The following is a 288358-nucleotide window of genomic DNA, read 5'->3' on the forward strand; positions in this document are numbered from 1 at the left end:
CCGGTTGTGACCGAGGCTTTACATGAAACTAGCATTGTGTTAGTTGTGTCATCATCGTGCTATCTTTCTTTCTTACAGTGTGAGTAATTTTTCAACCACAAAACGTTAAAGTATACTTTAGGACTTATTTTTGTACTTCATAATTGTGTTGGGCATACTTTGCATGGAAGGAAAATTGACGTGGTGATCTTTGTTTACATGAAAGTAGTATCGTGCTAGCTCGTAGGGGGTAGGGCTTTCCTTAATGTCATGCAGATGAGCAGCATTATGTGCCCGCCCTGCACCCAGAGTAGCTGAGATGGAAAACTTTGAGGGCGATTTTCTCCCTTTTCTGTTTTAAGAAGTATACACTTTCAAAAGGCCACACATTCTTCAAATATTGTCAGATCTCCACATGGAAGGCATGTGCCTTCCATGCCCCCGGGCCGACATGTGTCCCTGGATTCTGTGATCTGCCACATATATTTGTCTCTATTCCACTGCTGGCAAAACCAAGAGTTGCTTCACTACAACATACAGAAGATTCCCATTCCTGTGCTAGTATTATCAACTTTTCTGTAAGCATGGACACATCAGTGCTGCTTAACAGGCAGAATCAAATTGTTTTATGAAAACTTAAAACTTCCACTGCAGACTGCACATACATTTCAGTGCTAACACTAATATCAATTTGTTCTTTGTAAACTTGAGAACATATACCTGAGAACATTTCACTTGTGCTTAGTACTTGTGTAAAGTTTAATCCAAACCTGTACTGTGAGCACACATTTCAAAACTGCATGTTCTTCTTCAGGAAGAGCAACTGGTCAGCATGCTCAGAGGTGAGACAGCTCCTCTGAGAGCTGATTATGTCACCTGCAGTAGAAATTGAATATCTAATTGGAGCGAAACAGGTTTTGCAGAGTGCGTACTCTTTGTCCAGCTCACTGTTTTTTTTTCTCCTTTCCTTTGGAATCCAAAGTGCCTCCAAACATCTGCCTTAAAGTTCGGCGGCGTCTCTAGGTTTACGTTAACAGCCATGCTTGCTTGTTTTTTTTCCTCACTGCAACCACCGAGAAGAAAAGAGAAGACGAAGAGTGCCTTGCAGTGAGATAGCGGCACAGCGACACCTTGCGGAGCGGAGGTGCGGAAGTCGTACTGGATTTACAACCCGTCTGAAACATGATTTATTATTTGAAAAAATATCGATATTCAAATTGAGTATCGATATTGAATCGGAAGACAAAGTATCGCGATATATCGCCGTATCGATATTTTTGCCCACCCCTACATTGTACCATTAGAACACTGGAGTGAGAGTTGCTGGAAATGGGCCTCTATACACCTATGGAGATATTGCACCAAAAACCAGACATTTGCAGCTAGAATAGTCATTTACCACATTAGCAATGTATAGAGTGGATTTCTGATTAGTTTAAAGTGATCTTCATTGAAAAGAACAGTGCTTTTCTTTCAAAAATAAGGACATTTCAAAGTGACCCCAAACTTTTGAACGGTAGTGTACATTTTCTTAAAATAAACACCACTTACTTGATATCGAATCAGTAGCCTCGGCGAACCACGATGTGAATTTTGTTTATCTTTTTATCTGCCGATTATCTTCCAATACTGCAAAGTTATAACGAGGTTTCTCTAATTTCGTTTCTGGTTCTGATCGGTTCCGAACTTTATTAAGAAGTAGAACGGGTAATCAAACTTGATCAGGATAAGTGCTGATTGGTTGCAAAGTTTCGCTGTTGTTACACTCTTAACAAAGTTTTTAACTTTTTTGTGTTATCCCCGGCAATATCTACAGTATTTTATGTATTTCTTTTATACTCCTGTTTATTTTGGATTATTTTGTTACGCTTATCATTTTTATGTACTGTATAAATACAAATAAATTGAATCAAATTAAAAATTCTTACATTCTTACAACATGATGACATACTTGTTCTTATGCACCTTTGATAACGCGAGATCAACTGTTTGTATCGCGAGATCATGATTCGCCGTTCTGGTGATTGTAATGCTTATGCGTACGCGTATGTGTAGTGCACTATTGTTACACTCATTCTTACAAGGCGATGACATAGTGGCTGCTGCCTCGCTTCGCCTCTACGAAGCAGTAGCCGTAAAAATAAGTAACTCGAGCCATGACACAATGTATTAAAATGATAAAATGTATTTATTTTTTTCGCGGTCTGGTTTCCATCAAATCCTGCGCTCTGACTGGCTGGCGAGCGGGTCCGTATCCTACGGTACGGACCCCAGTTACGGACCCCGGTTATGGACCTCTGGCGACTCGCTCGTTCACAACGACAGCAAACATAGTAGCATTTTTTGTCAACATTTATCTTTTTTTATAAGATTTATTTATAAGATTATCAAAAATCTTATAAATTGTTGCCAGCATTTCTCAGAAGAATCGCATTAATTTTACAGCATGGATAGCGATAACGACAGTGTTCACAGTGAAAGCGAGTTTTACTACCCTGAGGAAGAAGAAATAAAAGAAAACATTTCAGGAGAAAGCTAAAAACCTCTAACTGTTGCTAACGCCGAGCAAAAACATGGCTGAATCCTGAATGACTCCTATTTGTATAAATAGGGGACTACATAGGCGGCAAAATGTAGTTTTTTTTCCTGCCATGGAAGTGCACTTGTATACCGAGGAGGAAGCCATTTGCATTACAGCCGTGAATGAGGATTCAAATGGCGGCTCGGCTCGGTTTTCCCTTTCGGGCGCTCTCGTTTTCTGGTCCGTATGGTGAAATACCGTGACCTCGGCCTTCAAGACCTCGGTCACGGTATTTCACGATACGGACCTCCCAGCTGGTAAATAACGTGTATTCTCTCTATACCATGCACCGTATGAGAGCTACTGTATACAATCCAAATCGACAATATTTTGTGCACGGAAATGACAATGAAACATCTTGCCGTGCCAGCTTAAAATAGGAGCACCATTCATTCTGTAAGCTTATTCCAGAGAGGCCATCGGATGGATAGGAAAAGGAGATCAAATGAGATCCCGGCTGTCTGTAATATCACATGCAGAGCACGAAGAGTTCGGGCCTGCCGCTTTGCTCTCTCAAGAATTAATCAGCGAGACAGTCTGTGGTGCAACGGCATAATATTTTAAGCTGTATAAAATCCGCTTCCTCTTTTTCCTCTCTTCAGCCAAAAGTAGAAAGGGTTTTGACAGCGGAAAGAAATTCGAGAAATAGAGAAATTAAAAACTGACAGCACAGATTTGAGCCATAAACCTAGACACTAAAACATTAATAAAGTAATGTATGTACAAAACAAAACCTTTACCCATCATGGAGGAAAACATACTAGTCAGTACAGAATTGGCACTACAAAGTAATGAAGAATTGGCGCTATATTGTAATAAAGAATTTACACTAAGATTTAATAAAGAGCTGACACTATGAGGTAATAAATAATTTACACTTTAATGTAATAAAGAAGTTACACAAAGAATTACTAAAGAATTGACACGATGAGGTCATAAAGAACTGGCAACTGACATTACAAAGTAAGAAAGAATGGACACCTTCTTCTTCTTCTTCTTCCAGCTGCTCCTGTTAGGGGTCGCCACAGTGGATCATCCTTCCCAATTTATCATCTGCATATTTGTTTTGGCGTAGGATTTTGCACCAGACGCCCTTCCTGACACAATTCTCCCCAATCTATCTGGGCTTGGGACCAGCACTAAGTCTGCACAGCCTTGTACAACCCCACTGGTATTTTACCTCATCTATATGCCTTTGAACATTGGAATAAAGAACTGACAGATAATTAAAAACATACACTATGAGATAACTAAAAATTGACACTATGTGATATTGAACATTTTACATTATGAGGAAATAAAGAATTTACACTATGTGCACACTATGGGGTATTAAAGAATCTAAACTATGAGGTAATTAAAATTACTCTATGACTGATGAGGTTTCATTTAAAGGTGAAATGCTGCTTTTGTCGAATAAAAATGAGATATTAAAGAATGTACACTATGAACTAATAAAGAATTTACACTACGAGGTAATAAAGGTGGACAGCACGGTGGTGTAGTGGTTAGCGCTGTCGCCTCACAGCAAGAAGGTCCGGGTTCGAGCCCCGTGGCCGGCGAGGGCCTTTCTGTGTGGAGTTTGCATGTTCTCCCCGTGTCCGCGTGGGTTTCCTCCGGGTGCTCCGGTTTCCCCCCACAGTCCAAAGACATGCAGGTTAGGTTAACTGGTGACTCTAAATTGACCGTAGGTGTGAATGTGAGTGTGAATGGTTGTCTATGTGTCAGCCCTGTGATGACCTGGCGACTTGTCCAGGGTGAACCCCGCCTTTCGCCCGTAGTCAGCTGGGATAGGCTCCAGCTTGCCTGCGACCCTGTAGAACAGGATAAAGCGGCTAGAGATGATATGAGGTAATAAAGAATGTTTACACGGAGAGGTATTGAAGATTTACACTACAAGGTAATAAAGTTTACACTATGAGGTAGTAAAGAATATGCACTACAATGTAATAAAGAATGTTTACACTATGACGTTAATAAAGATTTACACTATGAGGTCATACAAATTGACACTACAAGGTAATAAAGTTTTACACTAAGAGGTAAGCCCTGCGGTGACCTGGCGACTTGTCCAGGGTGTTACTCCGCCTCTCACCTACAGTCAGCTGGGATAGGCTACAGCTTGCCTGCGACCCTGCACAGGATAAGCGGTTATGGATAATGGATGGATGGATGGATGGATGGATGGATGGACTAAGAGGTAATAAAGAATGTTTACACTAAGAGGTAATAAAGATCTACACTATGTGATAATAAAGATTTACACTGTGAGGTAATAAAGAATGTTGAGACTATGAGATAAAGATTTACACTGTGAGGTAATAAAGATCTACACTGTGATAATAAAGATTTACACTATGAGGTGCTAAAGAATGTTTACAGTAAGAAATAATGAAGATTTACACTGTGAGGTAATAAAGAATGTTTAAACTAAGAGATACAGATTTACACTGTGAGGTAATAAAGAATGTTTAGACTATGACAAAGATTTACACTGTGAAGTAATAAAGAATGTTTACACTATGAGATAATAAAAATTTACACTAAGAGGTACTAAAGAATGTTTAGGAAGTAACAAAGATTTACACTGTGAGGTAATAAAGAATGTTTAGACTATGAGATAATAAAGATTTACACTGTGAGGTAATAAAGAATGTTTAGACTATGAGATAATAACGATTTACACTGTGAGGTAATAAAGAATGTTTACACTTTGAGATAATAAAGATTTACACTGTGAGGTAATAATGTTTAGACTATGACAAAGATTTACACTGTGAGGTACTAAAGAATGTTTACACTATGAGATAATAAAAATGTACTCTAAGAGGTACTAAAGAATGTTTAGACTGAGATAATAAAGATTTACACTGTGAGGTAATAAAGAATGTTTAGACTATGAGATAACGATTTACACTGAGGTAATAATGTTTACACTTAAGAAAGATTTACACTGTGAGGTAATAAAGAATGTTTACACTATGAGACAATAAAGATTTACACTGTGAGGTAATAAAGATTTTAGACTTTGAGATAAAGATTTACACTGTGAGGTAATAAAGAATGTTTAGACTATGAGATAATAAAGATTTACACTGAGAGGTAGTAATGTTTAGACCATGAGATAATAGAGATTTACACTATGAGGTAATAATGTTTACACTTAATAAAGATTTACACTGTGAGGTAATAAAGAATGTTTAGACTGAGATAATAAAGATTTACACTGTGAGGTAATAATGTTTACACTTAATAAAGATTTACACTGTGAGGTAATAAAGAATGTTTAGACTATGAGATAATAAAGATTTACACTGAGAGGTAATAATGTTTAGACTGAGATAATAGAGGTTTACATTATGAGGTAATAATGTTTACACTTAATAAAGATTTACACTGTGAGGTAATAAAGAATGTTTACACTATGAGATAATAAAGATTTACACTGTGAGGTAATAAAGAATGTTTAGACTATGAGATAATAAAGATTTACACTGTGAGGTAATAAAGATTTTACACTTTGAGGCATTAAAGTATTTACACTATAAATACTGAAAATATACACTTTGAGGTGGTAAAGAATTTAAACTGAGAATGTCATAACTGTGATTACGCTGTTGAAGTCACTCGTCTCAATGATAAAATATTAAAATAGCCACTCACTGAAAATACAATATGGATAATTAAAATGACATCATCAAGGTTCAATGTTAAATTCTTCAAATTTTTCTTTGAAAATTCACTCTTATTAACCAAATTTCCACTGTCCCACACAAATTATTTTTTCAATTTTGATGAATTATTTAGACTAAATAGAACCTACTGTCTGTAGTTATTATTAAAACCGGTGTACATTATCACAGTGTATACTCACGTTGCTGAAAGAGGTTTCATAAAAACACGCTGTTTGTGGCTATACTGTATATGTGAGATGACAGAGAAATAAATCATGGCGCTTGAGCAGCTGTTTTTTAAAAATGAATGGAAATCAACCTCGAGAAACATTCCCAGTCGGGAATAAGATTTCAGACTCAGCTAGACTTATCCATCATTCCGGATCCGGCGTCATGTTGCTTCAAGCCTCACTCTGCAGGTGTCTGACAACAAATAAAGCAATTCATTTATTTCTAATGGATGCTCTACTGGATTAGATCTTTTTTGTTTGTTTGTTTTTCGCGTTGCCAGAGGTTAAACATTCAAGTGAGGTGAATCAGCGTTAATGACATTGTTCATCGTGTTTTACTCACCCTGCACAGTCATTACTGTAAAACCCTATTCATTCCTATTATCATCGAGATGTTATTCAGTATCCTACAATCCACCCATCACTGATGCAAAACCATTCTGAGGCATCCATGCTGGGTTTTAAATGTACTGACAAAATGAAAATGACAAATCTGTGAAAAGCCCCACCCATATCTCCAGGGTACAACAAATCCAGTGACATGGCAACCATAAAAGCGCCATCCTGGTTGTTAGACAGAAGACCATTCCTGAATAATTTAAGTAGTTAATGATCGCTCAATTCTGTCAGATTAGACTGATTCGATTCACCAATCGAGGATGAGGTAGAAATGCATTGTCTCTACATACAGCTGACCCGAATGCACAGATCATACTGCAGAGAACAACTGGATTAAATATGCCTGCGCTTCAACAGCGACCGATCGATTTCTTTTATTATGCAACACTAATCAATCAACCCACAAGCAGCCTTTATACAAAAGAGAGATGTCCAATGTGCGAATCAAGTGTCCAAGGTTTATGAAAAGAATCAAAGGAGCTACGCTAAAGACAGTGCTGACATGTATAGTAGATTATTTGTAAGAAAATTGATTTAATTTGTTGTACTGGTGCACTGGTATGAATTTCTGTTAATGGAACAGCTCTATAACAGCATTGGCTGTCTCTGGGATGGATGGATGGATGGATGGATGGATGGATGGATGGATGGATGGATGGATGGATGGATGGATGGGCCCTGAATCAGCCTGAGATGGTCCAAATAAGACAAACTGACCAACAAAATGGTCACTGGTAGTGTTGCAGTCAAGTCACTAAACCTCGAGTCCGAGTCCAGTCTCGAGTCCCCAGTGTTCAAGTCCGAGTCATTAAAGGAGAACTGAAGTCATTTTTAAACTTGCTTTATTTCTTAATTAACGTGTTATTCAATTACGTTTTCGGTTTTAGTAACCTTATATCGTGACTCGTAGTGGCAACTAACTGCAATTAAATATTATACTTATCGGCCTATTCGGTTTTTAGCTGTGTTGAATGTAGTTCGTTTGGTCCACGGCAGGCGTCGCTTATCCGCGCGATCTTCACGAGACTTGTGCGAGACTTCGAAACGTGAAGAAGTGTCAGCCAGGTGTCAGCGCCGCCATTTTGAAAACTGTTTTCCAAACGAAATGTTGCACAAAAACGAGTTTAAATGACGATTACTGCCTACTTTTTTCAAACTTTCCTGATCGCTATCAAAACAAACAAAACTTCCGGCATGATTACGTCAGCATTCGAAAGAGGGCGCGCGCGTCTTTTGACAACGTTGGCAGATGTCGGTCGCTTTGATTTCTGCTGTACGTTTTACTTCCGTCCTACGATGTCTCGTACAGTTCTCAGCGAATCTCGTTTACGGCCATTGCTTTGACATATGGACTGATATATTACAGAGCGTATTTCAAACACTCATAACTTGCTCTAGCAGCGACAAAATAGCGATCAAAAATGCATTCCGATATTTAATAAAATGAGAAATAGAATTTTGATAATAAAAAATTTGCCTTCAGTTCTCCTTTAAAAAAAATTTCGAGTCGAGTCCACTATTGATCAGAGTCGAGTCCAAGAACAAGAGTCCAACCGCACTGTTTGACGGTGGCTGTTTTAGTACCATTAACATTAGTTTGTTCCTGAACATGACGTATGAACAGGTGAATGTGCTTCTCTTTATCAGGGAGAGTGAAGTATTCTGTCAGAGGTGGCTGGGAGACGGATGTAAGTGCAGAAGGTGTGTTTATTAATACAACCCCGATTCCAAAAAAGTTGGGACAAAGTACAAATTGTAAATAAAAACGGAATGCAATGATGTGGAAGTTTCAAAATTCCATATTTTATTCAGAATAGAACATAGATGACATATCAAATGCTTAAACTGAGAAAATGTATCATTTAAAGAGAAAAATTAGGTGATTTTAAATTTCATGACAACAACACATCTCAAAAAAGTTGGGACTTGGCCATGTTTCCCACTGTGAGACATCCCCTTTTCTCTTTACAACAGTCTGTAAACGTCTGGGGACTGAGGAGACAAGTTGCTCAAGTTTAGGGATAGGAATGTTAACCCATTCTTGTCTAATGTAGGATTCTAGTTGCTCAACTGTCTTAGGTCTTTTTTGTCGTATCTTCCATTTTATGATGCGCCAAATGTTTTCTATGGGTGAAAGATCTGGACTGCAGGCTGGCCAGTTCAGTACCCGGACCCTTCTTCTACGCAGCCATGATGCTGTAATTGATGCAGTATGTGGTTTGGCATTGTCATGTTGGAAAATGCAAGGTCTTCCCTGAAAGAGACGTCGTCTGGATGGGAGCATATATTGCTCTAGAACCTGGATATACCTTTCAGCATTGATGGTGTCTTTCCAGATGTGTAAGCTGCCCATGCCACACGCACTAATGCAACCCCATACCATCAGAGATGCAGGCTTCTGAACTGAGCGCTGATAACAACTTGGGTCGTCCTTCTCCTCTTTAGTCCGAATGACACGGCGTCCCTGATTTCCATAAAGAACTTCACATTTTGATTCGTCTGACCACAGAACAGTTTTCCACTTTGCCACAGTCCATTTTAAATGAGCCTTGGCCCAGAGAAGACGTCTGCGCTTCTGGATCATGTTTAGATACGGCTTCTTCTTTGAACTATAGAGTTTTAGCTGGCAACGGCGGATGGCGCAGTGAATTGTGTTCACAGATAATGTTCTCTGGAAATATTCCTGAGCTCATTTTGTGATTTCCAATACAGAAGCATGCCTGTATGTGATGCAGTGCCGTCTAAGGGCCCGAAGATCATGGGCACCCAGTATGGTTTTCGGGCCTTGACCCTTACGCACAGAGATTCTTCCAGATTCTCTGAATCTTTTGATGATATTATGCACTGTAGATGATGATATGTTCAAACTCTTTGCAATTTTACACTGTCGAACTCCTTTCTGATATTGCTCCACTATTTGTCGGCGCAGAATTAGGGGGATTGGTGATCCTCTTCCCATCTTTACTTCTGAGAGCCGCTGCCACTCCAAGATGCTCTTTTTATACCCAGTCATGTTAATGACCTATTGCCAATTAACCTAATGAGTTGCAATTTGGTCCTCCAGCTGTTCCTTTTTTGTACCTTTAACTTTTCCAGCCTCTTATTGCCCCTGTCCCAACTTTTTTGAGATGTGTTGCTGTCATGAAATTTCAAATGAGCCAATATTTGGCATGAAATTTCAAAAAGTCTCACTTCTGACATTTGATATGTTGTCTATGTTCTATTGTGAATACAATATCAGTTTTTGAGATTTGTAAATTATTGCATTCTGTTTTTATTTACAATTTGTACTTTGTCCCAACTTTTTTGGAATCGGGGTTGTACAAGTGAAGACAGTAAACAATCCAGAACGGCAGGCAAAATCAAAATGTCTGATGAACTTTCCAAGGCGTGCAGGTGTGACACTCTTACACTAAATTAGTACAAAAATTAATCTCATTATCTCTAGCCGCTTTATCCTGTTCTACAGGGTTGCAGGCAAGCTGGAGCCTATCCCAGCTGACTACAGGCGAAAGGCGGGGTACACCCTGGACAAGTCGCCAGGTCATCACAGGGCTGACACATAGACACAGACAACCATTCACACTCACATTCACACCTACGCTCAATTTAGAGTCACCAGTTAAACTAACCTGCATGTCTTTGGACTGTGGGGGGAAACCGGAGCACCCGGAGGAAACCCACGCTGACACGGGGAGAACATGCAAACTCCACACAGAAAGGCCCTCGCCAGCCACGGGGCTCGAACCCGGACCTTCTTGCTGTGAGGCGACAGCGCTAACCACTACGCCACCGTGCCGCCTAAATATAAATCTCTTATGCTAAATTATTATGGCATGTTACAAAAAAATAAAGAAAAAATCCGAGTCGTCTTCAATTTACGAGTCCGAATGCAGTCAATGCACGAGTCCGGGTCCAAGTCCGAGTCATCAGTGCTCAATTCTGAGTTGAGTCACGAGTCCTTAAAATTAGGGCACGAGTCCTGGACTTGAGCACTACAAGCCTGGTCACTGGTTAAATTAACAGTGTCCCAACACTCCACCGGTTAAATGTGTTAATTTCTTATCACTAAGTTGAGGAACAAATGCCGCTTTTCCACTACCAACGCGGCTGAGTTAGGCTGAGCCGTGCTGAGTGGGGCTGTTGGAGTTGCATTTCAACTACAACCGCGCTGAACCGTGCTGGCTGGAAGTGGGCGGACACATTGGGTGGAGTTAGCGAAAGTGGGTGGACGTCACGTGATGTCGTTAAGCGGCGCAAACAGTGACATCAGTGACCTTTTAAGCGGTAGTCTCACGACCCGGAGAGTAAACAATAAACATGGAGGACATGGAGTCGTTAGTGTTGCTGGTCTTGGTGCTGTGGCTTGTTGTCACCGACAACGCCAACAGATACTGGCAAGAGCGTATAGATGAGGCGAGGCGCATAAGGCTTCAGAAATTCTCGTAATTCGTAATTCTCCTCCTTCCGGGTTTACAGATCTGAGCGTGCTCGCGGGACGTGTGTGGGCGTGTGAGGACACTCCTCCTCACCAATCAGTGCACAGGGGAGTGTCTGCTCACGCCCCTAGCCCCACTCGGCTCGGTTGGGCTCGCTTCAGCCCCACTCCAAAACCGTGCGAGTTTTGGGTGCTGAGTAAGGCTGAAGCGAGCTGAGTCGTGCTGCTCTGAGGTAGTCGAAACGCGAGCCGTGTCGGGCTGAAGTGAGCTGAAAAAGGGTAGTGGAAAAGGGCCAAAAGTAATACAAGATCCTTCCCGAGTCTGGAAAAGCACAGTGCTGGAGACTCAGTGACTCTTCAACAAAAGGTGCCTGCGCATGTATGGTACATACACCAACCGACCAACAAACTGATGTGAAGCCCTGAAGAAACATTTTAGTGTTACAGAAGCTGATGGATCACAGAACGGACCATGGTCTTGTGTTGTATCTGGAAGCACGTTAATTTGATAAGTTAAAGTGAGCTCCAATACTGAGTCAGATTACCATAAACCATACTGTCAACTGCTGACTTTTGTTCTACACTTTATCAGATACAAAATCTGGAAGTGATGATTCCAACAATCGCGAGCACAGTTATTGCTACAAAAAACAACGCACTGTATAGAACAACATATCCCATCATCACATCCCATTAAAGATGAACAAATCAACAAACTCGTATCAAATCAGAAAATCAGACCCTCCTGCGCTCGGGTGGGCACTTGATTATTAACGCCTGACTCATTCGCAGGACTCTGTCACCATGGTAACCAGGCTCAGGTGCGATTGTGAACAATGATGTCACCTTAACTGTGGCTTTCACATCAAAAAAAAAAAAAGTGACGCATAAACGACATAAGAGCAGACAAAGAGTAGTGATAGAAATTCTGATCTCTTTATAGAAAGATGTAGACATGATATTATTCACTTAGTGCAAAGCACCAAAGGGGGAAACCATTTCTATTCAATGTCTACATCAGAGAGAGAGAAAAAAAACCTGATTCTTCTATGAATTATAACAGGATGAAACCCCCAAATCAAGGTTCATTCTTTCATTGGGTTGCCATTATTTTCAAACGATGCTGCATTTACACCTTACTGAGGTCTGCAGCTATGCCAGGCTTCTCTGGGATGTCATCAGTGGCCTTCGTTTGCAGCAAAATATTCATCCACCCATCTTCAGGGCCTGTTTTATCCTGGTCACGTGAGGTGTGAGAACACCCTGGACTCGATCCATGCAAGTTCACTTCACTGCATGGCATCATGCACACAAACTTTCACGGACATGAGTGATTAAAGTCATCGATCCGGCTAACGCTATGCTTTGTAAGCTAGAAGGAAACCAGTAACCTGAGATCAGGACCGACGCCATCGTGCCGCTCATAGAATTTTCACCCTTGCAGGACGAAAATGTTATGATATTTATGATAAAGGTTATTAAAGGTGCCATTTAACAGTTATTCCACAAAATCCGAGTCGTACATGAGCTGATAGGCAGCGAGGTACATAGCACAGAGTTGGCTATAATCCATGTACGATCAGATTGAGTGGAATAACTGTTTGTTTTTTTTTCACGGTCCAAATCCTGCGCTCTGATTGGCTGGCGAGCGAGTCCATATCTACGGTACGGACCCCGGTTATGGACCTCTGGCGACTCGCTTGTTCACAACAACAAACAAAGTAGCATTTTTTGTCAACATTTATCTTTTTTATAAGATTTATTTATAAGATTATCAAAAATCTTATAAATTTTTGCCAGCATTTCTCAGCACAATAGCATTAATTTTACAGCATGGATAGCGATAACGACAGTGTTCACAGCGAAAGCGAGTTTTACGGCCCTGAGGAAGAAGAAATAAAAGAAAACATTTCAGGAGAAAGCTAAAAACCTCTAACTGTTGCTAACGCCGAGCAAAAACATGGCTGAATCCTGAATGACTCAATTTTGTATAAATAGGGGACTACATAGGCGGCAAAATGTAGTTTTTTCCTGCCATGGAAGTGCACTTGTATACCGAGGAGGAAGCCATTTGCATTACAGCCGTGAATGAGGATTCAAAATGGCGGCTCGGCTCGGTTTTCCCTTTCGGGCGCTCTCATTTTCTGTTAGAATTTGGTAAAGAAAAAAATAAATATATTATTTACCAGCTTAAGGTCGGTCCGTATGGTGAAATACCGTGACCTCAGCCTTGAATACTGACCTCGGCCCAGAGGGCCTCGCTCAGTACTTTCAAGACCTCGGTCACGGTATTTCACCATACGGACCTCCCAGCTGGTAAATAACGTATATTCCTGTCCACATTCACTGGATTTTGAGAAACAGAGCATTTTTATTTTTAGCAAATTTGATAAATAAAAACTTTATACAAAACGTCCAACAAAATAATTTCCGCTTAGAATGTAAACAAACCGGCGAAATGACGGGAGCAATTTGTGAAAAATTCGATAATAATAATAATTCTTGAAAAATAATAAATGATATGTTCTTACCATCAAATACTTTTATTCCATATTTTGTTGGGGTTTTCTTCTTCTTCTTCCTCTTTAGGGTTTTTTTGGTGGTTGGGAAACCAACTTAAAGGTGCATTACCGCCACCGACTGGGCTGGAGCATGGAACAGGAGATTGATTATTATTATTTTTTTAAAAATCTGTAACCGTTTATCCCATGCAGGGTTGCGGGGGGCAAGCTGCAGCCTATCCCAGCTGACCATGGGCGAGAGGCAGGGTACACCCTGGACAAGTCGCCAGCTCATCGCAATTTAGAGCCACCAATTAACTTAACCTGCATCTCTTTGGACTGGGGGAGGAAACCGACGCAGACACGGGGAGAACATGCAAACTCCACACAGAAAGGCCCTTGTCAGCCACTGGGTTCGAACCCAGACCTTCTTGCTGTGAGACAACAGTGCTAACCACTACATCACCATGCCACTGGAACAGGAGATATTAGTGGGACCCCCACCCCACTATATTCTTTTAGCTATTTCTGTTTCTTTTAAATGCTTGATAAAGTGATATATCTGACTTGATGCTTTTCTAGCAAACCAGGTAATGTTTAAAAAAACAAAAAAACAAACAAACAATGGATTAAGCTATGGCCGTGAGTTAAGGTGCTTAGAACTTCACCTGCTTGGAAAACTGATTTCTGGTCTAGAATGCTTCTTCGTGTTTGGATGTGCGTCCGGTCAGTCATTTCATAGGCACTCTATCCGATCTTACCTAATGCACCTTTAATAAAGAAAGCTAAGGTATATAAATCATCAACACTATCACCAAACTGACCTGATTTGATTTCAGCATGACCCAAGTTCCACCCTTAAAGCCAGTATCTCGCTGGGCTGCGACAGCTTGCGACAAATTGCGAACGTCATTCGCGAGAGAGTTTCAAAAGTGTCTTGAAACATTCGCGGGGCTTCTCGAGTTCCTCGCATGAGTCGCAAAGTGTCGCTCCTTCGTCGCTGAAATTTTGAACGTGTTCAAAAAATTCGTGCGACAAAATTTCTCTCAAAATAGCCACAAATGGGGGGCGTCATGGCTCAGGTGCCATACCATAAATCCGGGGACCCGGTTTCGATTCCGACCTGAGGTAATTTCCCGATCCCTCCCTATCTCTCTCTCCCGCTCATTTCCTGTCTCTACACTGTCCTATCCAATAAAGGTGAAAAAAGCCCAAAAAACAAATAGCCGCAAATGCATCGCTGGTGTCGCAAAGCCGTTGCGAACCCTTCTCAAGTCAGTTTCCGTGAGACAGGAAGTGCGAGTGTCTCTCACTGGGCTGCGACAGCCTGTGAATAGTTGGAGACACAACAATTGCGGTAAAATATGCGAATATCAATTCAGTGTGATTCCAAGTGAAAATGCGCATATTTTATTGCAATTGTTGTGTCTCCAACTAGTCGCAGGCTGTCGCAGCCCAGTGAGATACTACCCTTACTCAGATAGATGTGAAATTTAAAACATTTATAGCACTTATCCACCAGGCCGGTGCCGGTGCCGGTGCAGAGCCGGTTTTGATCTGGTGCCTTTTGAGAACCAGCTCCTGTTCTGAGAGGTTTGAGAACTGAATGTTACGTAGCCAAAATCATGGTGGACAGAATGAATGCATCTACGTACACATTTTCTTTTTCATTTCTGTTTCCGGTTGAGAGTACGCCGTGCGCATTCTGGCTGCCGCTTCTCACCGGAGCGTTTTATTTTTCTTGTATTTTATTTTCTCTTTTGTGTGTGTGTGTGTGTGTGTAGTTTGATGTTTGTGTGTTTTTGTCCGCCGGTCGTGGTGTAGCTCCAGACCCAGTTTTTGGCGTCGGTTCCCTCCAGGCCTTGGTTCGCCATGGGTGATGCCTGTCCTCGTAGCTATGGACTGCAGTGAGCTCGTTGCTCATTTTAACATCGTGGTTGTCCAGCACTCTGTGCAGCGATGCTTTAGTGCTTGGCGTGATGTTCCGAGTGAAGTTGCTTGGTGGCGTCAAGGCGGCTATGCAGGCGGTTTAGGACATACTAATGCTCTGCGTGGCGGTGCATCTGTGCTCGCTTTGTAGAACCATGGCGCAGTGTCCCGGCGGCGGCACGGCGGCTGTGCTGGCGGTGCGGGATTTATTTTTGCACACCTTTTGGTGGGACTGTGGCTGCTACACCACTGGAATGACATCCTGACCTTTATTTGGTGGACTTTTTTTTTCTTTTTTCCTATAATTGTAAAGCGACCTTGGGTTTTAAGAAAGATGCTATATAAATTGAACTTATTATTATTATTACTTTGCTTTCTTTTTTATAAGTCATTATATCCGACATTAAGGTTACCTGTGTGTTCTGATTTCACTCATGTTTGATTCAGCAACCTTCTTGCTTTAGCTCCTCCCACAGCCACTGACATCATCCAACTCTGCAACTCTTTTTCAGCACCAGAACCAGCCCTTTTCTAGTCAAAATGTATGGAACGGGTTCTAGACTCGACAACGAGATCACGTTGCGGTAAAAGGGCTATTATTGCCATGTTAGTGGTCGTGTCCACGTTTCTGACTCTTTCCTCAGATTCATGACAGTTTCACAGCGATAACACTCCGATCTTGTACTGCTTCTGTGGAAATATACGAAGACGTGACAACCAGAAGAAGATGGAGGATGTGGTTCCATTCATGGTTTCTTCATGATGTCTCAGGGAGTTTTTCTTTGCCGCTGGTACTCATTAAAGATTCTCAGGCGGCCTATTTTTTTCATACAAACTTTGTGATAGATTTCTATTTTATGATTTCTACGTTATCGAGTCAAAACATTACAAAAACATTTTAGAGTCCAAACGTTTGTTTTCCAGCACAAAATTAAATGTTACAGGGAAAAAAAAGGTTGTATCTGAGCAGCGTATTCCATAAGAGAGCACTTTCCAGATGGAAAAAGAAAACATAATGAAGGCTGCTGGGTTTTGGTGTAAAATGAAGAAGCGAGTGCGACAGTCAAAGTGTCCAGAAGAACTGTGGCTGGTTCTGGAAGACGCTCAGTAAAACCCACAGCTCATTTCCGCATTAAACTGCACTCATTGTACCTGAGACTTTTTTTTTAAAGCAAAGGGTCGTCTCACACCAGATATTGACTGTTTCATTTATTATGGCTTACTGATCTTACTGATTACTGTTTATAGTATTTTTTTAAAGTTGAAACATTTCATTTCCTTATTTTTAAGACATTGTTGGTCCACACACAGCATCTCTTTACATGTGCCTGAGACTTTTGCGCTTACAGCACTGTGTGTCCAGATTTCCATAAAGCTGCTTCGTGATAGTGATAGAGACAGTGTCCACTGTGAAACACGCTATATAAATGAACCAAACTGAAATTAAATCAGAAGTGTGAATCATTTCCGGCAGTTGGGATGTGACGAGGGAAAGTGCATGGTTTTCTCAGTGAAACTCAAATCACTTGTGGTAAAGATGTGACTAATATAGCACGGTGGCAGATTTTAAAATGACTAATAAATATTAACATCCAGTTATTCCTGGTTCCGTGATGTTCAGTTCTGTGGGACGTGAAATGAGCTGTGGGTCTTTCTGAGTGCACATGGTCAAGCAGATATGATGATGATGATGGACAGAAGATATATTTTTTCGAAGCAGTATGCATATCCTGTACTTCTGCCCTGTGATGTGCAGATACAGGAGCAGAGACAGAGACAGGAGCAGGAACAGGACAGGAGACAGGAGCAGAGACAGAGACAGGAGCAGGAACAGAGACAGGAGCAGGAACAGAGACAGGAGCAGAGACAGAGACAGGAGCAGGAACAGAGACAGGAGCAGAGACAGAGACAGGAGCAGAGACAGGGGCAGGAACAGGACAAAAGCAGGAACAGAGACAGGAGTAGAGACAGGAGCAGAGACAGAGACAGGAGCAGGAACAGAGACAGGAGTAGAGACAGGAGGCAGAGACAGAGACAGGAGACAGGAGCAGAGACAGGGGAAGGAACAGGACAGGAGCAGGAACAGAGACAGGAGTAGGGACAGGAGCAGAGACAGAGACAGGAGTAGAGACAGGAGCAGAGACAGGAGCAGGACAGGAGCAGAGACAGGAGCAGGAACAGGACAGGAGACAGGAACAGAGACAGGACAGGAGACAGGAACAGAGACAGGAACAGGACAGGAGCAGAGACAGAGACAGGAGCAGGACAGGAGCAGGAACAGGACAGGAGCAGAGACAGGAGCAGGAACAGGTCAGAGACAGAGACAAGAGCAGGACAGGAGCAGGAACAGAGACAGGAACAGAGACAGGAACAGAGACAGAGACAGGAGCAGGAAAAGGACAGAGACAGAGACAGGAGCAGGAACAGGACAGAGACAGGAACAGAGATAGAGACAGGAGCAGGAACAGGACAGAGACAGAGACAGGAACAGAGACAGAGACAGGAGCAGGAACAGGAACAGAGACAGAGACAGGAGCAGGAACAGAGACAGGAACAGAGACAGAGACAGGAGCAGGAAAAGGACAGAGACAAAGACAGGAACAGAGACAGAGACAGAAACAGAGACAGAGACAGGAGCAGGAAAAGGACAGAGACAGAGACAGGAACAGAGACAGAGACAGGAGCAGGAACAGAGACAGGAACAGAGACAGAGACAGGAGCAGGAAAAGGACAGAGACAGGAACAGAGACAGAGACAGGAGCAGGAACAGGACAGAGACAGGAACAGAGATAGAGACAGGAACAGGACAGAGACAGGAACAGAGATAGAGACAGGAACAGGACAGAGACAGGAACAGAGATAGAGACAGGAGCAGGAACAGGACAGAGACAAGAGCAGGACAGGAGCAGGAACAGAGACAGGAGCAGGAACAGAGACAGGAGCAGGAACAGGACAGAGACAGAGACAAGAGCAGGAACAGCCATCACTACACCAAGGCTTCAGATACCCAGTGACCCAGTTTCGCCTGGAGAAATACCCACCTAATGTGGCAAAGGAAACCTTTACAAGCTATCCTGACTCCAGGAAAGTGTTTAAACACACAAAACCAACAAGCCCTGGTGAAAAAGGAAGGGTGTTTGTTGAAGGTAAGACAGCAGACAGACAGCAGACAGACAGACAGACAGGGGCATATGGCTCTACAGCCCCCTTTCTTCGGGTGAGGAGGAAAAAACCCTGCGAGAACAAAATAAAGATGTTCACCTACCTGGATGCTGAGGAGGAGGAGAGGGAGGAGGAGGTGAGGCAGGGTAGGAGTCATGTTCCTCGCCTGTAAGCCAGTGATTTAGCCGCTAGCTAGCGCTTTCTGTTGGACAATGGCGATTTCTCTCCTCGCAGCAGCAGCAGCAGCATCAGGGCGCCTGGCGAGCGGACCGCACAGAGAGCAGTGTTCTCCTCCACACGGCCTGCAGCCCCTCACACACAGCCCCATCCGGCCATGGGCTCGGCTCACAGCCCGCCCGCCGAGGGGGTTCGGAGTTTACTGACACTGGCCCGTCGCTGAGACGCGGGGAGCGAACATCACCCCTACAGGACCCAGGCACACAGACACCGACCCGCACTCAGCGCTTTATCCGTCCCTCGCGCCTGCCAAGCCCCGCCCATTACTGTCTCCCCGGAAACCCCGCCCACTCGTGGCAAGCGGCTCCAGAGCAGAGGGGTGAGGATCTCATTAACACCATACACATTAACACTACTGATTACTCCAGCCATCCTCATTAATACCATACACATTAACACTACTGATTACTCCAGCCATCCTCATTAACACCATACACATTAACACTACTGATTACTCCAGCCATCCTCATTAATACCATACACATTAACACTACTGATTACTCCAGCCATCCTCATTAACACCATACACATTAACACTACTGATTACTCCAGCCATCCTCATTAACACCATACACATTAACACTACTGATTACTCCAACCGTCCTCATTAACACCATACACATTAACACTACTGATTACTCAAACCATCCTCATTAACACCATACACATTAACACTACTGATTACTCCAGCCATCCTCATTAACACCATACACATTAACACTACTGATTACTCCAGCCATCCTCATTAACACCATACACATTAACACTACTGATTACTCCAGCCATCCTCATTAATACCATACACATTAACACTACTGATTACTCCAACCATCCTCATTAACACCATACACATTAACACTACTGATTACTCCAGCCATCCTCATTAACACCATACACATTAACACTACTGATTACTCCAACCATCCTCATTAACACCATACACATTAATACCACTGATTCATATAACTAAATCCATCCTCATAAACACCATGCACATTAACACTACTGATTACTCCAACCATCCTCATTAACACCATACACATTAACACTACTGATTACTCCAGCCATCCTCATTAACACCATACACATTAACACTACTGATTACTCCAGCCATCCTCATTAATACCATACACATTAACACTACTGATTACTCCAGCCATCCTCATTAATACCATACACATTAACACTACTGATTACTCCAGCCATCCTCATTAATACCATACACATTAACACTACTGATTACTCCAGCCATCCTCATTAACACCATACACATTAACACTACTGATTACTCCAGCCATCCTCATTAACACCATACACATTAACACTACTGATTACTCCAGCCATCCTCATTAATACCATACACATTAACACTACTGATTACTCCAGCCATCCTCATTAATACCATACACATTAACACTACTGATTACTCCAGCCATCCTCATTAACACCATACACATTAACACTACTGATTACTCCAGCCATCCTCATTAACACCATACACATTAACACTACTGATTACTCCAGCCATCCTCATTAACACCATACACATTAACACTACTGATTACTCCAGCCATCCTCATTAATACCATACACATTAACACTACTGATTACTCCAACCATCCTCATTAACACCATACACATTAACACTACTGATTACTCCAGCCATCCTCATTAACACCATACACATTAACACTACTGATTACTCCAACCATCCTCATTAACACCATACACATTAATACCACTGATTCATATAACTAAATCCATCCTCATAAACACCATGCACATTAACACTACTGATTACTCCAACCATCCTCATTAACACCATACACATTAACACTACTGATTACTCCAACCATCCTCATCAACACCATACACATTAACACTACTGATTACTCCAACCATCCTCATTAACACCATACACATTAACACTACTGATTCATATAACTACAACCATCCTCATTAACACCATACACATTAACACTACTGATTCATATGACTCCAACCATCCTCATTAACACCATACACATTAACACCATTTATAAATATAACTAACACTGTTTATTAATCTCTAACACCATTCTCATTAACACTTATTAATATAACTAAAACCATCATCATTAACACCATTAACAGATATAACTAACACTGTTTATTAATCTCTAACACCATTCTCATTAACACAACTTATTAATCTAAATAAAAGCATTCTCATTAACACCATTTATAGATATAAGAAACACTGTTTATTAATCTCATTAACACCATTCTCATTAACACCATTTATAAATATAAGTAACACTGTTTATTAAGCTCACTGACACCATTCTCATTAACACAGTTCTTATTAACACCATTCTCATTAACACCATTTATCAATAGAACTAACACTGTTAATTAACTCATTAACATCATTCTCATTAACACAATTTATAAATATAACCAAAACCATTATCATTAACACTATTCTAATTAACATCATTTATAGATATAACTAACACTGTTTATTAATCTCAACACCATTTATAAATATAACTAAAACCATTATTATTAACACCATTATCATTAACATCATTTATAAATATAAGCAACCCCATTTAGTAATCTCAGTAACACCATTCTCATTAACACAGTTCTTATTAACACCATTCACATTCACTCCATTTATAGATAGAACTAACACTGTTTATTAATCTCATTAACACCATTCTCATTAACACCATTTATAAATATAACTAAAGCCATTATTATTAACAACATTAACACCATTTATAAATATAACTAAAACCATTATCATTAACACCATTATCATTAACATCATTTATAAATATAACGAAAACCATTATCATAACACCATTATCATTAACATCATTTATAAATATAAGTAACCCCATTTATTAATCTCACTATCACCATTCTCATTAACACAGTTCTCATTAACACCATTCTCATTAACACTTTTTATAGATATAACTAACACTGTTTATTAATCTCATTAACACAATTCTAATTAACACAATTTATAAATATAACTAAAACCATTATCATTGACACCATTATCATTAACACCATTTATAAATATAACTAAAACCATTCACATGAACACCATTTATAAATATAAGTAGCACTGTTTATTAATCTCACTAACACCATTCTCATTAACACAGTTCTCATTACCGCCACTAATTCATGTGACTAACACCATTCTCACTGACACCACTTTCACTGACACCATTCCGATTAACGCCTTTTGTAAATATAACTAACACTGTTTATTGATCTCATTAACACCATTCTCATTAACACCATTTAAAGATATAACCTACACTATTTATTCATCTCATTAACACCATTTTCATTAACACAACTATTTCATATAACTAACACTATTCTCACTGACACCATTCTGATGAACACCATTTATAAATATAACTAACACTGTTTATTAATCTCATTAACACCATTCTCATTAACACCATTTATAAATATAACTAACACTGTTTATTATTCTCATTAACACCATTTATAAATATAACTAACACTGTTTATTAATCTCATTAACACCATTCTCATTAACACCATTTATAAATATAACTAACACTGTTTATTATTCTCATTAACACCATTTATAAATATAACTAACACTGTTTATTAATCTAGCCCTGCAATGACCTGGCAACTTGTCCAGGGTGTATCCTGCCTCTCGCCCATAGTCAGCTGGGATAGGCTCCAGCTTGCCTGTGACCCTGAACAGGATAAGCGGCTGGATGGATGGATGGATGTTTATTAATTTCATTAACACCATTCTCATTAACACCACTAATTCATATAACTAACACTAACACCATTCTCACTGACACCATTCTGATTAACACAACTTGTCAATCTCACTAACACCACTTAGGGCGACATGGTGGTGTAGTGGTTAGCACTGTCGCCTCACAGCAAGAAGGTTCCGGGTTCGAGCCCAGCGGCCAGCGAGGGCCTTTCTGTGTGGAGTTTGCATGTCCTCCCCGTGTCCGCGTGGGTTTCCTCCAGGTGCTCCGGTTTCCCCCACAGTCCAAAGACATGCAGGTTAGGCTAACATGGGGCAGCCATGGGCTGAGGTTGGGCTAAAGTGCCCTTGAATAAAGCACCGAATCCCCAACTGCTCCCTGGACGCTGTAGCATAGCTGCCCACTGCTCTGGGTATGTGAGTGTGCTCATTGCTCACTTGCGTGTGCATGTGTGTGTTCACTGCTTCAGATGGGTTAAATGCATAGGAGACATTTCACTGTGTGCTTGAGTGAACACCACTTATTAATCCATTTAAAACCACTTACTAATATCATTAACACCACTTAATATATTCAATACCACTTATTAATCTCACAAACACAATTTATTAATTTATTTAACCCCACTGATTAATCTCATTAACACCACTCATAAATATATTTAACACCACCTATTATTTTAACACCACTTATTAATATTTTTAGCACCACTTATTAAGTTCACAAACACCACTTTTTAATGGCACTAACACCACTTATTATTGTAAAACCATTTCTTAATCTCACTAACATTACCCTTGTAAAGATGAGTGAAAACGGTTTTAAAAATCCACATTTTGGTGAAGTTGCTTCATTTCAAACTCAAAAAAAAAGAGAAAAATTGAAATTAATTTATTCAGAGGAAAAACAAATCCCTCATCAAGAAATAATTATTTTCAACAAAAACACATTTCGGGGTGGCACAGTGGTGTAGTGGTTAGCGCTGTCGCCTCACAGCAAGAAGGTCCGGGTTCGAGCCCCGTGGCCGGCGAGGGCCTTTCTGTGCGGAGTTTGCATGTTCTCCCCGTGTCCGCGTGGGTTTCCTCCGGGTGCTCCGGTTTCCCCCACAGTCCAAAGACATACAGGTTAGGTTAACTGGTGACTCTAAATTGACCGTAGGTGTGAATGTGAGTGTGAATGGTTGTCTGTGTCTATGTGTCAGCCCTGTGATGACCTGGCGACTTGTCCAGGGTGTACCCCGCCTTTCGCCCGTAGTCAGCTGGGATAGGCTCCAGCTTGCCTGCGACCCTGTAGAACAGGATAAAGTGGCTAGAGATAATGAGATGAGATGAGATGAGATGAAAAACACATTTCCCACAATTATTGGCACCCCAGAAATGATAGCGAACACAATGTAATTGAAGCATGTTTCCCATTTAAATTGTACATGTTTGAGTTGATTAGAGTGTGTAGGAACTTTCAGGCTGTAATCCATGATTTCCTGATTAACTGAGGAACAAATATAAGGTGACCCAGAGGCCAGTCATCCATCAACATGGGAAGGATCAGAGACACATGAACCAAATGAGAGAGAAGCGTGTTGACCTTCATAAGTCAGGGAATGGTTATAATAAATAGCTCCTCACCTGAAAATGTCCATTTCTACTGTTAGGGCTAGAATGAAAAAGTGGACACCAACTGGAACTGTTACAGACTCACCTGGAAGAGGACCCAAGTTTATTTTGCCCCCAAGTACAGTGAGGAGGGTAAGAGAGGCAAAAAAAAATCTCCAAGGATCACTGTTGATGAATTACAAGAAAAAGTAATATCTTGTGGTTTCCAAGTCTCCAAAACCACCATCAGACTCCACCTCCATGCCAACAGATTATTTGGAATGTCTGAGAGAAAAAAGCAGTTTCTGTCAGTTAACCACAAACATAAACACCTGAAGTTTGTGAAACGCTACGACAACTTTGACTGGAGCCATGTTCTATGGTCTGATGGAACAAAAATGGAGCTTTTTGGTAATAAACACTCAAGGTGGGTTTGGTGTAAAAATAAGGATGGCTATAATGAAAAGAACCCGATCCCTACTGTAAAATATGGTGGAGGTTCTGTGATGTTTTGGAGCTGTTTTTCCTCCAAAGGCCCTGAAACCTTGCTAGGGTCCACGGCATCATGGACTCCACGAAATACCAGGACATTTTAAATCAGAATCTGGCTCCTCTGCCAGGAAACTAAAACTGGGTCGTCATTGGATCTTCCAGCAGGACAATGATCCGACGTCCAAATCAACACAAAAATGGTTCACTGAGGACAGAATCAAGCTTCTGCCCTGACCATCTCAGTCCCCTGACCTGAACCCCAGTGAAACCCTGTGGGCTGAGCTGAAGAGGAGAGAGCACAGGAGAGGGCCAAGGACCCTGGATGATCTGAAGAGATTGTGTAAATAGGAATGGGCTCAGATGCCCTGCTCTGTATCTCCAACCTTGTAAAATGTTATAGGTGAAGACTCAGTGCTGTTTTATTGGTAAAGGGAGGTTATAGATAGTATTAAATGTAGTGATGCCAGTAACTGTGGCTCATGAGTTTTTGCTAAAAATAATTATTTCTTGATGAAGGATTTGTTTTTCTCTAAATAAATTTATTTCAATTAAAGGTTGGATTTTTCTCATTTTTTCAGCCTGAGATGAAGTGACTTCACCAAAAGGTGGATTTTTTTCTAATTTTTTTTTTTTTTACTAATCTTTACAAGAGGGGCCAATAATTATGGAGGGCACTATACTAATCTCACTATGGGTGAAACTGATTGTTTTGTAATTTTTTTTTCTGTAAAATGAATACCCCCCCCCCCCCCCCCCCCCGAAATATCTTAATTAGGAAAGTATTCATAGCTTTGATTCAGGTGCTCCAAACTGAGCTCAAGCACATCTGTGTACTTTAATAATCTTAAGAAGTTTCTAGAATCTGACTGGATTCCATCTGTGAAAAATTCAATCGAGTGGACAAGCATTTGAAGCCCCACACATGTCTATGAATAACGTCCCACAGTTCAATGTGCACGCCAGACCAAAATCCAAGCCAAGTCCAAGGAACTCTCCAAAGACCTCTGGAATCAAAGTTTATCAAGACATAGAGCTGGGTAGGGTTAAAAAAAAAAACCTCAGGACCACAGTGGATTGCATCACTGTGATACGGAAAAAGTTTAACAAAAATTTTCCTTTTTGTGCCAAACTCCAAGCGCTACATTTGGCAAACTCCAGGTCAGCTAGCCAGTCAGCTGGCTAATACCATCTCTGTGGTGAAGCATGGTGTCAGTAAGAGTGTTGAAAGCACAAGCTCAAAACAGCCTCCAAACATGACCACCACGAGCTACACTTCCCAAGAATCACAGCGCCCTCTGTCTCCAGCTTTTTAATTACACCTGCCACTCATTTTCTCTGTAATCAGCTTCCCTATTTAAACACCACTCTCATTCCCAGTCAGCGCAAAGTATCGTTCAGTGTTTATCTCCTGTCGTTACCAAGCAGTTTACTTTCTGTCTGCCTTTTCGCTATTGACTTTTGTTTATGTTTTCCTCGACCTCGTCTCCTAGTCTCGCCTTCATTATTCTGTTTGCCGATCGACCAACCTCCGCCCGTTTCTTTGACCACGATTCTCGTGTACTGATTTGGCTTTGTCTACAGGTTGCTTCTCCGCTCTCCCCTGTGCCTGCATCCATAAGTGCCTGCACCTTGACACATGGTGGTGGCAGCATCATGCTATAGGGATAATTGAGGGAATGATATGAATGCAGCCAACTACAGAGCAATCCTTGACCACAGCCAAAAGCATACAGCCAAGAAAATGCTGGAGAAGCTTTGGGACATGTCTCTGAATACTCTTGAGAGGCCCAGCCAAAGCTCAAACCTGAACATCTGTGTTGGGTTCGAAAGATGGCAGTTCACAGACACTCAACATCCAATCTGATTGAGCTTCAGAGGCTCTGCCAGGAAGAATGGGAGAAATCGGTCAACTCCAGGTGTGCAAAGTTCATAGAGACTTATTCAAGAAGAGCTTGAAGTTGTAATGCTGCCAAAGCTGCTTCTACAAAGTTTGAATACTTACCTAATGAGAGATTTCAGATTTTGAATAAATGTATAAACATTTCTTTCTTTCTTTTTATTTTCCCCCTAATTTAGTCATAGACAATTCCCACCCACCAGACAGGTGTCTCCTATAACACAACAACTACCAAGCAGAGAGTGCAAAGGCTATCACGTGCTTCCTCCATGGCATGTGATGCCAGCCAACTGCATCTTTTTGAACTGCTGCTCATGCAATGAGCTCACAGATGCCCATGATTGGCTATTATCGCTGTAACTGACAGGAGAGAGAGAGTATGCCACCCTCCCTCCCTGAGAGCATGGCCAATTTTGCTCTCTTGGGCTCCCAACCATGGATGGCTGTGGCACTGACAGGATTTAAGCTTGCGGTCTCTGGATGGTAGGGTTTTTCTGCTATGTCACTCAGAAGCCTGATAAATGTATAAACATTTCTATTTTTACTTTGCCGGGGATGGAGTCCACCAGGGGGTGAGGTATTGTTTTTGGTGGCGTTTCTTTGGTTTGTTTCTTTCTTTCTTTGTTTTTTTTTTTTTGTTAATGATATTACAGGAGGCGGCACGGTGGTGTAGTGGTTAGCGCTGTCGCCTCACAGCAAGAAGGTCCTGGGTTCGAGCCCCGTGGCCGGCGAGGGCCTTTCTGTGTGGAGTTTGCATGTTCTTCCCGTGTCCGCGTGGGTTTCCTCCGGGTGCTCCGGTTTCCCCCACAGTCCAAAGACATGCAGGTTAGGTTAATTGGTGACTCTAAATTGACCGTAGGTGTGAATGGTTGTCTGTGTCTATGTGTCAGCCCTGTGATGACCTGGCGACTTGTCCAGTGTGTACCCTGCCTTTTGCCCGTAGTCAGCTGGGATAGGCCCCAGCTTGCCTGCGACCCTGTAGAAGGATAAAGCGGCTAGAGATAATGAGATGAATGAGATGATATTACAGGAAAATGGCTGGACCAGTCTTTATGAAACTTTCAGGATAGATGGGCATTGGTCTCAAATAGAACCTCCAACATTTTGAGGGTCATCCCCTCAACGTCACCAAAAAGGTCAAAATCTTTTTTTTTTTGCAATATCTTCCTTCATATTCATTCAGATGTACAGTGGTGCTTGAAGGTTTATGAACCCTTTAGAATTTTCTATATTTCTGCATAAATATGACCTAAAGCATCATCAGATTTTCACACAAGTCCTAAAAGTAGATAAAGAGAACCCAGTTAAACAAGTGAGACAAAAATATTATACTTGGTCATTTATTTATTGAGGAAAATGATCCAAGATTACATATCTGTGAGTGGCAAAAGTATGTGAACCTCTAGGATTAGCAGTTAATTTGAAGGTGAAATTAGAGTCAGGTGTCTTCAATCAATGGGATGACAATCAGGTGTGAGTGGGCACCCTGTTTTATTTAAAGAACAGGGATCTATCAAAGTCTGATCTTCACAACACGTTTGTGGAAGTGTATCATGGCACGAACAAAGGAGATTTCTGAGGACTTCAGAAAAAGCGTTGTTGACGCTCATCAGGCTGGAAAAGGTTATAAAACCATCTCTAATGAGTTTGGACTCCACCAATCCACAGTCAGACAAATTGTGTACAAATGGAGGAAATTCAAGACCATTGTTACCCTCCCCAGGAGTGGTCGACCAACAAAGATCACTCCAAGAGCAAGGTGTGTAATAGTTGGCGAGGTCACAAAGGACCCCAGGGTAACTTCTAAGCAACTGAAGGGCTCTCTCACATTGGCTGTTAATGTTCATGAGTCCACCATCAGGAGAACACTGAACAACAATTGTGTGCATGGCAGGGTTGCAAGGAGAAAGCCACTGCTCTCCAAAAAGAACATTGCTGCTCGTCTGCAGTTTGCAAAAGATCACGTGGACAAGCCAGAAGGCTATTGGAAAAATGTTTTGTGGATGGATGAGACCAAAATAGAACTTTTTGGTTTAAATGAGAAGTGCTATGTTTGGAGAAAGGAAAACACTGCATTCCAGCATAAGAACCTTATCCCATCTGTGAAACATGGTGGTGGTAGTATCATGGTTTGAGCCTGTTGTGCTGCATCTGGGCCAGGACGGTTTGCCATCATTGATGGAACAATGAATTCTGAATTATACCAGCGAATTCTAAAGGAAAATGTCAGGACATCTGTCCATGAACTGAATCTCAAGAGAAGGTGGGTCATGCAGCAAGACAACAACCCTAAGCACACAAGTCATTCTACCAAAGAATGGTTAAAGAAGAATAAAGGTAATGTTTTGGAATGGCCAAGTCAAAGTCCTGACCTTAATCCAATCGAAATGCTGTGGAAGGACCTGAAGCGAGCAGTTCATGTGAGGAAACCCACCAACATCCCAGAGTTGAAGCTGTTCTGTATGGAGGAATGGGCTAAAATTCCTCCAAGCCGGTGTGCAGGACTGATCAACAGTTACCGGAAACGTTTAGCTGCAGTTATTGCTGCACAAGGGGGTCACACCAGATACTGAAAGCAAAGGTTCACATACTTTTGCCACTCACAGATATGTAATATTGGATCATTTTCCTCAATAAATAAACGTCCAAGTATAATATTTTTGTCTCATTTGTTTAACTGGGTTCTCTTTATCTACTTTTAGGACTTGTGTGAAAATCTGATTATGTTTTAGGTCATATTTATGCAGAAATATAGAAAATTCTAAAGGGTTCACAAACTTTCAAGCACCACTGTATTCTGATTGGCTGAGAGCAGTATGGTGTGCAAATGAGAATCAGAATCAGAACCATGTTTATTGGCCAAGTATGTTCACACACAAGGTCAAAATCAAGGACAAGGTCACCAAAAAGGCCAAAATCTTTTTTGCGCGATATCTTCCTTCATATTCATCATAAGTGCTACCGGGCGAGGTTTGTTTTGCCTGGCAACATTTGTTTTTTGTTGTTTTCTTTGTGTGTAGATTAATGGGTAAAAAGTTCATTCGATCAATTTTAAGTTGAATTTATAATACAATAAACTGTGCAATATATATATAAAAGAGTTTGAACACTTTCCACACCCACAGATACACTTAGTGAGCAAAATTATGTGTACGCCTCTCCATCACATCCATATATGGACTTTCTCTAAAATGTTGCCATAAAGCTGAAAGCACACAATTATATAGAATGCTGTTGTATGCTATAGTAATACAATTTCCCTTCACCAGAACTAAAGGGGGGGCGGCACGGTGGTGTAGTGGTTAGCGCTGTCGCCTCACAGCAAGAAGGTCCGGGTTCAAGCCCCGTGGCCGGCGAGGGCCTTTCTGTGCGGAGTTTGCATGTTCTCCCCGTGTCCGCGTGGGTTTCCTCCGGGTGCTCCGGTTTCCCCCACAGTCCAAAGACATGCAGGTTAGGTTAACTGGTGACTCTAAATTGAGCGTAGGTGTGAATGTGAGTGTGAATGGTTGTCTGTGTCTATGTGTCAGCCCTGTGATGACCTGGCGACTTGTCCAGGGTGTACCCCGCCTCTCGCCCGTAGTCAGCTGGGATAGGCTCCAGCTTGCCTGCGACCCTGTAGAACAGGATAAAGCGGCTAGAGATAATGAGATGAGATGAGAGCTAAAGGGGATTCAACCCTGTTCCAGCATGACAATGGCCCTGTGCACAAAGCGAGCTCCATGAAGACATGGTGTGTGAAGGTTGGAGTGAAGACCTCGAGTGTCCTGTACAGAACCCTGACTGAACTCAACCCCACTGAACACCTTTGGGATGAACTGGAACACTGATTGAACCCCAGATCTCCTCATCCAACACCAGTACCTGATCTCACTAATGCTCCTGTAGCTTAATCATTACAAATCCCCACAGCTCCGCTCCACAATCAAGTGGAAAGCCTTTATAGTGAAGAGGGGACTAAATCTGGAATGAGATGTTATGATCGTCATGTGTCCACAAACTTTTGGCCATGTAGTGTATAATATGATAATATGTAAAGCTAATATGATGATTATGTATTTTGCCACCCCTTCTCATAGCAACATGGAATAGCCTCTTAAAGACAGGTGGCCAATCAGCTTTGAGCCCTCCTCTTATTGATCAGATGAATATTCAGCAGCAGGTGAGTTGGTGGGCGTGGCTTTCACTATTCAACCGAGAGAGAGAGAGAGAGAGAGAGAGAGAGAGAGTTCAGATTTGTGGGGTGTCGTTTTAATTCAAAAAGTTAATATCGCCCTCTAGTGTTTCCATGGAGAAATACACATTTATTACAGTACAAGGAACCATAAACATATTGTAAGTGTAAACACGTGCCAAAGTAAATGTGTGTGTGTGTGTGTGCTATCATGGACAATTCTATATTTTTTCCCAATGATTCCCCCCCCCAACAATGACAGTACACCTCCCATAAACTTCATATATGTACTACATATAAAAATAATCATTTAAAGATGAACAGTCAGAGACCAAAATTTGTGCATCATTCTGTAATCATGCATCAGCCTAGATATGATTATAATATATCCATCCATCCATTATCTCTAGCCGCTTTATCCTGTTCTACAGGGTCACAGGCAAGCTGGAGCCTATCCCAGCTGACTACGGGTGAAAGGCGGGGTACACCCTGGACAAGTCGCCAGGTCATCACAGGGCTGACACATAGACACAGACAACCATTCACACTCACATTCACACCTACGCTCAATTTAGAGTCACCAGTTAACCTAACCTGCATGTCTTTGGACTGTGGGGGAAACCGGAGCACCCGGAGGAAACCCACGCGGACACGGGGAGAACATGCAGACTCCGCACAGAAAGGCCCTCGCCGGCCACGGGGCTCGAACCCAGGACCTTCTTGCTGTGAGGCGACAGTGCTAACCCCTGTTAGATCATCATACACCCCTGAGATCACTGAGGTCCTCTGACCAACTACTGCTAACTGTCCCACCCTCTAGACTAAAGAGTAAGGGGGATTGTGCTTTTGCAGTTATAGGCCCCAAACTATGGAATGAACTCCCACTGCATGTAAGGCTTGCCCCCTCAGTGTCCATCTTCAAGTCCCGCCTGAAAACACACTTTTTCTCCCTGGCGTTTGACTCTCTATGAGTGGTGTGATGTTATGTGACTTGGTATAGTGAAGATCCATGTCTGTTGTCCATGACTTGTTTTTAGGGTCTATGTATGATTTTATGTCTCTGTCCTTTATCTGCTTTTATGTTTTATATATGATTTTTATGTATATTCACTTCATTCTTACTTATTTTTATTTATTTATTTAATTACTCTCATCTTAGATGGACTGTACAGCACTTTGGTCAACTGTTATTGTTTTTAAAGGTCTTCATAATAAACCTGAACTTGAACTTAACCACTACACCACCGTGCTACCGATTACAATATAACAATATAGAAATAATCTATAATAATAAGATTCTATAAAATTTTTTCTAACGTCATTCAAATTTCCTGTGCAATATTTTAGTATATATATTACAATATATATTATATACAGGGTGGCACGGTGGTGTAGTGGTTAGCGCTGTCGCCTCACAGCAAGAAGGTCCTGGGTTCGAGCCCCGTGGCCGGCGAGGGCCTTTCTGTGCGGAGTTTGCATGTTCTCCCCGTGTTCGCGTGGGTTTCCTCCGGGTGCTCCGGTTTCCCCCAAAGACATGCAGGTTAGGTTAACTGGTGACTCTAAATTGAGCGTAGGTGTGAATGTGAGTGTGAATGGTTGTCTGTGTCTATGTGTCAGCCCTGTGATGACCTGGTGACTTGTCCAGGGTGTACCCCACCTTTCGCCCGTAGTCAGCTGGGATAGGCTCCAGCTTGCCTGCGACCCTGTAGAACAGGATAAAGTGGCTACAGATAATGAGATGAGATGAATAAGATTCTATAAACATTTTTTTCTAACGTCATTCAACTTTCCTGTGCAATATTTTAGTATATATATTACAGTATATGTTATATACAGGGCAGCATGGTGGTGTAGTGGTTAGCACTGTCGCCTCACAGCAAGAAGGTCCTGGGTTCGAGCCATGCATGTGTTCACTGCTTCAGATGGGTTAAATGCAGAGGACGAATTTGACTGTGCTTGAGTGTACATGTGACAAATAAAGTCTTCTGCTTCTATTGCGTTGTTAAGTTTTATTTCTTTATGCTCTGTTACTTTTCTCTTCTTCTACTTGGAGCTGCTTGGAACAAATTATGGTGATCAACAGTTTAAAAGGGGCGGCACGGTGGTGTAGTGGTTAGCGCTGTCGCCTCACAGCAAGAAGGTCCGGGTTCGAGCCCCGTGGCCGGCGAGGGCCTTTCTGTGTGGAGTTTGCATGGTTTCCTCCGGGTACTCCGGTTTCCTCCACAGTCCAAAGACATGCAGGTTAGGTTAACTGGTGACTCTAAATTGACCGTAGGTGTGAATGTGAGTGTGAATGGTTGTCTGTGTCTATGTGTCAGCCCTGTGATGACCTGGCGACTTGTCCAGGGTGTACCCCGCCTTTCGCCCGTAGTCAGCTGGGATAGGCTCCAGCTTGCCCGCGACCCTGTAGAACAGGATAAAGCGGCTAGAGATGATGAGATGAGATGAGATGAGATGATCTGATCTCCCCTCAGATCAGACCATTCCCCTGATGCTGTGTTTACAGATGTTGCAGATGTGTGATGATAATCTGCTGTATGTTTGAGTTGACCTGCCCATGCCCAGCTCCAACTACCTAACTGATCCTTTTGGATAGATTAAACTCTAAGCTCTTGTATTAATTGTGGACCAAAAGAGGGCGCTAGAGCCCCGCCCACTGAGTCCTGGCGTCTGATTGGACGGTGTGTCCGCTTCACGTCCGACTCCTCCGACACGAGTCGCGGATTGCAGCTGTTCGACTCCAGCGGTGCGTCTGCAGCAGCAGCAGCTCACCTGCCTGTCTGTCTATGTAATAGTGTGTGTGTGTGTGTGTGTGTGTGTGTGTGCCGCTCACTGTACCGACCCAAACCTGGACACACGTTTGAAGGTGAGTCCATTTATTGATTTAATCCCCAAACCCGCATTTTCATCTCTACAATGCAGCAACACTGGAACATATCTTATTCATTTCTCTTAACACCACTGTTACAGCCCTCATCCATGTGCTGAAGTGTGAGCTGGTGGTGCATAGTTGGTCTCTGAGCTATTTCTAGCCTTAATGCATTTAATTGAGCTTTGCTTCACTAAGTCGGCTGTTTAATTGATGTTTTTGCTCCTTCAGTGCCTGCTTGTGTTTTATCATCATCATCAGGAGCATCATCAGCATCTTCATGAGCATCATCAGAAAAGACATGTCGATAGAAACAAACCTGTTAGGACAGTGAGGAAACTTATAATGCTTAATGTTCACACTAGAGAAATGAGATGGAGTGATGCTGCAGTGCCTTACAGCTTGACGCTCCAGCGACCCTGATAAAACAACCCCCTAGGCTGTAAATCATGGTGCAGTCATGTATTATTGCGTCCGGTTAGACATAAGAGTTCTAACTTGCTGTATAAAGATGTGACTTCTTCTTCCTCTTCTTGCTGCAGTATCCTGAGCGATGACCGAAGGCACTCTGATTCATTTATGACTCATTTTATTGAGCCGATTCATTCAGTCTGTGATGATGATGATGATGATGATGATGATGCCCTTTATTGTCACTAGTCACATGTACCAGCGAAATTAGCCGTCAACCTGTCCGTACATATACAACATACAATTGACATAGGGTAGACAGGACAGGAAGACAGGGATAAAGATAAAAAGGAAACACAACATGAGGAGAGATAAGGAAAAAAAGAACACCCCGCACTATGCTCCTGTCAGGAGTACAGTGTGGGAACATTTAAAAAACCTTTGCACATAAGCACACAACAACACAAGTACACTTTAAACACGGGACTTGGGGGGGGGGGGGGGATCAGGGGTAGGGGGTAAGGGGGGGAGGGCATTGAAGGCGCTGGTCACGCACCCGCTTGTCACACTGGGGGTAAAAATTAATGTGCATTAATGCAACACGTCCTGTGTTTGGTTTTGATTTCAACATCTCCGACCCAGGTTCTGTCCTGAACATTTTCACGTTTACGTTTACTTAACATGCCACTTCAACTCAGGAAGGGCTGTTTATGAGCTGATTAGTTGAATCACGGGTGTAAAATGTTCACTACAAGGGCGTGATCTCGGGCCTATAATAGAATCTATAATATCCGACTTCCCAGGACAGTTTTGTGTGTATAATGCCGGGATCAGATTTCATGATATTTTTGTCTTTCACGATGGTTATCATGTCAGAGTAGACGATCATAGTGCTATAAAGTTTTGACGTGCCTTGGTGGGGAGACTGACGACACTACACATTGGCCCCTGCCCAATCATCATTCACGTCTTTGTGTGTCATCGATGAGGAAGGTCAAGAAATTGTCACTGGTTATCAAGGAACATGTTGAAGGAGATGTCAAACTTGGCGAGAAAATACAAAAATTCTGACATGCTGATTGTTTCGTCAGGGTATCGTGGGGCGTCCCAGACACCACATCGCTGTTCTTTAACAAGGCCCGTTTGTCATTCCTGACGTTCATATTCGGGGTTGATGCCGGAAATTTGTCAGTCATGACAAAATCATGTCAAAACAGGCTGAATTCTTGTAGGCTGATCCCAGCGTTAGAATTGACTGAAGCACTCTGATTCATCTGTGACTCACTTTACTGATCTGATTCATTTACGACACACTTTACCTACCTGATTCCTTCAAACTGTGCATTAATGCAACATGATCTGTGTTTGGTTTTTATTTCAACATATATGACATAGGGCAGCACGGTGGTGTAATGGTTAGCACTGTTGCCTCACAGCAAGAAGGTCCTGAGTTCGAGCCCAGTGGTCGACGAGGGCCTTTCTGTGCGGAGTTTGCATGTTCTACCCGTGTCTGTGTGGGTTTCCTCCGGGTGTTCCAGTTTCCTCCACGGTCCAAAGACATGCAGGTTAGACTAATTGGTGGCTCTAAATTGACCGTAGGTGTGAGTGTGAATGGTTGTTTGTCTCTATGTGTCAGCCCTGTGATGATCTGGCAACTTGTCCAGGGTGTACCCCGCCTCTCGCACATAGTCAGCTGGGATAGGCTCCAGCTTGCCTGCAACCCTGCACAGGATAAGTGGTAACGGATAATGGATGGATCTAATGATGCAGGTTCTGTCATGAAGGTTTTAGTGTTTACTTTTACTTAACACACCACTTCAACTTAGGAAGGGCTGTTAATGAGCTGAGGTGGGTTTCCCAAAAGCCTCTTAACACTAAGGCTACATCCACACGACAACGGCAACGAGATGCTATTTAAAAATATATCGCGTCCAAATGGGCAACAATCAGTAAAATATCAGGTCCATATGGCAACGCAACGCTTGCTGAAAACGATGCAATACACATGCCACACCTCTAGGGGCGCTGTAAGACAGTCCCTTCGGAGACACCAGAACAATAGAAGAAGTAAGGACGCATGAGCATAAACTATTATGCGCGAGACTTCATATTAGCCACAAAGTCAGGAAAATCTGTTCGTAAAATTACATTATAATGACCAAATACAATGAAAAGTATTTTTCCAGTCTCACCTGTGAAAGGTAATCCCATGTGATCTCGTTTGGACGGCAAACCTGCTGGTACAGTTAAACGCAGCTAATCTTTATTCTCCGCTTTGACCTTTCCAATATGGCGGCGAGGATGACCTATGATTCTACGCGGAAGGCGGCGTCTTTAATGGTCCGGAATAAATTGAATACTACACGTTGATGGAATAATTTGTTGTTTCTCACCTGTGAAAGGTAATCCCATGTGATCTCGTTTGGACGGTAAACCTGTTGGTACAGTTAAACGCAGCTAATCTTTATTCTCCGCTTTGACCTATCCAATATGGCGGCGAGGATGACGTATGATTCTACGCGGAAGGCGGCGTCTTTAATGGTCCGGAATAAATTGAATGCTACGTTGATGGATTAATTTGCTCCTCTACGCCCTTTTTAAGGAATGTATTGTCGGACTTAAACCATCATCTGAAGAGGTGAGATCGCTGCTTTTTTTCGCTATTTTTGCTGGTGGGATTGACTCTGCCCTACGGGCTATTCTCTCTCTCTCTCTCTCTCTCTCTCTCTCACTTTGCACCATTACACAATAAATATTCACAGTGAAAATATTTTGTAAGCGCGTTTCATGAACCAAGTTATAGGATTTGTTGACAACTCGCATCGCAATGAGATCATTGGCACTACTGGTGTTAAGAATCAGACCATTTCATAAATGAATATTTTGCTGTAGAGCTGCAGTGTTTGTACAATTGCATGTTTTTGCTTCACTATTACTGTCACTATTCTGCTTCTTGCATTACTACTGTGAACTAACACTGAACATAATAATAATAATAATAATAATAATATCCAAGCTCGTGTTTCACTCTCACTAGTGCTTTGTAAGGCTTTTTCCTGGTGATATTCGTTACACTTCTACCCGGCGTGAAGCACTCACAGTCATGTGGTTGTGACGTCATCGTAAACAAATCCGTTCTACTCATCCAGACGACTTCACAACGGCAACGTTGCCAGATCTTTCCACTCTGGAACCCGTTCTCAGAAAGATTGCGTTTTAGGCACCCAAAACGCCGGTGTCGTGTGGACGCCAGGCCTAAACGATAAGCAATTGTATCGGAGTCACCTGAATCCGTTGCCGTGTGGACAGGGCCTAAGAGCATCTTAACTAGGAGAGAGAGTGTTCATTGTGATGCTCGCTGTACCATTTAACGATGATCTTTGTGCTACGATGCTTTTGGGAAACCCACCCCTGATTAGTTGAATCATGAGTGTAAAATATTCAGAACGGGGTGGTCCAATTTTTTTGTGTGTGTATACACAACAATATATATAACAAGTTATCCCTATGGCTAATATACACTATATGACCAAAAGTATGTGGGCATCTGACCATCACACCCACATGAGGTTCTTCCCCAAACTGTGACCACACAGTTGGAAGCGCACAGTTGTACAGAACTTCTTTGTATGCTGTAGCATTCCAGTTTCACTTCACTGTAGCTGTGAGACCCAAACCTGTTCCACCATCACAATGATCTCGTGCACAAATACCCCTTTTCCACCAAATCAGTTCCAGGGCTGGTTCGGCGCCAGTGCTGGTGCTGGTTCACAACTCGTTCAACTTGCGAGCCAGCTGAGAACCAGTTTGCTTTTCCATAGCTCACGGTGCTAAGGGAAGCCACATCATTACGTCGCTGTATACGTCAGTTACGTCGCTACGTTTGCATAAACCTTGGCGCGAATATCGAAGCAAAAACAACACGGAAGAGGCAACAGCAGCAGCAACAACAATAATAATAATGGATAACTTCGCGTTTGTACAGCTGCTGCTTCTCGTCGCTTAAAAATGGCGATCTTTCGCGGTCTTGTTATTGTTGTTGGTCTTAACAACTCCGCCCCCCCGCTGACGTAAGCGGTTCTTTCCTCTGGCCCAGCAAAGAGTTGGTGCTAGCCTGGAACCAGTTTTTCTGGCCCCAGAGCCAGTTCTTTGTCAGTGGAAACAGAAAACCCAGTTCCAAACTAAGCACTGGCCCCGAACCAGCCCTGGAACTGCTTTGGTGGAAAAGGGGCAAAAGTGGGCTCCATGAAGACATGGTGTGTTAAAGTTGGAGTGGAAGAACTCGAGTGTGCTGCACAGAGCCATGACTGAACTCAACCCCGCTGAACACCTTTGGGATGAACTGGAATACTGAATTCCTTAGTAATGCGCTTGCGGCTGAATGATCAGCAATCCCCACAGCTACACTCCAAAATCTAGTGGAAAATCTTCTCAGAAGAAAAGAGTGGAGCTTATTATCGCAGTGAAGGGGGACTAAGTGCATATTAATGCACATGGTTTTAGAATGGGATGTTCTATATTCAGGTGTCCACATACTTTTGGCCATATAGTGTATCTCATTGGTAAATTGCACTGCTCAATGCAACAGAAATTTCATACGCAATCATAGGGCAATTCACAAACAAATAGATTTTTTAAATTACTATTCTAACTGAATCTGGCAAGTTAGAGACATGAACACATCCAACGTCTTACTTTTTATTATCTTTTTTTTTTCCAAAAGCTGTTGTGCTTGATATGTAGAGCACTGATTGTCAAAGACAATGAAATTACAGAGTATTGTTAGCAGTTAAAGATATACTGGTTTTCAAAGTCATCTCTATGATTATACAGTTATATGGTATGGTAACCAGGCACCACTCACTTATAATGGAAGTATACAGCTCATTACTGGGGCAATAACATTTAGTTCTGGTTTTTTTTTTTTTCAGTCAAATGCATTTGTGAATTAAGCTCCAAGTCTGTGTGATCTATCCTTTCAAACATGGGAGTAGTTTTACAATGTGAGGAATACCAAAACCTCCAAGAAAGCATAAAATACTTCAATAAGATTTACTGTAGTGACTTAGTGTTAGAGTTTGTTAAAAGTGCATAAGATTAGCTTTGGTTCTCTTCTTTCTTAGTGAGACTATAAAAACGAATTGGGAAGGCATGTTTTTCCAGTCAGCTGCAACTTTTTTAATCACTTGGGTTATAATAATGACATTTTTTAGGGGAATTTTAAGCCTTTATTCGTCACATGTACATTAGAGCACAGTGAAATTCTTTCTCTGCATTTAACCCGTCTGGGGATGTGAGCACACGTACCCACCCTGTCAGAAATAGGGGTACTCCCAAATCCCAAGTCATGTTCAAGTTTCTGATGGTTCATGCTGAAGAATTCTGAGGTAGTCCTCCTTCTTCATTATTCCATCCACTTTGTGCAATGAACCAGTTCCACTGGCAGCAAAACAGCCCCAGAGCATGATGATCCTACCACCACCACCAGCTGGTACAGTGTGCCTCTGTACAGTATATGGTGGTCATTGTGGCCAAACAACTCAATCTTTGTCTCATCTGACCATACGGCTATCCTCCAGAAGGATTTTTTCTTTGTCCATGTAGTCAACTTCAAACTTTAGTTAACCTTGAAGGTGTCAAATTTGGAGCAGGGGGTTATTTCTTGGATAGCAGCCTCTTAGTCCATGGTGATCTGAACTGTAGACAGTGATCCAACAGCTTCCAGTTCATGGCAGGGCTGTGCCATGGTGGTTCCCAGGTTGTTACTGACCATCCAAACCAATTTCCTTTCAGCTGAGGGTGACAATTTGAGTTTTCTTGAAGCAAAGTGGCTTGGCAAAGTGACTACAGCTCACAATAACTTGGATACAATTGTTTGAACTGATCTTGGAATTTGCAGTTGTTTAGAAATGGCTCCAAGAGACATTCCGGAGTTGTGTATATCTGTGATCCTCTTTCTCAGATCTGCACTGAGCTCCTTGGACTTTCCCATTTTACTGTGTGCTGGTCAATCCAATGAGGTCTGTAAACAAACCCTTTTAATGAAGGCACAGAGAATCTACTAGCTGTAGTCAATCATGATCAATAAGAGGAAGTTAAGAGACCTCGGCCTTGGCAAGATAAGAGACATTTTGGAAGTTTCAGCACCTCTGAATTAATAATCTAAGTGAGTGTATGTATATTTTTGACCCTGTATGTATAATTTTGACCCTGTGTTGATTTCAGAAAACCCAAAGTAAATTAAAACTTGTGCACCAAATTCTAGTGTTTTTTTTTTTATTAAAGATGTATGCTGTATAATTATTCTGCCACAGAAAAAGAACAGTTCAGAGAAACTACTGAAAGCCCAAATATTGCCATGACATTCATATCCAAGATGACATTCATGCAGTGGCGGCTGGTAGTCTTTCAAACAGGGGAGGCTGGTTGGTTACGATATTTCCAGATTTTAAAAGAAAAAAGAAAAAACACATCAATTTTGCCCATACTCTTGCCTCTGATCTGGCTGATTGTTGGCAGGGTCACAAACTGTGAAATAACAGGTTCTTTTGGCCCATTAGCCTACTGTCCAATATACATGATGGTGGTGTTGGGGGGGGTATATTTTAACATTTTATATTTTAAAATTGTGGCATGTTGTTTAAAAATTGATCATTATTGAAAGCAACTCTTTGTCAGGAACCTCAGCAGTAACAGCAGAGTGTTCTGGAATAGGCACAAGCACTGACCTTGGGGAGCCAAACATAGAGCTGGGTGCCACACATTTCATTCAATGACACTTTCCCTATATTTTACTTATTTTGACTGAGAAATGTTTTATTGACAATTTTGATAACCCTTCACTTTTAATGCAGGTCTGTAGTGTGAAATGTTCTCGGCTGTGTTTTTGTTTAAAAATGTTTTCCAAATTGTAGCTGTGTTTAATTCATATCCAGAGAAATATATATTCCAATATAATATACTCAGCATAAACATTTTAAATAGACTCTATATTTTGGTCCATCCATGACATATTACTAAAGTAGCCTATTTACTGTTGTTGATGTGGGTCACTTGCTGTTAGCCAATTCACTTTCTCATACCAGGAGAGCTGAAAGGAACGAATATTATTCCCTACTTTTTTCACCAAGTCAATTTGAGGCGTTGGTCTACCCTGCTCTTTAATTTTAATTTTTTCCTCGAAAGGAAGACTGGCAAATGGCTTCGCCAAAATTAAATCAGCAATGCTTGGCATCCGTGCGCAGCTTTCTTGCTAGCTGACTAGCCCCCTCAAGTTCAAGTTCAGTCACTCAAATAAACAAAATTTCTGGAACTAAGATAGCAAACTTGACAACACTATATTTACACTTTATTTACAATGAAAATATATACAAACTATAAAAAAACTGGTAGAAACTGTATGTAATGAATGAAATCGAAATGTAAGCTGATCTCTTACAATACACCACAGCACTTGCGAATCCGCATGGGACTGAACTGAAATTCACCGCTGCCTGTCTATATTTGAAACGAGCTGTCAATCAAAGAAAATATCCGGCCACTTTCACCAATCACCAGTCTCCTCGCGGAAAGCTTTGCCATGTCCCTCCCACTGTGAGGCTCGGAGTCCGTGGGCGGGCATTTTCGCAGTATTTGTCCAATAACCGTCTTGCATTTTGAGATTGAAAAGCGCAGAGCTCCCAAATGTCATTGAAGTCCCCTGAGGCTGGGCTGCATCGCGCTGTCACGAGGGGGAAAAACTCACGCATACATTAGATGAACTGGGGAAAGTTATAACGGAATGATTTCGCACTGTAGTGGGTTGAGCACATATATTTCTATGATTCTGGATCTGAAATAGCAATGTTATAAGGTCGGCTATAACATAAGCCTAGCGCAATTCATCCTACACGATGTTCGTCATTTTTAGAGGAGGCTGAGCCTCCCTCGTTGTCTTAGAGCAATCGCCCGTGCATTCATGTCACTGTATGTAAACTTCTGACCCCAACTGTATATGTTCCCAAGCAGTATATAAAGGGTACAAATGGTACTTACATGGTACTGCCCCAGTGACAAGTTGTTGTACCGCTAAAGGTACAGTACTTTATTTGCTGAGAGTGCAAAGCAGTGGGCAGCAGTTGGGGGTTAGGTGCCTTGCTCAATGGCACTTCAGTCATTCCTGCTGGTCTAGGAAATCAAACCATGACCTTTTGGTTCCAAAGCTTCTCTAACCTTCTCTAACCTTAAGGCCATAGCTTTCCAGTGTGCTGGTAGATGTGATTTAGCTACAGCTTGGGTTGGTTTATAATCATTTGGGCTGATTTTAAAACTGTGATTGGGCTTGTAAGTCCAATCTGGCAACTCCTTGGTCTTGTGGATGATGAGGGAACATGGATCAGACAGCACAAACCTGCTATCCATTAAAAAAAGAAAAAAAAATTCCATGCACAAAATCATGGGTATTTTTTGTGTCCCATTTCCTGGCCACCTCTATTTCAGATATGTCAGATTGAAATCACCATTTTACTTAAAGAGACAGAAGCTCTGAACCAAAATGTAAGCATATGATGTCAGTTCCTGGCTATAAAACCAGTTTATAATTTGAGCATTTAAGTGTTTCTTCTCTGTAATGGAGTGGTCCGCACCCTGGCTTTGGTCTATAATTGAGCCATCAAACACTGCTGGCTTTGTGCTCCCTGCTTTTATAAATTCATCTTCTTTCCAAAAAGAATTTAACCCAAATTTGTATTTGCGTCTATATGGACATGGAAATTCATTCATAAGCTATAGACAGTCTATACTGTGATGGAGCATATTATCAACCAGTTGCTTTTGCTTTCCTTTTTGTACACCACATCTGGCTGTATGAAATGAATTATCTTTATGTATATCTGATAAATCAGCATCTTTGATAATCCCCATGATAAATTTATCAGCATTAAATTAATCCCAGGTGGTGTGAATGTGCATATGTGAAGGTCATATTCTGTCGTCTTGTGCACACAACTGACTGTATCAGAATATAAAACATTGCTCTTCTAAGGGTGTTGTGACACGGGCTGCAGAAAAGACTGTGCTGTGATTTGCAGAAAGTATTTTTTTCATACATCTGTACTTATGTACAGTGTGATGTTTATAACCAGTGTTATTAAAAATTCTGACATATTCTTTTCTTGGATTTTAACTGAACACCATTTTAATGCATGCCTATTTTATCAGAAATAAATGAATAAAAGTAAATAAAGATGTATAGAAATGATTTCGAATAGAAAAAAATGTTAATCCCCAAGACCTGTATTAAAAGTTACAACCCTGATTCCAAAAAAGTTGGGACAAAGTACAAATTGTAAATAAAAACAGAATGCAATGATGTGGAAGTTTCAAAATTCCATATTTTATCCAGAATAGAACATAGATGACATATCAAATGTTTAAACTGAGCAAATGTATCATTTAAAGAGAAAAATTAGGTGATTTTAAGTTTCATGACAACAACATATCTCAAAAAAGTTGGGACAAGGCCATGTTTACCACTGTGAGACATCCCCTTTTCTCTTTTTTCTCTTGTAAACGTCTGGGGACTGAGGAGACAAGTTACTCAAGTTTAGGGACAGGAATGTTAACCCATTCTTGTCTAATTTAGGATTCTAGTTGCTCAACTGTCTTAGGTCTTTTTTGTAGTATCTTCCGTTTTATGATGCGCCAAATGTTTTCTATGGGTGAAAGATCTGGACTGCAGGCTGTCCAGTTCAGTACCCGGACCCTTCTTCTACGCAGCCATGATGCTGTAATTGATGCAGTATGTGGTTTGGCACTGTTATGTTGGAAAATGCAAGGTCTTCCCTGAAAGAGACGTCGTCTGGATGGGAGCATATGTTGCTCTAGAACCTGGATATACCTTTCAGCATTGATGGTGTCTTTCCAGATGTGTAAGCTGCCCATGCCACACGCACTAATGCAACCCCATACCATCAGAGATGCAGGCTTCTGAACTGAGCGCTGATAACAATTTGGGTCATCCTTCTCCACTTTAGTCCGAATGACACGACATCCCTGATTTCCATAAAGAACGTCAAATTTTGATTCGTCTGACCACAGAACAGTTTTCCACTTTGCCACAGTCCATTTTAAATGAACCTTGGCCCAGAGAAGATGTCTGCGCTTCTGGATCATGTTTAGATACGGCTTCTTCTTTGAACTATAGAGTTTTAGCTGGCAATGGCAGATGGCACGGTGAATTGTGTTCACAGATAATGTTCTCTGGAAATATTCCTGAGCTCATTTTGTGATTTCCAATACAGAAGCATGCCTATATGTGATGCAGTGGCGTCTAAGGGCCCGAAGATCACGGGCACCCAGTATGGTTTTCCGGCCTTGACCCTTACGCACAGAGATTCTTCCAGATTCTCTGAATCTTTTGATGATATTATGCACTGTAGATGATGATATGTTCAAACTCTTTGCAATTTTACACTGTCGAACTCCTTTCTGATATTGCTCCACTATTTGTGGAATTAGGGGGATTGGTGATCCTCTTCCCATCTTTACTTCTGAGAGCCGCTGCCACTCCAAGATGCTCTTTTTATACCCAGTCATGTTAATGACCTATTGCCAATTGACCTAATGAGTTGCAATTTGGTCCTCCAGCTGTTCCTTTTTTGTACCTTTAACTTTTCCAGCCTCTTATTGCCCCTGTCCCAACTTTTTTGAGATGTGTTGCTGTCATGAAATTTCAAAAGAGCCAATATTTGGCATGAAATTTCAAAAAGTCTCACTTTCGACATTTGATATGTTGTGTATGTTCTATTGTGAATACAATATCAGTTTTTGAGATTTGTAAATTATTGCATTCCATTTTTATTTACAATTTGTACTTTGTCCCAACTTTTTTGGAATCGGAGTTGTATTTCTGCAACATTTTTTCCATATTTTTCTCACCAGTTCGGTCACCTGCAAATTTCCACCCACTTTCCCCTATCACATGACAGCCACCGACCATCCTCAGGTGAAGGCTAACACATGGAAGGCTAATCACATCCTGCTCATGTTGTGTCATACACTGGAAGGAAAGCACTATCTGCCTTCTTCCTCATACAAGAGCTCACAGATACACAGGATTGGCTAATGTCACTGTGATTGCAGGAGAGCAAGAGTATGTTATGCCTCCTACCCAGAGAACAATTTTGTTCTCTTGGTTCCTGGCCCAGAAAGCTGTGATATCCTTGGGATTGGAACTTCTGATCTTCAAATGATAGGACAAGTACTTTTTTTGGTGGGACCCAATTATTACCTTTTTAATGTAATGTAGCTCAAACATCATTTTATAGTCCTTGATACTACCCTGCCTCATATTATCCCCTTTCTTGTAACTGGGAAAGTAGAAGTTTTTCTCAGGACCGAACAGTCAAGTACAGATTTCTTTCCTTTCCATCCTTCCTTCTTTCCTTCCAGAAATGGTATGCATTTGTCACTGGAATTTAATAATTTCAGATGATATGTATCAGAATGTGCTTTGAAGGCCACCTTTAGGACTCCAGCTTCAGGAGCTCCAGCTCTGAAAGCACTCCTATTCTATAAAGACCCTGTGAAGTACAGAAGACCACCATGAGGAAGAGAGAAAGGAGTCTTTGACGTTGCTAATTAAAGCAATTACACATCACCCTATATGTCAATATTAGGCTTAAATGAGAAAGAGTGATACAGCGCATAACTGAGTTTAGTTCATGTTTTATTCACACAGCAGTACAAGCTTCATTTCAATCGTTAGTACACTCTCAGAAATAAGTACTGAACTGTACCTCCTTGTCACTGGAGTGAAACACTGGACATCTTTTGTACCGTGAGTGTATATTTATTACATGGTAATGTGAATGTTGAATGTGACATTAAGGGCCACTGTAATACCTTTAATTATCCTTTAAAGGTATACTAGATGCACCTTTCCAGGTAAAAGATATGCAATAAAGTTACAAAATAAATACCCTTGAGTGTACCAAGGAAATGTATAGATTAGCATAAAGTTAGATTAACGTGGGGCGGCCTTGGGCTGACGTGCCCTTGAGCAAGGTACTTAACCCCTGACTGCTCCCCGGGTGCTGTAATGTGGCTGCCCACTGCTCTGGGTGTGTGTACATGTGTTCACTGCTTCAGATGGGTTAAATGCAGAGGATGAATTTCACTGTACTTGAAGTGTGCACGTGACAAGTAAAGGTTTCTTCTTCTTAAAGTGAAGTGTAGCATAAAGTACTGTATATTTACGAACACAGGCACCTAACCCCTTTTTGTTTTACCCTTTTTCATATTTAAAAGAATCAGTCATTTAAAACACCTTTGTTGAATACATTTTTTACTCAATGGTCAAAATGACCAAAAATGATCTGCCTGGAGCCTGGGGATGTGTTTTTAAGTGGTACAGATTGTTAGCTAGTAGGCTGGTTTTAGCTTTGAATAATTTTCACGAGAAAATCCTGTCAGAAATCCTGTTAGGTTACGTCATAGTAATTAGCAGGCTGGTGTTAGCAGTGAATAATTTTCTTCAATGAAAGCTCCAGCGAGGGCGGCACGGGGGTGTAGTGGTTAGCGCTGTCGCCTCACAGCAAGAAGGTCCGGGTTCGAGCCCCGTGGCCGGCGAGGGCCTTTCTGTGTGGAGTTTGCATGTTCTCCCCGTATCCGTGTGGGTTTCCTCCGGGTCCTCCGGTTTCCCCCACAGTCCAAAGACATGCAGGTTAGGTTAACTGGTGACTCTAAATTGACCGTAGGTGTGAATGTGAGTGTGAATGGTTGTCTGTGTCTATGTGTCAGCCCTGCGATGACCTGGCGACTTGTCCAGGGTGTACCCCGCCTTTCGCCTGTAGTCAGCTGGGATAGGCTCCAGCTTGCCTGCGACCCTGTAGAACAGGATAAAGCGGCTAGAGATAATGAGAATGAATGAGATGAGGTTGGGTCATGTTAGCTGCTAGGATAATTTTAATAAGGAGTATTTTTCATTGAAAAATACTGTCAGGTTATAGCCTGGTAATGAGCAGGCTAGTGTTAGTGGTGAATAATTTTCTTCACTGAAAGATGCAGTCAAAAAATCGTGTCAGGTCACATCATGTTATCTCATCGGCTAATTTTGGAAATGAGTATTTTTCACTGCAAACTCTGTCAGAAACATGTCAGGTTAAATCATGGTAACTAGCAGGCTAGTGTTAGTGGTGAATAATTTTCTTCACTGAAAGATCAATCCAGTCATAAAATCCCATCAGGTTAGGACATGTTACGGTAGCTAATGGGCTAATTTTAGTAAGGAAGATTTTTCACTGAAAAAACCTGTCAGAAATCCTGTTAGGTTACGTCATAGTAACTAGCAGGCTAGTGCTAGCGGTGAATAATTTTCTTCACTGAAAGATCCAGTCAAAAAATCATGGCATGTTTGCTTTTAAGCTAATGTTAGCAGTGAATACTGAAAACCCTGTGCGTCACCTCTGCAGTGGGATTTCAAACACTTGCTGGAGATATTTATGGAAAAACCCAAGGTTCAAAGAAATACAAAAGAAAAAACAAAACTGAAAGTATTTTTCTAATCTTATTTTTCCTTACACGTTCAACAACTGGAATCTTTGCATATTTGGTCATTTTTTTCAGAGGTTCATTTTGAATCAAACAGAACATAAAGATGAAATGCTGAGCTGAGTTGAATTCCAAGTCACTCTGAGCCTTTGGTCCGAAAACAAAGCAATTTTTATAAACGAAACTAGTCTCAGAAACAGTGTAGAACATAGAGTTCAGAGAATATTTCATACATCAGGTTTACTGACAAGTCAAATAATTAAAAAGTTGCCTCAGCCTGTCTTCTTTCAAACAGAAAAAGGCTTATTTTTGAAGGCAAATGTTTCATCAGTGACAACATGAATGAGTTTTGATTTGCAGTTTACGTCCAGTGAGAAATCGGTTGCTGACAACAAATTGAATTGAATTTGATTTGACAGCGTATTTAGTGTCAGGAACTGCTCATTTGCTTTGTGAATGAATAATTTATAGGCATGCCACACACACCTTCACATATGCACACACACACACACACACACACACACACACACACACACACACACACACACACACATATGTATGTTGCCCACACTATGACTGAGAATGACTCATGATGTTATCAGTGAGAGAAGCAGTGAACAATCTGTTTCCAAGACAAGAAGAATCATTAGCATCAGGCTTTTGAGAACTTTGGTGTCCACCGAACAAACTAGATTCCAGCTTGCCATGAATGTGACCTGAGCTTAACCTGAATTAATTTAAAACAACAACGGTTTGAGTCCTGTCATCAAAGGTATGGGTTATGTAACATAAATTATTCAGATGTTGCGTGTCTGTGTTTGCAGGAGATCCTGCCCTCATATGCAGAGGCGGAGATGAACCAATGAGGAGGCTGCAGCAACACAACAATAACTGTCCACTCCGTGACTAATCTGTTGTGCTGAAGTATCTTCTGTTATCATGGCGAAGAGCCCCGAGGTTAAAGTGGCTGTTTTTGGAAGAGCAGGAGTGGGGAAATCAGGTAAGAGTGAAACTGTATTTCTTGAGCTGTAATGGATCTCAATAAGAGCTTTTTTATTGCCACCCCTAACTGTGTTGGAGGAGGTTATGTTTGCATCTCTGTTTGTTTGTTTTCTTGTCTGTTCCCAACGTAACACAAAAAGTATTGAACGGATTTGGATGAAATTTGGTGGAAAGATGGGCCATGGGGGCGACACGTTGGTGTAGTGGTTAGCTCTGTCGCCTCACAGCAAGAAGGTCCGGGTTCGAGCCCCGTGGCCAGTGAGGGCCTTTCTGTGTGGAGTTTGCATGTTCTCCGCGTGGGTTTCCTCCACAGTCCAAAGACATGCAGGTTAGGTTAACTGGTGACTCTAAATTGACCGTAGGTGTGAATGGTTGTCTGTGTCTATGTGTCAGCCCTGTGATGACCTGGTGACTTGTCCAGGGTGTACCCCGCCTTTCGCCCGTAGTCAGCTGGGATGGGCTCCAGCTTGTCTGCGACCCTGTACAACAGGATAAAGCGGTGAGAGGAGATGAGGTGGGCCAAGGAACAAATGATTAGATTTTGGTGCAAATCTGAATATGTATGTAGATCCAGGATTTTTCTGTCTGTTCCCAACGTAACTCAAAAGGTAGTGAACAGATTTGGATGAAATTTGGTGGACAGCTTTAGTATTAACCTAGGTTCAAGTGATTTGATTTTGATGTTGATTTTGATGTGGCTTGGCAGAGGTATTTACTCTACCATGTGCCATTCTAGTTTGGCAATTTATTTGGTCTTATAAAAGACGCAATAAAAGAATAATTTTATATCAGAGATAAAGATAATGAACAGTTGTTACAAAGACAAATCTGACGTTTTGAGGAAGAGAAAATTATTTTATTCTTGAGATCCTGTTTTCATAGAAGATTTCTACTCTCATTTTCTCATATGAAGAGCACAGGACAAAAAGTAATATCAGATTTTACACAATCATTTTTTTTTTTTTTTTTTTTTTTAAAGATATTTTTTTGGGCTTTTTGCACCTTTATTGGATAGGACAGTGTAGAGACAGGAAATGAGCGGGAGAGAGAGAGACAGGAAGGGATCGGGAAATGACCTCGAGCCGGAATCGAACCCGGGTCGCCCGCATTCATGGTATGGCGCCTTAACCACCTGAGCCACGACGCCCCCTTACACAATCATTTTTGTAAAACTCAAATAAGTATTGACAAAACAACTCAATACTTGGCTACAGAGTTTGTCCTCTTTTGGTAAATATTTTAAAAAGCCCATCATAATGGTGTATTTTCATGATATCTTTCCCAGTTAACGTCAACACTGTCAGCATGAATCCCACAGGAGAAAAATGTATTTGATTTTTAGTAAACTGTACATGATAAATTTTTGCTTGTCTATTTAATTTAAATATGCTTTTGGTTTAACAAAGTAGAGATTAGAAGTGATTAGAATTAGAAGCAATTTTAAGATGCTTTAAAACAAATATAAAGTCAGCTGCGACTGCACATGCTCAGTGTCGTTTGCTGTGAGAGCGGCCATTTTCCCTACCATGCCATATTGCTCATGTGGTGGGGGTGTGGCTTATGAACTTGATTTGCGTAATGTTTCCAATATTTCTTGTTTTCTATTGGTTTTAAGGCCTAGGGTTATTATGTTATGAAATGTTTTTGCGGTATCAAGTATTTATGTAAAAGTTTATTAGTTCTCTTTCACAGTAGTAATAATCAATATCTTTGAAATCAGATGTTTCCAAGTGAGAACAGGAAATAATGTTTAAATAATGTATAGTTTTATATGGTTTAGATTTACACAATCTCATCTCATTATCTCTAGCCGCTTTATCCTTCTACAGGGTCGCAGGCAAGCTGGAGCCTATCCCAGCTGACTACGGGCGAAAGGCGGGGTACACCCTGGACAAGTCGCCAGGTCATCACAGGGCTGACACATAGACACAGACAACCATTCACACTCACACCTACGGTCAATTTTAGAGTCACCAGTTAACCTAACCTGCATGTCTTTGGACTGTGGGGGAAACCGGAGCACCCGGAGGAAACCCACGCGGACACTGGGAGAACATGCAAACTCCACACAGAAAGGCCCTCGCCGGCCCCGGGGCTCGAACCCAGGACCTTCTTGCTGTGAGGCGACAGCGCTAACCACTACACCACCGTGCCGCCCAGATTTACACAATTTTAATTTTAATTATTTAAGTGTTCTTGCATGAAATAAGTAAAACTGATGTAAAAGAAGGGAGCAAACATTTGATTTCCTTGTTTATTTGTGCAATATTTAACAATTTAAATGAAGTAACTTTTACTTGAAATGATATGAAGTGACATTTTTAAGTAAATTTTTCTAATTAATGAATCGAGATTAATCGAGGTAAATTCTACTTGATGCAATTAAAGCTAATGCAACTAAAAAAATGAGTAAATGTTACTACAAATATACATCTGCATGTAAGACAAATTAAATTTGTGCAACCGCTTGATATAAACAAATGAATTAAATTCAAATAACTTTTTTTTCTGTGCAGATATATAAAAAGCTACTGGTATGGGTCAGTATACCACAATAAAAAAAAAAAAAGATGGTTAAAATTATTTATTTGTTTCTGTTCGGCATCACAGAAAGGGTACAAACTGTGACTGGTTACAGATATATACAGTATCAATTCAGCGAGTAATAGCGTTCCTGGGAACGTTGGCATCCCACTTTAGGAAACAATGCATGGACTACATCGGAACTTTAAAACCCAGTTAGTGTGCAAGTACTTGAAAATTAGTTAGATGTTGAATGACGCTTCTTTATAATCATTTGTTTTTGAAAGCCATTACTTATTTAGATTTTTTTGGCTTTCTATTCATTATATGACTATTTTTAAAGACAATGTTCTTCTTGGTCTGTTTGTTTGTTAGGAACTTTTCCTTCCAGGACATCAAATGCGTAGGAATAGAATGAAAACAATGTACAGCAGTAATGAGAAGAGAGAGAGAGAGAGAGAGATCTGTTGGTATGTTGTGTGTTTTAATAGTAACACTAGAGAAAGAGTGAGAGTTGCTCCAAACTTGCCAGCAGTCACATTGCAAACAGCTCCGTGTGAAGTAGGAAGTTATTTAAATGCTAGCCTAGTGTAGATTTTCATATGGATCATAGAATTTATGCTATTTACATCTATATTTCTATTTGCATTTCTTTTATTTAGCAGAAATGTTTATGCACAGCAACTCAAAACAGATAGAGTTTTAGCAGTAGTGTTGGTCCGATATCATTCTTGGCATCTTGGTATCTATCATTGGTATCTTCGTTCTCCAGAATCCTGGGTTCCATCCTGAGTTCCAGATCCACATCAAGCATAAAATTACACAATGTGGCCAAATGTTTGTGGACACCTCATACTCATATGTGCTTGCTGAACATCCCAGTCCACATTTATTCCTTCTTTGCTGTTATAATAAGCTCCACTCTTCTGGGAAGGGTTTCCACTAGATTTTGGAGTGTAGCTGTGGGGATTTGTGATCATTCAGTTCCAAGAGCATTAGTGAGGTTGAGCACTGATGTTGGGTTAGGAGGTCTGGGGTGCAGTTGGTGTTCCAGTTCATCCCAAAGATGTTTAGTGAGGTTGAGGTCAGGGTTCTGTACAGGACACTTGAGTTCTTCCACTCCAACCTTGGTACACCATGTGTTCATGGAGCTTGCTTTGTTCACAGGGATATTGTGATGCTGGAACAGGTTTGGGTCTCTCAATTCCAGTGAAATTGTAACGTTGCAGCATACAAAGACATTCTGTGCAATTGTGAACTTCTAACTTTGTGACAACAGTTTGAGGAAGAAACACATTTGGGTGTGATGATTGGGTGTCCAGATACTTTTGGCCATGTAGTGTATATACTGTAGGTCTTGGAGGAGCTGATAGTAACACAAGTGGCTCAAGTTTCGACTGAATGATCAGAAGCAAAAGTAAGACATTGTTGGGAAGAACAGAGAGCACTGAGAGTTTCTAAGCTTACTTAAGAGTAAATAACAAATTGTAGGCCAGGTAATAGTCAGTCCTGTCTGATTTTTGTGGTGAATGTCATCAATCAGATGCTCAGTGCTCTGTAGTCGAATACAAATCACTGTTAAAATATCTATCTGCACTTTTCCTGCAACAGCTGGTAATTAAAAAAAAAGAAAAAAGAACCTATAATAGTTTTGATCAGTAATCATCCTAAGTGAGGACTGCAGTTCATTACATTACAAGCATTTAGCAGACATGCTTATCCAGAGCAGCATACCGTACAACATATCCAGGGCAACCTTGCTTAAAGTGCATATCCTGGACCAATTTCGTGTTTTTTTTATGAAAGTCTGTCCCTTTACACACTCATCCAGAAGGGTAATTTTGCACAAGGCCATCTGTCTACAGCAGAAAAAAACAAAAAACAAAACGCATCTGGAAAAATCCCAAGGGAGTCTGGAGCCAGATTCGTGACGTCATGTGCGGAAGCGCCAGCAGTTTCAGTGCACAGCCTGTGTAGACCAAGCGCTCCCATTTCTCGCTCATTGTCCGGTCTTTTGGGAAACGATGAGTATTAATCCCATCAAGATTGGTGTTGCTACACCCTCCTACGATACATCTGTTAACCATTTTAATAATTACGTGATAACGTTGAAGAAATTTGCAGAAAACCACCAGGTCGTTTTCTCATAAACAAACCAGCGCTGACGTAGGATTCAGAGGGAGGCGTCCCGCACGCGACGTCACGAAAATCAATGTTTGCCGGGAAATCCAAATGTCAAGTTTTTTCAGAGGCGGACCAATTCGCCTCAAATGGCTTGATTTCAACTGAATTTTTCTGGTATTGCGCAAGGTAAAAAAAATTGCACAAAATGCAACAGATATTTGACCAAAGTTTAATATAAAATAGGAGAATTACATTGATCTTGCTTCTGAATTTACCTGTGATATGCACTTTAAGGGCACTTCAGCTATGCCTGCTGGTCTAGGGAAGTGAACCAACAACCTTTTGGTCCTAAAGCTGCAGCTTTAACCATTAGGCCATGGCTTCCCTAAATCCAGCCAGTGTGACCCCCTTTAAAATGAAAAACATCATCCATTATTTAATTTAGCCAAGGCAGGTTCATTTATACAAAAAAAAATAATAATTAGAGGGACAAATAGGTAAAAGCTTTTGAACACCAGATGTGCCTGGATAAATTACATTGAGGAAAGTCTCAGGCTTGTTTGGACTGTTAAATACGGAGGAGATTGGAACCAAATGGTTAACCCTTTGATGCAAAACATGGGTCAAAAGTGACCCGGCTGAGATTTTATCTTCTATATCTTTGCAATAAATTAATTCCATCATTCAGTATTCACGGTATTCCTCAATTAACTTGTTTTTGATCATCATACATCCTTATTTTATTTTTTTCCTTTCTTACTTTTTGAATAAAAACCCTTTTTGTATCACTACCCTTCTAATGCACAACATGGGTCAAAAACGACCTGCATTCATTTTCCAGGTTATTTCATGTACGGCTGAGTGTTTCTATGATATACTTTTGAAATAAATTCATTTTGTCATTTACTTTTCCAAATATGCAGTAAATATCTTGTTTTTGTTCAGGACAAATCATGATTTTTATTTTTCCTTTCTTAAGTTATGAACAAGCACAGCTTTTGTAATTCTACATCAAGTTTACACACAGGCGGCACGGTGGTGTAGTGGTTAGCGCTGTCGCCTCACAGCAAGAAGGTCCGGGTTCAAGCCCCGTGGCCGGCGAGGGCCTTTCTGTGCGGAGTTTGCATGTTCTCCCCGTGTCCGCGTGGGTTTCCTCCAGGTGCTCCGGTTTCCCCCACAGTCCAAAGACATGCAGGTTAGGTTAACTGGTGACTCTAAATTGACCATAGGTGTGAATGTGAGTGTGAATGGTTGTCTGTGTCTATGTGTCAGCCCTGTGATGACCTGGTGACTTGTCCAGGGTGTACCCCGCCTTTCGCCCGTAGTCAGCTGGGATAGGCTCCAGCTTGCCTGTGACCCTGTAGAACAGGATAAAGCGGCTAGAGATGATGAGATGAAGTTTACACACATGGGTCAGAAACGACCCGCATGCATTTACTCCAGCGTTTGGTGGGAACTGTGAATTGTGTCAGACATTTCACAGCTCAGCACAGCACCCTTTGCCCATCTAATACATGTAAGTAATGTTTTTCAATTGTTCTAACATTACCTTCGAAAAAAATTGATTATGTTTAGGTTACCTTGAGAGTGAGTAGATTACTTGTCAGAAAGTTACAAGTAATTACTATTAGCTACCGAGCTGTTGACATATTCTACTTTAGTTAGCTAATTTTATTGTAGTTGGCTTAGCTAACTACATCGTTAATAAATAAATAACTGGCCCCATTCACTGCTAAAGTAATTACTTGAAACAAATTATTGTTATAGTATTAAGACATTTAATTTTAAATCACACTTGCGCTACGTTCACACTGCAAGGCTTAATGCTCAATTCCGATTTTTTTGTGAAATCTGATTTTTTTGTGAGGTCGTTCACATTAACAAATATATGCGACTTGTATGTGATCCTCAGTATGAACGAAAAGCGACCTAAAAGTGTTCCGCATGCGCATTGCAGGATACGACGACGTCACACGCAGTGAGCATGGCAGTCTGCGCAGCTCAACCAACCGAATATCAGTCTTTGTTTTGTTTTATGTGAGTTGTTGCAACTATGTATACACTGCTGTGCACCTCAATAAACCGAATGGTAATTAGTCTTTTGATTTTTCCGTGAGGTTTGCCTTATGCAAAGAAAGACAGCATAGACGTTTTTTCCTCCCTATAAGTGGGGGGGACCGAACGAGGTGAATTTAAATCTGGGTGGGACGAGTCCCACCCTCTATCTGCGCCTGTGATTATGCGCCATGTTGTTGTAACTTTTTTGAGAGACCCGCCGCCTACTTCAGCGCAGAATAGTGACGTTTGTGGCTTGTTGATGACGTGTAAGTCGGATGAATGCGACCTGGCGGTTCAGACTGAAGTCGCATATGAAAAGAGCGGATAGGAATCGGAATCAGGACCACATATCCAAACGGCCTGGGTCGGATTTGAAAAAATCGGATCTGTGTCGTTCATATTGTCAATAAAAGATCGGATACAGGTCACATATGGGCGAAAAGATCGGATTTGAGTCACTTCAGCCTGCAGTGTGAACGTAGCCTTGGATGACCCATGTGTAGTAATATAAAAAGTATTTTTGTTCATAAAGTAGGAAAGAAAAAATTAAATTAATGATTTGTGGTAATTAAAAACAAGATATTTAAAGAATACTTGGAATATTCAATCATAAAATAAATTGATTTCAAAAGATAGAGCAAAGAAAAACTCAGTCAGCATGAAATAACCTGGAAAATGAATGCGGGCCATTTTTGACCCATGTTGTGCATTAGAATAGCCTGCACTGTAAAATATAATAAGTTGACTTTACTTAAAAAAAATATGCAAAGTCGTTGCCTCAAAAAAAGTCATTTATGTTGATTTAGATAAATTAGATTGGGTTAACTTATTTTTTGTGAGTTTGCAGTACTCAAATTAACTTAGATTAGTTTGATTACATTAACTTATTTATTTTGAGTTTGCAGTACTCACATAAACTTATATTAATTTGATTACATTAACTTATTTATTGTGAGTTTGCAGTACTCATCTTATATAATTTTGATTACATTAACTTGTACTGTAAACTTAAAATAAATAAGTTAATGTAATCAAAATTATATAAGATGAGTACTGCAAACTCACAATAAATAAGTTAATGTAATCAAATTAATATAAGTTTATGTGAGTACTGCAAACTCAAAATAAATAAGTTAATGTAATCAAACTAATCTAAGTTAATTTGAGTACTGCAAACTCACAAAAAATAAGTTAACCCAATCTAATTTATCTAAATCAACATAAATGACTTTTTTTGAGGCAACGACTTTGCATATTTTTTTTAAGTAAAGTCAACTTATTATATTTTACAGTGTGGCAAGCCAGACTAAATGTGAATATTTAGTCTGGCCTCGATCCGTAGACATTTCCGAAGCGGGTAGGAGGAACAAACCGCTGTCTTTCAAACTGTCTCTGTGCGTATAGGCCAACGCTCTGACCAATCAGCGCAACAGTGACTGTGACGTAGTCAGAGCGACAGATAGCAGTGGGGGAGGCCTTGAAATAAATAATTTTTCAAAATGCGTATTAATTAATAAACAGGTTCTAGATATTAAGAAGTTTGGAGATAATGACCACAAGTTTGGAGTCTGTACCACATACACATTTTTTTCCAAGTGTTTTTCAAGGGTTTGCTTAAACTGTTTTTGAGAGTTTTTATTTAGTGGTGTTTGGTGAAATAATTTCCCTTAAATTTAAAATAACGGGAAAATAAGAAACAATCAAAAAGTAATGTTTCAAAGCTGTTTATTAATTCTTCGTACTGCACAAACTAGCCCCATCCTTTTGGCTACGAGCGGAGCCAGCTGGTAGATCAGACTTTTGCCATAGCCGGTCGGCAAAACAGCGAAAACGTCCTTCTTGAAAAGGAATGAGCGGAGAGCCTCTTCCTGCTCATGTTTCAACGAAAACGCCAAGTCTAATTCTTCTAAAACTGATTCCAAAGCGGAGTCAAACGCGCGCTGTTCACTAGCCGTAGCCATCTTTCCTGTTGCGCTTTCTCCAGCGTCGCGCAGCTTTGTCGTCACTCCTGCAAAAGCCCGCCCAAAGAATCCAAACAAAAACCTTGCGTTGTGATTGGCGGGCACGATTTGATGCCCGGGGTGTTTTTGTTTATATGGTGCGAGGCTAGACCCATTCGCTAGGCAAAAAATATTTTTAGCCGCTAGGCGGGTGGGTCTAGTTTACTAGGCTAGCATTAGAAGGGGTGTGCATATGTTTTCCATCAAAGGGTTAAAGTGGTTAAGCTAAACAATTACATTTACTTATCATTGAATAAGCTTGATCTGTCCAAGAATCAGATGTAGCTAGGGACAAAGAAGGTACTACAGGAACTCGTAACATCATTCATGTACACATTTCAGGTTCTGTTGCTGATCAGTGATTAGCGTTTGCTGTTTAATGATTCATAATAAGCTGGTATGCTTATGCCAAGTTTTTTTAGATTAATTCTGAGGAAAATTGACTTGTTTCCAATGAAACAGTTGAAGGATTAAAAGAAAAGAGCTTTGTTTCTGATCTCTGTAACTAGCTGACAGCATTTTGCTGTTGGATAATCTGAACAAGCCTGCAATCTTGCCTAGATGTTAGTCCAGTCATTAAGAGGGAATGGACTGCCTCTATTTAAATGCCAAATGTCGATGAATAAACGAACTTTACCCAATCCGTGTGTTCAGGATCATGCAACAGATTGATGATTTTTGCATCAGGGTCTATGTTTTTTAGTGCACTTATTCAGCACTTCAGTTATCAGCATGTAGTAAGAGTTCTCCTGCTGTTTATCTGATCAGCCTTCGTACACATTAGATTAGTCACTGCCCTGAAGTCTTTCATGTTAACTTCTCCCAGAGATCTCATAATTCCTAGCAGCGCAGAGGGAAGAAAGAATCGATCGCTGAGAATTGCCAAGGATCAGCCAAACAACACTTTGGTGCCGTCCCACTATCCATCCGTCCATCTATCCATTGATTTATTATATTTTAAACACTGTTGTTCTCCACACAGGTTGACTTTGTGTCTTTGTTTGCAAATGATCCTTCAGTAAGTTGTGTGCTTTAAAGTACATAATGGAAACAGTGTAATTTTAAAGGTAGACTGCCTTTAAGATTTTTCAAGTTGAGGTCATAAAAAGGATTTTCCCCAACACCCAATTATTTTTTTAGTGGACTGAAAGTTACTGAATTCGAATCACAGACTTCCAATTTTATTATTTTTTAAAAAAATAGAACAATTATTGAATTTAGGGCCACGTGGCCCCAAATTCACCGCTATTTTTTCCTGCTTCACCATGACTCAATTCAAGATACTATGTCATGCATCACGTGGTGGGCTTTCCCTGTTCGCACAAGGCATTGTGGGATACAAATTTGAAACGGGAGAAAAAAATGACGGACGCATGAAACGTGAAAGACCGACTACAGCAACAGAAAGCGAGAAGAAAAGACGTTATGTTATATACGAAGGAAAGGAAACGCAGGACCAAACTAATAAATATCGACGGTCAGCGAGCACCACGGTGTGATCAGCTGTTCGTTTAGCAACAGAATGATGTAACTATCAGTGCACAGTCAAAACCTGCGCATGCGCACACAGACTTCCTCTGTCTGCTTGACTGTGCAAAGCAAGCGATTTCATGCACATTATTTGCTTGGGAATCCGTTCAAATTAAATAACTTCCCAGCCACAGAATGGCCTGATATTTTGTGAGATATTACAGAAATAAACATATATCCCAATCACCAAATTTCAGAGGGAGCTAAATTGCACTGATTTTATGAAATTAAAAGGCCGTCTTGCTTTAAATGATTTTTCCTTACCTCCTTGTGAGGGAATAGAGCAGCTTACTAATATATTTTGATTGGGAAATCCTGCACGTAAGTGGATTATACCGTAAGAGACACATATTTTGTGCTGTTTGTGTAAGTGCAGTTGTTGCTCCAGATCTCTTGCCTGTCTTCAAGCATATTATAACTTCAAATCTAGTATTTTAAGCTTTTCTTATTGTAGCTGGAATGTTTCATTGTGCAGACGGAGGGGATACAGGGTTCCGTATGTATGTCTAGGCAAAGATACAGTAAACAATACAACATCTGTGTGAGCTTGGTGTGTGAATACTATCTGTACTGCACAGTCAGGCTCGGTAAGCACTCTGAGCATGGTGAAGACCAGGAGAGATCAGTGTAGGGTTTATTTTTTCTATCAGGTATGGATTTGCTTTCAGAGAGAGGTGCAGAAGCAATTTTTCTTCAAAGCAACCAGCCTCCCTCTCATCCCATCGCTACAAAGATGAAGATTTCAACTTAGGAAAATCTTTCCTGTTATCAGCTTTTCAAGTATGTAAAGTTGGCTAGAAAGTTGGCTTCCTTTAAATCCTGGAATTTGTTCATAAGACAACCAGGCATAACCCCCTCCCCAAAGAAGCCTCTTCTTTTTTTTAATGGTGACCCCCTAAAACCATCTTTCTGCTTCAGATGTACAGCAACAATCTTATCTTTCACCCCCCTCTCACCTCTAAAGCCTAGGTCACAACCGGACGTACAATTTTTTGGCCGTGCGATTTTTGGCGTTTCCCAAATCGCTGCGTTTTTTTTTTTTTTTGTTCATGGAGAAAGACGCACGTTGGCCGTAAGTTTGTCTTGCAACCTGAAAAAAACGTAAGCGCCCGTAGAGTTTGTTTGACATGACAAAGAACCTCTGCGGCCGGTCTGCGGCCGGTCTGCGGCCGGTCTACGGCTCGAAAATCAGCACGTCACACGCGCGCCCTCCGTGCGTTTCTTGCGTTTTTTGCACGTAGACCAGCTGTAGGAGCACGTACGGCCGGTTGTGACCGAGACATTAGCCAGGGAATAAAGATAATAAAGGCTTATGGCTGCTTGGAGGTGTAATTGCTGCTGGTAATAGATCTATCATCCACTTGCAAATCCAAGATATGCAAGGGTAGCAAATTAAAGGACAAACCAACATAAAGTGTCTTAATAAGGTGTTGGAACAGCTTTAATGCACCTTGGCACTGATTCTGTAACTATACTGGAATGATGAACACAACAAAGATCGTTGACTTTACTTAATTCAAATGCGTACATCGGTTCCATGTCATTGAATTGTGTTACATTAACACTTTGTGTTTTTGTACATCCAACATGATTTGATCATGTATATCCAAAACTCTGAATAAACTTGAATGCCACCTGAGCTGAGATTCAAACCCAGATCACTGGTATTCAGTAACAGCCCCATTCACTACTCCCATGCACAGGCTTAAACCACATTCATTTAATTTTAGAGTGATAGTCCCCCATCAGTATCAACGTCCTCATGAGATTTTAATAATGTAACTGGTTTACATTATTACTGCGTGAATTGATCATGCTCACGCTACATCATTCAACCCAGTAATTAGAAAGTTTCGTATCAGCAACGAAATCATGTTTTGATAAGAAATCTCATATTTTCATTTAAACTATACAGAATCCGACTAACCACATATTCCATTTTTTTTCCCTCGCGTTTGTTCAAAAGATATTCTCTCAGCGTGTGTTTTGATGATGATGGAAAGGGCTGTCTACCATGTTGCTACAAAACTGTATACAGGGAGTGCAGAATTATTAGGCAAGTTGTATTTTTGAGGATTAGTTTTATTATTGAAAAACAACTATGTTCTTGATGAACCCAAAAGACTCATAAATATCAAAGCTGAGTATTTTTGGAAGTTGGAGTAGGGCTTTCTTAGTTTTAGCTATCTTAGGAGGATATCTGTGTGTGCAGGTGACTATAACTGTGCATAATTATTAGGCAACTTAACAAAAAACAAACATATACCCATTTCACTCATTTATTTTCACCAGGGAAACCAATATAACAACTCAACATTCACTAATATACATTGCTGGCATTCAAAAACAAAAAAAAAAACAAATCAGTGACTAATATAGCCGCCTTTCTTTACAAGGACACTCAAAAGCCTGCCATCCATGGATTCAGTCAGTGTTTTGATCTGTTTGCGATCAACATTGCGTGCAGCAGCAACCACAGCCTCCCAGACACTGTTCAGAGATGTGTACTGTTTCCCCTCCTTGTAGATCTCACATTTGATGAGGGACCACAGGTTTTCTATGGGGTTCAGATCAGGTGAACAAGGAGGCCACGTCATTAATCTTTCTTCCTTTAGACCCTTTCTGGCCAGCCATGCTGTGGAGTACTTGGATGCGTGTGATGGAGCATTGTCCTGCATGAAAATCATGTTTTTCTTGAAGGATGCGGACTTCTTCCTGTACCACTGCTTGAAGAAGGTGTCTTCCAAAAACTGACAATAGGACTGGGAGTTGAGCTTGACGCCATCCTCAACCCGAAAAGGTCCCACAAGCTCATCTTTGATGATACCAGCCCATACCAGTACCCCACCTCCACCTTGCTGGCGTCTGAGTCGGACTGGAGCTCTCTGCCCTTTGCTGATCCAGCCACGAGCCCATCCATTTGGCCCATCAAGACTCACTCTCATTTCATCTGTCCATAAGACCTTAGAAAAATCAGTCTTGTGATACTTCTTGGCCCAGTCTTGACGTTTCATCTTGTGTGTCTTGTTCAGTGGTGGTCATTTTTCAGCCTTTGTTACCTTGGCCGTGTCCCTGAGTATTGCACACCTTATGCTTTTTGACACTCCAGTGATGTTGCAGCTCTGAAATATGGCAAAACTGGTGGCGAGTGGCATCTTGGCAGCTTCACGCTTGACTTTCCTCAGTTCACGGGCAGTTAGTTTGCGCCTTTTTTTTTCAACGCGCTTCTTGCGACCCTGTTGACTATTTTGAATGAAGCGCTTGATTGTTCGATGGTCACGCTTCAAAAGCTGGGCAATTTTAAGAGTGCTCCATCCCTTTGCAATATATGTCACTATTTTTGACTTTTCTGAGTCCGTCAAATCCCTCTTCTGACCCATTTTGCCAAAGGAAAGGAAGTTGCCTAATAATTTTGCACACCTGATATAGGGTGTTGATGTCATTAGACCACACCCCTTTTCATTACAGAGATGCACATCACCTGGTATGCTTAATTGGTAGGAGGCTTTCAAGCCTATGCAGCTTGGAGTAGGCCAACATGCATAGAGAGGGTAATGTGGTCAACATACTCATTTGCCTAATAATTCTGCACTCCCTGTATTAAGTCAAGTTTATTTGTATAGCGCTTTTAGCAAAAGAACATTGTCACAAAGCAGCTTTACAGAAAAATAAAGACTTTAAACACGAGCTAATTTTATCCCTAGTTTATCCCCTAATTTATCCCCAATGAGCAAGCCTGTGGCAATGGTGGCAAGGAAAAACTTCCTCAGACAACATGAGGAAGAGAGCTCAAAGGAACCAGACTCAAAAGGGAACCCATCTTCATTTGGGTGATAACAGACAACATGATTATAAATAACTTGCTTCTATAACAGTGTCCTATATAGTCACAAAGTATAACTGTGAAACCAGCAAATTCATTATAGTTTTAACAGGAAGTCTGTTTTGTTGAAGTTACAGTATAAACGGTTCATTGATGGAGACTTGAGTGCAAAACTGTTCATGACAACTGCAGTTCTAAAGTTAGTAAGTCAACTGTAGTCCTCAGACATAAATGTATTACTGTAAGTGTCCAGAGCTGTCTTCCAAGTGCGACTTTCAACTGTCCATATGGGGCCATCCTCCACAGGAGTGACGTGATTAGACTCCAGCCAGACGTAGGGCATCAGGATGGATCAGGCAGGTCTGAAGAGCAGAAAAGGTCAGCATCACTGGTGTCTCAGGATCGACATGTAACTCAGAGAGGGACAGACAGAGGGAAGAGACAGAGGAGAGAAAACACAGGTTGTTAGGTATGCCCAATGTCACCTAATGAGTAAGAACAGGATGCATTGTACACTGAGTGCAAGCAGGGATGCCAGCAAGACTATAACAGCATAACTAAAAAGGGAGAGCCAGAAGGTAACCCAGACATGAGGGAGCCCCGGGACATAAAGCAGCCAGCCACTACACTATCAACAAACCCGAGTGAACATGTGAGAGTGGGGGGGCTACAGCATCCATACATCCCAGTTTACCAAAACGCTCTATGCCTGAGGACCCTCCAGATCTACTCCTTTCAAGTCAGGTCAAAGTCCCTCTCACACCAGAATCTGGTCTTCCCAGGCAGTCTCCTGTCCCAGTACTAACCAACTCTTAAGGCGTATGGGTACAGCACCAATCTCCATTTCGATAGCCCTCAGCCTCTTGCCTATACAGCGGGAGGCTAGTCCTCTGGTAACCATGAGAGTTTAACTTTCCCACTTGCAGCGTGCCTTGCCAGATGGCAGTAGGTACCATTTTTATGATGGTCTTTGGTACGACCCAACCGTGAGTAGAACTCACAATCTCCCGGTCGAGAGGTGGACACGCTAGACACTAGGTCAACTCACGGTATCTACTCCTTTAACTAATAAAAACCTATTAACAAAGGACTTGACTAAAAATATATGCTTTCAGCCAAGACTTAAATGCTGAAACTGTGTCTGATTTCTGAACACTATTTGGAAGGCTGTTCCATAACTGTGGGGCTTTGTAAGAAAAGGCTCTGCCCTCTGATGTAGCCTTCACTATATGAGGTACCAAGAGATAGCCTGCAACTTTTGATCTAAGTAGGTGTGGTGGGTCATAAAGGACCATATATTTGTTCAACTGATTTGAGAGATTGTAAATGCTATAGGATATAATTTACAGTGTTGATCGAAAGTTTGTGAACCCTATAGACATGTCTATGGCCTAATGGTTGGAGGAGCAGCTTTGGGATCAAAAGATTGCTGGTTGGATTCCCTCAACCGGCAGGAACGGTTGAAGTGTGCTTGAGCTAGGTACCTAACCCCAAACTACTCTGGGTATGTTGTTCTGGAGAAGAGCATCTGCTTAATGCTGTTATGAAAGACAAAAATATTATACTCGGTCATTTATTTATTGAGGAAAATGATCCAATATTACATATTAGTGAGTGGCAAAAGTATGTGAACCCTTGCTTTCAGTATCTGGTGTGACCCCTTTTGTACAGCAATAACTGCAACTAAACTTTTTTGGCAACTGTTGATCAGTTCTGCACACCGGCTTGGAGGAATTTTAGTCTATTCCTCCGTACAGAACAGCTTCAGCTCTGGGGTGTTGATGTGTTTTCTCACATGAACTACTCACACAACATTTCTATTGGATTAAGGTCAGGAGTTTGACTTGGCCATTCCAGAACATTATTCTTCTTTAAACCATTCTTTGGTAGAATGACTTGTGTGCTTATGGTGATTATATTCCTGCCTGAATAAGTTTCTCTTGAGATTCAGTTTCTGGACAAACATCCTGACATTTTCCTTTAGAATTCGCTGGAATAATTCAGAATTCATTGATGGTAAGCTGTTCTGGCCAAAATGCAGCAAAACAGGCCCAAACCATGATACTACCACCACCATGTTTCACAGATGAGATAAGATTATCATACTGGAATGCAGTGTTTTCCTTTCTCCAAAGATAACGCTTCTCATTTAAACTCAAAAGTTCTATTTTAGTTTCATCTGTGCACAATTTTTTTTTCAGTAGTCTTCTGGCTTGTCCGTGTGACCTTTAACAAACTGTAGACAGGCAGCAATGTTCTTTTTGGAGAGCACTAGCTTTTGCCTTGTAACCCTGCTATGAACATCACTGTTGTTCAGTGTTCTCCTGATGGTGGACTCATAAACATTAACATTAGCCCAGCCTTTCTCAACCGGGGTGCCACGGCACCCTGGGGTGCTGTCTGGCTTTGTTGGGGTGCCGTCAAAAAATTATATATTCTCACATTGAAATAAATAAAATGAATTAAAATTCCAAAAAATGATAGTTACACTAATGCAGATCATCGCCGCCTCATGCATCATCAAAATTTGTCTCACGGCCCCCTTTCCCATGTCACAACGTCACTGCTGGGGTCAGCGTGACTGCGTATATTTTATATGGGGGTGCCTTGAGAATTTGCATACTTCTGAAGGGTGCCGTGACTGAAAAAAGGTTGAGAAACACTGCATTAGCCAATGTGAGAGAGGCCTTTAGTTGCAAATTACCCTGGGTTCTTTTGTGACACCGCAGAGTATTACGCGCCTTGCTTTTGGAGTGATCTTTGTTGGTCCAATCCTGGGAAGGGTAACAATGATCTTGAATTTCCTCCATTTGTCTAATGCCGCTTTTCCACTACAAACGCGGCTGAGTCGGGCTGAGCCGTGCCGTGCTGAGTCGGGCTGAGCGGGGCTGTTGGAGTTGCATTTCGACTACAACCGCGCTGAACCGTGCTGGCTGGAAGTGGGTGGACACATTGGGTGGAGTTAGCGAAAGTGGGTGGACGTCACGTGATGTCGTTAAGCAGCGCAAACAGTGACATCAGTGATCTTTTAAGCAGTAGTCTCACGACCCGAATAGTAAACAATAAACATGGAGGACATGGAGTCGTTAGTGTTGCTGGTCTTGGTGCTGTGGCTTGTTGTCACCGACAACACGGACAGATACTGGCAAGAGCGTATAGATGAGGCGAGGCGCATAAGGCTTCAGAAATTCTCGTAATTCGTAATTCTTCTCCTTCCGGGTTTGCGGTGTTTACAGATCCCAGCGCGCTCGTGGGGCGTGTGTGGGCATGTGAGGACACTCCTCCTCACCAATCAGTGCACAGGGGAGTGTCTGCTCACGCCCCCAGCCTCACTCGGCTCGGTTTGGCTCCAAAACCGTGCGAGTTTTAGGGGCTAAGCGGGGCTGAAGCGAGCCGAGTCGTGCTGTTTTTTGGTAGTTGAAACGCGAGCCGTGTCGGGCTGAAGTGAGCTGAAGCGAGCTGAAGTGAGCTGAAAAAGGGTAGTGGAAAAGGGCCATAACTGTAGTGTCCAAACACTTGAGACATGGTTTTTAACCTTTTCCAGCCTGTTGAGCATCAACAACTCTTTTTCTGACATCCTCAGAAATCTCCCTTGGGTTCACAAACTTTCAAGCACCACTGTACATCATTTTCATATTCATCAGGTCATTCAGTGAGCCCTTGTGCCATGTAGATAGGTAAATTGCTATTCTGGAACACACCACTCCCATCAGGATAGTAATGCTTCATTAAAGGTGAGAAAAACTTTCTGTTGATTTGCATAGACTCTTCACTCCAAGTGAAACAAAATCATGCTCACGATATGTTATGCATAGCAAAGCAGAATTCCAGGAACAGACTGCACGTAGACCTCTGACACACACATACACAGAAAGAGAGAGAGAGAGAGAGCGCTTAGAGTTGCTGCAGAGTGTAACCTCACCAAGCTTGATATTTCATTGATGAGGTTTAAGAGCCTTTTTGGAGAGAACAAAGAAAAAAGAGAACATTTAGATAGCTCAGTAATCAGCTTTCTACTCCTTCTTTCCTCCAAATTCCTTTAAAGTTTTATTATTAAAGCTTAATAACAGGTTTACATTAGAACCATGGTCGAGAGATTAGCAGAAGGATATCTTTTCATTAAGGGTTAGCAGAAAGAAATATTTTAGTTGGTTAATTTTGTGCAGGTTCGTCTGTCCATAAATTTGAATCAGATGGTATCTAAGATGGTCTGAACCCTTGTGTTTTGTCTGGGTCAAAATGAATTTACGAAAATACTGAACATGAAACTTACTGCATGGCTCAATTTTTCTAAGAAACAACAAACAAAAAAAAACATTATATTGATATCACAGTTTAGTCATTTTATAGAGGATATCACACGGTGTCGCGAAGATATGAAGTTTATCTTCGAGTGGTGAATAGATATATCACAAGTGAGCGAAGTGAATGAGTGAAATATTTTTCAACATGAGAAGATAAACTTCATATCTTCGCACCACCGTGTTAAGTTCTTCATATTATATGGACATAACCACAAAAAAAACCCCGCAGGTTAATCAAAATAATTTTAATCGAACTGGTTCGCCGTTTTGACAACGCACATCTAGTCAGCGGGAAAACACTGGGAGTGAGATCATCAGAGTGAAATATCGGGAATTATTATACATACAGGACAGTTTTTCGATGGAATAAAATCACGTGTTCTATTCCCTTCTAGCGGGTTTCATTCATTTGGTTCGATAGCATGCAATATTGTTAGCATATCGCTTATCCTACATGTATTATGTCACTCTACCCAATGTAGAATGAGCATTGAATATGGTTTACGATATTGCACGGTTGTCAAAACAACATGATATCACACATCGGAGGTGTAAAAGCAAGCAACTGTGACAGTTTGTAAACAAACATGGCCGCCAGGTTTGCTTCGTTAAATAGATAGTTTTCACATGACGTCACAGAGTCGGGGATTCCCTGGTGGCGGCCATCTTGTAGGGCAAGCTTACCGTACGGGTCACTGAGCACACATTGTAACGCGCAAGTTACATTTATTTATATATTATTTACATTTATAGTTACATTATTACTATTTAAAGCTAGCAATGGTGCACACCTGTTGTATTCACGGCTGTCGTAATAGGTCAGATGATGACGTCAAGCGGAGCTTTTATGGAATTCACACTGTACGGGAGCACGAAGGCGAGCAAACAAAGAAACTCAGCATACAAAGGAGAAATCTATGGCTTGCAAGAATCAACCGCAAGGATTTTCAGCCTTCCAAACACAGCAAAGTCTGCTCCGATCATTTTATAAGTGGTAAGTTGTTTAAATAAACAATCAATTGTGTAACAAGCCTACATACCAGTTAATTATATTACAAAGTTTATACTGACATGGTACTGTAATACCACTAGTGGATGTAAAATTTGTCTTAAATCAACTCAATATTATACACACATATTTATATGCAGTGTTGAGAGCTCTAAAACTCCAATGTGTACATACCTTGGCTGTAATTAGGACACGGCTCTCACTTGTTTTTGGTGGACTTCACGGACCCAGCCACAGACAAAATAATTGTATGACTCCAGTGACTTGTATGCTTTGAGGTCGTCAAGTGTGTAGGCGCTTTTAGTATTCACGAAATAGTTCACAATATCAGAGTACGATATGGATGGCAGCCCTGCATAGTCACTTGAAAATGCTTCTTTGTCCACTTCGTAGGGGTCAATTCCCCCAATCAAGGACAGTTTGGCTGCATACCGTTGTCATGAGATGTCGTCCAATGTATCCATATACTTCCGTTTGCTTGATTTTGCCGACATTGATCTTTATTTTAGAAAACTGACTATATAACTTAATAAATTCATCCGAGATAACGTAGCCAGTAGTGGTGATGGTCCGTTTTGTTTGCCCTGCAAGATGGTGGCTGGGGGGTGTTCCCCGGAATGCCGTGATGTCAGTGAAAACTATCTATACGGAAGCTTTTGAGAGAATTTTGGCTGCCAGGTCGCTCCATTGTGTGTAGCTGTCGATGTTGATTTTAAAAGTAACAAAGAGGGAAATAAATACTTAAGTCTGAGTGAAAAATACTATGGTGAGTGTGCATGGAAGAGCCTGGAGACAGAAATCTTAGTTTCTCGGTTGTTACCCTGTGCTACTTGCTCTTGATAGTGCTGCTTTATTAGCATATGCTAACACTACTGATGAATGCTACACCAGCTGGAAGGTGACTGCACTGCTGCGCTGACTGCACCGACTCACAGGTAAGCTAGCGTCTGCCTTCAAGAATGCTGATATGCTGATATGAAGAGAGTGTGGATGTATAATAATAATAATAATAATAATAATAATAATAATATTGGCTGGCTTTTTTTCATGGTATATCTGATATACTCGTCTTCGACTCGTTCAGTATCATGCTAGCTGAATGGAATATATCGGATATACCACTCAAGGCCAGCCAATATTATTGAAATATGTCATGGTTGTAGTTCTCAGTGTCCTGGATGTAGTGCGTATGAAAAATACGAGTGGCGTATTCCCAGTAAAACACTTGTGTACATATAATATACAGTAACCTGTTGTGACATGATCTCATTGTCATGAAAGTGTTAAACTGTTTGTAAAAATGAATCAAAAAAGTTTAGACTTCCTGTCACATATTCATATTGACACTCACACCCGTGTGTCTCGTTCAATAAATATTGTTCATATTTATAATTACTAAAACAAAGAGATATTGGTTGTTTTAATTACCTCTGCCAACTTTGTTGGAAGAAGTTATATTTTTGCCTCAGTTTGTTTGTAACTCAATGTAGTGAATGGATTTGGATGAAATTCGGAGGAAAGGTGGGCCACTGGCCAAGGAACAATCGATTCAATTTTGATGCAAATCTGGATATGTATGTGGATCCAGGATTTTTTTGTCTGTTCCCAATGTAACTCAAAAAGTAGTGAATGGATTTGGATGAAATTTGGTGGACAGCTTTAGTATTATCCTACGTTCAAGTGATTTGATTTTGATGTTGATATGTGCCTCGGTGGAGATATGTACTCTTCTGAGTACCCTTCTAGTTTATCCATTGTATTACTATAACATGAAAACATATTTGGCCACTTTTGCCAAGTACTGCACTGCACCCAAGGGTTAATGAGACTACATAGGGACTCAGATTTTCCCAAAAAATTTAAAATGACCTAAATTTAATTGCTTCCTCATGTTGGAGAGCCACAAGCAGAGTACAAGCTCGTGTAAAGTATTGCAAGCACTTTAAAAACATTAAAAACTTCAACACAACATGAATAACGGCATCATGGGGCATTTCTTGATTGTGAATGGACTCAGTGGGCCAGCGCCAGAATGGCTTACAGTCCAAACACAGTGTTCTGAGCCCACATTACTGGCCATGTGACAACCCAAGGAACTGGGCTGCAGTAATGATAGCGAAGACAAGCAAAAAGGCTCTTTGCGAGGCCGAAACATTAAAATCACTTGCAAATTAATCCATTATGTGTTCTACACAATGTACCTGGGTAATATCTTTTAGAGAAAATTGAACATTTCAAAGTAATGACATTGGGGATTAGATTGGACAATTTGCCTCAATGTTTCCTGACACCAGCACGCTGCTGTGTGGCAGATGGAGAGGAAAGAGAAGCAGACATGCTGATGCCTGGGAACAGAGAAAGAGGGCAATTCAGATGATTTCTGGGGAGCTTCAGTCTGCTCGTTCCTTACACTGCACTATAAAGCATCGCAGCATGAAATTTAACAAAGTATGATTAGATTTTTTGAGACAGCATCTGATGACAGCAAAGTAAAGAGAAACATGTTTTGTTATATGCACCACTGTAGGGATCGACCGATATGTTTTTTTCAGGGCCGATACCGATACCGATTATTATGGAATTGGGATGCCGATAACCGATATGTGCAACCGATAAATGTAAACATTATAATTCACATGAAATTAAACATAGCACACACTGACACAGACCTTCATATCCATGAAATGTATGTTTAATTGTAAAATTGAACATGAAATTTTGTGCAGGGAGATGCCAGCAGCATTTGTACAATAAAGTCAAACATTAGTTAGAATAAAATGAGAAATAAAATAATAATAAAATAAATATTCGCCAATAAAAAAATAAATCACTCCCTACTATATTACAGCTCACCATTTTCAGTGGAAAATAAATGAAAATACACTCTGGATTCTTTTACACTAAGAACTAAGTAAGACTTACCAACTTCAAGTAGTTTTTAAATAACAAATCAAGTGTAGGGAGCTGCCTGCAGCATTTTTTAAAAAGTAAAATCAAACATAAAGTAGGCTATCACTCCCTATTATGTAACAACTTAACAAGTAACCATCTACATTCTAATGCTTTTAATGCCCAAGCCTAATATTCCCAATTTGGGAGGATTATATTGTAGTGAAGGAAGCATTACATGTAGTTTCAGCGAGACTAGTTGGTTGTAGGCTAATTCAAGTGCTTCCTTCCGTAAGCTAAGTTTGCCTGGCTACACAGATGCAAATGGACAATTTTAACGAGTAGTAGATGAAGAATGTAAACATATAATGATGTTGTGCTTTTGCAACTTGTGTTTGTGACTTATTGCGACAAAAGCAGCGTGTCCTTACCTTGAAGTGGGATCTGCTTCTGCCCGAGTGCCCGTACGGCCGCCTTGAAACAGTGCACAGCGTTTAGCTACGCGTGTTGATTGGCTGTATCCCTTGTGCCGCTTCTGCCCGAGTGCCCGTACGGCCGCCTTGAAACAGTTCACAGCGTTTAGCTACACGTGTCGATTGGCTATATCTCTTGTGCCAAACAAATCAGATGTTGTGGTGGGCCGGACCGTGTTCTTGAACTCAGAGAGGCGAGTGCAGGAAAGGACCTGCAGTGACAGTCGCGTTAGGAACGAAATGGCTGCAAAAAGGCATGTTATCGGCATATCGGTGGAAATTATGGCCGATACCGATAACCCTAAAAATGCAGAATATCGGCCCGATATATCGGCCAGGCCGATTATCGGTCGACCCCTACACCACTGTCACTCATTAGTTTTAATTATGCTCCTGGATTTTTTATTTATTTTTTTTTAGACGGAGCCAAATTTATTCAAACAGAATTCTTCTGTTCATTTGCAAGACTCCTGCTTTTATATTTTGCAGCATGTGGTATTAATAATAGTCAAAGAATTCTGTTATCTATTATAGCTTTCTTCTTCTTCTTCTTCCAGCTGCTCCTGTTAGGGGTCATCACAGCAGATCATCCTTCACAATTTATGATTCACATATTTGATTTGGCATAGGTTTTACACCAGATGCCCATCCTGACGCAACCCTCCCCAATCTATCTCCAGGTTTGGGACTGGCACTAAGTATGCACTGGCTTGTGCACAGATACAGGGAGAACATGCAAACTCCACACAGAAAGGGCTCCGTCAGCCATGAGGTTCAAACCCAGAACCTTCTGGGTGACAGTACTAACCACTGCACCACCTTGTTATCTATTCTAGCTATGATTAATCCTAATAAGGACTCCATGGCATGGCAGAAGTGTCTATCATTTATTAATACATAAGATTCAAAAAAGGTATCAGGGTGTTGATTAATAATACATATGAGTACATTTATCCAGTTACTGATGCCAATCATGCAGCAGCAGAGCAATGTTTACATCAAACTTCAGAATGAGGCAAAAAACATGGTCTCATTGATGTTAACCATGGCATCATTGTTGGTTGAGAGACAGCCAATTTCAGAAATCCTGGGATTTTTACGTGAACCTGTATTAAAAACAAAAACTTTGGATCTTCACCTATCCAGTTAGGGTGAGCCTGTGCCCAGAGTAGCCATCGATTCCCGTTCCTGTCTAACAGGAGTGGAACTTGATGTGGTCTTCTGCTGCTGAAGCCCATCTGTCTCATGGTTCAAATTGATTTGTGATGCGTTTCTGCTCACCACGGTTCTAAAGAGTGGTTAATTGAATTACTGTATCCTTCCTGTCAGCGCCAACCAGTCTGGCCTTTCTGCTCTGACCTCTCTCATCAACAAAGCATTTCCAGGTATCAAGTCATTCCTATTAAACATATCAATGAGTGTCTGTTGCTTTTTTGTATAAAAACGATCAGAAATTCTCCAATACATAATGTTTAGTAAAATATAACTTTCTCGTATACGAGGTAATAACTGCAAGTTTCTGAGGCACGCATGTAGGTTTTCATTTACAACCCCGATTCCAAAAAATTGGGACAAAGTACAAATTGTAAATAAAAACGGAATGCAATGATGTGGAAGTTTCAAAATTCCATATTTTATTCAGAATAGAACATAGATGACATATCAAATGTTTAAACTGAGAAAATGTATCATTTAAAGAGAAAAATTAGGTGATTTTAAATTTCATGACAACAACACATCTCAAAAAAGTTGGGACAAGGCCATGTTTACCACTGTGAGACATCCCCTTTTCTCTTTACAACAGTCTGTAAACGTCTGGGGACTGAGGAGACAAGTTGCTCAAGTTTAAGGATAGGAATGTATAGAGTTTTAGCTGGCAACGGCGGATGGCACGGTGAATTGTGTTCAGAAGCATGCCTGTATGTGATGCAGTGCCGTCTAAGGGCCCGAAGATCACGAGCACCCAGTATGGTTTTCCAGCCTTGACCCTTACGCACAGAGATTCTTCCAGATTCTCTGAATCTTTTGATGATATTATGCACTGTAGATGATGATATGTTCAAACTCTTTGCAATTTTACACTGTCGAACTCCTTTCTGATATTGCTCTGCTATTTGTCGGCGCAGAATTAGGGGGATTGGTGATCCTCTTCCCATCTTTACTTCTGAGAGCCGCTGCCACTCCAAGATGCTCTTTTTATACCCAGTCATGTTAATGACCTATTGCCAATTGACCTAATGAGTTGCAATTTGGTCCTCCAGCTGTTCCTTTTTTGTACCTTTAACTTTTCCAGCCTCTTATTGCCTCTGTCCCAACTTTTTTGAGATGTGTTGCTGTCATGAAATTTCAAATGAGCCAATATTTGGCATGAAATTTCAAAAAGTCTCACTTTCGACATTTGATATGTTGTGTATGTTCTATTGTGAATACAATATTAGTTTTTGAGATTTGTAAATTATTGCATTCCGTTTTTATTTACAATTTGTACTTTGTCCCAACTTTTTTGGACTTGGGGTTGTAATTACGAATAGGTATTTCCACTTGATCTTCTAGTACACGCAGGATAATTATTGAAGCATATTATAATTGCTTCATGCATAAGTTCCTTTTAATGAGAAAACATTTGCTTAAGGTGGCAGAAAATCGAAAAACACTTTAAAGCTAGACTGGCTTTCAGATTTTTCAAGTGTAGGTCATAAAAAGAATTTTCCCTGACACCCAATTATTTTTGTTTAGTGGACCGAAAGCTACTGAATTTGAAACACAGACTTCCAATTTTATTAGGTTTGTTTTAATAGAACAATTAATTAATTTAAAGCCACGTGGCCCTAAATTCTCTGCTATTTTTTCCTGCTTCACCATGACCCAATTCAAGATACTGTGTCATGCATCACGTGGTGGGCTTTCCCTGTTTGTGCAAGGTATTGTGGGATACAAATTTGAAACAGGAGAGAAAAATGGAGGACGTGAGTGTGCCAATGAAACATGAAAGACCGACTACAGTAACGGAAAGTGAGAAAAAAGACCTTATGTGCAATACGAAGGAAATGAAACACAAGACCAAACTAATAAATATCGGCGCTCAGCGAGCACCTCGGTGTGATCAGCTGTTCATTTAGCGACAGAATGATGGAACTGTAAGTGCACGCTCAAAGGTAAACCTGCGCATGCGCACATGGACTTCCTCTGTCTGCTTGACTGCGCGAAGCGAGCGATTTCATGCACATTATTTGCTCGGGAATCCCCTTAAATTAAATAACTTCCCAGCCACAGAATGGCCTGATATTTTGTGAGATATTACAGAAATAAATACATATCACAATGACCACATTTCAGAAGGAACTAAATTTTACAGATTTTATGAAATCGAAAGGCCGTCTAGCTTTAATATTGAAATACTGTATAGAATGAAGTAAAAAAAATTCATATATATATATATATATATATATATATATATATATATATATATATACACACACGTAAATATATATATATATATATATATATATATATATATATATATATATATATATATATATATATCCTTTGGTTCTTCAGTGCAAGGTACTTCATGTTCACTCTTTGAAGTTGTTCACAATTGGCCAGTTAATTAAAAGTCATGAAGGTGGCGTTCTTTTCAGTCTGAAGAGGTATGGCTTGGCAGAAATGGTTTTCTGTGCTTTTTTTATTATAAGTGACTCATAGTCTCGTTTTTAATAAGCCAGACAGATTTCATGTCGGTTCAACAGTCTTACTTTATTCTTCACTATGTTCAATGTACTGGAGTGTTTACTATTTATATGGATGCTCTGACAAATCATATGCCCATTTATTTTGTACCTTCTTTGATCAAACGTTCTTTCTCCTGCCTCTCACCCCATATCTTCTCCTTACCATACTTTAGCTGAGACTTGAATGTATAATAATGTGTACCTACTGACACCTAAGACTAATTCAAGCAAATACAAAGAAATACAGTGAAGACATGATGAAGATAATGGTTCATGGAATATATAAAAAAAATTACAGAATTTTTGTACGTTTCCTCTGGGTACTCTGGTTTTTATCCTACTCTGCTGGGATACTCTACAGGACATAACTGGTCTCTTACTGGAGACGCTGGGTGTGTGTAATTTCCTGCGATGAATTGGTATCCCATCCAGCTTGGTGCATCCCTCCCTTGTACCCAGTGTTCCCAGGGTAGGCTAAAAATTAATTGCAACCTTTAACAAGATAAAGCGGCTGCTTACTTCTTAACCTGCAGCCTAAAATATGCAACACACAGTTGCTTTTTCCAAGTATCGATACACAATATGGACAAAAGTTTGTAGACCCTTGACCATTACACCCATACATGCTTGTTGAACATCCCGTTCCAGATTTAGTCCCCTGTGTGTTTGCTGTTATAATAATCTCTACTCTTCTCTTCTGGGAAGGCTTTCCACTAGATTTTGGGGCATGGCTGTGTGGATTTGTGTTCATTCAGCTACAAGAGCATTAGTGAGATCAGACACTGGTGCTAGATGGGTGCTAGATGGTCTGGGGTTCGGTTGGTGTTCCAGTTCATCCCAAAGGTGTTCAGTGGGGTTGAGCTCAGTCAGGGTTTTGTGCAGATTACTCGAGTTCTTCCACTCTAACCTTCTCAAACCATGTCTTCATGGAGCTCGCTTTGTGCACATGCTGGAAGATATTTGGACCTCTTAGTTCCAGTGAAGGAAAATTGTAATGCTACAGAATACAAAGACATGCTTCCATCTTTGGGGAACAATTTGGGGAAGAACCACATGTGGGTGTAATGGTCAGGCATCCACATACTTTGGGCCATATAGTGTAGCTGGATAGCAGAGAACCACTGATATGATTGGTATTACCAGAGTGTATCAATTAGGACTGATTTAAAGAAAGCCTGGCTTGAAATGCTAAATAAGGATTGGATTCTGATCTCATTCTTCGGTGTAGTGTGTGCTGTGAACATACGGTATGTGGTGCTGATTGACACCACAGATGTCGCACTGAACACAGGACATAACTAGTCTTAAATCTTGCTGCCATCAGGCCTCTGATGTTTTGCATAAATTAATCACAGATGCTGGCAGCACACCGGCTCTGTTAGTAAGAGGGTCTCAGTGTTAAATCAGTATTGTATATTGGCTGATTCTCAGAGGTTTGATATCGGTCTCATCCACAGACTGTAAAAATAATGGACAAAGCCTCTGTGACATCACTCATAGGATTTCTGAAGAGTGGGTTTGAAACTCAAATAAGGAGGCTGCGGGTACCGCCATCATGGCAGCATCTGACTCTGCCTAACTCCTGGCTAGTCCAAAAATGGAGAAAGGGGCAGGAATAGTGAAGCCTGGCTGCTGGAATAGTATGGCTGGAACACGCCTACTAACTTTGACACTAATAAGCTAGCTATGCAAGCTAGCCAACAAGCTACTGGCTAAACTAAAAGAAGTCGCTCCATAAGATACAGACCATAACCTCAACAGCCGGTTTACAAAAAAGAAATAAATAATCACCAAACGTGTAACAATCTGATAACATATTTGATCAAGGAGTGTCATCTTTTCAATCTTAATAATTGTTAAGAAAAACAACATTACCGATGATATTTCCCCCATATCTTTTTCCTTGAGAGCTTAGATAACTAATGTTAGCTTGGTTAATAGCTAGCTTGCTAGCGATATAGCTAGCTCGGAGTGGCTGAGGTCGATAGCAGCTACTGTTAGATGGTCAGTCTCTGATGGTCACATAGCACAGTGTATTTGATATGAAACAATTGACCAAACCTGCGATTTAGTTATGAAATGTGTCTCTTGGTGAAGGATTGTTGCTTCATGACTCTTTATGCTGAATGGATGAGTTCTATGTCAAACTCCAAAATGTAATTTTTTAGTTGCTCAAGCTGGCAGCACGGTGGTGTAGTGGTTAGCGCTGTCGCCTCACAGCAAGAAGGTCTGGGTTTGAGCCCCGTGGCCGGCGAGGGCCTTTCTGTGCGGAGTTTGCATGTTCTCCCCGTGTCCGTGTGGGTTTCCTCCAGGTGTTCCGGTTTCCCCCACAGTCCAAAGACATGCAGGTTAGGTTAACTGGTGACTCTAAATTGACCGTAGGTGTGAATGTGAGTGTGAATGGTTGTCTGTGTCTATGTGTCAGCCCTGTGATGACCTGGCGACTTGTCCAGGGTGTACCCCGCCTTTCGCCCGTAGTCAGCTGGGATAGGCTCCAGCTTGCCTGCGACCCTGTAGAACAGGATAAAGCGGCTAGAGATAATGAGATGAGATGAGTTGCTCAAGCTGTCAAATCGAGGCTTTGTGCCATCACATGACCCCAAAGCAACATTTACTACGCCGACATGACGGTGAACGCTTGTAGTGCTTGATTCAGACGAGTTAGTTGTTATTGATCAGTATGGGAAGGTTTTGCTGTGTTTTTGGATGTACAAATCGTTCTGAACGGAACAAAGACCAGATTTTTTTAATTTACTGAAAGTAATTCATTATCGGGGAAAAAACTAGAGAGATTTCTAGATGTAGAAGGGAAAAATGGGAAAAACACACTCAGCGGGACTCGGTGTCAAACAGAGAGGTCAAAAATCTGCTGGTATGCTCACTTCATTTCCATGAAGATAAGAATTAAAAAACAAATTTTAACTTCACAGCTGCAGCATGGTGCTCATTCTTATACAGTGAAGTGAACATGAGTAACACAGTCGCTCGGCACTGCCTAACCTTCACCGAGACTTAAAGTGCATTTACATTCGGGGATCCTTTGGTGTGTTGTGTTGAATTGTATAAAAATTCACCTCCCATACAGTTGTTATGAAGGGGGAAACGAAACCGTTTTTTGTACCAGGCTGTAAACATGTAAACATTACTTTCGCTGTAAAGTTGGACATTTTAACACAGTGTTCTATGGGAATTGACTCACTTTTGGAGCCAGCCTCAAGTGGCCATTCGAGGAACTGCAGAATTTAGCACTTCCGCATTGGCTTCACTTTTCAGGAGCGGAGGTGGCCGCTTGGTCTCATCAAAAAATGTAAAAAGTGACAAACAGAGAGACAGATGTAAAATAATTGTGCTTAGTAACAATAGACACAGGGCGGCACGGTGGTGTAGTGGTTAGCGCTGTCGCCTCACAGCAAGAAGGTCCGGGTTCGAGCCCCGTGGCCGACGAGGGCCTTTCTGTGTGGAGTTTGCATGTTCTCCCCGTGTCCGCGTGGGTTTCCTCCGGGTGCTCCGGTTTCCCCCACAGTCCAAAGACATGCAGGTTAGGTTAACTGGTGACTCTAAATTGACCGTAGGTGTGAATGTGAGTGTGAATGGTTGTCTGTGTCTATGTGTCAGCCCTGTGATGACCTGGCGACTTGTCCAGGGTGTACCCTGCCTTTCGCCCGTAGTCAGCTGGGATAGGCTCCAGCTTGCCTGCGACCCTGTAGAAGGATAAAGCGGCTAGAGATAATGAGATGAGATGAGATGAGCAATAGACACATTTCTAATGACCAAACTCCGTCCAAGCTTGCAAGGGTTGCTTTTGAATTTTATCACTTGGGCAGAATGTTTGCATCAGACTCAGTCTTAAGAATAGCAAACTTCAGCTCAAATTCTAGGTAGAAGGTTCTGAGTTCAAGCCCAGCGGGCGATGCGGGCCTTTCTGTGTGGAGTTTGCATGTTCTCCCCGTGTCTGCGTGGGTTTCCTCCGGGTGCTCCGGTTTCCCCCACAGTCCAAAGACATACAGTTAGGTTAACATGGAGCAGCCATGGCCTGAAGGTTGGACTGAAGTGCCCTTGAGTAAGGCACCTAACCCACAACTGCTCCCCGGATGCTGTTAGCATGGCTACCCACTGCTCTGGGTATGTGTGTGTGCTCATTGCTCACTTGTGTGTGTGTGTGTGTGTTCACTGCTTCAGATGGGTTAAATGCAGAGGAGGAATTTCACTGTGTGCTTAAGTCTGTGCTTGAGTGTATGTGTGATAAATAAAGGCTTCTTGTTCTTCTTGTTCCACCTCAAAAAACCAGTGACGTTTCTTGTGGGCTTCATTTACAAATTTATACTGCATACTTTTACACGAGCCTTTTGACCCTATATAGAGAAAATATAGTAGATTAAAACCTAGCAAAGTTGCCTGAAGTCCAGTCAGTGATAGGACCACTCATAAGCCATAAGCTTGCAACCCTTCCTCAGTCACCTGACCTACTGTCTGAATACAGTATGAATGCTGTTAGAATCCCACTAACATTATAAATGTTGCACTTTTCTTTTGCACTTTCTGTGAGCATAGTTATGGTTTTAGTTTTTTGCAAGGTTTTCATGCAGAATGCCCTAAAAACAGGCACAAACAGCTTAGATGTAATACATCTACAGTTAGGTCCATATATATTTGGACACTGACACAATTTTATTTTTTTTTACCTGTTTACTGAAACATATTCAAGTTATAGTTATATAATGGACATGGACATAAAGTCCAGACTTTCAGCTTTCATTTGAGGGTATCCACATTAAAATTGGATGAAGGGTTTAGGAGTTTCAGCTCCTTAACATGTGCCACCCTGTTTTTAAAGGGACCAAAAGTAATTGGACAATTGACTCAAAGGCTATTTCATGGGCAGGTGTGGGCAATTCCTTCGTTATGTCATTCTCAATTAAGCAGATAAAAGGCCTGGAGTTGATTTGAGGTTTGGTGCTTGCATTTGGAAGATTTTGCTGTGAAGAAAACATGCGGTCAAAGGAGCTCTCCATGCAGGTGAAACAAGCCATCCTTAAGCTGCAAAAACAGAAAAAAAACCCCATCCAAGAAATTGCTACAATATTAGGAGTGGCAAAATCTACAGTTTGTTACATCCTGAGAAAGAAAGAAAGCACTGGTGAACTCATCAATGCAAAAAGACCTGGACGCCCACAGAAGACAACAGTGGTGGATGATCGCAGAATAATTTCCATGGTGAAGAGAAACCCCTTCACAACAGCCAACCAAGTGAACAACACTCTCCAGGAAGTAGGTGTATTAATATCCAAATCTACCATAAAGAGAAGACTGCATGAAAGTAAATACAGAGGGTTCACTGCACGGTGCAAGCCACGCATAAGCCTCAAGAATAAAAAGGCTAGATTGGACTTTGCTAAAAAACATCTAAAAAAGCCAGCACAGTTCTGGAAGAACATTCTTTGGACAGATGAAACCAAGATCAACCTCTACCAGAATGATGGAAAGAAAAAAGTATGGCAAAGACGTGGTACAGCTTATGATCCAAAGCATACCACATCATCTGTAAATGCATGGCTGCCAGTGGCACTGGGTCACTAGTGTTTATTGATGATGTGACACAGGACAGAAGCAGCCGGATGAATTCTGAGGTATTCAGAGACATACTGTGTGCTCAAATCCAGCCAAATGCAGCCAAACTGATTGGTCGGCGTTTCATAATACAGATGGACAATGACCCAAAACATAAAGCCAAAGCAACCCAGGAGTTTCTTAAAGCAAAGAAGTGGAATATTCTTGAATGGCCAAGTCAGTCACCTGATTTCAACCCAATTGAGCATGCATTTCACTTGTTAAAGACTAAACTTCAGACAGAAACGCCCACAAACAGACAGCAACTGAAAACTGCTGCAGTAAAGGCCTGGCAGAGCATTAAAAAGGAGGAAACACAGCGTCTGGTGATGTCCATGAGTTCAAGACTTCAGGCAGTCATTGCCAACAAAGGGTTTTCAACCAAGTATTAGAAATGAGCATTTTATTTACAATTATTTAATTTGTCCAATTACTTTTGAGCCCCTGAAATGAAGGGATTGTGTTTAAAAAACGCTTCAGTTCCTCACATTTTTATGCAATCATTTTGTTCAACCCACTGAATTAAAGCTGAAAGTCTGAACTTCAACTGCATCTGAATTGTTTTGTTCAAAATTCATTGTGGTAATGTACAGAACCAAAATTAGAAAAATGTTGTCTCTGTCCAAATATTTATGGACCTAACTGTACCTCTAATTCTGTCTATATTCCTCAATAACCCTTGGCATGTTTTCTCTTTAATGCCTGCTGTCTGGAAATATCTCATAGCCTAGTGTACATATCACAAGGAAATGTAATGACATCCACATGCACCTCTCATAGATATGCATATGACTCATTAGGGTCATTATGGTTAAGCACAAGTGGTGTAATTAACATCTCAATTACACTTTTGATATGGAGATAAGACTCAAGAACAGCTGGCACTCACATATTCTCCAATCCAGGGCTAGTTGCAGATGTTTTTTTTTTTTTTGATACAAAGCTGCAGGAAGTTGCTTAACCTATACATGATGAAACAAGAAGAAGGTATGAATGTATAATATTGGGTAGAAGGATCAAATAATCATATTATGTTCTTTTAAAGGTCATGAGTTACTTTCACATTGAAATTGATTTTGCAGAATCATTCGCTGAACTACCCGGGGCAATCAGTGCCCTTTATGAAGTCTCCAGTGCTACTCTGTGTGTGTGTGTGTGTGTGTGTGTGTGTGTGTGTGTGTGTGTGTGTGTGTGTGTGTATACCTGCCCTCTTCCTTAAGGCTGTTTCAAATGAAAACCACTGAGCAGGATATCAGTGGATCAGTAGACATACTGATGCACTAAAGCTTTCTCAACCCTCTTCAGCATATTCCAGCTGTTCTCCAGTCATGTCTTTTGTACGGTATAAAGTTTTACTTTGGGCATCTCGCTGAAAGCAATCATTTTTATGATCTTTCCATAATCTTTTGGAATGGAGGACTGGTTTGCTGTTGAAAATATAAGGAAAAAGACCAGAAGTGATAAAAATCATCCCCAGCTTATTTGGATGGAAGAGTGTTTTGGGTCTGACGCACACAAGACAGGCTTCTACTTGCCTTCCACTGATAGCAATCTGTTTGTATTTGCAAGCAAAACGAGATGGAGAGAAGGTCTGATCTCTTGCTCCTCTCCATGACTACAGTACATATTCCCTGCAACTTCTTCCTGCCTAAAATACAGCACTGTGATAAAGAAATGAAGACAAACATCTGTCTTTGTCTTGAGATAACATGAGTTACTGGTAATTTTTTTCCAGATCTCTCCTGATGTAGACTGTTCTGATTGTACAGGACTTGAGCAAAAACAACAACAGAACAATGTCTTCTCATCTCTTTATGCACAACCAGCCCATAGGCAGTGTATGGAAATACCCACATACTGTACTTGCATTGAGTCACACTGGAAACATATAAACCAGTTGTGTGTTAAAGCTAGAGTCAGATTTCTCAAACTCAAACTCTTCACTAAACCTTTTCCTTGAACAGTGTTTGATGAAGTTGTCTGTGAAGGTTCTAAGTCATCCAAGTCATAGTAAACCGTAGGTGCTAAAGAAAGCAACTGGACTTGCTTGAAATTCTTGAAGACGTTCCACCTCTCATCCAAAAGGCTTCTTCAGTTCTGTCTGACTAGTGGGGAGTTCCTTTATCGTCTAGTGGATCAAAACCAACCCTAAGGAGAGTCATTAAGGTCACCTGGGTCATTGAGTCATCCTGTAGGTGTTAGGATCACTGAGTGCGTTTACATGCACATCCAAATCGAGCTACTGTCGGTAATCGAGCTAAGGGTCCCAGCAGGGGTGCCAGAGAAATCCAATCCTACATGCACACAAGGAAATCGAGCTATTGTGTGAGGTACATTGTGCACCCGAGCCACAGGTGGCGCTACACGTCCCATCATGTTGGTACACTTCCGGTTGTTGTCATGAAGAAGAGCTATTCAAGAGTATAAACAAAGTTATCAGTTCCGTGTTCACAAGAAGAACAACGACGAGGACAGCAACATCGAGAGAGAGAAGATGGGCAACAACGAAGCAGCTCAGCACTTGCTGAACATTCTGTACACCATCGCGTTGTCATGCCGACCGAGGCTGTTGTGTTTCCCGCTTGTGGTCTCGTCACTCGTCACTTCTGGAAGGGGCAGTGCTGAAGTAAGTAGCTCGACTACGTAGCTCGATAGGGTTTACATGCACTAAGTAGCTCGGCTACAATCGCATAATCTAGGTCGCGTAGCTCGATTACGAGAAATCCAGTTCGGTTCGATTTCAGCCGAGCTAAGGTGTTTCCATGGCATTTAGAACTTCGATTTCAGTCGAGCTACAGCAGAAATTTGATTTTCTCTACGTGCATGTAAACGCACATACTGAGGGCCAAGTGTGAATAGTGTTAGCAGCCTAGAGAGTCGTTAGGGTGATCTGTGGGTTGTTGGCTCTCTCTGCCATCATGCGAGTCATTGAAGTCAGTTGAGTCTTGGTGTGGATGTGTATTCAGTTTTCTGGGAAGTGTGCCAAGGACTGCATTGTAGGTGGCTGGTAAGTGGTGTCTCAGACCACCTCCTCTGTTCAGTGATGGTTGTTCCAGGTTGATGAAGATGGCTTCTTTTACTCCTCTTTCAAACCACCGGTCTTCTCTGGCTAAAATGTGTACATTGCAGTCCTGAAATGAGTGTCCTTTATTATTGAGATCAAGATAGAATGCAGAGTCCTGGCCTGAGGAACTGGCTCTCCTGTGTTGAGCCATGTGCCTGTGAAGAGGTTGTTTTGTTTGCCCAATGTACAGGTCCGTGCAACCTGGAACGACCATCACTGAACAGAGGAGGTGGTCTGAGACACCACTTATCAGCCACCTATAATGCAGTCCTTGACATACTTCCCAGAAAACTGAATACACATCCACACCAAAACTCAGCTGACTTCAATGACTCACATGATGGTAGAGAGAGCCAATGACCCACAGATCACCCTAATGACTCTCTAGGCTGCTAACACCATTTACACCCGGCCCCCAGTGACCCTAACACCTACAGGATGACTCAACAACCCAGGTGACCTCAGTGACTCTCCTTAGGGTTGCTGTTGGTCCACTAGAGGATAAATACTTAGAACTCCCCACTAGTCAGACAGAACTGAAGAAACCTTTCGGATGAGAGGTGAAACATCTTCAAGAATTTAAAGCAAGTCCAGTTGCCTTCTTTAGCACCTACGGATTGATGAAGTTGTAATCAGAGGCAGATCCAGTAAAATGGGAAGGGGGGCATCAACCCAGTAAGGCTGGGGGCCGCCAGGGTCCCCTGGAAGCTCTGCAGTTTTTAAATGCCCAGAGATGCATTTTGAGCTGTCAGAGACATGTTGTAAATGAAATCTCTTAAAGAAAATTACCATATCAAAAATGTTTTAAAACCATTTTATTAGTCACTGAAAATGATATAGTCGGAGTTGCAGGTATATGCGTAGAACATAATTACAACTGATATATGGTAACCTTTATGAAAGTTGCATTGTCATATACAGTGGTGCTTGAAAGTTTGTGAACCCTTTAGAATTCTCTATATTTCTGCATAAATATGACCTAAAACATCATCAGATTTTCACACAAGTCCTAAAAGTAGATAAAGAGAACCCAGTTAAACAAACGAGACAAAATATTATACTTGGTTATTTATTTATTGAGGAAAATGATCCAATATTGCATATCTGTGAGTGGCAAAAGTATGTGAACCTCTAGGATTAGCAGTTAATTTGAAGGTGAAATTAGAGTCAGGTGTTTTCAATCAATGGGATGACAATCAGGTGTGAGTGGGCACCTTATTTTATGTAAAGAACAGGGATCTATCAAAGTCTGATCTTCACAACACATGTTTGTGGAAGTGTATCATAGCACGAACAAAGGAGATTTCTGAGGACCTCAGAAAAAGCACTGTTGATGCTCATCAGGCTGGAAAAGGTTACAAAACCATCTCTAAAGAGTTTGGACTCCACCAATCCACAGTCAGACAGACTGTGTATAAATGGAGGAAATTCAAGACCATTGTTACCCTCCCCAGGAGCAGTGCTGGGCACATTACTTTGAAAAAGTAATTAGTTACAAGTACTAGTTACTTCTCCAAAAAAGTAATTGCGTTAGTAACTGCGTTACTTCACTAGAAAAGTAACTAGTTACCAGGAAAAGTATTTATTGCGTTACTTTTTTTTTTTTTTGCTTACAGATAAACGAGGATAACTGTTCTTTTCTAGTGAAGTAACGCAGTTACTAACGCATTTACAGAACTTTGTTTCCAGGGCACAGTTTGCATTGGACATAAACATTATTGCCTTTGACTTCAACCAGCGTGAAATTATGCCGGTGTTTCCAGTTCGAAAATGCGACTTTGCGGCTTGGTGCTGCCATTGTCTCTTCCCCATCTCTGTGTGCGCGTGTGTGTGCGTAGCGGGAAAACACAATCGACTCCACCCACCTAGAACATCTTAGCAAATCACGATTTGTTCTCTTGCATTCAAAGGGTGAATGGGAGAATGTAAAAGCCATATTGGTACATAATTATTATTATATATTGCGGTACCGTGTTGCCAATGCTCATGTTGTCAAGGCGCCCATATCAAATTGTAACGCATCACGTTACTTCCCGAGTAACGGTAACGGTGATACAAATATGGATTAAGTAACTAAGTAATTATTCCGTTACCCAAAATGTGGCTCCGTTAGTAACGCCGTTATACTCTAACGCCGTTATTCCCAGCACTGCCCAGGAGTGGTCGGCCAACAAAGATCACTCCAAGAGCAAGGCGTGTAATAGTCGGCGAGGTCACAAAGGACCCCAGGGTAACTTCTAAGCAACTGAAGGCCTCTCTCACATTGGCTAATGTTAATGTTCATGAGTCCACCATCAGGAGAACACTGAACAACAATGGTGTGCATGGCAGGGTTGCAAGGAGAAAGCCACTGCTCTCCAAAAAGAACATTGCTGCTCGTCTGCAGTTTGCTAAAGATCACATGGACAAGCCAGAAGGCTATTGGAAAAATGTTTTGTGGATGGATTAGACCAAAATAGAACTTTTTGGTTTAAATGAGAAGCGTTATATTTGGAGAAAGGAAAACAGTGCATTCCAGCATAAGAACCTTATCCCATCTGTGAAACATGGTGGTGGTAGTATCATGGTTTGGGCCTGTTTTGCTGCATCTGGGCCAGGATGGCTTGCCATCATTGATGGAACAATGAATTCTGAATTAAACCAGTGAATTCTAAAGGAAAATATCAGGACATCTGTCCATGAACTAAATCTCAAGAGAAGGTGGGTCATGTAGCAAGACAACAACCCTAAGCACACAAGTCGTTCTACCAAAGAATGGTTAAAGAAGAATAAAGTTAATGTTTTGGAATGGCCAAGTCAAAGTCCTGACCTTAATCCAATCGAAATGTTGTGGAAGGACCTGAAGTGAGCAGTTCATGTGAGGAAACCCACCAACATCCCAGAGTTGAAGCTGTTCTGTATGGAGGAATGGGCTAAAATTCCTCCAAGCCGGTGTGCAGGACTGATCAACAGTTACCGGAAACGTTTAGTTGCAGTTATTGCTGCACAAGGGGGATGTTTTAGGTCATATTTACGCAGAAATATAGAAAATTCTAAAGGGTTCACAAACTTTCAAGCACCACTGTAATGCATTACCACATGACAGACTACAGTGTTGTACACTGACCACAAAACACCTTATATCAATAAATTATTACTATTTTAGCAACTGCAATCTGAGCTCCTGCTCAGGACATTCACTGTACATATAAGACAGTGAATATACCCAGGTAAATTGAGGTAATGTAAATGGACACTTAATACAGAGCTTAATACCGAGATAACTATAAACAAAGACTGCCAGAGTCGCATGTCTATAATACAAAGTCAGTAACTGCAATCTGAGCTCCTGAGTCTAATAGACTGAGAGAACTATACAATGATTGTGTGAGTTGCATGTGAACAAGTCCGATAATGAGTCTTAGTTCCCAAGACTCAGGGGATTTCAAGCAGATTTTCTTCAGAGCCGTTGCAAAAATCAACACCTCTCACAGACCTATCTAGCCACTGTCGAAAAGTCAAAGTGAGGCTCACCCCAAAACAGCACGTGTCCCATGTACATACACAGGGTATAGTGAGTACAGGGATACCCTATTAATGAATACGAGCAGTAGCCGGACAGCCGACACGTGTGTGTACGCAGTAAGCCTGCTGCAGCATCTTATCATTTTGGCTTGTGTTAACGATACCAGAAACATGTAGCCTACAGTGCAGCCCGGTAATACAGTGTGTTATTATGTTGATGCACAAAGTACCGGCACCCTGTTAAAATCCAACAGGACTCGCCCAGCTTGCTTTTCACTGCATTCAGTTCACGAGCGAACAAACCTAAACTAGGACCTACTATTAAATATAAATTTATACCATAAACTCTTCAGCTCAATCCCACATAATGGTTTATTTTGTTTATTTTTTAAAATACCTTATTAATTAAATAAAAAAGGCAGGCATATCTTGATATCTGCAATACTAACGTTTTTTTTTGGACGGGGGAGCCCTTAAATCCGCACCAGGTAATGTACTGTATCTAGGCACAGGTACCTCTGAATGGCTTTCAGTATGCCACACTGTTCTATGTCGGGTAAACAGGATAGCCAATATCCCTAAAGTTTGGAAAGGTAAATATCACACAGAACATGTCTGCATGATGGTGACTAACTTGCAAGTTTGACTCACAAAGCCTTTCTTTGTTTTTGGACTAACTGAATTTAGTAACACATGTAAAACAAACAGCGAAATGAAATTACTGTGAAGGTGGAAAATAGGGAAATGGACAGCACCGACAGTCTAATCACTGTTTGCTCGAAGGGTTTGGACACACATTCGCACACGCACGCACGCATGCACGCACACACACACACACACACACACACACAAAGGCCTTGATTTACTAAGATCCAGAAAAAGATGTGCGAATTAGCACGTGGAATCAGAAGAATTGCTCAGACAGTTAGTGCACATGCTGTTGCTGATTTGCAAAGGAGAAGTGTGACAATGACTATTATGTGCAAGTTAGTGGTGAGAAATTATATTTATACAAAATACCAACTTCAAATGAAACGTCAAAAAAAGAATGCACAAAAACATTAATACAATAGAGAATAGACAAAAGTGTGAATTGTGTTAATAAGTTTTATAAGGTGGGCGGCACGGTGGGGTAGTGGTGACTCTAAATTGACCGTAGGTGTGAATGTGAGTGTGAATGGTTGTCTGTGTCTATGTGTCAGCCCTGTGATGACCTGGCGACTTGTCCAGGGTGTACCCCGCCTTTCGCCCGTAGTCAGCTGGGATAGGCTCCAGCTCGCCTGCGACCCTGTAGAACAGGATAAAGCGGCTACAGATAATGAGATGAGATGAGAAGAGTTTTCTAAGGTTTTTCAGTCTGATTATTTTGATGCACTAAGGCTTGATACAATTTCTCCTTATAAAGACTTGGTAAATTATATAATCTTCATTTCAACTGGTGGGAACTGGCCACCGCAAATTTAATACATGCCCCAATTTGGTCATCTCCAAATTTCCCACCATTAGCCAATTCTCTCCATGATGGTGAAGCCATGACCAAATGGTTAGAGAAGCAGCTTTGGGGCCAAAAGGTCACTGGTTTGATTCCCTGGACCAGCAGGAATGGCTGAAGTGCCCTTGAGCAAGGCACCTAACGCCCAACTGCTCCCCAGGCTGCTCTGGGTATGTTGTATGTTGCTCTGGATAAGAGCGTCTACTAAATGCCATTAATGCAATGTAATGATACTACACCTACAAACCAGGGAGGGTGAAGGCAAATACATGCTTGTTCCATGTAACACGTGAAGCCAAGCAGTTGCATTGTTTTTTAAAGTGCTGCAGCGCAACACATTTAGAAGAAAGTGCTGTTTACCGTCTTCGTGTACATAAGCTCATAGATGTCTACGATTGGCAGAAAAGTGCCAACCTTATCATCAAGAGAGAGTTAGTTTGAATCACAGTGATGGCACATCAGAGGCCAGGAATCAAAGAGATTAAAAATAAAAAACTGGGTGGTGGGAGGGGTGTTATACTCTTTCTCCCCTGTCAATCACGGACATCCCCGACCTCATGTATGTTGAAGAGGGCGGATAGTGCTTTCTGAGAGTGTGATACACCACCCAGTGATACAGCACGAGCAGCTGCTTTTTTGTGACTTGAAAAAAGCATGTTTTAGATTCCTTTAAACTTTCCTGGTTTGGCATTTGGCGTATGATGGGGAGACATATAGGGTGTTCACACGGCACATATTTGCATCGATGCTGCACCGATGTATTTTGTTGCGATATATTTTACACCGGTGTAAATTTTGCGCAGCGTTCACACGTCACAACCCTGCTTAGGGCCCTGTCACACTATAGCGTTTTGTTCGACGTTTGGTTGCGTTTTTAAAAATTTGAGAAACGCCGGGGAACGTCGACGTTCTTCAAATTAAGTTTCTAGGTCAACGATGTTGTAACGTTCTTGTAACGCTTGGGTAACGCTCAGCCAACGTTCCCTCAGTGTCAGGCGACGTTTGTGGTCCAAAATAGCAGCAAAACCTAGCGTTCTCATAGCGTCCACAGCGCTTTGATAGCGTTATCATAGCGTTTGGGTAGCGTCTGCCTTGCGTCCAGGTAACGTTCTCGACGTTTGTCCAGCGTCTAGCTGACGTTCTCGACGTTTCCACAGCGTCTGCCTAGCGTTCCTGTAGCGTTCGAGTAACGCGTGGAGCGTTTGTGTGACGTTCCTGTGACGTTTCGCCAACCTGCGGCTGGACGCGCAGTATAAAAGGGGGGGCTTTTGGCCAGAGTGCATCACTTCCATTTCAACCACCGCGCAGTCAACATCGCAAAACGAAGAACGAACGAAAGAAAAGAAGTATGCCTCCCAAGAGCAAGAGGGCCAGCAGCAGAGGTCGGGGCAGCAGCAGGGGCCAACGAGCAGCATCCTCTCCCAGCCAGGAGGTTGTTTCCATCACTGCAGAGGTCCATCCCCCTCCTGTTGAAAGCGAGGCTGACAGCCAGCCAGCAGGCAGCCAGCAGCAGAAGCAGCCGAAGAACAAGAGGGCAACAGTCACCCCCTCCAGGTCCCAGTCGCCATCTCCAGCCTCTCCAGGGTCTCCAGGGTCTAGCTGCTCCTCCTCCTCCTCCAGAAGCTTGTCAGCAGCCTCCTCACAGGACAGAGGCAAGAGGAAGAAGAGTGACAGGATAAATTACAGCCTCTCTGAATCTGATGAGGCCATCATGGTCGAGTGGTTACAAGAGAACCGGACATTGTGGGACTCTAAGCTCCAGGCTTACCACAAGATCACAAACAAGGAGAAGTTGTGGGAGGCCCAGGCAGAGAAGATGCAGAAGACGGTGAAGCACTTGAAGGGCTGGTTCCGGTCACTGCGGGATAAGAACACCAGACTCCTGAAACACAAGAGCGGTGACGGTGCCCCAAGAAGAACAGAGAGGGACGAGTGGGTGCTCAACAACTTCAGGTTCCTGCAGGAGGTAGTGCGACACAGACCGGAGCCAGCCAAGCCCATCCTACCCAGCAGAGCCTCAGCTGCAGCAACTGTCCAGGAGGATTTACCGGTATCTGGACCTTCTATCACGGAGTGTGCTGCCATACCTTCCAGATCTTCCACACCTGCCACAGCAGCCTCCAGCAGCAGCAGTTCCAAGAGGCCCGGACGATCTGGACAGGATGAGGATACCACCACTGAGGATGACGTGTTGGCTACCCTGCAGGAGAAGGTCAAGGAGTCAGAGGCTATACTCAAGGGTTTGTTCCAGCCTCCAGCAGTGACCCCTGAGTCAACCTTTGCGAACTATGTGAGGGACAGCCTTCTCACAATGTCGAGCCGGAAGTTCAAGAAGGCCAGGGCCAGTATCAACATGATCCTCACGCGGCTGATGGATGAAGACACTGAAGAGGAAGAGGAGGACCTGCCTACCTTCTCAGCTACATGTCGGTCGGCCCCCCCTCCTGGCATCACAACCACCAGGCAAGCCCAGAGCGACATGTTTCAGCCGGACCCTAGCCAGTGGCATGACAACCCGCCCACTGGCACTCCTTGGCAGTCACAGACCAGGGAGTGGATGGCCAGATACCACCAGCAGCAGCCTCACTCGTCCTTCCAGCAGCCTCACTCGTCCTTCCAGCAGCCTCACTCGTCCTTCCAGCAGCCTCACTCGTCCTTCCAGCAGCCTCACTCGTCCTTCCAGCAGCCTCACTCCTACTACCAGCCACAGAGGTTCTTCCAGCAACAGAGTAGGAACTCTCCCGTCTTCCACACGCTGACAGCACCAGCCACCACCCATGCCTCCGTCTCTACGGCCATCAGCTCTGCCAGACACACCATGGACCAGAGCAACCAAGGCAGCAGCTCTCCAGCCCTGGTTGTCACTTGTGCCGCCACGGACGTTACCGTGTTCCCCACCGGAGTGTCTACAGCAGCCAGTGTCAGCGACTTGTTCAGCACCCTGGACAGTCCAGGTCCAGTTGCCACCCCGTCCACGGCTACCTCTCTGACTGACACGCTCAACACTCCACAGCCACCAGTGGACCCAGAGACTGACTCGTAGAACTTTTTGTTTAGGAATCTGTAAATAAATGTTGTACATAGTTTGAACTTTGCCTGGTTCTTGCGTGAAACTTTCAATTTCTTGTTTTTAATATTGTCCCCCCCAAAAAAATAATGGAAAAAAAAATAAAAAATAAAAAAATAAAATAAGTAAAAAAAAATTATAAAATAAAATAAAAGATAAAATAAAAAATAAAAGGTAAAATAAAAAATATACAATAAAATATAAAATAAAAGATAAAATAAAAAATAAAATAAAAAGTAAAATATATTTTTTATTTTATATTTTTCTTTTATTGTATATGTTTTATTTTATATTTTTCTTTTATTGTATATGTTTTATTTTATATTTTTCTTTTATTTTATCTGTTTTCTTTTATTTTATGTTATTTTTTATTTTATTTTTTAGTTTACTTTTTATTTTAAAATAAAAAAAAAGTAAAATATAAAATAAAATAAAAAATATAATAAAAAAATACAAAATCCCCCCCAAAAAAATAAAGTTAAAAAATGAAAAAGAATAAAACAATACAAAATAAAACTATGACATTTATTAATACTGTTTTATACGTTTGGTTACGTGAAAAGGGGTCGACCGGGAACTCAGTAAAATAAATAATTGAAAAAGAGATCATGCCTAGAACAGATTGGCTAAAAAAGTAGGGCGATCAGTAAAAATAATTACTTCGAAATGACACACACAATTACTTTTATTATTACTGTTATCGACAAATAAGTCATTGTAATTAAGTTACACATACAATATTTCAGTTTCTAAAAGTTGTGTCTACCAAAAAGTATAGTCTATATTAAGTCCATTCTGCATTGCAACACTAGGGTCCAGGTCTACACCATCCTGTCCTGCCAGTCCAGTGCCCCAGCTGAGGAGTTGACCCAGTGCTTGATGAGGTTCCTCTGCTTCTTGGCTTCTTTGGTCGCAGTGTTGGGGCCTGCAACAACCTGTGTGTCTTCCATATTGAAGCCATCTCTCCAGGCACCAGGCACAAAGTCTTCTTCTGGACCTTCTGGCTGGTCCAGCTGTTGGTTCTGCAGTGTTGGATATCTGACCCTCATCAAGTTGTGAAGGACCAAGCAGGTCTTCACTATCAGCTTCACAGTCTCTGGCTTGTGCTGCATAGTGCCAAGAATCACCTGGAACCTGTTGGCAAGGATCCCAAAGGCGTTCTCCACGACCCTCCTGGCTCTCGACAGTCTGTAGTTGAAAATGCGCTCCTCCTGTGATAGACCACGGAGACTGTAGGGCTTCATCATGTAGGCTCTCAGGGCAAAGGCGTCATCTCCAATGAAGAAGTATGGAACATCTGTAGTGTCTTGTGGGAGAGGTATAGGCTGTGGAAACCCAAGCAGGTCTTCTTCAGCTCCATGTTTCAGCTCACTGGAGTTGTAGATCTGGGCATCGGATGCTGATCCCAGGCCTCCAAGATCTGCCCACAGGAACTTGTAGTCAGAATCCACAAGGGCCAGCAACACGATGGAATAGAACCCCTTGTAGTTGTAATACAAGGAGCCACTCTCTGCAGGACACCTAATGGCCACATGCTTGCCATCTAGTGCTCCCAGGACATGGGGGAAGTTCCACCTCTGATAGAATCTGTCAGCAACTTCCTTCCACTCTTCTGGCGTACTGGGGCAGGTCAGCATCTCATCCAGGTACTCGTCCAGTATGGCATGGCAAACCTCTCTGACCACCAGTGACTGTGTGTTGTGAGGTACTCTCCAGGCAAACTTCTGCGAAGCATAGCTGTCACCAGAGGCAAGGTGTCGCAAAGTCAGGGCCAGCTTCATACCAGGGTCGAGGGCCGGTCTAAAGCGAGTGTCCTTCTTGGTGATCCTGGGACCAACTCTCTGTCTCAGCTCATCAAACATCACTGCTGGCATGCGCAGGAAGTTGTGGAAGGAGGCTTGGTCTTCAGCTCGGAGTTCAGCCATCAGCTTGTCATAAACACCAAACTGTGGTCGCCTTCCTATCCAGGGTCTCACCCAGCTCTTTCTCCCTCTCCTCTTCCTTTTCTTCTTTGATTCTGCCTTGGACATCTTAACCTGGTGCAATGCCAACTGCAGGAGGTTGTTGTGATGCATGAGAGCAGCAACAGCATACTGGTGTTTCTCTTGGTCTGTCATTGTTCTGAAGTCTTCACTCTGTGAAAGTTCCAACAGGACTGTCGGTGGCCTCTGCAAGCCCCTTTTAAATATATTTCTGGCAAGTGCCTGCCAAATGCTCCTGAACGCTACCAGTAGGTTACAGGCGCGTTACAAGGATGCTACATGGACGTTACACAGACACTGGAAAAATTCAGAACGCTGACAGACGTTAGAAAGATGTTGAAAGAGTGTTACATGAACGTTAAGAACGCTCGGCGAACGCTGACGAACGCTGAAAAACGTTGGCGACATGCTGGACAGACGTTCGATGGACGTTACACAGGCGTTAGGCAAGCGTTACCCAAGCGCTAGGCACGCGCTGGACACTCGACCCTGATGGGCCGGCGTCCGCCTAGCGTCCAGGGAACGTCCTGACTTTCGAGTAACGTTCGAGTAACGCCCGCAAACTTTCGTGTAACGTTCCTCTAACGTGTAAGTAGCGTTTTGATAGAACGTCCTGAATTTTTGTGCACACCCAAAACTATTTTTCACCCTCAGCGTTCGCCGACGTCCCTCGACATTCCCCAACGTTTGCCGACGCTCGTCTAACTTTCTTGTAACTTTTTTCTAACATTCTCGACGTTCCTCTGCGTTTCGCAACACGTTACTCGAACGCTGGTGAGAACGTCGTAGTGTGACAGGGCACTTACTAGAGAGAAGCGTGTTAGCACCGGTGCAGCCCCACTTGCGGTCACACGGCAGTTTCTGCGACCGTGCAATAGTAGCAAAAACTTTATTACTATTATTTCCTTTGATAGTAATAAAGTTTTGATATCATTTCCTTTTATTACTATCATTTCCTATCATTATTACTATCATTTGTGATTAGTAATAATGCGGAAATTAAATATGCGCATGCGTGAAAATGTACTTCCTTTTCCCGGTTGTCATGGCATCACCAAGCGCCGGGAAAACAACGTGGATGAAGACACCAGTGTTGCCAGATATTGCTGATGTTTTCCATCCCAAAAAGTTCAAATCCGCCAAAATGCACTTAAAACTGCCCAATCTGGCAACACTGGAAGACACGCAGTTCTGTTGTTGTTGATATTCGCCATTTTGGAAGCGCAAAATACCAGGATGCAAATTATGCAATGCTCGTATGTAATCAACTCTCCTCACGCGTAGCGAGTCTACCCCTGTAGCGTTCAGACGTCCCATTTTATATCGGTGCTGCCCCGCAAACTAGCATTTACTCCGGAGTAAATTTCTTAAACCGCCTCCCGAGCAGGGTTAGATTTGCACCGGTTTAAGCAGCTTTCAGGGGCGACACCGGTATAACTTCGTATCGTGTGAACGCTCTACTGGGGCAGCCCCGGTGCTACACCGGAGTAAAAGCTGCCGTGTGAACACCCCTCTGGATGGTGGGTGGGAACAGGACCAAACTAGAAGGGCACTTGGTAGAATGCATACCTCCACCAAACTACATACTAACAGCATCAAATTCAAATCACTTGAACCTAGGATAATATTAAACCTGTACACCAAACTTCATCAAAATCTGTTCACTACTTTTTAAGTTACTCTGGGAACAGACAAAAAAAAAATCCTGGATCTACATACATATTCAGATTTGCATCAAAATCTAATGTTGTTCCTTGGCCCATGGTTCACCTTTCTTAACGTGACCAGACGTCCCGATTTTGAGTTGCGTGTCCCCAGTCCCGACAAAGGTCCGCCGGGACGCTGAAATGTCCCGGTTTACACCAAACACTAACAAACTGTCCCAGTTACAGTGATCATATATAACCAACGAGATGTCAATAAAGCTTCTAGCAATTCAGCATCAATGTGCGTGTGTGTGCAGTCAACCTTACAATGTATCTATTTGTACAATGTTGCAATATAGAGGCCGCGTTATAACGGTTTTTTCGCTAGCGGCTGTCAACTACTATGCGACAATGCCGAACGGATGAGCGCTGGGCGGAGATGTTTGCGCACTTCAAGAGTAGGGAGATTCCTTACAGCAATGTCAGCCAGCTTTGCCAGTTTGCCATGTGCCTACCTGGCACCAATGCTCCAGTTGAGCGAATATTTTCACTCATGAGCAACACCTGGACTGACGAGAGGAATCGCATGACCGTACCTACTCTCAAAGCCTTGCTCATCACCCGGGCCAATTTCGACAATACTTGCTCGCAGTTTCATAGCAGGCTCTCGGGCAATAAAGCGCTACTGGAGCAAATTCACTCATCATGTAAATATATGCAATAAAATGGCATCTTCTTTAGGGTGGGTGGGATGGGTGGCTGTGTTTCTGAAAGATTTTTTGTTGTCTTTCATCTGTTTCATCTGTCTTTAATCTGTATCACAGATTGTCTTGACTTGTTTGATGCTGTTGTCAACTCAGGGTTCACGTTTTCAAAAGAGTTAATAGCCAACACTGGTTAAGATCAAACAGAGGCATTTTGGGTAAAGGTTCGGAGGTGACAACGATTAGGCTCATGCGCTCGTTCCTGTTACAATGCATAGCCTATTGTTTAAAAAAAAAGTTCATCGCATAAAATGTTGATGTTAATATGCAAGCAATGCATTTTCTTGGCGTTTTCACAAAGGTGAAATAAATCAGTTGAAATTTAGGCTGTTGGCCTATTCCCTATCATCACATTTGTTGTCTGATTTTCTTACTTTAACTGAATTGTGATAGAAGTACATGTAGATAACAAGAAAATACTTGATTATTCTCTGAAATGTTGATAAAAGTGAGCTTCTACAAAATGATAAAAGCACCTGTCTGAGCCATGGTTTGAGCCGGCGCATGTTTACATCAAGACGTGTGTGTGTGCACGAGTATCACGGTCACGCGCAAAGTGTCCCGGTTTTAGACTCGGGAAATCTGGTCACCCTAACCTTTCTGCAAAATTTTATCAAAATGTGTTCACTAATTTTTGAGTTGGGGTGGCACGGTGGTGTAGTGGTTAGTGCTGTCGCCTCACAGCAAGAAGGTCCGGGTTCGAGCCCCGTGGCCGGCGAGGGCCTTTCTGTGTGGAGTTTGCATGTTCTCCCCGTGTCCGCGTGGGTTTCCTCCGGGTGCTCCGGTTTCCCCCACAGTCCAAAGACATGCAGGTTAGGTTAACTGGTGACTCTAAATTGACCGTAGGTGTGAATGTGAGTGTGAATGGTTGTCTGTGTCTATGTGTCAGCCCTGTGATGACCTGGCGACTTGTCCAGGGTGTACCCCGCCTTTCGCCCGTAGTCAGCTGGGATAGGCTCCAGCTTGCCTGCGACCCTGTAGAACAGGATAAAGCGGCTACAGATACAGAAAATGGGGGAAACGGGTATATGTTGCATGTTTGAACACAAGCATGGAGACACAGTGGGTAGCTCCCAGCTCCAGGGTCTTGGGTTCTATCCTGAGCTCAGGTTACTGTCTCTGTGGGGTTTTGTGGGTTGTGTGGGTTTCATCTGGTTTCCCAAACCATGCAGGGAGGCAGATTGGCTGTACTTAATTTCCCCTATTTGTGAATGAGTGTGTGAATATGTGTATGTATGGTGCCCTGCGATGCATTTGTATATTTGATATGTGTACTTCTTTTGCGAGTGTTTCTATACAAAGGTATTATGCTTCTGAACTGGAATTAATTAGTTAATTCGTAATGTATTGTATGTGGCCTTATATACTGCCCCCCCCAAAAAAAAAAAAAAAAAAAATTGGTTGGACCACCTTTAGCTTTGATTACAGCATGCAGTCACCATGGTATTGTTTTGATAAACTTATGCAATGTCACAACATTTATTTCAGTCCAGAGTTGTATTAATTTTTCACCGAGATCTTGTGTTGATGACGAGAGAGTCGAGCCACCATGTAAAGTCTTCTCCAGCATCCCAAAGATTCTCAATGGGGTTAAAGTCAGGACTTTGTGGAGGCTAATTCATGTGTGAAAATGATTCCTCATGCTTCCTGAACCACTCTTTCACAATCTGAGCCTTAATTTTATGTCTGTGCCATCAGGAAAGAAAAAAAAATCTATTGATGTGGTGATAACCTGGTCATTCAGTACATTCAGGTCATCATCTGACTTCATTTTATTGCCCCATAATGTTGCTGAGCTTTGACCTGACCAACTGAAGCAACCTCAGATCATCACACTGCCTCCAGAGGTTTCTACAGTGGACACTATGTATGATGGGTGCATCACTTCCTGTGCTTCCCTTCTTACCCTGACACGCCCATCACTCAGGAATAGGGTCAATCTGGACTTATCATACCACATGACCTTTTTCCATTGCTCCAGGGTCCAATCTTTATGCTCCCTAGCAAATTGAAGACTTTTCTCCTGATAAGCCTCACTAACAAGTGGGTTTTTTTCATGAACACACAGCTGTTTATTCCCAATCCTGTGAGTTCTCATCACATTGTGAGTGTAGAAATGCTTTTAATTTCACTATTATACATAGCCAGGAGTTCTGCTATCGATTTTTTTTAATGATTTGACTTCACCACGGGCGACACGGTGGTGTAGTGGTTAACGCTGTCGCCTCACAGCAAGAAGGTCCAGGTTCGAGCCCCGTGGCCGGCGAGGGCCTTTCTGTGCGGAGTTTGCATGTTCTCCCCGTGTCCGTGTGGGTTTCCTCCGGGTGCTCCGGTTTCCCCCACAGTCCAAAGACATGCAGGTTAGGTTAACTGGTGACTCTAAATTGACCGTAGGTGTGAATGTGAGTGTGAATGGTTGTCTGTGTCTATGTGTCAGCCCTGTGATGACCTGGTGACTTGTCCAGGGTGTACCCCGCCTTTCGCCCGTAGTCAGCTGGGATAGGCTCCAGCTTGCCTGCGACCCTGTAGAACAGGATAAAGCGGCTAGAGATAATGAGATGAGATGAGATTTTTTTCCACAAATTTGATGGTTCATCACTATCCTTCCAGGTTTTAATAATGTACTAGACAGTTCTTAACCCAATTCTAGTCATTTCAGCTCAACTCTCCTTAGTTTTCTTTGCTTGATCCAGGCCAATAATCTGACCCTCCTGAAACACAGTAACATCTTTTCCATGATCACGGGATACGTCTCCTGACATGTCCGTTGTTTAAGAAATGAGAAGCTACTCACTGCATCAGTTAAGCCCCGTCTACACGATCATACATTTGTCCAAAACATTATCATACAAATGTATGATGATGTTCAAGTTTGTATGATCATGTTGTGGATTTCTGTCCACACGATCATACATTTTGTATGTCACAAGACAGGCAGTGTAGATCACATGACCCGAATTAACAATCTGATTGGTGGATGACCCAAAATGTTGTAAGATGTTGTGAACATTTGTTGGAAAGTAGAAACACGATTCTAAAAATTTGAACAACATCATACAACGTCATACAAGTATGACGTTGTTCAAGTTTGTTGGGAAAACCGTCCACACGATTATACATTTGTCCATGAACATCATCATACATTTGTATGACGATGTCCATGGACAAATGTATGATCGTGTAGACGGGGCTTTAGGGTTAAAAGAATTGTTGCAGCTGAAACACATTAATCACTGCAGTAATTATCCAATCAGAGGCTCTTATGTATTTGCATATTTAAATCCAAATGGCACCTTTTTTTGGCCGGGCAGTGCAGTAATGTTATTGTGATGTACTGTATGGTCATACATCTGATTACAGTACGACAATAATAATTAAGTTATTCCACAAAATCGAGTCGTACATGAGCTGATAGCTGACGAGGCGTGTAGCACCGACTTGTCTATAAGCCATGTACGACAAGATTGAGTGGAATAACTGTTCTATCCACATTCACTGGATTTTGAGAAACAGAGCATTTTTATTTTTAGCAAATTTGATAAATAAAAACTTCATACAAAACATCCAACAAAATCATTTCCTCTTAGAATGTAAACAAACCAGCGAAATGACAAGGAGCAATTTGTGAAAAATGCTACTATAATAATTCTTGAAAAAACCCCCAAACAAAATGCGTTCTTACCATCAAATACTTTTATTCCATATTTTGTTGCTTTTTTGTATTTTGGGGGGTTTTGTTTTCAAGTAGAGTTTTTATTTCGTCCTCGGTTCAGTAGCACGCGCCGACATTTTGTTTTTCTCCACTCACGGTATATGAGCTGATAGCCTAGTAGTAGACTAGCCAATCAGAGTGCATGATTGCTCATATTCAGTGAATGTGGATAGAATAAATAGTGTTTATAAGTTATTTGGCATCCTAGAAGATGTACTCTGATAGGGAGTCCCTCTGTTGTTGAGTCCTACATGGAGCCTTTAAGGCTTTCCCTAGAGGGACAAAGTGAAGAACCTTTTTCTAACATTGTCTATGAGAGATAAGATGTGACGCCATTCTGCCATATGCTGTGAATTTATTTTAAATTCCTTTTGCTTTATAATGCAACTGAATGACCTTAGAGATCCTTTTGTGTGTGCGTGTGTGTGTGATTGAGCCTTTCTAAAAAGACTGCTCTCCACATACTTTCCGCCCACTTGGACCTTCATTTGTTCCTACAGTGCATAAGTTTCCATGTACTTCAGGTTCGACGCAAACATTCCTCAGTCACCTCCTATCTTTAAATGTTTATTGAGTTATTTATTTATAGGCTTAGCACCTTTTTTCTAGCTGGAATCTGATCTTTCTATGACACCTGCCCTTTTAGAAGAATGATTCACCACCATTCTTTAAATACCATTGAAAAAGCTCTCTTTTAATTGTGCCTCACTTTTATATTTGGTGGATTATGTAAAATGGTCAAAGTTGAACATGTTTTTATCTCCGGAAGCTTTCAGGTTCAATGCAGTAAATGGATTATTAGCTGTTAGATGTCAGATGAAGCTTTTCATGCGAATCCGTGTACTCCCACACAACGGCCGATTTGCTGTGTGATTCATAAAATGCCAACGTTGTTGAATGACGAGCTCCAGTGAATGGATGGTCCAATGATAATGTTGGATGGTGTCCAGAAATTAATAATGAAGAAAAATGATAGCTTTGTTTAATAACATGTTTAAAGATCAGTTCTTGATGTGTTTATGAGGATACATTAAAAAAAAAAACCAAACAACTGGATATCAACCCTTTAGTTCAAGCATATATAACCAGCAGTTGGCTGAGACTTGTACCATATTAGTACAACTTATTCTTAGTATTAGTACTTTAGCTACTAAGCTAACACATCAGCACATATACATTCACTGGCCTCTTTTTTAGGCTACATCCACACGACAATGGCAACGAGATTTTTTTTTTTAAATATCGCGTCCACATGGGCAACGGATCAGTAAAATATCAGGTCCATATGGCAACGCAGCGCTTGCTGAAAACGATGCAATACACATGCCACACCTCTACGTGCGCTGTAAGACGGTCCCATCGGAGACACCAGAACAATAGAAGAAGTAGACGCATGCGCATAAACCCCTTCTTCTGTAGCATTAGCCACATAAAGTTTTGATTATTAATCAGTAGCGTAAAACGAAAGACGCAGAAAGAGGAATGAATGGGGGTAGATGGAAGCCGGTACGCCAACATTCTGATATCCTCCAGAATTCTTTAATGGTCCGGAATAAATTGAATGCTACATGTTGATGGATTACTTTGTTGTTCTACGCCCTTTTTGAGGAATGTATTGTCGGACTTAAACCAACATCTGAAGAGGTGAGATCGCTCCTTTTTTTTTCCCTATTTTTGCTGGCGGGATTGTTTTTGTTTTTGGAAAGTGCATGGGCGGTGCGCGGTTTGGTACTGCTTCCGCAGTGTTTGGACTAAAGACTCTGCCCTAAGGGCTATTCTCTCACTCTCTCTCTCTCTCTCTCTCTCTCTCTCACTTTGCACCATTACACAATAAATATTCACAGTGAAAATATTTTGTAAGCACGTTTCATGAACCAAGTTATAGGATTTGTTGACAACTCGCATCGAGTTCGTTACACTTCTACCCGGCGTGAAGCACTGACAGTCATGTGGTTGTGACGTCATCGTAAACAAATCCGTTCTACTCATCCAGACGACTTCGCAACGGGGCCATTGCCAGATTTTTCCACTCTGGAACCCATTCTCAAAAGATTTCGTTTTGGGGCACCCAAAACGCCGGTGCCGTGTGGATGCCAGGCCGAAACGATAAACAATTTTATCAGATTCACCTGAATCCGTTGCCGTGTGGACAGGGCCTTAGTCACCTGGGCTTTTAATAAACTTTCACTATCTACTTTCGGGGGATGATTTTCTGCTCACCACGGTTGTAAAGAGTGGTTATTTGGATTACTGTAGGCGTCCTGTCAGCTCAAACCAGTCTGTTCATTCTACTCTGACCTCTCAACAAGACATTTCTATCTGCTCAGCTGCCGCTCACTGGATGTTTTTCCCCTGCACTATTCTGTATAAACTCTAGAGACTATTGTGTGTGAAAATCCCAAGATATCAGCAGTTTCTGAAATAGTCAAACCAGCTGGTCTGGCACCAAGAACTTGAGATCCTTTTTTTTTTTTTTGAAGTGAACATTTAACTGAGGTTCTTGACCTGTATCTGCATGATTTCATGCACTGCACTCCTACCACATGATCAGCTGATTAGATAATTACATTAAAGCTAGACGGCCTTTTGATTTCATAAAATCGGTGAAATTTAGTTCCCTCTGAAATTTGGTCATTGGGATATCTGTTTATTTCTGTAATATCTCACAAAATATCAGGCCATTCTGTGGCTGGGAAGTTATTTAATTTGAGGGGATTCCCGAGCAAATAATATGTATGGAATCACTCACTTTGCGCAGTCAGGCAGACAGAGGAAGTCCGTATGCGCATGCAGAGGTTTACCTTCTTCTTTTACTTCTTCTTTTGGGTTTTACGGCAGCTGGCATCCACAATATTGCATTACTGCCATCTACAGGTTTACCTTTGAGCGTGCACTGACAGTTCCATCATTCTGTCACTAAACGAACAGCTGATCACACCGAGGTGCTCGCTGACCGCCGATATTTATTAGTTTGGTCCCGTGTTTCCTTTCCTTCGTATATAACATAACGTTTTTTCTTCTCGCTTTCCATTACTGTAGTCGGTCTTTCACATTTCATTCGCACACTCACGTCCTCCATTTTTATCTCCTGTTTCAAATTTGTATCCCACAATGCCTTGCGTGAACGGGGAAAGCCCACCACATGATGCATGACGTAGTATCTTGTATTGCGTCATGGTGAAGCAGGAAAAAAATAGCCAAGAATTTAGGGCCATGTGGCTTTAAATTCATTAATTGTTCTACTTTAAAAAAAAAAGCTAATAAAATTGGAAGTCTGTGATCCAAATTCAGTAGCTTTCGGTCCACTGAATAAAAATAATTGGGTGTCGGGGAAAATTCTTTTTATGATCTACACTTGAAAAATCTAAAAGACTGACTACCTTTAAAGTGTAGGTGTGCAGGTGTTCCTAATAAAGTGGCTAGATCATATGTAACCAATGCCAAAATCTCTCTGATTTGTTTTGTGTTAATTATCAATCATTCAAGTTGACCAGCCATTTGGTGTGCATAACTTGCCCACTCTCATTATTACATCAATGTTAAATATACATAGCTGACAAATACTTATTTACTTTACCAAACATAAATAGTGATTGGTGTGGAACAAATACGTTACTTTTTTCATATTCAATACCACAAAAAACAACATCTTATCAACTGAAAATATCTTGAACAAGCCAAAATGATATGCCAATATAATAAGAAAACTGAAAGCTTAAAAGTAATTAAAATGACTAGAAATATGTTTAATAAGCTTATAATTGGTTTACTGTAATCTTATAATAGGAAATACTAGATATATTTGTCTATATTTTTTGCTGAGATGAAATTTTTTGCAGTGAATATTTATACTACTGTTCAAAAGTTTGGGGTCACTTTGAAATGTCCTTATTTTTGAAAGAAAAGCACTGTTCTTTTCAATGAAGCTCACTTTAAACTAATCAGAAATCCACTCTATACATTGCTAATGTGGTAAATGACTATTCTAGCTGCAAATGTCTGGTTTTTGGTGCAATATCTCCATAGGTGTATAGAGGCCCATTTCCAGCAACTCTCACTCCAGTGTTCTAATGGTACAATGTGTTTGCTCATTGCCTCAGAAGGCTAATGGATGATTAGAAAACCCTTGTACAATCATGTTAGCACAGCTGAAAACAGTTGAGCTCTTTAGAGAAGCTATAAAACTGACCTTCCTTTGAGCAGATTGAGTTTCTGGAGCATCACATTTGTGGGGTCGATTAAATGCTCAAAATGGCCAGAAAAATGTCTTGGCTATATTTTCTATTCATTTTACAACTTATGATGGTAAATAAAAGTGTGACTTTTCATGGAAAACATTTGACCCCAAACTTTTGAACGGTAGTGTATATACAGACACGAGTGTTTTACTGGGAAATACGCCACTCGTATTTTTCATCCGAGCTCCATCCGGGACATGGAGAACCAAAACCGTGACATAAATCTCTATATGTGACTCGTGAGGAAATTGATGAATTGTTTTGATAAATTTGGGGAATTTTTGTGTGTGAATGTGTCGATATAATAAAAAGAAAATCATACGTTGACTTGAAGATATGAAGTTTATCTTCTCGTGTTGAAAAACTCATATTTTTCATACAAAATACATCACGGATCTGAGTGACATATTTAAATAATATTGGCTGGCTTTGAGTGGTATATCAGATATATTCCATTCAGCTAGTATGATACTGAACAAGTCGAAGATGAGTATATCTGATATACCTCAAAAAAAAAAAAAGCCAGCCAAGATTATTATTATTATTATTATTATTATGCATATGCATTTGGTTGAACAATTTTAGATTTGTTTCCAAATTGCCACAGTTGCTTGCTAGCGCGGAAGGTTTACATGTAATATGTACAGTATCTTATGGAAATTTCAATTCACTGTGACAGTTTACTGCAGGCATCACCAGCAAACAAAGAAATGGTTCTGCGCATGCACAGCAGAAAACGTTCTCATTAAACATTTGCATCAGCTCCGATGTGTGACGTCATGTTGTCTTGACAACCATGCAATATCGTAAACCATATTCAACGCTCATTCTCCACTGGGTAGAGTGACGTAATACACGGAGGATAAGCGATATGCTTATTCTTATATTGCATGCTATCAAACCAAATTAATGAAACCCGCTAGAAGGGAATAGAACGTGTTTTTATTCCATCGAAAAAGCGTCCTGTATGTACAATAATTAAATAATATTGGCTGGCTTTGAGTGATATATCAGATATATTCCATTCAGTTAGCATGATACTGAACGAGTTGAAGATGAGTAGCTGAATGGACTATATCTGATATACCACGATTAAAGCCAGCCAATATTATTATTATTATTATTATTATTATTATTATTATTACACATTCATTATTTATTACAACAATTATAGATTTTACAAAAAGTTAAGAACAGGGCGGTAACTTATCAATACTGAATGCTGATTCTGATCGAATGTAATTCAGTGTTCTGTCGATCCAATGTACTGTACAAAGCAGGGGCGGAGCTAAAGGGGGATGGGCAGGGCCATTGCCCCTGGGCCTTGGGCCCTCCCCCTAGCCGTACAGGGCCCCACCCTTTGACATTCAGGCCCTCCCAATAAATGTGCCTTACGCGATTTCATTGGAAATTCCTTGAAACCTACAAGTTTTCACATGATTACAGACTAGTTGACCTATATATCTCTCATTTTTGCTACACATTTTTATCATGGTTAAAAAAATTAAATAAAAAAACCCCTGTGAAATCAGGATAGTTGAGGCTTTTCTTGGATTCGAGATAACTGGAGGGCCGAATTATTAGCTGCATTGAAGGGAATGGCTTAGATCTCTCCAGATGCCGTGGACAGGGTTATGATGGCGCAGCGAACATGAGCGGAATTTATTCTGGTGTTCAAGCGAGAATAGCGGAGTGGGAGCCCATTGTTTTGTACATGCACTGTGCGGCTCATTGTCTCAATTTGGTACTGAATGTTTAGACAGTTTTATGATGTGGTTGAACAACTGTACAACTTTTTAGCCAACAGTGTTAAGAGATGGGCATTACTTGGCGACTTATTGAGCCCAGAGAGCAGGGACATAACCTTGAAACGCCTCTGCCCAACCCGCTGGTCCTCCCGCTACGATGCGCTTGTTACGTTAAAGTACAGATACAGAGATGCCTACTAGTACGGATTGGCCGTATTTTGTACGGAAAAGTTACGTAAATACGATGTTACGGCAAACAGTGTTATTCTGTACGGAATTATTATAAAGTCTTAAAAAATTCCAGTGAGTTGTTTTTAAATGTCCAAGCGACTTTTTCAATCCATGCGCGATTCACGGCTATTTATTTTTACGACAACCACACATGCTGTGTGTGACATGCGCAGATTCCACACGTGCTGTGTGTGACACGCGCAGATTCCGCACGTGCTGTGTGTGACATGCGCAGATTCCGCACATTTGTTCGCGCTACTTTCGATACGGTAGAATGGCCGTGCATTACACCCAGTCAAAAGGGCAATGGATACGCGCACTGCAACCTGTGTAGAACTGACATTAACATCACTCATGGTGGTCGCGATGACTGCACGCGGCATGTCAACTCCAAAAAACATATGGAGTATGCTGAAATGGCGAGTCAGGCGGAAAGTAAATCTGGGGGTATCCAGCAGTTTTTTACGAAATCTGTGGATGAAAAGACACGGAACGTGACACGTGCTGAAGCGGTGATGGTTTACCTGTGCTTGGAGTTGAACTTGCCAATTAGTGCCATGAAATGTGAGTTAAACTTATTCAGTTTCTTTTTACATGTCTGATTTTTATTCACTGAAATATCAAACACTGGCTGGACTTCTTTAATTCAAAGTCTTTTCAGTGTTGCAAGTACAAATGTACATGTAGTATGATCAAAAACAGAATTTTATGATTAGTGCTGTTGGGATTGTGGCAAAAAATTGATCATTCCACTGTTTTAAATACAATTATAAATGTCATTTTATTCAGTGTCTCTTCTGAAGCATTATGCTGAAGTATTTATATACTGGGACATTAAGATAACAATGTCGGACTCTCTTTGGCATGAAATAAGAAATTTTTTATTTTATTTTATTAGAATCCGTTAACAGGTAGAACATTTTGCCAGGCAATATAATATAATACTTTTGAGGAGTTACATTCAATACCAATGATTGGTAGTCAACCGTAATGTCTGCAAACAGGGAACACTATTGTATTTATAAAAATGTGATATATTGTATGCTCTAGAAATTTGTTGAGTGGAAATTCAGTTGAGATGGCTACTCGCGTTTTGTTTATTCAATTCACACAACAGTTCTTTTTAATAATTTAAATGTTAAACATATTGGTATATATGCCTCTTTTATAATGGAAATGCGCATAAATTAATGTTACTGAAAGTCATTCCAAAATACTGAAAAATGTTTTCAAGAATACTGAAATTCAAAATTTGGGGTAGGCATCTCTGCAGATATGGAGACGTCATTAAAGCTCTCACTTACAAGCGAGAACGCGAATGAACGAGATGAGGCAGATGCACTTCAAAAGGCCATTACTAAATTTCAGTTCATATTTTTAATCAGCCTTCAGACAAAGATTTTGGAGTGCACTAATGCCATCTCAAAGTTACTGCAGGAGAAGACCATTGATGTCCTCAAAGCGTCTGCATTATTGCAGAATGCTGTACGAACTCTACAGGAGTACAGGGAGCAGTTTGATGAGGCAAAGGCTTCCACTCTGGCATTGGCTGTGAAATGGGGCAGTCAAACTCAATTTGTGTTAGGGTTTTGCTGGGATTCGAACCTGGTTCGTTGGTGTGATAATCCAGCAAACCCCCACTAGGCCACCAGGGGGATGACTCAAATGCAGAGGCGTGAGGCGGAAGTAGAAAAAGAATCAAAAGGTTTATTTAAACTATATACACTATATACAGGGCAAAACAAAAGACAAAAAAAAACCAAAGAGTATAATCCAAAAGAAAAGCAAAGTGCAAAAATTCAAAAGCTAAGAAGATCAAAAAACACAGTACAAAGGAAACTGGAGATAAACATAACAGCACAAAGACTCCGTGACAAGAGGACTGAACTCAGGGGTATAAATAGACAAACTAATTAAGGACACAGGTGAAGATAATTAGGCAATTAACACAAACACAAGACACAGGAACAGTGGCGGCCTCTAGAGGCCAAAATAAACACGACATGAAAAGGAAATAACAGCGGCCTCTAGAGGCCAAAACAGTCCTAGTCCTAACAATTTGTAGCCACCAGGTTGAAAAAAGTGAAGCGCCACTTTGATCACCTTAGCGAAGACTCAAAGCGGCTTTCCGATGCAGAACATTATTTTCGGGTGAATGTGTTCTATGCATGCCTTGATGTAATCATTCAGCAGCTGTCACAAGGGTTTGTCAGTTTAAATCGGACTGCTCATTTGTTTGAGGCTATTCATCCAAATACGCTCCAGCATGCCAAGGACGAGGAGCTATACGAAGTGGCCCATCGACTGTGTGATCACTATAGTCGGGATATTGACTCCAGCTTTCCTGGTCAACGAGTGTCATTTAGGGCTTGTTTCAAGGAGCAGATAGCGAGACACACATCTGTGCTTAGCCTGGCCAGGTTGCTGGTAGTAGATCATCCAGCAGTAACTTCTACATTTAGTGAGGTGTGCACGGCCTTCTTGCTTTTTCTCACTCTCCCCATCACAGTTGCAACAGCAGAATGCTCTATCTCATCTCATTATCTGTAGACGCTTTATCCTGTTCTACAGGGTCGCAGGCAAGCTGGAGCCTATCCCAGCTGACTACGGGCGAAAGGCGGGGTACACCCTGGACAAGTTGCCAGGTCATCACAGGGCTGACACATAGACACAGACAACCATTCACACTCACATTCACACCTACAGTCAATTTAGAGTCACCAGTTAACCTAACCTGCATGTCTTTGGACTGTGGGGGAAACCGGAGCACCCGGAGGAAACCCACGCGGACACGGGGAGAACATGCAAACTCCGCACAGAAAGGCCCTCGCCGGCCACGGGGCTCGAACCCGGACCTTCTTGCTGTGAGGCGACAGCGCTAACCACTACACCACCGTGCCGCCCCAGAACGCTCTTTCTCCAAATTAAGGCTACGTTTACACTAGACCGTATCTGTCTCGTTTTCTTCGCGGACGCACTGTCCGTTTACATTAACCCCCCTGAAAAAGCGGGGAAACGGGAATCCGCCAGCGTCCACGTATTCAATCTAGATCGTATCAGCTCCGGTGCTGTGTAAACATTCAGAATACGCGAATACGCTGTGCTGAGCTCTAGCTGGCGTCTCATTGGACAACGTCACTGTGACATCCACCTTCCTGATTCGCTGGCGTTGGTCATGTGACGCGACTGCTGAAAAACGGCGCAGACTTCCGCCTTGTATCACCTTTCATTAAAGAGTATAAAAGTATGAAAATACTGCAAATACTGATGCAAATACTGCCCATTGTGTAGTTATGATTGTCTTTAGGCTTGCCATCCTTCCACTTGCAAGTAGTAAGTGATATGCGCTGGGATCTCACACACAGCGGCTCAGTCCCGAATCGTGGCTTGTTCACTTCACTCGCGCGCTCTGTGAGCTGCGCAGGGCCGGAGTGCGCACCCTCCAGAGGGCACTCGCTGTTCAGGGCGGAGTGATTTGGAGCGCAGGATGCCTGCGGAGCCGAGCGTATCCGCGTATTGGTGTTGCTGTGTGCACGGCTAACGGTTTTAGTGTCAACGCGAATCGTTTTAAGAACGTTAATCTGATGATCCGCTGATTCGACGTAATGTAAACGTAGCCTAAAATTGATAAAAAATTATCTCAGGAGCGCAATGGGTCAAGAGAGACTCTGTGGATTGGCCATTTTATCAATTGAGAATGAGCGAGCAAGAGCGCTTAACATCCCTCAAATAGTCGACGAATGCCTTTTTAATGACGAACGCAGGTTTCCGTGTCGGCTTTGTAGTTGAAGACGTGCTTACACAATGAGGGTGTATCATTCATGATTGCTGGATTTTTTTGTTGTTGTTGTTTAGTGTCTATTTGGAACATAATAAAAAATGAATGGAAAATATAGGCTATGTAGGCCTATAAAAAAATTAAAAATAAAATAATAAAAAAAAAACCTTTGAGCAAGTTCTGTTCTAATATAGCCTGATTTATGCCGCAGGCCTTCTGTTTGTTTGCAGTTTCGCCATGGCTAGGTCCAAATGCTACGTACTTAAAAACTGCTTTTTGTTAGATATAGCCTGAGTAGGCCTATATGCCGCAAGCCTTCTAATTTGTTTATTTGTAATTTTGCCATGGGGGGCCTGATTGGTGTTTTGCCCCGGGGCCTTGTGTGCAGTTGTTCCACCACTGGTACAAAGTCAAAGTTCTAACAATAAAAATGGTACAAGTCCAAAAAGCCTGAACAACAACCAACTTATATACAAGCGATATCCAGGCTGACGGTTCAAGTTCAGTTACTTTTGGTCGTAGTTAATTGTTACGCTGTGGTTGTTCCAAACAAAATGGCTTTGCTGAGTGAAGTCCACGAGTGACGTCCTCTTGTAAAAGTCTCCGTCACTTTTCCTCACCTCCAAGTAGAACTTTATATTTCCGCTATTGCTCTCTTTTCCAGTTTTTCGATGTCCGTTGGTCTGTTTTTCTCTTGTAAATATGTGTGAAGAATATCCAGGGAAGTTTTGGTAGCCTTTCGGGTGTCCAGCGCATCTTTCTCTTTAAATATTTGCCATTTAACAAACTGTCACAGTCACTCACGAGTGCGGAAGTTTTACATCTCCGAGGTGTGTCTTTTCCAGTTTTTCCATATATTTAATGTAGAAGATTAAATCCGTGAAGAACATCCAGTGAAGTTTTAGTAGCTTTTCGGGGGTTCAGTGCGTCTTTCTCTTTAAATCTCCGGCTTTTAATGAAGCAGACCTCGCAGCCATATTTGTGAACAAACTGTCAGTCACTTGCTAGCGTGGAAGTTTTACATCTCTGATGTGTCTCTTTTCCAGTTTTTCGATGCTCGTTGGTATGTTTTTCTCTTGTAAATATGCATGAAGAATATATAATGAAGTTTTTGTAGCCTTTCAGGTGTTCAGTGCGCCTTTAGTTTCAGTTTATTTATTTAGTGCTTAAACCGAGCACTGAAGTAACCCTGTCTTCTCTGTCTCCCAGCTGACAAAGAAATGATTGTGTGCATGCACAGTAGAAAAGTTTTGTCATATTGCACGCTCATTCTCCATTGGGTAGAGTGGCGTAATACATGGAGAATAAGCGATATGATAACAATATTGCATACATCAATAAACCCACTAGAAGGGAATAGAATCCATGTTATTATTCCATAGAGAAAGTGGCCTGTATGTATAATAATTCCTGATATTTCACTCTGATGATGTCACTCCCAGTGTTGGCAGAGGTATGAATATGCACTGGAGGAATTGTAGAGCATTTATGACAAATTAGACAAATTCAGAGCATTTATGCTTGACATTTCTACCTGATGTCATTATTAGAAGTACTGTAATTACTTGTCTTATTATAAAGCAAAATGGTTTTGTGTACTCATCATGTGCGGTTGATGGTGGTTGTTGAAAAGCTCATTCTTCACCCCTCCATGACATTTCTGAGCTGTGTCCTTTACACCTTTAGAAAAGTCTGAAACTGTACCTGGTCAGCAGCCTACTTAAGGTGCCAAGTGGGACCTCGTCTGAATGGACGTTATTCTTTCCCTCATTGTTCCTCTGTTTGTAAAGATCTGGGCCATAAACAGGACAGAGGAACAGTAGGAGGAACATCATTACAAGGATTTTCACCAGTGGACTGACACACAAAACTGCACCCGCACAAACCGCTGGTGAGAGCTTATCCTGTTCTCAAAATGAAAAGCACTCTTACACAGGATTAACGCAAAACTCTGTCAATAGGACGTGTGGTTAACATGAACGTTCTGACCAGAAAGTTTGCATGTACAGTATAGAACCATGTTCAAACTTGATAACATCTAGAAAAACACTTTATACTAACAGGGTTCCCAAAATGGACAAGCCAAATAGGAAGTCCATTTTGCCTGATAAAGCATATGCAGTTTGGGAAATTTCTTAATGAGAACGTCAATGATGGTGTAGCTCACTCCGGCCCTGTCTAGTCCAGAAGGAACGATCTAAAGTGGGCCATCTTGTGCAATAAATGTTGCAAGCTATATACACTATATACATACCGACCTATTTATCAGAAAGAATCCAAAATGGTGAGGAATTGACCAAGAAAAAGCGATTTTTGTTGAACTGCTCATTAAGGCTTAATTAGTCCATAACTTCATCAATAAATGTAATTAAGCAAAGCTGGGTAGAAGTTACCATATATGCACCCTAGGTACCCCTACCTTGCCAGAAAGAATCAAAATTTGTGAAGAATTGAGGGAGAAGACGCGATTTGTGTGGAAACTGCTCGTTACGGATTGATTAATTACTCCATATCTTCATTCATCTCATTCTCATCTCATTATCTCTAGCCGCTTTATCCTTCTACAGGGTCGCAGGCAAGCTGGAGCCTATCCCAGCTGACTACGGGCGAGAGGCGGGGTACACCCTGGACAAGTCGCCAGGTCATCACAGGGCTGACACATAGACGCAGACAACCATTCACACTCACATTCACACCTACGCTCAATTTAGAGTCACCAGTTAACCTAACCTGCATGTCTTTGGACTGTGGGGGAAACCGGAGCACCCGGAGGAAACCCATGCGGACACGGGGAGAACATGCAAACTCCGCACAGAAAGGCCCTCGCCGGCCGCTGGGCTCGAACCCAGGACCTTCTTGCTGTGAGGCGACAGCGCTAACCACTACACCACCGTGCCGCCCCATATCTTCATTATTAATTGCAATTATGCAAATTTGGGTAGAAGCCATATGCACCCCAGGCAGACCTACCTTCCTGCCAAAAAGAATAAAAATCGGTGAAGAATTGAGACAGAAGAAGCGATTTTCGTGAAATGTGGACAATACCGGACGGGCGACGGAGAACACATGATGGCATAAACTCATCGCCTATCGGTTGGATAAGCTAATAATATTTCTTAACCCTCTAAAGCCTACATCGACAAAGAAACACCTGGACAAAGTTTTATATTTTGGCCAATTCTGAGCTTATTCTTTCAGTCAGTATCAAGTGTTATACATCATACGATTCAGAGAAACCTACCCTTTCTTCCCAGTGCAGTGTAAATTCAACATCATGCATTACCTTTGTGTGAGCATTGAATAGCTGAGATTTTTTTTTAAAAATATGCCCAGTGAAAAAAGCTTGTATTTTGTTGAATAACTCCATAGTCAACCAGGAATTTTATTTTTCATTGTGAAAAGCTGCATTTAGATGTTCCATGTGATGTTTGGTGCAAATACTGTACACTTCTTACTTAGTGAGTTACAGCTCAGTGACTTCTCAATTTTGACACGAGGAGGCACAGAGTTCAGCGTAATTGCTGCGCGTGCCTCCCAACGCAGGAGTCAGTTCCCCTCCAGTAAGCTTTGGCTCCCGTACCATGTGATCGCACATGCTGTAAATTGACCCTGGTTATTGTACCCGGTCAAGTTGCATTAGAAAGCAGAGAATCTCGTGCTTCAAACACAACTTAAAGCTTGCCTCTATCATAAACGGCTCACAAGTTATTTAATGTTTTGTAGAACATGTCTCTGCTGCACTGATACAGCTCTCAGTTTTTAAGGGTTAATTTTTTAACACGTATGAATGATAAAATTTGTAACTAATCAGAAAATTTCTTGAAATTATGACTTAATATTAATGTGTATCAGTTTCTCATAGATGTGAATTTGCCACAGCGTCTCCTTAAATTGCACATAACATCATCTCATCTCATTATCTCTAGCCGCTTTATCCTGTTCTATAGGGTCGCAGGCAAGCTGGAGCCTATCCCAGCTGACTACAGGCGAAAGGCGGGGTACACCCTGGACAAGTCGCCAGGTCATCACAGGGCTGACACATAAATACAGACAACCATTCACACTCACGGTCAATTTAGAGTCACCAGTTAACCTAACCTGCATGTCTTTGGACTGTGGGGGAAACCGGAGCACCCGGAGGAAACCCACACGGACACGGGGAGAACATGCAAACTCCACACAGAAAGGCCCTCGCCGGCCACGGGGCTCGAACCCGGACCTTCTTGCTGTGAGGCAACAGCGCTAACCACTACACCACTGTGCCGCCCCACATAACATCAGTCAAGCAATTATTCTTTATAAATTACCCACAACAAGGCCCCTAAACGCGTGCTTTTAATAGGCGTATCAGATGCTCGCTGGCCATGGTGTGAAAATTGTGCATGCAAACGCTCATCAAAGTTTCCAAATCTGTCATTGCTTCACTCTTGAATATTTTCTATCGTGAATACGATCATTAAAAAGCTTATAATCTCTGCTTTCCAAAGAAATGTATCTGGGTAAGATCTGTTCAGTACTTTGGGAGTAACGGCAGGTTGAAGTCAGTACAACAGAGTTCACTTTCTGCTCACGGAACATCAGGAAACTGCTGGTGCTTTTCTTTTTGAGTCACGGGAAAGCGGCCAGGCTCTCTGTCTGTCTTCTGATCGGTTTCTGACTGGATTACTCGTGAATATCAATCAGATAACTTTTATAGGGACGTTCTCTCGCTCTCACTGTTTCTGATGAAGGATTCAGCAAAATTTTCCGTCAGCTAGTTTTGACGTTATGATTCACAGGAGACTTTGAACTGAGTTTTCATAGCTTTACCTACTTATTTTTTCAAATCAAACTGATTCCTGTAAATAAATAACTATTTTAGAATATAACTGGAGTTGTTTTGATTAAAAATATTGAGATCTTCGTGGTCGGAATGAGATTAAATTAAAACGGAAGTCAGAAATGTGAGTGTCAATTTCAGTTCAGTTAATGTGAATTGTTTATTGGATGTGGATCAGACAGTTTTTTTGAGGTTCGCATTGAAAGCTGTGAATATTAATCGAAATAATCATTTATATTATTTCACAGAAACACTAGTAGGCCCTACTTAGAAATATAAAGGCCTACAGAGCACAAAGAGAGTATTAGAAATAATCTTTTATTACTTTTTTACTGAGTGTACCGATTTAACATTATACATAATTAGCATAATTAATACTAATTAAATACTAATTAGCATTTTTTTTACTAATTAAAAAATTATTCAGTATACAACCATGTATGTGCTGCCAATTTCCGTGTAAATATCTTGAAAAATAGAAAAGTTATTAAGAAAAAACATTTGATCTCATGGGCGGCATGGTGGTGTAGTGGTTAGCACTGTCGCCTCACAGCAAGAAGGTCCTTGGTTCGAGCCCAGCAGCCGGCAAGCGTCTTTCTGTGTGGAGTTTGCATGTTCTCCCTGTGTCTGTGTGGGTTTCCTCCGGGTGCTCCGGTTTCCCCCACAGTCCAAAGACATGCAGGTTAGGTTAACTGATGGCTCTAAATTGACCGTAGGTGTGAATGGTTGTTTGTCTCTGTGTCAGCCCTGCGATGACCTGGTGACTTGTCCAGGGTGTACCAACCTGAACTCTCGCCATAGTCAGCTGGGATAGGCTCCAGCTTGCCCACGACCCTGTAGAACAGGATAAGCGGCTACAGATAATGGATGGATTTGATCTCATTGGTTAATGAGGCCCATTTTGGACCATGTGGTCCTAATATTACATGCAGTTTTTTCAAAATTAAACTGTTTCTGCAATTTTTGATTTGTAATATCTCAAGAATGGATAAACATATTTTAATTCTGTAAAAAGTATGTTGTTCTGCATTCAGTTCTGAGTTAAATGAGAGCAGTTTGGACTGAATTTGAATTTTCACCTGATATACCTACTTTTAACCCAAAATTTGTTTGTGACCATTGAAAATCAGGTCCTTAATGTAGTTACGGTACATGTAGGTTCTGTCTGGGTTAGCTTTCAGTATATTTAGTGATTTGCTAATTATCAACCATCACAGGACACGCTCATGGACACCATTGGTGAAGAAAGAGGCTTTTGCCTAGCAGTCTATAAAGTTTACCCAAAATGGTGCAGAAAACAAAAAACATCCAGTAAGAAGCAGTTCTACAGGCTGAAACATCTTGTTGATGAGAGATAGCAATGAATGAATGGCCAGACTGGTTTGAGTTGACAGGAAGTCTGGAGTAACTCAATTAACCACTCTTTACAACCGTGGTGAGCAGAAAAGCATCTCAGAATGCACAATATGCCAAATGCTGAGACATATAGGCTCCACCAGCAGCAGACTACCATGATTTCCACTCCATGGGATGGAAGTGATCATATTTCTGCATTCTACTGTGTGATGTGAGCATGAACTGAAACTCTTGACCTGGATGAATACTGCATGATTATATGCACTGCGCTATTGCTACTGATTTGGGCAATTGCATGAATATGATCAATATGTACAATATACAGTACACTAACATAGACACTAATAGGAAAGGTGTGTACTGTAGGTACAAAATTGAGGAACTTGGTCTTGGTCATTTGTAAAATAATTTGATGGACCATAATAAATAATTCAGGAGTCAGGGCTTGTCTTTAATCAGAAATCCTCAATTTGTAGTTCATAGCAACATCTCCTTCAACCCTATCTGATGTTCTAATGACCAAGAATATCCAAATGCAAAAAATACTTCCACGACTAAACCAGTTTCTTTCAACCTTACCCCTAATGCCTTTTCATACGAGTTTCTTTCCATGGTTTCCATGACATCCTGGTCCTCCCTGTCACAGTCATTACTTGAATGGCTCTAGTGATGCCCAGTTGTTTATATGCTCCAGTGATGTCTGATAGAGAAAGCTGTCATCTGGAGAGCATGTGCATGCACAGTGTGTGTGCTGTGGACATTCTGGGAAAGCTTTTACAGGACACTGAGGTCTGGACAGAGGCTTCTGACCCCTCCTGAGAGAGGAAGTAGCCTGGAAACTTACCGGTGCAAATCTGTTTACAGCTCATTTCAGGGGAAATGGTTTGTGACATTGGTTATCTTACAGTACATCCATGTGCTTTGCATTCACGTGCTGCGATGATAGAAAGGACAAGAAGTTTTCTTTCCAATACAAAATACTGTATAGCTCTGTAATTGAATCAGTGTTGTTAGAAAAAAAAAAACATCAAGGTTTATATACAGTATTTAGTTGAGTCACATTTCTTTCCAAAGACAAGTGGTTAACACTGCGTGGTATGTTTGGACAAAATTTGCTCTATATGACAAAAACATCATTTCACCGTTGATGTTTATACAAGATGAGAATGATTAAGAGTTCGATAATGGAAACTATGTGAGCTTTTTCCATCCTTGTGGATTTATCATCACACGAACACAGTAAAGCACTTATTTGCTTATTGTGTCCTTTTTAATATCATAAATAGAGGCACCGATGCTGCAGTAGTGTCACAAATAATTGTGCCATTCTGCTGCAGGAAATTGCACAGCATGAGTCATTTGAAGCACTCAGTAATGTTTGCTGCTGTGTTCAGTAGTAATTGAAATGATTTCATTTAAAAAAAAAAAGCAAAAAAAAAAAACAACCCAAAAACCCAATACAGACATGGGGACAAGCTAGAATTGTTTGTTTCCAAATATGCAGCACAGAAAGAAACAAAATCCTTTCTGGTTTGGATGAGACTTCTGACATTAACTGATCACTTGATCAATGTAGCATATGAACACATGAAGGACGGGTTGAAAGATTGCCTTAGGAGAGCACCATACACAGCTTTCTGCAACAATATTAGCTTCTGGAAAAGCTATAAAGTTTCAGATTAGAGTGATTTTTTTTCTTTCCCTCCACTAGTGGAACAGTGTTTGTGGTAATAGTGGGCTGTAATGAGACACTACAGATACAGTTAGGTCCATATTTGGACACTGACACAATTTTTTATATAATGGACATGGACATAAAGTCCAGACTTTCAGCTTTCATTTGAGGGTATCCACATTAAAACTGGATGAAGGGTTTAGGAGTTTCAGCTCCTTAACATGCGCCACCCTGTTTTTAAAGGGACCAAAAGTAATTGGACAATTGACTCAAAGGCTATTTCATGGGCAGGTGTGGGCAATTCCTTCGTTATGTCGTTCTCAATTAAGCAGATAAAAGGCCTGGAGTTGATTTGAGGTGTGGCGCTTGCATTTGGAAGATTTTGCTGTGAAGAAAACATGCGGTCAAAGGAGGTCTCCATGCAGGTGAAACAAGCCATCCTTAAGCTGCGAAAACAGGAAAAAAACATCCGAGAAATTGCTACAATATTAGGAGTGGCAAAATCTACAGTTTGGTACATCCTGAGAAAGAAAGAAAGCACTGGTGAACTCATCAATGCAAAAAGACCTGGACGCCCACAGAAGACAACAGTAGTGGATGATTGCAGAATAATTTCCATGGTGAAGAGAAACCCCTTCACAACAGCCAACCAAGTGAACAATAATCTCCAGGAGGTAGGCGTATCAATATCCAAATTTACCATAAAGAGAAGACTGCATGAAAGTAAATACAGAGGGTTCACTGCACGGTGCAAGCCAATCATAAGCCTCAAGAATAAAAAGGCTAGATTGGACTTTGCTAAAAACATCTAAAAAAGCCAGCACAGTTCTGGAAGAACATTCTTTGGACAGATGGAACCAAGATCAACCTCTACCAGAATGATGGAAAGAAAAAAGTATGGTGAAGGCGTGGTACAGTTCATGATCCAAAGCATACCACATCAACTGTAAAACACGGCAGAGGCAGTGTGATGGCTTGGGCATTCATGGCTGCCAGTGGCACTGGGTCACTAGTGTTTATTGATGATGTGACACAGGACAGAAGCAGCCGGATGAATTCTGAGGTATTCAGAGACATACTGTGTGCTCAAATCCAGCCAAATGCAGCCAAACTGATTGGTCGGCGTTTCATAATACAGATGGACAATGACCCAAAACATAAAGCCAAAGCAACCCAGGAGTTTATTAAAGCAAAGAAGTGGAATATTCTTGAATGGCCAAGTCAGTCACCTGATCTCAACCCAATTGAGCATGCATTTCACTTGTTAAAGACTAAACTTCAGACAGAAAGGCCCACAAACAAACAGCAACTGAAAACCACTGCAGTAAAGCCTGGCAGAGCATTAAAAAGGAGGAAACACAGGGTCTGGTGATGTCCATGAGTTCAAGACTTCAGGCAGTCATTGCCAACAAAGGGTTTTCAACCAAGTATTAGAAATCAACATTTTATTTACAATTATTTAATTTGTCCAATTACTTTTGAGCCCCTGAAATGAAGGGATTGTGTTTAAAAAATGCTTTAGTTCCTCACATTTTTATGCAATCATTTTGTTCAACCCACTGAATTAAAGCTGAAAGTCTGAACTTCAACTGCATCTGAATTGTTTTGTTCAAAATTCATTGTGGTAATGTACAGAACCAAAATTAGAAAAATGTTGTCTCTGTCCAAATATTTATGGACCTAACTGTATGTGTTTAATAGAAAGATTGTAGTTTCAGGGTATTATCTAGAAATTGAGAGAAGGGTGTCAGTGGGGGTGCCTCCTAGGGGAGTCCAGGGCTGCTAAGGGGGTCCGGGGACATGAGCCCCTGGGGAAAACTTGAAATATTGAAGCAAATTTGGGGCCCTCTGGTGCAATCTTGGCACGAAAAAGCATTTGAGAGAAGCTCATAAAATAAGGTGTTTTGGGTAGTGAATTTCTGAAAAATGAATCTGTCAACTCAAATCCATCCATCCATCCATTATCTATAACTGCTTATACTGTGCAGGGTCGCAGGCAAGCTGGAGCCTATCCTAGCTGACTACAGGTGAGAGGCAGGGTACACCCTGGACAAGTCACCAGGTCATCGCAGGGCTGACACACAGAGACAAATAACCATTCACACCTACAGTCAATTTAGAGCCACCAATTTGCCTAACCTGCACATCTTTGGACTGTGGGAGAAACCGTAGCACCCAGAAGAAACCCATGCAGACATGGGGAGAACATGCAAACTCCACACAGAAAGGCCCCCGTCGGCTGCTGGGCTCGAACTCAGAACCTTCTTGTTGTGAGGTGACAGTGCTAACCACTACACCACCGTGCTGGCCTCAACTCAAATCATTTCAAGAAATTTCTTAATTTTATAGCACGTGTAGCCTTTGTGCCTAAAGGTAAATAAGCATTAGAGGTTTCACACACGCCTCAGATGAGGTTGCATGAAAAGTTCTGTGGCTTCCTCAAACAGGAAGTCCTCAAAGCCTATCTTGGCATAGCTTAGACAAACAAGGCAATTTATGAACAATGTACTAAGTTGGTTGCGGAGGTCAACCTTAATTCTGTTGCTACAGCTGAAGACCCTTTCAGCCTCTGCATTGCCAACTAGTATGGAAAGAGATGCAGCAAACAGTTCAAATAGCCCGACAAAATAATCAGTCATCCTGTCACATGCACAATCATGATTGCAAAATTATAAAATAAATTTGCTCGTTTTTGTTTCATCATAATTTTCTCTAATAGAAGCTTTGCACCGTCACCTGACCCCATATCAATGGTAACTAGGGTGCCATGACAGGGGGCATGCTTGTAGTGCTTGATTTAGATGAATTAGTTGTTATTGATCGGTATGGGAAGGTTTTGCTGTGTTTTTGGATGTGCAAATAATTTTGAACGAAACAAAGACATCAGATTTTTTAATTTACCAAAAGTAATTCATCATCGGGGGAAAACACAAGAGAGATTTCTAAACATACAACCCCAATTCCAAAAAAGTTGGGACAAAGTACAAATTGTAAATAAAAATGGAATGCAATGATGTGGAAGTTTCAAAATTCCATATTTTATTCAGAATCGAACATAGATGACATATCAAATGTTTAAACTGAGAAAATGTATCATTTAAAGAGAAAAATTAGGTGATTTTAAATTTCATGACAACAACACATCTCAAAGTTGGGACAAGGCCATGTTTACCACTGTGAGACATCCCCTTTTCTCTTTACAACAGTCTGTAAACGTCTGGGGACTGAGGAGACAAGTTGCTCAAGTTTAGGGATAGGAATGTTAACCCATTCTTGTCTAATGTAGGATTCTAGTTGCTCAACTGTCTTAGGTCTTTTTTGTCGTATCTTCCGTTTTATGATGCGCCAAATGTTTTCTATGGGTGAAAGATCTGGACTGCAGGCTGGCCAGTTCAGTACCCGGACCCTTCTTCTACGCAGCCATGATGCTGTAATTGATGCAGTATGTGGTTTGGCATTGTCATGTTGGAAAACGCAAGGTCTTCCCTGAAAGAGCCGTCGTCTGGATGGGAGCATATGTTGCTCTAGAACCTGGATATACCTTTCAGCATTGATGGTGTCTTTCCAGATGTGTAAGCTGCCCATGCCACACGCACTAATGCAACCCCATACCATCAGAGATGCAGGCTTCTGAACTGAGCGCTGATAACAACTTGGGTCATCCTTCTCCTCTTTAGTCCAAATGACACGGCGTCCCTGATTTCCATAAAGAACCTCAAATTTTGATTTGTCTGACCACAGAACAGTTTTCCACTTTGCCACAGTCCATTTTAAATGAGCCTTGGCCCAGAGAAGACGTCTGCGCTTCTGGATCATGTTTAGATACGGCTTCTTCTTTGAACTATAGAGTTTTAGCTGGCAACGGCGGATGGCACGGTGAATTGTGTTCACAGATAATGTTCTCTGGAAATATTCCTGAGCCCATTTTGTGATTTCCAATACAGAAGCATGCCTGTATGTGATGCAGTGCCGTCTAAGGGCCCGAAGATCACGGGCACCCAGTATGGTTTTCCGGCCTTGACCCTTACACACAGAGATTCTTCCAGATTCTCTGAATCTTTTGATGATATTATGCACTGTAGATGATGACATGTTCAAACTCTTTGCAATTTTACACTGTCGAACTCCTTTCTGATATTGCTCCACTATTTGTCGGCGCAGAATTAGGGGGATTGGTGATCCTCTTCCCATCTTTACTTCTGAGAGCCGCTGCCACTCCAAGATGCTCTTTTTATACCCAGTCATGTTAATGACCTATTGCCAATTGACCTAATGAGTTGCAATTTGGTCCTCCAGCTGTTCCTTTTTTGTACCTTTAACTTTTCCAGCCTCTTATTGCCCCTGTCCCAACTTTTTTGAGATGTGTTGCTGTCATGAAATTTCAAATGAGCCAATATTTGGCATGAAATTTCAAAATGTTTCACTTCTGACATTTGATATGTTGTCTATGTTCTATTGTGAATACAATATCAGTTTTTGAGATTTGTAAATTATTGCATTCCGTTTTTATTTACAATTTGTACTTTGTCCCAACTTTTTTGGGATCGGGGTTGTAGAAAAATGGGCAAAAAATATTCAGTGGGACTTGGTGTCGAATTGAGAGGTCAAAACTCCGATGGTATACTCACTGCATTTCCACGAAGGTAAGAATTCCAAAAAATAATAATAATTTCAGAACTAGAGCAAGGTGCTCATTCTTATCCAGTGAAGTGAACATGAGTAAAGGCCCGGTCCCACTGCACTTACGGATGCAAAGAGGATGTAAAACGTAAAAAATCTTTGCCATCCGTTGGAAAACGCTATGCATCCGTTGTGTACTCATTGCATACGTGCTTCATACGCTCTATCCATCGAGCATCCGTCCACTGTGATTTCATCCGCGCAAAAAGTTTTGAGCTGCACAAAACTTTTAGAACGGATGAACTTTCCGCCGTGTACGATGTAAATCCGCGACATATACGAGCAACAAACGTTCTATGTCCGTTATCATCCGTTAAACGTCTGCTGTATCCTCTCTGCATCCTCTGGGCATCCTCGCAACTCACATCCGCTGTAGCTGAAAACGGAAAGAGGGAGGAAAGATAAGGTACATGAAATGTCTATTCATCGTTAGTAGCACGGAAATAGAAAGGATGTAAGCGTATGCATCTCGTATATAAAGTATTCAAAATGGACAAAGCGTTTATATCTGGGATGTATCTCGTATATTGAGGATGTCTGGAGTATGTCTAGAGTATGTAGAAGGACAACTAGCGGACAATCGGTCTGCATCCGATATACATCCGCGCAACATCCCCTTTGTTTCCGTTAGGCGTACGTGATGCAGCCCCTTCACCCGCTATGCATCCGCTCTTTCTGCTATGCGTCCGCTTCTCAGTTATCACCGGTAACCCCTTCGGAGCTGTCATCCACTTCCATCCGCTTTCATCCGCTAGGCTTCCTATGAACATGCGTTTAACATCCCCGCTATATACTACCCACGTCCGTTCTTTTCCGTTCTGTTTTCGCAAATTTTCGCCAATTTTGTCCATTTCTGGAGCGGATGAAAACGGATAGAGCCACCCCCGAAATTTTGCTCGTCCGCTGTGTCCTTTTTGCATATGTTTTGTGTCCATCGGCCAGTGGGACCGAGCCTTAACACAGTGGCTCTGCAGACCCTAAACTTCACCGAGACTTAAAAAGTGCATTTACATTCGGGGATCCTTCAGAGCGCGTTGTGAGCGTGCTTGGAACCCAGTCATTATGGGAAACACCTGATGTTGATTTGAGAGCAATCAACAATTGCATGTAAGGACACAGAGGCTTTGTGAAGTATTATCATTATCACTCAGTGCGTTTACATGCACATAGAGAGAATCGAATTTCTGCCGTTGCTCGACTGAAATCAAAGTTCAAAATGCCATGTACAGTGGTGCTTGAAAGTTTGTGAACCCTTTAGAATTTTCTATAGTTCTGCATAAATATGACCTAAAACATCATCAGATTTTCACACAAGTCCTAAAAGTAGATAAAGAGAACCCAGTTAAACACATGAGACAAAAATATTATACTTGGTCATTTATTTATTGAGGAAAATGATCCAAAATTACATATCTGTGAGTGGCAAAAGTATGTGAACCTTTGCTTTCAGTATCTGGTGTGACCCCCTTGTGCAGCAATAACTGCAACTAAACGTTTCCGGTAACTGTTGATCAGTCCTGCACACCGGCTTGGAGGAATTTTAGCCCATTCCTCCATACAGAACAGCTTCAACTCTGGGATGTTGGTGGGTTTCCTCACATGAACTGCTCGCTTCAGGTCCTTCCACAACATTTCCATTGGATTAAGGTCAGGACTTTGACGTGGCCATTCCAAAACATTCACTTTATTCTTCTTTAACCATTCTTTGGTAGAACGACTTGTGTCCTTAGGGTCGTTCTCTTGCTGCATGACCCACCTTCTCTTAAGATTCAGTTCATGGACAGATGTCCTGACTTTTTCCTTTAGAATTCGCTGGTATAATTCATAATTCATTGTTCCATCAATGATGGCAAGCCGTCCTGGCCCAGATGCAGCAAAACAGGCCCAAACCATGACACTACTACCACCCTGCTTCACAGATGGGATAAGGTTCTTATGCTGGAATGCAGTGTTTTCCTTTCTCCAGACATAATGCTTCTCATTTAAGCCAAAAAGTTCTATTTTGGTCTCATCCATCCACAAAACATTTTTCCAATAGCCTTCTGGCTTGTCCACATGATCTTTAGCAAACTGCAGATGAGCAGAAATGTTCTTTTTGGAGAGCAGTGGCTTTCTCCTTGCAACCCTGCCATGCACACCATTGTTGTTCAGTGTTCTCCTGATGGTGGACTCATGAACATTAACATTAGCCAATGTGAGACAGGCCTTCAGTTGCTTAGACATTACCCTGGGGTCCTTTGTGACCTCGCCAACTATTACACGCCTTGCTCTTGGAGTGATCTTTGTTGGATGATGACTCCTGGGGAGGGTAACAATGGTCTTGAAATTCCTCCATTTGTACACAATCTGTCTGACTGTGGATTAGTGGAGTTCAAACTCTTTAGAGATGGTTTTGTAACCTTTTCCAGACTGATGAGCATCAACAACACTTTTTATGAGGTCCTCAGAAATCTCCTTTGTTCGTGCCATGATACACTTCCACATATGTGTTGAGATCAGACTTTGATAGATCCCTGTTCTTTAAATAAAACAGGGTGCCCACTCACACCTGATTGTCATCCCATTGATTGAAAACACCTGACTCTAATTTCACCTTCAAATTAACTGCTAATCCTAGAGGTTCACATACTTTTGCCACTCACAGATATGTAATATTGGATCATTTTCCTCAATAAATAAATGACCAAGTATAATATTTTTGTCTCGTTTGTTTAACTGGGTTCTCTTTATCTACTTTTAGGACTTGTGTGAAAATCTGATGATGTTTTAGGTCATATTTATGCAGAAATATAGAAAATTCTAAAGGGTTCACAAACTTTCAAGCACCACTGTATACACCTTAATTCAGCTGAAATTGAACCGAACTTGATTTCTCGGAATCGAGCTACACGACCTAGATTATGCGATTTCTGCCGAGCTACTTAGTGCATGTATACCCTATTGAGCTACGTATTCGAGCTACTTACTTCAGCACTGCCCCTTCCAGGAGTGACGAGTGACGAGACCACAAGCGGGAAACACAACAGCCTCGGTCGGCATGACAACGGCATGAATCTTTTCTTTTTGTGGCATTGTTTGCACTGTTAAAATTTAGCTCACTTACTGTATCACCAAATACATCTGTACAGCTGTTGCATAGCTGTGAATTGTGTACATAAACAAGTCACTGTATTTGTGTGTGTGTGTGTGTGTGTGTGTGTGTGTGTGTGTGTGTATATAGATGTCCAACATCTGAAGAATGTCAATAAAAACAAAACAATTGAACTTTTTGTGTGTTTATTAAGACATAAGTTAAATTGTAAGCAAAAAAATGGACTTTAGAAAAATATTTTTTGTAAGCAAAAAAAAAAAAATTTTGTAAGCAAAAAATGGACTTTAGAAAAATATACAATTGTGCAAAATAAGTTGTCTTACAAAACAGTGGTCTGCGCATGACAGTTTGTAGCCATACAGTCTGTTAGAGCAAGCCTAACAGCTTGAGCACGGAACTTGTGAACACAGAACTGCCAGTGTTGCCAGATTGGGCGGTTTTAAGTGCATTTTGGCGGATTTGAACATGTTTTGGGCTGGAAAACGTCAGCAGTATCTGGCAACACTGCTGATAACTTTGTTTATACTCTTGAATAGCTCTTCTTCATGACGACAACCGGAAGTGTACCAACACGATGGGGCGTGTAGCGCCACCTGTGGCTCGGGTGCACAATGTACCTCACACAATAGCTCGATTTCATCGTGTGCATGTAGGATTGGATTTCTCTGGCACCCTGCTGGGACCCTTAGCTCGATTACCAACAGCAGCTCGATTTGGATGTGCATGTAAACGTAGTCACTGTCACGCTTGTTTGTAGCTGTGTTTATGACTCTGCTTTTGTTTTTGTTTTTGTAAATAACACACTCTTCCTGCACTTACATCCATCTATCACCACAGACCTGACAGAATACTTCATAAAGTCTCTGTGAAAAGTGTCCTTACAGCACGTGCTGATTGCGCTCAAATCAGCATAAGGTGTTTCCCATAATGACTGGGTCCCAAGCACACGCACAACGCGCTCTGAAGGATCCCTGAATGGGAATTTTGAAGCCTGTCATTGCAGAAAGTTACCCATCGACTTATAGTACTGGCCGTCAAAAAGACGTGTCGACAGGTCTCTAGATAACACCTAGTGTAGTTTTCAATATAAAGAAGCAAAAGGTTTTAGAATTGTGAAATATTTAAAACAAAGAAAGTAAATGTTCAATATCATGAGCATTTCAGGATTTGGCACTATTTCTAGGTCCTTATTTAAATGTGAGCAAATGTCTGATATTGACTGCTTTGTACAAAAGGTCAGCTTTTCCTCATGTCTAAGCTCTTCTACTGAAGCATGTGATCAGATTACAGGCTGATGGATTGGATCTAAAATGGATTATGAGGTGTAGGCGGCATGGTGGTGCAGTGATTAGTGCTGTCGCCTCACAGCAAGAAGGTTCTGGGTTTGGAACTTGTGGCTGACTGGGGCCTTTTTGTGTGGAGTTTCCATGTTCTTCTCATGCCTGTGCGGGTTTCCTGTGGGTGCTGTAGTTTCCTCCCATGGTCCAAAGACATGCAGGTTAGTTCAGTTAGTTACTCTAAATTGCGAGTTTGAGTGGCTATCTGTCTTGTCCCTACGATTGATTGGCAGCCCATCCAGATTGTACCCTGTCTCTTGCCTGATGTCAGCTGGGATTGGCTTCAGCCCTCCTGCAACCCACAATGGATAATCAGTATAGAATGAATGGATCATGAGGTCTTACGCAAACCTGTGGTGTCCATGCAGCTTGAGTACATGCTGTCATTAAAGCAAAAAAGGGACAAACCAAAAACTAAGAAAGTCTGAAATCCATTGAAATATTTCAACAGTTTTACTTTTCACTCAAGTTGTTGTCAGTAATATAATTTTTAATTAAAAAAAATTGCTGTATTAAATTCAAAAAGAATGCAAATTAGAAGGATTTTCACTGGTGCGCTCAGATTTTTGGTCCCTATTGTATATCCTGGAAAATAACTATCCTTCTCAGCCTACATCACTCACTTGACTTATGCAGGTTCCTCCTTTTGTAACGTCAGAAGGATCTGGCCATTTCTATTCACAGAAGCCACTCAGGCGCTTCCTGGGTCTCTTGTCATTTCAAGCTGGGAGTACTGCAACTCATTCCTTGTAAGTCTGGCCCTGGGTGCCATTTGACCTTTGCATCTGCTCCAGAATGCAGCTGTGTGACTTGTATTCAACCTCCCCAAGTTCTCCTACAAAACCCCATTGCTGCATTCCTTCCACTGGTTTCCTGTAGCTGCCTGATTCAGATTTAAAACACCAATGTTTGCTACAAAGCCAAAAACAGACCAGTGCCTGCCTACCTCAAGTCAATTATCACACTCTGCTCTATACCACGCTCCCTCTGAGCCTCGCATGGCTCAACTTAACCCACCATCCTTTAAGGTACATGGAAGACACGTATGTAAGACAAGACTCTTCTCTGTGCCGGTACCCTGGTGGTGGAATGAACTCCCCCTGGCTGTCTGAACAGCTGAGTCACTGACTATCCTCAGATGAAGGCTAAAGACCGAACTCTTTACCAATCACTTGAATCATGGCCGAAAGGTTAGAGAAGCAGTTTTGGGACCTAAAACTTGCCGGTTTGATTCCCTGGACCAGCAGGAATGGCTGAAGTGCCCTTGAGTAAGGCACCTAACCCCCAACTGCTCCCTAGTCTTCCCTGGGTATGCTGTATGTGACTCTGGAAAAGAGCGTATGCTAAATGCCTGTAATGTCCATCCATCCAGCTGTTATCCATAACTACTTATCCTGTGCAGGTTCATGGGCAAGCTGGAGCCTATCCCAGCTGACTATGGGTGAGAGGCAGGGTACACCCTGGACAAGTCACCAGATCATCACAGGGCTGACACATAGAGACAAACAACCATTTACATTCACGCCTACAGTCAATTTAGAGCCACCAATTAGCCTAACCTGCATGTCTTTGGACTGTGGGGGAAACCAGAGCACCCGGAGGAAACCCACGCAGACACAGGGAGAACATGCAAACTCCACGCAGAAAGGCCCCATCGGCCACTGGGCTTGAACCCAGACCCTTCTTGCTGTAAGGTGACAGTGCTAACCACTACACCACCGTGCCACCCTGTAATATAATTAGCACTTTGTTAATCTATCCTTGTCTTGTGTTTTCTTTTCATCCTGCACTACCCTCCCCAACAGGGTATTTAGGCAGATACTACTCTTAGACCCAGACTTGGTGAACTAGCATGAGGATATGTAAATCTGTGAGTCTTCTGTCAACTGTTGTGAATTAGGAACCGTGCTTAACAATAAATTAATATTAAGGACCTAATAATGAGTAAGAGGCAGCACATTGGTGCAGTTGGTAGAGTTGCTGCCTCACATCTCCATCCTGAGCTCAGGTTCCTCTCTGTGAGGAGTTTCACATGTTCTTCTCATGACCACATGAGTTTCTTGCATGTTTTCAGGTTTACTTCCAACCTCCCAAATGCCTAACTTGCCCAGTGTTCCTGGGATCCACCCTGACCAGGAAGGAGTGATTACTGAACATGGATGAATATTAAGGAGTAGAGCCAACATTTGCCTTCAAAATAGCCTCAATCCTTCATGGGTTCCTGAAGTCCTGAATGGTTAGTGGTGAAATGTTGCTTTGAAACCAAAATCTTTTCATTTTTTGAGGGCTGAAGAGATGAAGCGAATATCTACTACTCTGGAGTTTGTGTTCCAGAACTTCCATGAAAGGTTCAAAGATGTTTAAATCTAATAATTGGTGAAGCAACAGAATACTTCATTCTGGTGTTCTTCAAACTACTCTTGAGTAATTGTAGCAGTATGCATGAGGACATTATCCTTGTGGAATATAGGAACATAATCGGTAAAATATGTTTGCGTTATAGGGTACATCTGGGCTTGGTAATTTGTATCATGTTTCTTTGGCTGTTTTACAACTAATGCGAAGCAATCATTGGGGCTAACCATTTCCACAAGATGGCTGCCTATACCTTTTTGAAACCCACACTGTTCTTAACAGTTGGCAGCAGATACTGCGGGATAAAAGCATCCTTTGACTCCTTCCAAATATAAAGCCATCCAGATGTAGGAAATATAGTGAAGGTTAAGCCAACAGACCATATTACCTTTTTTCTAGGTTTGTTCTCATTACAGCAAGTTATTTGGCTTTGCACATTGGCCTTTGATCTAAAAAACAGCCTTGAATTCCAGTTTTTTGAAGCTCATGACCTACAGTTTGGGTCATAGAAGCGCTTATTCAGTTCTTTGGTTATTTTTGTGGCAATATTTTATTCGGACATTTAGTAACTGTCTCCCTGTCAGTGAGCTTCAACCACTGTACATCTCTGCTGATGCTGTTTGGTTATGTTTGATATGTTGCCATCGTTTTGTTTGTTTGTTTTTTGTTTTTAGATTATTAAATTGTTTTTCCGTTTTTATGATGGATGCATCTGTAATTAGAGCTCAATCTTTGGAGCTATGTTAGTTATCTTATTTTGCTTTGAAATTGCACAAGCTAAATTTCAGACCATTTTTATAGACACTGGTAGATGGCAATTAACCTGATATGCAGTAAACATACAGTTTACAGATACACAGTGCAGCTGTGTTTGCAATTGTGATTTAGTCAATTTAAAGTCAAGGTTCATGTAATGTCTATATGCCTATGTCTTCAGTGTGTATATATACATACATAATGGTCATGAGTGTTTTACTGGGGAATATGCTGCTTGTATTTTTCTTTTAAGCTACATCCAGGACACTGAGAACCAAAACTGTGACATGAGTTTTCTTCATTTGTTCATTCATTTTCTTGTGAGGAAATCGATGAATTTTTGTTTGTGAATGTGTCGATATAATAAAAAGAAAATCACACGTTGGCTCGAAGATATGAAGTTTATCTTCTCATGTTGAAAAACTCAGATTTTTCATACGAAATCCATCGCGGATCTGAGTGATATTTAAATAATATTGGCTGGTGTTGAGTGGTATATCAGGTATATTCCATTCAGCTAGCATGATACTGAACGAGTCAAAGATGAGTATATCTGATATACCATGAAAATAAGCCAGCCATTATTATTATTATTATTATTATTATTATTATTATTATTATTATTATACACATTCCTTTCGGGTGTTCAATGTGTCTTTCTCTTTCAAAATTCTCTCAAAATCTTCCATATTTAACGAAGCAAACCTGGCAGCCATGTTTGTTTACAAATTGTTGCAGTCGCTTGCTAGCGCAGAAGTTTTACGTCTCCGACGTGTGACATCGTGTTGTCTTGACAGCCATGCAATATCATAAACCATATTCAATGCTCATTCTTCATTGGGTAGAGTGATGTAATACATGTAGGATAAGCGATATGCTAACAATATTGCATGCTATCAAACCAAATGAATGAAACCTGCTAGAAGGGAATAGAACACGTTATTATTCCATCAAGAAAGGGTCCTGTATGTAGAATAAGTCCTGATATTTCACTCCAGTGATGTCACTCCCAGTATTTTCCCGCTGACTAGAAGCGCATTGTCAAAATGGCGAACTGGTTCAGAATTAAAATTCTTTTGATTAACTTTCATATTTTTTGTGGATGTGTACATATAAGATAAAGAACATTACATAGTGGTGCAAAGATATGAAGTTTATCATCTTGTGTTGAAAATATTATACAAGCACCACTCGAAGATAAACTGCATATCTTCACGCAACTGTGTAACTATCCTCTCTCTCTCTCTCTCTCTCTCTCTCTCTCTCTCTCTCATTTTATATATATATATATATATATATATATATACACACACACACACACACAGTGGTGCTTGAAAGTTTGTGAACCCTTTAGAATTTTCTATATTTCTGCATAAATATGACCTAAAACATCATCAGATTTTCACACAAGTCTTAAAAGTAGATAAAGAGAACCCAGTTAAACAAATGAGACAAAAATATTATACTTGGTCATTTATTTATTGAAGAAAATGATCCAATATTACATATCTGTGAGTGGCAAAAGTATGTGAACCTCTAGGATTAGCAGTTAATTTGAAGGTGAAATTAGAGTCAGGTGTTTTCAATCAATGGGATGACAATCAGGTGTGAGTGGGCACCCTGTTTTATTTAAAGAACAGGGATCTATCAAAGTCTGATCTTCACAACACATGTTTGTGGAAGTGTATCGTGGCATGAACAAAGGAGATTTCTGAGGACCTCAGAAAAAGTGTTGTTGATGCTTATCAGGCTGGAAAAGGTTACAAAACCATCTCTAAAGAGTTTGGACTCTACCAATCCACAGTCAGACAGATTGTGTACAAATGGAGGACATTCAAGACCATTGTTACCCTCACCAGGAGTGGTCGACCAACAAAGATCACTCCAAGAGCAAGGCATGTAATAGTCGGTGAGGTCACAAAGGACCCCAGGGTAACTTCTAAGCAACTGAAGGCCTCTCTCACATTAGCTAATGTTAATGTTCATGAGTCCACCATCAGGAGAACACTGAACAACAATGGTGTGCATGGCAGGGTTGCAAGGAGAAAGCCACTGCTCTCCAAAAAGAACATTGCTGCTCGTCTGCAGTTTGCTAAAGATCACATGGACAAGCCAGAAGGCTATTGGAAAAATGTTTTGTGGACGGATGAGACCAAAATAGAACTTTTTGGTTTAAATGAGAAGTTTTATGTCTGGAGAAAGGAAAACACTGCATTCCAGCATAAGAACCTTATCCCATCTGTGAAACATGGTGGTGGTAATATCATGGTTTGGGCCTGTTTAGCTGCATCTGGGCCAGGACAGCTTGCCATCATTGATGGAACAATGAATTCTGAATTATACCAGCAAATTCTAAAGGAAAATGTCAGGACATCTGTCCATGAACTAAATCTCAAGAGAAGGTGGGTTATGCAGCAAGACAACAACCCTAAGTACACAAGTCATTCTACCAAAGAATGATTAAAGAAGAATAAAGTTAATGTTTTGGAATGGCCAAGTCAAAGTCCTGACCTTAATCCAATCGAAATGTTGTGGAAGGATCTGAAGTGAGCAGTTCATGTGAGGAAACCCACCAACATCCCAGAGTTGAAGCTGTTCTGTATGGAGGAACGGGCTAAAATTCCTCCAAGCCGGTGTGCAGGACTGATCAACAGTTACCACAAACGTTTAGTTGCAGTTATTGCTGCACAAGGGAGTCACACCAGATACTGAAAGCAAAGGTTCACATACTTTTGCCACTCACAGATATGTAATATTGGATCATTTTCCTCAATAAATAAATGACCAAGTATAATATTTTTGTCTCATTTGTTTAACTGGGTTCTATTTATCTACTTTTAGGACTTGTGTAAAAATCTGATGATGTTTTAGGTCATATTTATGCAGAAATATAGAAAATTCTAAAGGGTTCACAAACTTTCAAGCACCACTGTGTGTGTATATATATATGAGTGATTCCATGCTTATTGGTACTGAAATGGGGACATGAACTTATTTTTAAAAATTCACCTAAAACCATTTCTTTTTTTAACATCAGGTCACAAAACATGTAATCTTTAATGAATGATATGTTAAAAGATAACTTTAATTTTCTGAGATGTAATAAAAACATATTTATATGCCAAAGTCAGAACGTAACAGAAGTGTTGTGGACATATAGATTCTCAATTTTAACAATGTAGAATTATTTTATAACTGTATTTTATTATGTATAGATAAAGTAATGATATATTATAATATAACAGTGAGGTTTTTTTTTTAATGTAGCAATCTACATCAGCTTTTTTTAATAATGTTTGACACCAATAGAATGACATTGTCTGATACAAAAATGTAAAAAGACTGGCTGGCTTTTTGAAACATAGGAAGGTGATGTTTTAGCAAATATAATTAATGAACATGTGTAGTAGAATAAACATACACATTCTTTCAATAAGATTAACATGGTATATAGCTAGATTGTAATTAATTTGTAACAGACGCGAGATGGACAATCGTAACAGAAGTAATGTAACAGACATCATTTTGGAACTCATAGGCTTATCAAATTATAATTCCTTCCTTGTTTTGATTACAGTTAAACAGAACATCTTTCACAGTTTCTAAACTAGGCCTCCCAGACTTACATATCCAAAATATTAGGGTTTTTAATGGGTAAAAGATGGCAAATATGGGCTTCTTGGATCTCATCTCATCTCATCATCTCTAGCCGCTTTATCCTTCTACAGGGTCGCAGGCAAGCTGGAGCCTATCCCAGCTGACTACGGGCGAAAGGCGGGGTACACCCTGGACAAGTCGCCAGGTCATCACAGGGCTGACACATAGACACAGACAACCATTCACACTCACATTCACACCTACGGTCAATTTAGAGTCACCAGTTAACCTAACCTGCATGTCTTTGGACTGTGGGGGAAACCGGAGCACCCGGAGGAAACCCACGCGGACACGGGGAGAACATGCAAACTCCACACAGAAAGGCCCTTGCCGGCCCCGGGGCTCGAACCCAGGACCTTCTTGCTGTGAGGCGACAGCGCTAACCACTACACTACCGTGCCGCCCGGCTTCTTGGATGTTCAAATTTTATCAAAATATAGGCTTAAGAGGTTCACAATTAGTCGAAATATGAGTTTATATGTATATATCTAGGATTCAGTTATATAATGTAGGAAAACTGACCAAAGTCATTTGTATAGAATCATGAGCTTATATCATATTAACATATCAGTTTCCTCTGTTTCTACACTTTTCTACAGAGATACCCGCATTAATGTGCGATCGTCGCTGTCAAATTATACGTCTGTTCAGATTGAACATGTCCAACATCACGTCTGTTTACATGTCAAATCGTGAAAACCGAGATTAACTATTTTTGAGGTATATCTTATCGTACTTAACCTACATGTTACTTAAAATAAGTGATTAGAAATAGACTGAAACTAAGCAGGTGTCGAGGAGTTGACTATACTTTGAATTGATAGACACGTTACGTCCAGACTTGGTTAATGTAACGGAGCGTGATGGTAAACATATCGTTGACGGGAAACATACCTCTTGTTAGCTTCGGCCATCTTGCTTGTGTACACATGATTTGATGACGTCAAATAAAAGACCGCACAAAAATATATACTCTCTAAACAGCAATATCTTAAATAGCCGGGCAATTTTTTTTTTTTATCGGTAATTGAACAGAACGTAATGTTTGACGGATTTACGAACACTCGCATTGAAAGCGATTACAATTGATAAAAAAATAACGCAGACGTTCTCTGTTCATTATATAAGAAAACTAGTAGTGTTTTCTACCATTTTTCAAAAATATCCATTATCCAAACTTTGTATGGTAAAATTAATTATCTACCCATTTCGTGTGTATTTTTGACGGGACGGAAACGTCTGTTCAACGTATTTTCAAATGTTTCTAAATCGATATATATACACTTAAATATATATAACAATATATAAAATTCAAAGGTACGTCCCCTTATTGAATTTATAAATGCAAAACTCAATGATAGTAGGCATTAGAGCCATGTGAGAGCCATGTGAAATAATGCATCTGAGAATGTCCCCAACAGCTCTTGCGAATCTGACGATTTTTTCAAAATGATTATTTAATAACTTTTGATTTAATATGGATTGAGCATTAATTTTATCTTAATTATCTCTCAAAGTTACAATTAATAACTAGCAATAAATCATTCATCACTACTGTGAGTAAAATTTAATTGTTAACACGTTGTATATACCCATGTCTGCATATCGCCATATTACCCATAAGCGTGGAATCACTCATATATATATATATATATACACAGTACCAGTCAAAAGTTTGGAAACACCTTCAAATTCGATGTTTTTATTTATTTATTTTTCCTACATTGTAAATTAATACTGAAGTCATCCAGACTATGCAGCAACACGTCAGGAATCATTTAGTAAACTTTAAAATGTTAATCAAACCAAAATATGTTTTAGATTTTAGATTCTTCAAAGTAGGCACCTTTTGCTTTGATTACAGCTTTGCACACTCTTGACATTCTCTCGGTCAGCTTCATGAGGTCATCACTCGAAATGGTTTTCCAACAGTCTTGAAGGAGTTCCCAGAGGTGCTGAGCACTCGTTGGCTGCTTTGCCTTCACTCTGTGGTCCAACTCATCCCAAACCATCTCAGTTGGGTTTAGATCAGGTGATTGTGGAGGCCACGTCATCTGACGAAGCACTCCATCACCCTCTTTCTTGGTCAAATAGCCCTTACATAGCCTAGAGGTGTTTTTGGGTCATTGTCCTGTTGAAAGACAAATGATGGGCCCACTAAGCGCAAACCAGATGGGATGGCATGTCGCTGCAGAATGCTGTGGTAGCCATGCTGGTTAAGTGTGCCTTCGATTTTGAATAAATCGCCAACAGTGTCACCAGCAAAGCACCCCCATACCATCACACTTCCTCCTCCATACTTCACTGCGGGAACCACACATGTAGGAACCATCCACTCACCTTTTCTGCGTCTTACAAAGACATGGCGATTGGAACCAAAAATCTCAAATTTGGACTTATCAGACCAAAGGACAGATTTCCACTGGTCTAATGTCCATTCCTTGTGTTCCTTGGCCCAAGCTATTCTCTTCCTCTTGTTGTTCTTCTTTAGAAGTGGCTTCTTTGCAGCAATTCGACCATAAAGTCCAGATTCACGCAGTCTTCTCTGAACAGTTGATGTTGAGATGTGTGTGCTACTTGAACTCTGTGAAGTATTTAGGTGGGCTCTTATCTGGGGTGCTGTTAACTTGCGGTTTCTGAGGCTGGTAACTCTGATGAACTTATCCTGTGGAACAGAGGTAACCCTAGGTCTTCCTTTCCTGGGGCGGTCCTGATGAGAGCCAGTTTCATCATAACGTTTGATGGTCTTTGTGACTGCACCCGGGGATACTTTCAAAGTTCTTTAAATTTTTCGGACTGACTGACCTTCATTTCTTAAAGTAATGATGGACTGTGTTAGTGCTGTCGCCTCACAGCAAGAAGGTCCGGGTTCGAGCCCCGTGGCCGGCGAGGGCCTTTCTGTGTGGAGTTTGCATGTTCTCCCCGTGTCCGCGTGGGTTTCCTCCGGGTGCTCCGGTTTCCCCCACAGTCCAAAGACATGCAGGTTAGGTTAACTGGTGACTCTAAATTGACCGTAGGTGTGAATGTGAGTGTGAATGGTTGTCTGTGTCTATTGCCGCTTTTCCACTACAAACGGAGCTGAGTCGGGCTGAGCCGTGCCGTGCTGAGTCGGGCTGAGTCGGGCTGAGCGGGGCTGTTGGAGTTGCATTTCGACTACAACCGCGCTGAACCGTGCTGGCTGGAAGTGGGCGGACACATTGGGTGGAGTTAGCGAAAGTGGGTGGACGTCAGGTGATGTCGTTAAGCAGCGCAAACAGTGACATCAGTGATCTTTTAAGCGGTAGTCTCACGACCCGAATAGTAAACAATAAACATGGAGGACATGGAGTCGTTAGTGTTGCTGGTCTTGGTTCTGTGGCTTGTTGTCACCGACAACGCGGACAGATACTGGCAAGAGCGTATAGATGAGGCGAGGCGCATAAGGCTTCAGAAATTCTCGTAATTCGTAATTCTTCTCCTTCCGGGTTTGCGGTGTTTACAGATCCCAGCGCGCTCGCAGGGCGTGTGTGGGCATGTGAGGACACTCCTCCTCACCAATCAGTGCACAGGGGAGTGTCTGCTCACGCCCCCAACCTCACTCGGCTCGCTTTGGCTCGCTTCAGCCCCACTCCAAAACGGTGCGAGTTTTAGGGGCTAAGCAGGGCTGAAGCGAGCTGAGTCGTGCTGGTTTTTGGTAGTCGAAACGCGAGCCGTGTCGGGCTGAAGTGAGCTGAAGTGAGTTGAAGTGAGCTGAAAAAGGGTAGTGGAAAAGGGCCATATGTGTCAGCCCTGTGATGACCTGGCGACTTGTCCAGGGTGTACCCCGCCTTTCGCCCGTAGTTAGCTGGGATAGGCTCCAGCTTGCCTGCGACCCTGTAGAACAGGATAAAGCGGCTACAGATAATGAGATGAGATGAGATGATGGACTGTCATTTTTCTTTACTTAGTTGAGTAGTTCTTGGCATAATATGGATTAGAGCAGTACTCAAATAGGGCCATTCACTGTATACCAACTCTACCTCTTCTCAACACAACTGATGGTCTCAAACACATTAAGAGGTCAAGAAATTCAAGAAATTAACTCTTGACAAGGCACAGCTGGAAACTGAAAGCCATTCCAGGTGACTACCTCGTAAAGCTGACTGAGAAAATGCCAAGATGTGCAAAGCTGTCATCTAAGCAAAAGGTGCCTACTTTGAAGAATCTCATCTCATCTCATTATCTCTAGCCGCTTTATCCTTCTACAGGGTCGCAGGCAAGCTGGAGCCTATCCCAGCTGACTACAGGCGAAAGGCGGGGTACACCCTGGACAAGTCGCCAGGTCATCACAGGGCTGACACATAGACACAGACAACCATTCACACTACGGTCAATTTAGAGTCACCAGTTAACCTAACCTGCATGTCTTTGGACTGTGGGGGAAACCGGAGCACCCGGAGGAAACCCACGCGGACACGGGGAGAACATGCAAACTCCGCACAGAAAGTCCCTCGCCGGCCACGGGGCTCGAACCCGGACCTTCTTGCTGTGAGGCGACAGCGCTAACCACTACACCACCGTGCTGCCCACTTTGAAGAATCTAAAATATAAAACATATTCTGGTTTGATTAACACTTTTTTGTTTACCAGATAATTCCATATATATTTCTTCATAATGTCGATGACTTTAGCATTAATCTACAATTCAGAAAATTAAAAAATAATGAAAAGCCACTGAATTAGAGGGCGTTTCCAAACTTTTGACTGGTACTGTGTATATATATATATATATATATATATATATATATATATATATATATATGACAGTTATTAACGGTTATTAATGTTTATTAATGTTTAATGTGTTTCATTAATAACCGGTAATAGCTGTGTCATGATAATTGACAGACCCTTTTTCTCATTTTCCAAATGTAATGATTCCCAGGACTAATGGACCACAGAGTGTCATGGCTCGTATTCAGTAAATTTGTTCAATCAGGATTGTAAACTCCTCCACACGCTATGTTGTTTGAGCCTCTAACTGCACCAGCTTAACATAATTAGATCAAACCTGCATTTAAAAAAGAGAGGCTGAAGGTAATTACTTCCCACAGGGTCTGTATTGGCATGAAAGAAACAGTGAAAGGCCCTGCTTCTTCTTTATAAAATGGACAGTTCTCCGGCCTCAGAGCTCCAATCTGTTATAAATGGAATCATTCGTTCATTTGGCAAATGCTTTAATCCAAAGCAGTTTGCAGGTGAAGTAGACTACAGGCCATGCATTTGAGGATTACGGGCTTTTTCCTCATGATGGTTTCGGCAGTGTCCCTCGTGCAATACTAGGTCACAGCATTCTGGCAAGTAGCACAGAATTTCACCCTGAAGCGCATGAAACATGGTTATATTCCAATATTTGTGATTCTGATTTTGCTGAATTTATCAGTTTGCCCTGTATTTCTGTTATTCCCATGAGAAGGCAGCACTCAGCGTTTAATGGTGTTTAATAGGTGAAAACAAATTAAATTCTCTCAAACATGAGAGATAACGATCCAGTTTTGCTGCTTAGCGCTGAAAAACAAAAGAGCTTCTTTTCTCTCTCTCACCATTTTACAATGACATTCAGTGTCACACTAATGAAAAATCCAGCCTACAGCAAGCATTGGAGTCAATTTCCAGAATGTAGTGCAGCAATACAAGGCAGTTGCACTAAATTATGACGGAGACTCAGCTCGGCGGGTTTGTGATCTATGGGATTAAAGCACGATGACATTGATGACAGTATTAGCATGAAAGTTGGCGCTTTAGAACTTGATCTGTTTGAGCAGGGTGTACAGATGAGGAGAGAAGAGAGCTGGACAAACTGAAGGACTAAAGTGCTTCATTTCAACTGGTGGGAACTAGCTCCTGCAAGCTTAATACATGCCCCAATTTGGTCATCTCCAAATTTCCCACCATTAGCCAGCTCTCTCCATGATGGGGAAGCCATGGCCTAATGGTTAGTGAAGCAGCTTTGGGACCAAAAGGTCACTGGTTTGATTCCCTGGACCAGCAGAGACACCTAACCCCCAACTGCTGCTCTGGGTATGTTGTACATTGCTCTGGATAAGAGTGTCTCCTAAGCGCCTTTAATGTAATGTAATGCATTTCTACTCTTTCAGTAGAGTATTGCCACTGTTGCTGCTATCAGCAGGTATTCCAATGGCATTGTGGGTAATAAAAAAGTGAACTAAAGTGAAAATAGACCAGCATATCTATATAAAATAACTCTGAATTTAGTTATAAATTTAATTTTGTAGGGATTTAATATTAATTCAAGATTAATTCTGGCGCAACAGAAAAATGATGGTTCTATCATTGGGAGACTGTTACCCCTTTTCCACCAGATCAGTTCCAGGGCTGGTTCGGGGCCAGTGCTGGTGCTGGTTCACAACTCGTTCAACTTGCGAGCCAGCTGAGAACCAGTTTGCTTTTCCATAGCTTGCGGTGCTAAGGGAAGCCACGTCATTACATCGCTGTATACGTCAGTTACATCGCTACGTTTGCATAAACCTTGGCGCGAACATCGAAGCAAAAACAACATGGAAGAAGCAGCAGCAGCAACAATAATAATAATAATGGATGACTTCGCGTTTGTACAGCTGCTGTTTCTCGTCGCTTAAAAATGGCGATCTTTCGCGGTCTTGTTATTGTTGTTGGTCTTAACAACTCCACCCCACCCCCACCCCCCTGCTGACGTAAGCGGTTCTTTCCTCTGGCCCAGCAGAGAGTTGGTGCTAGCCTGGAACCGGTTTTTCTGGCCCCAGAGCTCTTTGTCAGTGGAAACAGAAAACCCGGTTCCAAACTAAGCACTGGCCCCGAACCAGCCCTGGAACTGCTTTGGTGGAAAAGTGGCTTGTGAGTTCTAATCCAGATGATGTTGGGAGCCAGAAGAGCAAACTTGGCTGTGTTCTCTGAGTGGGAGGGATGGTGTGTATATATATATATATATATATATATATATATATATATATATTTATAGTATACGTTTAGTCACAGTGATACTAGCCAATCATAGGCATCTGTGAGCTTGTGTATGTGAAAGAGGGTAGATAGCACTTTCCTCTGAGTCTGTTATGCTTCTCTGTGATGCAGCATGAGTGGCAGATTAATACACAAATTGTCCAAGGCTGGATTTTTCCTTTAACTGCTACCATGATCCTTCAACAATTAAGTAGTCGGAATACTCTTTCACAGAATGCTGAATCCTGCATTCATAGCTATCCAGCTACAAATAACAGATATAGCACACAGTGAATACCCAAGCTCTTGGGGCTTAGCAGGCGTCTCTGTATGCTGAAACCCAAATGCAATGACCCAGTCAGACAGTCACCAAGGAGCTTGCATACACACATCCACAGATAAAGAGCTTCCCAAGGCTCCTCAAAGATGAGTCATGGTCAGGAAGTTTTTGTTTGCCTGATTATTAAAAATAACTGATTACTTCCAGGCCTGAAGTCAAAGGCTGTCAGTTTAGGATCAGATTGTTTTTAAAACACAAGTTGGTTGCATCAATATGACACTGTATACAATATGTGCCTTATTTCCCTGAACTGAAATGGGAAAATCAAGGCACTGTGAACCAAACAACTTATTATTGGTGGTGAAAGTTATCTAAAAGTATAACTTTTATTTTTAGAGCAATACTTTTGTAATAGAGGAAAATTATGCAGCATGATACTTGAACTCTGTCTCATAGTATGATGTAACCATGTCGTAAACTGCTGTCCTTACCATGTGGTCATAACATGCTTCAATATAACAGTGTTGCAGAACCATTATCTGTTATGATAATTATGATAGGTGTGATGATTGATGCCAAGACTGTTTGTTATACACCGATCAGCCATAACATTCTGATCACTGACAGGTTAAGTTAATAACATTGATTATCTCATTACAATGATACCTGTCAAGGGGTGGGATATACTGTACTAGGCAGCAAGAGAACAGTCAGCTCTTGAAGTTGATGCATTGGAAGCAGGAAAAATGGGCAAGTGTAAGGATCTGAGTGACTTTGACAAGGGCCAACTTGTGATGGTGAGATGACTGGGTCTGAGCATCTCCAAAATGGCAATCTTGTGGGGTGTTCCTGGTATGCAGTGGTTAGTACCTACCAAAAATGGTCCAAGGAAGGACAACCGGTGAACCGGCAACAGGGTCATGGGTGTCAAAGGCTCACTGAGTGTGTTTACATGCACATAGAGAAAATCGAATTTCTGCCATAGCTTGACTGAAATCGAAGTTCTAAATGCCATGGAAACACCTTAGCTCGGCTGAAATCGAACCGAACTGGATTTCTCGTAATCGAGCTACGCGACCTAGATTATGCGATTGTAGCCAAGCTACTTAGTGCATGTAAACCCTATCGAGCTACGTAGTCGAGCTACTTACTTCAGCACTGCCCCTTCCGGAAGTGACGAGTGACGAGTGTATGAGAGTGACGATGGTGTACAGAATGTTCAGCAAGTGCTGAGCTGCTTCGTTGTTGTCCATCTTCTCTCTCTCGATGTTGCTGTCCTCATCGTTGTTCTTCTTGTGAACACGGAACTGATAACTTTGTTTACACTCTTGAATAGCTCTTCTTCATGACGACAACCGGAAGTGTACCAACACGATGGGGCGTGTAGCGCCACCTGTGGCTCGGGTGCACAATGTACCTCACACAATAGCTCGATTTCCTTGTGTGCATGTAGGATTGGATTTCTCTGGCACCCCTGCTGGGACCCTTAGCTCGATTACCGACAGTAGCTCGATTTGGATGTGCATGTAAACGCACTGACTGATTCACATAGAGCGTGAAGGCTAGCCCGTATGGTCCAATCCCACAGAAGAGCTCCTGTAACACAAACTGCTGAAAAAGTTAATGCTGACAAAAACAGAAAGGTGTCAACTTCAAGAACTGACTGTTCTCTTGCTGCCTAATATATCCCAACCCTAGACACGTGCCATTGTAATGAGATAATCAACGTTACTCACTTCACCTGCCAGTGTTATTAATGTTATAGCTAATTGGTGTATGACATTTAGGGGGCCAAGCACTGAAGGTGCATTGACACCTCATTGTGATTGTATGTCTTCTTCTTCTTCTTATTATTATTATTATTATTATTTTACTCTCACGTGGCAGTCTATGGCAACCCATAAAACACTTTATATGCTTTTCTGAAATTTGGCACAGTGATAAAGGACAGTCTCAGCTGCCTACTACAATCCCTCAAACACTGTCATACCATCAGCAGAACAAATACAGTATGGGACAAAAGTTTGGACACACCATCTAATTCAATGTTTGTTTTTTTGTTTTTTTATTAATTAAAACACACTTCATGTCTTAAAGTAATGATGGATGTCATATCTCTGTACTTAGCTGAGTGGGTCTTGACATAATATGGATTACTACAGTTGTGGAATCGGGCTATTTAATGTATTTTTATTATTGACTAGTTACTGTTTGATGATCTCAAATGCATTAAGAAGGCCACACATTCCACTAATTAGCACCCGCTAATTGACAAGCATTCCAGGTGACTACCTCGTGAAGCTGGTTAAGATAATACCAATAGTGTGCAAAGTGTCATCAAGGTAAAAGCTGGATACTTTGTAAATTTAAAATATGAAACATTTTGGGGTTCTTTTTAACACTTTTTTTGTTTACCACATATACCACATACATCCAGATATAATATATGCTGTTTCATAATTTTGATGACTTCGGTATTGTTCTACAGTGTAGAAAATAGTCCAAATACAGAAACTCGTATGCATGAGTGGGGTGTACAAACTTTTGAGTGGTACTGTATGATCATGTATTTACAATAATAACTTCACAATGCAACATTGTAGAAATTCAGCTCCACGTTCCTCTGATTCTTTGGGTCATGCTTAGTTCAAAGAATACCATGGTGTTAGTTAATTAATTAATTAATTAATTAATTAATTAATTAATTAATTAATTTTCTTAAATTATGATTTAAAAAAATTGGATCACAGAATCGTGAGATCAATGCAAACAAAACTGGTTTCTCAGTTTCTTGAGATGTGGAAGTTTATCCCTAACCCAAAGAAGAATTTGATCGTGAAGTCACCAGACATGAATTGAGGGCATATCTCTGCAACAACGGGGCATATGTTCATCAAATGTACTATATCTCTTTGGGAAAAAGTGCTGACAGTCCGAATGGCTTCTGGTCTTTGTCTGCTGGTAAGGGATAGGACCATAAAGTGCTTGGCCCCTTGATTGCTGCTTGCAGCTACATTAAAAAAATAATAATAATAATAATATAGTGGTGCTTGAAAGTTTGTGAGCCCTTTAGAATTTTCTATATTTCTGCATTAATATTACCTAAAACATCATCAGATTTTCACACAAGTCCTAAAAGTAGATAAAGAGAACCCAGTTAAACAAATGGGACAAAAATATTATACTTGGTCATTTATTTATTGAGGAAAACGATCCAATATTACATATTTGTGAGTGGCAAAAGTATGTGAACCTCTAGGATTAGCAGTTAATTTGAAGGTGAAATTTGAGTCAGGTGTTTTCAATCAGTGGGATGATAATCAGCTGTGAATGGGCACCCTGTTTTATTTAGAGAACAGGGATCTATCAAAGTCTGATCTTCACAACACATGTTTGTGGAAGTGTATCATGGCACGAACAAAGGAGATTTCTGAGGACCTCAGAAAAAGTGCTGTTGATGCTCATCAGGCTGGAAAAGGTTACAAAACCATCTCTAAAGAGTTTGGACTCCACCAATCCACAGTCAGACAGATTGTATACAAATGGAGGAAATTCAAGACCATTGTTACCCTCCCCAGGAGTGGTCAACCAACAAAGATCACTCCAAGAGCAAGGTGTGTAATAGTCGGCGAGGTCACAAAGGACCCCTGGGTAACTTCTAAGCAACTGAAGGCCTCTCTCACATTGGCTAATGTTAATGTTCATGAGTCCACCCTCAGGAGAACACTGAACAACAATGGTGTGCATGGCAGGGTTGCAAGGAGAAAGCCACTGCTCTCCAAAAAGAACATTGCTGCTCGTCTGCAGTTTGCTAAAGATCACGTGGACAAGCCAGAAGGCTATTGGAAAAATGTTTTGTGGATGGATGAGACAAAAATAGAACTTTTTGGTTTAAATGAGAAGCGTTATGTTTGGAGAAAGGAAAACACTGCATTCCAGCATAAGAACCTTATCCCATCTGTGAAACATGGTGGTGGTAATATCATGGTTTGGGCCTGTTTTGCTGCATCTGGGCCAGGATGGCTTGCCATCATTGATGGAACAATGAATTCTGAATTATACCAGCGAATTCTAAAGGAAAATGTCAGGACATTTGTCCATGAACTGAATCGCAAGAGAAGGTGGGTCATGCAGCAAGACAACGACCCTAAGCGCACAAGTCGTTCTACCAAAGAATGGTTAAAGAAGAATAAAGTTAATGTTTTGGAATGGCCAAGTCAAAGTCCTGACCTTAATCCAATGGAAATGTTGTGGAAGGACCTGAAGCAAGCAGTTCATGTGAGGAAACCCACCAACATCCCAGAGTTGAAGCTGTTCTGTACGGAGGAATGGGCTAAAATTCCTCCAAGCCGGTGTGCAGGACTGATCAACAGTTACCGCAAACGTTTAGTTGCAGTTATTGCTGCACAAGGGGGTCACACCAGATACTGAAAGCAAAGTTTCACATACTTTTGCTACTCACAGATATGTAATATTGAATCATTTTCCTCAATAAATAAATGACCAAGTATAATATTTTTGTCTCATTTGTTTAACTGGGTTCTCTTTATCTACTTTTAGGACTTTTGTGAAAATCTGATGAAGTTTTAGGTCATATTTATGCAGAAATATAGAAAATTCTAAAGGGTTCACAAACTTTCAAGCACCACTGTGTATATATATTTTTTCATGTTATTTTTTAAAATGTATTTAAATTGTGCATTTTGAGTTGACACACAGTGCTGTGCAAAAGTCTTAGGCACATGTAAAGAAATGCTGTCGACCAAAAATGACTTAAAATAATGAAATTAAATGTTTCAATATTAAAAAAATACTATAAACAGTAATCAGTAAGCCATAATAAATGAACCAAAGTCAATATTTGGTGTGACGACCCTTTGTTTAAAAAAAAAAATAGTAGTCTGAGGTCCAACGAGTGCAGTTTTATGTGGAAATGAGCTGTAGGTTTTCCTGAGCATCTTCCAGAACCAGCCACAGTTCTTCTGGACACTTTGACTGTCACACTCGCTTCTTCATTTCACACCAAAACCCAGCAGCCTTCATTATGTTTTCTTTTTTTAATCTGAAAAGTGCTCTCTTATGGAATATACTGCTCATATTACAAACATTTTTTTCTGTAACATTTAATTTTGTGCTGGAAAACGAATGTTTGGACTCTAAAATGTTTTTGTAATGTTTTAACTCGATAATGTAGAAATCATAAAATAGAAATCTATCACAAAAGTTTGTATGAGGAAAAAAACCCCAACAAAATCAGAGTGCCAAAGTAGTGTATGTGTTCTATCTGGTTCTTTTTTGAGTGATTTATATGATGTGACAAGAAGACATTATCTGTTATGCGTGTTATGACAGTTGTCATATCGTATGTGCAATAACAATAACTGTCTTAAGCCATACGCTATCTAGAGCACAGCCAGAAAAAAATGAGTATGTAACATAAGCTGTCATATGTCATAGAAAACATTGATAATTATTATGACAGTTGTCTGTCATGGTTACATAACACAGTTATATTAACGGACATGAACTTCTGACAGCATGACATGTAAGCTGAAATGATTTCCGTTGAAGTGAGATAGTTTAAATAAGACGGATTAATCTCCGGCATCAAATGCATAATAATGAGAGCATATGATATTCGAAAAATATGATAGGTTGACATACATGTCAACCTTTGGTCAATCAAACCTGTATAACCAACCTCCAAAATCCGTATAAGATGCAAATTAAAATAATTTACCTAAAATTTGAATGATAATTAACAATGATATATCCCAGTTACTTTTTATTCAATATTAATAACAATAAACCTTCAGAATGAATACAAAGCTCCAATGTTTGACAAAAACACGAAGTGTATCAGCGTAGTTACGAAGAAAATACTTCGTTGTTTGGAGACGGGTTTCACCGAGCGGCTATTATGCGCGAGACTTCATATTAGCCACAAAGTCAGGAAAATCTGTTCGTAAAATTACATTATAATGACCAAATACAATGAAAAGTATTTTTCATTGAAAGGTAATCCCATGTGATCTCATTTGGACGGTAAACCTGTTGGTACAGTTAAACTCAGCACATGAATGAGGCATCTTTATTCTCGGCTACTGTCTAGACGCTATACCAGAGACGGTTGAAGAATCTCCACTTTGCCACATCCAATATGGCGGCGCGGATGACGTATGATTCTACGCAGAAGGCGGCATCTATGTTTATCTATGACTTCACGGTTGGCGGGATTCTCGCAATGCGGAGTGCGCATGATCAAAAGTGGAACGAAGTCTTGCTACCACAAGATAACGCGTGCGATTTCATAAGACTCTTTACTGGCTGTCTGTGCTTTCTGTGATGTACAGTACGTTTGTAAATGTTATGCGCTCTTTTATCATCGTGGGAATTGATTATAGCTCTAAATAAATATTGAAGTTTTTTTAAAGAATCTGTATAACTTTATTTATACGCCCGTATACTACGTTTATTGAATCAAATCCGTATAAAATACGGACATTCCATATAGGCTGACATGTATGGGTTGATTTTGTATTCTGTATAAATGTATACGATGTGTTAAATGTCGTATCTCATGACATGTGCAGCCTGTATGACAGCAGAAGGTACATATATGCTTTTTTAGGGCAAGGCCATTATGAAAAACGATGCGTCACACAAAGATGGGTGTTCTTTCCTCCTCAGTGGAGGAGTAATTTTACCCATAGTAGCTGTGAAAGACAGGCAACAATGCTGCTTCACATGCAGAAAAAGATAGCCCTGCAGACTTTACAGGACCATTGGAGCCCATTCAAGGGCAATCAGGCACATGACAGGGCCGTGAGAGAACAGGAGCCGAGATAAATCAGCCAAGCTGTAACTCCTGCACAACACACACACAATGAAACACAGTATAGCTACAGGAATGGCATGGAGCTGTGGGTTTGCCTTTCTGTAGTAGCAAATGAAGAAGGGATATCCCCCTGTGGCACAGGGTTTCAAAGGGAGAGATAGGATCAGAGACAAAGTTAGAGAAAGAGGTCAGGAGGTAGAGGGGGAGAGGGTTCTGCTCAGGCCGTAGCTGAGATGTTCTTTATCATTCAGCCATGTTTTGCTGAATAGGACATTAATGTCCTATTAATATGAGAAAATGGCTGAGAGAGAAGCACACACCGGGCACACACCTCTTCCTGAAGAAATGATGACCCACATCATCCACAGCTACAATACTGAGTTGAGGAGGGACTGAAAAATCTGTATTGTTATCATTATTATTATTAATGGACAATGCTGTAAAAAAATAAATCAATTTAAAAAAGGATAGATCTAATTATTCACCAAGCTTGTCCAGCAGCACTGGAGTAATAGGTCATGATATGTTTACAGTGACACCAGCCAGATGTTTATTTGGAGCGCATCCTGATGAGCAGTCGTGAGCACGCTGTGTGCTAAGAAATTGCTGAAATTGATACCAGTCACATAACACGCAAGGATGATTAGAAACGAAAGAACTTTCAGGTGCTCTGCAATGGACTTTGGGTAAATCTGAAATCAGTGCTGTGATGGAGATTTTCAGACAAATCTGCATATATGGTTGTGGTCAGAAGTTTACATACAGTAACATGAATGTCATCTTGGATACGAATGTCATGGCAATATTTGGGCTTTCGATGAGTTCTCTGAACTGTTCATTTTCTGTGGCGAAATGATTGTACAACATATTTCTTTAATAGAAAAAAGCCATGAATTTGGTGCAGAAGTTTTAATTTATTTTGGGTTTTCTAAAATCAACACAGGGTCAAAATTATACATAAGGGGTCAAAAATGTACATACACTCACTTAGATTATTAATTCAGAGGTGCTGAAACTTCCAAAATGTCTCTTATCTTGCCATGGCCGAGGTCTCTTAACTTCCTGTTAGTGATTATGATTGACTACAGCTGGTAGCTTCTCTGTGCCTTCATAAAAAGGGTTTGTTTACAGAACTCATTGGATTGACCAACACACAGTAAAATGGGAAAGTCCAAGGAGCTCAGTGCAGATCTAAGAAAGAGAATTACAACTCTGGAATGTCTCTTGGAGCCATTCCTAAACAACTACAAATTCCAAGATCAGTTCAAACAATTGTATCTAAGTTATTGTGCAGTGTAGTCACTTTGCCAAGCCACTTTGCTTCAAGAAAACCCAAACTGTTACCCTCAGCTGAACGGAAATTGGTTTGGATAGTCAGGAACAACCTGAGAACCACCATGGCACAGCCCTGCCAAGAACTGGAAGCTGATGGATCACTGTCTACAGTTCAGATCACCATGGTCTAAGCCCATGTTTACATTAGACCGTATCAGCGGATCATCAGATTAACGTTTTTAAAACGATTAGTGTGCACACAGCAACACCAATACACGATTTGCGTGCACACAGCAACACCAATACACGGATACGCTCGGCTCCGCAGGCATCCTGCGCTCCAAATCACTCCGCCCTGAACAGCGAGTGCCCTCTGGAGGGTGCGCACTCCGGCCTTGCGCAGCTCACAGAGTGCGCGAGTGAAGTGCACAAGCTGTGATTCAGGACTGAGCCGCTGTGTGTGTGATCCCAGCGCATATCACTTACCACTTGCAAGTGGAAGGATGGCAAGCCTAAAGACAATCATAACTACACAATGGGCAGTATTTGCATCAGTATTTGCAGTATTTTCATACTTTTATACTCTTTAATGAAAGGTGATACAAGGCGGAAGTCCGCGCCGTTTTTCAGCAGTCGCATCACATGACCAACGCCAGCGAATCAGGAAGGTGGATGTCACAGTGACGTTGTCCAATGACGACGCCAGCTAGAGCTCAGCACAGCGTATCCACGTATTCTCAATGTTTACACAGCACTGGAGCTGACACGATCTGGATTGAATACGTGGACCCTGGCGGATTCCCGTTTCCCGGCGTTTCCAGGCGGTTTAATGTAAACGGACAGTGCATCCGCAAAGAAAACGAGACAGATACGGTCTAATGTAAACTTGGCCTAAGAGGCTGCTCTCCAAGAAATAACCCCCTACTCCAAAATTGACACCTTCAAGCTTAACTAAAGTTTGAAGCTGACCACACGGACAAAGAAAAAGCCTTCTGGAGGAAAGCTGTATGGTCAGATGAGACAGAGATTGAGTTATTTGGCCACAATGACCACCATGTACAGAGGCACACTGTACCAGCTGGTGGTAGTGGTGGTAGGATCATCATGCTCTGGGGCTGTTTTGTTGCCAGTGGAACTGGTTCATTGCACAAAGTGGATGGAATAATGAAGAAGGAGGACTACCTCAGAATTCTTCAGCATGAACCATCAGAAACTTGAACACGACTTGGGATTTGGGAGCTACAACAGGACAATGAACCCGAACACGCATCAGAGCTGGTTGTGGAGGATAAAGCAGGCTAACATTAAACTTAAAACAAGTCCTGACTTCAACCCTATTGAAAATATATGGCCCGTGCTTATAAGTCGAGCCCATGCCAAGAAAAAAACAACAAATTTTAATTGAACTCTACCAATTCTACCATGAAGAGCAGTGAAATATCCAACCAGAATTCTGCCAGAAGCTTGTTCATGGTAAACAAAAATGTTTGGTCAAGGTGAATCTTGCGAAGAGACATTTTACCCAAATATTAGGTGTGCTGTATGTATATATTTGACCCTGTATGTATAATTTTGACCCTGTGTTGATTTCGGAAAACCCAAAGAAAATTAAAACTTGTGCACCAAATTCTAGTGGTTTTTTTTTTTTATTAAAGATGTCTGCTGTCCAATCATTCTGCCACAGAAAAAGAACAGTTCAAAGAAATTACTGAAAGCCCAAATATTGCCCTGACATTCATATCCAAGATGACATTCATGTCACTGTATGTGAACTTTTGACCACAACTGTATACTACTAGATACTGAGCCAGCTCTGTCACACAACAGCTACTAATGAGGAATAGTGAAGGCAGAGGGACGTGCTATCTGCCCTCTTCCTCATACATGAGCTTACATATGCCACGATTGACTAATGTTGGTGTGATTGACAGGGAAGAGAATGTGTGCAGTCCCTCCTAGCTTGACAGCATAGCCATTTGTCCTCTCTAGGTTCCCAGTGTGGCATCATCTGGATTAACACTTGTGATCTCCTGACGACAAGTTAAACTTTTTCTTTCAAACCAAGTCTTCGTATTTAATGTTATCTGCACTATATTTGCTGTGATCTATCATTCACATAACACAAACAGTGTTACGTAAAATTATGGTTGACCTCAATGCAAGAACTCGGAGTTCAGGTTGCTAAGAAGAATGTGCCAAAATTGAACCACAATGCTTCAAAACGTTAATGACGTCTTACCGTAGACGTCTCAGAGCTGTAATTGCCAACAACAGTTTGAAACAAAGTATTAATGTTGGTTATTTGTGCTGTTCGAATACCCCCCGCACTGAATTCATTTTATAAACATATCTTTCTTTCTTAGGAATACATACCTTTTAGGGGTGTAATGATATGATACACTCCAGTCATGATTTGATTCGATTTTCACGATATTTTGAACAAAATTTGAATAAAGAAAAATTATGACTGAGAAGACTCCTTTTTTAGTTCTGAATCACAACCAGTGCAAATGAGCAACGTACGTTTTGGTCTTTATAAAAGTAATTAAATAAAAAATGACTACAAACAGAGGTTTAATATTGAACAAAATATTTGTACTCCACGTTCAGCATATCTTAAAAATAAATTAATGTTTTATTTTGATGTAATAAACAAATTTCTGACCCAGGGAAAAGGATAATTTGAAACATTATGAGTTCAATAGCAGAAATAGACTAGAGCTCCAAAGTCGGCTAAAATGCCCGTTTTCCGCAGCCTCTGACGCCATTTGAAAGCGACCGAAGAGCTCTTTTTAACCGTTATAATGTGGGCATGTACGGTAACTGTATAACAGACATACTAAGCTATCAGACTTCACAAGAGTAGCTCTCAGAGGCTCTCCATGAAAGAACGTGATCATGTGACCAGCGTGCTCACTATATATTGATCTCTATGTTTAGCTCGGGATATCTTGTGTTCAAACAGTGCAACTGCATGACATGAATTTATAGAATGCTGTTTTTTGCGAGGGCGGCACAGTGGGGTAGTGGTTAGCACTGTCACCTCACAGCAAGCAGGTTCTGGCAGGGGCCTTTCTGTGTGCAGTTTGCATGTTGTCCCCGTGTCTGCATGGGTTTCCTCCAGGTGCCCCGGTTTCCCCCATGGTCCAAAGACATGCAGGTTAGGCTAATTGGTGACTCTAAATTGACCGTAGGTGTGAGTGTGAATGGTTGTTTGTCTCTATGTGTCAGTCCTGTGATGATTTGGTGACTTGTCCAGGGTGTACCCCGCCTCTCGCCCATAGTCAGCTGGGCTAGGCTCCAGCTTGCCCGCGACCCTGCACAGGATAAGCGGTTACAGATAACAGATGGATGATTTTTGCAATATAAATTGCACATTTCTGTTGATGCACATCATGCCTAATAGTTTTTTGTTCATAAATATATGTAAATTTGTATAAATTAAAGAGTATACTGTATATGCACTGGAAGTAGATCAAATAACAAACAAAAGTGTCTGAATACTTATTTCTGCTGACTCATAATCATAATTTATAATCAGCTTTGAACAAACTCTTATATTCTATCTGCACTCACTGGATATGAGCAATCACACGCTCTGATTGGCTATTCTACTACTAGGCTATAGGTTCATGTACCATGAGTCGAGAAAAACTAAGTGGCGGAGCACATTAAGTCAGATATATCATTTAGTTATCAAGTATTTAAAAGAAACAGAATTAGCTAAAAGAATATAGTTTTTTTCCCCCCAATATCTCCAGTATCTCCATACTCCAGCCCAGTCGCTGGCGGTAATGCACCTTTAAGTTGCTTTGCCAACCGCCAAAAAACCCTTAATGAAGAAGAAAATGGCGGAGCGTGTTGCTGAACCAGCTGAGGATGAAAAAATAATAATAAAAATGCTCTGTTTCTCAAAATCCAGTGAATGTGGATAGAATAAAACAGTTATTCCACTCAATCTTGTCATACATGGCTTATAGCCACTTCAGCACTACGTGTCTCATCAGCCATTGGCTCATGTACGACTTGGTTTCGTGGAATAACTGTTAAATATCGCTGAGAAATATCCTTCTGCATTGCAGCCTAATGGTTAGACCTAAATTACAGGATATGTCTAAAAGTGAGCTGTTTTCCATTTGGTGCTTCAGTCTGTCCTCATGGTCTGATAGGTATAATTCAAGATAAGACATCATTCACGGTGGCTGTAATTCAACTTTTGACACATTTTCCATTAGTCTCTCTCGAACCCAAGCACAGCTTGTGCAGTATGACTTGTCGTATGATTTAAATGTACTGCATGCTGCCTCCTTTCACCGTCCACTCGAGACTTCTTGATTGTAATGCCATACTCTGGTTGATTGCATTCAGCTGTTGAAGAAAACCTATTCACTTTTGTTTCTGTCTTTCTTTCTTCAGCATTGGTGGTGAGGCTCCTGACCAACCGCTTCATCTGGGAATATGACCCCACACTCGGTAAGAACAAAATGACACTAATGGTAAGAGCACTTGTGTTGCGGAGGCTCTCAAGGGCCTTTTGCCTCTTTGAACCATTGTGGCAACCTTTAGAGCTCATATGGTTCCATTAAGCAACGAAAGCAGTAGATTTACCGTTTTCTTTCAGAAAAAAAGTTTTATAGATCTTCATTACTGAATTCTGATGATTTTATGCTTATGCTTATGCTTACATTCACATTTTAAAGGGGAATTGAAGGCAACTTTTCATTATCAAAATTCTATTTCTCATTTTATTAAATATCGGAATGCATTTTTGATCGCTATTTTGTCACTGCTATAGCAAGTTATGAGTGTTTGAAATACGCTATGTCAGGGCTTTTCAAAGTGTGGGGCGCGCCTCCCCTAGGGGGCGCCAGAGTTCTTCGGGGGGGGGGAGCAACGTGAGGGAAAATAAACCAGAATAAGTTACTATTGCGGACATTTAGCGAACTTCAGCTAGCCTTTGCCAGAGACAAAATGGATCGATTTTTAGTACCTACACTACCGTTCAAAAGTTTGGGGTCACTTTGAAATGTCCTTATTTTTGAAAGAAAAGCACTGTTCTTTTCAATGAAGATCACTTTAAACTAATCAGAAATCCACTCTATACATTGCTAATGTGGTAAATGACTATTCTAGCTGCAAATGTGTGGTTTTTGGTGCAATATCTCCATAGGTGTATAGAGGCCCATTTCCAGCAACTCTCACTCCAGTGTTCTAATGGTACAATGTGTTTGCTCATTGCCTCAGAAGGCTAATGGATGATTAGAAAACCCTTGTACAATCATGTTAGCACAGCTGAAAACAGTTGAGCTCTTTAGAGAAGCTATAAAACTGACCTTCCTTTGAGCAGATTGAGTTTCTGGAGCATCACATTTGTGGGGTCGATTAAATGCTCAAAATGGCCAGAAAAATGTCTTGACTATATTTTCTATTCATTTTACAACTTATGGTGGGAAATAAAAGTGTGACTTTTCATGGAAAACACAAAATTGTCTGGGTGACCCCAAACTTTTGAACGGTAGTGTAAAGCTACAGTGGGCCAAGCAAAAAAAGAAGGAAGTATGACCACGATTATTTAAAGTTTGGATTTTCATGGACTGGATCTGAAGATGCTCCACTGCCACAGTGTGTTGTCTGCCAAGAGGTGCTAGCTAACGATGCTATGAGATGTTTAAAATGTGTAAAACAAGATGTTTAAAAAAAACACAAATGTTTAAAATGTGAAAAAGAAAAAAATAAAAATGTTTAAAAAAATGTTTAAAAAATTTTAAAAACATTTTTTTAAATACGAATGGAACATTAAGTATAGCAACAACAAAAATTGTGGTATCGGGGCGCTGTTGTTTATTTGCTCTCTGAGGGGGGGCTCACTCTCCCACACTTTGAAAACCCCTGCTCTATGTAATATATCAGTCCGTATGTCAAAGCAGTGGCCGTAAATGAGATTCGTTGAGACCTGTGCGAGACATCGCAGGACGGAAGTAAAACGTACAGCGGAAATCAAAGTGACCAACATCTGCCAATGTTGTCAACAGACGCGTGCGCCCTCTTTCGAATGCTGATGTAATCAAGCCGGAAGTTTTGTTTGTTTTGATAGCAAATCAGGAAAGTTTGAAAAAAGTAGGCAGTAATCGTCATTTAAACTCGTTTTTGTGCAATATTTCGTTTGGAAAACAGTTTTCAAAATGGCGGCACTGACACCTGGCTGACACTTCTTCACGTTTCGAAGTCTCGCACAAGTCTCGTGAAGATCGTGCGGATAAGCGACGCCTGCCGTGGACCAAACGAACTACATTCAACACGGCTAAAAACCGAATAGGCCGATAAGTATAATATTTAATTGCAATTAGTTACCAATACGAGTCACGATATAAGGTTACTAAAACCGAAAACGTAATTGAATAACACGTTAATTAAGAAATAAAGCAAGTTTTAAAATAACTTCAGTTCTCCTTTAATAAACCATTTAATTTTAAAAGGCATTTGTCAGTAACAACGTTGAGCGCACCAGCTCAAAACAGCCTCCAAACATGGCCACTCTAAACTAAACTCCCAAGATTCTCAGTGCCCCGTCTCCTGCATATTAATTACACCTGTCTCTCATTTCCTCGTCAATTTGCTCTGTTACTTAAACCCTTCTCTCACTCACTCCAGTTGCGAAGTATCGCTCAGTGTCTCTCTCCTGTTGTACCAAGCCGTTTACTTTCTGCCTGTCTTCTCGTTATCTCGACTTTGTTTATGTTCTCTTCGACTTCGTCTTCTTGTCTCATCTATGCTGCTCTGTTTACCGATCGACCGACCCCTGCCCGTTACTCTGACTATGATTCTCGTCCTCCGATTTGGCTTTGTTTCCAGTTTGCTTCACCCGCTTTCCCCTGCACCTGCATCCCTAAGTGCCTGTACCCTGACAGCATTTAATAAACAAAATGCTTGTCTGACTATGAATTGCATCATCACAGTAAGATATTGGATAATTTGATTGGCCTCAACTGCTCTCAGGTGATATCAGTAAATGCCCGTATCTGGCTATTTGTACATCGAACCTAAAATAATAATAACACCATAGCACATAATTTCATTATGCAGCAAAAGAAGTTTCATTTCTAAAGCAAGGAATGAGAAATCAGATGAGTCACGCATGCATAAACCACGCTGCTTATTGTGCCATATTAAATTTCACAGAATAAAATGATGATCTTCCTTTGACACAAGATAATGTTTTATTTAGTGTCTCGGACTTGTGTGGGTTTTTTTTTTTTTTTTTTGAGCAGCTGCCTCCCAGGCGATCTCAGGTCTGAGTGGTGTGTGATGAGTAGATGGATGTGTGTGGGATGGTGCATAAATATTCCTTCACTGTATTAAGAGTTTAACTTGATCCTGTGTTGCTGCAGCACACACAGACCTGTGATGTTCTTCTTTAGGAGAGTATTGGTGCTGGTACACTAGCATCTAGTCCAGTCATCAAATGGTGGTGCGCAGTAGCTCAGTATTTCAGCAGATTGAACCAAGCACTTGAGAAATACTGTAATATCAGAGCTGATCAAAGTCTGAAAAAATAGTCATTGTTCAGCAAGTGGGTTTTTTCCACCACTTGAGATTTTTTTTTTTGGTTATCTATGATTTTTACCTAAGTCCATCTGTTGATCCCTGTCCATTCTTGTAGGCATGACATCTCAACAACAAGTGGTTGACTATCTCAAGAACAACATGATGAACGTGGTGTTGAGTTCAATTTGTTTAAATATGAAGGATCATGAGGTCTATAGCAGATCCTCCGTTGTGGCTCGTCTCGTCTCGTCTCGTCTTCTTCCGCTTATCCGGGACCGGGTCGCGGAGGCAGCAGTCTAAGCAGGGAAGCCCAAACTTCCCTTTCCCCAGACACCTCGGCCAGCTCCTCGGGAAGAACACCAAGGCGTTCCCAGGCCAGCTGAGAGACATAGTCCCTCCAGCGTGTCCTGGGTCTTCCCCGGGGCCTCCTCCCGGGGGGACATGCCTGGAACACCTCCCCAGGGAGGCGTCCAGGAGGCATCCGAAAAAGATGCCCGAGCCACCTCAGCTGATTCCTCTTGATGTGGAAGAGCAGTGGCTTGTTTTGTGGCTTGTTTAAGTATTTACCTACAGTCGTGGTCAGAAGTTTACATACAGTGACATGAATTTCATCTTGGATACGAATGTCATGGCAGGATTTGGGCTTTCAGTAATTTCTTTGAACTGTTCTTTTTCTGTGGCAGAATGATTGTACAGCATACATGTCGAATTTGGTGCACAAGTTTTAAGTTTCTTTGGGTTTTCTGAAATCAACACATGGACAAAAGTTTACATACACTCAGTGGTCGAGTTATAAAATCAAACCAGGGGGGATGGTGAAATTTTTAGTTGCGTGTCGACCCGTCGGTCGGTCCGTCGGTGGGAAACTGGTTTGCTTTTAGGAGGGTTTGCACACCACGTAGGTCTGTGGACCTTGTTCATTTACCAGACATACAGTATTTTGTGCTGATAAAGTGTGTAGTACACACTGTGTACCCTTTTTATTGTTGTAAAAAACATAATACACTGGTATTTTACTGTAAAACATGCACAGTGTGGATGTCATGCGTCATATTTAGTCAGTCTCCTGGCTGACATACCGACCACATTCTCCATATTAGGGTGAAATGCAGATGACAGATTTGAAGTGTAACTTCATAGTCATGGTAGGCTCCTTTTAAATCGTTTGGTAAATAATTTATTAAAACCTCAGCAGGCAATGTAAATGAACAACTGAATCTTTTCATATCAACTCAATAGAATTTTTATTCAAAGCTGAACATTGGGAACATTGAGTTAAATACAGAGGTAGGTAGGGAACCAATAAGCTAAAACAAGCAACAGTAAATTGTAAATCAGACTAAACTTCCTAAAAGATGTTTGAGGCATTATGCATTTTTTTGTTTTTTCCTTTTTGTTATTATTGTGTTTATTCTTATGAGTAATGCAAATTATACATGTCCATACCGGTTATTATTTTAATGGAAAGAAAAGAAAAGTACTTATAATGTTATTTCTGATTTATTTATTATCTGAACGAGGATTTGAGCTTTGAAAAATGACCGGATTCTTTCTGTAACGTTGATTCCCGCTGTTATCTAGGTCACGTGACACCTTAACATTGACGGTTACCAAGGAGCTGCCTTGGATACTTTGATACTTTGCTTCGATACATACCAGCACTTTGATACATACTGGATACAAGCTAGCAAAATGAGTTAAAAGCAGGCATCTTTGGAAAGGGGAAAAGGCCCTTTAGCCTTCCTGTCTTGAATAACACTTTTTGTCGCCTGAAGAATAACAAACGAACGTCCAGGCTGATTAAATTAATGGCCTTATACAAGAAATCAAAGCTAACATGAACCTGAGTAAGCTATCGATAGCTGGCTAGACTCCAAACTAACATTCATTATGATAGCTGTGTTGTTATCCGCCGTCCACAAATTAGGCTCCATATCGGTAACTTTACAGCATGATAGTGGGCTCACAGAAAGTGTGACTGATATTCGTAACTCTTGGCTTACCTCCTGAAATGTTTTTTCTTGCGATCTTAAATCCGAACTTGCTTAGGTCTTGCTGTCCACTCCGCTTGGCCATGATGCTGCAATCCGCTGCTGTCACTGACACCGAATGAAATCAAAAATAACGGAACCCCAACTGAATGTCACCTCCTCAAACGCTTCGCTTGCGCGTGCCCTCTCTCGTGGTAGCTTATTGTATGCTCAGTTTCACCAAAGCTACGTGGAATGGCATTTCTAATTCCAATGTTAAATAGAAGTAATGTCCACATTTATTGATAAAATTGCTCAAGGGAAGGGAGGGGGGATGCCCGTTTTAGAGGGGGGATGATTTTGACCATTTTTTATTCCAGGGGGGATGGCATCCCCCCCATCCCCCCTCAACTCGAGTACAGCATACGCTCACTTAGATTATTAATTCAGAGGTGCTGAAACTTCCAAAATGTCTCTTATCTTGCCGTGGCCGAGGTCTCTTAAATTCCTGTTATTGATCATGATTGACCACAGCTGGTAGCTTCTCTGTGCCTTCATAAAAAGGGTTTGTTTACAGCACTCATTGGATTGACCAACACACAATAAAATGGGAAAGTCCAAGGAGCTCAGTGCAGATCTAAGAAAGAGAATTACAACTCTGGAATGTCTCTTGGAGCCATTTCTAAACAACTGCAAATTCCAAGATCAGTTCAAACAAGTGTATCCAAGTTATTGTGAGGTGTAGTCACTTTGCCAAGCCACTTTGCTTCAAGAAAACCCAAACTGTCACCCTCAGCTGAAAGAAAATTGGTTTGGATGGTCAGGAATAACCTGGGAACCACCATGGCACAGCCCTGCCATGAACTGGAAGCTGATGGATCATTGTCTACAGTTCAGATCACCATGGACTAAGAGGCTGCTATCCAAGAAATAACCCCCTGCTCCAAAATTGACACCTTCAAGCTTAACTAAAGTTTGAAGCTGACCACTCGGACAAAGAAAAAGTCTTCTGGAAGATAGCTGTATGGTCAGATGAGACAGAGATTGAGTTGTTTGGCCACAATGACCACCATGTACAGAGGGACACTGTACCAGCTGGTGGTGGTGGCAGGATCATCATGCTCTGGGGCTGTTTTGCTGCCAGTGGAACTGGTTCATTGCACAAAGTGGATGGAATAATGAAGAAGGAGGACTACCTCAGAATTCTTCAGCATGAACCATCAGAAACTTGAACACGACTTGGGAGCTACAACAGAACAATGAACCCAAACACGCATCAGAGCTGGTTGTGGAGGATAAAGCAGGCTAACATTAAACTTAAAACAAGTCCTGACTTCAACCCTATTGAAAATATATGGGCCGTGCTTATAAGTCGAATCCATGCCAAAAAAAAAAAAAAAAAAATTTAATTGAACTCTACCAATTCTACCATGACGAGTCATGAAATATCCAATCAGAATTCTGCCAGAAGCTTGTTCATCGTAAGCAAAAATGTTTGGTCAAGGTGAATCTTGCGAAGAGACATTTTACCCAAATATTAGGCGTGCTGTATGTATAATTTTGACCCTGTGTTGATTTCAGAAAACCCAAAGAAAATTAAAACTTGTGCACCAAATTCGAGTGTTTCTTTTATTAAAGATGTCTGCTGTACAATCATTCTGTCACAGAAAAAGAACAGTTCAAAGAAATTACTGAAAGCCCAAATATTGCCATGACATTCATATCCAAGATGACATTCATGTCACTGTATGTAAACTTCTGACCACAACCGTACCAGAACTCAGGTCATCACGAAAGGAAGAAGTTGTCCCGGACGTTCATGGATTTTATTTGTGTGTGTGTGGTTAATTCATCCTTTCTGGTCTTATTACTGAAGTGATGACATGCCTTGTTCAAAAGAAACAAATGTCAAAAAACAAAATGCTTGAAAACAAACGGACAGAGAAGTATGTATTTGTTCTCCACTTCAAGTTCAAACCAGATTTCGCATCTGTTCTGAATCTGACACAAACATGAAGCGGCACTATGAAACAAAGCATCACTAATTACAATTACTGTGTCTTATTTATAGCTGGGAACTAATGACTAATGGTTAAACATTGAAATGGACCTGTTTTCGGTCATGTTAGATGCTTATCTGGATCTTTGTAAGCAAGGAATTTGGCGTAGCTGGACCTTCATGGTCCAGTGAATGAGAGAGAAAGAGCTGCCAATCTCTCAAAGTACCCATCTTTATCTTTTTGTTTCAGCTCTGGCACATTTTGAAGATGCATTAAGTTCTACACAGTGATAACTGCTGGTGCTCTGGGCAGTACTGGTGGTTGAAAACAAGGCTTGTAAAACACAAGAGCATGATAAATGGCATGCGAGTCATTTTTTATGGAATAAAAACATTACCCGACTTGTGTCGTCAATAAAAAATACTACTTCCTGGGTCAGGAACGTTGCTAGCTATGCATCTCAGCTGACAATCCCTTTGAAGCTCGAATTACTTTTAACAAGCATTGCATTGTCTCTGTGATGGACAGCTGCACTTTAGGTCAATGAAAGCCATGTGAGTCCATGTGATAGAGGAATGTAAGTCAATGTAAATGTCCTCTCAATGCCTGCATAGTTTTACATAATTGAATATACTTATTTATTTTAATTACGAGCACAGCACAAAATAGTTTGAGGAATTTCACCGTAGTTAGCTTTTAAAGCTGAAAAGTGTGGTGAGGGTTTTGATTTGCGTGCGTTTTTTTTTTTTTCAGGCCAGCAGGTCTCCTGAAGCACAGTGAGAACGTTGGAGAAACATCCGAGCCTCGGGGCATGTAAAAATAAATGACTTGCTGCCAGGAAAATTATAAGGTTTTGGATTCTGCTATAAAGAAACATGCACAAGCAATCACTCTGCCGTTTTGTTTTGGTGTATCCAGGACATTAAGCCTCCCACACACATACACCGCTGATTGAGCGGTCGAGTGTGTGTACGTATCTAAACGCAGGGTGTTAATAGGTGCTCGGATGGTCCATCACGTGCCTCCGTGCCTCATGGGGAAAATCAAACCAGAAGCACAGCAGTGAACATGTTTCACACACAGCCCAGGGCGAGTTTATATCCCACAGCACATCTGGGCTGAAGAATGAAGCGTTTCAGATGAGCAAATATGGTGGAGATGGTGGAGTCACAAACACGTGCCGAGATTGGACTCATTTCAGTGCTCTTCAGAGACGAGTCGCATGCTGGAAATGTTGCTGATCGAAAGAAATGATTGTGTGTAGTAGGATTAGTAGAGACGCACTGCACTGGAAGCCATCGTTAATGGATTATAGAGCACTCGGTTTGTCTCTCTTGAGTGTTTACACAAGTGACTTTTTATTACTCTCTGTGTGTGTGTGTGTGTGTGTGTGTGTGTGTGTGTGTGTGTGTGTGTGTGTGTGTGTGTGTTTGAGAGGTTGTTGGTTTGAGCTCAGACTTAAAAAGGTCACAGTGTGTCTCTTAGGGGAATGGGGTCCCACACAAGTCAGAACAGAATAACATGATTATTCCACTATTTTCTTTGCAAATCCTTTGCTCATGTGTTTTCTTTCTTTCTTTCTTTCTTTCTTTCTTTCTTTCTTTCTTTCTTTCTTAAGAGTCTACATACAGACATCAAGCCAATATTGACGATGAGATGGTCAGCATGGAGATTCTGGACACAGCTGGACAGGTAAACCCTTTTTCATTTTACTTTAAAACATATATAATTCTAGCAGGTTTCATTCATTTGGTTTGATAACATGCAATATTGTTAGCATATCGCTTATCCTATGTGTATTATGTCGCTCTGCCCAATGGAGGTTGAGCGTTGAATATGGTTTACGATATTGCATCGTTGTCAAGACAACATGACGTCACGTCGGAGCTGATGTGATTATTCAATGAGAGATTTCTGCTGTGCATGCACACAAGCATTTCTTTGTTCGCTGGGGAAGAGAAAGATGCATTGAACATCCAAAAGGCTACCAAAACTTCATTAGATATTCTTCATGCATATTTAAAAGCAGTGGTGAACCGTTACTATTAGAGCTAGGACTTGAGCTCAGACAATACTTAGACAGACACCAAAAAATCAACAAAGGATTAGCGTCACGCTGCCAGGTTGCTCTGTTGTGTGTAGCTGTCGATGCTGATTTTAAAAGTAACTCAGTAAATTACAGAGGGAAATGAATACTTAAGTCTGAGTGAAAAATACTATAACCAGCTGCGTGGAAGAAGAGTCTGGAGATAGAAATCTTAGTTTCTCGGTTGGTAGCCTGTGCTACTTGCTCTCGATAGCACTGACTTGACTGCTTTATTAGCATTTGCTAACACTACTGATGAACACTACACCGGCTGGAAGGTGACTTCACTGCTGTGCTGACGGTGCCGACTCGAGGTTAAGCTCACGTTGGCCTTCGAGAAAGTCGAGGGTGATACATTTTTGGTCCCGCCCACTATAAATCAAAATCTGTTTGGTTAATTCATCTGTCACTTCCTACATAAACATACACTGCCATGGCCTTCTGTCCCGGCAATGAAGTCCTAACCAATGAGTGAGCAGCTCTAAACTCTTCTCAGCCTAGAGATGACCAACAAATAATCTCATTGGATAACTCGATTTTAATGTTTTCAGGACAGTAACCCTTTCATTTCTGAAGCACATTTGATAGAAAATGAGGCCAGATTAGAATTAGAAGAGAATTATTACAATGAAATTATGAAAAAAATGAAAGAAATTAAACATAACTTTTGAAATGCTGATATGTTTGGGCTTCTCTGAAGGCCTCAAAGGTCCTGAAGGTTCCCCTCTGTTTACAAGAGAAAAACATACTAATGCACATCGAAAAACTGGAAAAGAGAGAGTATAATAATAATAATAATAATAATAATAATAATGGCTTTTTTCATGGTATATCAGATATACTCGTCTTCGACTCGTTCAGTATCATGCTAGCTGAATGGAATATATCTGATATACCACTCAACACCAGCCAGTATTATTACAATTTTTAGTTGATCAGCTACTTATCATTAATCAGTACAGTGGCACTATTTGTGGCAATTTTGTATTCAGTTAAGTAATAAAATGCAGTACTGTATTGACCGCTCAATAAGTTGGGATAATAAAACTGAATTTATCCAAAATGGATCTGAATTATTATCGAGCTCTAGTTCAAACACATTCATAACATTCATTATATAAAGCATATAAAGCATATATATTTACTGAGGAAAAGGCATTACAATTCTTACTCTGTTCACTCTAGGGATTTTGTACCGATACGAAACTACTTTCGTACCACAACACCTGTCCACACTAGCAACTATACCGGTACTGTAGCGGTATAACTGTATCGGTACGAAACTCACAAATGTATGGGTTTCGTACCGGTACAGTATCGGTACTGTAGCGCTTCGCTGTAGTGTGGACAGATGAAGCGGCTCTGTATCGATACAAATATAATGCGCAAGCGCAATGAACCATTCCTACTTCTTCTGGGTTATTCATACAATACAATACGCCCGTGCTTTCCAGCTGTAAATAAAACGTCAAAATGGCTCAAAACGACCGTGGAGCTACATGGAGCAAAGAAAGGGGGGAGAAAGGGAGAGGGGGAGGGAGGGGGAAAGAGGGAGGAAGAAAGGAGGAAGAGGGGAAAAGGGAGAGAAAGGGAGGGGAAGAGAAGGAAAGAGGGAGAAAGTGAGGGGGGAGAAAGGGAGATTCGTTTTCTTTGTTTCTTTCTCAACTGCCTCGCGCGTTTTATACGATTCGACTGAATAAATGACCACCAGAAATACAGACTGTACATTGACAACAAAAAGCACACGCACGTTGTTTCATCCGCCATATTCTCGGAAGGAAGTTACTCGGTAACCACGGAAACATTTCGCGCACGCGCATTTCAACTTCCGTGAAAGAAAACCAAACATTTCTCGCTAGTGTGGACAGATGCACTAAACTGTACCGGTATACTTTGTATCAATACAGTTATACCACTTTTGTACCGGTATAAGTGTGAACACAGCATTATAGTAACTGTTACCACAGTGCTGTTGAAGGCTCAAATCTGATTGGTTACAAAGTGTTGATTAGTTTTCTAGAAAAGCACAGTTCTGACTCAAAGGAACTTGGAAAATTTGAAAAAAGAAAGTGTATAATAGTTATCATTCTAACTACATTTACTGGATATGAGCAATCACGCGCTCTGATTGGCTACTACTAGGATATCAGCTAATATACCGTGAGTAGAGAAAAACAAAATGGCGGAGCGTGTTGCTGAACCAACCGAGGATGAAATAAAAACTCTACTCGAAAACAAAGCCTTAAAGGCGCAACAAAATATGGAATAAAAGTATGTGATGGTAAGAACGTATCTTTTTTTTATTTTTCAAGAATTATTATTATTATAATTATTGCACTTTTCACAAATTGCTCGTCATTTCGCCGGTTTGTTTACATTCTAAGCGGAAATGATTTTGTTGGACGTTTTGTATAAAGTTTTTATTTATCAAATTTGCAAAAAAAAAAAAGTACTCTGTTTCTCAAAATCCAGTGAATGTGGATAGAATAAAAGTTATTCCACTCAATCTCGTCGTACACGGCTTAAAGCCAACTCAGTGCTACACGGCTAGTCGGCTATCAGCTCATATATGACTCGATTTTGTGGAATAGCTGTTAAATATAGTGTAAGGAGATGTTTAACACATGGAAGGAGTCTCTAGTAATTTAAATTCAGTTAAGGGTTCCGTGGTGTTGAAAGTCTTCCTGATTTTTTTTTTCTTTTCATTTTATCAACATGAAAAGCTGCACTTTCGTTGTATTGGTTTTGAGAGAGAGAGAGAACAAATGAGAGGTTTTTTATATTTGCTATAAATAAGTGATTACAGGGAGTCATTTGTTTCATAGACATTCTGCAACATTGTGCAACACTGTGCGAGGCTCAGAGCTGCGGCTGAAGTTACACTTTAACTGTAACTCTAAAGGCATAAAAAAGTACAATATGATGTTATTTTTTAAAAATAAAACAAACCCATAGAGAAAAGTAGGCAAGGCATGGCTTGCTTTTCCCTGAGGACTCTGCAATCATAATAGTTCATTCCAGAGCATGAGGGGGTCATGGTCATCGATTTTGGTGGGGCAGGACAACATTAATAAGGAAATAACCTCACTACGTCACCTGACTCATGCTTGACTTACAGTATATCAGCTACAGTCGAGGGAATTTTTAGAGTAACACAGGAATGGAGAGTTGAGAGACCACAACATACAGTGGGGCAAAAAAGTATTTAGTCAGTCACCAATTGTGCAAGTTCTCCCACTTAAAAAGATGAGAGAGGCCTGTAATTTTCATCATAGGTACACTTCAACTATGAGAGACAGAATGGGGGGAAGAATCCAGGAAATCACACTGTCTGACTTTTAAAGAATTTATTTGCAAATTATGGTGGAAAAAAAGTATTTGGTCAATAACAAAAGTTCATCTCAATACTTTGTTATATACCCTTTGTTGGCAATGATGGAGGTCAAATGTTTCCTGCAAGTCTTCACAAGGTTTTCACACACTGTTGCTGGTATTTTGGCCCATTCCTCCATGCAGATCTCCTCTAGAGCAGTGATGTTTTGGGGCTGTCGCTGGGCAACACGGACTTTCAACTCCCTCCAAAGATTTTCTATGGGGTTGAGATCTGGAGACTGGCTAGGCCACCCCAGGATCTTGAAATGCTTCTTACGAAGCCACTCCTTCGTTGCCCAGGCGGTGTGTTTGGGATCATTGTCATGCTGAAAGACCCAGACACATTTCATCTTCAATGCCCTTGCTGATGGAAGGAGGTTTTCACTCAAAATCTCACGATACATGGCCCCATTCATTCTTTCCTTTACACGGATCAGTCGTCCTGGTCCCTTTGCAGAAAAACAGCCCCAAAGCATGATGTTTCCACCCCCATGCTTCACAGTAGGTATGGTGTTCTTTGGATGCAACTCTCAGCATTCTTTCTCCTCCAAACATGGCAAGTTGAGTTTTTACCAAAAAGTTCTATTTTGGTTTCATCTGACCATATGACATTCTCCCAGTCCTCTTCTGGATCATCTAAATGCTCTCTAGCAAACTTCAGACGGGCCTGGACATGTACTGGCTTAAGCAGGGGGACACGTCTGGCACTGCAGGATTTGAGTCCCTGGTGGCGTAGTGTGTTACTGATGGTAGCCTTTGTTACTTTGGTCCCAGCTCTCTGCAGGTCATTCACTAGGTACCCCCGTGTGGTTCTGGGATTTTTGCTCACCGTTCTTGTGATCATTTTGACCCCACGGGGTGAGATCTTGCGTGGAGCCCCAGATCGAGGGAGATTATCAGTGGTCTTGTATGTCTTCCATTTTCTAATAATTGCTCCCACAGTTGATTTCTTCACACCAAGCTGCTTACCTATTGCAGATTCAGTCTTCCCAGCCTGGTGCAGGTCTACAGTTTTGTTTCTGGTGTCCTTTGACAGCTCTTTGGTCTTGGCCATAGTGGAGTTTGGAGTGTGACTGTTTGAGGTTGTGGACAGGTGTCTTTTATACTGATAACGAGTTCAAACAGGTGCCATTAATACAGGTAACGAGTGGAGGACAGAGGAGCCTCTTAAAGAAGAAATTACAGGTCTGTGAAAGCCAGAAATCTTGCTTGTTTCTAGGTGACCAAATACTTATTTTACCGAGGAATTTACCAATTAATTCATTAAAAATCCTACAATGTGATTTCCTGGATTCTTTCCCCCCATTTTGTCTCTCATAGTTGAAGTGTACCTATGATGAAATTTACAAGCCTCTCTCATCTTTTTAAGTGGGAGAACTTGCACACTTGATGACTGACTAAATACTTTTTTGTCCCACTGTATGGTCGGTCATCCAATATGCCCACGAGCAGATTATTTTGAGTGGTTTTAGATAGACATTTGTTCAGTTATGTTAGACACAGCAGGTGAGTTTCCTATCCTGAAAGAACCTGAAACTAGCCCACAAAATTTGGCATTGGAGAATGTAAACACATTGTCTTTCTTTTTCTCAGCGTCTGTGTGGGAAATAAGGTGACTGTGGTGCACACAGCATTTCTGATGTACGGATATATCTGCTTCATATTCCTGGTTTCCCTCTCCCAATATTTCCAGTATACAGTGTCTCACAATAGAAACAGTTCACACACTGTCTGCACTTATACTTTGTTTGTAGAAATGCAGTAGATCCATCCATCCATCATCTGTAGCCGCTTATCCTGTTCTATAGGGTCGCAGGTGAACTGGAGCCTATCCCAGCTGACTTTGGATGAGAGGCGGGGTACACCATGGACAAGTTGCCAGGTCATCACAGGGCTGACACAGAGACAAACAACCATTCACATTCACACCTACGGTCAATTTGGACCACCAATTAGCCTAACCTGCATGTCTTTGGGGGAAACCGGAGCACCCGGAGGAAACCCACGCAGACACGGGGAGAACATACAAACTCCACACAGAAAGGCCCTCGCTGGGCTCAAACCCAGGACCTTGCTGTGAGGCGACAGCGCTAACCACTAGACCACAGTGCTGTCCCAAAATGCAGTAGATGTCATTCTAATTATTTGCTATAAAACAAGATCCTTGCAGCCAAAAGTATTTTGAACTAGTCCAATTTGACTTAAAAAACAAACAAACAAACAAACAAACAAACAAAAAAAAACCACAACCATGGCCACCCTGTCATTAATTGTCCTCCATGTTGCTGCTCCCCTGAGCTTGGGGCAGCGTCATTTCTGCCCCAAAGTGCCTCTATTAGCACTTGTTGCAGTTCCCAGTTTGACCACTAGATACAATAATAACTCCATCCATTATCTGTAGCTGCTTATCCTATCCTACAGGGTCGTAGGCGAGCTGGAGCCTATCCCAGCTGACTATGGTCGAAAGGGCGGGGTACACCCTGGACAAGTTGTCAGGTCATCACAGGGCTGACACATAGACACAGACAACCATTCACACTCACATTCACATCTACAGTCAATTTAGAGCCACCAATTAGCCTAACCTGCATGTATTTTGGACTGTGGGGGAAACCGGAGCACCCGGACACGGGGAGAGCATGCAAACTCCACACAGAAAGGCCCTCGCCGGCATCGAACCCAGGACCTTCTTGCTGTGAGGCGACAGTACTAACCACTACACCACCGTGCCGCCCACAATAATAACTCTGCGAAACTAAATGGTGCAGTGAAAGGAAAGCAAATCAGTGGATTATCATTTTCAGAAACAGCAAGATTTCTAAATCGGTTACTCAATAGGCGTGATTAGTATTTCAGTCGAATTTAAAAAGTATGGAGTTATAAATCAGGACTTTATGAAGATAAACCTTTGTTGATTGGCTAATATACAGTACTGTAAGTGCAAAAGTATTAGGCATGTGTAAAAACAATGGCTTAAAAATAATGAAATGAAATGTTTCAAGATTAAAAAAATACTATAAACAGTAATCAGTAAGCCATAATAAATGAAACAAAGTCAATATTTGGTGTGAGACGACCCTTTGCTTAAAAAAAATAATTAAATGGTAGTCTGAGGTCCAGTGAGTGCAGTTTTATGCGGAAATGATCTGTAGGTTTTACTGAGCATCTTACAGAACCAGCCCCAGTTCTTCTGGACACTTTGACTGTCACACGCGCTTCTTCATTTTGCACCAAAACCCAGCAGCCTTCATTATGCTTTCTTTTTTAATCTGAAAAGTGCTCTCTTGTGTAATATGCTGCTCAGATACAACCTTTTTTTCTGTCACATTAAATTTTGTGCTGGAAAACGAACGTTTGGACTCTAAAATGTTTTTGTAATGTTTTGACTCAATAATATAGAAGTCATAAAATAGAAATCTACAACAAAGTTTGTATAAAAAAAAAAATAGGGTGCCGAAGACTTTTGCACAGTACTGTATATGATGGGGTTCTGTCCCAACTGCCCATTTTCTTATCCATGAAAGCATATACAGTAGGTCTTTCAGTACTTGTCCTGAAGCTACCATGGTTCTCTCCAGGGCTTTTGATGAAAGAATATAGGAGTTACTTGTTTTCATGCTTGTATTTCCGTTCATGCAGGAAGACTTGCTGCAGAAGGAGGGTCACATGCGTTGGGGTGATGGATTCGTGCTGGTCTATGACATCACTGATCGCAGCAGTTTTGAGGATGTGGGTCCACTGCGCAGCCTGCTCGAGGAGGTTCGGAAGCCACGGCATGTGCCACTGGTGCTAGTGGGCAACAAGGCCGACCTGGACCATGCGCGTCAAGTGGCTACGGAGGAGGGCGAACGGCTGGCTGCCGACATGGCATGTGCTTTCTACGAGTGCTCGGCGTGCGCAGGCACTGCAGGCACAGCAGGCACTGCAGGCACCGTGGCCGAGGCCTTCCATGAGTTGTGCCGTGAGGTTCGTCGTCGCCGTGCTGTCCAGGGCAAAAGCAGGCGCCGTAGCTCCACCACTCACGTCAAGCAGGCCATCAACAAGATGCTCACCAAGATCAGCAGCTAGGGAAAGACGATGTTATGAGAGGTTGGAAAAGTGGCTAAAGGAAATGGGGGGGGGGGGGGGGGGGGGGAGTAAATAAATCACAAGCGCCTAGAGAGCTGGCCAATGGGAGGGTGATGTGTTTGATTGGCTTTGCCAAGAATCAAAAGCATTTTTTTTTAAAGAAAAGAGAAAGTTATGCTGTTCTGGATGGATAAAAGAAACTATTATTCAAATCCAACTACTTTTTATTAACATCCCATGAATAAGATGCTGGTATGAAATATGTCTCCAGAACCATGATGGAGCATCAAAGAAACAAACAAACAAACAAACAAAAAACCAGGAGTACTACCGGCATGTAAACCATACAACAAGAAGATTAGACAAGTGTACAAAGCACAGTTTGAGTAGAATGACAATTTCAATCCAGAATGATAAACACACAGCGTACTACACATCCGATCAGCAGCAGCATCAGAGTACGCGTTTCCGTGAGTTGCTCAAGCTACCCAGCGTGCTCTCTGTACACAGTGCTCTGTTGTCAAGTGAAAAACAAGCTGACGCACAGAGATTTTCCATAGTGTCCTGTGCCATAGCTTGTACTGTACAGGAATGTTTTTTTTTTTTATGCTCCAAACCCTCCCCGCGTATATTTGTCCTCCAGGCTATAATGATTCAGTGAAACGTCAGCAGTTATCAGAGTGACAGATTGCATTCACTGTATGCTGCACGTTGGCCCTTTCGATACGGTCATCAAAGAAATCATCGTCCACTATCATCCCTCATCGTAAAGTCTTCATGTGACATTTTTGGAATCGGAAATATTTCTCCAAACATCTTGGAACATGTTTATTCTGAAGATTATATCTTAAACATGGACATGTGTTTTTTTTTTGTTTTGTTGTTGTTGTTTTTTTTCCTCTGGAATGGAGTGAAGCTGTAAAGATGGGCCTTGAAGCAGCCCGTGTTTTTTTTAAGTTCCTTTCTCAAAGAGCCTTTCTGTTCTTATCGCTTTCATGTTACAACCCACATGGACTTGTTTATCCAGCGCTACTCTTTCCTCTAAACTCCGTCCTTGTTCGTTCTTAAAGGGGCCGGCTCACCCTTCCCAGACATCCAATTTGTTGTTTTTGTTTTCAGCTGCTACTCTGCTAGGTCTCTCTTACCCCTTTTCCACCAAATCAGTTCCAGGGCTGGTTCGGGGCCAGTGCTGGTGCTGGTTCACAACTCGTTCAACTTGCGAGCCAGCTGAGAACCAGTTTGCTTTTCCATAGCTCGCGGTGCTAAGCGGAGCCACGTCAGTTACGTCGCTGTATACATCAGTTACGTCGCTGTATACGTCAGTTACATCGCTATGTTTACATAAACCTTGGCGTGAATATCAAAGCAAAAACAACACGGAAGAAGCAGCAGCAGCAACAACAACAATAATAATGGATGACTTCGCATTTGTACAGCTGCTGCTTCTCGTCGCTAAAAAATGGCGATCTTTCGCGGTCTTGTTATTGTTGTTGGTCTTAACAACTCCGCCCCCCCGCTGACGTAAGCGGTTCTTTCCTCTGGCCCAGCAGAGAGTTGGTGATAGCCTGGAACCGGTTTTTCTGGCCCCAGAGCCAGTTCTTTGTCAGTGAAAACAGAAAACCCGGTTCCAAACTAAGCACTGGCCCCGAACCAGCCCTGGAACTGCTTTGGTGGAAAAGGGGCATCTGTGCAGCAAATCCTCCCAAATTCACTGTCAGTGATCCCTTCGAATGCCATCTCGATCTTTTTCCTTCGTCTACATGCCATACATGTCATGAAAGATTTGAACAAACTATGCCTTATCGTTTCTTTCCTTCACAGCCGAGCACGAGGCGGCTGAGGCCGGTTCGGCTCCATTACAACAGAATAATCATGTGAAAATGAGAATTTAAAATATGGATACTTGGACAAAATATTGTATCTTCAATTTCTTGTTACAATCTAAGCTCTATGGCCTAGGATGTCGCCAAATTGTTGCGGATTGTTTTTGGAATATTGCTAGCATCGATAATGGTGCTACTTGGCGCAGAGGATTCTGGGAAGTCTGAGACACATTTTAAAAATACCTTTAATTCTGAATAATATACAGTACATGACTGCCTTAATATCTCAAATGAATCATCAGATAGATAATGTGTACTGTACAGTATAATTAGAGCAGAAGTAGCCATGGTTACATGCTAGCATGTTTCAGGCCAGTTTTTTTTTTTCTAATAAAAATGGTCACATATTGTAATATAATGATCAGTGTGAGATGGAATACCACACTGTCCCTCTTGCTGTGCACTAAATAAAGATGACAGATAAAAAAAATTTATATATTGTCATGAGAAGAAATGAAACATGGGTCTTCATGTCTCTCAGCGTCTTTCTCTTTTTCCTCCATCGCCAGGACAGCCCTGGTTCACAGACACTGTCATGTCACATATTGTCTAATACAGTGAAAAGTTGCACACTGGTTATGATCAGTGAAAGCTAGGGCTCGAGTCAGGTCCAAGACCAGAATGAGCCAAGATCAAGGCAAGACATAGTCATAATGGGGTCAAAGTCAGGTCAAAATGAAGTCCAAATGAAAGCACAACTGAGTCAAGATCGACAAATCCTTTTTGAGGCCAAGTCCTTACTTTTTGGCTTCTTTCATACATTGTGCCGATCCTTAGGCTATGTTTTTCAGAATTAGGAATTACTTCTTGTCAAACTTTGTGAATCTGAAAAAGAAAAGGTTTATTTATTTATTACAAATTTTGACCAAGACCACATTTAGCGAGACCAATGCCAAAAATAAGACAATCCCAAGTGCGACTACCAATACAGAACCAATACAGAAAATGTCTCATGTTTGGAGTGCGGTATAGCGACAGCTCAGAGGCATTAGCTATATCTTGTATTTTGTTGCTTCTGAGGCAACATCAGAAGTACAATCTAGCAAGAGCATTTAAAATTTTTGACCCCTTGCTATGGCAGTACAGGAGACAGCTAAAAACTACGCCTTTCTGCATCTTCAGACATGGTAGCATTGAAGCCAAAGGTGAACAAAGGTAAAATATGGAAACCCAATTCACTGATGGGGGAAGAATGTCTCATCTCATCTCATCTCATTATCTGTAGCCGCTTTATCCTGTTCTACAGGGTCGCAGGCAAGCTGGAGCCTATCCCAGCTGACTACGGGCGAAAGGCGGGGTACACCCTGGACAAGTCGCCAGGTCATCACAGGGCTGACACATAGACACAGACGACCATTCATACTCACATTCACACCTACGGTCAATTTAGAGTCACCAGTTAACCTAACCTGCATGTCTTTGGACTGTGGGGGAAACCGGAGCACCCGGAGGAAACCCACGCGGACACGGGCAGAACATGCAAACTCCGCACAGAAAGGCCCTCGCCGGCCACGTGGCTCGAACCCAGGACCTTCTTGCTGTGAGGCGACAGCGCTAACCACTACACCACCGTGCCGCCCGGGGGAAGAATGTGTGCCGTGAAAAAGATGCATTTGCTTCTGGTAGCAGTTACTTTCCCTTCATGCCAAATTTGTCTTGGTGAACTTTGACCTAGCAAAAGTCTCTTCAAAATCACATGCCATTCAGAATGACTGTAATCCCCAGATTTTTCAGAAATTGCTGATCTCCTGGGGTTTTCGCACACAACAGTCTCTAGAGTTGACACAGAATGGTGCAAAAAAACGAAAAACACTGAGTGAGCGACCGACAGTTCTGTGGTTGGAAACAAACACCTTGTTGACAAGAGAGGTCAGGGGAAAATGGACAGATTGGTTCGAGCTTTTTGGTCAGGAAGGATATAGTAAAAAAAAAAGTATTTTTTTTTCTTTTAGAGACTGACCATCTGAAATTGTCACACACAACAGTCTCTAGAGTTTATACAGAATTCTCTGGGGGAGGAACAAAAAAAAAAAAAAAAGGTGTAGTGGGCGGAAACACCTTCTTGATGACAGAGAATGGCCAAACATGTTTGACAGGAAGGCTATGGTAACTGAAATAGCCACTCTTTACAACCATGTTGAGCAGACACGCATCTCAGAATGGATATCGAACCGTGGATGTGCTCCAACATCAGGTTCCACTCCTGTCAGCCAAGAACAGGAATCTGAAGTCACAGTGGGCACAGGTTCAGAAAAACTGGATGGTAGAACATTGGAAACAGCTTTTCCTGGACTTTTTCCAATCAGGTCTGTGCACTGATACCCAGATTTATTAAAAAAGTCAGTTGATCAACAGCAAAGGTGGACAGTAACGAAGTACATTTACTTGAGTACTGTACTTAAGTACACTTTTTGAGTATCTGTATTTTACTTGAGTATTAATTTTTTTGGAAACTTATGACTTTAACTTCACTACATTTGAAAGACAAATATCGTACTTTTCACTCCACTACATTTCTATCAAGCTCCTCGTTACTCGTTACTATGAAGCAACTTTGAAAGTAGAGGTTTTTTCTTTTCTAAAATGTGATTGTTTTTTTTTTTTTTGCAGGTGACACTGAGACAGTCTATCAGTAATCACTAGGGTCAGGTCATGTCCATAGACTGTATAAAATCAAGTTTAGTGATTTCTCAACAGCATTATTTAACACGATCAGTTGATGGCGAAATGGAAGGAGGTGGTTCTTCTGGGGAATGCATGCCCCCATGGTTCTATAGCTAAAACCCATCCATCCACCTAGCAATTATCTGTAGCCACTTATCCTTCTACAGGGTCGCAGGCAAGCTGGAGCCTATCCCAGCTGACTACGGGCGAAAGGCGGGGTACACCCTGGACAAGTCACCAGATCATTGCAGGGCTGACACATAGACACAGACAACCATTCACACCTACGGTCAATTTAGAGTCACCAGTTAACCTAACCTGCATGTCTTTGGGGGAAACCGGAGCACCTGGAGGAAACCCACGCGGACACGGGGAGAACATGCAAACTCCGCACAGAAAGGCCCTCGTCGGCCACGGGGCTCGAACCCGGACCTTCTTGCTGTGAGGCGACAGTGCTAACTACTACACCACCGTGATGGCTCCAATTACGGTTTCACTCTTGTAGCTAAAACCCATGTTTCAGTTTTCTGAAAGGAATAAAGAGTTGTTTCATTTCAAATGTTTGCTTTGTTTGCCTAAAACGAACCACATCACGGCCTACAAAAACTCACCATCCAACCTGCAGAAGCATATTGAGGTATATAAACGTTTTATTCCAAGAGGAAGCTTGCAATGAGGCTGTCTGTGCTTTTAGAGCTAGCAATAACGTTGCAATAGCTACACAGTCTGGTTAGTCAAATGACTTTCTATGGATTTACTCACCAAGTTGCCATTGTCTTATCCACGGCTAACGTTAACACATAGCTAGTTAACTTGGACACTGTTAGTTATCATGTAAAAATGGAGTTACACTAACATGAATAATGTTAACTTACCTGAAGTACTTTCAGAAATGTTTTAGCATCATCTTGCCAAATAAACAGAATGTAGAAATCGTTCTTTTCTAGTAGTGTTAGCTACCCAATATGATTTTGAGTTTGAAAAGAGTTTGCTAGCATGTCAGGTGGAGTTTCACTGACTAGCTAGCTTAACGTTAAACCACCATGATGGCACAGCATGCATTCATTTTGTAAATCCAGTCGGTTGCTTCAGAGGCATTTGGTTTTGTAAGCATTGTGGCAATAATACAACAATGCGTTGACAGAAAATGTAGTTTTAATACTTAAATATTTTTAAAAGGAAGAACTTCAGTACTTTAACTTTAGTAAAAATTTGACTGGACAACTTTCACTTGTATCGGAGTCACATTTAACCAGAGGGATCTGTACTTTGACTTAAGTAATGAAGTTGGGTACTTTGTCCACCTCTGATCAACAGTAAATATGTTTCACGACAGTTGTGGATGGTTTCTTTTGATGAGCAGTATCATATGGATATGAACCACACATTGTGAATTTTCTAACAAATGTGTATGCATTAAGCAGCTTGGTTATAAATCCAAATAATAGAGTTCCAGTCATCCATAAAAAAGCTGCCGTACTGAATGTGACACGCTGCTGCATTCATATTTTAACCAGTGACACTCAGCCACAGCATATAATATAACAATATAATTATATATTAATTATATAATCAAGCAATAAATAAATAATAATTCTTGGTAGTGACACTGCTTGGTACCTTCAAAGGAATCATACCATGACTTCCTCATACAAATAAAATATGACACAAATGCTTTATAGTGACAAGATATATACTGTATGTTATTTACCAGCTGGGAGGTCCGTATGGTGAAATACCGTGACCGAGGTCTTGAAAGTACTGAGCGAGGCCCTCTGGGCCGAGGTCAGTATTCAAGGCCGAGGTCACAGTATTTCACCATACGGACCGACCTTAAGCTGGTAAGTAATATATTTATTTTTTTCTTTACCAAATTCTAACAGAAAACAAGAGCGCCCGAAAGGGAAAACCGAGCCGAGCCGCCATTTTGAATCCTCATTCACGGCTGTAATGCAAATGGCTTCCTCCTCGGTATACAAGTGCACTTCCATGGCAGGAAAAAACAACATTTTGCTGCCTATGTAGTCCCCTATTTATACAAAATTTGAGTCATTCAGGATTCAGCCATGTTTTTGCCCGGCGTTAGCAACAGTTAGAGGTTTTTAGTTTTCTCCTGAAATGTTTTCTTTTATTTCTTCTTCCTCAGGGTAGTAAAACTCGCTTTCATTGTGAACACTGTCGTTATCGCTATCCATGCTGTAAAATTAATGCTGTTCTCCTGAGAAATGCAAAAATAAATGTTGACAAAAATTGCTGCTATGTTTGTTGTTGTTGTGAACGAACGAGTCGCCAGAGGTCCATAACCGGGGTCTGTAACTGGGGTCCGTATCGTAGGATACGGACCCGCTCGCCAGCCAATCAGAGCGCAGGATTTAATGGAAACCGGACCGCAAAAAAATTTAATTATTTTATTCACACACACTCATATCTCCCATCATATAAAGTCCAAAGACTTCCAGTCCTCCTAAAAATGACCTATTCCTGAACCAGTCCATAACTAGAACGCACAACTCACAAATACACCACACTGTTCTGTTCAAGGTATGCACACAGAGAGGTAAACTAGTGTCTTAAAACTGTTGTAATGTGGTTAGGATTGCTAGTGATGTGTAAAATATGGGAACATTAATTTGGAGGCAGATGGTTTACATCCGTTTCAGACACTGCAGCAGATTTGGGTAGCAGGTGGCTCGGCCTGACGCAGAGCTAATTTCACAAAACTAGTATCTAAACCAGCAAGATACATACAACTACACATAACTTTATAAACATAATGTCAGATTACACCAGTGTTGGATTTTACAGTAATGAGTTGAATTTTTAGTTTTTTTTTCTAAAGAAAAGGAACACTATACTATATATCATTCACTGAATGTAAAATATATCACATTTGCACTATGAACATGAAGTCAGGTTAAAAATAAGCTGTCACAGATAATTCTGTCTGTGAGTTATATTTTAGGCAAACAACATTTCTTAACAAAATAAAATTAGATTCTTTCAGGAGAACGTTACGTCACGTTTCACATTTCGCACTGATGTTGTGACATAATTGTTGTAGAATGATCACTTCTAATGCTGTGGCTCCTCTCACACTCCAGATCTGCCAGGTAAATCATGATGCTTTATGTTTGTGGAGCTTCTGCACCTGTGATGCAATTTCTGATGCTGTTGATGGTTCGACATGTTAACCTTAAAGCCTGCACTTTCAAAAAAGACAGTTTATGCGCCATACTCGCCCTTATTTCAGTGGATATTTTCTGAAATTTCTCCTTGGGGATCAGTAAGGTACATCTACCCATCCATCCATTCATTCTTGCATCCTTCCATCCACCCACCCATCCACTATCCATCTTTCCATCCATCCACCTACCCATCCATCCTTCCATCCATCCACCTACCCATCCATCCTTCCATCCATCCACCCTTCCATTATCTACCCATCCATCTGTCTATCCATCTGCCTACCCATCCATCCTTCTATCCATCCTTCCATCCATCTAGCCATCCATCCTTCTATCCATCCATCTATCCATCCACCCACCCTTCCACCCATCCATCCATCCATCCATCCATCCATCCATCCACTCATCCATCTATCCATCTACCCATCCATCCTTCTGTCCATCCATCCACCCATCCACTCATCCATCCACCCACCCATCCACTCAGCTACCCATCCATCCATCCATCCACTCAATGCTGTCAACTGTAGAACTAAAAAGACCTAAGAAGACAATACCATTTGACTTTAAAGTACACAATTAAGCAATATCCCATGAGCAAGCATGCAGGTTATACTGAATATCAGAAAGGCTGTGATTCGGTGGTGTAGTGTCCTGTAGGATGAGTGTCATAGCTTATCACAATCATGCTGACATTCACTACAACTGCACAATTGCATGTGTGATGTTACTTTACAGTTTTTCTCAATTGGTTTGGCTCATTTCCTGAAACTGAGATGACATTCTCAAAATAACATGGACAAATCCCCAAACCCACTTGCAACTTCTCACAACAGATTGGCATTTCTCATTGCTTTCGTCAAATTGCAAATCCTTTGTACATGTCTCCGGTGTCTAGTGCATCCTTGCAAATGGTTATGTACAAGTGGCCCACAGTTAACACAATCATCCCACATTTAGCTCAACTTCCAAATGAATATATGTTCATAATCTATCCCAATTAGCTGCTTCTCAATGTTATGGTCGTTCCCTCCAAAACATGTCAGAACAATTTCATCGTATAAGCCATCATATGCAGAATAGTCTGCTCAATTGTCAAAATTAGTCAAGGACATAATACAATATAGTATATATATATATATTTTTGTCAGAAGAATTTGGAAGATTTTTGGAATAAATACATGGCAGTTAGGTGAATAAGTGACAGGTGAATTCAGGTTTAGACTAACGATGGAGGAGTTTCCCACATCACAGATGACCAATCCAACAGTTTGTGGAGTTACCTGGCAGGTGTTGTGTATGACTGTGCCTACGGCCATACATGTATATATAGAGCTTGGCCTGGTGCCAGTACTATTTGCAGAATGAATATGGAGGAACCTCAACAAGGTCAACTTCCAGCTGGAGGAAGGGGAAGAGGAAGAGATGGAGGAGGAAGGAGAGGAAGAGGAAGAGGGGTGCGTATGCGTGGTGGTGGAGTAGGGGGAAGAGGGCGAGGCGTGCGTAGGCATCACACTGTCCCCGATGAAATTAGAGCCACCATTATTGACCATGTTGTCAGGAATACAGAGAGGGTAAAAGAACTGCGGTACCAGTATGTGCAGGTAAGTCAATTACTGTATTTGTTTTCCACCATTGTAACCTATACACTATGCAGAGGTTCAAAGTTTGGGGGGTTTTCCGTATCTTTACTGTACCTTTGGAATCCAGTATCTGACCACAGAATTTTGCCTAAGAACTGTAACAGAAAACTGTGATTAGTATTTCTCCATTTTGTGTCACATACCAGCTGGAGTATCTCTGCATAGGCCAGCATAGGTTTGGAACCGTTGCAGGTTATATTGACTTTGTGAAGAAGATATTACTGCTGTGTATGACCCATCTGCATGATTTGGTTTTACCTGTGTTTCTCTTTTGTAGAGAATAATGGCATTGGAGGGAATAGAAACACCTCATCTCCTGGTGTTTGTGGACGAGGCAGGTTTCAATCTGGCCAAGTGCCGCAGGCGCGGACGTAACATCATTGGCCAGCGGGCCACAGTAGACGTCCCGGGTCAAAGAGGAGGAAATATCACAATGTGTGCGGCCATTTCTGACAATGGTGTGGCCACACATATTGCAAGCCTAGGCCCATACAACACGCAGAGGCTCCTCCTCTACCTGGATCGTCTGTATGTGGATTTGGTCCCCGAGAATGAAAGGGGACTCGAAGCGCCCCACCTATCACAATTTGTCATTGTGTGGGACAATGTCAGCTTTCACCGTGGCCCACTCATCAGAGCGTGGTTCGACACCCATCCAAGGATGCGTAATGTTTTTTTACCACCATACTCGCCATTCCTCAATCCCATTGAAGAATTTTTTTCTGCTTGGAGGTGGAGGGTTTATGAACGCCACATTGGGGATCAGAGGTCTCTCCTCAATGCCATGGATGCTGCCTGCGATGACATCACAGGCGATCAGTGTCGGGGTTGGCTAAGACATTCACGCCGCTTCTTTCCACGCTGCATCGCAAGGGAGAACATCCGGTGCGATGTTGATGAAAATCTGTGGCCAAACAGAGAGCAGCGGATGGATGGCCTGGAGGATGAGGAAGGCTACCAGGAGAGGGTGGGGGAAGACAGCAACAGCGACTAATCCAAGTGTTAAACTTGTGGAACTTGCTTTTTTCAATTCCTTTTTTGGTTCATGTTTATATTTTGTGATATAGCCTATAGACGCATGACATCACATGCAGGAGGTAAATGCATATTTTCCTTTTACTGTATACCTATACTCTCTGTTCGTAATGCAGTAATGCATGCAATTTTGTTTGTGTGAAAATTGTGTGAATAAACAATTTCTTTGGTGAAATGAGTGCACTGTGTGTGGTGTCAAACTTTGGAGGCTGCTGTCACTGTAAAACCCTATTTCTCCAGTTTTATATATAATAGTATTCCTTTAGCTAGACCTCTGACAAACTGTCTAAGCATTTTGACTTGCAGTGCTTACACGATGCCAAAGGGACAATGCATTTTGGGGGTATTGACTATTTATTTGAGAAGGATATTTAGTTTTAACACATGGATAAACTGTTTTGGGAGAGATATGAGCATTTGCAGATGATCCATGTAATTGTGTTGAGCCATCCAGGTCATTTAGACAGAAGCACTTAATGAACAAAAATGAGGCCAAGCAATTGAGAAGGATCTATGCCATTTTTATGGTACTGACTATTTACATGGGAAAGGGATTTCCTTTTGAAGCGTGAATGAATGGTTTTGGGAGAGATATGACATTTTGCTGGTTATCTGAAGGGTTGTGCAGAGCTGTATCACTGTTTCGCAAAATGACCTTATAGTTATAGGAATGTCATCTCAGTTTCAAGAAATGAGCCAAACCAATTGAGAAAAACTGTAATGCAACAGTTCTAATCTAATATTGACCGAGTGACATTTCAGATACAATATGGCCAAATCTTCTGTTTATTTTTGAACTGTTAGTGGAGGAAATAGATCCTGAAAAAGCCACACTCACTTTACAGCATGTCAGCTAGCTAGCTAGCTCACATTAATTTATACATTTGTGTTAAAGGTGCTTCTGGTAAAATTGGTGTCCCTTCTTACCTTTTCATCTCCATCCGACAAAGTTTCCTGTTTTAAGTCAATAGTTCATGAAAAATATTCATGAAAATGATCATTTGTCATGTCTGAACCGTTTCCAACTAGGAAGTGGAATTTTATGTGATGAACATGGATGAGCAGAGTGATACATACAGTGAACCGTCCCAGTGGAGATATACTAAATATAAGCACTTTGGGAATGCTGCTTGACCAATCTAACTATCATATAATTATTCGGTTGTGCACTATCCTGTGTCACCCAGCGGAGGCTCAGTTTTTGAGTCAGGTTCTTCTTGACATTTGTTCCTCGTGTTATCTCAGGTACTTTTTCCTTGCCACTGTAACCCTTGGATTGCTCATTAGGAATCGAACTCTATATCCAGATTTCTTTGTAACTCTGTTTCTTGCTAAACGTGCTATATACTGTCAATAAAATTGAATTGAATAAAACGGTCATGTTCTGAATGAGAGTTGAAGTGTAAGTATTAGTAAACTTTCCACTGTAGCTTCACCTATTGTGTTGATATGAAAGATCACTACATACAGCTGCCACATTTTAAGATTTCAGCTTTTGCTTAAGGTACAGGAGGTTTATTCCAGAGGCCGTGCTCGTGTCAGTTTTAGACTTTGTTGGGTTTGGGTGGGGACTGGGTGTTCTCTGTAGTCATGGCTGGATAATTACTATTGCATCTCTGAGAATAGCAGCTACGAGACCACAGCTCTCCTCTGACTTCCTCTGTGTCTCCCTGACCAGCAGCACACAGGTTATATATAGTCACATAATATATAACACAGAGCAAGACGTGTGTGGAGTCAAGTACTGCGCTCAATCCTGTGCTCTTGTGCTATGACCAGTTTTATGAACAGGTTATGAATCCATTATGAAACATATTCCTTGATTTGTGATTTTTTTAGTGATTCTTCCAAATCCAGTCTGTTGTTGTGACGTGAGGAATGCTGCCATTGCTCCGACACGCAACAGTGTCCAGATGTCCAGACGTCTAGAAGTCTCAGTCATTACAATGGAGAAAGTCTTGCAGTACATAGACGTACATCTGAATTACTATATATGTGAATATCCATTTTTACATACCGTTTACTTCACCTTTCCCATTTCTTTTTTTTATACACAGTGTAATGTGATGTTCTAAGTCATGTTATGGTACTTATAAACATGAAAGAAAAGCTTATACAATTAAAAAAAGGAAACTCTTTATAGTAGTGAAAAAAAAAACATACTGATAATCTTATAAACTGAAGAAACTCCAGCTCAGATACCAACTGTAGACCAGTGACGTGCGGTGAGGTTTGTGGCTAGTGAGGCACTGACTTTTTCAAAATCAGATTTTCAAATATGCACCAAAATAGGGATAACAGAAAAGGCGGTTTCTTGTAGCACAGCCACACAGCCAATCTTTTCAGTTGTACCACTCACTTTGAAACGATCGGGTTATCTTCTGCCCAGTCCTTTGAAGTAATTCCTTTAGCTCCGGCGTCGGCCGTCCATTCTTTATCACGTCCCGTTTTCCTTGAAAGTCCAACTTTGAGAAACCTTTCAGTTGAGCTATTACATCCTCCATTGTTGCAGTCAATTGGAACAAGCCAACAACAGTCTAAATTAAACTTTACGTGACGACGTAGAGAAGAAGCAACCACCAAACAAGAATAACTGAGCTCACGTACGCCCTCTGCGCTGCGACAGAGCTACTGCTTGCCTCACCTCATGTCTTTTCAGTGCGGCTTTATGTCAGATTGTTAGCATTAAATAAGTGATACACATACGTAGAAAACATTACATATTATAAGGAAAGTGAGGACATATTATACACATGTCTACAATGTATAAAAAACATTTTAATACAGCATTACGTTGGTAGCATACACAGAGTAAGCAAAAGGCACGCGCTCAACCCAGTTAACAAGGGATTGCGCAATCTGACGTGAGGCACGGCTTGGTGCTGCCTCACATCGCTGCATATTGAATAGGAAATAGGCAAATACGGCGATTTTGATCGCAAAAATGATTGAAATTATTTGAATCATACAGAAATGGCATATATAGCACAGATGATTGGACAAATATTTATTGTTATCATTATTTACAGTGCCTTGCAAAAGTATTCATACCCCTTGAACTTTTTCACATTTTTCCACCTTACAACCACAAACTTAAAAGTTTTTTATTGAGATTTTATGTGATAGACCAACACAGAGTAGCACATAATTGTGAGGTGAAACGAAAATGATAAATCGTCTTCAAATTTTTAAACAAATAAAAATCTGAAAAATGTGGTGTGCATTAGTATTCAGCCCCCCTGCGTCAATACTTTGTAGAGCCACCTTTTGCTGCAATTACAGCTGCAAGTCTTCTGTGGTATGTCTCTACCAGCTTTGCACATCTAGACACTGAAATTTTTGCTCATTCTTCTTTGCAAAATAGCTCAAGCTCAGCCAGATTGGATGGAGAGTGTCTGTGAACAGCAATTTTCAAGTCTTGCCACAGATGCTCAATGGGATTTAGGTCTGGACTTTGACTGGGCCATTCTAACACATGAATATTCTTTGATCTAAACCATTCCATTGTAGCTCTGGCTGTATGTTTAGGGTCATTGTCTTGCTGGAAGGTGAATCTCCTTCCCAGTCTCAAGTCTTTTGCAGCCTCCAACAGGTTTTCTTCCAGGATTGCCCTGTATTTAGCTCCATCCATCTTCCCATCAACTCTGACCAGCTTCCCTGTCCCTGCTGAAGAAAAGCATCCCCATAGCATGATGCTGCCACCACCATGTTTCACAGTGGGGATGGTGTGTGCAGGGTGATAAGCAGTGTTAGTTTTCCGCCACACATAGCGCTTTGCATTTAGGCCAAAAAGTTCAACTTTGGTCTCATCTGACCAAAGCACCTTCTTCCACATGTTTGCTGTGTCCCCTACATGGCTTCTTATGCCTGTCTTTCAACAATGGCTTTCTTCTTGCCACTCTTCCAAAAAGGCCAGATTTGTGGAGTGTACGACTTATAGTTGTCCTGCGCACAGATTCTCCCACCTGAGCTGTGGATTTCTGCAGCTCCTCCAGAGTGATCATGGGCCTCTTGGCTGCTTCTCTGACCAGTGCTCTCCTTGCTCACTCTGTCAGTTTAGGTGGACGGCCATGTCTTGGTAGGTTTGCAGTTGTGCCATACTTTTTCCATTTTTGAATGATGGATTGAACAGTGCTTCTTGAGATGTTCAGAGCTTGGGATATTTTTTTATAACCTAACCCTGCTTTAAACTTCTCCAGAACTTTATCCCTGACCTGTCTGGTGAGTTCTTTGGTCTTCATGATGCTGTTTGTTCTTCAGTGTTCTCTAACAAACCACTGAGGCCTTCACAGAACAAGTGTATTTATGCTGAGAGTAAATTACACACAGTAGGACTCTATTAACTAATTAGATGACTTCTGAAGGCAATTGATTGTATTTAGAGGTATCAGAGTACAGGGGGGCTGAATACTAATGCACACCACATTTTTCAAATTTTTATTTGTTTAAAATTTTGAAGACCATTTATCATTTTCATTTCACTTCACAATTATGTGCTACTCTGTGTTGGTCTATCACATAAAATCTCATTAAAAAACTTTTAAGTTCGTGGTTGTAAGGTGGAAAAATGTGAAAAAGTTCAAGGGGTATGAATACTTTTTCAAGGCACTGTACATTCATTACATCTCATGATGGCTGGATGATGACCGGTGAGGCCCTGCCTCACCTGCCACCCCTGACCGCACGTCACTGCTGTAGACGTTTAAAATCATTACGCTCCTTGGATTTTTACCTTGCCCAGGATGGAGTCCACTAGGGGGCGAGATATTGTTTTCAGTCGGGTTTCTTTCTTTCTTTGCTTTGTTAACGATATTACGGAAAACAGCTGGACCAATCTTCATGAAACTTTCAGGATAGATGGGCATTAGTCTCAAATAGAACCTCCAACATTTTGGAGGTCATCCGGTCAAGGTCAAGGTTTTTGTGGCTACTGCTTCATACACTCATATGTAAGAGCGTAACAATCGCGCACTGTGTATGCGCATCACCAGAACAGTGAACCGTGATCTCACGATATGAACAGTTGATCTCGCGTTATCATCGTGTTGTAAGAATGTAAGCATGAGTGTAACAATAGCACACTGCACAAATGCATAAGTATTACAATAGTACAGAAGAACGAGTATAAGAATGTAAGAATCAGTGTAACAATAGCGAACGTTCCCCTGTCCCCCAAATCACTCCCTACTCACTACATAGTGGACTATATAGTCAGGTCACCATTTTGTAGTGCTGTCTGAATGTATAGTGAGCATTATTACACCCTATATAGTATCTCACAATGCATCACGAAAAGTAGTGCTTTGGCAAAAAAGAAAAAAAATCTGCGACAAAGAAGAAGTTTTATCATTTAATCAATGAGCTCACTATATAGTCCTCTATATAGTAATTCCCTATATAGTGAGTAGGGCGTAGTGAACGAGTGAGTGATTTAGGACACAGCGTTTGTAACCAATCAGCACTTATCCTGATCAAGTTCGATTACCTGTTCTATTTCTTGATAAATTTCAGAACTAATCAGAACCAGAAACGAAATAACTTCCTATTATACAGTAACTTCGTAGTATCGGAAGATAATCAGAAGATAAAAAGATAAACGAAATTCACCTCGAGGTTCGTCAAGGCTACTGATTCAATATCAAGTAAGTGGTGTTTATTTTAAGAAAATTTACCTTTTGATCATCACAGCTTTTGTTTGGTTTTTCTGAAAAGTCAAATAAAAAGTTTTTAAATTTTTTTTTAGCTTTTTGGCAGATATTTAGAGTCTTTACGCTATACTTGTGAAACAAAATGTTCTCATTCGTATTAAATAATGCTTCTAAGGCAATTCACTAGACTAAAGAAATCGCTTTCAGACATGTTTATGCTTATTACAGAGGGAAAGTGCGTTCCACTGAGCTCTAGCGCCGGGCCATTTCTGGGAAATAAGAGTTTGGGTCGTGGTGACAGTGTGTGTATGTCAGTCTTGGTTTGGAGGTTTTAGTTTCGAAAACTGTAAGAGGTAAGAGTAGAATAATATAAAATACAGACACTTGGTATATTTTACTTCTGTGATTTTTAAATTGTTCATTTTTGGATTACGCTTCATTTTTTTTGTGGCTACTGCCTCATAGAGTAAATATATATGCTATATTTACTGTATGGACATGGGATCAGAAAACTATTTTATTTATAAGCAGTAGCCGCATGCATCCATAGGGTACCTATTTTTTTTGCGATATCTTCCTTCATATTCATCAAAAGTGCTATCGGGCGAGGTTTGTTTTGCCTGGCAACACTTGTTTAAAATGTAATCATCATCAGAGAGATGAAACTTACCAGTAATATTTATTGGAGCCAATAAATAGAGATTTTAATGTATGAAATTTCCACTGATAGAACACATTTATATTAAAATAACGTTATATTTACAGAATTCACCAACTTTTTTCTGAGTTTGGATTAAATCCATTCAGAAAATAAAGTATATTATTGGACCTTTTGAGGTACAATGACTTGTAACTGGGCAGTACCATCTAAAGTACTTATTTGTCATGATCATCATCTTATTCCATACTCTTCTAGAGCTTTGGAGACTGTTTTCCTCCATTTGAACCTGTCAGCTGTCTTTCTTTTTGCCTCCTGTGGAGTGAGGCCAGTCCATTTCTAGATGTTATCCATCCATGTTCGCCTTTGTCTGCCTATGGAGCGTCTGCCTTCACCTCCTCCTTTTAGGACATGTCGCTCTCGGGAATTATAGTCTCTGGAGATATGTCCATAATAGCACAGTTTCCTTCCTCATGATTATCATACTTAATATCACTGGTTTGGTGTTTATTCTTTCCAGGATGGTGTAATTTGTTATCCTTTCAGTATAAGATACCCTGAGGATTCTTCAATATTTAAAGGGTACAAATAAGTACCCTGAGAAGAAGTACCTCAGGGTACTTATTTGTACCCTTTATATATTGTTTGGGATCATGTATGCACCTTTTTGGCCCTAAAAAGGTACACATAATTACCTTGAGGTTCAATAATGAGCCCTAGGGGGTACATTAGTGTGGACTGTACCTTGAGGGACAGAAATGGACTCCTTCTGTACCCCTATTTCTGACAGTGAATGGTGGCTTGTGAGTTCCATCACTGTAATTATTAAATCTGATTTAATAAAGACCCCTTTGGATATGTTTCCCTCAACCCCATTTTAGTAACCAGTGTCTTATAGAAACCCAAACACCCCCGAATAAAGGTACAGCTGGGACTCCAGCACTGTCTGTCAGTGAGTAGCGTGCATCTCTCCACCTCAGCACTACTTTTACTGCCTTTGTCCTCTGGAGACTGTGCAGTGGCGGACAACATGGGCTAAAGGCATCAGAATCTCATGCATATTCATGCAGCAGTTCAGTAAGACTCTCTTACTGTGTCTCTCAGGTGGCAGACTGCTGAGACACCTCAGACCATAGAGACGGAGAACACAGCCTTGCAGAGACCAAGTGCAATGAATTCTGATCATTCACCAAGCTCAAGGGGATAAAAGTCAGGATTCTTGCTTGTCGATTTTGGTCAGTGAGCCACACTTTGACCCATAGGACTTTATTATCTCTCGCCGCTTTATCCTTCTACAGGCAAGCTGGAGCCTATCCCAGCTGACTACGGGCGAAAGGCGGGGTACACCCTGGACAAGTCGCCAGGTCATCACAGGGCTGACGCATAGACACAGACAACCATTCACATTCACACCTACGGTCAATTTAGAGTCACCAGTTAACCTAACCTGCATGTCTTTGGACTGTGGGGGAAACCGGAGCACCCGGAGGAAACCCACGCGGACACGGGGAGAACATGCAAACTCCACACAGAAAGGCCCTCGCCGGCCCCGGGGCTCGAACCCGGACCTTCTTGCTGTGAGGCGACAGCGCTAACCACTACACCACCGTGCCACCATTGTGGATATATTACACACATTCCTACAGGAATGCAGGACAGTGTAGGACCTGGTACTAAAAATCAACAAAATCGGTTTACACCAGGAGAATGTTCTTGGTAAAAGTACACTTCGTTCTATTTACAGGAAGCTGATTGATGCAGACAAATCCAAACCCTCCACCCAGGACAGGAAGTAAAACAATATTACAAGACAAGACAGGACATGAAATGTTCTTGATGTCCACAAATGAACTACTGTATATACAGCAAGAAATAAACATCTTACACTCAATACAAGAACCAGTTTTTCCTCACAACAAATTTGAGTCACGTCCATGTCTACTTTATAACCTTTTCATTCAATTTTAGAGTAATCACAAAGTAAATTTACAGACACCCAAGCACTATAAGCTCCTGTGAGTAATCCGAAGATTAAAAAGCAAGGACCGTGAACATCTATTTTACAAATTGCAGTGCTAAAAGCGGCGCTTTCTCTGGAGACATGTGGATGTGGGTTTGTGCACATCCTGTTTAACAGTGCAAGAGCAAGTTGAGAAGTGAAAAGGAAAGTGGAAGCCATTTTAAATATTATACATTAATATTATTATTATTAAGATTATGATCTATAGTACGTGTGAAAGAAACTTTAGAAACTTTCTTCTGTGTTGATTATGACACATACACACATTTACATGTTTTCTTTTACTATCCTTTTGAAGACTTTTCATTGGCATAATTATTAATGAAGCTAATTAACAGTCATTCCATGAATTCGAGTCGTACATGAGCTGATAGCCGACGAGGCTTGTAGCACCGAGTTGGCTATAAGCCGTATATGACGAGATTGAGTGGAATAACTGTTTTATTCTATCCAAATTCACTGTATTTTGAGAAATGGAGCATTTTTATTACTTTTTTTTGCAAATTTGATAAATAAAAACTTTATACAAAACATCTGACAAAATCATTGCTGCTTAGAATGTAAACAAACCAGCAAAATGACAGTAGCAATTTGGGGGAAAATGCTACAACAACAATAATACAAGTAATTCTTCTCATCTCATTATCTCTAGCCGCTTTATCCTTCTACAGGGTCGCAGGCAAGCTGGAGCCTATCCCAGCTGACTACGGGCGAAAGGCGGGGTACACCCTGGACAAGTCGCCAGGTCATCACAGGGCTGACACATAGACACAGACAACCATTCACACTCACATTCACACCTACGCTCAATTTAGAGTCACCAGTTAACCTAACCTGCATGTCTTTGGACTGTGGGGGAAATCGGAGCACCCGGAGGAAACCCACGCGGACACGGGGAGAACATGCAAACTCCACACAGAAAGGCCCTCGCCGGCCACGGGGCTCAAACCCGGACCTTCTTGCTGTGAGGCGACAGCGCTAACCACTACACCACCATGCCGCCACGAGTAACTCTTGAAAAATAAAAAAAGATACCTTCTTACCATCAAATATTTTTATTCCATATTTTGTTGTGCTTTTTTTTGTATTTTTTGGGGTTTTGTTTTTGAGTAAAGTTTTTATTTCATCCTTGGTTGGTTCAGCAGCATGCACCGCCATTTTCTTCTTCTTCTTCTTTCGGGTTTTTATGGCGGCTGGCAAACCAACTTAAAGGTGCATTACCGCCACCGAATGGGCTGGAGTATGGCACAAGAGATATTGGGGGAAATAAAACTTTTTGCTATTTCTGCTTCTTTTAAATATTTGATAACAAAGTGATATATCTGACTTGATGTGCTCCACCATTTTGTTTTTGTCTACTCATGGTATATGAGCTGATATCCTAGTAGTTATTGGAGAGTAGCCAATCAGAGTGTGTGATTGCTCATACAGTGAATGTGGATAGAATAATGAGTGACATACCTACACTATAACCTTACTCTTAACATTCTCAGTAACCAAAACAAAACATTTTGGCTTTAAAAATAAAGGTATAAAACAGTTTTCTTAGTAGGGACCAGCCAAATATCCATGCAAGGCCAAAACTGTTAGATATTCCACAGCCTTGTGGGGACATTCAATATTCGTTCTCCACCAAGACATAAAAACACGTCCACTCATGCACATTACACTGTAGATTTCCATAAAGAAATATTTCCTTTTGACATGAAATTTTCCATTAAAAGACTGTCTGAATTACATGAACAATAGTGTTAAAGGGGAACAGAGGGCAATATATAGAGTAAATATAACAATAAAACACACATTGATGAACCTTATTCAAGACTTACAAAAGTTTTTTGTTCTAAGGTTGGAAAGTTATAGTGCTTTGAAAGTAGCTCGAGCAAACTATTTCCGCAGTTTGAACAGCCCGCCATGATATTAATTTTATCCAATCAGAATGCACGTTCATTTTCTCTGCGTAACACTCATGACGTATGTATGTGCCCAGTTGTGTTGGCTCATTGAGGTTGGGAATAGCACGTGTGAAATACCTGTTTCTGCCTCTTGCGACGATTTCGCAAGTCCACGGGTGGCGCCTATCTCATTGCAGCAAATAAATTCTGCTGGACTCGTGAGCAACTCCACGTTACATTTTCCGCACGAGCACCACGCCGTGTCACCTGCACGCAGACGCTCTGCCCCACGCTCGCCATGCCCATGGTCAGCATCAGTCTCATCCTCGCCGTCATCCGAGCTTTCTTCTCTTATTTCATCACCGGAGTCGAGAGTACCTCTCCTAGGTTCAAACTGGTACCCTTCTAAGCCATAGCCTGCTTGCAGTGTGTCTTGCGGGATCTCTTCGTATGATTCGACAGAGCTGTCGCTTTCACTTGATGCGCCCGACGCCATGATTACACGCTTATCTCCTCTATTTCAGAGAGTTCCGCTAGTGCAGTGGGTAGCGCTGACGTCACGGTCTTTTAAAAATGGCGACTCTTGTGCTGTTTAGCGTATAAAGTATTATATTTACAATTACCAAGATATTTCCTTGTTTTCTAGTACATAAATTTGATAGAATACTTAAGAATACGTTACTTTGTCACATCAGCAACCGTATATATTATATTTTGTACCCCTTTAATGAAGAGCAGGGGAATTAGCTCAAATAGAGAAGAGATGACATTCCCATAACAACATAGCTTACCTACGGTGAAAAAATACACTTTTCAATTATTGTATGTGGCAAACCTTCACTGTTTGATTTTACCAGATGTGGGAAAAACAGAGTGGCACAAGATTAAAGGAGTATTCCAGCCAAAAAACTTTAGATGTGTTTTTCACATTCCATTGTGTGTGTGAGTGAGGGGATGATTTGGACGTGATTACTCACTCATACCAGCCATTTTTTTTATTGTTTTTTAAACGGGGGTGAGAGCAGACTTATATACTGAGAACTCATAAAGCCATGACATCACTTGGAAACACAGTGATGGTGAAATGATTCTTGATTTGTTGATAAGGGAATGATATGTATATAAATGTACGTGTTTGATCTGGTGCCTGATAATCAAGAGGGCATGTCTGGAGTTTAGCCAGCATGTCAGTGTTTAGCAAACAAGTTTGTGGTTCGTGTTTGACACATGTAGGCTTTGTTCTGCTGATTTGTGTATTTGATGAATGTATTTGTAGTGCGAGTGCGAGGTGGGTGAAGAACTGGTGCTCGTGCAGAGAAAGTCCTCAACTGATTGGTTATATGGCTGGATTTTGTTCTGAGTCTGTGAAATAACTAAATGTAGTACAGATGTGTTGTATTGTATTTCTGCAGTGATGCTGAATGTTGGAAGCTTGCATGATGCCGAAAGCAAATTCCACCAGTTGGGCTTGGCAGCTTTTAATAAGGATATATATATATATATATATATATATATATATATATATATATATATATATATATATATATATATATATAATCTCATTATCTCTAGCCGCTTTATCCTGTTCTACAGGGTCGCAGGCAAGCTGGAGCCTATCCCAGCTGACTATGGGCGAGAGGCAGGGTACACCCCGGACAACTCGCCAGGTCATCACAGGGCTGACGCATAGAGACAAACAACCATTCACACTTACGGCCAATTTAGAGCCACTAATTAGCCTAACTGCATGTTTTTGGACTGTGGAGGAAACCCACGCGGACATGGGGAGAACATGCAAACTCCACACAGAAAGGCCCTCGTCAGCCACTGGGCTCAAATCCAGAACCTTCTTGCTGTGAGGCAACAGTGCTAACCACTACACTGCCATGCCACCCACAGTAAAGAGCAATCGTGGAAAAACATAACCAATGTAGAAAAAAGATGACTCCATATTCCAAACCACATTCACAGGTATCAGCAATCCTCGGTGATACACATGTAGATACATAATTCTAATAATTTTGGAAATATATCCAGACATATAAAGTGGATACAGTTGCAGATCATAGAAGAGCCAACTGTTGTTATTGGCAGAGGTCTGCATTCTCCAAGTGCCTTTCTAGTTTCAGAGTACCTCGGGTGAATGTACTAAACTAAAGTTTTATATATATAGTTCTACTAGCTGCTCCCGCTTTCCTGCAGGGTCGCTGCAGCAGTCAGTCTTCTCCAATGCCCGCGGTCTAATGTGTCTTCTTTCACCGCTCCGATGACCTCCATATCATCTCTGATGTTATCACTCCATCGCCTCTTGGGTCTCCCTCTCTTTCTCTTTCCTGGTGGTGCCATATACAACACCCGTTTCCCCACATACTGATTGTCTTTTCTCTCGACATGGCCATACTAGCGTAGCCTTGCTGTTCTGCTTCTGGTCAAAATACTCTCCACTCCCAACACATCTCGCACTTTCTCATTCCTCACATGGTCCAATCTTGTCCATCCACATGCCCACCTACACATCTTCATCTCTGCTACTTCAAGTTGTTTTTCTTGTTTTACTGTTAGGTGTACAGTCTCCATTGTGTACAGCATGGCTGGTTGTACTACCATGCTGTAGATCTTCCCTTTAACTTTCACTGGGACTTTCTTGTCACACAGGATCCCCGTTATTTTCTTCCAGTTCCTCTACCCAGAGTCTACCCTCCTCTTCACTTCTTTGTCTGATGTTCCTGTGTTGATCAGCATACTGCCCAGATACTTAAATTCTTGGGCCTTTGGAACTTGTGTATCTTGTAGCCAAATGTTGTCAGCTTCTTTCCCATTCAGGCAGAGGTACTCTGTCTTGCTTCTTGATACCTTCATCCCCTGGGATTCCAGCGCCTCCCTCCACTTCTCTAGGTCTTCCTCCAGTTTCTCCTTGTCTGTGGCACACAGAACCACATCGTCCGCAAACATCATCTGCCATGGTGCTCTTTCCCTCACCCCCTCTGTTAAGCAATCCATAATGATGGCAAACAGAAACAGGCTAAGAGCTGAGCCCTGATGGAGGCCTACATTGACTGGGAAAGCTTCTGTTGTGCCAGCTGCGCAGCGTACCACTGTTTCGCTATCGGTGTACATATCCTTCACCATGTGCACATACTTCTCAGGTACGACTTTCTCTCACATGCACCAATACAGTTCCTCCCTGGGTACTCTATCATAAGCCTTTTCCAGATGGATAAAGACAGCGTGCAGGTCTTTCTGTACTTCTCTGTACTTCTCCTGTAGCTGCCGAAGGGCAAAAATGGCATCAACTGTAGAGCGCCCTCTCATGAACCCAAACTGTTCTTTGCTGATGGTGACAATCTCTCTCAGTTGGTGCTCCACAATCCTCTCCAAGAACTTCATTGTCTGGCTCATCAGTTTTATTCCTCTGTAATTTGCACAGTTCAGAATGTCGCCCTTGTTCTTGTATATGGGAACTAGCGTGCTCCTCCTCCATGATCTTTCTGAACAACTTGTCAAACATGTCACTCCAGCCGCTCCCATGTATTTCCTCACTTCTATCGGGATGTTATCAGGGCCAACCGCCTTCCCATTCTTCATCTTTTTCAAGGCATTGATGACTTCAGCTTCTGAGATGCTGTTCACCTGCTCTTCCACTATTGTTTGTTCAGTGCTTCTTTGGATTCTTGGGTTTTCCTCATTCATCAGTTTGTGAAAGTACTCGTGCCACTGTTGGAGTATCTGCGTGTTCTCTGACAGAACTGTATTATCCTCATTTTTGATGAGCTTTGCTTGGTATATGTCCTCTGAGTTTTTGTTCTTATTCTTCCCAATTCTTAATGTTCTTTTCTGACCCTCGTTGGTATCTAGGTCTTCATACAATCTCTGGTAAGCTGGGGCCTTGGCAATAGCTACTGCCTTCTTTGTAGCCTTCTTCTTCTCTTTGTACAAGGTCTTGTTTTCCTCACTGCTGTTCAGATCTAGTGCCTTCTTTGCTTCCTTCTTAGCCTGTATGCTCTCTTGCACCTCACTGCACCACCACCATGTTTCCTTCTTGGCCTTCACTTTGCCTGATGTTCTCCCCACTGTATTTTCTGCTGCTGTCCGGATGTCTTGGGCCACATTCTCCCAGGTATTGGTGCCATCTCTCTTCCTGATGTCCAATTTTCCCGTTAGTTCAGCTACGAAAAGCTCTCTGAGGGTCCTATCACGCAGTGTCCACTACTTGATCTTCACTTCCCCACTTGTTCTTTTTGGTTGTGCTTTCACAGGCCTCATAGTGCACACTACTGGTCTGTGTTGTGATGTCACACTCACAGGATGTAATCAATCTGGGTCATAGCCCTTCCACTCTTGTAGGTGATTAGGCGTCTTTCAGCCTTCTTGAAGTACGTATTGATGATTACCATATCTGTGCTTATAGCAAAATTCAGTAGCAATTCTCCCTCTTCATTTCTGGTCCCATAGCCAAACCTCCTGACGACATCTTCCTTTCTGCTGTTTTCACTCCCAATATGGCCATTGAAGTTGCCTCCAATCCAATTGCTCATCTTGATATTTCAGCCATTTCTTTATTCACCTCCTCCCAGAAGTTGATCTTCTCTGCTTCTTCGCATCCTGTCTGTGGTGCATAGACACTCATGATGTTCACCATCTGGCCCTCTAGGTTGATCTTCATCCACATCACTCTGTTGGACTTCCTCTTCGTCACTAATACATTATTCTTCAGCTTCTCATCGAGGATGATGCCTACTCCATTTTTCCTGTTGTTTGCACCGTAGTAGAACAGTTTGTAGCCATTGCCGATCTCTCTTGCCTTCTCCCCTTTCCACTTCATTTCTTGCACATAATATATTGATCTTCCTCCTCTCCATCAAATCTGCCAACTCCTGCCCTTTTCCTGTCACGCTTCCAATGTTGAGTGTTCCCATACGGATGGTCATCATTGACTCTTTCTTCCTCCTTCTTTCTCTCCTTTTAGCTAGCTTCTTTTGCCATATCCGCTCTTGGTACAGTAGCCGTAGTCCATTTGTCGCGAGTGTACAATGATGTCCTTACGCATCACTTACAGGGGACACCCTAGCTGTATCTTGGGATTGGCTGACCACTTTCATGTTTGTTGGAGCATAGGGTTGCCCTTCCTGCCGCAACCCTCCCCATTTATCTGGGCTTAGGACCGGCACCAGCACCTTTCATACATATATATATATATTCCGTATTTTCTGTCCTCGTCCATCGTCCATCGATGTCTTGTTCCAGTAGCCCATTTCTCATCAGTTTGCCCTGGTTCCCTAGCAACTGATGCAGACCTTGTTGACCCGGGCGACGTCTGAGCCAGTATGACTCTATCAGTTATGTCTTCACTCATTCCTAAGGTAGGCTGATATATCATGAGGGGTCTCTCATGAGGACCTAAGGACCCTTACTGGATGATGTTTTGCCCTGACCGGGATTCGAACCCCGATCTCCCGCGTCGTAGTCAGTGAGTATTACCACTGTACTATCCAGCTGACTGGTAGTGGGGGGCACTTGGGGCAGTAACCCCCAAACTGGGAGAGTGGCTCCAGCAAATCCCAGGAACAACATCTGAAGCCTCAGTCCAGAAGAGCGCAGTCCTAGGAACATCGAAGATACTGCGCAGAACCCTCAAACTCCCAGGCCTCTGGTAGAGGACCCGAGCTTGAGGATGACATGGATACCACCACCCCCACCCCCCGCCGGGGGTGAGAAGGAGATATTATATATATATATATATATATATATATATATATATATATATATGTATATATCCATCTCATTATCTGTACCCTCTTATCCTGTTCTACAGGGCCGCAGGCAAGCTGTAGCCTATCCCAGCTGACTATGGGTGAGAGGCGGGGTACACCCTGGACAAGTCGCCAGGTTATCGCAGGATACATATCTAAAATATATGAATACAGTACCAGTCAAAAGTTTGGACACACCTTCTAGTTCACTTCATGTCTTAAAATAATGATGGGTGTCATTATTCTTTACTTAGTCGAGCGGTTCTTGGCATAATATGGATTACTACAAGTGTGGAATAGGGTTATTTACTGTATTTTTATTATTTATTATTTACTGTTGGCTCTCAAACACATTAAGAAGGCAAGAAATTGGACTAATTACCTTTTGACGAGACACACCTGTTAATTGAAAAGCATTCCAGATGACTGCCTCATGAAGCTGGTTAAGATAATGCCAATAGTGTACAAAGCGTCATCAAGGTAAACGCTGGATACTTTGAAGAATCTAAAATATCAAACATATTTTGTTTAACACGTTTTTTTAATTTACCACATAATTCCGTATATGTTCCATATGTTATTTCATAGTTTTGATGTCTTCATTATTGGTCTACAGTGCAGTTTTCTTTTTTTTCCCTTCCCTTTGTTCACTGCACAGTGTAAATGGCATCATTAAATACATGCTGTGCTCTGTCCTCTCAATGTGATTCAGGAAATTTATTCACAACCCATCCATCAGAATCTCCACTGTTGTAGAGAGACATGAAGTGGATGTTTCTACTGCTTGTGGTCTGTTATTGTGTGTAATGTGTTTGCTCTTTAAAGAGCAATATCTATATTCTATAATTTATTCAGTCACTTTTAGTCACTGCTTTATTCTGTCCCTGAAACATGAAGGAACGCCATCATGGCCTGTCCATTTACTGCGATGTTTTTTGGGAGGTGGGAGGAAAGCAGAGACTCTGGAGTAAACCCACGCGGACGTGGGGAGGACATGCAGAGAAAGTCCAGTAAACTGAGCTCAGACTCGAACTGGGAATTCTGGAGGTCTGAGGAGACAACACTGTACCACTATGCTTTCCATAATATGATTCAACTGAGTTTTATACACACACAGTATATATGTGTGTGCGTTCATATTCTTTTATCGAGTCCAACTTACTAGAAAAAAATGTGTCTATTTCTATTTTGTGGGTGGGTGGTGGAGGTGGAGGGGGAGGTCTTTGTGTGATGGATGTCACTAGGTTATGGGGCTTAAACTGAGAATCCCAACAGACTTTCGGTCCAATCCACTTTAGCTGGTGACAGCAACTTCCTGTTATTGCAGTAGCTCTTGGATCAATTCACAGTGCACATTTTTTTCTGTCCTTCAATCTCCATCTCATCTACTACTTTGTGTTTGCTGAAGCATTGCAGTTGCTATGGAGACCAAGGTCTTTCCCTGTTTTCAACTTAAGGAGTTGCTGAGTCTTTTCCGTTTTTGTCTATGAAAAACCTCCCACAACTTCACAGATAATACTGAATGTAGAAACAATGAAGCACACACACACACACAGAGGCAGTGGGAACATCTTATCAAGTGCAATGAGGCGAGTCTCTGAAGAAGAAAAGTGAAGACAGAGTAGTTTTTACACTCACAGCAAAGTGAAGTCCGCAGTCGAATAACTTTTTGATGGAGGTCACATAAGGTCAAATTGTATGGCATATTCCGTATTTGAATGTCTGTCCAACTTACATCACGACAGGTTTTTCACATTTCATCATGATTGATCAGACTCCCTTTCAACACAACACAAGCAGAAAGTTCAGTAGTGTGAAAGGAGTCGTGCCTTTCGATGACTTATGGAGAGCAAGCTTTCTTGCATTAGAACTTTTATGGCTTGGAGAGATCTACAGCTCATAATTAAGTCACTAAAAGTTGAATTTGGGGTTGCACATAAAAACGAATCCTTCTTGTACCATTGCCATAGAACATGTTTTTTTTTTTAAAACAATGCTTTTCTTACACTCAAGGGTATTTTCTAAAGCCAAAAGAAACAAGCAGAAAAAGGTCAATAGGGAAATGCAGTTTCAAAGGTATGCATTGTTTTCTACTGGTTTTAACCTTGTTTGTACCCTTGTGTTCATAACCCATGGTATCTTTATATTTCACTTGTATCTTACATGATATGCAGCCTAACATGTCTTATTTGCAGTTTACACCATGTCTAAGTCTAAAACACCTTTCCTAATTTCCTCGTTCTCTTGTTTCGGTATTCTTGTTGATAGAGTTTGCCGTATGGTTGTGTTGACCATAGCCCAACTGTTATTTTCATCCATGACCAATTCATTCATCTACAGCAACTGCTTTATCCTGGTTAGGGACGTGATAGATCTGGAGCCAATCCTGGCAACAACTGGCTCAAAGTGGGAAAATTCACCATGAATAGGACACCAGTCCTCCAGCACCCAGGTGTTGAGACATCCTCCAGCAGGGGTCTTCAATCTTATCCAAAAAGTACCAGTGGCTGCAGGTTTTCATTCCAACCAAACAGGAGCCACACTTGATTTCACTTGCTTAATCAATTCATCTTATGCTAACCATACACTAGAAGGCTTTGAAAAGAATCTGAAAATGCTTTTTAAAAAGTCTAAAGTCACTAGTTATATTACATTAGAGGCATTTAGCAGACACTCTTTTCCAGAGCAATGTACAACATACCCAGAGCAGCCTGGGGAGCAGTTGGAGGTTTAGTGCCTTGCTCAAGAGCACTTCAGCTATTCCTGGGTATTGAACTAGGGACCTTTTGGTCCCAATACTGCTTCTTTAACCTTTAGGCCATGGCTTCCCTGAAGTGCCCCATTAGTCACAGAGTTATGCTGGCCTTACAGCAAATGACTTTTCAAGTGATGATCTATGATTTTGCACAGACTGGGGATCTTGCAGGGTCACTATTTGCATGAGCCAAGACTAAAGATAATATTAAACATGGCTGATTTTATCAGAATGTCAAGACGAGAAAAATACCGACTTAAGACTGCTATCATGACCACCTTACACCAAATGATTGAGATGAGGGGACCACACCACAACTCTAGCAAAACTCTCATTATTTTATTCTGAAACTGGAAATATGTCTGTGACACTGAAATCACTTGAAAAGGCATATGGTATAAGGCTAGCATGAGTTTCCAAACAGCTATCAAGTGTGCCTCCTATTTGGCAGTAATTAAAGCCTGCAGGTAATGTTGTAGTACTTGAGACTGGTCTTGGTCGGTCTCAAGACCACCTTTTGAAGGTCTCGGTCTTGTCTTGTAATTGACTGCATTTTTACTCTGTCTTGTCTCAGAGATAGAGGACTGGTCAAGACTACAACTGTGAGGATTTCACTAAATTGCCTATGTATTGTCTGATTTATTTGTTAACATAATTTATTTGTTAACCCCATCAAAGTTGCCTTGGTCTCAATACAATTTGCTCTTGGTCAAGACTTGGCCTCAGTTTAGGTGGTCTTGACTACAACACTACCTGAAGGCACAGCCTTTCCTGATAAGATTGAAGACCTCTTTCCTTCACCCTATGACCAAAAGTCTGTGGACACATGACCATAACACCCATATACAGTTCTTCTCCAAGCTTCCCCAAAAAGTTGGACACACACAATTGTCTAGAATGTCTTTGTATGCTGTAGCATTCCAATTTCTCTTCACTGGAACTGAGAGGGCCAAACCTGTTGCAGCATAACAAGGCAAGGTCTATGAAGACATGGTTTACCAAGGTTGGTGTGTAAGAACTCAAATGTCCTGTACTTGTCTTGTCCTCAACCCCACTGAACACCTTTGAGATGTAATGTGTCCATACACTTTTGGCTTTATAGTGTATATTAAAGCCTAATTATTAGAGCCTAAGAGAAAGCCAGCACCCTAATCAAGTTTGTACAGAACTGATGCCCTTGTATGGAACCTATATCCAGATTTTCCACTGAGAGAAACATGGCTTTAAAGGCAATATGGCCTTGGTAACAATAACTGCCTTGTTGGTGGCAGTTTGTTTACTTATTTAGGCTGTGCACAGAATATAGATTTTGTAGCCTGATATCCACCCTCACAGAATGATGGAAGCAACGTGTTCAACCCCACATCCTCTGCACAAGGATGGAGTATTCCATTGAGGGAGGCTGAGGTCTGCAGTGACAGATATTCTGTAGTCCACAGCAATGCTTACTTTTACAGCAAGGAAGAAGGGGCACACGTGGCTTTGCTTTTTCATTATGTCATGGCATAATGCATTTGGATTTATGCTTTCAGAGTCTGGTCCTTGTTATCTTCCACATAAAGCAAACTGCACAAGCTTTATCATTCATATACATTTATTATATAACTGAAGAAACCTCAATGGAAACTTAACCACTTTCTGATTGACAGTTTGTCAAAGTTCAGAGTTACAGGGCTCCCAAGTGGTCCAGCATACATACATCAAGAGATCACATGATGGAGAGATCACAAGTTTGAATCCTGATAATGCTGCAGCCATCCTAGAGAGAAAAACTGATCATGCTCTCACCCCCCTGTCAATCACAGTGATACTAGCCAATCATAGGCATCTACAGTGGTGCTTGAAAGTTTGTGAACCCTTTAGAATTTTCTATATTTCTGCATAAATATGACCTAAAACTTCATCAGATTTTCACAAAAGTCCTAAAAGTAGATAAAGAGAACCCAGTTAAACAAATGAGACAAAAATATTATACTTGGTCGTTTATTTATTGAGGAAAATGATCCAATATTACATATCTGTGAGTGGCAAAAGTATGTGAAGCTTTGCTTTCAGTATCTGGTGTGACCCCCTTGTGCAGCAATAACTGCAACTAAACGTTTGCGGTAACTGTTGATCAGTCCTGCACACCGGCTTGGAGGAATTTTAGCCCATTCCTCCGTACAGAACAGCTTCAACTCTGGGATGTTGGTGGGTTTCACATGAACTGCTCGCTTCAGGTCCTTCCACAACATTTCAATTGGATTAAGGTCAGGACTTTGACTTGGCCATTCCAAAACATTAACTTTATTCTTCTTTAACCATTCTTTGGTAGAACGACTTGTGTGCTTAGGGTCGTTGTCTTGCTGCATGACCCACCTTCTCTTGAGATTCAGTTCATGGACAGATGTCCTGATATTTTCCTTTAGAATTCACTGGTATAATTCAGAATTCATTGTTCCATCAATGATAGCAAGCCATCCTGGCCCAGATGCAGCAAAACAGACCCAAACCATGATACTACCACCACCATGTTTCACAGATGGGATACGGTTCTTATGCTGGAATGCAGTGTTTTCCTTTCTCCAAACATAATGCTTCTCATTTAAACCAAAAAGTTCTATTTTGGTCTCATCGGTCCACAAAACATTTTTCCAATAGCCTTCTGGCTTGTCCACGTGATCTTTAGCAAACTGCAGACGAGCAGCAATGTTCTTTTTGGAGAGCAGTGACTGTCTCCTTGCAACCCTGCCATACACACCATTGTTGTTCAGTGTTCTCCTGATGGTGGACTAATGAACATTAACATTAGCCAATGTGAGAGAGGCCTTCAGTTGCTTAGAAGTTACCCTGGGGTCCTTTGTGACCTCGCCAACTATTACACACCTTGCTCTTGGAGTGATCTTTGTTGGTCGACCACTCCTGGGGAGGGTAACAATGGTCTTGAATTTCCTTCATTTGTACACAATCTGTCTGACTGTGGATTGGTGGAGTCCAAACTCTTTAGAGATGGTTTTGTAACCTTTTCCAGCCTGATGAGCATCAACAACGCTTTTTCTGAGGTCCTCAAAAATCTCCTTCGTTCATGCCATGATACACTTCCACAAACATGTGTTGTGAGCATCAGACTTTGATAGATCCCTGTTCTTTAAATAAAACAGGGTGCCCACTCACACCTGATTGTCATCCCATTGATTGAAAACACCTGACTCTAATTTCACCTTCAAATTAACTGCTAATCCTAGAGGTTCACATACTTTTGTCACTCACAAATATGTAATATTGGATCATTTTCCTCAGTAAATAAATGACCAAGCATAATATTTGTGTCTCATTTGTTTAACTGGGTTCTCTTTATCTACTTTTAGAACTTGTGTAAAAATCTGATGATCTTTTAAGTCATATTTATGCAGAAATATAGAACATTCTAAAGGGTTCACAAACTTTCAAGCACCACTGTATGAGCTCATGTATGTGGAAGAGGGCAGATAGTGCTCTCTTCTGAGTGTGTTACACTGCCCTGTGACGCAGTTTGATGGAGGGAACTGGAAAGTGACCACTTGGGGAGAAAATGCAGTTAAAATACTGAGATACTTACTTATGAAAGCAGAAATGGCTATTTGTGGTATTCAGAATAATAGGACAGATTATTCCTGGCCATGAGTCACAGAACAGCCATATTTTGCCTAAAAGCATATTTCAAACCAGGTTTCATGAATCTGCATGAAATATGAAAGATATGCTCTATTAAATGGCATTAACCCCTAACTGAAGGTATAAACCTTTTAAAAAGAAAGTTACATAAGAACCATACAAGTGATTAAAATCAGTATTTGTTTACAGTATTTCCATCTTATTTAAACTGCTAGTCTTATGAAAATGACATCATAAAATCCCAGGTTTTGTGTGTGTGATATGCTCAAATAGATTGTAAAGTTCACCAGTAAATAAAAATTGGCTCGAAAAAGAATTTTTTTGCATCTGAATTCTGTTCCAAAAATCACTAAATGCTTGTCCGCCATTAGATCACAACAAGTTATTGGTCAGCGGCGCTGCATGTGTGACATCAAATGCACAACTGCCTTCTTTTGTAAAGCTCTCTACATAACTTTATGACAACAAGGACGAAGAAGTGACTCGGAGTAAGCATGTTTCGGTTTGCTTTTAGATCAGTATTTGTCTGTTGTATTTTGAAGTATTATATTTGGCCACATAGAAACTACCTGAGAACGTTATTGATCTGTCTAAGGACAACTAATAAATTCAAGCAACAGACTAATCGCAAGCTCGACCCTTATTGTGCGGCGGTGAGATCTTTGGGACGTCGGTTCTGACTTCTGTTTCCAGATCGTAGGAACTGCTCCATGTACCAGACATCGCTCAAATCCTTCTATGTGAATTTGCCTCACGAATGTATGGAGCAGACACCAAACCGTCCTGTCGGCTTGAAGTGACCGTTCTTTGTCCATACAAATCAAACCCATTCATTCTGTAAGTGTCCTGACGACTTTGGGGCATAATGGATTGAAATTCCCTTTTGTTATTGGCTACACTTGAACAGCGTTGAATGACACACCTCTTAGGAGGCATGCTTTGGTTTTAATTTTGTTTTGGAATAAAAAAATCGTTAAAAATGTGCTACGTTTTGCAAAGCAGATGAAGCTAGAAATGCTGCAGACTTTCAAGCGTTGTGCGTATGATGTCACTTCCTTTGAATTAACAATAACTTACAACCCCGATTCCAAAAAAGTTGGGACAAAGTACAAATCGTAAATAAAAATGGAATGCAATGATGTGGACATTCCAAAATTCCATATTTTATTCAGAATAGAACATAGATGACATATCAAATGTTTAAACTGAGAAAATGTATCATTTAAAGAGAAAAATTAGGTGATTTTAAATTTCATGACAACAACACATCTCAAAAAAGTTGGGACAAGGCCATGTTTACCACTGTGAGACATCCCCTTTTCTCTTTACAACAGTCTGTAAATGTCTGGGGACTGAGGAGACAAGTTGCTCAAGTTTAGGGATAGGAATGCTAACCCATTCTTTTCTAATGTAGGATTCTAGCTGCTCAACTGTCTTAGGTCTTTTTTGTCGTATCTTCCGTTTTATGATGTGCCAAATGTTTTCTATGGGTGAAAGATCTGGACTGCAGGCTGGCCAGTTCAGTACCCGGACCCTTCTTCTACGCAGCCATGATGCTGTAATTGATGCAGTATGTGGTTTGGCATTGTCATGTTGGAAAATGCAAGGTCTTCCCTGAAAGAGACGTCGTCTGGATGGGAGCATATGTTGCTCTAGAACCTGGATATACCTTTCAGCATTGATGGTGTCTTTCCAGATGTCTAAGCTGCCCATGCCACACGCACTAATGCAACCCCATACCATCAGAGATGCAGGCTTCTGAACTGAGCGCTGATAACAACTCGGGTCGTCCTTCTCCTCTTTAGTCCGAATGACACGGCGTCCCTGATTTCCATAAAGAACTTCAAATTTTGATTTGTCTGACCACAGAACAGTTTTCCACTTTGCCACAGTCCATTTTAAATGAGCCTTGGCCCAGAGAAGACGTCTGTGCTTCTGGATCATGTTTAGATACGGCTTCTTCTTTGAACTATAGAGTTTTAGCTGGCAACGGCAGATGGCACGGTGAATTGTGTTCACAGATAATGTTCTCTGGAAATATTCCTGAGCCCATTTTGTGATTTCCAATACAGAAGCATGCCTGTATGTGATGCAGTGCCGTCTAAGGGCCTGAAGATCACGGGCACCCAGTATGGTTTTCTGGCCTTGACCCTTACACACAGAGATTCTTCCAGGTTCTCTGAATCTTTTGCACTGTAGATGATGATATGTTCAAACTCTTTGCAATTTTACCCTGTTGAACTCCTTTCTGATATTGCTTCACTATTTGTTGGCGCAGAATTAGGGGGATTGGTGATCCTCTTCCCATCTTTACTTCTGAGAGCCGCTGCCACTCCAAGATGCTCTTTTTATACCCAGTCATGTTAATGACCTATTGCCAATTGACCTAATGAGTTGCAATTTGGTCCTCCAGCTGTTCCTTTTTTGTACCTGTAACTTTTCCAGACTCTTATTGCCCCTGTCCCAACTATTTTGAGATGTGTTGCTGTCATGAAATTTCAAATGAGCCAATATTTGGCATGAAATTTCAAAATGTCTCAATTTCGACATTTGATATGTTGTCTATGTTCTATTGTGAATACAATGTCAGTTTTTGAGATTTGTAAATTATTGCATTCCGTTTTTATTTATAATTTGTACTTTGTCCCAACTTTTTTGGAATCGGGGTTGTACCAGGAACGCATTCATGTAGTGGTGGACTCAAAGAGCCAAATTTTACCGGCTAAATAGAACATGTTCCCGGTCTTGTATTAAATACAATTTAGACAGTAAACTATTTCACATGTCTAGTTTTATAAGGTATCATTTCCAGGGGTGATGTCATTTTTGTAAGACCAGCACTTTAAAATGAGGAGATACTAAAAACATTGTGCACTGATTTGTGCAAAAATCTATACTTTAATATGATGGTATTATACTTGAATTATATACAGGATGCTTCAAGTATATCATTTCACTTTACTTTTATTATGTAGCTATTTTTACCTCCACCAAGGAGGTTATGTTTTCAGTGTGGCTCCGTCTGTCTGTTTATTTGTCTGTCTCTAAACAGGAATGCTCAAAACCTACCAACCCGATGACCATGAAACTTGGTGGAAGGGTGTAGCATGGGCTAAGGAAGAACCCATTAAATTTTGGAGTGGATCTGAGTCATGGGGTGGATCCACGAATTTACTTTTTCTTTTGCTAACATTGCGAGATATGGCTTTTGGCAGTGGCGGAAGTCTGCACTCAAAAATGCCATACATCTTAAAATCCAGTAGATGGAAGTAAAGGTCCATCCATCCATTATTCGTAACCGCTTATCCTGTGCAGGGTTGCAGGCAAGCTGGAGCCTATCCCAGCTCACTATGGGCGAGAGGCGGACAAGTCGCCAGATCAAGGCGGACACCCTGGACAAGTCGCCAGATCATCGCAGGGCTGACACATAGAGACAAACAACCATTCACACTCACATCTACGGTCAATTTAGAGCCACCAATTAGCCTAACCTGCATGTCTTTGGACTGTGGGGGAAACCGGAGCACCTGGAGGAAACCCACGCAGACACGGGGACAACATGCAAACTTCACACAGAAAGGTCCCCATTGGCCACTGGGCTTGAACACAGAACCTTCTTGCTGTGATACGACAGTGCTAACCACTACGCCACCATGCCACCCACAGTAAAGATCAATAGTGAAAAACATAACCAATGGAGAAAAAAGATGACTCCATATTACAATTCACATGCACAGGTATCAGTAATCCTCAGTGATACGCATGTAGATCCATAATTCTAATAATTTTGGAAATATATCCAGACATATAAAATGGATACAGTTGCAGATTTGCAGATCATAGAAGAGCCGACTATTGTTCTTGGCAGAGGTCTGCATTCTCTGAGTGCCCTTCTAGTTTCAGAGTACCTCAGCTGGATGTGCTACCCTAAGGTTTGAGTGATGCTCTTCATACAAATACACTTTTATCAACTGTTATTTTTGACACAATGATAGAGATAGACTTCCATTGCTTCTGAAAGCTACATTATCCTAGTAGCTCCATAAAAAAATAGATAGATAGATAGATAGATAGATAGATAGATAGATAGATAGATAGATAGATAGATAGATAGATAGATAGATAGATAGATAGATAGATAGATAGATGTGACCTTTAGGCTTCAAATATGTTTCAGCAAATGTTTCACTTGTGTAAATTTCATTTAAAAAAAATTCTTCAGCGAGGTCGTGTAGTGGTTAGCATTGTTGCCTCACAGCAAGAAGGTTCTGGGTTTGAGCCCAGCAGCCAACGGGGTCCTTTCTGTGTGGAGTTCGCATGTTCTCCCCGTGTCCACGTGGGTTTCCTCTGGGTGCTCCGGTTTCCCCCACAGTCCAAAGACGTGCAGGTTAGGCTAATTGGTGGCTCTAAATTGACCGTAGGTGTGAATGTGAATGGTTGTTTGTCTCTGTGTGTCAGCCCTGCACTGATCTGGTGACTTGTCCAAGGTGTACCCCGCCTCTCGCCCATAGTCAGCTGGGATAGGCTCCAGCTTGCCCGCGACCCTGCACAGGATAAATGGTTATGGATAATGGATGGATGGATGGATGGAAAAAATTCTTCAGGTTTTCTTTAGGATGGAATGGATTTTACTAGCAGGTGGGTGTATTTACTTTCTCATTGTGTTGTGCATTGCCTGTTAATAAGAAAAATACTTCCAATCCAGATGGCACAATCATCCTTGATTACAAAAGCATTATTTGCTGAATACTTTCTGGAAGTCCTTGGATACCCGGACACTGTTATTCAGTTCCTCTCTAGTACAGTATTGATGTTATTAGTTGTGCCTGTGCTGCCCCCTGGTGTTACTCACTCCATCCAATCGCTCACACATGACTGCTATTTCAAAACCCAACCTTTTCCCCTTTTTCATCTAAATATACTGTATATTTTAATTTAATTTCTTCTTTGCAAATTAATTGTATGTTTAAGATATTTTGCTGTTAAACAAGTAAGGTTGAAATTTTAGTATAAAATGATCAAATGCACCACATCATTCGCAAGAATCCATGTTCCAGGCAGAAGGACATTAAGGATTTTCTCATCCTTTACCTAATTTACATTTCTTTAAATAAATAATTTACATGCAGGTTATAATTTAAGTAACAGGGTTATACTTTCAGGTGGTGTAGTGGTTAGCACTGTTGCCTCACTGCAAGAAGGTTCAGGGTTCAAGCCCAGCGGCTGACGGGGGCCTTTCTGTGTGGAGTTTGCATGCTGTCTGCGTGGGTTTCCTCCGGGTGCTCTGGTTTCCCCCACAGTCCAAAGACATGCAGGTTAGGTTAACTGGTGACTCTAAATTGACCGTAGGTGTGAATGTGAGTGTGAATGGTTGTCTGTGTCTATGTGTCAGCCCTGTGATGACCTGGCGACTTGTCCAGGGTGTACCCCGCCTTTCGCCCGTAGTCAGCTGGGATAGGCTCCAGCTTGCCTGCGACCCTGTAGAACAGGATAAAGCGGCTACAGATAATGAGATGAGATTTTAATGATTATATTTCAAGGTCAAGTGTAGTTATTGTGCCCTGGGTCAGGAAACAAACTGTTTTCATTGTACTGTAGACTTTAAAGCAGCGTTATGTAGGAAATTTACATAAAATATCAGCTTCAAAATCATTTTAACGGGACACTGACTTGTCATATGGAGAATGTCTTGTCTTCCGTTCCGAGTCCGCACCCGGTTCGATGTGGTGATAGCTCTACACAACTCTGGTGGTGTGTCCCGGAGATCTCTCGCGAGAACTGTGTAACACTTTACAGCACCATGTCACACATCAACAACTATGGGTCTTCAGAGATTTAGTTCAGTATTCTCAGTACAGACATTATCGCAGAGGTGAAGAGACCAAAGAACATGCTATTGGAGGAAGCCAGGAAGAGAAAAGAAAGAGTGACCGAGCAAGACACCAGATAAGAGTAAATCTTAGACTGGCTTTTACTTGCTGATGAGAATGAAGAGAGATAAAAGGCTCGTAGACAGATGCTGAGCTGGACACCTTTCTGTTGAACCAGTAATTAATATTACATTTAGTCCTGGGTATGAGTTTAAACTGCAACCGGTGGTGAGTCTCAGGTCCAGGAGGACTTGAGTATTTGGGAAAGTGGAGTTACCCCTTAATCACCATTGCTCCCAGGTCCAGTCTGACCCAGAGTGGTAGCACCTGCCTATGGGTTAAATAGTACATCATCAATATGGTGCTGGCAGGAGGGCGCTTTTCGGTGCAATGTGGTAGATGAACCCAACAGGGTCAATGGTCTGGTGCACCACCAGATGGCATGTGGAAGAATCACTCAAATAGCCAACAGATAGCATCACTTGGCAAGTCAGTTGTCACTGCGGGGCAACATCCATACCCGTCAGGTCTGTGGCACTTTTGTGCACCACTTGGCATCAGGTCTGGAGGTCCAGAGAGACAACACGATGGGGGCACGACATCGTTTGTCTTACCTTATTGTGCAAGGCGCTTTGTGAAGAGAATAGTATGCGAGCGCTCAAGGGGCCAGACATTCTGTGGCAGCTCGGCTGGGTCATTCATGCTGCCGCTGTGGGGGACTCTGTCGCTCTGGTGTGGCCCATCTGCGCATCCTAATGAAGCAGTCATCATCGCTAGCAGTGGACAACCGACAACAATGACGAATATTGCATTAGCTGCCTTGCTGTGTTGTGTTGCTGCATTTGCTTGATGTTTATCTGTTAGCAAAGTTGTTGACTTGCTAGTTTTTGATCTTAAGCCAAGTCAGTGCATTTTGGCAAAGGTTTAGCTGCTAGCTATGTCATGAGGTATTGTAGCAAACTTGCTAGATAACACTCAGACATCAGTACTGGTAATAAGAGCTCATGTCATGTTATCAATGTTTTCCCTGTCTCATGGAGATTTGTAGTTTTTCCAGATGACAAAATTTATCTAACCTCAGTCTCGTCTCAGGCTAAATAAATAAATTCATCTCACGCCAAAACATTCGGTCAGTCGTTTATCAATCTCACATCAAATAAGCTGTAAAAGGTTACAATTTTGCAAACCTATCTCAGCTCGCTTGTAATTAATTACACTAGGCACTTCAGCTAAAATTTAAAACTTATTTGATTGTTCTAATTTTCTGAGACTAGTTAGAGGAGAAAACTTGGAATTCAACACTTTTGGAAAGTTGAAAAAAGGTTGAACGGTTCCGGAGATATTTGAATTTGAATTTTTCAAGTATGGTCACCCAGGCCTATTGTTTTATCATTAACATATAAACAAAAAGATGTGCAATAATTAGCATTTATTTCCAGCATTTTACCATATCATGTGATCTGCAGCATTATTTATTGGCTTTACACCCCACAAACCGTACATATTTAGAATCATTAAACAGTGGGGAATTGAATGTCACAAAGGTTATTTACCTCTGGTGACCTTGACGCAACTTTGGGGAACTTTAGCGCGACCTTGAGACTGTTAAGCTACAAATAGTATAATCATGTAGCAACACTCAATGTAAGATCAATTTGCCAAAAAAGCAAACAAGAGGACTTGGCAAACAACTGCAAAGCCCAATCAATCGCAATCCTAGGTGTAGTGGACCATAAAATAGCTCATGGAGAGGACGACGATAAGATTAGTAGCATACAGGAGGCTGAAGTTAGCTGGACATTGTGTCAGACACCCCGAGGAAGTGGCATCAAAACTAGTCCTGTGGGAACCAATGACTGGGAAGCGGAATGTGGGCAGGCAGGCCATATCCTACACAGATGTCCTGATGAATGACACAAATTTGGGAAGTGTTGAGGAATTACGGATGGCCATGATGGACAGGGAGGGATGGGTGAGACATGCTGACTTGAAGCGAGCAGAAGCTTGGCTGAAGAAAGAAGTAATTAAGTAAGTTGAGACTGATGTGTTTCGCCCATCGTGCCAAGTTTTTCTATCTTGGAATCAACATTTTCAGCCACAAACCATAGAGATTTACACTCTATACCAGGTAAGAAGTTACAAGCTACACAGAACAAGGCTCTACAGTGACCTAAGGTGACCTTTAAATGACCTTGGAGGCCTTACAGTACTGGACTATAGATAACGAGGGTCGAAATCTGGCGATAATTTACTTGATTCACAACAAACCTGGCAATGTTGTTTAAAATTCCACTACAGAACTTTTTCTAAATACAACATGGGGTCTATTCCTAACAGTTTCAGAAATCCCAGTACTGTACATTCATCATATGGCGCTATAACATTGTGGCTCATCTCGGCCAATATGGCCTCCCATGTTATAACGCCATATGATGAATGTGCTAGGAGTTCTGAAATGGTTAAAGGTCCCATGGCATGGTGGTTTGTTGATGCTTTAAACGGGCTCGTGGAGGTTTCCGGATGTTATATCCGCAGCCTTTCTCAAAATGAACCCTCGGCACGTAGATATAGCCTCCTGGGAGAAAGCCCCATTTCAGCGCTTTTCCCAGTGCATCGTTTTGCTAATGAGAAGCATGGAAGCGGGGAAGGGGTGGGGGCGGGCCATGGGGGGAGGGGGAGGGGCTTGACCAAGCTGCGGGCATGAGTGAGAGTGTTCGGAGTGGTAATTTACGAACGTGTAATACCCTAGGCTTGAACACGCACTCCATAACCAAAGAGGATAGAAGCAGCAACTACAGCAACACATCGCTTATCCAACAGAAGACATGCATTGCGGAGCAATAGTCAAACATAAGCTCATAAGTTACAGTCAATTTCCAGACTAAACTCAGTTTAACAGAGCATGCTGCATGCTTTTTGGTTTTGTAGCGCAGAGTACCTGGCTAACTGCAGGAAGCGGTTAGCCGCACAGCTAATGTAGCCATTGCAAGGCTAACGCACCAATTTTAAAACATGGCAAAACGACTTAACAGTTATACACTTACTTGTTCGGTGTTTGTTGCTGATGCGGCAGGGATGCTTGGCACGGACCCAGGCTTCAGTGACAGTTGATGTGCAAAACCTGCCCTGTACTGTCCCAAGTTGTGGAAACATTCCTCAGGAAAATGCTTCCGACAAACATACACCGTCTTAGGTAGACTCGACGGCGTATTATTGGAGTAAATAAAATTAAGCCACTGCGTCTTCAGGGGCTCTCCCGTCGGCAGTAAAAACAGACTCCTTTCTGTGTTGTCACATCCATGTACAGCGCAAATTCCATGTTTCGCTCGCTTAGGTGGTGCCATGTTGTTGTGTCCTCTATGGTCTCCTCACTACAAAATTGAAGTGACGTATCTATGGTGGCAACTTTTGAGCTGGGTGGGCAATCCATACAGTGGGTGGGAATCCAGAGGGGGGGGGCGTGGGGATCATCTCCCTTGCTGACGTAGTAAAGGGAAGAGCCTATCAACACGCCATTTTGACGCACCATTCTCAAATGTTGACAAAGGGTGGGCATAGTTTGGTTTACACATTATGACATTTCTAGCCACTGGGGTGACTTAAGAAGGTCAGAGGAACTCATTTTAACATTAAAAAACCTCAGAAAGTGAAAATTTCATGCCATGGGACCTTTAAGAATAGCCCTGATATTGTATTTCAAAAAAAAAAATTTCTGTCACCCAAAGCTCCAAGTACTAGTATTATATACAGTGACCTAGGGTCTCAGCCCTGCGATAATCTGGCAACTTGTCCAGGGTGTACCCTGCCTCTCGCCCATAGTCAGCTGGGATAGGCTCCAGCTTGCCTGTGACCCTGTAGAACAGGATAAGCGGCTAGAGATAATGGATGGATGGATGGATCTAGGGTGACTTTTATGGTGATTTTCCAATGATTGTAGTGATGACGCCACTCGTACGCCTGTGCAGCGTGGAGTGCACAGCACATCTGCTGGATCTACCGTACCACCCTACCTCTTTTCACAGGACATTACTCAAACTCGCACGGGCATACAAGGACCAAACTGGTACCATTTGAGTCAGAAATTATTATTTTATTAATTTGACACGAAATTGAAAACTTGCACTCAATTGCAAGTGAGAAATTGGGATGATTCCAAACCTTTTCCATTCTTGACGCTTTCATGTCATCTGCCATCTTTGTTTCCAGAAAAAAAACCCACATGATATCAGACCTTAGTGTGGTTGGTGGAAAAATGAGGTAATCTCTACTCCAGATGAATTTGCATGGTTTTGCAACAGCTGGAAATGGAAATGCAGGCCCTGTCAAAATCCACACGCCGCAAAAGTGCACAAGTTTCGATGTGTAAGACACGTCACCCAATTTTGGGGCGTCGATGTAGTATTACTGAAGTGCCTAATTTTACTGCCCAGTGTATATTATGTGCAATGTGTGTCTATATCATGTTGATTACTTACGCACACACGCACGCCATTCAAACTCTTAGCAATCAAAGAATTGCTGGGTTTCATGTGACGTCACATCCGCCTCATTAGTTATTCAAAACTTTAGCTGGTGGTCTACCAAAGCTCAGTTGACAAAGCGTTTGTACAAAGAAGGTGCATTGCTCGCATGAAAAATACCTTACATTTGCGTTGTTTTAGGTTGTTCGAATCGATCAAACCGTGAAACTGATAAAAGTTTCTTCAGGGTTCCCCGTGAACTAATAAAAAAGGTGAACAAACACAGGATTTCACAAAAAGACGTCGAGAAAGGTGGCTTTTGAACCTCTCACTGAAATCGAAGGGAGCCGAGTTGAAGCATGCTCGAGTTTGCAGTGATCACTTGGTGAAAGGTTTGTGTTTCCCTCTCAGCTACGTCCTTAGTGTTTTCCAAGTACTTTTCTTGCTATGTATTGTTATTTTACGGTACTTTTTTTAGTCATGAAGCGCTAAAGTCCCCAGCTGTTTCTTTGTTTACTCCTCACAAAGTCCATATGCATGAAGGTTGCGACAAAATTCTCACCCAGCCATACAGTTACAATGCGCCGTGATCACTTTTCCGTCTTGTTTAACTAAGATCCAGGTCTTTAAAGGGGTTTCTGATGATCTTTGTGAATGATTTAGCTGAGAGATAAGAGCCAACACAAGTGAGAATCAAGCCAACTGTTTGTTTACACTTCAACTTGCAGCGCTTCGTTGTAAAGATGCAAATGAAAAGCTTAAAATAACAAACAAAACATATTTCCATGGGCAAAAACAATCCAGGATTCATTCGGCAGCGACTTGATCGCGAGGTCCTTTACCCAGCCATGTACAAAAAAGTTGTAAGCCTCCGTACTCTTCCACACTTTCATCTGTTTTGCGGTGTAGAAGGACGTCTGCAACACCAGATAGTTCGAGATGTCGGGGAACTCGACTGAAGGGCAGTTTTCGAGATTGTATGACAAATCCTTCTTTCCCAGACTGTAGGGGTCGATTCCATTGCACACAGCAATCTTCTGAATAGATCTAAAGCCAGCAGTGGCTTCTAGATTACGAGCGTACTCTGATAAATTATCGCTCGTTGTTTGCGCTGCAGCAGCCGTTTAGACCACCAGCTATTTCACTTCCGGTAAAACCGCTAAGAAAAGTCACGTGACTGAAACCCAGTAATATGACCTGAAAATGCAAACACAGTATTTCAGCAAAACTAAAACTTTGTTGTTCTTGTTTTAGGTTCATGTTCATCTCTGATGTCGCAATAAATAAAATTGGGTCATATTTGTGTAAAATCCTGGAATATTACTCTACCTTGTCAGTCGAAATGGTTCTTTGGATTCTGATGGTTCCGTATCTTTAAGCTTGTCAACAAACGCACATGTACATCATCTGTCCCTGAAGGGAGCTCGAAGCACGATTTGTTTTTACAACAGTGGCGTAAAGACTCCGCAACTGTAGGGGGAGCCCGAGAGCAAACAATACATTATGCAATTCTTGCATAAATGTTGCTTTAACTTTTATTAAGGTTTTTTTTTAAGTTATCTGAAATATGCACAAGTTTAGCGTGAAGGACACTTTCTTTTACCTTTATTTTTCATACATATTTGTGAATGAATTTGTGAATCAGTGAGACACAGACAACATTCCAATTGTGGAATCACTCACAAATATGAACTTACTGTAAAGTGCATATGCTGGACCAATTTCATTTTTTTTTATATGAAAGTATGTCCCTTTACACACTCATCCAGAAGGGTAATTTTGCACAAGGCCATCTGTCTACAGGAGAAAAAAATAAAATAACAAAATGCGTCTGGAAAAATCCCAAGGGAGTCTGGAGCCAGATTCGTGACGTCACCTGCGGAAGCGCCAGCAGGCTGCGCGAGCTTTGCACGGTTTCAGTGCACAGCCTGTGTAGACCAAGTTTAGCAGCTAGCGGTTTTGCATTGAAATATGGAATTGTCATCTGAGCGCAATGCTACTTCACCTTTGGATGAAGAATATAATGAGATGTCAGAATTATTTCTTATCCTGGCAACAGTCAACTTGTGAATTGCCGATTTTCTTGGTTTTTTTCTCGGCTCTGCTTGGTCCTCGGCTTCTGGGTGCCTCGCATGAAGCGCTCCCATTTCTCTCTCATTGTCCGGTCTTTTGGGAAACGATGAGTACTAATCCCATCAAGATTGGGGTTACACCCAATCTTACACCCTTCTACGATACATCTGTTAACCATTTTAATAATTACGCAATAACGTTGAAGAAATTTGCAGAAAACCACCAGGTCGTTTTCTCATAAACAAACCAGCGCTGACGTAGGATTCAGAGGGAGGCGTTCCGCACACAACGTCATGAAAATCAATGTTTGCCGGGAAATCCAAATGTCAAGTTTTTTCAGAGGCGGACCAATTCGCCTCAAATGGCTTGATTTCAACTGAATTTTTCTGGTATTGCGCAAGGTAAAAAAAATTGCACAAAATGTGACAGATATTTGACCAAAGTTTAATATAAAATAGGAGAATTACATTGATCTCGCTCTTGAATTTACCCATGATATGCACTTTAAGTGTGATAGTTGAATATAAAGTGTCTGCTAAAGGTAAATATAAACGTATAGATTTAGACTTATATTCAGGTTAATGATCTGAAATGATGTGAAGATGTTAAAAAAACAGCTGAGGAAAGTGTGTGTAGCTACATATGTACAGTACGTCCCAGATATCCCTATATATTAGACCTAAAGGAAGAGTTTGAGACAAAAGTAGGCCCCCCTCTCTATTTTTACTGTTTACTGTTACTCCAAGCTGTGAGCTTCACTTGCACGGAATTGAACGAAATACACTGTTTTTGTACTTCGCAGTCAAGTCAAGTTTATTTGTATAGCGCTTTTAACAATAAACATTGCCACAAAGCAGCTTTACAGAATTTGAACGACTTAAAACATGAGCTAATTTTATCCCTAATCTATCCCCAATGAACAAGCCTGTGGCGACGGTGGCAAGGAAAAAGTCCCTCAGACGACATGAGGAAGAAACCTCGAGAGGAACCAGAATCAAACGGGAACCCATCCTCATTTGGGCAACAACAGACAGCATGACTATAACATTAACAGTTTTAACATGAAGTCAGCTTCGTTGATGTTGTAACTCTTCATTGATGGAAACTTGAGTGCAAAACTGTTCATGACAACTGCAGTCCTAAAGTTAGCAAGTCAACTGTAGTCCTCAGCTATAAAAGCATTACTGTAAGAGTCCAGAGCTTCCTCCAGGAGCGACCCCCAATTGTCCTCATGGGGCCGTCCTCCACAGGAGCGATGCGATGAGACTCCAGCCAGACGTAGGGCATCAGGATGGATCAGGCAGGTCCGAGGAGCAGAAGAGGTCAGCATCTCGATCCCAGGACCAACATGTAACTCAGAGGGACAGATTTGGGGGGGAGAAGAGAGAGAAAACACAGGTTGTTCGGTTGCCCAATGTCACCTGAATAAGTAGGAACAGTATACATATTGCGCTGAGTGCAAGCAGGGACTCCGGCAACTAACTATGACAGCATAACTAAAAGGGGAGAGCCAGAAGGTAACACAGGCATGAGGGAGCCCCGGGACATAAAGCAGCAGCCACTACACCATCAACAAACTCGAGTGAGCAAGCGAGTGGGGACTGACAGCATCCATACATCCCAGTTTACCAAAACACTTTGTCTGAGGACCCTCCAGATCTACTCCTTTACCTCATAAACACCATTAACACAAGGCTTGACTAAACAGATAGCCTATGTTTTCAGCCGAGACTTAAACGCTGAGACTGTGTCTGAGTCCCGAACACTACTTGGAAGGCTGTTCCATAACTGTGGGGCTTTGTAAGAAAAGGCTCTTTTGGCAGTGTGATAAGCTCTTTATTCTGTGTTTACATTTACACAGGCACTTGGTAATACTGTATGTACGGAACACTTATCTTCATTGGTGTTAAAAACAGACACACTGACCTTAGTGTGAATGAGGAATGAAAATAAAAGTCGAGGTTATTATTCATTGATATTCACTGAGCCTGAGGTGGATAATTGCTTTAATATAAATACACAGGTGATTATTTTAAAAATATAAATAAAAAAATCATATTAAAAATTATTCCAATCTTCAAAAGCGGTATGCAAATGTAATAACGGTGCGGCGCAGACTTGCGTCATTCATCTACGCCGAATCACATAAAATACTGTGTTTCGAAATTGATAAAATAAATCACAATCCCACCTTCCCTTTGAATAATTTTAGACCAAACTTCGTAGCATCTTTAGTGCTTTTAGGAACAGCATTTTCTTTCACAATTTGTAATTCTTGCTCACTTATGGTGACAAAGCGATTGGCCGCCATTTTGCCAAGTCACTTGAGGTGATTATGGAGAAATTTATTGACCCATCAGTGCACGTGATTTCCTAGAATCACCTCTGTATTTATATTAATAAATAGTGGTCCTGATCATAGTCATGGTGTATCTTTTAACTCCGGTTATCTGTTGTGGTGATGGATGACGTTCTCTTCTGATTCTGTACTTGTAGCATGATCCAATCTACTTGAGTCACTGTATAAAATAACTGCTCAAAATATTCTTCATGGAAATAAAAGATGTATTAATTTGGACAGTACTGTAAGTGCAAAAGTCTTAGGCACATCTAAAGAAATGCTGTCGACCAAAAATGGCTTAAAAATAATGAAATTAAATGTTTCAATGTTAAAAAATACTATAAACAGTCTCATTCATCTCATTATCTCTAGCCGCTTTATCCTGTTCTACAGGGTCGCAGGCAAGCTGGAGCCTATCCCAGCTGACTACGGGCGAAAGGCGGGGTACACCCTGGACAAGTCGCCAGGTCATCACAGGGCTGACACATAGACACAGACAACCATTCACACTCACATTCACACCTACAGTCAATTTAGAGTCACCAGTTAACCTAACCTGCATGTCTTTGGACTGTGGGGGAAACCGGAGCACCTGGAGGAAACCCACGCGGACACGGGGAGAACATGCAAACTCCACACAGAAAGGCCCTCGCCGGCCACGGGGCTCGAACCCGGACCTTCTTGCTGTGAGGCGACAGCGCTAACCACTACACCACCGTGCTGCCCCATATATATATATATATATATATATATATATATATATATATATATATATATATATATATATATATATATATATATATATATAGAGAGAGAGAGAGAGAGAGAGAGAGAGAGAGAGAGAGAGAGACGGCGACGGCACAGCACAGGTGTAGCGGTTAGCACTGTCGCCTCACAGCAAGAAGGTCCAGGTTCGAGCCCCGTGGCCGGCGAGGGCCTTTCTGTGCGGAGTTTGTGTGTTCTCCCCGTGTCCGCGTGGGTTTCCTCCGGGTGCTCCGGTTTCCCCCACAGTCCAAAGACATGCAGGTTAGGTTAACTGGTGACTCTAAATTGACCGTAGGTGTGAATGTGAGTGTGAATGGTTGTCTGTGTCTATGTGTCAGCCCTGTGATGACCTGGCGACTTGTCCAGAGTGTACCCCGCCTTTCGCCCGTAGTCAGCTGGGATAGGCTCCAGCTTGCCTGCGACCCTGTAGAACAGGATAAAGCGGCTAGAGATGATAAGATGATATATAGTAATCTCAGGTGCAGTGAGTGCAGTTTAATGCGGAAATGAGCTGTAGGTTTTACTGAGCATCTTCCAGAACCAGCCCCAGTTCTTCTGGGCACTTTGACTGTCACATTCGCTTCTTCATTTTGCACCAAAACCCAGCAGCCTTCATTATGTTTTCTTTTTTCATCTGAAAAGTGCTCTCTTATGGAATATACTGCTCAGACATATGACAAACATTTTTTTTCCCTGTAACATTTAATTTTGTGCTGGAAAATGAACGTTTGGACTCTAAAATGTTTTTGTAATGTTTTGACTCGATAATGCAGAAGTCATAAAATAGAAATCTATAACAAAAGTTTGTATGGAGAAAAAAATAGGGTGCCTGAGACTTTTGCACAGTACTGTAGATTGACATCGCAGTCCTAAATTTGCTGAACATCATTTAAGTGATGTTTCTTGTTTCCTGTGAGAAAAATACTGTACAAGCAGTTCTTCTGCTTCGAAAGCAATCAGAAACGAACAAGCAGTTTTATTAAACACTTTAATAGCATTTCCATTAACCAAAATATAGAACCCAAACTGTACCAAAAATGGCACGTGGGACATTAAAGCACATGTAGAATGATACACAGTATACACAAAGCATTCAGAAACACTGATCTACATGAGTAACGTTCACTACAGAGGCACCAGAGAGAGAAAGAGGAGTCCTAATCATGCCACATTTACTTTAGAGAAAACCACTACACTGCAAACTCACTGCAATATGACGACCATAGAAATGTGTTCTCGTTATGTGTGTGTGTGTACTGTTTCTGCTAATTGATTCACGACCAGCTGGTTTTGACTTGAACCAAAAGAAAGGAATATGGACCTAATTAAAGCCTAATAAAAGGCAAGATAAAAAAAGAAAAAGAGCCTACGGTGATGTAGGTAGTGGGTGGGTTTCACACGTTTCTCTAAGCTTTAGCTTTTACTGCATAATTGTGAGCTGATGAGACGTTTGCATTTGGAGAGATGGGAGCCATGAGGTAGCCTAGTGACTGCAAGTCAGGTGATCATCAACAGCTATGCCTCAGTTTTTAAAGCTAATCACCTCATCGATTTACGCTCAGATAGGTCAAACACAAGAGGAAAATATCGTCAAAATCAAGGCATGCTTCTTAAAGAACATGGCTCTGATAATAATAATAATAATAATAATAATAATATACATGAGATCAAATAATGGGGGGTTGGAGAAATACACGGTGGGAAAAAATGCATCTCTAAATAAACAAATAAATAAATAAATACAAATCTGTAGCTTTGATACACAGGATTAAATAAATAAAATCAGTCATTAATTGCCAAGGTTACATAAATTCACTGAAAGTTCGTATAGATTAGTTCCACAGTTCAGATAATTTTTAATAATAATAATAATAATAATACATAAGACCACGTCAAAATTATCTAACAGATCATTGAATTGCTTTGACTAGTCTAGTTGTGGATACAGGATTATTACTCTGCCGGTTCGTCCTGTGTGTACAGACATGTCAAGATTTTACATATAATGTACATATGAACATGTCTTCCGTTATTATATACCAGAAAGATAAATGAAACTTAGCAGTGTGAGCCTAAAATATAAACATATAAATAACAAACAACAGTTTAATTCACCAAACATGAAACAGTTCCTCGTTTCTATTTTATGGCTTTTCACTGCACTTCATAATGTGCGTGTATAGTATAGAGGAAACCGACACATCACACTGACATTAGGCATTCTCTCAGAATAAAAATAATTAAAAAAAAAAGAGTAAAACAAGAGCATCATTGCGAAGCTGGATTTTTTTTTCCTCTTTGTTGTTGTTTTTTTTGTTACATGAACACAGAATTTGGTCCACAAGTCAAATAAACCAAGCTACTTACTGTATATTAACAGGCAACATAATAATTCATGGTCACAAAATACTTATTGTACAATACAGAAATGAAACAAAATACTGAGCCAGACCAATAAGACAGCTTGGATATTCAGATACTATAATCTTTTTTACTTTAAAAAAAAAAAGTGGTAAAAGACTTAGGCCCTGATTTACTAAAGAGACGTATACACACACACACACACACACATATATATATATATATATATATATATATATATATATATATATATAAAATGTGTGTGTGTGTGTGTAAAACCATTTGCAAATTGGATATCCATAAATAAATAAATAAAGGTGATAGCTGATTTACTAACAGGGCTTACGGCATCTTGTACATGAACAAATATTTTGTACGAATGTGTTTTTTTTCCCCTTAAAAAAACAGAGCTTTCTTTTTCCACCTGAACGTATGAAATATGGGGTTGAGTCATTTATCACAGCCTGAAAGTGACTGACTGTGTATGCAAAATACTTACTAATGCTGCAGTCAACTTAACTCGGAAATGGGAAGTCTGAACTCGAAATTCGGCAATTTGGTGAAAACACACAAACGGCCCGATGAAAGCTTAGGGGAGAGCGGGGAGACTTGGGACAAGTTTTCAGCTTTTGTCGATTGTGTGAAATTATTTTCAGGTAGCGTCATATTCATATTGCATTAGAGAGTATTTACTATACCCTCTAACCACAACATTAGTTTCTCAGCTTGTCACATGTACCGGCCTTCTGGCTTCAGTTTTTGTCATTATTTTTTGAGACACTGAAGGAGACATGGAACAAAAATAAAATACCTAGCTTAATCCTACAGGTTTCATTTTTATTGATTATCAAAACTTGTATGAACACGCAATACCGGTATAGCGATAGAAAAATGTCAGTTTACCCAAAACCTGACTTGACAAAACAGTTCATTCTCAAGAAGGAATGAAATAAGCTTCATCCTCATGCAGGGACACACCCACATTTTTAACATTAAAAAAAACAATTTTATATTTGTAAACCGCAAGAAAAAACCTGTAACATGATGAACTGTCTCAACTCTCCCATCTGGCCATTTTGGGGGGAAAAAAATCCTGAAATGTTTCCCTCCAGAATTTAAGTTTAATAAATAATACTCATCTCATCTCATTATCTGTAGCCGCTTTATCCTGTTCTACAGGGTCGCAGGCAAGCTGGAGCCTATCCTAGCTGACTATGGGTGAAAGGCGGGGTACACCCTGGACAAGTCGCCAGGTCATCACAGGGCTGACACATAGACACAGACAACCATTCACACTCACATTCACACCTACGCTCAATTTAGAGTCACCAGTTAACCTAACCTGCATGTCTTTGGACTGTGGGGGAAACCGGAGCACCCAGAGGAAACCCACGCGGACACGGGGAGAACATGCAAACTCCGCACAGAAAGGCCCTCGCCGGCCACGGGGCTCGAACTCGGACCTTCTTGCTGTGAGGCGATAGCGCTAACCACTACACCACCGTGCCGCCCATAAATAATACTATATCTGGTAACTCTAGGATACATCAACAAATCCCCAATTCACCAGTGTACATTTGACCATAGAATGGAGGTGGAGGTGAAGGAGAAAATACAAGTTTTGGTTGATAGAAATATTTACCTGCACAAACCTTACTGCAGTGTCCAGGTTCGTGACTCCAAAGGAAGTTGGTTACTCTAAGGGGCAGCATCTAACGTCTGATGGAATCTAAAACCTGATTGGTTTAAATGAATTTATGGGAATACAAACTGCCCCAAGTCTCCCCCGTCCCAAGTCTCCTTGCTCTCCCCTATGCTTTATAAGCAGCAAGCAATCCATTACATCATAAACATTAGTGATCCTGAGTGTATGATGTATTTAGGTATTTCTCCCAACAGTAAGCTCAGTATATCGATTGATCAAAGGAAATTCTACTGTAAAGTCCTTTAACATGGTGAAATATTTCATGTACTTATCTACTATTGTGATGTTCACGTTACATCATACAGTATGTTTCACTCAGGGTTCGAAAAAAAAAAACCTTCCCTGGTTTTGGGGAATGTTTTCTTTTTCCTTTTCCCCCTTTTTTTAAAATTATGAGCTTTGGTTGAATGCAGCATCAATTTGGAGAGGTCCACTTCAGCCCAGATTAAGACACAATTATGCCATTTATTAGATTTTATTCACGAGGTTTATTAAGATTATGACTGAAGCCTCTCAAAATGTTTCATAAAAATGAGCTAATATTACTCAAGTCATATTCATTGGCTGTAGGTTCACACCTTCGATGCCTACAGCATTTAAATAGAGACTCGGAAACGGTTTTCATTCACATTCGCCCTATGAACATGACTTACACTTTTATTTATCATCCATACTATATATTTTTCAATCCAACTCGCAGCCTTTAACTGAATTGCACAAATATTCAGTATGTGTGGAGACTTCTTTTCGACAGAAGTGTACTGCTGCTACCCCAGGAAAGATAAAACAGATTAGTATCACGCTATAACGTGAAAAGTTTATAGCTATGAGAAGATGGTTTTCTTTGTCACATTTTAACAAGATTTAACTTTCACGTTATTATGACGTACAACCTTATCACATTGTAACAAAAAACTTTTCTTGCTATAACAATAATATACTACTTACCTTGTTATAATGTGAAATTATTGTTATAACATGAAATGTTTGTTATACCATTAATATTAACACATTTTAACATGAAACGTTTCACATCATAACAAGATACACACACTCACTGGCCACTTTAATAGGAACTTGTTCTTGATTTTAAAGGGCTGATGACACGAACATGACTCTATGCAATTTCTTAAATAAACTATACAACATGGCAAACATGTTAGAGTTCTGTTATAATTACGTGAAAAGAAGCTGTTGTTACGCGAATATCCAACTTTTAATTCAGGGATGTGAGTGACAAATTTAAAAAAAAGAGGAAAATTTTTAGGCTCAACAGACGACCCCGAAGGGGTCGTCACGACAACGAAGTTGTCGTGGGGAGGGTATGGGAGGGTGTGCCCTCCCATTGGTGGGGGTCTGGGGGGTCTCCCCCACGAAAATTTTTGTAAAAAGGACTTAAAATGGTGACATTTTAAGCACATAAAATGTAAAATTTCTAACATAATACACCTGCAGAAAGTCAAGTTTCAAGCTGGTGTTAGGTTTGGATGTATGCTCCACCAAAAAAATTTGGAATATTTTCAGACAATTTCATTAAAGTTCCTGCATTTGTGCAGTTAAATCCATCATATTTAAGTCTTTACAATTTTCTAACAGTAACTGGGTAGGACGGGCTTATTTTATTTTTATTTTATTTTGTTTTATTTTTCTGCTATGTGGGGGATAAAACAAGAAAAATTGGAATGGTTGGAGCAGACTCTGGTTTCAGAGGCATGACGCTAAATTACCAGTGTAAAAAAAAAATGTTTATGGTGGGTCAATTTTTTTTGGTTCGGGCTGTAATGATTATGAGGAACAAGAATATAATTTTATGTGGCCTTACATAACTAGCAATAAAATTTAAACCCTGCCACCAGTTCATAGTACATGTACTTACTCTCTTCAATCAGACCTAACACCTGAAAAATTAATGGCTAAATAAAATTCCACACTTTCTGTGAAGTTTATACTTGCAATATAATTTCAGATTAAACCTAATCATTGTTCAAATGTATCTGTAAATATTAAATGTGCTAGTGATAAATTAGATTGGAATTATCACATTATTTTCAGAGAACTAAAAATTTCATTCAAAAAGTAACAGTGAAGGTAATGTTTTTAATACGTAGGATAAAACATTATTATTATTATTATTATTATTATTATTATTATTATTGATGCCTACCTGGCAATGCATAGTTAGTCTTCTGAATCTCAACTCGACTCCTGTGTTTTTCGCTTTTCACGTGTCCACTGAGAGTCACAAATCCACGCCGTCCGTAGTTCAGTTCACAGCAACACAATTTGCAACGTGCGATTCCTTTCTTGTTGAGTTTTTCAAAAACCAAACTAAAAACACTTCCATTGGGAGCTTTGCGCTCTAACCAGTCCCAACGCCACTTATTTTCAATGCCAGAATCTATTTTCGTGACATCGGACTTCACAGACAACGCCGCCATTTTCATTCATACTCGTAGCAGTGCATGTACAATAGCGACTCCTCTCCACACAGCGATAATGATCAGATCGCTGTGAGGAGCTTTCGTCACTTCCGCTTAGTAAAATCCGGAAAAGTTTCGCGCCAGACTTTACCGAATATTTTTTTTTTTTTAATTTTAGAAAACGCGGAAAACGATTTTTTACGCGGAAAGGCAATTTGAAAAACGCGGATTTCCGCGGAAACGCGGAGATTTCACATCCGTGTTAATTGCACAGCGCAAGAAAACTGGGTCCGTGGCTCGCGGCCATGTTGTGACGTCAGCGGAAGAACACGCTGCGGTTCACTGGCTGTTCTCCTCAATGGAAATGGCGCATGAAAACGCCGGTGAACTCTCTAGCTCTTCCTCTTCTGGGAGTCTAGAATTGTGTTGTGAGTGGGATAGATCGGAAGAATCAAGTGATGATGAACACGGGTGCATCCAACCGTACAGGTTTGAACCTGTTACTGTGCAATCTGAGAGCGACTCCGACCCCGAGATGGACAGCGGACAGGCAGACAGCCCAGCATTGAACACCACAAGGTTGGATAACAAGGATTGGTAGGTCAACCCGTATTTGTTCAAAATGTTACGGAATCAATATTTTAATATTGTGTATTGTTGTCTTGCATGTGTAAACACTGCTTATATCATGTAAGCCATATGCTACACTGAATTCCTAATGGAGCATGCAAACGGCTAACATAATAAGCTTACGACTATGCCTGATCCGTGATACATTTAGGATAATACTGGCAGGCACGTCTTCTAGTTTATGGCTTCTTAGTTTTATCCTTGAATGAAGCAAAATATTTGATAACCTACATCAGCGTAAGCAAATGACAATCTGTAGCCTACTTGTCTGGCTAAGTTAGCTTTCCCTCAGTGTATGCTTTGAGAAACAAGCTTTCACAAGCAAATACATGACTGATATCACGCCGACTTTATGATTACATTTATGATTATCATGAATGTGTACTCTATGATGTGTACTCTATGAGCGCTCTGGAGCGAGTCACTTCCAAGATGGCCGCGCAGACAGCATGGTTACTATTTTTAGCATCATGTCAGAGCACTCTATAGCTCTATGTACCTTTATCTTATGTCGTTTCTCAACACATGTTCTGACAGTTGGACTGTGTTTGGAGGAGTCGCCTTGTCCCAGGCGACTGCTGGATCCGGCATAGCTACTAGTAGACCCCCTCCGGAATACTGTAGGCACTGCTGATGGTAGCAGCACACGTTTGTGCTGAACTGAACACCCAAGAGATTCCTTTAAGCTGGGAAGGGTGTCAAAACAATCCAAATCGAAGTGTTCAGAGCACAGGACGGATGTTGGTGAGGGCTCCCACTTGTCACGAGTGCGCCTGACTTGCTGCAGCTCGGGATCTCTGGGAAACTTGAATAAACTTACCCCATCCTTGTGGGTTTTGGAGCAAAAGCCGGCAACACAACGCGAAGGCATAATAACTATATATATATATATATATATATATATATATATATATATATATATATATATATATATATATATAAAATAATGTATAAAAATAATACTAATAATGATAAACTGAACACCTCTCACATCAACAACAAACTGGTAAGTGAGGAGGAAGATTCTTTTGCTGATGTCATATAGCCCCTCCTCCTCTTTCGTCTCCTGGGTGCTGCAGCCCCGTCAAATTTGCCCAAATAGCCGCGTTTTTTATCATAACTTGTAAAATAGGCGCCTTCGTGAATTAATATATGGATCATCGGGAATTACTTTTTATGTTATAAAACATCGCCAAAGATGTCAAAAACGTGTCATCAGCACTTTAAGATTCCTGTTCTTGGCTGCAGGAGTGGAACCCGATGTGTTCTTCTGTTCTGCTGTTGCATGCTGAGATGCTTTTCTGCTCACCACGGTTGTAAAGAGTGATTATATGAGTTACTATATCCTTCCTGGCAAAAAAAGCTCAAACAGATCTGGCCATTTCCCTCTGACCTCTCTTATCAACAAGGCGTTTGTTTCCACCCACAGAACTGTCGCTCACTCAACTCAATGTTTTTTGTTTTCCACACCATTCTGTGTAAACTCTAGAGACTGTTGTGTGTGAAAACCCCAGGAGATCAGCAGCTTCTTGTTGAAATATTCAAACCAGCCCATCTGGCTCAAACCACAGTGAAAGAAAGTCACACTTTGAGATCACAGTTTTTCCCGTTCTGATGTTTGAAGTGAACATTAATAAACTGAAGCTCTTGATTTGTATCTGCATGAGTTGATGCATCGTGCTGCTGTCAAGGGATTGGCTGATTAGAGGACTGCATAAAACAGCAGGTGTTTCTAATAAAGTGGCCGGTTAGTGTAGTATCCTTGACTTGCAAGTGACGTTAAAGCAAAATAGAAACCCGGATGTCGGCCATGTTGGTGGAGATACAAATGCCGGGGTCAAGCGACATTCCATACAAAACAGTCACGCGTGCGCAACTCTCTTTGTTTTTCCACTGCTTTAAGCGTTCTTTTAGCTCTGCCATATCTTTGTGCTGTATATGGTTGTGGTCAGAACAGTACTCGTGACCGTGGCACGTTCCAATTTTTTAGAATTTCGTCCGTGATTCGGAAAGAGGGCGAGGAAACTCTGAGGCTTAAGTACGGAGAGGAGACGAGCGCGGCTGAACAACATCGGCAGGGCTGATCTAACGGAGGCTAAAACCAAAACAGCTCGTGTTTGCAGTGATCATTTTATCTCAGGTGAGATTCAAAAGTTCTCTCGATAATATCATGGAAGAATTTTATTTCGTGTTGCTAGAATTTTGCTATAAAATGAGCGTTCTCTCTTGTCGTGGGTCACTCAGTCGTTGTTATAATTTTAACGCGTGTATTACCGTTTCGCTTCTAGGAGCGCCAGCAAAATTATATGACAGAAACAATCCAGACTGGGCGCCCACTCAGAACACGGGCTACGTTTCGTCCAAAGTCGGACTTGATTCTTCGGCAGCCGAACCAGATAGAAAGCGATATCTGGGTACTCGATGGTCGGTAGACGCGTCTTATCTTCAGAAAAATCTAACATTTTTAAATAATATGGGTCAAACCCATACATATCTATTTTCTCTTTGTATCCAATCTTCGCTTGACCGTTCAAATCGTGGTAATAGTGAGAAAATTCAGCACTGTTTACAGAAACGCTTTCAGCAGCTGCCATCCTAGTTGCTTTGTATATCCACCATCATGGCGGACGCTCCTGACGTAGCACATTTTGATCACATGGTTGCAAGTCATCTATACTGTTATAACTAGACAACGTGATAAGTTTGTATGTCGTAATGACGTGAAAGTATCTTGTTAAAATGTGAAAAACATTGTTACACAATAAACTTTTCACATTGTAACGTGACACTGATTCACTTTTCTTTTTCTGGAGTGACAGCAATGCAATACGCTTCCGGACCTTCCTGAAGTTTCAGTCCAACTCGTGATGAGATTTTCTGAGATGATGAGAAGTCACACGGTTATTGTTTAGAAATCACGCACCCACTCCCCCCCACACACACACAGTATTTGGGATCTTAGTAAATCAAGGCCTCAGTATGTCAGTGATGTCAGTTGATGGCTTTCCATTGGGACTCACAGGTCATCATTAGCTTTTCTTTCGTTTGTTGTGAAGATTCTTTAACATTCCTTCCCTCAAAAAGTCAATATCAGAGATTCCCAGCGAACAGATTAAAATGCCCAATAAATAAAATAGTATTTACAGTACTTACACTGTCAAGTATACTTCATTTATAAAGGGAAGAGTTATTTATAATGGAAGACTGATCCATTTCGAAATAAAAAGGAGACCCACTGGGGAATATTGCCTGATGTAATACAGACTGTGTCAGAGCTTGAAGGATTATATCAGAAGAAATGTTCGCTAATTCAATCACTAATTAAATCAGAAAAAGCAATGTTGATCGCAGAAAGTGATAAAATTGAAACAGTTATACTGTGCTACACTGGTATAGATGCTAGCATTTAAAAAAGTTACTCTTGAATTATGCTACATTTTTAAAACGGGATAGCGTATACTGTAAACAGAAATACTTATTTTTTATTTTCGCCAAGCAATTAATTAGTTGTTAGTTAAATGATTTTTTTTTAATTGAATTAGTTTTTAATTACTTGTGAAGGTGATGTTGTGATATCGGGTTATACAGTTATCACGGAAATTTTTCATATTGTTACATGACAAGTTACAACAGCATTGATGAGTCCACACGAATCACTGATTTTAGACAAAAGCAGTTTGTAAAGCTCCATAATTCCAGTCCTGGAGCTCCACAATCCGGTGCAGTTTGGTGATTTCCCTGCTCTAGCTCACTAGCTGCGTTTCCATTAACCTGCTTAATGCGCAATTTGAAATTGTAACAAAAAAAAAAATCAGTAATGAATGAGTAACACGTGGATTTCATTTCAAGAAACTCTTAAATATCACAACAAATATTTCGAACTTTCGTATGAGGTGGTTTTTCAGATGATTCGATAAAGCAATATTTCGCAAAGTTGAAACATTTTTCGCATTTAAAGGGATAGTTTGGGATTTTTGACATGAATCTGTATGGCATCCCCATCAATAGTGTCGTGCAAACACACTGACTTACCCCCGACAGCATCCTGTGAGTCCAGTTCTTGTCCAGTTTTGGTCCAGACGAAAGTAGTCCGCCAAGTTTGTTGGGGTCACGAAAGTAAAACGTTTTTCGTCTCAAAACAGTATGTGTTCAAAAGAGTGATATATTTGCATCACAAAACCGTTGCCAAATAAAAAGTCAGACCTCGAAATCGCTTGGCACTATTTTCTCTCCCTCGGTATCACTGCGCGCTGTCATGTTGACATCTGCGCAGGAATCAACACCTTTCCCATTGTTTGGCAGTGATTAGGAGTTCAGATCAGCGGCGCTAACAAGCTAATTTGAGAGCAAGAACAGCGACAAATTTATCACCTTCTATAACCTATACAATAATATATTTGTGAAAATGGTGCGCACTTGCGACTATCCAGGCTGTAGCAACAAAGATGTGGCTGAATCTCCGCACACGTTTCACCGTCGTAGTCAGACATGTTGTCGCTAACTTTGCTAGCAGTAAACAATGTAGTGATGTGTCGGTCGCGAACGATCCGGTTCAAAGAGCCGGCTCTTTGAAGTGAACGACGGGAGCCGGCTCTTCGGTGGGAGCCGAGTTGGGGAGCCGAATCAGCTTTTTGTCCTTAGGTGCCTCAGAGAGAGAGAGAGAGAGAGAGAGAGAGAGAGAGAGAGAGAGAGAGACAGAGTTCAGCTCAGCTGAAGGATGATTGTCTATTTGACAACCATAATCATTGTTTTGTTGCCGTGAATTCCTAAAGCTCATGATATAAATTGTCGCTCATAAATTGACAGGTTCGGTCGGCAACCGCCTTGGCATGGCCAGATTAATCTGCGGTATACAGCGAGACAGTAGTCATTATAACAGGACCATATTTGCTGTTCCAGCGGCTTCTCATTACTGGTGGAGCAGAGTGCGGCACTTTTTTCTCTTTTTCCATGCGCTCAAGGTGCCACATATTTTGTTGCACATTGTTCTGTGTTTGTTAAAATAATTTCCAAGAAACTTCATAGTTTCTTAGGCCTGATTTATACTTCATAATTTATTTTGTGGCATTTTGTTCAAGGTCGAGTGTGAAATAAAGCCATAAAGGATAAACAGTTGATGTCTTCTGTGTATTTTATATTGGTAATATAACACAGTTTTGCATTATGTTTGTGAGAAAATAATTTATTAATTGGTAAGTAAGTTTTATTTCTATAGCTAGAACATTGTTACACTGCTATACTTTACAAAGCTTTACAATGGCTACAAAAACTAAAAAATAAAATGGAAAACATCCTATTGATAAAATATAAATAATAATGTAATTAATTAACTAGTTAATTGCAGCAATTAAATCAAAAATAAAATCTCAGGAGCCGTTTGGGAGCCGAAAGAGCCGGCTCCTTATAGTAAGAAGAGCCAAAAGAGCCGGCTCCCGAAAAAGAGCCGAAATTCCCATCACAAAAACAATGAATGAAACAGCCGTGGCTGTCACCTGGCGGCAGCGCGCAGTGATAAGAAGGGAGAGAAAATAGTGCCAAGCGATTTCGAGGTCTGACTCTTTATTTGCCAACAGTTTTGTGATGCAAATATATCACTCTTTTGAACACATACTGTTTTGAGACGAAAAACGTTTTACTTTCGTGACCCCAACAAACTTGCCGGACTACTTTCGTCTGGACCGAAACTGGACAAGAACTGGACTCACAGGATGCTGTCGGGGGTAAGTCAGTGTGTTTGCATGACACTATTGATGGGGATGCCATACAGATTCATGTCAAAAATCCCGAACTATCTTTTTAAGGTCACGACATGACGAGCAAATGGAAACGCTACTTTTCTGAAAATAGAGTGCTCTCTAAGAGCTATCACGAGAGGAGAAACCCAGCTTTAATTGCATTGCATCACTCGATGGAGAAACAGAACATTCGCAAATGAGTTTTGTTGACATTTTTAAAATATCGCTTTTATTTTACGCAAAAACTGCAATGGAAACCTGGCTATTGATTAAACCTACTAATTAACCAATGAGTTGGATCAGGAGTCTTAGAGCAGAGAAATCACTCAAATGTGATTTCAAACTTCCAGGACTGGAATGCTGTAAACGCTCAAGTTACTCAAGTTAAATCGTCTCTAATAACAGAAACTAAATATACAAGACAAGCTAGTTTTCCTTTTGTGGTTGTTTTCATAATGGAAACTTTGTGGATCTTCTCAATAAAGATATTATGGTTTAAAAAGGAAGTCAAATCTTTAGAATCTCTGAATCAGGGAAGAGGTAAAGGAAGGCAGGTTTGAACACACAATCACAGCTAGTGACATAGACCTACCGCACATCTTCCTTGGTCATGAGGTTAGCCTCTTCACTTCAACTCTACTGACCTTCACAACAAGAATCATTCCAAAAGTGCAGATCATGGTGTATGTGTGAGTGAGTGTATTAGTCGGAGAACAGGCTGGCGAAGGACTGGCGGAGGCTGCGGATGGTCTCAGCTTTGGCCTCATCGTCAACTGGGTTTCCTCTCAGTGTCTCCGTGAAGGTGTTTGTGAGAGACTGAGACTTGCTGAAAGATAACACGAGTAAATGGAGTTACTTGCGTCTGAACACAACTGATCAGTTACTGTATGCAAATGAGACGATAAGAACCTCCTAATGCTAAGGTCTCACATAGCCAGAATCACTTCAAGGTAGACGATTTTGAGCCTTCCGGGGGTCACCGGGACGTGTTCCGAGTCCATCCATTGGAATATGTGATAGCCAGGGAATTACCTTGACAACTGAGGGGGCATGGCTTCCATCCCTGGAAAGTTTCATCATGTTGAAAATTGCTGTGGGTCAAGCGCCGTATGAATTCATCCATCGTAACCGTGAAGGCATTCGTGAGCATCCTTGAGGCATACATGAGGCTTATGTGGGCTAAGGGTTACGATAGCATTCTGTCACAACTATCCATTCCATTATCCATAACCGCTTATCCTGTGCAGGGTCGCGGGCAAGCTGGAGCCTATCCCAGCTGACTACGGGCAAAAGGCGGGGTACACCCTGGACAAGTCACCAGATCATCGCAGGGCTGACACATAGAGACAAACAACCATTCACACACATTCACACCTACGGTCAGTTTGGAGCCACCAGTTAACCTAACCTGCATGTCTTTGGACTGTGGGGGAAACCGGAGCACCCGGAGGAAACCCACGCGGACACGGGGAGAACATGCAAACTCTGCACAGAAAGGCCCCCATTGGCCACTGGGCTCAAACCCAGAACCTTCTTGCTGTGAGGTGACAGCGCTAACCACTACACCACCGTGCCGCCCCTGTCGCAACCATCAAGCTCAAAATATTCATGGAACAACATTCTGCAGAAAGTGAAAAGTTTGCCTCGAGGGTGTGGCTTCTTGCTTCTTGCTGTGGATACGCCATATTGCAGGCGGGAAACCGTACACACTGCCGTCACTGCCATACGTTGCTGCCGCCATTGGTTTTACCGGAGTCTTCTGTCACTACTGTCGCGGCTACCATGGCTTCATTTACATATTTACTCCCCCCAAAATTGATGCGATGGATCACCTCCAAAATCTGCTGGAATGGTCATGGTAGGCCCCAGCCACGGTTCTCGCGGATCAACCGGCTATGTCTGACCTTGGCATTAGACATCCCAATGTAACATATGAACATGAAGCGCTTTCAGACCAAACAGTTCTAAGGACTTGTCGAGAGGAACCGCTCAATGTGGATCTCCCTTGAGAAGTACATATCTTTTTCCCTGTTTACATTCACACCACCAGTAGGAACGCTGAGGTGACGTATGCTGCTTGTTATGTGACGTTATCAGGAAAGGCTAATGAAGATTTTTATATTTCACTTAGATGCATCAAAATCACTTTGTATTTCCTTTATCGCATATACATGTAATAAAACCTGGACTTCGCTGTCGGGCCATTTGTCTTTTATTTTCTTCATTTTTTTAACACTAACATTAAGCGCTGTTGTTTAAACAACTAACATTTTACGTGGATTTTTAAAAATGGCAGTTATGGATGCTGCATTGGCTTGTGTTCAATCAATCAACGTACACTTACGTCACTCATGGTTCCTCTTGTGTTGGGAGAGACCTATGCTGAAGTAGGAGCTAAAATAGTCCCTCAGAACAGCATTCTAAGAACTACAATTGTTCTCAGTTCCTGCAGGAGGAACACACAAAAACGAGGGAACATCCTCCAGCAGTTCTAAGAACTATGAAAAAGTTCCTCCGGTCTGAAAGCATCTATAATATTTACATATGTAAACATTTTCAGACATAAATACAATTATCTTTTTTACAACCCCAATTCCAAAAAAGTTGGGACGCTGGGTAAACTGTAAAAAACAAAATGTGATAATTTGCAAATCCTATACTTTATTGAAAATAGTACAGAGACAACATATCAAATGTTCTCATCTCATTATCTCTAGCCGCTTTATCCTGTTCTACAGGGTGGCAGGCAAGCTGGAGCCTATCCCAGCTGACTACGGGCGAAAGGCGGGGTACACCCTGGACAAGTCGCCAGGTCATCACAGGGCTGACACATAGACACAGACAGCCATTCACACTCACATTCACACCTACGGTCAATTTAGAGTCACCAGTTAACCTAACCTGCATGTCTTTGGACTGTGGGGGAAACCGGAGCACCCGGAGGAAACCCACGCGGACACGGGGAGAACATGCAAACTCCGCACAGAAAGGCCCTCGCCGGCCACAGGGCTCGAACCCGGACCTTCTTGCTGTGAGGCGACAGCGCTAACCACTACACCACCGTGCCGCCCATATCAAATGTTGAAACTGAGAAATTTAATCTTTTTTTTGAAAAATATAAGCTCATTTTGAATTTGGTGTCAGCAACGCATTTCAGAAAAGTTGGGACTGGGGTAACAAAAGACTGAAAAAGTTGTGTAATGCGGGAAAAAAAAAAGAATTCATTGACAACAGGTCAGTCACATGATACATGATTGGGTATAAAAAGAGCATCCCAGAGAGGCGGAGTCTCTCAGAAGTAAAGATGGGGATGGGTTCAGCGCTCTGTGAAAGACTGCGTGGGCAAAATGAAATATAGGGTTTCCATGATTTGCAAATTTTCGCATTCTGTTTTTATTTATACGGTAGTTGACACAGCGTTCCAACCTTTTTTTTTGAACTGGGGTTGTAATTATCCATGACCCATCCATCCAGCTGTCAGAAATGCTGCGATACACACATCTGGGTGTTCTTCACTTTGTTCTGCCCCACATATAGCAAATACAGCATGTCCTGTATAAAATGGCGGATGTTGGTGGTTAAACTAACATGGTGAGAGTGGATTAAGAGCTTACTTGAGCTGTGGTGCTTGTTTCTGAGAGGAGGATGCTGGGATGGGGCCGGGCTGGAAGGCTTGACTGGGAGAGGTGCTCGCAGAGCGAGCTCGCTGTGGAGAGCCCTGTGCAGACTGAGACGGTGAGGCAGAGCCTGACCGAGGACCTCCTACACACATACACACACACAGAGTAGTGTACCGGTATGTATTGTTAATCATCCTAAGAATTTACATGTAGCTATAATATATTGGGTGTTCTAAAACCTCTGGGAAAATTATTACTAAGCAGTGAATAATCGTCGTCATTTCACAAGATACTGTATTACTAAAGAAACCACATGAGCAAGCCGTCTAGACGAGTCTTGTTGCGTCTGTGGATAGATTCTTAGAAAAAAAACAACAGCTTCCACTTCCTTAGAAATGATGGCTTGATTTAATACTACCAAATTTACAGGCAATGCTTTTTGCTATTTATTACCTCGCCCTGGACAGAGTCCACCAGGGGACGAGGTATTGTTTTCGGTGGGGTTTCTTTGTTTCTTTTGCTAGCAACATTATGGGAAAACAGCTGGACCAATCTTCATGAAACTTTCAGGATGGATGGGCATTGGTCTCAAATAGACCCTCCAACATTTTGAGGGTCATCCAGTCAAGGTCACCAAAAAGGTCAAAATAGTTTTTTTTTCCACGATATTTTCCTTCATATTCATCATATTTTTTTAAAGATATTTTTTGGGGCTTTTTTCACCTTTATTGGATAGGACAGTGTAGAGACAGGAAATGAGCAGGAGAGAGACGGGGAGGGATCGGGAAATGACCTTGGACTGGAATCGAACCCGGGTCCCCGGATTTATGGTATGGCGCCTTATCCACCTGAGCCACGACGCCCCCATATTCATCATATTTACTTCAAACCAAATCCAAAATGTTCATCTTTCAATTCAGCTTCCATTGATATGCTACATGACAGGGTATCTCTCATGGTTTTCTTAGTGATTGGGGGTCAAATGTCAGGGGTCAAGGTCACAAGTTTTCAGAGGCTCATAACTGGGAAATGGTTCAAGATACAGACATACTTAATATTATCAACATATAGGAAGTCATATATGGGCTTTGATTCGGCACCATAACCTTTGACCTTGAGTGACCTTGAAAGGTCATAGGCATGGTCACGGATTTTCAGAGGCTCATAACTGTGAAACGGTTCAAGATAGACAGATACTTAATATTATTGACATATAAAAAGTCACATCTGGGCTTTCATTTGGCACCATGACCTTTGACCATGAGTGACCTTGAAAGGTCAAACTCAAGGTCACAGGTTTTCAGAGGCTCATAAATTTAAAATGGTTAATGATAGACAGATGTTTACCATGATCAATATATAAGAAGTCCCATATGGGCTTTCATTTGCCACCATGACCTTTGACCTTGAATGACTTTGAAATGTCAAACTCAAGGTCATGGATTTTCATAGGCCTATAACCTGACAACTGATGATTGAGAAATATTACCATTATCAACATATAGGTAGTCCCATATGGGCTTTCATTTAGCACCATGAATGTTGAGCTTGAATGACCTTGAAATGCCAAACTGAAGGTCACGGATTCACCTTGTAAGGTGAATAGGCCAGACAGCCGGGTGAGGTTTGTTTTGCCTGGCAGCACTTGTTTTCTTTGTAACTCACCTTGAGCTCGTCTCGGCTGAGTCGTCTGAGGGCCAGGCTGTGTCTGTCGCAGAGACAAAATAATATATTAGCAAGTTAATATTATCAATTTTATCTATTTATTAAGGTTTTCAGATATACCACTTCCTGTTTTGTAGATACTGTCAGACGTCTTTTGATTGGCCATTGAATCACTGAATTTTCAAATATCTTTCAAATCACAAGCTCAGTATGTATTTCAAGATCAGTCACTTTGCACTTTATTAATGACCTATATAATGTTTAAGCAATGTATAAAGTACGTCATGCATCATATTATAAAGCAGTGAGTCAGTATTGGGGTTTGTTTGGGCACCTTGGCATTGGAGGACTGAGGAGAGGTGATGCCAAGCAGAGCAAAGGCCATCTTGTTGAGGACCAGCTCAGAGATGAGCTGCCTGTCCTCCTCCACATGCTCACCAATCAGAGGCATAGAGCTGTCCATCACCTGAAACAAATCAGATCAGACCGTGATCTTTTGAGGGAGTCTTTAAACCAAGACCAGAGGCTGCGGTACTTCTGTTTGACCACTTGGTGACAGTGTTATGATGTTTCAAAAAAGGTTCTCTAAAGAAGACTCTGGATTTCTCAACACTGTTCTAGAAAATAGGACAAAGAAATATAAAAATGAATAACACACAATTAGTGTCTACGTGTCAGCCCTGTGATGACCTGGTGACTTGTCCAGGGTGTACCCCGCCTTTCGCCCGTAGTCAGCTGGGATAGGCTCCAGCTTGCTTGCGACCCTGTAGAACAGGATAAAGCAGCTAGAGATAATGAGATGAGATGAGAACACACAGTTATATCTTTAGCTCCGATATCTTGGGAAGTATTTTTCTCAAATATTAAAATTTGAGCATTTTTTCCATTCCCAGATGAAAGATGGCCAATGTGAAAGAAATGTGGTGATATCTTTGGACGTGGTTCAAAACCACGGTCCTATGTCACACTGTGAGGGAGCTTCAAAGATGGCCGGTGTCAGTCTTGCAAGCAATTGGATAAAATTCTGACAGTGTCAGAAATTTAGGATGACCATCTCACAGTGTGATCGCTGCTATGACCTACGTCTACTAACCAACCAATAGGAATGCAGCATGATATGATGTACTGATCAATGCGACACTGGCACCAAACTCAAATGTAACAGATGGAGGTAAAACAAATGGACGTGCAAAACAAAATGTTTGGGATTCCAACAAAGAACATCTTGAATTGTAGCAGCAGAAACGTTGTTTACATGAGGTGTCCTCCAGCTGTTATCATGACTGCATCAAGAAGGACAAAGCTATTGCAAGGACTCAATTCTTGCTTAGCTTCATTATTTACCACTGTAGCAGCGCAGGTGGATGACACACGTCAATGACGTTTTATTCTTGTATATTGACTTGCGCCATAGCCTATGATTCAGTAAGTGATATCATACAGTCCACATACATCAATCTTTATGCTGTACCCAAATTTATTAGAACCATGCCTCACAGTGTGAATTGCACACAATAAACTTGCTGGTTAGAGAAACAGCCTTCAGCCCAAAGGGTCACTGGTTCGATTCCCTGGACTGGCAGGAAAATCCATGGCTGAAGTGTCCTTGAGCAAGGTACCTAACCCCCAACTGCTCCTCAGGCACTCTGTGTGTGTGTACATGTCTGGATAAGAGCGTCTGCTAAATGCCTGTAATGTCTGTAGCCACCATGATAAATACAGCAAACTGTTGAAGTTCTTTTATATTCTTATTTTTGTACATGTGGTTCTTCTCTTCATTTCAGACCACAGATTTTCAATGGGGCTCAAATCCAGACTTGCGCATTGGAAAAAAACAAAACAAAACATTGGTTTTGTCTCTGGTAGCTGTTTCTACATTGATTTAGCTGTATATTTGGAGTTATTATCTTGCTGAATGAGCTAACAACCAGGCAAATTAAATCTTTCACAGTGTGGTTTTAAGGCCGGTGGCGGTAACAAGGTTTAAATTATCGGTATTTTAACAATTTTTGTTATGGGTTTGGTTGTTTGCAATGGAATTTATGACCTCTTGCAAGTCTCTTTTGTGTTTAAAGTGGTGGTCGGGGAAGCCATGGCCAAATGGTTAGAGAAACAGCTTTGGGACCAAAAGGTTGCTGGGTTGATTCCCTAAACCAGCAGGACTGGCTCAAGTGCCCTTGAGCAAGGCACCTAACCCCCAACTGCTCCAGCAAGCGTGGCAGTGTACCTTGTGTCTGATTAGCCCCCCAAAAAACAAAAACAAACAAAAAAACCCTGATGATACGATTATCAGTTTGGGCAAGAATCCAGCCATAACATAACATGGTGGTGGATAATATGGTTTCATACTGTATTTGTGCAACCTCATATTTGATCAAAGGGAACACTTCTTATACAGAAAGGTGTCAGCAGTAACTTTTTCAGCAGTTTGTGCTACGGTAGCTCTTCTGTGGGATTGGACCATATGGGCAAGCCTTTGTGTCCTGTGCAAATCAATGAGTCTTTGACACCCATTACCCTGTCGCCAGTTCACCGGTTGTCCTTCCGTGGACCAATTTTGGCAAGTACTAACCACTGCATACCGGGAACACACCACAGGATGTGCCATTTTGGAGATGATCAGGCCCAGTCATCTCACCATCACAGTTTGGCCCTTGTCAAAGTCACTCAGATCCTTACACTTGCCCATTTTTCCTGCTTCCAACACATCAACTTCAAGAACTGATTGTTCTCTTGCTGCCTCATATATCCCACCCCTTGACAGATGCCATTGTAATGAAATAATCAATGTAATTCACTTCACTTGCCAGTGTTTTTATTTGTATGGCTGATCGGTGTGTGTATATATCAAAACATCATACTGTATATGTTTTTGAAATAGGTACCATACAGGTACATTGCCACCTCGCTGCTTCAGGGTTTCTGATTTGATCCTGATCTCAGGTTCCTCTGGGTTCTCCGATTTTCTCTGACCTTCCAAATGCATGCTGGTAGGTGGATCAGCTTCTCTAACTTCTCACCCTAGGTGTGAATGTTTGCGTTTGCGTGTGTGTGGCGCCCTGTGATGTCCTGGTGTCCTGTCCAAGCTGCATTCCCAAACTGCTCCCAGTTTTCTCAGAACAGGCTCCAGATCCATTACCACCCTGACCAGGATAAATGAGTAAATCAATGTTTTTGAAGTAAAGTTCGATATTTAAATAATGATTGTGAGAATGACTGTGTTAGAGTAAAAAGTCCAAATGTGTGACAATTTATTTAATAAAATATCTTTCTCATTTACTTGAACACCACCATTCATTCTGGAGCTGACTGTAACCAAACACTGCAAAAACATCCAATATTTTTTACAGATTCAAAGATTATATAAATAAACAAGGCAGACATTGCTTTTCTGTTGATTCTCTATTGTTACGAGATTATATATTGACAAGACAGTACCTTGCAAAAGTATTCATCCCCCTTGGTGTTTGTTCTGTTTTGTCGCATTACAAGCTGGAACTAAAATGGATTTTGGAGGGTTAGCACCATTTGATTTACACAACATGCCGACCACTTTAAAGGTGCAAATTGTTGTTTTATTGTGGCACAAACAATAATTAAGATGAAAAAAAAAAAAACAGAAATCTGGAGTGTGCATAAGTATTCACCCCCTTTAGTGTGAAACCCCTAAATAAGCGCTGGTCCAACCAATTCACTTCACAAGTCACATAATTAGTTGATTAAGATCCACCCGTGTGTAATCAAAGTGTCACATGATCTGTCACATGATGTCTGTATAAATAAACCTGTTCTGGAAGGACCCTGACTCTGCTACACTACTAAGCAAGCAACATGAAAACCAAGGAGCCTCCAAACAGGCAAACAGGTCAGAGACAAAGTTGTAGAAAAGTATAGATCAGATTTGGTTATAAAAAAAAATCCCAAACTTTGAATATCTCACAGAGCACCATTAAATCCATTATAGCAAAATGGAAAGATGATGGCACCACTACAAACCTGACAAGAGAAGGCTGCCCACCAAAACTCACAGACCAGGAAAGGAGAGCATTAATCTGAGATGCAACAAAGACACCAAAGATAACACTGAAGGAGCTGCAAAAATCCACAGCGGAGATGGGAGTATCTGTCCATAGGACCACTTTAAGCTGTACACTCCACAGAGCGGGGCTTTATGGAAGAGTGGCCAGAAAAAAGCCATTGCTGAAGAAAACATGTTTGGAGTTTGCCCAGCAGCATGTGGCAGACTCCCCAAATACATGGAAGAAGAATCTTTGGTCAAATGAGACCAAGATTGATCTTTTTGATCTTCATGGGAAATGCCATGTACGGTATGGTGCAAACCCAACACTCTGAGAACAGCATTCCTACAGTGAAGCATGGTGGTGGCATCATCATGCTGTGGGGATATTTTTCATCTACAGGGACAGGAAAGCTGGTCAGGACTGAAGAAAAGATGGATGGCACTAAATACAGGGGAATTCTGGAGGAAAACCTGTTCAAGTCGGCCAGAGGTTTGAGACTGGGATGAAGGTTCATGTTCCAGCAGGACAATGACCCTAAACATACTGCTAAAGCTACACTGGAGTGGTTTAAAGGGAAACATTTAAATGCCTTGGAATGGCCTAATCAAAGCCCAGACCTCAATCCAATTGAGAATCTGTGGCATAACTTGAAGATTGCTGTACACCAACGCAACCCATCTAACTTGAAGGAGTTGGAGCAGTTTTGCCTTGAGGAATGGGCAACAATCCCAGTGGCTAGATGTGCTAAAGTAATAGAGACACACCCCAAGATGGCTCTACAAAGTATTGACTTTGGAGGGGTGAAAACCTATGCACACTCCATATTTTTGTTTTTTCTTCTTAATTGTTTGTCACAATAAAAATAAATAAATAAATGTAAATTTTTTTGCAGCTTTAAAGTAGTCAGCATGTTGTGTAAATCAAATGGTGCTAACTCCTCAAAAATCCATTTTAATTCCAGCTTGTAATGCGACAAAACAGGACAAACACTAAAGGGGATGAATACTTTTGCAAGACACTGTAGTTTGAAATAAATACATCGCAGGATTCTAGAGGAGAAAACAGTGACATGATGAGCATTTTATCTGCGGATCAAGTGAAAATAAGCCTGGAGTGTCAGAAATAACAAGCCGTACGCTTTCTGAAATAGAGAATTAGTGTTAAAAACAAAACATTCTTGATTTAAAACAGTTAAAGAGGTGCAGAAATGAAAAGGTTGTTGAAAAACAGGAAACTCAGAAGCAGTGCTGTTAATCCGGAGGGCTTTAGTCGGGATTACTGTGGCCTAATAAAAGAAAAGAAGAAGGAAGAAGACTGGGATCAGGTCTGGGTGTTTTGAGGCCGAGTGCGGCGGGTACAAGGCAGCGTTATAGTCGGAAAGTTTGCAATCCCATGGGCTCAAAGAAGAGAGACTGGCTGTAAAGTTTGTCCCACAACACTGACTCATACATGTGTCTGGCGTTGGATTTCATGCTGGGAAAGAGGTGTGTCCCCTCACATGGGTAGCAAAACAGATGCGTCGAAGGTTGAAAAGGCAGACACATGGGCATAGAAGAACAGTGCAAGTGGAAGACTCGTGTCTTGGCCGCTGGCTTACATGTGAGCAGTTCTCTGGTGTAAACAACGTTTGGGACAAGGGAAGAGCCACAAGCTGCTGAGAGCATGAAAGAGAGGAAGAGGTGGAGTGAGGAAAGGCTAGAGCAGAGAGGCCCTCCTAAAATATTGCTTCTTTATCTCCTGGGATTCATGCAATATATAAGTCTTTCCACAGTGCACTCTTTTAGGACTTTTAGTTTAGCAAAATCACATCATGTTTGTTCCTTCTTAACTTCCAAGAAAAATCAGTGAATGTTATCACAGTGCTGTGTTTTAAAAGGCAGGCTTTAAACGTAACATACTCTCACCGGCCACTTTAATAGGAACTTGTTCTTGAGTCTAAGGGTGTATTCAGACCAGGATAGTTCGATAGTTCACTTGCTTTGGTCCGAACCAAATGTTTTTTTCATTTTTTCATTTTGGTGCGGTTCGCTTTCACACTGTACATTTTAGTAAGCCGACCAAAATCTGTCAACAAAGCCACGCGCCCTGAGGTCGTTCAGCTATTGGTCAGAGACGACACGCGCACAAAGCGTTAAGTTCAAAAGTAGTCATGGAGGCTTTCCGTGCTGTTATTCTTTTTAATGTCATCAAAGCTATATGTTTTTTCCAGTTTTCACAATTGTGCGATTACTATGCTGTTGTACAAGTAATTTATCAACGACGACGACAAAGGGCAAGGCGGCTACGGAGGATAGCGCTGATGAGCGCACATCATGTTGTGACAGTTCTGGCTCTTCACGCAATAGATGAATTTCTTTTTTGCGTCGCTAGTACCGCCACTTTTTGAAAGAATGTCCCTGATTTTAATGTAGGTCTGACGGAGTTTCTTCACTTTTAGCCGACATTGTTCTGGGGAGCACGTGAACCCCTTCTCCTTCATTTTCTCACTGAATACAGCAAACACGTCGGCATTTTTGTGTGTTCTCTCCAAAAGCTCAGATACGTGGACATCTGCCCATATATCCACAAGAGTACGCGTTTCTTCCTCGGCCCACGTTTGCCCCCTACTCATTTTTTGTACTCTGTAGTCTAGCCTACCACTGGTCTGAATGACTGAACGACTGTTGTAAGGTTCCCTTGACAACCGAAACAGTGTTTGCACTTTGCGGTGGAGTGTCAAGACTCTGTTTCCCATAATGCTCGACAAACGACTGAAGCTCCCGAGGTACAAAAAAGCAAAACTGTCGGATTAGGTCCGGCCTGCTTTCACACCTCCAAAAGATCCGCACCAGGGTTCCTTTGGTCCGGACCGAGTCTGACCTTGCAGCTCGGTCTCGGTCCGCTTGTTTGGTCCGGACCAGAGTTCGGTGGTTTGTATTCAGACCAACCCAAAAGGTCCGGACCAAGGGAAATTTGGTTCATTTGGTCCGGACCAAACAACGTAGGTGTGAATACGCCATAAGATTCCTGTTCTTGGCTGCAGGAGTGGAACTCAGTGTGTTGTTCTGCTGTTGCATGCTGAGATGCTTTTCTGCTCACCACAGTTGTAAAGAGCGATTATATGAGTTACTATATCCTTCCTGGCCAAAAAGCTCGAATCAATCTGGCCATTTTCCTCTGACCTTTTATCAGCAAGGTTTGTTTCCACCCACAGAACTGTCACTCACTCAATGTTGTTGTTTTTTTTTGCACCATTCTGTGTAAACTCTAGAGAATGGTGTGTGTGAAAACCCCAGGAGATCAGCAGTTTCTGAAATACTCAAATCAGTCCAACTGGCTCAAACCAACACCCATGCCACAGTGAAAGAAAGTCACATTTTGAGATCACAATTCTTCCCGTTCTGATGTTTGAACATTGTGAACATTAACTGAAGCTCTTGATTTGTATCTGCATGATTTTTTGCATCGTGCTGCTGTCAAGGGATTGGCTGATTAGATAATGGCATAAAACAGTAGGTGGATGGGTGCTCCTAATAAAGTGGCCAGTGAGTATATTATACCCCTTTTCCACATGTTGACACAGTTCCCTGAGGTCTTAATGAGAGGTCTGTGATGTACTTTGGTCAAAATACCACAAAGATAAAGCACCACAGCTCCCTTCTCACTCTGTTTAACCAGTTCTGTTCAAAACAGCTGATTTGTGTCTCTGTTCCTTTAAATGATAATGAACCACTCATGAGCTCACCCCCCTCCCATCCCCCAGCCAATCACATAGCACTTTCCTCCTGAATATTCATTTGCAAAAGCAGTTCTCAAGCCATGAATGGAGATACTCTGATGAGGGGGCAGGATTATTCTAATGAGCTCTACTTGTGACATAGAAAGAGGAACCGAATCTGAACGCCTTTTTGAAGCTCATGTTTTCTGAAATAGACAGAACAAAAGAAACTTAACTCTGGTCTTATTTCAGAGTTTGTAATAGTGGTTGGTAGACAGTTCAGATCCCCAAATGTATGTGCACAAGCACTGAAAAAGTGAGTTTTCCATATGTCTCCTTTAAAGAACTCTAGTATGTCTTTGCAGAGGTTCACTGCTTTAAGCCGTCATCACTATTGGTGAAATGGAACTAAACAGAAAACAAATGAACAGAAGAATCATTCATTTACACAGCCATGACTGCACAACTCTTTGGGTATTAAATGAAATTAAGGAATTTCACCAAGTGGTCAAAGCAGAGGGGCCTTCCCAAAGCACCAGCAGCAGTCGGGAGGTTCTGCCTGTTACTCATAACCACAGCCACCAAGCAGCCACTGCCTGGGCACAGACTTCAAACACCAGCCGTTTCCATCGCCGCTGTCCCGGCACACCCCCTGACTCCCTGTAATTTACTGGCTCAGAGTGATTCAGCAGACAACGAGGTTACATCATCCCGCTGGATACTGGACGTGAGGTGGTCGAGGCTGTTTTCATCAGTGGTGTGTAATGTTGTTTTCTCTGTTGCCTACTAACAGTGAAACACAGACGCGTCACAGCCCGATCAACCTGATGTGCCTCAAGTCAGGAAGATAGAGAATGAAGGCATAAAGTGATTCTTTTTTCTTGTTAATAAGATAAGATAAGATAGCCTTTTATTATCCCACAAGGGGAAATTTACATTGTTACAGCAGCAAAATATATACAGAGAAATCATTATGATATCTCTATGATTTATGAAATCACAGAGAGATTTCATAAATCTTTCACTACAATTTTTATCGAGTTTGGACATTTCCTTTTGGTTCTTTGAGTTTTGTTAACTTCCATTCATCCGTCCATCCACCCACCCATCTACCTACCAACCATCCATCCATCTATCTGTCTATACCTACCTAACTACCAACCATCCATCTACCTACCAACCATCAATTCATCCATATCTACCCACCCACCCATCTACCTACCAACCAACCAACCATCCATCTACCTACCTACCTACCAACCAACCATATCTACCCACCCACCTACCTACCTACCTTCCCATCCCATCTATCTGTCCTTTTCTGATTTTTTTTCCCAATCCAAAAGTAGACAAATTGATGTTTGCATTTAAAGATTTTGCTTTCCTTTGCCTCTGCATCCATCTTCAGGAAGGCTTTATTCTGGTCAGTGAATCCATAAGCTTTTTCAGGAACACTGGGCATGACTGAGCATGAACACACCCCAGACTGGGCACCAGTCCATCACAATGGGACAATCTCTTGGGACAATTCAACTATTGTCATTTGTAAAATGGAAAGAAACCAGAGAACCCCGAGGAAAGATAATGCTGTGCTTGCCTAGTTCACTGCCTCCCACCGAGGAACAGTTTAGAGCTGGAATGCGCTGTATCATCAGTTCCCTGGAGAGCGAAGCTTCCTGTCACGTCCAGAGTAAAAAACGAAACAAAAAAATTTGAAGTTCAGCTCTGACTAAACGGAGAGGAACTCCCGCTGTGAATGGTGTCCAAGTAAGGGCATTGTTTTCAGCGGCATACAGTGTCAATCTAGAAACAATATATCAACATATACAGTACCAGTCAAAAGTTTGCCCCCCCACTCATTCATAGGTTTTTATGTATTTTCTACATTGTAGAACATCAAAACTATGAAGTAACATATGGAGCATATACAGGCATGGAATTATGTGGTCAACAAAAAAAAAAATGTTAAACAAAACATGTTTCATATTTTAGAGTCTTCAAAGTATCCAGCATTTACCTTGATGATGCTTTGCACACTATTGGCATTATCTTAACCAGCTTCATGAGGGAGTCACCCGGAATGCTTTTCAATTAACAGGTGTGCCTCGTCAAAAGTTAACTAGTGGACAAGTTTCTTGCCTTCTTAATGCATCTGAGCTCAAACGGTAAATAGTAAATAATAAACATACAGTAAATATCCCTATTCCACAAATGGAGTAATCCATACATCAAGAACCGCTCAACTAAGTAAAGAGAAAGGATATCCATCATTACTTTAAGACATGAAGTGACTTTATGAATAAAATAATAATAATAAAGGGCGGCACGGTGGTGTAGTGGTTAGCGCTGTCGCCTCACAGCAAGAAGGTCCTGGGTTCGAGCCCCGGGGCCGGCAAGGGCCTTTCTGTGTGGAGTTTGCATGTTCTCCCCGTGTCCGCGTGGGTTTCCTCCGGGTGCTCCGGTTTCCCCCACAGTCCAAAGACATGCAGGTTAGGTTAACTGGTGACTCTAAATTGACCGTAGGTGTGAATGTGAGTGTGAATGGTTGTCTGTGTCTATGTGTCAGCCCTGTGATGACCTGGCGACTTGTCCAGGGTGTACCCCGCCTTTCGCCCGTAGTCAGCTGGGATAGGCTCCAGCTTGCCTGCGACCCTGTAGAACAGGATAAAGCGGCTAGAGATAATGAGATGAGATAATAAAAAAAGAAAAACCATTGAATTAGAATTAGGGGTGTCCAAACTTTTGACTGGTACTGTATGTAGACAGTATCTTACAATTTTAGCCAGTGACTGACAGTCCTACATTATATGTAGCATTATAAGTGATAGATGCAATGAAGAAAAAGTGTACGATTTTGAATTTTTTACTTTGCAGACAAAAGACAATTTCTTGAGTGTTCCTTGAAACTTATAAACTCCTGACTATTTTGGTCGCTCGTATTAGGGCATATTATTCAGTAACTACTCTGAATTATTCAATAACTACAGTGAGACTAATCAGAAAGGCATGTAGCACTGGGAGTGAGAAGTCTGGAGTGAACCTGCTGATGTGTCCTGAGTGTTAACGGGGTTAACATATAATCTGCGGCGTTCACAGAAAGGAATGTATGCTAAAGCAGGAAAGCAGCAAATCAATCCTGAAGATGGATTCAGAATGAAACTGCGCTTTTGTGAATCTCCAAGTTGAATGACTTGTGGTTAAAAATATGCTGAATATATATCTCATCTCATCTCATTATCTGTAGCCGCTTTATCCTTCTACAGGGTCGCAGGCAAGCTGGAGCCTATCCCAGCTGACTACGGACAAAAGGCGGGGTACACCCTGGACAAGTCGCCAGGTCATCACAGGGCTGACACATAGACACAGACAACCATTCACACTCACATCTACGGTCAATTTAGAGTCACCAGTTAACGTAACCTGCATGTCTTTGGACTGTGGGGGAAACCGGAGCACCCGGAGGAAACCCACGCGGACAACATGCAAACTCCACACAGAAAGGCCCTCGCCGGCCACGGGGCTCGAACCCGAACCTTCTTGCTGTGAGGTGACAGCGCTAACCACTACACCACCGTGCTGCCCCCGCTGAATATATCTCATCTCATCTCATCATCTCTAGCCACTTTATCCTTCTACAGGGTCGCAGGCAAGCTGGAGCCTATCCCAGCTGACTATGGGTGAAAGGCGGGGTACACCCTGGACAAGTCGCCAGGTCATCACAGGGCTGACACATAGACACAGACAACCATTCACACTCACATTCACACCTACGGTCAATTTAGAGTCACCAGTTAACCTAACCTGCATGTCTTTGGACTGTGGGGGAAACCGGAGCACCCGGAGGAAACCCACGCGGACACGGGGAGAACATGCAAACTCCGCACCGAAAGGCCCTCGCCGGCCCCAGGGCTCGAACCCAGGACCTTCTTGCTGTAAGGCGACAGCGCTAACCACTACACCACCGTGCCGCCCCCACTGAATATATATATATATATATATATATATATATAAAAAATACATAATGTATTTGTAAAAAAAAACAGTACAAAGGAGTTAAGTAGAAAGACTATAAACCTGTGAAAAGACTAATACTATGAAACGCAATGAGCAGAAAACAAACTTGATCGCTATTTGTTATGGCCACAGTTTGGTTTTGCGCATGTTCATTGTTCGGCAGGTTTTATACACTTTATTGTTACAGACTCAAAGGTCCAAATAATACATATAAAAATACACACTTACAAAAAAAAAAAAAAAAAACATTTAAGATAGGCCAACATAAAGTTGGCTTTTCCAATGTTTCCACATGTCAGAAATATATAAAATATCACTCTCCTTTATATTACACAAACTCATGATGATAACATTTCTAGATTCATATAACCTACACATAAATTTGTGCATAAGTTTCCTCATCAGAGCCTGAAATGTAGGAACCTTAGCATTTACAAACAAAGCACTTGCACTTTCCCACCTCGGGGCTTTAAGCAATATTCTCAGTGCATCATTATAAGCCACCTTAATCTTATTTATCTTTGCTTTGCTATAATTATACCAAAGCTGAGCTGTATACAGTGATGTACAATAAGTTCTAAAAAGACATGTTTTGACTTCATATGTACACATATAGAACTTTCGTGCCAGCATATTCGCTTGAGCATACAATTTGTAGCACTGGCGCTGGATATCATCATCATCACTTAAATCATTCCTTAGTAGATGTCCCAAATATTTTGTTTTCGTAACAACTGTCAGCTCACTATCATTTAGAAAAAAAGAAGGAAAATGTAACTTTTTATCCTCCTTAGCCCTAGCAATCATTATAACACTCTTTTTTGGGTTGTATTTGATGTCATACTCTATGCCATAATCTGAACAGACTCTAAGCAGTTGCTGCAGACCAGCACTATAAGGAGACAACACAACTAAGTCATCAGCATATAATAAATGATTGACAACCTTATCCCCAATCATACATCCAGTCTTACAGTCTTTTAACTTCATAGACAGCTCGTCCATATAAAAATTAAAAAGAAAAGGAGAGAGAATACCACCTTGTCTGACCCCGTTGGAAACAAAAAAATAACTAGAGGAGGCCTCACCCCATTTGACCTGCATGGTTTGATGAGAATACCAGTACTGCAAGATGCGGATCAAATATAAAGGAACCCCTCGTTCATATAATTTTAAAAATAATTTCCCGTGATTAACACGGTCAAACGCCTTAGATGCGTCTAAAAAACACATAAATATGGTAGAGTTCTTTTTCGTATACTTTGATATAAGCTCTTTCAATGCATATATACACAAGTCTGTTCCATGTTTATGCTTAAAACCAAACTGATTGTCAGTTGTTATCACATATCCTTGGAGCCTATCCAAAATAATCCGCTCCAAAACTTTGGAGATAATGCTTGCAAGTGCAATAGGCCTATAGTTGCCCGAGTTAGATGCTTTACAAGTTTTATCTTTAATGACTGGAACCAATAATACAGATAAAAGGGAGTCTGGTAATACACCATGTGCCAACAGGCCAGAAAAACACAAAGCCAGCAACACAGAAAGTCTGTAGCTCGCATACTTCAGATGCTCTGCAGAGATTTGATCAGGGCCACTGGCTTTATTTACTGCCAGCTTACCAATGGCATCACACACCTCATCTGGTCTAATAACCATAATGTCATCAGGAACAACATAATCATCAACTTTAAAAACAGCACTATCAACACAGTTAAAAATTTCCCCAAAATGCATAGCCCAAAACTCAGCAATATTCCCGTCCCCAACTATACCATCTATAGTGGAGGGAAGGGGAATCTTGCTGTTGTTAATAGCCCTCACTTCATTCCAAAATTCCTGAACACTATTCTGTTGAAGTTTTCTAGCCATTGAGTTAGCCCTCATCATTTGCTCATTTTTTTTCACATAGCGTATGGCATATTTATATCTAGCATTAGCGGCCTTTTTATTCTGAAACTCTGGGCCATGTCTGGCTTTTCCAGCAGCTACCCAGCTTCTTAATGCTTGTTTAGCCTCAGAATGGAGATCAGCCACATATTCACTCCATCCAGGCCTAATCTTTTGTTTTTTCTTATCTCGAATAAAATACTTCCCATCATTAACCAAGCAATTAACAATATTTTCATACATATCAAATAAATAATTACAGTGGTCCTGATTTTTACAATTAGAGTCACAGGAAAATACTAAATATGGTATATATACACTACTGAGACTAGTATCAGTTAGTGCATTATAATTCCAAAGATCACTCTCAGAGAGCTTATCCCACTTTATTTTATTATATGTATGTTGACATCTATTATTGTCAGACAATACTGGTAGGCAGCTCAAATTTAATGTCATTGAGACAGGAATATGGTCTGACATAGCCAGATCATATCGAATGTTAACGTCAGATATACAGTCATGGGCATCAGCTGTGCATATACAATGGTCCAGCCAGGATGTTGTATGCCATGCCTCGCTAATGTATGTATAGCTATTATCAGGCAACAGCATTTTACTGGATAACACCAGTTTACTATTTTGGCAAAAGTCCTGTAAATATTGTCCAAACATAGACTGATTATCCGAAATGTCAGCATTCAGATCACCCATAACAAATATACTTGTACACTCATTTTCTTTAATAAAAGAACTAATGAATGCTAATCTGTTAAGGAATTCGTTCTCATTCTGGTTACATTCATAGGGGGTGTAAACATTTAAAATAACAAACTCATTTTTCTCATAGACCACCTTGATGGCTATAGCCCAGTCAACCTGCAACCGCAAGACAGTTATCAGTGAGTCATACTTCTTTTGCCAGAATATGGCCACACCACCAGGTATTCTACCCCGTATAATGCCCAAACTCAAATCAGTTGTAGACTCCCCTGCCCCATAAAAATCATTATGCACAGAGTTAAGTTTGTCGAGGTCTTGTTTGGGCAATAAAGTCTCTTGTATGCACAGAATATCCACGCTGTTTAAAAGTTGGTCAATCACAATGCGACGCACTTTATCGCTATCACTCTGCCCTAAGCGCAGGCCACGCGCATTGTATGACACAACTTTCATGTTTACAATCCATCCTCAGCCGCGGCAGATGTCCCGGCCCCAGACACAACACTACTCCTCACCACTCCAGGAGTTTTTATGTCCACTGTTTTCCGTGCTTCATAGAAGCGGCGCACAAAGATGCCATCTGGCCAAATTTCCGGATCATACATTTCCTCGACCTTTTCGCATTCTGCCATGATTTTAAATGAGCTATATCGCTTTTGAACACTGTCTATCTTTTGGCAAGTCACATCTCGGTGCAATTTATCTTTAAGATAACAAGTCAATGCTTCCGATTCTACATCCGGGGAAAATCTCGAGGCGAAGACACTCACCAACTTAGTTTTTATGGCTCGTAAAGATCCGCATACACTGGTTCCAACAATACCACTGTTCTTCACCCTCCGAGCCGAATTCAGGCGCGGTTTGGGTTGAAGCTGGGTCAGTCTGCCAGCCTGTTGCTGTTGTCGTCGGCCCCTCCTGACTACACTGCTATATGTTAAAGAAGCAGATAGCCTGGGAGATTGGTCAGCGACTCCATCCGCTGTACTGGCAGTAGGCCTATCCGTAATAGGATTCAAGGTTTCAATCACCATCACCGCGCTATCCACATCTCGCCCTGCGGCGGCCTCACCGCTGTCTGATGGCGTTGGCACATTATTCAAGACGGGTTCGCAGTTCTCAACAGCACACAAACGCTGGTTTAGTCCACTTGCTATCATCCGAAGATCATCGCATTGCCCTGTTTGCACAGACACCGCTTGCTTCAGGGATGTTATATCCGCACTGACACGCTCCAAAGTCCGCAACATACATGACACATCAATACTGTTAAAAGTTACAGGAGGCAGTTCATCTAAATGATGCGACACAAAGTGAGGGATGTTTTCCCCAGCCTCGTTAAGCACTTTAAGACAGCTTTTAATGTTGTTTACGTCTTTCTGTGGCCCCTTGTGCGTAACAAAACGCTGAGTTGTGTGGGGGCAGAGTTCAAACAATGCCTTCTTTGAATTCTCAATCCACTCGGATCCAAAGTGGTTCACAGCCACCAATATTATATCGTCCTGACTCAGTGTCTTCATTTTCACAACAAGAAAGTTCAGCAGTTCATCCTCCACCAGAGTTTTACCGTTTGCTGTAGTGTAAATCTCTGGTTTTAGTCGAGCTTTTCTCAAAGCAGCACCACCTTTACCTGCTGTGTCCGCCATCTTGGATTTATAGTAGGATTTATGATAGGTTGAACAGTATTAAATTACTTCACATTTTATTTTCTTCAATAACTTAACTGGAAACGTAATAGTTTATGATCTAAACTTTTTTTTTTTGTTGGCACACGAATACATTGATTCATTCATCTTTATCCTGGTCAGAGTCATGGTGGATCCTGTCCTGGGAACACTGGGTATGAGGCAGGAGCAATTTAGCATAGCCATTCCATATACCAGTATGTTTTGGTGAGAGGGAACTGGAGAATCCTGGAGAGACATTCCACACAGACAGTAACCTGAGGTTAGGATGAAACCAGGGATCCTGGAGCTGTGAGGCAGCACTGTTACCGGCTGTGCCACCGAGTTGCGCACACCTAATAAAGTAGGTGTCAAATAAAAATGTGCACAGCTTTTAAACAGAAATTATACACATATCAGGAATAACATTAAAACCACTGACAGGCAATGTGAAGAACATTGATTATCTCATAAATCTGTCTGGCATCTGTCAAGGGATGGGATATACAACTATTAGGCAGCAAGAGAACAGTCAGTTCTTGAAGCTGATGTGTTGGAAGCAGGAAAAATGGGCAAGGATCTGAGTGACTCCAAAACAGGTCTTGTGAGGTGTTCCTGGTGTGCAGTGGTAAGTAGCTACTAAAAATGGCCCAAGGAAGCATGGCTGAAGGTTCTCAGTCATCCAGGTCATCGTAAGCTGTAGGTGCTAAAGAAGGCAACTGGACTTGCTTGAAATCCTTGAAGACGTTTCACCTCTCATCCAAAAAGCTTCTTCAGTTCCCTGAAGAAGCAGCCTTTCAGATGAGAGGTTAGACATCTTCAAGGATTTCAAACAAGTCCAGTTGCCTTCTTTAGCATCTTTGGTCCAAGTAAGGATAATCAGTGACCAAGCAACAGGGTCAGGGGCTCCCAAGACTCACTGATGCATGTGGGGAGCAAAGACTAAACCATCTGGTCCGATCCCACAGAAGAGCTACTGTAGCACACACTGCTGAAAAAGTTAATGCTGGTTGTGATAAATAGGTCAGAACACACAGTGCATTGCAGCTTGCTACATATGGGGCTACATAGCGTGCCCATGCTAACCCGTGTCCACCTCTGAAAGCACCTACAATGGGCATGTGAGCATCAAAGCTGGACCATGGGGCAATAAAAGAAGGTGGCCTGGTCTGATGAATCAGGTTCTTTTACATTAATGGCTGTGGCCTCTTTCAGTTGGATAATGTTCTCTGCCACATTCCAAAGCTTGTTCAGGAATGGTTTGAGGAACATGACAAGCAGTTCAAGGTGTTGATTTGACCTCCAAATTCCACAGATCTCAAGCTGATGGAACATCTGTGAGATGTCCTGGACAAACAAGTCTGATCCATGGAAACCCCAACTCACAGGACGTAAAGGATCTGCTGTGAACGTCTCAGTGCCAGATACTTCATGTAATGGCTGATCGGTGTCCATTTCATGTATACACTTATCAGCAGTGCTTCCCACAGACCCTGCATTGGGCCTCCTGAGAGTAGATATGGCTAAGTGCTCCACAGAAAACATTCGTCTTTACGAATAGAAAGACAGAACCAGAACCGACCAATCTGCTGTCATTACATCACCTCAGAGCCAAGGCAGACAAATATCCCTATCTGTGCTGGACCATCATCAGTGTCGATGTATCTATGTGACTAATCTGGTCCTTGTGAGGTCATTACGACAAAAGAAAATATACAGAGCAATATCTGTGCATTTGCACAGATGTGTCCTACGATGAGCGCAACATGAGCCGCTGGGTTAAAAATAACCTTGACGAGTGGCTTTAGAGTGCCAGGATTCTCAGAAGTGGTGGTGGAGTGTTTTTCTTACACACAGGGCCTGAATGACTTCAGCCATCTGCCCTTCAGATTATCAGTGGGCCAAAGAGGAGTTTACAGTTTATGCTCCATCAGGTTTTCTTCTGTAGACCTTGGCATTGACTGGCTGAACAACAAACAATTTCCCAATGCCACAGTGCTGTTAGAGGCGAGGTCAAAGTTTAAGATTGTTATTCATTATTAAAACCACAGAGCGGGTGCTCAGAATGCTCGAATCTCATGGTCAGTAGGTGTGCATAATGTTTGTATAACAACAGCACACGCAGTTCCAGTTGTAAGGAACGATAAGTTAATAAGTTAAGCTTGTTGTTTCTGTAGTTACAGCTCAAACACAGGGACTTGTACGGCGGATGTTCCACATAATCCAAAACTAATAATAAACAGATTTTAAAAATGTGAATTACAAAGTAATTTTTATAGTCGTTGATGTGGTGATGTGTTTTGCTATTTAACATTTACACTGCAAAAACAGGCGGCACGGTGGTGTAGTGGTTAGCGCTGTCGCCTCACAGCAAGAAGGTCCGGGGTCAAGCCCCGTGGCCGGCGAGGGCCTTTCTGTGCGGAGTTTGCATGTTCTCCCCGTGTCCGCGTGGGTTTCCTCCGGGTGCTCCGGTTTCCCCCACAGTCCAAAGACATGCAGGTTAGGTTAACTGGTGACTCTAAATTGACCGTAGGTGTGAATGTGAATGGTTCTGTGTCTATGTGTCAGCCCTGTGATGACCTGGCGACTTGTCCAGGGTGTACCCCGCCTTTCGCCCGTAGTCAGCTGGGATAGGCTCCAGCTTGCCTGCGACCCTGTAGAACAGGATAAAGCGGCTAGAGATAATGAGATGAGACTGCAAAAACAACTGAATTTGAGGAGAAAATTCCTTAATACTAGTGGAATTACCTTGCTGCATGGACAGATAATTTTACTTGAGAAGACATCTTGGAATAAGTTGGTTACAATCTAGAGTTAGTTTTAATAAGCCAAGGCCTAATGGTTAGAGAAACAGCTTTGGGACCAAAAGGTTGCTGGTTCAATTCCCTGGACGAGCAGGATTGGCTTAAGTGCCCTTGAGCAAGGCACCTAACCCCCAACTACTCTGGCAAGAGTGGTGGTGTACCTTGTGTCTGATTAGCCAAAGAAAAACTGATGATGTGATTATCAGTTCGGGCACTGAACCTGACCGACTGAGTTTTAATAATCTCAGAGTTGGTGTCTTGTATTCTTCTACACTGCAAAAATATGGAATCAATTTTGTGCCAAAATGTTCATACAATACTTTTGAAATATCAAACAAAAACGACAAATCAAAATACAAAAAAAGAAAAAAAAGTCAATTTTTTTAGACTGGCAAACAAATTATTCATGTAATCGTGCAAAATATCAGTCTATTACTCTTCAGAAACCTTTTATTTTTGTTCCGCGTCTTTCTCGGTTTTGTTTGACGTAATTTATTTTGGTTGCGATTCCAGCTTTCTCGTTTGCGCTCCCTGACTTTTTGCTTGCAGTTTTGGCACAGACTTCATGTGTGGGTGGGCTGTCCAGGAATGCATTCCCATTGGCTAACTTGTGTTTGACTGACAGCTACGCTCAGCGATTCCCCCGGAGACTGTTGCGGCCATTCCCTACTCGGATTCTGGCGGACTGTTTGACGAGTGACCGATCCATTGACGGTAAACAAGGATCGAGTGGACTTCATTGGCGACTATGATATTGAATTTACACTTTGTTGAATTAATTCAATATCATAGTCGCCACTGAAGTCCACTCGATCCTTGTTTACCGTCAATGGATCGGTCACTCGTCAAACAGTCCGCCAAAATCCGAGTAGGAAATGGCCGCAACAGCCTCCGGGGGAATCGCTGAGCGTAGCTGTCAGTCAAACACAAGTTACCCAATGGGAATGCATTCCTGGACAGCCCACCCACACGTGAAGTTTGTGCCAAAACCGCAAGCAAAAAGTCAGGGAGCGCAAACGAGAAAGCTGGAATCGCAACCAAAATAAATTACGTCAAACAAAACTGAGAAAGACGCGGAACAAAAATAAAAGGTTTCTGAAGAGTAATAGACTGATATTTTGCACGATTACATGAATAATTTGTTTGCCAGTCTAAAAAAATTGACTTTTTTTTCTTTTTTTTGTATTTTGATTTGTCGTTTTTGTTTGATATTTCAAAAGTATTGTATGAACATTTTGGCACAAAATTGATTCCATACAAAAATGATATCTTAACAAGTTAAAATATTTTGAATATACTTGAAACAATCTAGCATTTCCTATTAGAGGAATAGAAGACACCAACCCTGAGATTATTAAAACTAGATCTAGACTGTAACCAACTTATTCCAAGATGTCTTGTCAAGTAAAATTATCTGTCCATGCAGCAAGATAATTTCACTAGTATTAAGGAATTTTCTCCTCAAATTCAGTTTTCAGTTTTTTGCAGCGTATGGAAGTAAGAATTCTTGGTCTGGGTACCACTTTCTGTTTCTTTGGAATAATGACAGGTTTGCACTTTGTGTGTGTGTGTGTGTGTGTGTGTGTATGAGAAAGAGACAGAGAGAGGAGAGAGAGAGAGAGAGAGAGAGAGAGAGAGAGAAAATCCCCTTTTACGCCTTTATTCCGCTTTGCATTCTGTATAAAACATCCATTACAGGCATTTAGCAGACACTCTTATCCAGAGTGACGTACAACATACTGCGAGCAGCCTGGGGTTAGCTGCCTTGCTCAAGGGCACTTCGGCTATTCCTGCTAATTAAGGGAAGCGAACTGGCAACCTTTTGGTCCCAAAGCTGCTTTTCTAACCATTAGGATTCCCCCATGGCATCCAAATGTGGAATGAGGGATCTACGTATGTTGTTCAGCCTGCGAGCCGGAACTATTGTTACTAACAGAGCCCCAGAATCGACGTCTGTGTAAAAGGGACAGCCGGTACAGCGGGACAGGGGTGTGATGTTTTTGACCCTGATGTTCTTCTTTCAGAGACCAGTGTGAATTCAAGCATCTCTGTCTTCGGTGTCCAAGGTCCGCGTGCCTTTCTGTCTCAAATCATTTCCTACTTCCTCTTCACTTTCTCTTTAATATATTTCTGATCACAAACAAGTTGCTTGCATGAGTCTCTCCACTCCTCTCTTCCTCGTTACTTCTCTCTCTCTCTGTGTGTTTGCGAGCGTAGTTTTCTGTGACAGACTTCCACCCCCCCAAAAAAAGGGGAAAGGACACAAACATGCTATAATCTATATATTTAAGGTATTACTTTCCTTAAACATGAATTATTTAACAGGAGTGATTACATGCTGCATACGATGCTCAGTAACTTTGCTTGTGTGTGAGGAGTGGTATAAATGTGCACAGCGAACAAAAGAACCTCAGCACCTCACCACTCAGTTCACCGCAATTGTTTTGAAAGCAGTGCCGGTGTTCTTGAGGTACTCATATTTCCGATGTGAAGATACCACATCCTAGATGCCGATGTTCTGTTGTGACATGTCACACCTCTGGTTGCGGAACACTGACTCACAGTCAGTGCGTTTACATGCACATAGAGAGAATCGAATTTCTGCCGTTGCTCGACTGAAATCAAAGTTCAAAATGCCATGTATACACCTTAATTCGGCTGAAATTGAACCGAACTTGATTTCTCGGAATCGAGCTACACGACCTAGTTTATGCGATTTCTGCCGAGCTACTTAGTGCATGTAAACCCTATTGAGCTACGTATTCGAGCTACTTACTTCAGCACTGCCCCTTCCGGAAGTGACGAGTGACGAGACCACAAGCGGGAAACACAACAGCATCGGTCGGCATGACAACGAATCATGACAATGGCATGAATCTTTTCTTTTTGTGGCATTGTTTGCACTGTTAAAATTTAGCTCACTTACTGTATCACCAAATACATCTGTACAGCTGTTGCATAGCTGTGAATTGTGTACATAAACAAGTCATTGTATTTGTGTGTGTGTGTGTGTGTGTGTGTATATATATATATGTCCAACATCTGAAGAATGTCAATAAAAACAAAACAATTTAACTTTTTGTGTGTTTATTAAGACATAAGTTAAATTGTAAGCAAAAAATATATATTTTTTTGTAAGCAAAAAATGGACTTTAGAAAAATATTATTGTGCAAAATAAGTTGTCTTACAAAACAGTGGTCTGCGCCGGACAGTTTGTAGCCATAGTCTGTTAGAGCAAGCCTAACAGCTTGAACACGGAACTGCCAGTGTTGCCAGATTGGGGGGTTTTAAGTGCATTTTAGCGGATTTGAACATGTTTTGGACTGGAATACGTCAGCAGTATCTGCCAACACTATAGCTCTTCTTCATGACGACAACCGGAAGTGTACCAACACGATGGGGCGTGTAGCGCCACGTGTGGCTCAGGTGCACAATGCACCTTGCACAATAGCCCGATTTCACTCGTGCATGTAGGATTGGATTTCTCTGGCACCCCTGCTGGGACCCTTTGCTCGATTACCGACAGTAGCTCGATTTGGACGTGCATGTAAACGTACTGAATGTAAAAATACACATTAGCACGGCTTCATGCTGGATTTACTTTGGTTCAGTGTAAATCACTAAAGCCAGAATACCGAGGTGCATTCTTTGCGCCAATATTATGTTTAAAAAGAGAATTAGAGAGAGAGAGAGAGAGAGAGAGAGGTGAAGAATGACTACTGAGTGCAGCTTTAATGTGGGTAAGAACAGGAACTATCTTGTCTCTTGGATGTTCCACAACATGAAATTGAACTGTAAACCTTAAATGTGTGTGACATTTCATTCATTCAGAACTTAAACAATGTAATAATTGCCAAACCTCTTTGGAATAAGTGCAATAACACACTCCTGTCTGTGCTGTTATACAAAAATAATGCATTTTGGAGGGGCTGGAGGGGGGCATTAATTCTGAACCTACTCATCACTTTGGTACATAAACAGTTTCAAGTCCTAATTCTGCATGGTTTAACTACACTATAACACAGTATACCTGCATAAAATAAACAAACAAACAAACAAATAAAATTTCACCACTAACCTAGATATCATCCCTTATCAAAAAGAAGTATACTTCAAGTTCATTTTATTAAGTATACTTAAGTTTAAGTATATTTTCTTAAGTATACTTTTGTGTACCAAGTATACTGATATCAATGTACTTAGAGTATACTTGTAACTAAACTAATCTAATACTCCTTGGGACTAAATTGACCCACTTTTAGTTTATAAAAAGTATACTTTAAGTCTAAGAGAAGTAAACAATGAGTATTTTTTTTATTTTGTACTACAAGTATACCACAAGTAAACTTATATACTAATAGTTTACTAGTTCTATACTCGTAGTCCACTCTTTAGTTTACAAAAGCATACTTCATAGTATACTGGAAATATACTATGAGTTTACTTGTTTTATACTTGTAGTCCACTTTTTAGTTTACTAAAGTACACTTTGTAGTATACTGGAAGTATACTATTGGTTTACTCGTTACACACTTCTAGTCCACTTTTTAGTTTATAAAAGTATTCTTTATAGCATATTGGAAATATACAACCCCGATTCCAAAAAAGTTGGGACAAAGTACAAATTGTAAATAAAAACGGAATGCAATGATGTGGAAGTTTCAAAATTCCATATTTTATTCAGAATAGAACATAGATGACATATCAAATGTTTAAACTGAGAAAATGTATCATTTAAAGAGAAAAATTAGGTGATTTTAAATTTCATGACAACACCACATCTCAAAAAAGTTGGGACAAGGCCATGTTTACCACTGTGAGACATCCCCTTTTCTCTTTACAACAGTCTGTAAACGTCTGGGGACTGAGGAGACAAGTTGCTCAAGTTTAGGGATAGGAATGTTAACCCATTCTTGTCTAATGTAGGATTCTAGTTGCTCGACTGTCTTAGGTCTTTTTTGTCGTATCTTCCGTTTTATGATGCGCCAAATGTTTTCTATGGGTGAAAGATCTGGACTGCAGGCTGGCCAGTTCAGTACCCGGACCCTTCTTCTACGCAGCCATGATGCTGTAATTGATGCAGTATGTGGTTTGGCGTTGTCATGTTGGAAAATGCAAGGTCTTCCCTGAAAGAGACGTCGTCTGGATGGGAGCATATGTTGCTCTAGAACCTGGATATACCTTTCAGCATTGATGGTGTCTTTCCAGATGTGTAAGCTGCCCATGCCACACGCACTAATGCAACCCCATACCATCAGAGATGCAGGCTTCTGAACTGAGCGCTGATAACAAGTTGGTACTTTGTCCCAACTTTTTTGGAATCGGGGTTGTACTATTAGTTACTGGTTATATACATCTAGTCCACTTTTTAGTTTATAAAAGTATACTTTATAGCATATTGGAAATATACTATTAGTTACTGGTTATATACATCTAGTCCACTTTTTAGTTTTGAAGTATACTGCAATTACCCTTCTGGGTATACTATTAGTTTTCTAGCCCTAACCCTTACCTCATGCACACTACCAGTAGACAACTTAAGTGTTTTGTAACTTAAGTTACAATGAAGTTATAAAAGTAAGAATTCACAAAATAACAGATACTCAGGATTAAGAACATATTCATTTTCTTTAAAAATCGAAATTTAAAGCAACATTGCATTAAATGCGAAAGTATAAAAACATGGCAATAACAACTGAAACTGACATCCAAGCTCTAAAGAAAATTCAAAAATTCAGATGTACTTTGGTGATGGCGTATAATGACAGCCAGTATGATTCAAGCCCGTCACAATGTTCTCACCTTTGTTTTCAAATTTGTTGGCAAATAAATGTTTTTATTTTTTTCGTGGTCCGGTTTCCATCAAATCCTGCGCTCTGATTGGCTGGCGAGCATGTCCCCCAGTTACGGACCCTGGTTATGGACCTCTGGCGACTCGCTCGTTCACAACAACAACAAACAACATAGTAGCATTTTTTGTCAACATTTATCTTTTAATTTATAAGATTATCAAAACTCTTATACATTTTTGCCAGCATTTCTCAGGAGAATAGCATTAATTTTACAGCATGGATAGCGATACTTATGGTCATGAGCTTTGGGTAATGACAGAAAGAACAAGATCGCGGATACAAGCGGCTGAAATGAGTTTCCTTCGCAGGGTGGCTGGGCGCTCCCTTAGAGATAGGGTGAGAAGCACAGTCACTCGGGAGGAGCTCGGAGTAGAGCCGCTGCTCCTCCACATCGAGAGGAACCAGCTGAGGTGGCTCGGGCATCTTTTTCAGATGCCTCCTGGACGCCTCCCTGGGGAGGTGTTCCAGGCATGTCCCCCCGGGAGGAGGCCCCGGGGAAGACCCAGGACACGCTGGAGGGACTATGTCTCTCGGCTGGCCTGGGAACGCCTCGGTGTTCTTCCCGAGGAGCTGGCCGAGGTGTCTGGGGAAAGGGAAGTTTGGGCTTCCATGCTTAGACTGCTGCCTCCGCGACCCGGTCCTGGATAAGCGGAAGAAGACGAGACGAGACGAGACGGGATAGCGATAACGACAGTGTTCACAGCGAAAGCGAGTTTTACTACCCTGAGGAAGAAGAAATAAAAGAAAACGTTTCAGGAGAAAGCTAAAAACCTGTAACTGTTGCTAATGCCGAGTAAAAACATGGCTGAATCCTGAATGACTCAATTTTGTATAAATAGGGGACTACATAGGCGGCAAAATGTAGTTTTTTCCTGGCATGGAAGTGCACTTGTATACTGAGGAGGAAGCCATTTGCATTACAGCCGTGAATGAGGATTCAAAATGGTTGCTCGGCTCGGTTTTCCCTTTTGGGCGCTCTCGTTTTCTGTTAGAATTTGGGAAAGAAAAAAATAAATATATTATTTACCAGCATATGGTCAGCCCATATGGTGAAATACCGTGACCTCGGCCTTGAATACTGACCTCGGCCCAGAGGGCCTCGCTCAGTATTTTCAAGACCTCGGTCACGGTATTTCACGATATGGACCTCCCAGCTGGTAAATAACACACACACACACCACACACACACACACATATATATATATATATCTGTCTCTTTGTGGGTTAATAACACTATGTACATAAAAGATAAGTTTAAGTTTCAACACTGTTTACTCTTAAGCTATTCCACCCCAGAGCTGACCACAAACTTATGGCACATGTAGGTTTAAAAGATGGGATTTAAAACATGCTGCCGTATATCACAAAGAAGCCAATATGTGTGAGAAAGAAGTATTTTATAGGCCACTATCAAAAGGATCAGCACAACTACAGGGCAAATACACTTAAACATACGGCACAAATATTTTAATACTTTATTATACTTTTGTTAAGTATATCTTGAGCCGAAGTTTAAGTATAAGCTTACTTAGACTTTTCTATATGCTTTTCAGTATAAGCCAAATATACTTATGTATAACTTTATTAAGTATATCTCTGAGAAGTAAATACAAGGTAAACTGAAAACATACTCTCCTATTTTTAGTTTACAAGAAGTATACTAGAAGCACACTTGCATAAACTTATTTTTTGTAAGGGATCTTCTGACACCGTACAACCAACACACCAGTAGCAAGGTCAGGAAGTGATTTCTAAACTTGATCAGTGTTCACCTCAGCCTGCACGTTGTCTCAGCTTTCCACTTAAGTGTTTCGAGAAAGATTACACTGTAAAACTGATTTGCAACAGCTCCTCACAACAGTCTTGTTCATGCAGACTAATACGTTCATTAACCCTTTCACCACTACATAACTTCATATACAGACTGCTATATACACTATATAACTTTATATTCGATCCACATTCACTGGATATGAGCAACCGCATGCTCTGATTGGCTACTCTACTACTAGGATATCAGCTCATATACCGTGAGTAGAAAAAAAAAACAAAATGGCGGCGCGTGTTGCTGAAACAACCGAGGAGGAAATAAAAACTCTACTTGAAAACAAAACCCCAAAAATAAAAAATAAAAAAGTAATAAAATATGGAATAAAAGTATTTGATGTTAAGAATGTATCTTTTTAAAAATTTTTCAAGAATTATTATAATAGCATTTTTTCACAAATTGCTCCTGTCATTTTACCAGTTTGTTTACATTCTAAGCAGAAATTATTTTGTCGGATGTTTTGAATAAAAAAGTTTTTATTCATTGAATTTGCCAAAAATAAAAGTAAAAACGCTCCATTTCTCAAAATCCAGTGAATATGGATAGAATAAAACAATTATTCCACTCAATCTCGTTGGCACTACGCATCTCGTCAGCTATTAGCTCATGTACCACTCGATTTCGTGGAATAACTTAAATATAAGAAATACCATTAACACTCGGTAGCCTTGTGATAAATTCAATATATAAACCAGTACACAAATTTAGAAGAAACAAGATCAACTGTGAGCTACTGCTCACTTACGTATCCCCCGCTCTCGCTTATATCAGAATGCAAATAATTGAAGGAACAGGACACTTATTATGAATGTTTACTTCAACAAATAATGAACCCTGAAACAAGTAAGTAAAGAGCCGTGTCTCTCCCCAGGGATTTCGAATAGGATCCTCATAAACTGCTATTTTGAAAGAGCATTTTGCTTCTTGAAATAGCGTCAAAATCCACCCTATATGTTTCATAAATACATTCAGTCAGTAAACAGGAAGTCGATGTGCGACAGACCTGAAAACGGTATACACGGTATAGAACAGAGGTGGACAAAGTATCCAACTTCATTACTTAAGTCAAAGTACAGATCCCGCTGGTCAAATGTTTCTCCGATACAAGTGAAAGTTGTCCAGTCAAATTGTTACTGAAGTTAAAGTACTGAAGTTCTTGCTTTTAAAAATACTTAAGTATTAAAAGTATATTTTCTGTCAAGGCATCGTTGTATTATTGTCACAACACTTACAAAACCTGGGTGGCACGGTGGTGTAGTGGTTAGCGCTGTCGCCTCACAGCAAGAAGGTCCGGGTTCAAGCCCCGTGGCCGGCGAGGGCCTTTCTGTGCGGAGTTTGCATGTTCTCCCCGTGTCCGCGTGGGTTTCCTCCGGGTGCTCCGGTTTCCCCCACAGTCCAAAGACATGCAGGTTAGGTTAACTGGTGACTCTAAATTGACCGTAGGTGTGAATGTGAGTGTGAATGGTTGTCTGTGTCTATGTGTCAGCCCTGTGATGACCTGGTGACTTGCCCAGGGTGTACCCCGCCTTTCACCCGTAGTCAGCTGGGATAGGCTCCAGCTTGCCTGCGACCCTGCAGAACAGGATAAAGCGGCTACAGATAATGAGATGAGATGAAAACCTAATATCGTTACCAAAGACAGAAATGTGAATTCACAAAATGAATGCATGCTGTGCCATCATGGTGGTTTAACGTTAAGCGAGCTAGCCAGTGAAACTCCACCTGACATGCTAGCAAACTCTTTTCAAACTCAATCATACTGGGTAGCTAACGCTACTAGAAAAGAGAGATCTCTACATTCTATTTATTTGGCAAGATTATGCTGAAACATATTCCTGAAAGGACTTCAGATTAGTTAACGTTATTCATGTTAGTGTAACTCCATTTTTACATGCTAACTAACAGTGTCCTAATTAACTAGCTATGTGTTAACATTAGCCGTGGACAAGGCTACAGCAACTTGGTGGGCAAATCCATAGAAAGTCATGTGACTAACCAGACTGCATAGCTATTGCAACATTATCACTACCTCTAAAAGCACAGACAACTTTGTTGCAAGCTTTCTCTTGGAATAAAATGTTTATATGCTCCCGCAGGTTGGATGGCGAGTTTTTGTAGGCTGTGATGTGGTTCGTTTTCAGCAAACAAAGCAAACATTTAAAACAAAACAAATCTTCAATCCTTTCAGAAAACTGAAACATGGGTTCTCGGTAAAGCCATGGGGGCGTGCATTACCTAGAAGAACCGCCTCCTTCCATTTTGCCATCAACTAATCGTGTTAAATAACGCTGCTGAGAAATCACTGAACTTGATTTTATACAGTCTATGGACATGACGTGACCCTAGTGATTACTGATCGGCTGTCTCAGTGTCACCTGAGAAAAAAAACAATCACGTTTCAGAAAAAAACATCCGCTTTCAAAGCTGCTTCATAGTAATGAGTAACGAGGACCTTGACAGAAATGTAGTGAAGTGAAAAGTACGATATTTGTCTTTCAAATATGGTGAAGTTAAAGTCATAAGTTTCCAAAAAAAAAAGAATACTCAAGTAAAGTACAGATACTCAAAAAGTGTACTTAAGTACAGTACTCAAGTAAATGTACTTTGTTACTGTCCACCTCTGGTACAGAACCCCAAGCTGAAGCTCGGTACTAAATAGCAAGCAGCTGTGATTTGTAGTTCCTGAGTAAAGTGTTGTGAAAATTTTGTAAATCCATGCTATATGTTTTGTAAATACATTCAGTCGGTAAACAGGAAGTCGATGTGCGACAGACCTGAAAACGGTATACACAGTATAGAACCCCAAGCTGAAGCTTGGTACCAAATATCAAGCAGTTGTGATTTGTAGTTGCTGAGAAAAGTGTTACGAAAATTTTGTAAATCCATGGTATACATTTCGTAAATACATTCAGTCAGTAAACAGGAAGTCGATGTGCGACAGACCTGAAAACGGTATACATGGTATAGAACCCCAAACTGAACCAAATATCAAGCAGTTGTGATTTGTAGTTGCTGAGAAAAGTGTTATGAAAATTTTGTAAATCCACGCTTTTTGTTTCATAAACACATTCAGTCAGTAAACAAGAAGTTGATGTATGACAGATCTGAAAATGGTACACACGGTATAGAACCCCAAGCTGAAGTTTGGTACCAAGTGGCTATGATTTGTGGTTGCTGAGAAAAAGGGTGTTTCGGATGGACGGATGGACAGAAATACAGACGGACAGAGGTAAACCAGTATATTCCCCCTACTTCGGAATGGGGGTATACATATAGTGAACTAGAACTAGAGTATGTGCCATAGTGACATATTTGGTATCATTGAAAATGAGAAGAATTCTGCTTCGAGAATATGTAACACTGATGACAATAAACTGAACACAGGTAGATTCACATTTTATCCACAAATATTTACCAAAAGAAACATGCGTAACCCTATTCACATAAAATAACATTGTGCTTATCTAAATTACATCATAGGAAATCCTGGGGAATCCGACTTCTCAACCAATCGGCATATACAATACACAGGGTTTCCCTACTACAATGAGACCGGAATAACGGGCTGTAGTAATGAAAGGGTTAACATACGTTTACACAGTTCTTACAGACTACACATATATCAAGTCACCCAGATACATTACTCAGGAGGACCATCCAAATAAATATAGTAACCGAGAGGCCCTTGTCATGGGATTGTAATTTATAATCATCTTCAGCTTTACTGTTTGTAGTTCGATTCGGTTTTTCAGAATAAATGTGATCATACTGTGCTTCACATCTTTCACTGCTACCTCCTATAACAATATTAACTTTTATTATACATACAGGACACTTTTCGATGGAATAAAAACATGGTGTTCTATTCCCTTCTGGCGGGTTCCATTCATTTGGTTTGATAGCATGGAATATTGTTAGCATATCGCTTATCCTACGTGTATTATGGCACTCTACCCAATGGAGAATGAGCGTTGAATATAGTTGACAATATTGCATGGTTGTCAAGACAACATGACATCACATGTCAGAGTTGATGCGAATATTCAATGAGAGAGTTTTCTGCTGCGCATGCGCAGATGCATTTCCTTGTTCGCCGGCAGCGCCCGCAGTAAACTGTCACAGTGAATTGAAAATGTCATAAGACATGTATTACATGTAAACCTTCCACGCTAGTGAGCAACTGTGACAAATTATAAACAAATCAATAATTGTTCCATCGAATGTGTATGTATAATAATAATAATAATAATATTGGCTGGCTTTTTTTCATGGTCTATATAATATATTCCATTCAGCTACTCATCTTCGACTCATTCAGCATCATGCTAGCTAGACTGCCACGCTAATGGCACCGAGTTGCAGGTAAGCTAGTGTTGGCCTTCGCTAATGCTACTGCTACACTGGCTGGAAGTGGACTGCTGCACTAACAGCACAGATTCGTGGGTAAGCTAGCATTGGCCTTCAAGAATGCTGATATGACGAGAGTGTGTATGAATAATAATAATAATAATAATAATGATGGCTTTTTTTCACACATTCCGGGTCCCCTGTTCAATCCTCATCCTGGATTACTGCGTATGCTGAACTTCATGTTCTCCCGACATTCATCAGGGTTTCCTGAGGGTTCTCTGGTTTCCTCCTACCCCACCAAAACATGTCAATAGGTGAATTGGTAAGTCTAAAAATGACCCCAGGTGTGAATGAGTATGTGAATGTGTGTGTGGTGCCATCTGATGGACTGGTGGTCCATCAATAGTGAGTTCACACCTTGCACCAAGTGTTCCTGGGATACACTCTGGCTATAGCACCGTGACCCTGACCAGGATATACACTACCATTCAAAAGTTTGGGGTCACTTTGAAATGTCCTTATTTTTGAAAGAAAAGCACTGATCTTTTCAATGAAGATCACTTTAAACTAATCAGAAATCCACTCTATACATTGCTAATGTGGTAAATGACTATTCTAGCTGCAAAGGTCTGGTTTTTGGTGCAATATCTCCATAGGTGTATAGAGGCCCATTTCCAGCAACTCTCACTCCAGTGTTCTAATGGTACAATGTGTTTGCTCATTGCCTCAGAAGGCTAATGGATGATTAGAAAACCCTTGTACAATCATGTTAGCACAGATGAAAACAGTTTAGCTCTTTAGAGAAGCTATAAAACTGACCTTCCTTTGAGCAGATTGAGTTTCTGGAGCATCACATTTGTGGGGTCGATTAAATGCTCAAAATGGCCAGAAAAATGTCTCGACGATATTTTCTATTCATTTTACAACTTATGGTGGTAAATAAAAGTGTGACTTTTCATGGAAAACACAAAATTGTCTGGGTGACCCCAAACTTTTGAATGGTAGTGTAGCAGTTATTGAAGAGGAACAAGAGTCATCAGGAGATGATGTAGCCCCCCACTCCAAATTTTCCTAAGTTGAATTGGTTGGCATGGAAATAATATGGGGGAGAAAATTTTTTTTAAAAATCACAGAAATCCCAAAATGTCAAAAGACACAACTCCTCTAGTCACTTAACATAACTGAGGTTTTGTGAAATAATTCCTAATAGTTTTTTAGTTACGCTCCGGACACTAAAACGTTTACAGATGGACAGACAGACAGACAGACAGACAGAGCGATGGTTACATCCTCCTGAATTATATGTCGGGGGATAATGAATGGAGAAATGAACGAAGATGAAATTATTACTGGTAGGTCTGATTTTATGATCTCCGACACCAGACAAAGCCTTAGGATAGGCTCATTCAATCCATTATCTAGCTGTGAATCAGAGAAAGGTGAAATATTGTTTGTACACGAAAAAGTGAAGGGATCCATTCAGAAAATCTCATTTCCCTGATGATCGCAGCCCTTTCTGAAAGAATCAGCCATACTTTCTTTACCCCTTACTTCTTCATTAAAACACCTCCACCTAATTTTATCTGCTTTTAAAGGTTTAAATGGTGGATATACTTGTCTAAGTCTGATTAAACATACTAATGTTGAGTGAAACATTTCCAGATGATCCTTAAGCTCTTACAAAAAAGGCATTTCCGTTCTCAACATGTTCATCCCTGTCAGACGGTATCGGTGCTTTAGACATCTGGCTCCACTGAACATCTTGTAACTAATCTGAACATCCTTTTTTTTTTTTTTAAATTATCAAATTACAGTGACTGCTATTGTTTCCTCCATCATCTCTCTAGTCTAAACATATTTTTGGTAGGAATTTGGAAGTGGCTGGCCAGGTCTAAGCTTGAGCAGTGCTTCAGACTGACTTCAAGACACAGCTCATAGGTCACGACACGGTGAGGGATGCAAATCAATGGCGCAATAATAGCACGCATGCTCGAATTCTCTATGACTCAAGGGAAAGAAAATCACATCAAAGTGGATAGACTTTCCGCTCGTGAAGTACAATAGACTCTACAGGCAAAGTTCCACAGGTCATGAGACTGGAGTTTCGTTTTTACTGCTTTTGTTTGTCGAGCTGCTTTGAACCATGTTGAAATTCTGAGTCTGAATCAGACTTAATCCACCCAACTAATAGCACGTCAGGGAGACGAGTTTCAGACACACTGTCGTGGACTGACACAAACTCTATCTCAGTGCCACTTTGCTTGCTTGTTTTGGCTAAACCAAGGAGATAAATGTCAACATGCTTAAATACAGACAAAACAAACACTCTAAAAGAAAAACGGACAGGAACTTCACACTGGAACGTGTGCTTTTGCTGACCTCCGAGTCCTGTGTGCTCTTTTGAAAGATTTATGATTATTTAAAACACTTTTAAAATGTTTATGTATGGAATAAGCAGTTGAGATGGGTGATGTACCTCAATAATATAATCCTTGCCATCTTTTCCATGTACAGCCTTCACAGCACAGATATCCAAGCCTCCAAACATCTCAGCGCACGAGTCCACCCACAGACGATACCTAAAAAAAACCCCAAAAAAACAAGATCATTAATAACACCAATGATTTTGCTTTTTTTAAAAAAAAACCCACTGGGCTGTAGGCATGTAATGATGTATCGTACAACTTGAGCAATTAAATAAAAAAAAAAATTATTGTGATTATTATCAGGCTGGGCGGCACGGTGGTGTAGTGGTTAGCGCCGTCGCCTCACAGCAAGAAGGTCTGGGTTCAAGCCCCATGTCTGCGTGGGTTTCCTCCAGGTGCTCCGGTTTCCCCCACAGTCCAAAGACATGCAGGTTAGGCTAACTGGTGACTCTAAATTGAGCGTAGGTGTGAATGTGAGTGTGAATGGTTGTCTGTGTCTATGTGTCAGCCCTGTGATGACCTGGCGACTTGTCCAGGGTGTACCCCGCCTTTCGCCCGTAGTCAGCTGGGATAGGCTCCAGCTTGCCTGCAACCCTGTAGAACAGGATAAAGCGGCTAGAGATAATGAGATGAGATGAGATTATCAGGCTGTGTGAGCTCTTAGTTTTCTGAGGTGAAATTGTGTTGTTTAGACAGCAGAGTGTGTACAATAATGGGAATGCATGTGACTTCAGCGTAGGGGGAGGTAACACAGCACTAATGCTGTGAAAACACACAAAAAGCAGCTCCAAAATGGGAAAGAGCTGCTGTATGATTGACTACAAATAGATTTAACAAGAAATCAGCTCTCTTTTTACAGACTGCTGAAAGATCAAGAGAAGCAAATAGAGGGAGTACAAACGTTCATAAAAGTTTATTAATAATAAACTGTCTATGTTATTACGTTTTTCATTTTTTATGAAATGAATATTTTTGTACATAGCTTATTATATTTTACTCCTACCTTTATAAATGTGTGTAAATATTGTTGTTTATTAAGACAATGAAACAGAAGGGGTTTTTATTATTTTACAAAAGGAATATTGAAGTTGATAAAGGACAGGGAAATAAAATGTTACTTTTTTGGTAATAAATGTTCTTTTGCTTTTTTTTTTCAAAAATATCATGAATCGAATCGAATCGGATCGTGAATTGAGTGAATCGCTACATGCCTACTGGGCTGTTAATAAAAGAATGTTAATAAAGGGCTGTAACTAAAGGAACATTTCAGGACTCTGTCGCTCAGCTATTTAACGGTCTCCCTCCTGCTGTAAGATCCAAATATGTTACCTAAATCATTTAGGAAAGGCATAAGATCAATCCTTAAATCAAGAGCAATTGAAAGACTTAAAACCTAGGCTATGCAATTTAAACTTGGATTCTGTATTTATATATAAAATATTTGACAATTTTTAATATCCAATTAGCTAAATTAATACCTTATATTCATTATATTATATTTATTAGTTGTATATGTCTTTTTAACTAACAGATGAAGATCCATGCTACTATGGAAATGCTGTTAAATAAAGTAATTTATAATAATAATAATAATAATAATAAAAAAGCAAATCTATCAAAAAAATGATTCCACGTTCCTTATCCATGCATCATTCATTCAGTTACTTAAAGGAGAACTGAAGTCATTTGTAAACTTGCTTTATTTCTTAATTAACGTGTTATTCAATTACGTTTTCGGTTTTAGTAACCTTATATCGTGACTCGTATTGGCAATTAATTGCAATTAAATATTATACTTATTGGCCTATTCGGTTTTTAGCCGTGTTGAATGTAGTTCGTTTGGTCCACGGCAGGCGTCGCTTATCCGTGCGATCTTCACGAGACTTGTGCGAGACTTCGAAACGTGAAGAAGTGTCAGCCAGGTGTCAGTGCCGCCATTTTGAAAACTGTTTTCCAAACGAAATATTGCACAAAAACGAGTTTAAATGACGATTACTGCCTACTTTTTTCAAACTTTCCTGATTGCTATCAAAACAAACAAAACTTCCGGCTTGATTACGTCAGCATTCGAAGGAGGGCGCGTGCGTCTTTTGACAATGTTGGCAGATGTCGGTCACTTTGATTTCTGCTGTACGGTTTACTTCCATCCTACGATGTCTCGCACAGGTCTCAGCGAATCTCGTTTACGGCCATTGCTTTGACATATGGACTGAGAGCATATTTCAAACACTCATAACTTGCTATAGCAGCAACAAAATAGCGATCAAAAATGCATTCCGATATTTAATAAAATGAGAAATAGAATTTTGATAATAAAAAATTTGCCTTCAGTTCTCCTTTAATCAACTGACTAATCGATTTTTCAGCATCTTTTTCATTCGTTCATCATTTGGCTCACTATTCATCTACAGCATATATTCTTTATCTATTATATATACAGTATATGCTTTTCCACTTCATGGTCAGATACATGTTTATCTCTCAGACACACCTATCTGTCATCGCGATCTGCTCCAGCATCGCAGAGCCCGTGTTGGCTTTCCAGTTACCTGAAATGGAGGTTCTCCTACAAAGAGACAAGACAGAAAAGGTCAACAGACAAAGCAAAGTAAACTGTGGATAAAGTTTTCATCAGCACTTTCCCAGACTTTTTAGTCGTAAAACCATGTGAAATTCTAAACCCGCTATCAACAAGGCCATAGATCACGCCGACAAGCGCTAAAGAAAACTGGTGTGGAAGTGAGGAGAAGATAAGTGAGTGATTGCTGGGTCTTTTAGTTGGCTTGTTGTGTGGTTCAGTTCAAAGCCAGAAGAGTGTTGCTCCTGCTTTCTGTTGGTATGTTTAAAACACGAAGAGGCGCTGATGTGTGGCTGGACACTGTTATTTGAACAGATAAGTGTTTTCAGTCTTTCTCTCCACTTTCCCTGTCTTGCTGGCACACAGAACAACGGTACCATTTTATGATTTTATGTCAATCATGAAATCATTGTGGCGGCACGGTGGTGTAGTGGTTAGCGCTGTCGCCTCACAGCAAGAAGGTCCGGGTTCGAGCCCCGTGGCCGGCGAGGGCCTTTCTGTGCGGAGTTTGCATGTTCTCCCCGTGTCCGCGTGGGTTTCCTCCGGGTGCTCCGGTTTCCCTCACAGTCCAAAGACATGCAGGTTAGGTTAACTGGTGACTCTAAATTGACCGTAGGTGTGAATGTGAGTGTGAATGGTTGTCTGTGTCTATGTGTCAGCCCTGTGATGACCTGGCGACTTGTCCAGGGTGTACCCCGCCTTTCGCCCGTAGTCAGCTGGGATAGGCTCCAGCTTGCCTGCGACCCTGTAGAAGGATAAAGCGGCTACAGATAATGAGATGAGATGAAATCATTGTCATTGCAGCATAAACAGCACTTAAAGCCTACATTGTTAAACGACTAGACAGTCTTTCAGATTCTTACAGCAGGCTGAAACATTATTAAATCTTCATTAAATATTATCTATCATACAGTGTCTGATAACAGTATTGATAATTGCACTTGATAATTGCCTTATGATCCCTTCACATTATTGTGTCAAGGATTATAGGCAGCGGGCAGCACACTGGTGCAGTGGTTAGCGTTTTTGCCCCACAGCAAGCAGGTTTCAGATTCGAACCTGTTGGTTGACTGGAGCTTTTCTGTTGCCCCTTTTCCACCAAAGCAGTTCCAGGGCTGGTTCGGGACCAGTGCTTAGTTTGGAACCGGGTTTTCTGTTTCCACTGACAAAGAACTGGCTCTGGGGCCAGAAAAACCAGTTCCAGGCTAGCACCAACTCTCTGCTGGGCCAGAGGAAAGAACCGCTTACGTCAGCAGCGGGGGCGGAGTTGTTAAGACCAACAACAATAACAAGACCGCGAAAGATCGCCACTTTTAAGTGACGAGAAGCAGCAGCTGTACAAACGCGAAGTCATCCATTATTATTATTATTGTTGCTGCTGCTGCTTCTTCTGTGTTGTTTTTGCTTCGATATTCACGCCAAGGTTTATGCAAACGTAGCGACATAACTGACGTATACAGCAACGTAATGACGTGGCTTCGCTTAGCACCACGAGCTATGGAAAAGCAAACTGGTTCTCAGCTGGCTCGCATGTTGAACGAGTTGTGAACCAGCACCAGCACTGGCCCCGAACCAGCCCTGGAACTGATTTGGTGGAAAAGGGGCATCTGTGGAGTTTGCATGTTGTCCTCATACCCATGTGGGTTTCCTCCAGGTACTCTGGTTTCCTTCCACAGTCCAGAGACATGCAGATTAGGCATGCAACTGGCTACTCTAGATTGCATATAGGTGCAAATGTGAATTGTTTCATTGTCTCTGTGTTAACCCTGCAATCGCTGGGTTTCAGTCACGTGACTTTTCTTAGCGGTTTTACCGGAAGTGAAATAGCTGGTGGTCTAAACGGCTGCCGTAGTGCAAACAACTAGCGATAATTTATCAGAGTACGCTCGTAATCTAGAAGCCACTGCTGGCTTTAGATCTATTCAGAAGATTGCTGTGTGCAATGGAATCGACCCCTACAGTCTGGGAAAGACGGATTTGTCATACGATCTCGAAAACTACCCTTCAGTCGAGTTCCCCGACATCTCGAACTATCTGGTGTTGCAGACGTTCTTCTACACCACAAAACAGATGAAAGCATGGCAGAGTATGGAGGCTTACAACTTTTTTGTATGTGGCTGGCTGGGTAAAGGACCTCAGGATCAAGTCGCTGCCGAATGAATGCTGTATTGTTTTTGCCCATGTAAGGATTTTTTTTAAGCTTTTCGTTTGCGTCTTTACAACGAAGCGCTGCAAGTTGAAGTGTAAACAAACAACAGTTCACTTGATTCTCACTTGTGTTGGCTCTTATCTCTCAGGTAAATCATTCATAAAGATCGTCAGAAACCCCTTTAAAGACCTGGATCTTAGTTAAACAAGACAGAGAAGAACGGCGCATTGTAACTGTACGGCTGGGGAAGAATTTTGTTGTGACCTTCATGCATATGGACTTAGTGAGGAGTAAACAAAGAAACAGCTGGGGACTTTAGCACTTTGTGACTAAAAAAAGTACCGTAAAATAACGACACATAGCAAGAAAAGTACTTGGAAAACACTAAGGACGTAGCTGAGAGGGAGATACAAACCTTTCACCAAGTGATCACTGCAAACTCGAGCCTTTGATTTCAGTGAGAGGTTCAAAAGCCACCTTTCTCGACGTCTTTTTGTGAAATCCTGTGTTCGTTCACCCTTTTTTTATTAGTTCATGGGGAACCCTGAAGAAACTTTTATCAGTTTCATGATTTGATCGATTCGAACAACCTAAAACAACGCAAGCGTAAGGGATTTTTCAGGCGAGTAATGCACCTTCTCCATACAAACGCTTTGTCAACTGAGCTTTGGTAGACCACCAGCTAAAGTTTTGAATAACTAATGAGGCGGCTGTGATGTCACGTGAAACCCAGCAATAGATTGCCGATCTGTCCAGGAGGTACCCCGCCTCTCACTCAAAGTCAGCTGGGATTGGCTCCCCATGAACAAGCAATACAGAAAATGGCTGGATTGATGAATGGATGTTAATGGCAAATGAATCTAGGTGGGCATTTCTTTAAGGATACCCTTCAGTGTTGAACACAAAATTACAGCTAGGCTGTTAAAACAAGGAAAACAATCATCATAGAACAGTTAGCAAACAAATGCCAGGTCTTATTATTTAACTAAAGTTAATCCTAGGATTCTTTTTTCTTTGGAAAATCTACAAACACAAATATCTCTGCTAATCATGACAATAAAGAAAAGGTTAGTAATGTTTTGAAAATGTGTTCTTTTGTCTTAAAAAGGTGATTGTGAATGATTGTGTGAATGTAACCCCATTTCTCGAAAAGTAGTGATTTTTTTCAAAATGCAATAAAATCAAAAACGTGATTCGTTAATTTGTGTGAACCTTTACTTAACTGATAAAAGTACAAAGAAAATATTTTCAATAGTTTTACTGACCAGGTGGCACGGTGGTGTAGTGGTTAGTGCTGTCGCCTCACAGCAAGAAGGTCCTGGGTTCGAGCCCCGTGGCCGGCGAGGGCCTTTCTGTGCGGAGTTTGCATGTTGTCCGCGTGGGTCCCCTCCGGGTGCTCCGGTTTCCCCCACAGTCCAAAGACATGCAGGTTAGGTTAACTGGTGACTCTAAATTGACCGTAGGTGTGAGTGTGAATGGTTGTCTGTGTCTATGTGTATGACCTGGCGACTTGTCCAGGGTGTACCCCGCCTTTCACCCGTAGTCAGCTGGGATAGGCTCCAGCTTGCCTGCGACCCTGTAGAACAGGATAAAGCGGCTAGAGATAATGAGATGAGTTTTACTGACCAACTTAATTATATTTTGTAAATATAAACAAAGTTAGAATTCGATGCCTGAAACACACTCAAAAAAAGTTGGACAGAGGCAAAATAAGACTGAAAAGTTCACAGAATAGTCAAGTAACACCATTTTGGAAGATTCCACAATAGGGTAGGGTAATTGCTATCATGATTGGGTATAAAAGGAGCAGCACCAAAGGCTCAATCTTTGCAAGCAAGGATGGCTCATGGCTTTGCACCAAAATTCACGAAAGAATTGAGAGTCCATTCCAAAGGAACATTTCTCAATGCAAGATTTTAGGTCTTTCAAAATCTACAGCACATAATATTGTGAAAAGATTCAGGGAATTTGGAGACATCTCAGTGCGTAAAGGGCAAGGTCAGAAACCACTGCTAAATTTGCATGACCTTCGAGTCCTCAGGCAGCACTGCCTGAGAAACCATCATGCTAATGTGACAAAATGCAGCCACCTGGGCTTGGGAGTACTTCAGAAAACTGTTGTCACTTAACACAATCCACTGCTACATCCAGAAATGCAACCTGAAACTGTATTATGCAAGAATTCATCAATTCTATGCAGAAACGTCGCCAATTTCTCTGGGCCTGAACTCATCTCAGATGGACTGAAAGACAGTGGAAACATGTGTTGTGGTCAGATGAGTCCACATTTCAGCTTGCTTTCAGGAAAACTGGACTTCGAGATCTCAGTGCCAAAGCTGAACACGACCATCCAGTTTGTCATCAGAGAAAGGTGCAAAAGCCAGGATCTGTGATGGTATGGGGGGCATCAGTGCCCACAGCATGGGTGAGTTGTATGTATGTGAAGGTACCATTGATATATTGGAGCATGTATTGGGATTTTAGAGAAACAAGGCAACATCTCTTCCCGGGAAGTCTGTGCTTATTTCAGCAGGACAATGCCAGGCCTCATTCTGCACAGGCTACAACAGCATGGATTCATAGACACAGAGTGCGCGTGCTTGACTGGCCTGCTGCCAGTCCAGATCTGACATATTGAGAATGTATGGCGCATCATGAAGAGGAGACTCAGACAATGGCGACCACAGACTGTTGAGCAGCTGAAGTATCAAGCAAGCATGGACAATAATTACAATTGCAAATCTGTAACAATTAGTATCCTCAGATCCCATATGATTAAAGTGTTATTAAAAGGAAAGGTGACGTAATACAATGGTAACAAGTGTTACCAGACAAAACAAACCTCACCCGGTAACACTTATGATGAACATGAAGGAAGATATCGTGAAAAAACGATTTTGACCTTTTTGGTGACCTTGAGTTTGACCTTGTGTGTGAACGTACTTGGCCAACAAACATGGTTCTGATTCTGATTCTCTGCTGCTCTCAGCCAATCAGAACACACTGTACTGCTTACTGCTCTCAGCCAATCAGAACACACCGTACTGCTCTCAGCCAATCAGAACACACCGTACTGCTCTCACACCGTACTGCATGATTGTTACACTCTTACAGCACGATAACATAGTGGCTACTGCCTCTATATGAAGCAGTAGCCACAAAAACCTTGACCAGTGGCGTGCACAGATAGACACGAGGTGGTGCTCAAGCACCTGCCCCTCTGCCCTCTGTCCAAAAAAGTGCCCTTTTGAATTTTTTTTTTTTTTTACAGTTTACTGAGGCCAATGTCAACATGATCTTTTAGAAAAGCCGCGGCATTAAAAGCGTGTGTGAAAATAATGTCCCGATGTGTGCCCCCTCCACGCACACACACCGGACCTCTGTCTCTCTTGCTCTGTCACGTGAACAAGCGTGCAGTGCATTCAATGTGAGGTTGCAGCAGCATAGCGTCCTGGAAGCCACGGCCTTGTCGTAGCGCAGACAACACATCGGGCAGTCAGTCAGCTCTTCCCCTGCCCCACCAGCCAGGTAACACGTGAATCGAGTGAAAATGTATTGTTTGCCCTCTAAGCCCAAGCTGTAATTATTTTGTCGTGAAGTAGCCCGTCGCATACAGAAACAACTGCACATGGCAGCCTTTGCCAGGTTATTTGCTCCCTTTCCATATGGAGAAACAAACTGAACAACATTTTTAAATGTAGCCTAAACCATTGAGGCAACCCCACTCTCCATCAATTCCAACCTTAACATGATTAAGAATATCACATTATGCTAGTATGCACGCCGTTATGCAAATAAAGGAGAGCTCCGTTGAGCCCATTGAGTGTGTATATTTCTTTACAAATTTTAAGATGATCTCACGGAAATCTGTGAATAAACAGTCTTGAGACTCAAGTCAGTGACGGGAAGATCAGACTTTATCAATCAGCCTTTTTAAAGATGGAACTACAGAAAAATACCCAAAACTTTGATATGATTATGAACACAAGAGGAGGGTTAAATCTCAGACTTTTATAATAAGGTGTTCCACATGCGCAAAAAAGTGCCCTTTTTCCCCCCAGAGCACTTGCCCCCCAAAATGTCTGTGCACGCCACTGACCTTCACCTTGACCAGATGACCCCTAAAATGTTGAAGGTTCTATTTGAGACCAATGCCCATCTATCCTGAAAGTTTCATGAAGACTGGTCCAGCCATTTTCCTGTAATATCGTTAACAAAAAAAACAAACAAAGAAACCTGACCAAAAACAATACCCCGCCCCGCTTACTCCGTAGTGGGCTAGGTAATTAAGTTGGTCAGTAAAACTACTGAAAGGTTCCATCCAGGGTGAATTCCTCGACCTTGTGTCGAATGTTCCTGGAATAGGCTCGAGAGGATACAGTGGTTACTACAAATGAATGAATGTCTTAAAAGATGGTGTTTCCACCAAGTTCTTTCCATTTCCTTTATGAAAAAAAAATATCCAGATCTTTTAAGAATTAAAAAAAAAAGTAAAAATTTCTAAGTTCAGTTCTGATGATGTTCTTTAAAGGGGAACTGAAGACAAATTTTTTATTATCAAAATTCTATTTAACTCATTTTATTAAATATAGGAATGCATTTTTGATCGCTATTTTGTCGCTGCTATAGCAAGTTATGAGTGTTTGAAATACGCTCTGTAATATATCAGTCCATATGTCAAAGCAATGGCCGTAAACGAGATTCGCTGAGACCTGTGCGAGACGTCGTAGGACGGAAGTAAAACGTACAACGGAAATCAAAATGACCGACATCTGCCAACGTTGTCAAAAGACTCGCACGCCCTCTTTCAAATGCTGATGTAATCAAGCCGGAAGTTTTGTTTGTTTTGATAGCAATCAGGAAAGTTTGAAAAAAGTAGGCAGTAATCGTCATTTAAACTCATTTTTGTGCAATATTTCGTTTGGAAAACAGTTTTCAAAATGGCGGCACTGACACCTGGCTGACACTTCTTCACGTTTCGAAGTCTCGCACGAGTCTTGTGAAGATCGCGTGGATAAGCGACGCCTGCCGTGGACCAAACGAACTAAATTCAACACGGCTAAAAACCCAATAGGCCAATAAGTATAATATTTAATTGCGATTAGTTGCCAATACGAGTCACGATATAAGGTTACTCAACCAGAAACGTAATTGAATAACACGTTAATTAAGAAATAAAGCAAGTTTATAAATGACTTCAGTTCTCCTTTAAGATTGTCAACTGTTTCCAAAAATTCTGTAGAAGACAATAGAATGTCTCAAAATAACAACGCTGTGCATGTAGATCATAATGGTAAATTGTGTAACTGATGAACAGCAACACGACTGACTATAAATCATATGGCAATTATAGCTCTGAAAGGTCTGAACATGGACCTTAAAAAAAAGTTGTTGTAGGTGCACTGAACTAGAAAACTACTCGTAACTTCAATGGGTAACACTTAAAACAGTCAGCAAGAGAGCAAGACTGGGAAGGGAATGTGTGTAGGAAAGCAATTGTCCAGTGCCACACCGCAGGCGACTCTGGGTGCTGAGGCTAGCCACATAATGGTTAGGACAGGCCCATGGAGACGCCACTGTTTCCCCTCGGAGGATACCACAGCAGGGCGCAGTGCTGGGAGAGTAGAACCTTGTGTTACGGTGGTGCAGGGATTCTATCATGCTTATTCAGTAAACGTGTGGTGTACCATTTCTCATGGTCATGCACCGACAGACACGGTTTTGTTATCTGAATATCTGTCTCTATAACGTCTGAGGTTACATACCTCAAGCTAATTTCTATGTACGTACAAATCTAAGCTACACTTTCAGCTGGTGAGTCATCTATGGTTACGAATATTCTTGTTTTATTGTGAAACTGGTCCACGTTGAATAAAAATGGTCCAGAATGAACACATTGAATAAGATGGAATGTGAAAGAAGCATGTGTCAGACACTAACGCACACACATGTGTTAACAAAGACGTACTTACATGTACGCTTTGTAGTTGTTGCCGATTTTCTGGATCCGGATGTCGTACTTTGAATCGATAAAAGGCTCTGCTGTGGCGTACGTCTTGGCGAGAGCCACCACGCTGGTGATGTCCTGGAAGTCGGTCGAATTCTCCACTTTAATCTACCAAGCATAGGAAATACAATAAACGAAGGCTCATTTGTAGCTATTGAATGTACACAAGGACACACCAAAGTAGCTGGAGAGCAAATCTAGTAAAAGCATCAAACCATGAAATATTTAACAGTTATTCCACGAAATCGACTCGTACATGAGCCGATAGCTGATGAAGCACGTAGTGCCGAGTCGGCTATAAACCATGTATGGCGAGATTGAGTGGAATAACTGTTTTATTCTGTCCACATTCACTGGATTTTAAGAAACAGAGCATTTTAATTACTATTTTTTGCAAATTCAATACATAAAAACTTTATACAAAATGTCCGACAAAATCATTTCTGCTTAGAATGTAAACAAACCAGCGAAATGACAGTAACAATTTGTGAAAAACGCGATAATAATTCTTGAAAAAAAAGATACGTTCTTAACATCAAATACTTTTATTCCATATTTTGTTGCGTTTTTGTATTTTTTAGGGTTTTGTTTCCGAGTAGGGTTTTTATTTCGTCCTCGGTTGGTTCAGCAACAAGTTCTGCCATTCTGTTTTTCTTTACTCACTGTATATGAGCTGATATCCTAGTAGTAGTGTAGCCAATCAGAGCACGCGATTACTCATATCCAGTGAATGTGGATCGAATAATAAAAATGCATAATTTCTGCTGATGTATAACACGAAAGCTAGAAAATAAAACAAATCATAATAACTAGAGCTTGGTCTGTAAAATATAATAAGTTGACTTTACTTAAAAAAAATATGCAAAGTCGTTGCCTCAAAAAAAGTCATTTATGTTGATTTAGATAAATTAGATTGGGTTAACTTATTTTTTGTGAGTTTGCAGTACTCAAATTAACTTAGATTAGTTTGATTACATTAACTTATTTATTTTGAGTTTGCAGTACTCACATAAACTTATATTAATTTGATTACATTAACTTATTTATTGTGAGTTTGCAGTACTCATCTTATATAATTTTGATTACATTAACTTATTTATTTTAAGTTTACAGTACTCAAATCAATGGAATTCATGAATATTAAGTTAAATTTATGAAAAAAGATATCTGAAAGCCATTGATTTGAGTACTGTAAACTTAAAATAAATAAGTTAATGTAATCAAAATTATATAAGATGAGTACTGCAAACTCACAATAAATAAGTTAATGTAATCAAATTAATATAAGTTTATGTGAGTACTGCAAACTCAAAATAAATAAGTTAATGTAATCAAACTAATCTAAGTTAATTTGAGTACTGCAAACTCACAAAAAATAAGTTAACCCAATCTAATTTATCTAAATCAACATAAATGACTTTTTTTGAGGCAACGACTTTGCATATTTTTTTTAAGTAAAGTCAACTTATTATATTTTACAGTGTGTAAAATGAAACCATAGGGAGGTCAAATGTGTTCAAAGCAACATTTAAAAAAAAAAAAAAGGTCCAATTTTGTCCTAGCGACCATAAAAATACCACACACACACTAGTTTAAAACATCCCACCTACAAAGGAAGGAAACTAAAAAGCCTCAAAATGGAAGAACTGCAAATAAGGTAGACCATGAATATATTTTGAAAGGGAACCACTTTGACATGTTTGGTTTAAGGCTGCATGTTTTCGGAGAAAGATTTCAGGAAGCAGGCTATAGCTTGGGACTTTTGGTACAAATATTAAGACCAATCAGTGGCACATGTGTTAAATCAACCACACCTTCTTAGTTCATCACAGATGGTTACACATCTGACATTTTACTTAACATACACGCCTGAGAATCATACGTAAAACATTCTACTGACAAAACTAGCGCAAAGTTAGATGAGACTCCTCCAGAGGAATTCTCTCCATCTCTGTCGTTTCCACAGTTTGCTTGTCTCGTGATGTGCTCGACAATCGATGAGAAGGATGTGCTCAGGTAATGATTGTGTTGTTTAGTAATACTGTATAGCGTACATTCCTATTGACAATCCCCAGCCTTCTGTACTAAAAACGGCAAGGGCATCTCCAGACAAAGGAAGGTTTGCTGTTTGGCTTTGATATTAGCAACCGAGGATTGGTTTTATAATTATGAAACAAATCAATTCAAAGACAAAAAGGTTCTAAGTCGAGATGAGAAATCTTTATCGTCACATGTGAGAAAATTCATGTAATTGACAAATTAAACGGATCATCCAGACCGACCCAATGAATAAAAAATTTAAAAAGATTAATTTGTGGTTTGCATAAACCTGACATTTAAAGAGAAGGATTGGATAATTGTCTAATCTGCCTCTTTGAGAGTGTACCGAGGTGGAAATTCCCGGAACATCTCCCTCCCTGCCATCAGGGACGTTTGGAATGAGATCATAAAAATCAGAACTCCACACCCTCCATTGCTGTCTGATACAGAGACAAATGTAAACAGACATTAGCACACACACGAGATGTGTGCGTATAGAGATGTGGACTAACTGTGAATTCAAATTGTCTATGACGATAGTGATCAAAATGTTCACTAAATACCATTCTCCCATAAAAAAAGGAAAAAGCAATAAGTGGCATATTGTCACTGTTGACCTTTAGCAATGTTTTTGATTCTGCAGTTCATATTACACTTCTTTGTCATGACAAGCATGTGGAAAATAACACCGAGATGTGAAATATACAGTCGTATATGTATACAGTAGTGAGTTACATATATAGTGGGATGTTGCACTTCATTGCTCTCTTGTTACTGGAAAAGAAATATTGTTTATTCTTGGAAGGACGCGTCATCCATCACCTTATCCTCAACAAGTGGACGTTCGGTATCTACAGTGGATATAAAGTCTACACACCCTGTTAAAATGATAGGTCTTTCTGGTGTTTAAAAAAAAAAAAACCATGATAAATAATTTCAAAACTTTTCCCACCTTTAATGTGACCTATAACCTGTACAATTCAATTGAAAAACAAACAAATATGTTGGGGGGGAAAAACATAAAAAAAAAAAACCGTACAATAAGCTGGTTGCATAAGTGTGCACACCCTTAAACTCATACTTTGTTGAAGCACCTTTTGATTTAATTACAGCATTCGGTCTTTTTGGGTCGGAGTCTATCAGCCTGCCGCATCTAGACTTGGCGATATTTGCCCACTCTTCCTTGCAAAAGCGCTCCAAATCTGTCAGATTGCGAGGGCGTCTCTTGTGCACAGCCCTCTTCAGGTCACCCCACAGATTTTCAACTGGATTTAGGTCTGGGCTCTGGCTGGGCTGTTCCAAAACTTTTTGGGATCGTTGTCGTGCTGAAAGATGAAATTCCTCTTCATCTTCAGCTTTCTAGCAGACACCTGAAGGTTTTGGGCCAAAATTGACTGGCGTTTAGAACTGTTCATAATTCCCTCCGCCTTGACTAAAGCCCCTGTTCCAGCTGAAGAAAAACAACCCCAAAACACGATGCTGCCACCACCATGCTTCACCGTGGGTATGGTATTCTTTTGGTGATGCGCAGTGTTGTTTTTGCGCCAAACATACCCTTTGGAATTCTCATCTCATTATCTCTAGCCGCTTTATCCTGTTCTACAGGGTCGCAGGCAAGCTGGAGCCTATCCCAGCTGACTACGGGCGAAAGGCGGGGTACACCCTGGACAAGTCGCCAGGTCATCACAGGGCTGACACATAGACACAGACAACCATTCACACTCACATTCACACCTACGGTCAATTTAGAGTCACCAGTTAACCTAACCTGCATGTCTTTGGACTGTGGGGGAAACCGGAGCACCTGGAGGAAACCCACGCGAACACGGGGAGAACATGCAAACTCCACACAGAAAGGCCCTCGCCGGCCACGGGGCTCGAACCTGGACCTTCTTGCTGTGAGGCGACAGCGCTAACCACTACACCACCGTGCCGCCCCCCCCTTTGGAATTGCGGCCAAAAAGTTCAACCTTGGTTTCATCAGACCATAACACATTTTCCCACATGCTTTTGGGAGAATTGATGTAGTTGGGCCTGGATGTTCTTCTTTGACCCTACCTCATAGTCCAGACATATGGAGAATACGGGAGATTGTTGTCACATGTAGTACACAACCAGTACTTGCCAGAAATTCCTGCAGCTCCTTCAGTGTTACTGTAGGCCTCTTGGCAGCCTCCCAAAAAAAGACAGTCTTGTCTTTTCATTGATTTTGGAGGGACGTCCAGTTCTCAGTAATGCCACTGTTGTCCCATATCTTCTCCACTTCTTGATGACTGTCTTCACTGTGCTCCATGGTATATCTAATGCTGTGGAAATGTTTTTGTACGCTTCTCCTAACTGATACCTTTCAACAATGAGCTCCCTTTGATGCTTTGTAAGCTCTCTGTGAACGCTGGCTTTTGCTGGAGGATGGAACGGAGTAAATATCTGAACTTTATTTGGGGTTAATCAGAGTCATTTTAATTGATGGCAGGTGTGAACCCAAAAAGACCGAATGCTGTAATTAAATCAAAAGGTGCTTCAACAAAGTATTAGTTTAAGGGTGCGCACACTTATGCAACCAGCTTATTGTATGTTTTTTTATTTTTTATGTTTTTCCCCCGAACAGGTTTGTTTGTTTTTCAACTGAATTGTACAGGTTATAGGTCACATTAAAAGTGGGAAAAGTTTTGAAATTATTTATCGTGGTCTCATCGGAAAAACCGATCATTTTAACAGGGTGTGTACACTTTTTATATCCACCGTACAGCACCTTCATCAACATTCTGGCACAAGCATATACAATAATGTGTTTCACTCCAATACCCCGTGTGAGACTTTCTGCAACATATTTTAACCAAGCTAACCTCTACCACTACTGTAATAAGAAAAAGAGACAACGTTATTTAACATAGTGAGTTAAGACCATCGGGTAACACCACATGGTAACGGGGGTTCTAAAAACATGGAAAGTCTCTCATACGCAGCATTCGAGTGAAAGTTTGAAAACGTTACTATAGAGACATATGCTTGCACCAGAACACTGATATTCAATGTTTTGAAGGTGTTGCAGATAAGCTGCATGCCATAAATTTTTCCTGTGAGACTGGGTCAGGAAACCATCAGTACGCAGGGTTGGAAACTGCAGTTGAACATGCACACGGTGACGTCACCTGAAGAACTGTTGTTCTTCTGTTTCTGAGATTGTCAATAAACAGAGAGGGGTATTATAGTGAGGGTACAGTGCATCAGCACTTCATTACAAGACAAAAGATATAAAGGCACAAGTTAAAAAAATGAAAAAAAAAAAAACCCTGGAAAGCAAAGATGCATTAACAATAATGAAACGAAACCTTTCTATACTTTAAAAATACAATTTAAAAAAATGTTTTTGTAGGAAATAGTAGGGCGGCACGGTGGTGTAGTGGTTAGCGCTGTCGCTTCACAGCAAGAAGGTCCTGGGTTCGAGCCCCGGGGCCGGCGAGGGCCTTTCTGTGTGGAGTTTGCATGTTCTCCCCGTGTCCGCGTGGGTTTCCTCCGGGTGCTCCGGTTTCCCCCACAGTCCAAAGACATGCAGGTTAGGTTAACTGGTGACTCTAAATTGACCGTAGGTGTGAATGTGAGTGTGAATGGTTGTCTGTGTCTATGTGTCAGCCCTGTGATGACCTGGCGACTTGTCCAGGGTGTACCCCGCCTTTCGCCCGTAGTCAGCTGGGATAGGCTCCAGCTTGCCTGCGACCCTGTAGAAGGATAAAGCGGCTAGAGATAATGAGATGAGATGAGATGAGGAAATAGTAGTAGACTAAACAACGTCACTATTTGGTGCGACAACCTTTCACTGTTTAAAAAAAGAAATTTATAGGCATTGTGCAGTGGCAATGCTGGGATCAGACTTACACGAGTTTGTCATGGCTGACAAATTTCCAGCTTCAGGCCTGAATATTAAGGTCAGGCCCCATGAACATGCTTTGTATTGTGATATTACATTAACGACATTTAGCAGACACTCTTATCCAGAGCAACATACCTGTACCCAGAGCAGCTTGGGAGCACTCAAGGGCACTTCAGCCATTCCTGCCGGTCCAGGGAATCAAACCAGCAACCTTTTGGTCCCAAAGCTGCTTCTCTAACCATTAGGCCATGGCTATCTGCTCTCTGCCACATACATGAGCTCATAAATGTCCATGATTGGCTAGTATCACTGTGATTGACATCCTTAGGCCATTATTAAAAAACGTTCTGTTTCCGGTCCACCGGCCGGGTGATAGCCCAAGAGCATTAGCTCAAAATTGAGTCCAACCCGGAACAAATTAGTAACAAGCTGAATTTTTCAGAAAATGTACAGAATACCCTTAGGAATAACATACTAAAAGTCCCCGGGAATCCACCTTGTGCTCTCTGAGAAATTCAAGATGGCGTCCAAAATGGCCGCCGATTGGAGATTTTTTTCAATATCTCAGGGATAAAACATAATATAAATGCAATTAAAATGTTAAATTATATGTTCTCTCATACAAGCAATGCAAATTCGCCATTGTCACACTGTTAAAATTAAAATTAACCAAGATTACAAGGTCATTAATGTGGAAATTACATGGAATTTGATGGTTGACATGATTGACAGATTAGCTTAGTAGGCTACCTACATACATGAACATAATGTAAGACAACAATTAGACATCAATTTCCTTAATATTTAGTGCATCTTTAAGCTTTGATAAAATATTAAAGGGAAATTAAATTTGAGAACTCTATCTTCTAAAACTACAATGGCAAGCTGTTTCAGTACACTTCTTCAACATTCCGGCGACTTTCATGACAAAAAGGTCTGCCTCAATAAAAGCTCTTGCTTATAAACAATGAGTAGACTTAAACACTTCTCAGTGCCTCAGTTGTAATGCTCGGACCTTTGTTGTACCATCAATGAAGTAGGGAATTTATTCAAGCTTGTTTAAGGGTGGAAAAAAATTCATCTTTGAGTTTCTAGCGCCAGTCTTTACTACTAGCAATGCCAGTGTGTTCGGACAAAAAATGACTAAACTCAGCATGGCCTTTTAAAAATGACTGAACTCAGCATGACCTTTTAACATGCCATTTTTCATTTTACACCACCAATTTACTTTAATTAATATTAATGAAAATAAGTGCTCCAACCCCTAGTAATTGTTTGTTGTTTTGTGAACAGAATAGGATGATACGGAGTGAACGAGTAACCAATGGATCCACACTATACACAAATATACTGTTATAATAATGTGTACATTGTTATTATATAATGTTAATACACAATGTAATTAATACACACATGTTGGAATTTACTCTCCTACCCTACAAAACATATATTCTGACCTTTTAATTGCATTAATATTTTGTTTTGGGCCTGAGATATGGGCAGCTCTCCATTTGGCAGCCATTTTGGACGCCATCTTGACTTTCTCAGAGAGCACAAGGGGGATTTCCGGGGACTTTTAGTATGTTATTTCTAAAGGTATTCTGAACATATTCTGAAATTTTCAGCTTGTTACTAATTTGTTCCGGGTATAACCCTATTACTCCTGGGCTATGAGTGCCGTTTGTGCCGTTGAAATTTTTTTTTTAACGCCGGTTTTTCGACATTTTTTTCGGGTTCGTAAATCTAA

General features: G+C 41.2%; 4 protein-coding genes across 8 annotated transcripts in view; 2 read left to right on the forward strand and 2 right to left on the reverse strand.

The window, feature by feature from the left end:
• ptpro (protein tyrosine phosphatase receptor type O) overlaps positions 1 to 19311 on the reverse strand; it is a 258318-nt gene extending 239007 nt beyond the window's left edge. For all 3 annotated transcript variants that reach the window (XM_060902876.1, XM_060902875.1, XM_060902874.1), the window contains exon 1: positions 18997 to 19311. In XM_060902876.1, the coding sequence (XP_060758859.1) occupies positions 18997 to 19050 (54 nt within the window). In that variant the 5' untranslated portion in view covers positions 19051 to 19311. The remainder of the gene's footprint in view (positions 1 to 18996) is intronic.
• Positions 19312 to 33784: 14473 nt separating this feature from the next.
• rerg (RAS-like, estrogen-regulated, growth inhibitor) lies at positions 33785 to 170323 on the forward strand. 2 transcript variants are annotated; one of them, XM_060902877.1, is made up of 5 exons: positions 33785 to 33921; positions 48690 to 48865; positions 153657 to 153713; positions 162374 to 162447; positions 169853 to 170323. In XM_060902877.1, exons 2-5 carry the CDS (start codon positions 48805 to 48807, stop codon positions 170279 to 170281), a joined length of 621 nt encoding a protein of 206 aa, XP_060758860.1. In that variant the 5' UTR covers positions 33785 to 33921; positions 48690 to 48804; the 3' UTR covers positions 170282 to 170323. The 2 variants fall into 2 exon arrangements, with proteins under 2 accessions (XP_060758860.1, XP_060758862.1); XM_060902879.1 differs by lacking the exon at positions 33785 to 33921 and adding an exon at positions 35819 to 35900.
• Positions 170324 to 179455: 9132 nt separating this feature from the next.
• On the forward strand, positions 179456 to 180866 carry LOC132870053 (uncharacterized). The gene is made up of 2 exons (XM_060903597.1): positions 179456 to 179617; positions 179934 to 180866. The coding sequence occupies exons 1-2, from the start codon at positions 179477 to 179479 to the stop codon at positions 180648 to 180650; spliced, it is 858 nt and encodes a 285-aa protein (XP_060759580.1). The 5' UTR covers positions 179456 to 179476; the 3' UTR covers positions 180651 to 180866.
• Positions 180867 to 231744: 50878 nt separating this feature from the next.
• The window catches only part of syn3 (synapsin III), a 275871-nt gene continuing 219257 nt past the window's right edge, over positions 231745 to 288358 (reverse strand). The window contains exons 8-14 of one of the 2 annotated variants that reach the window (XM_060902881.1): positions 280666 to 280808; positions 272458 to 272532; positions 270017 to 270119; positions 237030 to 237161; positions 236696 to 236738; positions 235025 to 235172; positions 231745 to 232236 (exon numbers count right to left, since the gene is read on the reverse strand). In XM_060902881.1, the coding sequence (XP_060758864.1) occupies positions 232113 to 232236; positions 235025 to 235172; positions 236696 to 236738; positions 237030 to 237161; positions 270017 to 270119; positions 272458 to 272532; positions 280666 to 280808 (768 nt within the window). In that variant the 3' untranslated portion in view covers positions 231745 to 232112. Of the gene's footprint in view, positions 232237 to 233769; positions 233857 to 235024; positions 235173 to 236695; positions 236739 to 237029; positions 237162 to 270016; positions 270120 to 272457; positions 272533 to 280665; positions 280809 to 288358 lie in introns of those variants that run through there. The other variant, XM_060902882.1, reaches the window with a different exon arrangement.

Source organism: Neoarius graeffei, chromosome 21, assembly GCF_027579695.1.
Source record: "Neoarius graeffei isolate fNeoGra1 chromosome 21, fNeoGra1.pri, whole genome shotgun sequence".
In the NCBI taxonomy this organism is placed as follows: Eukaryota; Metazoa; Chordata; class Actinopteri; order Siluriformes; family Ariidae; genus Neoarius; species Neoarius graeffei.

Bases quoted from the DNA above. Each gene is read 5' to 3' on its own strand.
- rerg (XM_060902877.1), top strand. From the start codon at position 48,805: ATGGCGAAGAGCCCCGAGGTTAAAGTGGCTGTTTTTGGAAGAGCAGGA. The intron at 153,714-162,373 runs GTAAGAACAAAA...TTCTTTCTTAAG, and splicing joins GGAATATGACCCCACACTCG to AGTCTACATACAGACATCAA. The intron at 162,448-169,852 runs GTAAACCCTTTT...CCGTTCATGCAG, and splicing joins TTCTGGACACAGCTGGACAG to GAAGACTTGCTGCAGAAGGA.
- LOC132870053 (XM_060903597.1), top strand. From the start codon at position 179,477: ATGCGTGGTGGTGGAGTAGGGGGAAGAGGGCGAGGCGTGCGTAGGCAT. The intron at 179,618-179,933 runs GTAAGTCAATTA...TCTCTTTTGTAG, and splicing joins TGCGGTACCAGTATGTGCAG to AGAATAATGGCATTGGAGGG.